The sequence below is a fragment of the Ixodes scapularis genome, unplaced genomic scaffold (genome assembly GCF_016920785.2).
Source record: "Ixodes scapularis isolate PalLabHiFi unplaced genomic scaffold, ASM1692078v2 PGA_scaffold3__209_contigs__length_174095766, whole genome shotgun sequence".
Classification (NCBI taxonomy): domain Eukaryota; kingdom Metazoa; phylum Arthropoda; class Arachnida; order Ixodida; family Ixodidae; genus Ixodes; species Ixodes scapularis.
The window spans coordinates 56510973-56754765 of NW_024609868.1; the positions used below are offsets into that span (position 1 = coordinate 56510973).

The 243793-nt window shown below is 45.8% G+C and overlaps 5 protein-coding genes, 1 long non-coding RNA gene and 2 pseudogenes across 10 annotated transcripts; 3 read left to right on the forward strand and 5 right to left on the reverse strand.

Moving 5' to 3' along the window:
- Positions 1 to 2817: 2817 nt before the first annotated feature.
- LOC120841938 lies at positions 2818 to 16395 on the reverse strand (annotated as a pseudogene).
- A 784-nt stretch (positions 16396 to 17179) lies between these two features.
- On the reverse strand, positions 17180 to 64759 carry LOC8050723 (glyoxylate reductase/hydroxypyruvate reductase). The gene is made up of 7 exons (XM_040212924.1): positions 64722 to 64759; positions 62859 to 62936; positions 62455 to 62614; positions 18231 to 18355; positions 18080 to 18152; positions 17411 to 17527; positions 17180 to 17342 (listed from the first exon to the last, which is right to left on the reverse strand). The coding sequence occupies exons 3-7, from the start codon at positions 62607 to 62609 to the stop codon at positions 17180 to 17182; spliced, it is 633 nt and encodes a 210-aa protein (XP_040068858.1). The 5' UTR covers positions 62610 to 62614; positions 62859 to 62936; positions 64722 to 64759.
- A 3727-nt stretch (positions 64760 to 68486) lies between these two features.
- Positions 68487 to 69326, reverse strand: LOC120841947. The gene is made up of 3 exons (XR_006078094.1): positions 69254 to 69326; positions 68585 to 68701; positions 68487 to 68516 (listed from the first exon to the last, which is right to left on the reverse strand). It is a non-coding gene; the product is annotated as an uncharacterized LOC120841947 (long non-coding RNA).
- Positions 69327 to 85006: 15680 nt separating this feature from the next.
- On the forward strand, positions 85007 to 85780 carry LOC120841937 (annotated as a pseudogene).
- A 9202-nt stretch (positions 85781 to 94982) lies between these two features.
- Positions 94983 to 103713, reverse strand: LOC8052147 (glyoxylate reductase/hydroxypyruvate reductase). Its single transcript, XM_029978465.3, has 9 exons — positions 103438 to 103713; positions 103245 to 103375; positions 103095 to 103167; positions 102602 to 102718; positions 102441 to 102535; positions 97768 to 97845; positions 97417 to 97576; positions 96478 to 96608; positions 94983 to 95216 (listed from the first exon to the last, which is right to left on the reverse strand). The coding sequence occupies exons 1-9, from the start codon at positions 103623 to 103625 to the stop codon at positions 95098 to 95100; spliced, it is 1092 nt and encodes a 363-aa protein (XP_029834325.1). The 5' UTR covers positions 103626 to 103713; the 3' UTR covers positions 94983 to 95097.
- On the forward strand, positions 99392 to 138662 carry LOC8052146 (kelch-like protein 2). Of its 2 annotated transcripts, none has more exons than XM_042292447.1 (10): positions 99392 to 99424; positions 104293 to 104421; positions 104781 to 105006; positions 113555 to 113730; positions 114295 to 114391; positions 118633 to 118899; positions 121644 to 121859; positions 123585 to 123786; positions 131268 to 131537; positions 136516 to 138662. In XM_042292447.1, the coding sequence occupies exons 2-10, from the start codon at positions 104297 to 104299 to the stop codon at positions 136686 to 136688; spliced, it is 1752 nt and encodes a 583-aa protein (XP_042148381.1). In that variant the 5' UTR covers positions 99392 to 99424; positions 104293 to 104296; the 3' UTR covers positions 136689 to 138662. The 2 variants fall into 2 exon arrangements, with proteins under 2 accessions (XP_042148381.1, XP_029834321.1); XM_029978461.3 differs by lacking the exon at positions 99392 to 99424 and adding an exon at positions 103961 to 104154.
- Positions 138663 to 146097: 7435 nt separating this feature from the next.
- LOC8052144 lies at positions 146098 to 155172 on the reverse strand. 4 transcript variants are annotated; one of them, XM_040501812.2, is made up of 8 exons: positions 155009 to 155172; positions 154868 to 154920; positions 154350 to 154481; positions 154117 to 154212; positions 152705 to 152924; positions 149333 to 150439; positions 148018 to 148293; positions 146098 to 146988 (listed from the first exon to the last, which is right to left on the reverse strand). In XM_040501812.2, exons 1-7 carry the CDS (start codon positions 155100 to 155102, stop codon positions 148043 to 148045), a joined length of 1953 nt encoding a protein of 650 aa, XP_040357746.1. In that variant the 5' UTR covers positions 155103 to 155172; the 3' UTR covers positions 146098 to 146988; positions 148018 to 148042. The 4 variants fall into 4 exon arrangements, with proteins under 4 accessions (XP_040357746.1, XP_040068867.2, XP_040068868.2 ...); XM_040212933.3 differs by having other exon boundaries at positions 152705 to 152927; XM_040212934.3 differs by having other exon boundaries at positions 146098 to 148293.
- On the forward strand, positions 155169 to 242868 carry LOC8052143 (maternal embryonic leucine zipper kinase). The gene is made up of 16 exons (XM_042292449.1): positions 155169 to 155291; positions 155451 to 155521; positions 155613 to 155698; positions 159291 to 159407; positions 159478 to 159621; positions 160460 to 160528; positions 160625 to 160717; positions 164360 to 164458; positions 173663 to 173830; positions 176250 to 176336; positions 178191 to 178298; positions 180478 to 180775; positions 189218 to 189278; positions 205017 to 205236; positions 209148 to 209254; positions 241572 to 242868. The coding sequence occupies exons 2-16, from the start codon at positions 155455 to 155457 to the stop codon at positions 241747 to 241749; spliced, it is 1902 nt and encodes a 633-aa protein (XP_042148383.1). The 5' UTR covers positions 155169 to 155291; positions 155451 to 155454; the 3' UTR covers positions 241750 to 242868.
- Positions 242869 to 243793: the final 925 nt, after the last annotated feature.

Genomic DNA, 243793 nt, shown 5'->3' on the forward strand with positions numbered 1-243793 from the left:
CCATGATTGTGTTTCTTTATGTCCCGAAGATAGTGCCATAAAACGCAAAGTGCACCAGTAAAGTGAACATATATTTATTTCCTTTATTTGTGTGCGACAGAATAATCGTTGCAACTCAAGAAGGTAGGGCGAGGGTCAGACGGGCCGAGGAGGGGGGAAGCAAACGGAACGCTGGAGAAGAAAGGGGAAAACCTCCTCCTTCACTCTTTAGCGTTCCGTCTGCTTCCTCCTCCCCAGCCCACGTTACCTTGCCCTACCTTTTTGAGTTGCTACGGACTATAATGTATATCTTACTGTCTGCTATCTGGCCTGTGGTACAAAATGGTGAACTGCTTTCAGGTATTGTTGGGGCTCGAACTGATACAACAAGTGCTGCCCAGTTACAATGACAAGGAGTACAATCACTGGCACAGGCTCTTGGGAGTCTGGGTGATCTTGTTCGGTGTTAGTTTCATTCCGGCTTACATCTGCGCAATGCTCACCACATACGTAAGTGGCGTCCTCCGTTGTGGTCACAAAATGCCGTGCAGAAATGCTAACGTAGTGCTTTTTGTACATGAATCTCTGTACTATAAATTATAAACTCGCGTCAATAATCAGCGACAGAAATAACGAGACATCATGAACTATTATTTTTGGATACCCTTGAAATAATTAACGTGTATTTGGGGCGATGAGCGTCAACAAACGAGGTGCGCACCAACACAACAAAAGGCGTAAAAAAATGTGGCACAGTTGTAAACATTTTTCAAGAAGCCACGCGTTTGGCAGAACCAGTACAAAACATTCGTCGGAAAAGCAATGGCTGTTGTGTTTTTGAGAAAGCGCTGCGAACGATTACTTTATCTACAAGCCTTACATTGGAGCGCATCAAAAATACCACTTCCAACCTTCACTCTCCGCATTAGTACAGGGCGGTGAAAGCAACTCAAATGGCATGTAACGATTAAGCGCACAACAAAATGTTAGTAAGAAAGGAAGTTATGTTTGACAAGGGAGTACACCTCTTAATTGAAGTGAGGCGCCAAAACAACGAGGACACAAGGAGAGAAGCAGACAGGACGAGGCGCACTTTCAACTGAACTTTATTTTAGAAAAACACAGAAAAGCAAGCTATGCCCAATGTACACGTGCGCATGGGTAAGAAATAAAGATAGGACGAAGCCTAGCGCGTTTTCCTACGTGGCACGTTCATTTTGCAGGAACGTATACTCCCTATCAGATAGAGATAAAGATGGTTGTACATGCTTGAAGGGAGGCGCCAAAACAACGAGGACACAAGAAGAGAAGCAGTCAGGACGAGGCGCACTTTCACTTCCTATACACCTCTTACCTTCTTGGCGGATATGTATAAAATACCACTGAACCCTGTTCAACACGCCTCGCAGGGATGGGAACAGGCCTCTACTCCACTCTCGACTTGGGTGCCCGACAACCGAGCCATCAAGCTCGACTACCGGAAGCTCCTGCGAGAATTCGGCTTCGAGATGAACCCGGACGTCGCCAGCGGCATTCCGAGCAACGTCGGCGGGTGCGCACGAAGTCGCGGGGGCACTTCAAGTCGCGGAGACACCATCACCATCGCCGAGACGATTGATCCTCGGGAAGGTGCCACTCCCGTGGAACGCTCGGTCACCTTCGCTCCGGACGTGATAACGTCGACGCGGTGGGCCAACGAGAACTTCAACGAGCTCCTGGAGCACCAGTTCGGCCTAAGCAGCACTTCAAGATCCTCCTTTCATGATCGCACAGGTTTCCACGCCGAGGTGCTGCTAGAAGCCGCTGGGCTCCTGCCGGCGGAAGAGGATATCCTCTCCCTTATGGGAAACAAGGAGAAGCCTTTGATGTCGTCCAGCTTAGTGGCGACTCCTCCGACTGGACCCTTCCAGCACGACACGACGAAGGATGCCGTCGAGACTCCGCCTGGTTTGTCGGTTGACGGGCCCGTCGAGTCATCCTCTGCCACACTTCAACTACAAACGGAAACTGTGCCTGCAAGCGCGACACTTACGTGCAGCGCAAGTGCAGTCATCCCTAGTGACAGACCCGAGACGCTGGATTCTATGCAGCGGAGCACCTTGTCGTCCAAGTTGAAGAAAAAGAAGAAGCACCGGGCTGCCAAGAATAAAGGAACCTCGAGCCAAAAGCCGACAAAAGAAAGGCTCGGAAACATGCCGAAAGAGAAAGCACAGACGAAGGCATCGAACAAGCATTAATCGAGCAGACCTATTCCCAGAGTCAGGGGGAGTTTTAAAAAGAAGCCGCGCTGATTATCGCTAGCTATACTATCCAGTAATAAGAGCTTATGTAATACAATAAAGAACACTTGCGTAGATTTTATTTCCTTCGTAAAAAATTAAAGCCGTTTACAACTCCCTGTAACGCCGAATTAGAGCGCAGCTCTTGAGGAGGAACAGGGGAAGGGTACCGAGGGGAAGGTATATCCTTCCTTTCTCCTCCTCACCTCCTCATCCTGTCTGTTACTCCTCCCTCCACGCGGCGTCGCCGTAGCCTCACGAGGGTCACGTGACCTCACGGGAGTCACGTGACCCCTATGAGGTCACGTGACGATGACGATGACGTCGTCAGTGACGTCACTGATGACGTCATCATCACTTGTGACGTCATCAGTGACGATGTTGATACCGATGACGTCATTAGCGACGATGACGATGCCGATGACGTCATCAGAGACGACGATGCGGATGCCGATTACGCCATTAGTGACGATGCCGATGCCGATGACGTCAGCAGTGACGTCACGCGTCCCATAACGCACCGCGCGGTTACGCCGACGGCGACGCCGACGCCGCTCAAGCCGGAAACGGGCGCCCTAAGAGCTGCGCTCTAAAACAACAAAATAATTCTTATTTAGGTAACAATAAACTGTGGGAGGTGTTTCTCTTCTGTAAAATAAGTGAATTTAGACAACTGTCGCAGGCATTGGAAGTCCTTCCAAAGCCGCAAGGATATTCTGGGCTGTAAGCACTGCCATTGCCTTCCTGGCTTTTGTTGTAGCACCGCCGATGTGAGGCAGCAACACTGTCACGAAAATGTTAGAACACTACTATTAAAAGGATGAAACGCTTTTCTTGATCTCGCTCAATACTCTTTAGACATCATTCGTGATACTCATACTGTATATGACGTGTTTGTGGTTAGCTCCACACGCTAACTACTATCTAAGCCTCAAAGAAAAATTGAGGAGCGTTAAAAGAACAATGAAAAGTTTCCCTTCGACTTTCTAAGGACGTAGTAAAGTTGACATTTGGGCTAGTTGCTAGTCTAACATAGTGAGGTATTTAGCGCACAAGGTAGAGAGAAGAACAACTTCTCTCTACCTTGTGCGCTAAATAGCTCCATATGTTCTGAGGAGGTGCGTTTAAAGGTAGGAGTGCCCGTAAGCGCGAGCGCGTGACTCTGCAGAATGCTTTGTACGGGCCAAAAAACACGGTTGGGAAACTCGCCCTTGAAACTCGGACCCCTCACTTCCACGCACAGGACTCGAGCCACGCTTTACACACGCGCCAAATTACAGTCGCCGTTGCTGACCTTCTCTTGTTTTTCGGTGCCGCGCCATTAAAGCGGGCATTGACGAGCCTCCACAAAGGCCAGTGCTGTGGAGGGGGACACAGCGCCTAAAATGGCAATAACCTGCCATGCTGGGGTCATGATGAGGCGAAGTAATTGTAATAATAGGAAACAAAAACTGAAGGTCGGTTATGGCGGCGCCCGTGCACACCTGCTGCGAAGCGTCTATAAAGCGCGAAACACAGGTACGACGAAACCGTCCGATCCGACGTGCGGACTGCCGGAATGACCTTGGGGAGAGAGGGTGTTCGTAGCATCGGAGAGCGTTGAAAACCCTCGCCTCCGACCGTCGTATCGCCTGATCGGACGTCGGATCGGACGGTTTTGTCGTACATGTGTTTCGCGCTTTAGCACAATTCGATAACAGCACCGCCCTTCGCTGGTCAATCCATTCCGTTAGTTATTTTAAAGTTCGTTGGTTAGTTAGCGGCACATAATTCCTCTTGGGACAGAAAATCAGCAAAAGTTATTTTTGCCGACAGAGGAAGTAGCTTAGCACGCGGTGTAAAAAGCAAAGACGTCCAGGTAGCGTACTCGGAAAAGCTCGTGGAGTAAGTCAGAAGGGCAATTTCGAACACACTGATTGACGCGTTTTGATGGACGTCGCATCGCCAGGTTTACGGGAGCGGGGGAAGGTGAGGGGGTCGAGGCTCAGTGATTCACCTGCTAGCCTTAAGCCGGCTCCCAGATATCTGGGTGCCGGCGAAAGGCAAGCGCGTGAATCACAGGCGTATTTTTCTAAGCCTAGGGCTGACCCTCCTCTCTCTCCCCTCGTAGACAAAGCGATATGAAACCCATAAAAACGCACCAATCAAAGTGCGAAATTGGCCTGTAAGTCGCCGTTGTGTAACAACGTATAGCTATTGGACGGCTTTGATGTCAACTCGTGACCAGAACAAGCTGCCGGTCCTCTTTCGCCTTCTCCTGCCGCCAATGTTTATCACAGCCGCGTTCCTGGGTTCGCAATGCTTGTAGTGCGTTCCAACCCAGCACAATAATCTCCCCAGATACACTGAGCTCGTAAAAAATGTCCCAAAACGCTCATTTACTGAGATGCTCACTCAAAGCATAAAATAAAAGTAGATTTTCCCCCCAGAAAAAGGATCTCGCACAGCGCGTCTTTGAGTCCCATATACGAAAGTATTTAGAAATTTCGGGGAGGGAGGGTCAAAGTGGCTGGGGTGACCATGACTTGGGACAAAAGAGGGGGGGGGGGGGGGGGGGTCAAAATGCATGCGAATATTATAGGGTCAGGTGGATATCAGAGGACACAGCAGCTCCATAAGCTCCTCCCCTGGATACACCACTGGATAGAAGTGCAAGACTATCAGGCAAATCTCACCGCAATTCGGCAGTTTCACGAGCGGGTGATCCTTGGCCAAAGGCTCGGGCGTCATGACATCCAGGCCGGCAGAAGCTATCTTTCCAGTCGTGAGCGCTTCGTACAGGGCGTCTTGGTCAACCACTGCTCCTCTTTAAAAAAATAATAATAATAACATATATATATATATATACAGGGTGTTTTTTTTTTATTCTTACAGATTTGTTTAAAAAAAAAACGTGAAAGCTACAATGATGCGGTTTGTGCAGGTGGGTTATACGGCCAGGCGGACATTATGTGGGTGGCTAATGTTTGCGATAAGTCGGCTTATTAATTAAAATTCGTTAATTAACTTTTTAATTACTTAAAATAAACATATGGTTTCAATTAGAAAATTGCTGAGCATTATCGAAAACCCCTATATCAACTATTTTTAGCAGGATATAACGCCAGGGCAGCATTTTACGGCGTTCTGTAAAAACGCTCTATTTGGACGCATTTCTAGATTTCGGTTTCTTATCGGAGCGCATCTACGCGCCCGCGATCCTGCTCCCCGGTTGTCGCGACGCGAAGCCACCTCCTCGCCTCCCTCGTAGAATGGAGGGAAGTACGGCGCACGTGTGTTGCGCGTCTCAGCCACTGGGGAGCAGGACCGCGGGCGCGGTGATCGCTCCGATAAGAAACCGAAATCTAGAAACACGTCCGAATGAAGCGTTTTTACAGAACGCTGTAAAATGCTTCCCCGGCGTTATATCTTTCCAAAAATAGTTGATTTAGTGCTTTTCGATGATGCTCTACAAGTTCCTAATTGAAATCATATGTCTATTTCCACTAATTAAAAAGTTAATTAACGAATTTTAATTAATTATCCGACTTATCGCAAAGATTAGCCACCCACATAATGTCCGCCTGGCCGCATAACCCACCTGCACCAACCGCATTAGTGTAGCTTTCACGGTTTTTTTTTAAACAAATGTGTAAGAATAAAAAAAACACCCTGTATATAATATATATATATATATATATATGAACGAATATGTGCAGATGAATGAACCGTACTTAATCCAATGAATTAAAGAATCAAAGTTTTCAGGAACCCGCCGAAAGCCTAAAAACGGCGGAGCCAGGATTTGAACTCTGGGCCTCCCAATGTCCGGTCGGGTGTGCTAACCACTACACCACTCCACCTTGGCTTTCTGGCGTTTCCTACCTGTCTTATTAATGCACAAGAAACGAAATGTATCCAATCGGAGGTGTTCTGGAAACACACGCCGCCGCGTGGAACGCGGTACGACGCTTAGTGTCACGTGGTACGAGCTCGTTTGTGCTCCAGAAATCCTCCCACTGTTTGTCTCGCCCCGTTTGTTTATGAGCTTTAGAGACACGGTATCATCATCATCTGCGAGAATCAAGAGCCACGTTATTGAATATACAACACGGGCACTTCACGTCATCGTACGTGGTCTCCGAGGAGGATATGAACGAATATGTGCAGATGAATGAACCATACTTAATCCAATGAATTAATGAATCAAAGTTTTCAGGAACCCGCCGAAAGCCAAAAAACGGCGGAGCCAGGATTTGAACTCTGGGCCTCCCAATGTCCGGTCGGGTGTGCTAACCACTACACCACTCCACCTTGGCTTTCTGGCGTTTCCTACCTGTCTTATTAATGCACAAGAAACGAAATGTATCCAATCGGAGGTGTTCTGGAAACACACGCCGCCGCGTGGAACGCGGTACGACGCTTAGTGTCACGTGGTACGTGCTCGTTTGTGCTCCAGAAATCCTCCCACTGTTTGTCTCGCCCCGTGTACATGTAGTAGTATTCTTTGTTTATGAGCTTTAGAGACACGGTATCATCATCATATGCGAGAATCAAGAGTCACGTTATTGAATATACAACACGGGCACTTCACGTCATCGTACGTGGTCTCCGAGGAGGATATGAACGAATATGTGCAGATGAATGGACCGTACTTAATCCAATGAATTAAAGAATCAAAGTTTTCAGGAACCCGCCGAAAGCCAAAAAACGGCGGAGCCAGGATTTGAACTCTGGGCCTCCCAATGTCCGGTCGGGTGTGCTAACCACTACACCACTCCACCTTGGCTTTCTGGCGTTTCCTACCTGTCTAATTAATGCACAAGAAACGAAATGTATCCAATCGGAGGTGTTCTGGAAACACACGCCGCCGCGTGGAACGCGGTACGACGCTTAGTGTCACGTGGTACGTGCTCGTTTGTGCTCCAGAAATCCTCCCACTGTTTGTCTCGCCCCGTGTACATGTAGTAGTATTCTTTGTTTATGAGCGGGGGATCGGTGGCCGAGTGGGCTGAAGCGCACACCCAGCTCGACGCGCGTGGAGCGAAAGCTCGCGCTGCAGAACCCAGGGATCCTGGGTTCGAGCCCCACCCCTGCCCGTTTCGATCTGGATGAGCATCGTACCGGCGTGCGGTCGTGTATCACTACTGCGTGGTGCACGTTAAAGACCCCAGGCTAGCGGTTGTACCGCACTGGCTAAATTGCTCATCTACAGCGTGTGACTCGTCGCAACTTTAATGGCAGACCAACTACACGCTGTATAAATATCCCCACAACCCAATTATTAATTATTATTGTTTATGAGCTTTAGAGACACGGGAAAAGGATACGGCATTTAGTGGGATGGGGGAAGGTGTTAGTCTGTAGGGCACGGTGATGTCGTTCCTGCTCTTTCGATAGTTGTTCATGCGGGGGTGGGTAGGTACCCCCCCCCCCCCCCCCCGGCTACGTGTCTGCCTCCTACCATATGAAAGAGGGTCCCCCATATATATATATATGGGGGGAAAATCGTCTAATCCCTTCCAGTCTTCATACGAGCTTTGGGAAAGAGCACTGACCAGCTCCAACTTCGATGACCAGCTCATGCTCGTGTCGAGGGCGGTGAAAGCAGGAAACGCTCAAGGCGTCTTGGACTAAGGACCCTCCTCATCGCTTTCTTGTAATAAAGATGTTTATTCTTTCTCTCTCCAAATGAAAGGGAGAGAGAGAGAATAAACATCTTTATTATAAGAAAGCGATGAGGAGGGTCCTTAGTCCAAGACGCCTTGAGCGTTTCCTGCTTTCACCGCCCTCGACACGAGCATGAGCTGGTCATCGAAGTTGGAGCTGGTCAGTGCTCTGTCCCAAAGCTCGTATGAAGACTGGAAGGAATTAGACGATTGTGTGGGGTTTTGGTCGCATCCTACCAGGCGCGTAGCCAGAATTGGGGGAGGGAGGGCGGGGGGGGGGGGGGGGGGGGGGGGCCGCCCATTACAAGATACTGTATGAGGGGGGAGAGAAGGTCCCAGCAAAATAGAAGATTTCGGGGGAAACCCGGGCCCCATGCCCCCCCCCCCCCCCCCCCTGGCTACGTGTCTGCCTCCTAGCATATGAAAGAGGGTCCCAGGGGCTCCGCAAAAGCTGCAGAGCGGGGAATAGAAGGTGGGGAAAAGGATACGGCATTTAGTGGGATGGGGGAAGGTGTTAGTCTGTAGGGCACGGTGATGTCGTTCCTGCTCTTTCGATAGTTGTTCATGCGGGGGTGGGTAGGTACCTCTCTCCAACCTGTAGTGCTGCGTGATCTCTTGACATGTTACCAATGGGACCGGCCGCTCCCGCTCGTCTCCCAGGGCCCGGCGGGATACCTCTCGGGCCAAGAGGTGGGCGGTTGCATCGCCTGGTACAGCGGAGTGGGCGGGTGTCCATATGATAGTGATGAGTCTATCCGGCGGGTGTTTGGAGATGACCCGTTCTGTTGTACGGTGGATTCTTCCTCTCGAGAAATTACGACACGCGTGCTGCGAGTCGGTAATGATGACTTCGGCTGTAGTTTGCGCGATGGCAAGAGCGACGGCCGCCTTTTTCGCTTGTAAAGGTTCGTATCTTGGTAGTGTGATGATGCTGACATGGTGATCTTGTTGGACGACGACGGCTGTCATGGCTCTTATGCCGGGATAAGAGGCCGCGTCCATGTATGCGGTGGTTGCTTCGTGACCATAGAGTTTATATATGGCTAGGGTTCTCGCCTACCTTCGTCCAGCATGATGCACGGGGTGCATGTTGCGGGAGAGCGGTGAGATGAAGAGGTGTCTCCGGATCTCGTGCAAGAGAGTCGTGGTTTCAGGAGGATGCTGTAGAGAGGTTGTGAGTCGCAGTCGAGAGCAGTCTTCCTGCACCCGTGGCTCTCAGCCCCATTCTTTGGCTGGAAAGATGGGCTTCTATGAGCTCGTCAGCTGTATTGTGTAGGCCAAGTTTTAACAGTTTGTCGGAGGCCGTGCTGACGGGAAGTCCGAGGGGCTGTTTGTAGGCTTTCCTGATCATTAGAGTCACCTTCGAGAGTTTTGTTTTTATAAAGACTGCATAAGGTATGGCATACGTAATGCGGGAGATTATGATTGCCTGGACTTGGCGAACCGTGTCGGCCTCGCGCATACACCTCGTTTTGGTGGTTATACGTGCGATCAAGTGGGTGACTTGGGCTGTGGTGTGTTTGAGCCTATTTATCAAGATGGTGTTCGCGCGGTCGGCCTGAAAGGTCATACCGAGAATCTTGATATGTGGAGATGGAACGATGACGTGGCACTCCATGGAGATGGTGAAAGTGGGTGGGTCCAGGAAACCTTTCTTTCTTGGAGAAACGAGGAGTAGTTCTCATTTCAGTGGAGCACATTGGAGGCCGCATGACTTGGCATGATCACAGACCGCATCGGCTGCCGTTTGCAGACCCCGTGCTGGACCAGATCGTAATGTCATCGGCATATATGCCATGATGTACGCTGGGAATGGAGTCCAAGAGGGCAGGGAGACCGATGAGCGTAATGGTGAATATCAAAGGTGAGAGTACGGCCCCTTGAGGGGTACTTCGGCTGCCAAGTAGGACTGGGTCTGTGGAGAGGTCTCCAACCTTCAGCATCGCGCTACGCCGGGAGAGAAAATCTTAATGTACTGATAGGTTCTATGGCCGCAGTCGAAGGTATTAAGTTGTGAGAGGATGGCAGTGTGTTTAACATTGTCGAATGCCCCCTTGAGGTCTAGAGCAAGAATGCCTGTGTGTGAGTTGCGCGCAGCTGTGAGTTGCGCGCAGCAGGCAGCATTACCTCTCCCTTAAGCTGGAGTAGAACGTCTTGCGTCGAGTGTTGTAGGCGTTACCGAAAACATTGACGAAACACGTTACTTTGTTATTACGTTACATTACCATCCTACGTTATTTGAAAATAAAAGTAACGCGTTACCGTTACCAATTAAAAATAACGCACGCTAATTATGCGCTACCTTCTTGAATAAAATTAGCACGTTTTACTGTTTCAACATTACAGGTATACGTAAGCGCCATATTTCAATAACATTATATCCATGCAGAAATTTAACAAGACTACTTCTTTTACGGTTTTACCGATAATCTCAGCAAAAAAAAAACTCAAATTCACATGGCTTGATGCCTAAAAACAAGAAAAAAAATTAAGTGTAATTTGGTTTATGACTTGGGAAGAAAAAGTATCGAGAAACGAAACTCAGTTACTCGTTACTCGAAGTAAATAACGCAAGTACGTTACCCGTTACTGTTTTGAAAAAGTAACGAAAACGTTACACGATACCGAAAAAGAGTAACGCGTTACCGATAGTGCGATCAGAGAGCTCAACAATGTATGGTTTGTCGCTTCCTTTTGTACCTTTTTGCGCTGTTTTATCTCGCGTGCTGGCGGTAACGCGTTCCTACGCGTTACAGATAGCACTGGCTGTAACGCGTAACAGCACACATACAACTGTTCATAACATTCGCTCAGCAGGGCTTGAACCAAATGCAATCAAAGGGTTAGGATTCAGCTTTATTAAATTGGAGACTGCGCAATCCTCTCTCTTAAATCTTCAACTAATGTAAATGTTCCGTGTTCGGTAACTAAAGTACCTTGAGTCGGGTTCATCATAATTTCAATATTTGCAAGGTAGTCAAACACACCTAAGGTCGATAATGATTTGTTCACGAAAATATTCCATGTGCTACAGCGGCTTGAACTTTTTTGAATTAAGTATAGCTGTCTAGCACCTTACTGGCCTCACCTTACTACTATGGATGTATATAATACGTTTTTTAGGTTTCTATATGAGTTCCACGTTTTATATTAAACATCATCCTTTGTGTATATATCGCACGCCTCTATTGTTTCTCTATGCTTCATTTCAAATTGCACTAAGAACAGGTTAACATTGTTCAATGAGGAACATACATCTTATATGTTGCCAAACTTAAGTACATGGTAAGTCAGGTGTGTACATATGAAATGTGCCTAGTCCCTACACACCCTGAAAAATGTGGTAGGAAATACAGGCCTGGCAGTCGACATACCTGCTGATATTGATGAACGAAGCTGTTTTCTTCATAAGAGAAAACGCCTCACGGTTGAACATCCCCGTCGTCTCCGGAGTGAGTGTGCACGTCACAATAACTATGTCCGACATTCTCAGCAACTCATTCAGCCTTGTGAACTGGGCTCCCTCCATTTCAGCTTTTGAAAATGATAAGAAAAGGGAATACTACTCATAATATTCTTCCAGATCAAAAGTCTAGGAAGAATTAGGAAGTTAAATAAAATAGTGCCAAACAGTCAAAGTTGAATATATAATTTTAGTACCACTGCGTACAAATGTAGATGTATGTTCAATATGATTATGATTATTACAATGATTATTATATTGTCTAAATCTTTAATGGATAAACATATATGACCAACGTGACATTAATATACATACCAGTGGGTTTGTGAGTTCGTGAGGTGTACAGAAATTTGCTCACTTTGAAAGCTTTCAGTCTCTCGAGAACTGCTAGCCCTGAAACACGAAGAAAGAACATTGAAGCCTTAGCTACCATGGTAATTTTCATGATTTGTCATTAGTGAAATGTGTGCAGAAGCCAATGAACGCTTGCAGTACAGTACAATGTAACAACATCTGTTGTGTCCCCATTTCATTTCTTTTATCGGTTAATTGTCAAACATATATGCTACGACCAAAAGGCAACTTTTGTGGATGGCGTATGGGTCCTTCAGCAAAAATAAGCAACTTGGAACATAACAATGCTACGAACAAGCACATGACTTTTAAAAAATTAAAAGGGGCCATGAAACGATTCTTCTACTTTCGCTAAATTCTACTCAGAATGACCCCCTAACGTAATAACCAAAACACTTGCCTTACATTTTTTAATGCGAAAGCATTAACTCGTCTCATGGAGCGAGCCGACGTCATCAGCTTTGAAACCAAGCAAAACGGCACCTTAATGAAACCACGCGCAAAGCTAGCCAACGGCATCTTTTACACTTCGGTCCCATTAACTGGCGCGCGTCAGTTTGTGTGATGTCATCCTAACTGTGTTATCACACTGTTATGTTATCACTGATCACCGAGTTCGCTCGCCTCTTATCGGTTGAACGGCGCGTGGCAATATACGGCGCATGGAATAAACCAAGGGCTTCGTTTTGCTGGGAACTACGTTGCTGTCTGTTCCTGCCTCGCACCGCAAGGCACACAACAGTTTGAACGATCGTTCACCCGATGGCGCTGCGTGTCCGCGAGGCAGCGGCTCCAGCGTTAAACGCCCAAGGTCAGGGCGTTGTACGCCGCAGATTAAAGAAGGGAGTGAAGAGCGGCGTGCGTGCTTTCGCATTCACAACTCATAGGAAGTGCTTAGGTGTATCTCGAGCCTTTTTTTTTAAGTAATGCAGGCGGCAAATAAATTAAAGAAATATCCCCTCAACCCGAAGCCAGAACAAGCGGCCACGTGTCATGGTGCTTATCTCTGCATATGCCACCAACGTTAATCATAGCCACGCGCTGGGGTTAGCAAAGTAGAAAACGCATGCTGAGCTCCAGGCACTGTTGCAGCTCGGCTATTCTCATCACTGCAGTAGTTGGACACAAGCTGCTACCCGAGTGTCCACCGAGGTATTGATTGTTACAAGCCCAAGTCGAGTGTTCACGCAGTTCTCGTTCAATTCATGAGTTGCACTCGACTGTCATCAGGCGGGTGGTTTCGATCCCACAATTACGTCATAAAGCTTTGCGAAGGCAAGACTGAAAGAAATTGCCCCCTTTTATCCTCCCAGTTTCACCTCGACAAAGCTTCTGAATCAGTGGCGGTTCGTGCGAGTATATTTGGGCCAGACTAGGACGGGTACGCCTCTGTAAAGCCATGAACATTCCAACCAGATGTCGTTTCATAACTTTTTTTTATAAATAGTATTCAATCTTACATTCTTTATCAAGATTTTTTCGCTGTACTGCACGCCCCTAAAAAAAAAACTTTTTTTTATTTTATGGTATGAAATAAATGTTTCACTCTGAAACGCAATGCAGTAGTATTATTTATTCCTGGCTAAATTAGAATACTCCATTAAAAAAGATAGATGAGTATCTATGCACGTCCTAATGTTATCTAATAAGCAAAGGCAATTCTTCCATGTCACCATATATATATACAGGGTGAAACAAGGAGACGCCAGGCTCTTAAAATCGACCGGAAAATTCGGTTTCTTAACCTATCGCGCTACGACTTTGTGCAGCGTTGCCCAGAGATGGTGCATTTTTTTGTGTAAAATTTGCAAAGAGCGAACTTACCTGAGGAAAAAGTAAAGAAAGAAAAAGGCTTAGCTCCTATGGAAACGCAGCGAAGCCACCGGTTTGCAAAGAACACGGCGCAATTTCGCACGGGAGACAAGAGATTGCGCAAGCGGTCGAGACGCCAACTGCTGCCAACGAACGAGCAGACGACGCCGAGAGCCGGCCCTTTTGCAGACAAGGAACTGCAGTTCCTTGGTGTTACCGCGCCTGTCTTTTTTGTTTCTGCGACTGTCACCGCCTGCGGAACGCGCGCCGCTTTTGAGTCGACAAGATCGTCTGATAAAAAGGCCTGCTCTCGACGCCGTATGCTCGTTCGTTGGCGGCGTTTGTTGCGCCATCTATTGTCTCCCGTGCGAAACGGCGCCGTGTTGTTTGCAGACCGGTGGCGTCGCTGCGTTTCCATAGGAGCTAAGCCTTTTTCTTTGTTTACTTTTTCCTCAGGTAAGCTCGCTATTTGCAAATTTTACAAAACAAATGCACCATCTGTCGGCAACGCTGCACAAAGTCGTAGCGCGATAGGTTAAGAAACCGAATTTTCCGGTCGATTTAAAGAGCCTGGCGTCTCCTTGTTTCACCCTGTATACATAAACTCAATAAAATTTTGAAATATATTTGTGTATGCTGTCACCATATTTAAATGCAATTCTAATTATTTTAAAATGCGTGGTGGTGGTCCCATTCTGTTACCGCAATATTCCAACAGATAGCTTACCTGCCATAGAGAGCAAATTAATTAAAAGAAAGGGTGAGCAAACGGTCAGTGTTAAACCCGAAAAACTTGTAAAAATGCTCATCTCGGATCCTCACCCCCTCCTGCATACATTAGCTGCTGTAGACCCGGCCCTAAATTTTATATTATTTTAATTCCAAACGAACAACTATGTTTGTTCCTACATCATTTAAAGCTAGGTACCCAAGAAACAGTCCTTCATTGCTAATTTTGTCGCATAAAGCTGTTTGACAAGGACAACCTTTCTAAGGCCGGATACTGTTTTAAAACTTTTGTCAACTGCAAAAAAATTAACCCAAAACCAAGGGAAGCCAATTCATTGTGATTTCCTTTTTGGAATATCACTGTAATTGTAAAATAATAAAGTTGCCTGCTTAGTTCATCTATTAAAAATACGGCGGGCTCCACAGGGGGCTAATTATTCGTAAATAATTTTCTTCATATCTTGATAAAAAGCTGCACATTACTAAATAAATTACCTCGTCACTGTACCAAAACGTGTTCCTGATTAGTCTTAACAAGGAGTCTTCAAACCCCTGCCGGCGGGCCAGATCCGGCCCGCAGGGGTCTTCCGATCGGCCCGCGGCCCGCTGCCCGCTTCCAGCAGACCAACTGCTACCGGCGCCTAAAGATGTGCGCCTAATGAAACGGAGCCGCGACGCGCCCGAAATGCGATAAGAAGATACCAGAAAGAACGAGGAAAAACTGCATCGTATTGGGGTTCTCTCGCCATGACTGAACATTGTCATCACCAGCATCACCATCCTAGTCCCTGACATTATGTGTGTCTAATTATGCTAAAATTGCTTCGCGTTTTCATGTACATCATGTCCGCATTAGTTTTATCATTGTCATATATCTTTGCAGTGCGCGATTGTGCCGAAGTATCCATGCACTTTCATATATGCCTGGTGAGTTTTCGTGGTCGCAGCTGTTGTGAAAAGTCATAATTAGCTAAATATTAACTTTCATATTTAAAAGTATGTTTTCATTCAACTTTAGTTTCGTTTAATACTGACTCTAACATTCATTTCTGTTTCTAAATTATTGCCTTTTATTCAACTGGTCGTAACTCGTTTATAATTACCCTCTCTCTCCTCCCAGCCCTCGAGACTGGGAGAGATGCCTAATCCGGCCCCTTAGCCAAAACGTTTGGAGACCCCTGGCCTAAACAGTCAAGTAGAGTGATAAAGCTACCGATGTTATGTTATATAAGAGTACTTAAAAATGTTGTTTATTTTTTGTAAGGCACTATTATTTGTAGTGATCAGAATATTCCATGTGCTGTCTGTATAACATTTCTTCTGGTGCATAGTACAGATAGTTTAGTTTTAAATAAAATGTTTCCTACAAATATAGATCCAATTTTACATTTATTAGATAAAATACCACCCCATAGGGTGTGCATGAAATTAACTTGGAAGCTGAGTTTGTGGATCATGTTGCAAAAAATGGGGGTAACTCAAATAGGATTTAAGAGCCAATAGCTTAACCTCCGTTTTGTTGTTTATAAGCCTTAGGTTCTTCAAAACATCCTTTTTTTTTCATTTAAAGCTATTAGCCTTTTTTATTATTTGCAAGTAAGTGTTATTTATGTTATCCTATAACAATTTTAGCGGATTTTTACAATAATATAATTAACGCTTGAAGTTAGATGAACATCTCCCGAACATGTACCTTGCATTAGCGAACTTCAGTTCTTAGAAAATATGAAGGCATGTTTAAGTACTACATGACAAAGAATAAGAGTTTGAAGGCACAAACGAAACATAAACCGCACTGCACTAAATTGAGCTTATAACCCTGACGGAAATAAGAAGCGCAATGTTAGTGACAGCATGGTCAGGCGCAAACGAAACATAAACCGCACTGCACTAAATTGAGCTTATAACCCTGACGGAAATGAGAAGCGCAATGTTAGTGACAGCATGGTCAGGCGCAATGAAATTCAAAGTGATATGTAGCACCAATGTGCGCAGCCTGGCATTTGCTCATTTATGCTCTTAGGAGCGCTGAAGAGAAGCTGTAATATTAGGAAAAGGCAGATTTATGACTGAAGTGAAGTCAATTTTGGGAAGAGAACATTACTAACATTAGGGGAGTGACCCCTGTCATGTAGCAAAACGTGGGATGGAAGTGACCTTGCTCTCAAAGAGTGCTGAATTTTTTCTGCTTCTACGGTTGCTCTAGCTACCATTTGCCATCCACACATGCTGTCACCCTTTCTTCCTCCTTTGGATTATTTCTTTCTTGCGTATCCACATCTAGTGATCTTTGTAGTATGTGCAAGTTCTCTGATTTATTCGGGAAGTTTCTCATGTCCTCCGGTGCAACCTATCTCACACCAGCACATTATGCTTGTATCACACTTTTTCCTGTCAGTGGGGAATGGGTGCACCAACCCTTCTTATCAGCCTCCATACGTGAGTGCATGTCTGCGATAACAAACACGCACCATGGCAGAGTTGACGTCAATTCCTTATATCGCTGCTCACTATTTATGTTCCTAAAATAAGCTGTCTGTCTGCTGAAAATTATATAAAAAGAAAACTCAGAAGACTTGTCGCCAGTGCAAACAGAGCAGCATTGGATAACACTATTATGAAACACATTCCAACAATAAAAAGAAGCCGCCACGGCAGCTCCGACGCAAAGCTCCGACCTGCGGAACTTTTTCTATGTGCGAATCCCAGCTGAGGTGCCCAGACCTTGATGGTTTATAGCAGAAGGTGCCGCGTGGCCGAACTTCTGTCTCCACGTCAAAAGGCGCCCAGGTAGTCAAAATTAATCCTTAGTCATTTGCAAGCTCGGGCCAGATCCGAATCGTTGGTTTGACCCGTAAAACCCCCCGAATCTGCCTTTCTCCGTAAAAACTTATATACGAACCCAGTAAGACTGGTCACCGTGAAGCGTCGGTGAAAGCTAACTTAGTTCGAGGAACACGAGAATGGCTGCCAAACTTGCCTATGTTTCCCATGCCCACAAACCCGACCGTAGTTCCCCGGATTTCCGAGCCACACATCCACATTGGGCTCCAGGAGGTCTGTGCTGCCCACGCTCCGCTAGGAACAAATATAGAAGAGATGAGTAAGAGTGCCCCTCTTTCTACCGTATACAGTCAAAACAGTACCTGTCGATCTGACTGCGGGCCTCAAAAAGTCGTCTGCGCGTCGCCAAAAGCAGGGCTATTCCCAGCTCAGCCGTTGAATCTGTCAGCTCGTGCGGCGTATTACCTACTGAAATCCGTCTGCAATGCACACAGTCAACAGCAAATTATTCCAGTCAGAATCAGGGGTGGAATGGCTACGTATATTGTATGACAAGCTTAGAAAAGCACAGCAAATCGACATTTGTTGTTGTTGTTTTTTTTTCCTTTAAAGTAACCCGTCGTTTTTGGGGCTGTCTGCAAACCACAAAGGAAGGGCAGCTTAGCATGCCTGCGCCAGTCAGAACACTTTGCCGTCATGCAGTTGTTTCGGTTTACATTGCTATTTACAATCTATTCTAACGATGCTAAAAAAAAAAATAAGAATCATTAGAAAACTAATTACGTGCTAAGGTAAGTGCTCACACTGTTGATCGTGCGAGATTGTCCTCCGAAAATGGCGAAAGCGGGAAGCAAGGGTCAGGAACGAGGGTGAGCGCATACGCAAAGGCCTACTGGAAGAAGGCCCATTGGCGAACTACAAAACAGTTTTCAATATATCACCAGCTTCCTCTGCAGTGTGCATACAGATGGCCGAAATCTGGCGCACCCACAAACAAGACGACCAATGTCTGTCTGTAGCGCTGTGTTCACCTTTTTTGGCATTCATCCACATCGATGTGGTCGTATCCAACCGACATGGTCCCCACTACCTTGAGAGCTGGACCTGGAAAATATTGGTGCACTTACATGTTTTAACTGTTAGCGCTTAAGCAACACGAAAGATAAAGTTGGAGTAGTTTACCAGCGGCATCCAAGAGTTGCGCGTCCACCTTATCCGTGCGCAGGCAAAATAAAGCATCTTTGCCGACTATCTTTTGAAGGAGCAGCGACCGCGGAATCGGCTCGTTCTGTACGTCTATGTCGCACCTGAATGAAACACAAGAACTGCATTAGAAGCGCGTCGCCTCTTCGAACATAGTCCAGTCACCTCTCTGCGAGAAGTTTAATGGCTTCGGTAGGAATATCCGGGTGCGTCACAAGCACGATCGGTCTTCGTGTAGGTCTCATTTCAGATAAGCCTAGTGTCTATCGTACTAGACGAAAGCAGGACACAGCTGTAGCTACGTATGCTAACCTCATGACAGTAAAGGCAATCTACAGCAGTGTTCGCAAGTGTTTTTCGCTCGAATCCCCAGTCACTTTTAAAAAAAAAACCACATGTCCCTACATTTGCCCCAAAAAATCTCTACGCGAGTCCCTACCCACAAACACAAAAAAAGTCTACATCATGAAAACAACAACGCGCAAGCTTCATGCGTGCAACTACACGCAACTACTAGTGGAATATTTATTCAATTAGACATTTTAATACCTTGTCTGCTAATGCATTGAGAGAAAATAGGCAAATAAACCACAATTCTTGGCCAGATCCAAATATGCGTCAGTTTTTTTAATAATTTCTTTTAGGTTTTTTGTTTGTTTGTTTGTTTTGTTTTGTTTATGTGTAATACTTTAGTTACGCGCTCAATCTTGCAAAACCTTTCTGGGTAAACTTACAAATAAAAAAATCGCCTTTTGCTTTCGCTATGGCATTGACGAGGTAAGTTGTGGGAACCACATGTTCCCCGCACCCCTATCTATAGGCCTAGCTCAGGCAGGCCGTGGGGCGTCGCCACGTGGGGGCGCGTCCCGGATGCAAGGGCGAAGCCGTATTCCCTGGTGGACGGCTTTCGCTCGACGCTCGCCCTTCTCGGGTGATTTGCCTAAGGCATACCCTTCGGGATCATGACTTGGACGCGTCCGCCCCTCCGGGGAGCCACCTACATCCGACCCTTCCCGGGCGCGTCCATTCCCGCAGGCTATATAAGACGGCCCTAATCCAACGTGCGGGACTCTCGCTGGGGGAGGCTCTGCTCGACGGAGCCTTCATATCCTTATCTGATCCTCACCCTCCGTGATACTGTCAATAGCGGCAGCGCCGTCATCTCCAACATTGTTGGCCTTCGGGCAAGCGTGTGGCATCTAAGTCAAATAAACACGTCTTTATCCGTACCCAAGGAACCTTCTGTGTTTCTAAGTGGTACCCCCATAAAAGGGGAAACCCACAAAGTTTAAATGAAGGTAACGTATAACTTCCCATCCACCGCCTGCGAAATATTAATGCATAATTAAGCCTCTTTTAAAATACAGATTTGTTGTTTTGCTACTATTTTTAATGATGTTAATCATTTCAGTTCTGGCAAAGCCAAGGCTGTGCGAATTATTTTCTACAGGCGCAATATAAAGAACGTTTTCCTGCCTTCAATCTCCATGATAGTTTTCGAGCTTGAGTGCCTGTCTTTTGGGTTGCCTGTCGTATGGTCGTGCTCTCATGCCAATATACTTTTATATAAGTTCTTGAAGCGTGGATTGTACACGTAGTATTTAATGCATCAAATATGTTGTAACAACCTTTTTGTTTCATTAGTTTTTTAAATATTTTTTTTCTCACGTACAGTCGGATTCTGCAATCACTTTCGTACGGTCAGTGTACGAGGGGGAACCCATAAGTAACCGGAATGAATCTCTAGAGTGCGGGCTGTTCGTAGAACCAGCTGTCGCTGCTAGCAGCCCTTAGCGGCACGCCTCTCGGGTCAGTTTGCCGACAGGCGTCGTCTGCTAAACTTCTAGCGACATGTTGTGAATTTTTTTCCAAAACTTCTTCCAAATAATTTCTCGTTTTTTGCAACGTCTAACTTAAAGGACCTTTCACATCCACGAAGAGTTTTCCTTTCAGGAATTATTTTGGTCATACGCGCGAGCAGACGAGAGTCAAACATGGGGCGAGGTCCGGTGAAGCGGTGTCATGAACATTTCTGTTCAAAAATTGTTGCACTGACAGGACAGTGTTTGCTGGGGCATTGTCGTGATGGAACCACCCCTCCCCCTTTCGCACGAATCGGGGCGTCTCTGCCTCACGGAGTTGCGCGAGCGTCGCAAAACCTCCCAGGTAAAACACCTGAATAACCGTTTCACAATGTGCTGTGCGATGCGTATATCCAACTGTGCTGTACGCATACCCATCTGGGTCGAGAAGCGCGACGCGGCAGCTGCTCTGTGTGGAACAGTGTTGACGGAAGCGTCGTTGCGGCGCCAAGAGATTTTTTTTTTTTACGTATATAACGTAGTTGATGGCAAATAAATACTAAAGAAACTGAAAAAAAAAAAGTTAGTTTGTGTTTAACACAATTTCTGAAAATAAAAATATAAAATTTACAGAAGCTGTAAAAGCCCCTAGGTTTTCCAGTAAACATGACAGGGCGTTTCTACGTCGCTCCTGGACCAAAATATCGCATCCCTACGTCTAGGGACATGTCCCTACAGTTGGTAACATGACTGTGCGGGGAGGGCATGAAATGCCAGAGAGCCAGGTGGTGCATGCGGGCTCTGCCTGCCGCTCGCAAATTGCGTGGGAGGCACGGCCGCGTGAGGTCGCCACACAGTTTTGCTTGTCAAAAATCGTTTTATACGCCATATTTGACGACACGCGACATGATCCCGAGGAAGAACGCGAAATGCAAACACGCATCCTATTGCGTCCTATTTTGAAAGAACGAACGCTCACGCGCATAGAGTTATTATAATGTACGCTAGAGGTTCAACTGGCGCTAGTGTCTATGCGACTTCCGGGAGGCAAATTGTAGCAGAGAGCAACCAGTCTACTTTCGCGGTGCTCCTGTGCATTCCTATGGAAAAACGCGCGTGCATTTTGACTCTTCACCGGAAAATAACATGGAACACTTTTGTTATAGTTAGCGTATTTTTCTTCATCGATGAACGATGTTTAACTTCGCTATATTTCAAGCCTAAACCTCTGTTCCACAGCAGGTGTGTAAAAACAAGCGACGATTCTAAGCAAAACAACAATCGAAAGGAAGTGTGTTCAAGGCTCGCCAGACTCCCGGTGACGCTTATATATTAATAATATGCCACTCTTGTTACTATATAAAAATGAGCCCTTCTTGCATCTTTAGGAGCGTTAAAAACATTTAAAAAGTAAAGAACAAAGTACGTGGTGTATGAAAGGCGTCTCTTTCTAATATTTTCTCTGCTGGGCAGTCTTCATCGGGCATTCGAGCGTGCGGGTGATGTTTTGAACGTAGAACAAGCATATTCGCACCGAGCAGAAAGAATAAAGCAGTACTTATTGAAAATCTGACTATATTACCTGGCCTTTCATTTATTCTGGTCGTACATGTTACTGCGTAGTTCTTGCCGTCTTAGTTTTCCAGATGTCCTTCGTTCGTTTGGCACGTATATCCCCCATGCTGGAAAGCGCTGACGCCGTGTTCGCGCTAACACTGTCCGCAAGTGCACATAAATACATGTACGAAGCCGTTTTAGCACCGTTTTTAATGTAATTAAATTGAAATAAAAACGTCGTAACTGACGATTTATTTCATCTGAATGACTGAGAAATGTTCCAAGCTACCTAGTATGTACGTACGAATTATTCGGGATATTTGCTGTTATAATCGAGCGCAAGAAAAAAAATTCACTCGATAATGTGGATGCGTGGGCTAGTTCATAATTCATACTTGGATGGAACAGCGCAGATATAGAGTCACACTCAAAGGCACACAAGAAGGAAACAGAGTCGCAGCGCTGACTAACAACTCAGTCCTATATTTCTTCTTCCTCAAATCGTCAACTTCTTCTCCTTCGCCGTTAGTGAGAACATTTAAAATTTTTAAACACCAGAAACCAAATAGCCAATAAACATAAATAAATAAATTAATTAATTAATTACAACTAAAAATTAAATTTAAAATAAATTAAAATATAAACGAAAACAAATTAAAAAAGATAAAATTTAAAAAACTAAAAATAAAATAAAAAATCCCCATCACTATTGGTGCTTTGATGTTACTTCAAGATAATTGAATCTTTTTCTTTTATAAAGCTAGGAATGGAACACTGACGCATTGCTTGTCCAACCTGGCTATTTTTTCAGCTTGGATAACTTCTCGTGTCAGCTGATTGCCACTTCGGGCAATAACAGCGCAGTTACTCAAGTCCGCTGAACACCCGCAATCCCGGCAATGGATGCCTAGATTCCCTGATATTACTCTGTTTATGTTATAGTGATGATCTCGTAACCGGTCATTCAGACACCTCCCGGTTCGCCCGACGTACTGTTTACCGTATGAGAGGGGAATTGCATAAACCACCCCTTCAGAGCACGGAACAAAGCGGGTGTGATGCTCTTTTATACAACCTAAGGTTCTATCGCACGATGAATTGACTTTTTTACATAAACTAGAGAGCGTGTATTGAGCAAAGAATACTACCTTGACGTTTACGCGGTTGTATCGTTTAAAGACCATGAGAAATATGCTGAATATAAGGCACAACCGCTGGCCTCTGGTTTCGGTCCCTTTTCTTACATTGGGTTAAATCGGGATTTTTAATTTTCTGAAGGAGTTGAAGGACTGCGTGATGCACCTCAAATACCCCAGCCTAGCGGTTGTACTGCACTGGCTAAATTGCTCATCTACAGCTGGGAGACCCGTCGCCCGCTGAGGCAGAACAAGTTCTAGGCTGTATAAACATACACACAACCCAATTTTTTTCAGCAGCACACTAGTACCAGTTGAACCTCTAGCGTACATTATAATAACTGTATGCTCACGTGCACCAAATGATAGCGCTATAATCACCGTTTTACGCACATCCGCAGTAGAAAATTAGCGCCACCGAGTCTGGAGCTGTCGAGCATGAGACGAGGGGTGTTCACTAAGTTAATAATAACAAATTTCTTTATTTTGCCAACAATATACAGTTGCAAGGTTGGAAGGTGAAAAGGGAAAAACTCTTTTACACGACAGAAGAAACACTATACAAAATTATTAGTATCATTATATAATCCAAAGTTAATTTCAACAGAATAGAGCATTAGCAGACAAAACGTGGCAAAAAAACAACTTCAACCCCCCCCCCCCCCCCCCCCCAAAACACACAAGATATATATATATATATATTAACACTTATCCTCTATCCGTTTTGTTTGTTTTGGTTTGAGATGAGTTTGGCTGTTACTTTTTTCGACCGGCAAGAAGATAACGACGTTAAAGTGGATATTCCATAGGCCAAAAACAACAAGTAGTTCGAAGCAGTTGTCACAGGTTCGGAGGTTAAAGATCCCATTTAAACAAACAAATTTGGAATTTGACTTGGACCGCTGTCCAGGTGTTAGGACCACACCTTGGCGATAGACATCCTGAGAGGCGGGAGGAATTGAGAGCAAAGCATACCGACGTTACGAACAGTATTTTATGTAAAATAATTCAAAAGTAAGGAAAGGCGCACAGGACGTACACACAGTCGAAAGAAGGAAAAGAAAAAAAATATCAAAAGTCAAATCGAGGTTGTCATACAGTTTTGGAGGGGGAGAGCCGAGTCAGCGTTCCAAGGTGCAGGTGGAGGTCCGGTTCGTTGCGCCGCCAGTCGGGGCCGAGAAGCCATGGTGGCTTGGGTGTTGTAGTGACGCACAACACTCACTCACAAGCACTCACACCCCCCTCCGTCGAATACCTTCTCGGTGTTCGAACAACCATACCGACGCGGATCTGCTCAGCGCCGACCATCCACACCGTCGCAACCTTGCTCCGCGGTGTGTTCCACCAAACTTCGCGCGCGCGGGCTAAGCTCGCGCTCCTGTCCTCGGCGCTCGCGCACCCCACTCACAAACACGGGAACGGACAACAACATAACCATTGAAGGGCAAAAGTAGCTATTGAATTCTGTGACACAGTGAAGCGGCCAAGATTTCAGCAACGATCTGAAGAGGACCACGGCATCGACGGTGTCCGAAATTTGCGGATGAAGAAATTAAATCAACGTATTTGCAGCTTTTTAGAAGCCACAAAAAATGGGTGCCATATATTTTTTTTTTAATATTGAGCGTGTGCCTTCGATAGTCCCACGAATCTGATTATATTTGATGTGTGTGTGTGTGTGTCTAAACCATAGAGAACGGCACGTGATCACGGAAAAGAGAGTAAGGCCTGGTTCACACTTACAGCGAATCCGCTGCCGCCGAAGCGGAATCGACCACGGCAATGCACAGTGGACGCTACGTCCGGCGGCCGAATTCTTGCACATTCGCCCGCCGATTCGCAAGTGTGAACCAAAACTAAAAGCGCGACTCAAACCGGCGGGTTCTCGATCGGCGGTTTTCGGGTGGAAATAAAACAAATTTCGAGCCGCAAATTGTGTTCTGGGTAGTTTGGCTCTCATATGGCATGTACAAATAAAAACCTTGGTGAGCACAGATACCCTGTCAGTGCCCCTTTAAAGGGAAACTTCAACGAAATTTGAAATATACCCGTTTGTTCGGAAATAGGCTGAATAGGATCCACAATATCCGTAAATGGGGGGGGAGGCTGCGCTTTTTGCAAAACTCCGTTTTTTTTAGGTTTTTTTTTTTTTTTTTTTAGAAACTTTCGCACATATTATAGTGCAAGAACGTTGGAAAGGCAAAGTCACGAAACTCCAAGAACAACACCAATGCCAAGAGTGCTGTAAAGAGCAAAAACCTCGTTTTATGCGCAGCCCCTCTCTTCGCAAGAGCCTGCGCTTGAAATTATTATTTCACATTTTTATCGCTGCGGGCTAGGATTTAGGACACTGGTCTATAGGCAACCTGCAATGCTGTTTGGTTTGGCGCTATCCTGCGACTGAAGCAAGAAACAGTGCGTATGCCTAGGAGTGGCAGCGGCATTGTTCAAACGCGAGCTATTACTCTGGTAGTGCCACTCTAGTGTCTGAAGCAAGAAATACTGGGTAGGCCAGGAAGCCGTGATCGCATAACAGGTAAGTATACGGCGGAAGCTGCGGCCTGGCGGGCTAATCGGAACCTGACAGTGTATCACCGGAGTACGCTTCTACTCCGAAAAAGTATCAGACTTTTCGCTGCGTCATGCTCCAATATGTGTGCGTTGCGCTCGTATATATGCGTAGCGGATATCGAAGCCGTCGGCACGCAATGGGGCGCGTATCGTTCACCCTTTGCCAAGTTACACCGAGGCAGGGTATAACCCTGGACTCTCTCTCTACTGGCGCCACCTGGCTGTTATTGGACGGCTACACTGCCACAAAAAATTAAGCAGCAAGAAAAAATTTTAAAAATCTCGACGCTGAAAAGTCAGAGCAACCGTCCTCGCACAAACTCTAGGGGCCCATATAGACGCTTTACACACGCGCCAGATTGAGCCGCCATAGCCGCCCTTCTCTTGTCTTACCTTTAGTCTTATCGAGATGCCGAGCCACTGAAGCGGGCGTTGACGGGTCTTCACAAGGGCCTATGCTGGGCACAAGAACACAGTAGCATCTAAAATGGCAATAACCTAGCCTGCTATGGTAATAAAAGAAGTGAAGCGAACGGAATAAGAGGGAACAAAAACTGAAGGTCAGTTATGGCGGCGCTCATGCACAGCTGCTGTAAAGCGTCTATATAGGGCGAGGGTAATTCTGAACAATCACAAAACCAAAATCTATTATTTATAAAATGTTTAACAAATTCGTGCTACAAAACAGGATGCCGAGGGAAAGAGAGTCTTATTTTCGCTAGGCCGCTTTATCTTGCAGTGTGGTACCGACTCCAAAGGCAGCAGCGGCATATCCTCGGGGCGATGAGAAGTCGTCAGTCCGAACTCGTCGTTCTGTCATTCGGAGAAATGACATCGCACACCACACACAAACACGCAAACCACACACCGAACGTGGAAACGGACTTCATCGCATCCGTAAGCGACCATCGAGACGGGCGTCTCGATGGAGGGAAATTTCACGAAGTGAGGGAAACTTCGCCAAATATGGGAAATTTTAGGCGTCCAATGAAAAAGGGAGGAACATGAAACGCCCGTCACGTCTGCGCTACAGGCGGTCGCCCTCTGACCGGAGGTCCTATTCTCAAACGTCTATCGTTTCCTCAAGATCCCAGCGACTCTGCGCGAAACAACGGCGGGAACTGAGCGCTCGTTCTCTTCACTACGACGGTTGAAAACATACCTGAGAGCGTCCATTTCGAATGAGCGACTGCTCGGTCTAGTGCTTTTGAACGTTCACCGCGACATTGAAGTTCAAGCGGTGGACATCCTGGATATTCTTTGCCGTGAACGCAGGCGGCTGCATCTTAATATGTAGACAATTGGCATAAATTAAATGGTCCAGAGAGCCTGTAAATTGCTTTCTGAAATAACTAGTCAAAGTTACTTTTTTTTTTTTTCGAGGTATTTTTTAATCCAAAGCACGCAGGGGCGGATTCAGAGGGGGGGGGGGGAGGGGGGGGGGGGGTCCGGATGTCCTAACTTCCTTCCTGAATTCTGCATGAGTAAAAATTTAGAGAGTGGAAACGGGAAAGGGGGGGGGGGGGGGGGGGTCTTAAACATATGATACGCTGACATGCACCTGATCCCCCCCCTCCCCCCCTCCCCCAAGAAATACTTGCGTCTGCCCCTGAAAGTACGTAATTCTGATCAGTACACAAGGTGTGCGTGAGCGCAGCGCCACCCGTTGCTTACGGTAGAATTGTTTTTACAATTCATCTAATATTCCTTACATCGCTGACTTTGTTTTATATTATCACCATGTGTGCGTTTTATTATGCCCACTTTAGTTTGATTTAACTATGTATTTCAGTGAAGATAGTGTGTTATACTTTGCATTGAAATTGCCATCTTTCACCCCACAAATGTTTCGAAATATCCGTTCTCTATACATCTCAGATCAAGTTCCGCATCCCATCAAATAAGCATGAATGAATAAATATTGACTATTTTATTTATTTTATAATTTTCTACTCCACAAACATTCCTCCCGAAAGCTTGTTCCGTGACCCGTGCAAGACCGACTGCATAAGTAGGGTAGCGAGCGGACCCAATGCCGGGGGGGGGGGGGGGGGGGGGGATGTCGATTCCCGAACCCCCCCCCCCCCCCCTGCCTACGCCACTGGTTGTAATATCACTTTAAAGGGGCGGTGCAGGCACTAGTGGGACTCAAGGATCCTCGCACGCAACGACAATGGTAAAAAAAACTCCCTTGTCGCGATGTAATTTCAAGGACAACAGCGAGTGGTTTCATTCAATCTCTCCTTCGCAGAACTTGATGACGTAGCTGGGTAGTCGCTATATTTACGATATTTCAACGCGGCTCATAGATTGGACCCGAGCATTACGTGGGTAGTCGATTTAGAATGGTGATAATCGATAGCTCGAGAAGCGTTCGGGTAGTGGCCCGTGTTCAATCGCTGCAATAACGACAATAGCCCAAACATAACAATGTCTGGAACTCAGCGCAGGTCCTGTGCCTTAATTGCCATAGCATACTGTATACTCACAAAGCCTGGCAGTTTGACGACGGAGCCATAGACTGCCCGGTCGCAGACTTGGAGTGCGAGTATCTGGTAGCAAATAATTGGGGCTGTGGGGATATTTAGACAGCGTGTAGTTGGTCAGCCATTTCAAAGATGCGACAAGTCACTCGCTGTAGATGAGAAATTTAGCCAGTGCAGTACAACCGCTAGCCTGGGGTCTTTAACGTGCACCACGCAGTAGTGATACACGACCGCACGCCGGTACAATGCTCATCCAGATCGAAATAGGCAGGGGTGGGGATTGAACCCAGGATCCCCGGGGTTCTGCAGCGTGAGCTTTCGCTCCACGTGCTCCGAGCTGGTGTGCGCTAGCCCACTCTGGTAGCACAGGGCACCAAAGAGGCATTTCTCGGGGAACCTAGGGTGCCTACATATTCGTCTGGGTAACCGGACAAAAGCTAACCCGTTTTTTCACAGACGCGAACAAAAGCCCACCTGATTTTGTTTTGCTACCCGGCGAAACACGGGCTGAAATAAAATGCGGACGCGATTGACATTGCACCATTTTTAGGAGAACTTGTACCCCATTCCATTCAAAGGTGTCAACAGATAAGCCATAACAGGGAGAGAAGCAACGATTTCGGACCAAAATTTAGGTCACCGAAACTGAGTGGAGCTGATAAAATCAAGTTTGCTTGACTCAAGGTATGCCGAAGCACCCTTGTGCCGCGCCCAAGAAACTTCGTGAACCGAGGTTTTTGAGCCCAAAGAGTGACCGAAGAAGCGAATTAAGTTACCCTTCGGTGACCTTGCTTTTTCATTGTGCTTATGTCTTGATAAACGCACACATAAATGTTCGGCACAATGTCTCTTCATTACTAATGCATGCGTTTTCTTGGGGTCCAGGGTAATATTTAAAGTGAATGGCTAATTAATTGTTTCCGTCCTTGTGCGTAGTAAATGTATTTGAAATGAAGGATTACTGAAGGTGATGCGAAAGGGAAACTGAAGCAAAACTGTAATATACAAACCATTGAGTTGCGAAGTTTTAGAAATATTTTGAAGGAACGGGAGTTGGGCCGTTTGGGAAAGTACAAGACAGATGACCAACTTAGAAAGCTGTGCGGGATTTAGGATACGCTGGCGTTCCTTCCACCACAGCTTGCTCCCGAAGGACTAACCATCAGGGAAAAGTCTACCGGTAACATCGGCTACTTGTTGGACTGCTTTGGTTGCACGTATGTCAACGGCCGCTTCCCTTATGCTTCTGTTCCTTCTGCGGCAGCACCCAGAGCGAATTCTTCCCTTCGCCTGACTCTGCGCCTTAGACGACCGGGGTTTCCCCGAAACGGTGGAATATGTACGACGCAACTCTTCAAAATAAAGACCGGACGAACAACACCTGCGAAAGATGGAATATTGGGTTCTAGAAGCTCGTCGGCCACGCCCATCCAAGCGTCTAGAGCAGGGGTGCACAACATACGGCCCGCGGGCCGCGTGCGGCCCGCGAGCGCTTTTTCAGCGGCCCGCGGCCCGGCAGCACAGAAACTCGCTTACTATACCATTCTATCCATTGAGCGCCAGCTCCGGTTGGCAAGCAGCAGTGAAACCCTCTGACCTACTTCTCTGTCTTCTGCGAAGTAACTACGATTTCTCAATTCAAATTTTCCCTCTTCACTAATCCCGCTGAGAACAATAAAACAGCATGTGCAGCTGTCCCTGTCCATGGTGTGGATCTGTTTCAACATGTCTGTACACGGAACGCGAAAACTTGTTGCTCATTCTCAACAGATCCCTTCCATCTTTCGCCACGGACGCTATCAACCCTCTCCCTTTTTGTTGGGATAGTTAGGGGTCGCATCGTCGGATTGGAGGACTGTGATCCGACGATGAAACTGAAGCTTATCGACCTCCAGTGTCCACCTGCACTGAAGACTATTCATCGCGAATTTCAGCTGCATGAGTTTTCCAAAAACCTGGACAAGAACAAGTACGGAAACCTGGTGGACAACGCCTAGAAATTGTCGTCACACTTAGGGAGCACGTATGTCTGTGAGCAAACCTTTTCACTGATGACTCTCAACAAGAACCGCCCTCGATCTTCCATGGCGGACATGACATAGCGAGATGTGCTGTCGACTGCAACGAGTGAGATGACACATGATATCGGAAGTCTGACCGCAGCCAAAATGTGCAGCACGTCGCAATAGGTGTGGCCCGCACAGTTTTCAATAAACCAATTTTGGCCCGCCTAAATTTTTAGTTGTGCACCCCTGGTCTAGAGGCTGATTGAATGCACAGCAAAATCAGGCGCCCGTTGCCACGGCATTGACACAATCCCGGAGAGGTGAGACCCCTGTGAAGTGGGTGCGAAAATACAACTCTGCGCCTGCAGAATCGTCTTAAAAATATTTGCGGGGGTTACCAAATACATACATCGAGATCTACCAAGACTGCTGGAGCTAGTAGGGGACTGAATTCGCTTCTAGCCAATGGACCCAATGGAGCGAAATGCGGGACACGCGGGGCAAGGGGGGGGGGGGGGGGGGGGGGGGTTTGTAGAGGAAATTTGTTAACACGCACAACACGAACCGAGGCTCTGTAAAAACAGATTTAATACCCTGTGCTGTTTATACAGCTGCAAATAGTATATCACCAATCAAGTTCAAATAATTTTCACTCCCAGTGTTATATTTTTAATGCTAAATTTGCTATTAGATGTGACGAAGTTGAAAGCATAAAAATGGTCTGCAGCAGCACTCGATGCATCAATTGCAAATAAGAAACAGCAAATCTTTTTTGGGTTATTTCGTGTCAACGCTTACTTTTATCAACATGGTCATACACAAATTTTTAACATTATGTTCTTTTCGACCTTTCTGACTTGCAGGCTTTTTGTCTTATGTGGCTGTCTTCCCTAAAATAAATTCACAACAACCCTTTCGCATTGACACAGCGATATGAAAATAATTACAATAATTTACATTTAAACTTTTGGCGAGCAATATTCTCTTACAATTTTTTGCCACCAAGGGGAGAGGCACAACGGCGCATGCGCGTCGGTTCTCTTGCAAGAACGACGGTCCTTTCCCGCAATGCTTGTATTGAAGCTGGCGTACCATTGCGATTCCCACGATTACCAGCAACCTTCGCGCTTCCCCGTGCCCCGTTGTTCGGCAGCCCCATGAGTTGCAGAGTAAATTTTAATGACAGTGTGAAATGCGGGACATTTTGAAGATTCAAGAATTTCTCGCGGGACGCGAGCCCTCAACGCGGGACAGTCCCGCGAGTCGCGGGACGGGTGGTCACCCTAGTTTTGGTGTCTACGGCATTCGACGACGTCTGCACAACTGCGGCGGCATAAGTCTGCGACTCTGCGCACGTGGTGTCCATAGTGTGGACGAAACTCCGAGAGGCAATAATCACAAACGGTGAGACGACGACGGTGGTTGTGACGCGGAAGATGGCGGTAACGGCGCGACCACGGCGGGCGGTTGATCTGCTCCCAAGAAGCGCGCTGCGCAGGCGCGTGCGCCAATCACGCGGACACCGCTGAGCGCCGAGAGGCAACGTTGCTGACGTCATGCGCTACGCTCGATCGAAGAAGTAAAAACAAGCAAAAGGGGGCCATGATAATGACGTTTAGCTCAATGTTGGCTCCGCCCATGCCGTAGCCTTGACTGGGCTGTTGGTTGCGCCTGAATTCGCCCGCTCAAGTCAGCCGATTTCGGCAACTTGGCGAGTTGCAAAGTTTGCCGGACCGTTTAAGAAACATTTAGACAGAACTGAGTCGTAATATTTGACGTGTGGTCTTCCTAAGCGATACTGAAGAGGACTGCATTGTTTTTCCAAAACCAAAAATGAAGCGGAATTGCCCTTTAAGCTGAGACTAGCCAATGCGACAGGCACGAAAGCTCGATGTCATTGCTTTGAAGCGTTCTTCCGCAGAACGAGCGCTCGCGCGAGGAATGCACGTTTCAAAGCCATAAGCGCGGGCAAGCTCGCACTTGTAGCTTTGGCTGCAGTTTCAGCTTAAGGGTAAACGAAGTATCGTAAGTGTCATGACAAATTGTTCAATTTGTAACTCGCCATTGGCGACCTCTACAAGCTCGACCCCACCTTTGGTCGCCGATAGGATAAAAAACGACAGCACGTCTCTTTCGAATGGTCGGCCTGCAGCGCGCGCTCGTTGCCTTCTTATCGTGAATTGGCTGCGAGTGTATACGCATCAAGCTCACGGGGCACCGAAGCGTTATCGAAGGTAGAGAAGCCGCACTGGAGGCCGAGACAACTGAAAGACGTCCCTGCCGTTCCCCTGTCGGTGACCATAGTGGTGAGAGGCGCACAGCGAAACGTTCTGACGTCACGTCACTCGCCAAAAGTGATTAATAACCGCTCGCTGGTTAGGAGATATTGGGAGATAAAGATTGGGGATGCGGAAGATGAAAACACGCGCTGTAAAGATGACCAACGGTGCTTTCCGCTTGAGCGGTCAGAAGGTCCGATTTTTTACCGCATCACCATATTCCTTGACTGCAGTGTGTGAGTGTCAATCGTATACTCGAGCTGCGGGGCACCATTTGAGCGACCATCCGACTGAGACACGGAACGCAGTATGCGCTTTGGGTAGCAACACCCCATTCACCGATTCTATGTTGGACACCGCCATCTTGTTCCCTAGGTGCAGCTTCATACACAGCGTAAGTAAGCTCAGGCGATATTATGAAATTTTAGAATAGCGTAAAGACCCTCGCGTTAGCACGCTAGCTCTCAGCAGAAGGCTGTGGAGCACGTCAAACCAGCGCTTTAGTACGGCGGAACGCAAACGCATGCGTAAGCAGTTGCAGCGCCATGTGCTCATGCAGACCGTTTCGAGCAATCTAGCGCCGGTAATTGGTCACGTCAAGCTGAGTCTCGCGCATTCCCGCGCGCGACGAAAGCAACGAGAAGGAAACGCGGAGGACCGCTGCATACGCACGCAAAAATCGATAGCGAACGTACGTACGCAAAAGCTCACGGCGTTGCGTACGTGTGGAGCATGCGCAGTGTGGCGGGTCCAATGCTAACCTAAATACACGGTGCTCGCGTTTGCTCGCCTACGCAATACTAAAACTCTCTATTCTTCATTTCGGTCGCGCACTGTTTTAACACTTCTGATGGACAGAAAAGCGTTTCCCGCATTTTCAACCAAAGATTCAGATAACTGCCTATAAGCAATGAGGCAATTGAAGTGTCCTTATTTCGAAACATGGCTTGTTTAGTGCCTGTGTAAACGAAACAGCTAAGTATCGAATTTTGTTTCTTTATTTCTCAAAGCTTGGCACTATCGAGATTCAAGTATATCACGATAGTATATTAGAGAGAGCATTTTAATTCGTCAGCATTAGAACGCTCGTTTTCACGAAAGCCCGCCAGAGTCAGTCCGTGCCTCCGATTGTCACTGCCATGCATGACGTCGCTAAGAGTGTGGGGTGGTGAAGGGGTATCGTGTTTACAGATCCAATGTCTCTCCACGCCGGCGGGGAGAGAGGGAGAGGGTCACGCGTGCTGACGTCAACACTTCGGACGCGGGTTGTGCGAATAGTGGTTCGAATCGAATAGCGCAGCGACATTCCTAGCTTCTGCACTGTTGAAAGAACCGGTCGTCTTGACCTTCCCTTACACTGTGAAGGCTATGAATGATGCAGCGCTATTCGATTTGAACCACTATTCGCACAACCCTACTTCGGACCAATACGAGTGTCGCACAGCTGGCGCGGAGCCAGCGACGAGCAGGCGCCGCGCCGCTTTGGAATGCCGCCAAACTCAGTTACCGCTCCGGCGGTGGATGTGGTTCTTTCCACGAGTGATATGGCAAACCGTATCCAAGAGCGATGACGGAAGAAAGCCGAGGCCACGCGTTGGCGACGTCAGATCGAGACCGAGAAAGAGCGTAAGCGTCGTATGGGGTGGTTGCCGCCGCAGAGGCTAAGTGACGGAAGCGTGCAGCGGGAAGCGAAGAGGAAGGGCATTAATAAACAATGGGAAAGTGGTGATAAACGAATAGCAAGGACTCCTAAACAAATGGAAAGTCGTGAAAAAAGGTGAGAAAGAACCAATGCTAACGCATTTCCATTGGATGAGTTCATTGATCGTCGAAGAATGTCTTAGTATTTGTATATCTGTGTCGAGAGATCCTTTTGAAAACAGTATTTGTATATCACTATGGTAAAAGACGTTATTTGTTGACGATATTTACCTGCTGTGTTTCTGTCAACAACAAAAAAAAAAAGATAATTTGTGCAAGTGCTAAGCTAAGAGTCCGAGTATTTAGTTAAAAAAACCGAGACGTGGGAAAACTTCTTAGATATAATAGTGCTGGATTTCCCGCGTCAGCTTCTAGAGGTCAGCACGGGGCACCAATCAAAGACGAGTGCCGCGGCAGCGTTTGGCCCAGACTCGCGTTTAGTCGGTAAAAAAAGTCCCCGCCAAATAATAACGCAGCCATGCAAGCAGGACCGGATGTAGGGATTCCCTTAATTCGGGGTGTGCGAACACTGAGAACACTTGAACTCTGCAAAGAGAGCCGGTATGTCTTGCGATTTCCCGGCCCTGCGAAGGCTATTATTGGCACGTGTGTTGCATTCGAACCGCTACTCGCACACATGACAAACGCTGTAATAAACGACATTAAACTTTTGCGTAAGAAAAAAAAAAGAAGTGTATTTTGCTAGCTTTTTACTGAGGTCAAACCGTCGCTGCCTTGAAGACATTCTCTTTGAGAAGGTCAAGTGTAATTAATTTAATGAATTTGTTTTTGCAAAATGCTTGTTGTGAATAGAGATGTATGTTTTTTTCTGAGAATGCAGTCACGGATTGCCTCTATGTTTCGCGTCGTTTTTAGAACCTGCGTTATTAAACAGTTTAGATAAGGAAGGTAATTTAGTGCACGTATTTCAGCATCCCTATTACTGAACGTGTATTATCTGGAGCCCCGGTATCACCCTTGCATCAGCTGTCGAATCTATTCAGAACCGTTCTGCCCGTTTCATACGCTCGAACTATCATCGTACAGCCAGTGTAACTTCCATGAAATCGTCCCTCTCCTTTTCTGATCTCTCTCTCCGAAGAAAAATATCTCGTCTATGTTTATTTCACAAGATTTATTACTCTAACCCCGCTCTCCGTCAAGCATTGTTTTTAGAACCATCGTACATATCATCACGTGTAGACCATGACTTAAAGGTAGGGATTCCCCATTGTAGCACATCCACTTTTAATGCTTCTTTTCTACCCAAACCTCCATTGATTGGAATCGCCTTCCCGCACATATAGTCTCAATAACTAACACTGTTGATTTTAAAAATGTTATTAACAACTTTTTAACAGATGATGCGTAGCGCGTGTTTTTTTGCTGTGTGTGTGTGTGTGTGTTTTATTTATTTATTTATTTATTTTTTTGCCTCGTTCAACTATGTTACTTTTATGTGTCGACCGCCCACTCCCCTCTGTAATGCCTTCGGGCCCTGAGGGAATAATAAATGAAATGAAATATATTACTTTTTTGTTCCTATTAAAAAAAAAATATCTTTGAAAGATCCTGACATCCTAAAACAATCTCATTGTCCATATTTTAGTTTTCCACTAGTTATTATTTTTTTGTATTTGTATTCCACAGCAGTCTTATTATGTCTTCCCAGACAAGTGTCGGATAAAATTTCATTTTCCCCTGCCTATGCGCAGGTATGGGCTACACTATGACCTTCTACTTCACCCTGGGCATGGTCGTGTTCTGCACGGAGTGCTCCTACTCGACGGTGTTCCTCGTGAACTGGTTCCAGAATCCTCTTCCGTGGGCTGACTGCGACCAGGATTGGATGCCCGATAAAGAGTCCTGCTACGTTCAAACGTCCGACATGGTAGGCCCTCGATCGACGCGAAACGCCGTTGCTTCGATTGCCCTCGAAAGCCGGCACTAAGAGTTCTTTCCTTTGTTAACTATATTCCACACATAAAGTATTTCATGACCTTTAAAACATTACGCTCCAGATTGTACTGAATTAGCGTTTAGCGGTATCTAATCGAATTAACATTTACCGGTATCCAAGGGACGCTAGCGGTGTTATGCGCGTTTATTATTGTTTATAGTTTGCTGCTCATTTCTATCATTGTATAATATCTTAGGAACTGGTAGTATTCTGAAATAAATAAATATATGAATGAATCAATGGATTAATTGATGTACGGGAAACTGAACTTTATAATCCCTAAAAACGTTCAAAAACAATAATGTCCCAGTAAAACATAAGAAACAGCCCGTAAAATTAATAGTTAGCAAAATAGGTTCAGATTCTTCTTTTATACACATGCAGTGAAGAGATAGAAGTGTAGCTTTCAGTATTTAAAAACAAAAGTAAGACTTTGTTGTTGTTGTGTTTGTTTGTTTGTTTTCTGCTAGCAGAGTCTCTGTAAGACAGAACGCCAGCACATCGTAGACCAATACGAGAACTCCGGCGCGTTGGAGGGAATTCCGGTTTCCGACGGCATCGTGACCGTCTTTGTGCCCAAACCCGAGTATGCCAACATGACCCAGCTGCTAAACTGCATCGGCGGTTCTGTCAGCGCCACGGAGTCTTTCTTCGAGTGCGTCTTTTTCCTCTCCATTCTCACGAGACAAGCTCTCGTCAAACTGCAATGCGTGTATGCTATTACCCGACGTTATATGATCCAGTTGAGCCGATCAAGCAGCGTTAAAAAGTGCACCGTCATGACACTCGTCGTTTTTGTCCGTTTGCCATCACCGGCTCAACCAATCACGCGCATCGAATCCGCCGCAATCGTTTACTGATTTCTGCGGGTGACTGGTTTAGCCAGTGATAGGAAGCGCAATGATGATGATGATGAACTTTTGGGCTGCTTGATTGACTCAATCGGATTGTCACGTCGGCTGCGTTCGGACCTAGAATGACACGGAGTATTGCAACGGCAAAACTTCACTCTGCTATGCGGGCAGTAACTGAGGGAGAGGAGGAGAAGGGGGAGCGGGCGGTGACGTCACAACGTCGAGCTCTGGTTGGAATGATTAGTGGGGAGGCGCAAAGCTAGCTGCCTTCGTCTACACTGCACTCGTCGAACACATTCGAACGCGGAACTCTGGTGCTTGGCGTTCGCGTTCGAACGCGTTCGGGCACTGTAGTGGAAACAAATGCAGCCAGTTTTGAGTCTACCCACAAATCATTGCCACCAGAGCTCGGTGTCCTCACGACCCCTTGCGCTCTCCTCTCCTCCTCTCTCTCATGTTCTGCCCGCATATAATTGACGTGCGCGACTGTACGAGTGGCTGCAGAGGTGCTGATCGCGTTTCCATCCGCCGGTGATTCACCTTCGGTTTCGCTTCGCTGCCAGTTTACGTCACATCCCATTCAACGCTCTCCACGAAACGTGCACCGGTAATTTACATACATAGTGCATAAATATAATTATATTAACGTAACATAGCGAAACGTAACGTAGTGTAACGTAATGTAGCGTAACGTTGCTTAACGCAACGTAGCGTGACCTCAAAACTCTATAAGACCAAGACATTAATGCATTCCACGTTAGCAAGCTTGAATGTCGACTGAATTCGATGTCGTATATTGCAAACAATTTTACAAAAGATTTCGTATCTTCACATTATGCAGTGATGTGGTTGATACGCCATTTGCGAGTATCAACATACTGACATTTCAGCGAAATGTGAGAAATTCGCTTCAACACTGTGCCAAAAGTTAATTTCCTTGTCTCAAAACTGAAAATAATAGCTGAGACGCCGTCACACTCCCCGATTGGTACGGGACGCTTGTGCAACATTTTCAAAACTTTCGATTGTCGCCTAGAATAAGTGAATATATTTGAGTTTCGGATGAAGCATTCACTATACCTAGGAGTTCTGTCATATTTGTCATGATTCATTGCCTGTTCGGGCGGGTTATTTAGCTTAGTTGAATGCCCTTCTTTCCGCTCACTGGTGAACTGCGGGGTCGCGACACCCATAATGCGACCATAGCGATTTTGCATTTCCTGCTTCAGCGCAGCACAGCCGCGAGCTGGGCGAAGCACACTTCTCGAGAGCGGTATGGTGCAAGCAAACAAATGAATTAATAAAAAAAAGAAAAAAAGACATCTTGAAAACATTTTTGTGACAACTTCTCTTACGGTTAAATTTCCAGAACAAAACCACAGCCCGTCTACATTGACTGTAATATCCTGAAAAGTTGTTCGAGATTTAAATAACTTGGTTATAGCTACAGGATTTCTATATTTACCTTGATTAGGTACGTACGCCTGGTTAGGCTGCTCCAAAATGGCATCGAACCATTCACATCGCTGCACACACATTGCTAACTGTTAAACTTAATCATATTGCCACGAGGTTTCTTTCGTCCAATTTCAGAGCTTTGTTTATATGACATAGTCAAAATTGTTTCGTTAAAAGTTTTGTTACGTTCGAAGACATTCATGGTTGAGGTTACCGCTCCAGTCTACGAAAGTCGTAATTCTGCTAAGTTGACCTTAATTTATAAGTACGCACGGCCCAAACTGGCGTTTGGTGGCCTCGCCACGAGCCGAGACTATGCCATCTGCAGTGCTCAACCTGGTTGTGAACTGTCCGTCGACAGAACGAGGGTTCTCCGGATCAGCACGGAGACAGGTGATGCAAGCAGCGTCCACCCCGAGATGACCGTAACCACAGCCGTGTTGTGGCTGATCACGTACGGGCTCACCAGGAACGGGGTGCACAAGAACAAACACGTAAGCGCGCTCATTGCCGCATCCGCCCTCAAGCTTGTATAATATACATATAGCTTACGGAGATGTAAACTTTGTTTTGATAGCCATTAGTGCCCATCGCAAAGCGTATTGTTTGTTTCTGGTAGCCGTGTATATTTCCTATGGGATATACGGGGGAATGCGGGCGGTGGCCTAATACAGTACTTCGTTCCGCTTGGAAGCCGCATTTCCTCCAAGCAGTCCGACGTTAATAAACTGGAGCAACTGAGGTAACTAATCGGAAACTACCCCAAACTTTGTAGTAGTAACCACGAAAGTAATTGCAGTTGCGAAAAGTAACACCTTATTACCCTGTTAAAATTTCATACCTATTTGATCTTTGAATTTAAAGCCTGTTCGCTGAAATTGCTCACAAAACAGTTCTTGTAACGAACGCGCATTTAGCCGTTTCAAAAACACCCGACGAGAAGATACACGTTCAATTTCCGGGACATTTTTTCTCACCAGATTATCTACGCGATTGTTGCCTTCTCTACTCTGAGCCTAATCCTCCTCGTGGGCGTGGCACTGACGCTGGAGGGCAGTAAGCTTGGCCTCTTGTTACTCCTGCGAAGTCGAACTTCGAGCTTCTACGATTACAAGGTTAGCGCGCTTGACATTCCCGTGTTATTAGTGTCATTAAGACATTTACATGATTGTTGCAGTCCTCAAACCTACGTCAACTCAGTCCTTTCGTTTTTTTTTTAGAAAACCTGTATTTCTTTTTTCTCTCTTCGTTTCAGCTCTGGAGGGACGCCTTGAAGATGTGTGTCGGTCACATAGGCATATTGGGCAGCGCATTTCTCAACGTTGTGCGCTTCAACACCTTTAAAAACAATCTGAAATTGTGAGTTTGGAGGGCCATCAGCAAATATCCTACGTTTCAGTATTCATATTCACGCCACCATTACGTTCATGGACGTAATGGCGGCGTGGGCCATGTACAAGGAATAAAGTGTTATAAGAAAGAAATTAAAGAATAAAGGCAGACATATAGAAATCATCCACTAGAAAGCTGATCACATCCAGTAGCGTCGTTTGTCAGCTACGACGAGAGTGTGAGAAGGGGGGGTTGGGGGGGGGGGGGGGGGGGAGAGGTTGAGGAGTGCTGACGTCAGCGCTTCGGACCAACGGGAGCGTGGCACGCGTCACCCTCTCCCCCTCTTCTCACTCTCTCCACGTAGCTGACAAACGAAAGACACCGCCGGGTTTTCGTCAAAACAAACGTTCGTTTAGATGAATAATGCGTTAGCAATATTAATGCTCACGCATTAATAATGTCTACAGACATGTCCGATGCACATTCGGACATGTTTGAGTCGTGTACGTAGATGATTCTGTCATCATGTCTGCGGAGGACACTGTGGCTCTTGTGTAATGTATGAACAGTGCGACAGCGGCTTAAAAACTAGAATACATTTATTAAAACAAATACGCAAAAATCGCATGAAATATGCAGCATGAGGAAATTGTTCTACGCTAATTCCTAGAAAAAGCAATGGTAATTATTGTACAAACATCGCAGATATATAGTTTCGTTAAAAGAATGTTTATGATTTCTCAACGATAAATGCACAAGCGTTATTATTACTATTATTATTATTTATTACCTACAGTTCGCCCATGGGGCATTATTGTAGGGGGTGACTGGCACATTAACATACATAAATAGTGAATACACATCAATGATCTGCTACACAAGCAAGGCACACTACACCAGCAAAGCACACAAAATAAGCAACCTCAATATACATTAACATTGCATCATCAGAACACGGTGCTCACAAAAAAATTATAAAACATCAATTATCATTTTACTTTTTCGTATACAAACACAGAAAAAATGAATACATAAGCTACTTAGAAAAGCATCACAGCACGCTTTCATTAAAAGACTGCTTCAGAGCACATTCAAAGTTTTCAACGGGTATGGAAGTACCATTTGATTAATTGTACGGGGAAAGAAGGATCATTCTAAAACGAATGTACGTACGGCATGTTATTTCGCGTATCCTTCTGCAGTGGCCTTATAGTCCACGGGATATAAAGGTAAGTGCATTTAAATATTTATTTTTATCGTTACCAGCCCATTCGTCTGATATTTTATTTACAAACGAACACCTCGATAAACTGCGACGTAATTCAAAAGAGCCACATGACAGGATATTTTTATCGCAGTAACGAGGGCATACTTTAAAATGTAACGCACATTAGACATGTATAAAAGTTCTTTAACGTCCCTAGGAGAGTCTCTAAAATTTATTCTGAAAAAATTAAGGACACGACCGGTTTTCAACGTGTCTATTCCACATTCGATTAGATGAAAGATAACACCCAAATATTTCACAATAAAATTTCGTATATATATTCCTTTCTTCATCGCTACTCGGAAGTAGTCTCCGAGTACCTTTACGTGCTTTTCAGTGCCTCACTTAATCAATGTTCCTTACCAGCAGATTGGCTAACGGCTAGAGTAGTTCCAGTATTTAAATCAGGTGACAAATTAGACGCCGGAAATTACAGACCTATTTCTTTAATAAGCACATGTTGCAAGTTACTTGAGCACATAATCGCTAACCATATATCTCGTTACCTAGAGTCGACCAATTTTTTTTACAAGAACCAACACGGATTTCGTAGAAACGTTTCCACAACGACTCAGCTAATATCTGTAGTCCACGATTTTGCAGCCGCAATGGACAATCGTCACCAAATCGACGCAATTTTTTAAGATCTATCTAAGGCGTTCGATCGCGTGCCTCACAATCTGCTCATTGATAGATTGAAAGAGGCAGGACTTCCTGATAGGCTGGTTCGTTGGATACAGGCCTATCTACAAAACCGCTCTCAATTCGTTGAACGTGATGGCTCTAAATCTGATAATCTACAGGTCTTGTCGGGTGTACCACAGGGCTCCGTGCTCGCACCGTTACTTTTTTTTATTTATATTAACAACATTTCCAAAAATATTGATGAATGTGTTAGTGTTAAATTGTTCGCGGATGACTGCGTAATGTATAGCCTTGTCAAAAGTTCTTCCTGTCAGACCACATTGAATGAAAACCTTTGTAAACTTGCGGACTGGTGCGACCTCCAGAAAATGAAAATTAACTTCTCTAAAACCGTCTCAATGACACTGACTACAAAAAAAAGCCCCTTTCTTACATTTACCATATTGGCAACCAGTGCATTCAAGAAGTTTCCACTGTAAAATACTTAGGTCTCAGAATTAGAAACAACCTAAAGTGGGACCAGCACATCAACAACATATGTGCCAAAGCGTTCAGAAAGCTATGCTTTCTTCGAAGAAAACTCAAAGGGTGTCAGTCGGCTGTGAAACTTGTAGCTTATCGTTCTCTGGTTCGCCCAGTTCTAGAGTACGCCTCTATTGTGTGGGACCCGTATTTGGTGAAAGATATTGCGGAGGTGGAGCGGATCCAACGTCTTGCTGCAAGATTCATCCTATCTGACTACCGCACTTCATCATCAGTAACTAACTTGTTAAAGCAGCTTGACCTCGAACCGCTCCACCTTCGCCGACAAATCTCTAGGCTGAAGTTTCTTTACTTACTTTATAACAATTCATCTGGTCTATCAAGTGACACTTATCTTCGCCCTGTGCCACAAAGGTCAGCTCGACTAAATCATTCCAAAGTCATATGCCCATACTATGCCAGAACTAACCTTTTTCAGAAGTCATTTTTCCCTAACACAATTGAACAATGGAACTGTTTGCCGTCATTGCTTATGGAATGTACTCATGTCAACCAATTCGATCATTTGTTAACTAAACTCCTTTTGTAACCCTCCCCTGCTTGGGCAGCGCCGCTGCCTGCAGTATATGTAAATAAAAAAAAAATAAAATAAAAATAAAAAAGCCGCTTCCTACTAAAATTAGTACAACTGCACTTAGCAACATTCAGTGTCATTCTCCATTTACGGCACCAAAAGATTATCTTATTAAGATCGACCTGTAGAGCAGTGCCAGCTTCCTGGGTATTTACAGTCCTATATAAAACACAGTCGTCTGCGTATAACCTTATATTAGAAGCGATGTCAGAGCCTATATTGTTGATGTAGATTAAAAACAAAAGTGGACCAAAAACCGATCCCTGTGAAACTCCGTACGGTACTGAAATAAAATAGGATTCAGACCCATTAATGACAACCTTTTGTGAGCGACATAAAGTACTCCCATACTCACCAAACAAAGCTGTCGGGTAATCCTAACTATGCAAGTTTAAGGAGCAATAAAGAGTGTGACACAGTGTCAAAAGCCCTTCGAAAGTCTACCACAATACAGTCATCCTGATTCCCGGAATCAAATGAAGAAAAAACATCAGAGGAGAACTGGACCAACTGAAAGATACAAGAAAAGCCTGCTCTAAACCCATGTTGTTATCTTACCAAAAAATTGTTCGCTTGTAAGTGGGGAAATATGTTTGAATATATTATATGTTCAAGTGTTTTACAACACACTGGTTAGAGAAAGGGGTTGTTAAAGTTGGAAACCTGTGAACGAGGACTGTTTTTAGGAACTGGGATAATATTCGCTGTTTTCCATTCTAAAGGCAGCTTCTGAAATGATAAGGACAGATTGAACAAGACAACAAGATATTTAGCAATGATGGGTGCACAAGACTTTAAGATATAAGAAGGAATGCAGTCTGGACCGGTGACACAGTTTGGTCTCAACTCGGAGACGTTTCAGGACGCCCTCATAGGATACCAGAACGTCTGGCATTGCTTCAAAAATACAGGAGTTTGTTTCAGGAAGTGCAGCTCTTGCGGGCGGGGAGAAAACAAACTGAAATTAACTATTGAAACAGACAACTTTTTCAGCGTCGTTAGGGACATAACCTTATTCGGTTGAGATGGGCCAGATAGTATTATCGTCCTTGCCGTTGAATTTAACGACCCCTCCAGATTTCATTTGGGTTAGTCTAAATCTTTCCACCTAGAGTAGAGTGAAAGTAAGCCTTGGCACATTTTATTTTCAACTTAATTGTGTTCCCTATTGTTCCTAGCCTGGTAAGAAGTTCATCTCTACCCTGATTCAAGTACTCACGAAAGACGCGACATCTCTGATTGAGCAATCGCTTAATCTCGTTAGTAAACTATGGTTTCCTGCGTCTTCTTCTGCCCGACACAATCTTAGGTGGTATATGGCAGTCAATAAGTGCTAGCAGCTTGCTTTTAAATAGCTGCAGCCAAAGGTCGTCAACACTAGACGAAGTAATCATGGCTGCAAATTTATCAAAGTAGTCCTCAAGGTTTTGTATAATCAAGCCGTAATTACCTCTCTCAAAAGAGTACACCTTTTGTGGGGAGCTACAGCCGTCGTTGTTTTTTTTTTTTTTTTTTTTTTTTTTTATTTAGTTAAGCAATTTTTATACAAAAAGAAACGCGTAATTTCCGGTTTTTATTTTTACTTTTATTTTTTTTTTTGGGGGGGGGGGAGGGGGGGGGCACGTGCTACAGTTTTGAGGAACAGTTTGAGCACACATGCGAATAACTAACGAGAAATGGCAAGTGAGCTCTTTCAGGAAAGGTGTCATAGAGAAAAGAGAGCGTTGACCTCATGTTCAAACGCAGCTCATAAAAAGGAGCGCAAAGGAATAAATTTTTACGGTTGCGGAAGACATGTATCTGACAATGAGTGAGAAGTGAGATGGAAACATCACGCTGCAGAATGTCATCAGATATTTTGCGGACCTCTAATTCTGCGGAGAGCATACTATATAGTCAAAGCACGGGCTAAATAGTTTATCTAGACTCTAGAGCCTTTAACCAATATCGCAAATTTCTGAAGCGCAAAAAAACCAAGCAATCACTTAGATGTCGTGCAATCTGCGCTGAACGATACAATTATCACAGGCAAGCGATCGCCACTCTTCGCTTTGTTTTCCTCTGGAAATTGAACACGAGTTATATGGTGGAAAGTGCTAGTTTGGGGTAATAACCTAAGCGTTAAAATTTAAAGAACTATGTCTGAGTGAAATTCGAAAAGGCGCCGATGTCGTGTTCGCTCAATAACTGGTTCGCTTGGTGTATACCTTACATAGTGACGCTGCACGTGTACATTTCACAGTGTTTTAATCAATTGTTGCTGATCAAGAAAGTGATAGGAAACATACACAGAATTTTGGAATTAATATAAAAACAGTATTATTGAAGTGAAGGTTAAACTTTGTATGCAAATTTCTAACCTTCGAACACTTCGAATCCTTGCAGCGATATAATAGCACTGACTGTGATGCAACTCACCACAATGCTGCTGCACAGCGTCTTATTTTTTGCCTATGCCGGTTACCTCTCCGTCATCAAGCACATCGACACTGACAAGCTATTCCAGCAAAGTAAGCAATTTCGTCTTTGTAGATATTTCCGCGTGAGCACAGCACACTTAAAGCCCGTTCACACACTTCTGACTTTTCCCACACTTGCAACCGAGTGGGACCGGCTGAGACGAAACCGTTTTTTAAGCCTCTTGCGACGGCTTAGGACTTGTTCCGCAGCAGCGCATCTGGTTCTACGCTGTCGCAAGATGCTTAAAAACCGCTCTTGTCTTACTCGGTCGTACTCGGTTGCAAGTGTGTGAACGGGACTTCAGAACCGAGAGCCTTAAAAGCTCTTAAACTTTCTTACGACGAGAGAACACACGCACACGCTGGCGCCATCTATGTTGTAACCTTTGTACGTCATTCCACTAGAGCGAAGGTTTGGCGGTGTTTGCGAGGTCAAATGTGCGTCCTACTTATGAAACATGTTCGTTTATAACATTGACAAAAAGTTTTAAAGACAAGAAAAAATGAATGATGCGCGAAAGAAGTAGACAATATACCGGACCGTCAAGTTTTCCACTGCTACCCGATACGTGGTGCCGGTATGTCATTTCATCGTAAGAGATTTTAAGAGGTTTGAAGGTACTCGGTTCTGACAAGTCGCAAGAGTGTGAACGGTCCTTTAGATCTGAACGACAAGGCGAGTTGGTCGATGTTCTTTCGTGACAAAAGATCGGTCATTTGACAAATCAGATGTAACTGACTTCGTTCATTACAAAATGTTCACGCGCATCTACTTTCCAGTAGTGCATTTGGAGAGTCAATATAATTGCGATCTATAATCTAACCAATCGATATAACCGATTTGACCGAAAATCAAACGGAAATCAAAATAAGCGAAATTAGCCGCCTTCCCTTATCAAAGAAACGAGCCAAGCAAAATAATTCAGCGCACGATTCTTGCATGCTTCAATTCTCCGTCGGATATTCGGTTCAATGCACGCTTAAACATTCCCTTGTAGCTAACGGGATAAAAAAATGGCATGCGTCGTAGTTAACGAACGCATCATGTAAGACGTAAAACAATAAGTGACGAAGCAGGTAATCCTGTATATTCTGTTGATGAGTGTTGCTTTCTTCCAGCCACGGATATCCAATACGTGATGATTCCTGAAGCGCTAACAGTCTTGGACCCAACCGGCTTTTTCTGCATCCTTTACTTCAGCTGGTTCACGTGCCATGCCATAAGTTACATGGTGCGCTATCCGTCAGAGTTAAAGGTTTCATTGACCAGCTACACACGAAAGTGACACACGCTTCTACTTCCTCTTTCGTCATATCTAGGACTAGAGCAAGTCCCGGTGGAATAGTATTTCTTTCTTTCGCGGAGAGCTAAAATGCGTTCAGTGGGTATATAAAAAGACGCAGATTTTCCGGTTTTAACCGAGAAACACTGACGAGCATTCGTCGGTGTCAGAAATACGAAATCGAATAAACTTAAAAAAACACCGATAAACATTTCTTGGCGTCAAAAATACGAAATCGGTTAAAACCAAAAAAGAAGAAAAATTACAAATTTCTCAATATTTTTGCTCCAGCTCCGACTCTTAAAGGGAAACAGAAGCGGTTCTGTTTCTGAAGTGAAAACACTTAAATCGTCAGTATTTGGACCCTGGAATCACAAATATCAAGATTTTTCTTTCTTTTTTTTTTCAATTTGGTGCATGGAGGCTGCAGAATATATTGTCAAAGTACCGCTGAAGCCCCTCCTTACCTGAGCGTTATGTCATAAAAGGAGTTTTCGTAATCTCCCGTCTCGTGCATCTTCAGCGACAATCAAAGCTATGCACGCGCGCTCTTGCTATTTTCTAAAAAAGGTCAGAAAAAGACGCCGCGACTGGTGTCAGTGCGGGGGAATATAGACGTTTTACACACGCGCCAAATTACACCTGCCATTGCTGACCTTCTCTTGTCTTACTGAGATGCCGAGCAACTGAAACGGTAGTTGACGATCCTCTACAAAGGCCGATGCTTTAGAAAAGGACACAGTTGAATCTAATATGGCAATAACCTGGCCTGCTATGGTAACGATGAAGTGAAATAAACCAAATACGAGGAAACAAAAACTGAAGGTCAGTTATGGCGGCGTCCATGCACAGCTGCTGCAAAGTGTCTATACCTGGCAAGCTTGCAATTGCACGCGCTGCCCACACAAGGGACACGCGCTTGGTGGCCAAATGATCCTTTTATGGCATAACGACTGGTCGGCAGTTTTTCGTATTTTCTCGCGTTTAGCTACATCTTCGTAGAAAATGATATTCAGATTCACGGGATAAAAACACTGTAGATTTCACCTCCAACTCGTTTTCTTCAAGAATTTCTTCAGGTTTTCTTTCACTGACGAAAATTTCCCTTCTTACCTTTGAACTCGCGATCTTGCTTGTTCGTTAAATTTATTCACCGATGACCACCGCTTTAGGGGTCCGTTCGAAAAAGATCACTAAAGTACACCGGTACTTGAAGAATAGCTAAACACCGAAAGATACGCCTCCCGATTTCTCTTCTAAATAATCACAGAAAAATCTACGGCCGTCACATAGTCGCCGCAATCGAGTATTATTGGCTGGGTACTGAAAAGAACGACGTGTTAGCACGTACCCGGTTCTTATGGTGATGTATTTTGCTGCGTAACATTTTATTACATTAGTTTTACCAAGCTTTGAAATCACTGGCCATCTCTTAATGTTGAATTAGAAAAAAAAACTAATTTATTTTCATGGCCCATCATTCTCGAAGCGCAATCTTTCTTATACCTAAACAGAACGTCTGTATGCGATTCAAACAGTTCATTTACATAAACAAAAAGAAAATTCACAACCACAAAAAAAAAAAAATCTTTAAGCGAAAAAGAAAGACATATCAACATTTAGCCCAGTACCTACGTCGCGAAACCTATTTTGAGTTGAGACCGATTCTTAGACACGTTTCTACTTCAAAAAGTACTATGAAAATAGAAAATTTTTGAAAATCGCTCAAACCGAGTTTTGCAAAATAATACAACGCTAACTGTTCTTTCTTTTTCTTTTTTTTTTTAAGAAAAAAAAGGGGGGGGTGTATTTAGTAACACACGTGTCCTATCTAGAAAGATAAATATGTTTTATGAGCGTTCAGTGCTTCTTTATAAGGGAAGACATAGGGACGTTGGATGAGCCAAATGCTCATCAAATAACCGTAGGACACAAAACAAAATGTGGTATGTCAGAGAACAGAATACAGCAGCAACCAGATGACCTTGCACAACAGGTTATTGCGGGTGCTTGCCCGGCGCCGTGTTTCAGTGCACTGTTTACAGCGCATGCTCGGAAGGAGCTCAAATTTATAGGCTTCTAGGACCGGCAAATCTTGTTAGTGTAAAATGCAAGTTACAAGAGCAACGTCGAAGCTCGTCATGAGCTCGCGCTCAACAGCCACGGACCCAGCTAGGGTGGCCAGTGAAGTCCCTCTATCGTAACTGGCCACTCAATACGCGATCCCCACAAGTACACCTCGCACACAGTCATCACCATAGAGAACGCAATCCTGGATGGATGGATAGATAGAGAAATAGGATTCCATAACGAGTTACGGTATTCTTTCATGTAAAATATCGAAAAAAATTTGACAGCTTTCTCGAGTGTGCTAAGAAGTGAAACGCGTCTGGATTTAAACAAAACCCGTTCCTAAGATGCTGTTCTGCTTGCCATGCAGTTCGTAGGTCCCGAAGTGCTCCTGGAGCTCATCTTCTTCGAGTTTCCGACGATGGTACCTTTCCGCCATGAGTTCGCATTTTTCTCCTGCCTGTTGTTCTACGTCTTGGGATTCGCAGCGTGTACTCAGGTGCCCGTACTAAAACACTCACAATTAATGTATAAAACAAATTACGCACGCTTGATCGTGCTGACAAAGAAAGGAGATCACAAAATATATTGAGCACGAACTACCACCTCACAGAGATTGGCGTCACGTGACTTGAGGCGAGATGACGTGGCCACGATTGTCCGATTTCCCCACGAAAAACTTCCGTGACGGTTCTTCGTAACGGTTTCTCATAAAATAAAGCTAGTAAAGCACGTTCCGTGTGAAAAAAAAGTGAGCACATTGATTTACAGTGTTTTTATAATCGAGTGCAGGAGGGTGCTTACCTGAAGAAGCTACTAATCTACGACCTGGAGATTCTGGCGGCAATCGTATTACTACTAGAGACGACGGTTTTTCTACGTGTATATGGTACGTTCCGTGAACGGTCGTGATTCAGCGTCATGGCTAATCATTACGCTCTAACAAGATTAGTTTAAAAAAAAACTCGGATGTCATTAATAACTTACGCCCAGTCTTATCTTCATCAGTGTGAAACCGTTTGACCTTTTTTTTTTTTCATACGACTCAGCTTTGTTTTTTTGCGGATATAATAGAGTCACATGTTTGCACAAGAAACAATTGCGTACGGTTTTAACGCTGACTCTCGCAATTTGTTCTAGGTTTGTTACGAAATATCAGTGAACCCTCGTATTGATGTAATGCTCGTTCGATTGCAGGGTTACCTCGAGTGATGATCGACTACCACGCAATGACGGGAAGCTACCCCAACTATTTGATACGGATTTCATGGGCCGCTATTTTGCCATTCACTTTAACAGTGAGATCAACTTCGCCAAACTTTTAATCCAAGCAAAAAAAAAAAAGGCTGTGTAGCATAACACGCAGCGTCCTCTAAAAAGACTGACATCGAAGCACGTGCTGTTAAACTAAATATAAATTATATCGTTTCTTTTCTAAGCTGCACTCTGCAGAGGAGACGAATAATAAAAATATAATCAAGTCGGCGGCAGATCGTTCATGTATCAGGAAGTATAAATACTCTTATCCAACCTTAAGTTAATTTACAAATCTGGTTCTGTGCCTGCAAAGATCCGTTCGCGTTTGCCATTAACTAAGCGAAGTAGGAATTGATTGTCTGGCTAGGAAACTTGCCTACGAGATTTAGACTAAGTTTTGAAACTAGATTACACGAAGTGTCATGCGGTAAATGAAAAGTCTTGAATTGTCTCCTGTACTGCGCATGCCTGAGCTATCACCCAATACGGGTCAAGCAGGCGCCGCTGAATGATCTGTTCAGATTAGTATACATCGTAACACCGTTGCGAAATTTCTGGGTAGGGCGTAATTCTGTTTGACAGCAAGAACTGCTCACAGAGATGCTCCGAGACTAAAACATCAACTGAACTACGAAGAAAAAAAAAGTGAAAGCCGTTTACTACTCCCTGTAACGCCGAATTAGAGCGCAGCTCTTGAGGAGGAGTAGGGAAGGGTACTAAGGGGGGGGGGGGTCACGTGACCCCCTCCCCCTTTTCTCGAGGTCACCAAAGGTACCCGAGGTCCTCTCGAAGGAACCCGAGGTCCTCAGAGGGAGGGGAGGGGGGTCGCGGTTACGCCGACGCCGCTCAAGGGGGAAACGGGCGCCTAAGAGCTGCGCTCTAAAATAGTTTTAGGAGTAACCAAAACGAAATCTCCACTTCCTTTCCCCCCCCCCTCCCCCCCCCCCCCGGCCCCCTCACCTGAAAATTCTCATCTGTAATACGAAGCAATATCGTCTCTACTTGTCCTCCTCCTCCAACCTCTTCGCGATCATACCTCCTCTCCCGTCCGAAGACGCTCGGACAGGTGTCTGCGGACGCCTGTCCGAGTGTCTTCGGACGGGCGGCGTGATATGCAGTTTTCACCCTGGGTACGCGCGTGCCACAGTGAGCTCCGCTCTATGACCGAAGTCAGACGGTCGATGGAAGTGCTCCGGTCGTCTTTACAATTCCGCGCGAGAGAGGGGAAGAAGAGGACATTGTTGAACAGAAGTGGCGACGTTTTGAGGCTCGTAGTGTTCCTCGCGCCAATAAGACGCCTGAAAAGACTCAGAACAGAGACATAAAAGCTATCCGGTCTCGCCCTGCGATCGAGGGCCGGGTGAAGTATCAAGGTTCGTTTCGATCTAATCAGCGGAATATGGCATGCATATAAGTAACGTCGAAAAGTTACGACTGTTCGACGTAGTCTGCAGCGAGAAACCACTAAAACGTAACCCTGTTTCTTTTTTTCTTTTTTTTTTTAGTCCGATTGAATGACATTCAGGAAAACACAACATTTTTATCCTCGCGGGGCGAGCGCCTTCGAACCACGGTGTTGTTCCTTCCCCTTGCTTCCATTCCTAGATGTCCATCTCGGCACTAAAGACACAGAGCATGTCAACCCCTCATTCTTTTTTTATATACAGGAGCGGGGCACAAACACCATGATTGTGTTTCTTTATGTCCCGAAGATAGTGCCATAAAACGCAAAGTGCACCAGTAAAGTGAACATATATTTATTTCCTTTATTTGTGTGCGACAGAATAATCGTTGCAACTCAAGAAGGTAGGGCGAGGGTCAGACGGGCCGAGGAGGGGGGAAGCAAACGGAACGCTGGAGAAGAAAGGGGAAAACCTCCTCCTTCACTCTTTAGCGTTCCGTCTGCTTCCTCCTCCCCAGCCCACGTTACCTTGCCCTACCTTTTTGAGTTGCTACGGACTATAATGTATATCTTACTGTCTGCTATCTGGCCTGTGGTACAAAATGGTGAACTGCTTTCAGGTATTGTTGGGGCTCGAACTGATACAACAAGTGCTGCCCAGTTACAATGACAAGGAGTACAATCACTGGCACAGGCTCTTGGGAGTCTGGGTGATCTTGTTCGGTGTTAGTTTCATTCCGGCTTACATCTGCGCAATGCTCACCACATACGTAAGTGGCGTCCTCCGTTGTGGTCACAAAATGCCGTGCAGAAATGCTAACGTAGTGCTTTTTGTACATGAATCTCTGTACTATAAATTATAAACTCGCGTCAATAATCAGCGACAGAAATAACGAGACATCATGAACTATTATTTTTGGATACCCTTGAAATAATTAACGTGTATTTGGGGCGATGAGCGTCAACAAACGAGGTGCGCACCAACACAACAAAAGGCGTAAAAAAATGTGGCACAGTTGTAAACATTTTTCAAGAAGCCACGCGTTTGGCAGAACCAGTACAAAACATTCGTCGGAAAAGCAATGGCTGTTGTGTTTTTGAGAAAGCGCTGCGAACGATTACTTTATCTACAAGCCTTACATTGGAGCGCATCAAAAATACCACTTCCAACCTTCACTCTCCGCATTAGTACAGGGCGGTGAAAGCAACTCAAATGGCATGTAACGATTAAGCGCACAACAAAATGTTAGTAAGAAAGGAAGTTATGTTTGACAAGGGAGTACACCTCTTAATTGAAGTGAGGCGCCAAAACAACGAGGACACAAGGAGAGAAGCAGACAGGACGAGGCGCACTTTCAACTGAACTTTATTTTAGAAAAACACAGAAAAGCAAGCTATGCCCAATGTACACGTGCGCATGGGTAAGAAATAAAGATAGGACGAAGCCTAGCGCGTTTTCCTACGTGGCACGTTCATTTTGCAGGAACGTATACTCCCTATCAGATAGAGATAAAGATGGTTGTACATGCTTGAAGGGAGGCGCCAAAACAACGAGGACACAAGAAGAGAAGCAGTCAGGACGAGGCGCACTTTCACTTCCTATACACCTCTTACCTTCTTGGCGGATATGTATAAAATACCACTGAACCCTGTTCAACACGCCTCGCAGGGATGGGAACAGGCCTCTACTCCACTCTCGACTTGGGTGCCCGACAACCGAGCCATCAAGCTCGACTACCGGAAGCTCCTGCGAGAATTCGGCTTCGAGATGAACCCGGACGTCGCCAGCGGCATTCCGAGCAACGTCGGCGGGTGCGCACGAAGTCGCGGGGGCACTTCAAGTCGCGGAGACACCATCACCATCGCCGAGACGATTGATCCTCGGGAAGGTGCCACTCCCGTGGAACGCTCGGTCACCTTCGCTCCGGACGTGATAACGTCGACGCGGTGGGCCAACGAGAACTTCAACGAGCTCCTGGAGCACCAGTTCGGCCTAAGCAGCACTTCAAGATCCTCCTTTCATGATCGCACAGGTTTCCACGCCGAGGTGCTGCTAGAAGCCGCTGGGCTCCTGCCGGCGGAAGAGGATATCCTCTCCCTTATGGGAAACAAGGAGAAGCCTTTGATGTCGTCCAGCTTAGTGGCGACTCCTCCGACTGGACCCTTCCAGCACGACACGACGAAGGATGCCGTCGAGACTCCGCCTGGTTTGTCGGTTGACGGGCCCGTCGAGTCATCCTCTGCCACACTTCAACTACAAACGGAAACTGTGCCTGCAAGCGCGACACTTACGTGCAGCGCAAGTGCAGTCATCCCTAGTGACAGACCCGAGACGCTGGATTCTATGCAGCGGAGCACCTTGTCGTCCAAGTTGAAGAAAAAGAAGAAGCACCGGGCTGCCAAGAATAAAGGAACCTCGAGCCAAAAGCCGACAAAAGAAAGGCTCGGAAACATGCCGAAAGAGAAAGCACAGACGAAGGCATCGAACAAGCATTAATCGAGCAGACCTATTCCCAGAGTCAGGGGGAGTTTTAAAAAGAAGCCGCGCTGATTATCGCTAGCTATACTATCCAGTAATAAGAGCTTATGTAATACAATAAAGAACACTTGCGTAGATTTTATTTCCTTCGTAAAAAATTAAAGCCGTTTACAACTCCCTGTAACGCCGAATTAGAGCGCAGCTCTTGAGGAGGAACAGGGGAAGGGTACCGAGGGGAAGGTATATCCTTCCTTTCTCCTCCTCACCTCCTCATCCTGTCTGTTACTCCTCCCTCCACGCGGCGTCGCCGTAGCCTCACGAGGGTCACGTGACCTCACGGGAGTCACGTGACCCCTATGAGGTCACGTGACGATGACGATGACGTCGTCAGTGACGTCACTGATGACGTCATCATCACTTGTGACGTCATCAGTGACGATGTTGATACCGATGACGTCATTAGCGACGATGACGATGCCGATGACGTCATCAGAGACGACGATGCGGATGCCGATTACGCCATTAGTGACGATGCCGATGCCGATGACGTCAGCAGTGACGTCACGCGTCCCATAACGCACCGCGCGGTTACGCCGACGGCGACGCCGACGCCGCTCAAGCCGGAAACGGGCGCCCTAAGAGCTGCGCTCTAAAACAACAAAATAATTCTTATTTAGGTAACAATAAACTGTGGGAGGTGTTTCTCTTCTGTAAAATAAGTGAATTTAGACAACTGTCGCAGGCATTGGAAGTCCTTCCAAAGCCGCAAGGATATTCTGGGCTGTAAGCACTGCCATTGCCTTCCTGGCTTTTGTTGTAGCACCGCCGATGTGAGGCAGCAACACTGTCACGAAAATGTTAGAACACTACTATTAAAAGGATGAAACGCTTTTCTTGATCTCGCTCAATACTCTTTAGACATCATTCGTGATACTCATACTGTATATGACGTGTTTGTGGTTAGCTCCACACGCTAACTACTATCTAAGCCTCAAAGAAAAATTGAGGAGCGTTAAAAGAACAATGAAAAGTTTCCCTTCGACTTTCTAAGGACGTAGTAAAGTTGACATTTGGGCTAGTTGCTAGTCTAACATAGTGAGGTATTTAGCGCACAAGGTAGAGAGAAGAACAACTTCTCTCTACCTTGTGCGCTAAATAGCTCCATATGTTCTGAGGAGGTGCGTTTAAAGGTAGGAGTGCCCGTAAGCGCGAGCGCGTGACTCTGCAGAATGCTTTGTACGGGCCAAAAAACACGGTTGGGAAACTCGCCCTTGAAACTCGGACCCCTCACTTCCACGCACAGGACTCGAGCCACGCTTTACACACGCGCCAAATTACAGTCGCCGTTGCTGACCTTCTCTTGTTTTTCGGTGCCGCGCCATTAAAGCGGGCATTGACGAGCCTCCACAAAGGCCAGTGCTGTGGAGGGGGACACAGCGCCTAAAATGGCAATAACCTGCCATGCTGGGGTCATGATGAGGCGAAGTAATTGTAATAATAGGAAACAAAAACTGAAGGTCGGTTATGGCGGCGCCCGTGCACACCTGCTGCGAAGCGTCTATAAAGCGCGAAACACAGGTACGACGAAACCGTCCGATCCGACGTGCGGACTGCCGGAATGACCTTGGGGAGAGAGGGTGTTCGTAGCATCGGAGAGCGTTGAAAACCCTCGCCTCCGACCGTCGTATCGCCTGATCGGACGTCGGATCGGACGGTTTTGTCGTACATGTGTTTCGCGCTTTAGCACAATTCGATAACAGCACCGCCCTTCGCTGGTCAATCCATTCCGTTAGTTATTTTAAAGTTCGTTGGTTAGTTAGCGGCACATAATTCCTCTTGGGACAGAAAATCAGCAAAAGTTATTTTTGCCGACAGAGGAAGTAGCTTAGCACGCGGTGTAAAAAGCAAAGACGTCCAGGTAGCGTACTCGGAAAAGCTCGTGGAGTAAGTCAGAAGGGCAATTTCGAACACACTGATTGACGCGTTTTGATGGACGTCGCATCGCCAGGTTTACGGGAGCGGGGGAAGGTGAGGGGGTCGAGGCTCAGTGATTCACCTGCTAGCCTTAAGCCGGCTCCCAGATATCTGGGTGCCGGCGAAAGGCAAGCGCGTGAATCACAGGCGTATTTTTCTAAGCCTAGGGCTGACCCTCCTCTCTCTCCCCTCGTAGACAAAGCGATATGAAACCCATAAAAACGCACCAATCAAAGTGCGAAATTGGCCTGTAAGTCGCCGTTGTGTAACAACGTATAGCTATTGGACGGCTTTGATGTCAACTCGTGACCAGAACAAGCTGCCGGTCCTCTTTCGCCTTCTCCTGCCGCCAATGTTTATCACAGCCGCGTTCCTGGGTTCGCAATGCTTGTAGTGCGTTCCAACCCAGCACAATAATCTCCCCAGATACACTGAGCTCGTAAAAAATGTCCCAAAACGCTCATTTACTGAGATGCTCACTCAAAGCATAAAATAAAAGTAGATTTTCCCCCCAGAAAAAGGATCTCGCACAGCGCGTCTTTGAGTCCCATATACGAAAGTATTTAGAAATTTCGGGGAGGGAGGGTCAAAGTGGCTGGGGTGACCATGACTTGGGACAAAAGAGGGGGGGGGGGGGGGGGGGTCAAAATGCATGCGAATATTATAGGGTCAGGTGGATATCAGAGGACACAGCAGCTCCATAAGCTCCTCCCCTGGATACACCACTGGATAGAAGTGCAAGACTATCAGGCAAATCTCACCGCAATTCGGCAGTTTCACGAGCGGGTGATCCTTGGCCAAAGGCTCGGGCGTCATGACATCCAGGCCGGCAGAAGCTATCTTTCCAGTCGTGAGCGCTTCGTACAGGGCGTCTTGGTCAACCACTGCTCCTCTTTAAAAAAATAATAATAATAACATATATATATATATATACAGGGTGTTTTTTTTTTATTCTTACAGATTTGTTTAAAAAAAAAACGTGAAAGCTACAATGATGCGGTTTGTGCAGGTGGGTTATACGGCCAGGCGGACATTATGTGGGTGGCTAATGTTTGCGATAAGTCGGCTTATTAATTAAAATTCGTTAATTAACTTTTTAATTACTTAAAATAAACATATGGTTTCAATTAGAAAATTGCTGAGCATTATCGAAAACCCCTATATCAACTATTTTTAGCAGGATATAACGCCAGGGCAGCATTTTACGGCGTTCTGTAAAAACGCTCTATTTGGACGCATTTCTAGATTTCGGTTTCTTATCGGAGCGCATCTACGCGCCCGCGATCCTGCTCCCCGGTTGTCGCGACGCGAAGCCACCTCCTCGCCTCCCTCGTAGAATGGAGGGAAGTACGGCGCACGTGTGTTGCGCGTCTCAGCCACTGGGGAGCAGGACCGCGGGCGCGGTGATCGCTCCGATAAGAAACCGAAATCTAGAAACACGTCCGAATGAAGCGTTTTTACAGAACGCTGTAAAATGCTTCCCCGGCGTTATATCTTTCCAAAAATAGTTGATTTAGTGCTTTTCGATGATGCTCTACAAGTTCCTAATTGAAATCATATGTCTATTTCCACTAATTAAAAAGTTAATTAACGAATTTTAATTAATTATCCGACTTATCGCAAAGATTAGCCACCCACATAATGTCCGCCTGGCCGCATAACCCACCTGCACCAACCGCATTAGTGTAGCTTTCACGGTTTTTTTTTAAACAAATGTGTAAGAATAAAAAAAACACCCTGTATATAATATATATATATATATATATATGAACGAATATGTGCAGATGAATGAACCGTACTTAATCCAATGAATTAAAGAATCAAAGTTTTCAGGAACCCGCCGAAAGCCTAAAAACGGCGGAGCCAGGATTTGAACTCTGGGCCTCCCAATGTCCGGTCGGGTGTGCTAACCACTACACCACTCCACCTTGGCTTTCTGGCGTTTCCTACCTGTCTTATTAATGCACAAGAAACGAAATGTATCCAATCGGAGGTGTTCTGGAAACACACGCCGCCGCGTGGAACGCGGTACGACGCTTAGTGTCACGTGGTACGAGCTCGTTTGTGCTCCAGAAATCCTCCCACTGTTTGTCTCGCCCCGTTTGTTTATGAGCTTTAGAGACACGGTATCATCATCATCTGCGAGAATCAAGAGCCACGTTATTGAATATACAACACGGGCACTTCACGTCATCGTACGTGGTCTCCGAGGAGGATATGAACGAATATGTGCAGATGAATGAACCATACTTAATCCAATGAATTAATGAATCAAAGTTTTCAGGAACCCGCCGAAAGCCAAAAAACGGCGGAGCCAGGATTTGAACTCTGGGCCTCCCAATGTCCGGTCGGGTGTGCTAACCACTACACCACTCCACCTTGGCTTTCTGGCGTTTCCTACCTGTCTTATTAATGCACAAGAAACGAAATGTATCCAATCGGAGGTGTTCTGGAAACACACGCCGCCGCGTGGAACGCGGTACGACGCTTAGTGTCACGTGGTACGTGCTCGTTTGTGCTCCAGAAATCCTCCCACTGTTTGTCTCGCCCCGTGTACATGTAGTAGTATTCTTTGTTTATGAGCTTTAGAGACACGGTATCATCATCATATGCGAGAATCAAGAGTCACGTTATTGAATATACAACACGGGCACTTCACGTCATCGTACGTGGTCTCCGAGGAGGATATGAACGAATATGTGCAGATGAATGGACCGTACTTAATCCAATGAATTAAAGAATCAAAGTTTTCAGGAACCCGCCGAAAGCCAAAAAACGGCGGAGCCAGGATTTGAACTCTGGGCCTCCCAATGTCCGGTCGGGTGTGCTAACCACTACACCACTCCACCTTGGCTTTCTGGCGTTTCCTACCTGTCTAATTAATGCACAAGAAACGAAATGTATCCAATCGGAGGTGTTCTGGAAACACACGCCGCCGCGTGGAACGCGGTACGACGCTTAGTGTCACGTGGTACGTGCTCGTTTGTGCTCCAGAAATCCTCCCACTGTTTGTCTCGCCCCGTGTACATGTAGTAGTATTCTTTGTTTATGAGCGGGGGATCGGTGGCCGAGTGGGCTGAAGCGCACACCCAGCTCGACGCGCGTGGAGCGAAAGCTCGCGCTGCAGAACCCAGGGATCCTGGGTTCGAGCCCCACCCCTGCCCGTTTCGATCTGGATGAGCATCGTACCGGCGTGCGGTCGTGTATCACTACTGCGTGGTGCACGTTAAAGACCCCAGGCTAGCGGTTGTACCGCACTGGCTAAATTGCTCATCTACAGCGTGTGACTCGTCGCAACTTTAATGGCAGACCAACTACACGCTGTATAAATATCCCCACAACCCAATTATTAATTATTATTGTTTATGAGCTTTAGAGACACGGGAAAAGGATACGGCATTTAGTGGGATGGGGGAAGGTGTTAGTCTGTAGGGCACGGTGATGTCGTTCCTGCTCTTTCGATAGTTGTTCATGCGGGGGTGGGTAGGTACCCCCCCCCCCCCCCCCCGGCTACGTGTCTGCCTCCTACCATATGAAAGAGGGTCCCCCATATATATATATATGGGGGGAAAATCGTCTAATCCCTTCCAGTCTTCATACGAGCTTTGGGAAAGAGCACTGACCAGCTCCAACTTCGATGACCAGCTCATGCTCGTGTCGAGGGCGGTGAAAGCAGGAAACGCTCAAGGCGTCTTGGACTAAGGACCCTCCTCATCGCTTTCTTGTAATAAAGATGTTTATTCTTTCTCTCTCCAAATGAAAGGGAGAGAGAGAGAATAAACATCTTTATTATAAGAAAGCGATGAGGAGGGTCCTTAGTCCAAGACGCCTTGAGCGTTTCCTGCTTTCACCGCCCTCGACACGAGCATGAGCTGGTCATCGAAGTTGGAGCTGGTCAGTGCTCTGTCCCAAAGCTCGTATGAAGACTGGAAGGAATTAGACGATTGTGTGGGGTTTTGGTCGCATCCTACCAGGCGCGTAGCCAGAATTGGGGGAGGGAGGGCGGGGGGGGGGGGGGGGGGGGGGGGCCGCCCATTACAAGATACTGTATGAGGGGGGAGAGAAGGTCCCAGCAAAATAGAAGATTTCGGGGGAAACCCGGGCCCCATGCCCCCCCCCCCCCCCCCCCTGGCTACGTGTCTGCCTCCTAGCATATGAAAGAGGGTCCCAGGGGCTCCGCAAAAGCTGCAGAGCGGGGAATAGAAGGTGGGGAAAAGGATACGGCATTTAGTGGGATGGGGGAAGGTGTTAGTCTGTAGGGCACGGTGATGTCGTTCCTGCTCTTTCGATAGTTGTTCATGCGGGGGTGGGTAGGTACCTCTCTCCAACCTGTAGTGCTGCGTGATCTCTTGACATGTTACCAATGGGACCGGCCGCTCCCGCTCGTCTCCCAGGGCCCGGCGGGATACCTCTCGGGCCAAGAGGTGGGCGGTTGCATCGCCTGGTACAGCGGAGTGGGCGGGTGTCCATATGATAGTGATGAGTCTATCCGGCGGGTGTTTGGAGATGACCCGTTCTGTTGTACGGTGGATTCTTCCTCTCGAGAAATTACGACACGCGTGCTGCGAGTCGGTAATGATGACTTCGGCTGTAGTTTGCGCGATGGCAAGAGCGACGGCCGCCTTTTTCGCTTGTAAAGGTTCGTATCTTGGTAGTGTGATGATGCTGACATGGTGATCTTGTTGGACGACGACGGCTGTCATGGCTCTTATGCCGGGATAAGAGGCCGCGTCCATGTATGCGGTGGTTGCTTCGTGACCATAGAGTTTATATATGGCTAGGGTTCTCGCCTACCTTCGTCCAGCATGATGCACGGGGTGCATGTTGCGGGAGAGCGGTGAGATGAAGAGGTGTCTCCGGATCTCGTGCAAGAGAGTCGTGGTTTCAGGAGGATGCTGTAGAGAGGTTGTGAGTCGCAGTCGAGAGCAGTCTTCCTGCACCCGTGGCTCTCAGCCCCATTCTTTGGCTGGAAAGATGGGCTTCTATGAGCTCGTCAGCTGTATTGTGTAGGCCAAGTTTTAACAGTTTGTCGGAGGCCGTGCTGACGGGAAGTCCGAGGGGCTGTTTGTAGGCTTTCCTGATCATTAGAGTCACCTTCGAGAGTTTTGTTTTTATAAAGACTGCATAAGGTATGGCATACGTAATGCGGGAGATTATGATTGCCTGGACTTGGCGAACCGTGTCGGCCTCGCGCATACACCTCGTTTTGGTGGTTATACGTGCGATCAAGTGGGTGACTTGGGCTGTGGTGTGTTTGAGCCTATTTATCAAGATGGTGTTCGCGCGGTCGGCCTGAAAGGTCATACCGAGAATCTTGATATGTGGAGATGGAACGATGACGTGGCACTCCATGGAGATGGTGAAAGTGGGTGGGTCCAGGAAACCTTTCTTTCTTGGAGAAACGAGGAGTAGTTCTCATTTCAGTGGAGCACATTGGAGGCCGCATGACTTGGCATGATCACAGACCGCATCGGCTGCCGTTTGCAGACCCCGTGCTGGACCAGATCGTAATGTCATCGGCATATATGCCATGATGTACGCTGGGAATGGAGTCCAAGAGGGCAGGGAGACCGATGAGCGTAATGGTGAATATCAAAGGTGAGAGTACGGCCCCTTGAGGGGTACTTCGGCTGCCAAGTAGGACTGGGTCTGTGGAGAGGTCTCCAACCTTCAGCATCGCGCTACGCCGGGAGAGAAAATCTTAATGTACTGATAGGTTCTATGGCCGCAGTCGAAGGTATTAAGTTGTGAGAGGATGGCAGTGTGTTTAACATTGTCGAATGCCCCCTTGAGGTCTAGAGCAAGAATGCCTGTGTGTGAGTTGCGCGCAGCTGTGAGTTGCGCGCAGCAGGCAGCATTACCTCTCCCTTAAGCTGGAGTAGAACGTCTTGCGTCGAGTGTTGTAGGCGTTACCGAAAACATTGACGAAACACGTTACTTTGTTATTACGTTACATTACCATCCTACGTTATTTGAAAATAAAAGTAACGCGTTACCGTTACCAATTAAAAATAACGCACGCTAATTATGCGCTACCTTCTTGAATAAAATTAGCACGTTTTACTGTTTCAACATTACAGGTATACGTAAGCGCCATATTTCAATAACATTATATCCATGCAGAAATTTAACAAGACTACTTCTTTTACGGTTTTACCGATAATCTCAGCAAAAAAAAAACTCAAATTCACATGGCTTGATGCCTAAAAACAAGAAAAAAAATTAAGTGTAATTTGGTTTATGACTTGGGAAGAAAAAGTATCGAGAAACGAAACTCAGTTACTCGTTACTCGAAGTAAATAACGCAAGTACGTTACCCGTTACTGTTTTGAAAAAGTAACGAAAACGTTACACGATACCGAAAAAGAGTAACGCGTTACCGATAGTGCGATCAGAGAGCTCAACAATGTATGGTTTGTCGCTTCCTTTTGTACCTTTTTGCGCTGTTTTATCTCGCGTGCTGGCGGTAACGCGTTCCTACGCGTTACAGATAGCACTGGCTGTAACGCGTAACAGCACACATACAACTGTTCATAACATTCGCTCAGCAGGGCTTGAACCAAATGCAATCAAAGGGTTAGGATTCAGCTTTATTAAATTGGAGACTGCGCAATCCTCTCTCTTAAATCTTCAACTAATGTAAATGTTCCGTGTTCGGTAACTAAAGTACCTTGAGTCGGGTTCATCATAATTTCAATATTTGCAAGGTAGTCAAACACACCTAAGGTCGATAATGATTTGTTCACGAAAATATTCCATGTGCTACAGCGGCTTGAACTTTTTTGAATTAAGTATAGCTGTCTAGCACCTTACTGGCCTCACCTTACTACTATGGATGTATATAATACGTTTTTTAGGTTTCTATATGAGTTCCACGTTTTATATTAAACATCATCCTTTGTGTATATATCGCACGCCTCTATTGTTTCTCTATGCTTCATTTCAAATTGCACTAAGAACAGGTTAACATTGTTCAATGAGGAACATACATCTTATATGTTGCCAAACTTAAGTACATGGTAAGTCAGGTGTGTACATATGAAATGTGCCTAGTCCCTACACACCCTGAAAAATGTGGTAGGAAATACAGGCCTGGCAGTCGACATACCTGCTGATATTGATGAACGAAGCTGTTTTCTTCATAAGAGAAAACGCCTCACGGTTGAACATCCCCGTCGTCTCCGGAGTGAGTGTGCACGTCACAATAACTATGTCCGACATTCTCAGCAACTCATTCAGCCTTGTGAACTGGGCTCCCTCCATTTCAGCTTTTGAAAATGATAAGAAAAGGGAATACTACTCATAATATTCTTCCAGATCAAAAGTCTAGGAAGAATTAGGAAGTTAAATAAAATAGTGCCAAACAGTCAAAGTTGAATATATAATTTTAGTACCACTGCGTACAAATGTAGATGTATGTTCAATATGATTATGATTATTACAATGATTATTATATTGTCTAAATCTTTAATGGATAAACATATATGACCAACGTGACATTAATATACATACCAGTGGGTTTGTGAGTTCGTGAGGTGTACAGAAATTTGCTCACTTTGAAAGCTTTCAGTCTCTCGAGAACTGCTAGCCCTGAAACACGAAGAAAGAACATTGAAGCCTTAGCTACCATGGTAATTTTCATGATTTGTCATTAGTGAAATGTGTGCAGAAGCCAATGAACGCTTGCAGTACAGTACAATGTAACAACATCTGTTGTGTCCCCATTTCATTTCTTTTATCGGTTAATTGTCAAACATATATGCTACGACCAAAAGGCAACTTTTGTGGATGGCGTATGGGTCCTTCAGCAAAAATAAGCAACTTGGAACATAACAATGCTACGAACAAGCACATGACTTTTAAAAAATTAAAAGGGGCCATGAAACGATTCTTCTACTTTCGCTAAATTCTACTCAGAATGACCCCCTAACGTAATAACCAAAACACTTGCCTTACATTTTTTAATGCGAAAGCATTAACTCGTCTCATGGAGCGAGCCGACGTCATCAGCTTTGAAACCAAGCAAAACGGCACCTTAATGAAACCACGCGCAAAGCTAGCCAACGGCATCTTTTACACTTCGGTCCCATTAACTGGCGCGCGTCAGTTTGTGTGATGTCATCCTAACTGTGTTATCACACTGTTATGTTATCACTGATCACCGAGTTCGCTCGCCTCTTATCGGTTGAACGGCGCGTGGCAATATACGGCGCATGGAATAAACCAAGGGCTTCGTTTTGCTGGGAACTACGTTGCTGTCTGTTCCTGCCTCGCACCGCAAGGCACACAACAGTTTGAACGATCGTTCACCCGATGGCGCTGCGTGTCCGCGAGGCAGCGGCTCCAGCGTTAAACGCCCAAGGTCAGGGCGTTGTACGCCGCAGATTAAAGAAGGGAGTGAAGAGCGGCGTGCGTGCTTTCGCATTCACAACTCATAGGAAGTGCTTAGGTGTATCTCGAGCCTTTTTTTTTAAGTAATGCAGGCGGCAAATAAATTAAAGAAATATCCCCTCAACCCGAAGCCAGAACAAGCGGCCACGTGTCATGGTGCTTATCTCTGCATATGCCACCAACGTTAATCATAGCCACGCGCTGGGGTTAGCAAAGTAGAAAACGCATGCTGAGCTCCAGGCACTGTTGCAGCTCGGCTATTCTCATCACTGCAGTAGTTGGACACAAGCTGCTACCCGAGTGTCCACCGAGGTATTGATTGTTACAAGCCCAAGTCGAGTGTTCACGCAGTTCTCGTTCAATTCATGAGTTGCACTCGACTGTCATCAGGCGGGTGGTTTCGATCCCACAATTACGTCATAAAGCTTTGCGAAGGCAAGACTGAAAGAAATTGCCCCCTTTTATCCTCCCAGTTTCACCTCGACAAAGCTTCTGAATCAGTGGCGGTTCGTGCGAGTATATTTGGGCCAGACTAGGACGGGTACGCCTCTGTAAAGCCATGAACATTCCAACCAGATGTCGTTTCATAACTTTTTTTTATAAATAGTATTCAATCTTACATTCTTTATCAAGATTTTTTCGCTGTACTGCACGCCCCTAAAAAAAAAACTTTTTTTTATTTTATGGTATGAAATAAATGTTTCACTCTGAAACGCAATGCAGTAGTATTATTTATTCCTGGCTAAATTAGAATACTCCATTAAAAAAGATAGATGAGTATCTATGCACGTCCTAATGTTATCTAATAAGCAAAGGCAATTCTTCCATGTCACCATATATATATACAGGGTGAAACAAGGAGACGCCAGGCTCTTAAAATCGACCGGAAAATTCGGTTTCTTAACCTATCGCGCTACGACTTTGTGCAGCGTTGCCCAGAGATGGTGCATTTTTTTGTGTAAAATTTGCAAAGAGCGAACTTACCTGAGGAAAAAGTAAAGAAAGAAAAAGGCTTAGCTCCTATGGAAACGCAGCGAAGCCACCGGTTTGCAAAGAACACGGCGCAATTTCGCACGGGAGACAAGAGATTGCGCAAGCGGTCGAGACGCCAACTGCTGCCAACGAACGAGCAGACGACGCCGAGAGCCGGCCCTTTTGCAGACAAGGAACTGCAGTTCCTTGGTGTTACCGCGCCTGTCTTTTTTGTTTCTGCGACTGTCACCGCCTGCGGAACGCGCGCCGCTTTTGAGTCGACAAGATCGTCTGATAAAAAGGCCTGCTCTCGACGCCGTATGCTCGTTCGTTGGCGGCGTTTGTTGCGCCATCTATTGTCTCCCGTGCGAAACGGCGCCGTGTTGTTTGCAGACCGGTGGCGTCGCTGCGTTTCCATAGGAGCTAAGCCTTTTTCTTTGTTTACTTTTTCCTCAGGTAAGCTCGCTATTTGCAAATTTTACAAAACAAATGCACCATCTGTCGGCAACGCTGCACAAAGTCGTAGCGCGATAGGTTAAGAAACCGAATTTTCCGGTCGATTTAAAGAGCCTGGCGTCTCCTTGTTTCACCCTGTATACATAAACTCAATAAAATTTTGAAATATATTTGTGTATGCTGTCACCATATTTAAATGCAATTCTAATTATTTTAAAATGCGTGGTGGTGGTCCCATTCTGTTACCGCAATATTCCAACAGATAGCTTACCTGCCATAGAGAGCAAATTAATTAAAAGAAAGGGTGAGCAAACGGTCAGTGTTAAACCCGAAAAACTTGTAAAAATGCTCATCTCGGATCCTCACCCCCTCCTGCATACATTAGCTGCTGTAGACCCGGCCCTAAATTTTATATTATTTTAATTCCAAACGAACAACTATGTTTGTTCCTACATCATTTAAAGCTAGGTACCCAAGAAACAGTCCTTCATTGCTAATTTTGTCGCATAAAGCTGTTTGACAAGGACAACCTTTCTAAGGCCGGATACTGTTTTAAAACTTTTGTCAACTGCAAAAAAATTAACCCAAAACCAAGGGAAGCCAATTCATTGTGATTTCCTTTTTGGAATATCACTGTAATTGTAAAATAATAAAGTTGCCTGCTTAGTTCATCTATTAAAAATACGGCGGGCTCCACAGGGGGCTAATTATTCGTAAATAATTTTCTTCATATCTTGATAAAAAGCTGCACATTACTAAATAAATTACCTCGTCACTGTACCAAAACGTGTTCCTGATTAGTCTTAACAAGGAGTCTTCAAACCCCTGCCGGCGGGCCAGATCCGGCCCGCAGGGGTCTTCCGATCGGCCCGCGGCCCGCTGCCCGCTTCCAGCAGACCAACTGCTACCGGCGCCTAAAGATGTGCGCCTAATGAAACGGAGCCGCGACGCGCCCGAAATGCGATAAGAAGATACCAGAAAGAACGAGGAAAAACTGCATCGTATTGGGGTTCTCTCGCCATGACTGAACATTGTCATCACCAGCATCACCATCCTAGTCCCTGACATTATGTGTGTCTAATTATGCTAAAATTGCTTCGCGTTTTCATGTACATCATGTCCGCATTAGTTTTATCATTGTCATATATCTTTGCAGTGCGCGATTGTGCCGAAGTATCCATGCACTTTCATATATGCCTGGTGAGTTTTCGTGGTCGCAGCTGTTGTGAAAAGTCATAATTAGCTAAATATTAACTTTCATATTTAAAAGTATGTTTTCATTCAACTTTAGTTTCGTTTAATACTGACTCTAACATTCATTTCTGTTTCTAAATTATTGCCTTTTATTCAACTGGTCGTAACTCGTTTATAATTACCCTCTCTCTCCTCCCAGCCCTCGAGACTGGGAGAGATGCCTAATCCGGCCCCTTAGCCAAAACGTTTGGAGACCCCTGGCCTAAACAGTCAAGTAGAGTGATAAAGCTACCGATGTTATGTTATATAAGAGTACTTAAAAATGTTGTTTATTTTTTGTAAGGCACTATTATTTGTAGTGATCAGAATATTCCATGTGCTGTCTGTATAACATTTCTTCTGGTGCATAGTACAGATAGTTTAGTTTTAAATAAAATGTTTCCTACAAATATAGATCCAATTTTACATTTATTAGATAAAATACCACCCCATAGGGTGTGCATGAAATTAACTTGGAAGCTGAGTTTGTGGATCATGTTGCAAAAAATGGGGGTAACTCAAATAGGATTTAAGAGCCAATAGCTTAACCTCCGTTTTGTTGTTTATAAGCCTTAGGTTCTTCAAAACATCCTTTTTTTTTCATTTAAAGCTATTAGCCTTTTTTATTATTTGCAAGTAAGTGTTATTTATGTTATCCTATAACAATTTTAGCGGATTTTTACAATAATATAATTAACGCTTGAAGTTAGATGAACATCTCCCGAACATGTACCTTGCATTAGCGAACTTCAGTTCTTAGAAAATATGAAGGCATGTTTAAGTACTACATGACAAAGAATAAGAGTTTGAAGGCACAAACGAAACATAAACCGCACTGCACTAAATTGAGCTTATAACCCTGACGGAAATAAGAAGCGCAATGTTAGTGACAGCATGGTCAGGCGCAAACGAAACATAAACCGCACTGCACTAAATTGAGCTTATAACCCTGACGGAAATGAGAAGCGCAATGTTAGTGACAGCATGGTCAGGCGCAATGAAATTCAAAGTGATATGTAGCACCAATGTGCGCAGCCTGGCATTTGCTCATTTATGCTCTTAGGAGCGCTGAAGAGAAGCTGTAATATTAGGAAAAGGCAGATTTATGACTGAAGTGAAGTCAATTTTGGGAAGAGAACATTACTAACATTAGGGGAGTGACCCCTGTCATGTAGCAAAACGTGGGATGGAAGTGACCTTGCTCTCAAAGAGTGCTGAATTTTTTCTGCTTCTACGGTTGCTCTAGCTACCATTTGCCATCCACACATGCTGTCACCCTTTCTTCCTCCTTTGGATTATTTCTTTCTTGCGTATCCACATCTAGTGATCTTTGTAGTATGTGCAAGTTCTCTGATTTATTCGGGAAGTTTCTCATGTCCTCCGGTGCAACCTATCTCACACCAGCACATTATGCTTGTATCACACTTTTTCCTGTCAGTGGGGAATGGGTGCACCAACCCTTCTTATCAGCCTCCATACGTGAGTGCATGTCTGCGATAACAAACACGCACCATGGCAGAGTTGACGTCAATTCCTTATATCGCTGCTCACTATTTATGTTCCTAAAATAAGCTGTCTGTCTGCTGAAAATTATATAAAAAGAAAACTCAGAAGACTTGTCGCCAGTGCAAACAGAGCAGCATTGGATAACACTATTATGAAACACATTCCAACAATAAAAAGAAGCCGCCACGGCAGCTCCGACGCAAAGCTCCGACCTGCGGAACTTTTTCTATGTGCGAATCCCAGCTGAGGTGCCCAGACCTTGATGGTTTATAGCAGAAGGTGCCGCGTGGCCGAACTTCTGTCTCCACGTCAAAAGGCGCCCAGGTAGTCAAAATTAATCCTTAGTCATTTGCAAGCTCGGGCCAGATCCGAATCGTTGGTTTGACCCGTAAAACCCCCCGAATCTGCCTTTCTCCGTAAAAACTTATATACGAACCCAGTAAGACTGGTCACCGTGAAGCGTCGGTGAAAGCTAACTTAGTTCGAGGAACACGAGAATGGCTGCCAAACTTGCCTATGTTTCCCATGCCCACAAACCCGACCGTAGTTCCCCGGATTTCCGAGCCACACATCCACATTGGGCTCCAGGAGGTCTGTGCTGCCCACGCTCCGCTAGGAACAAATATAGAAGAGATGAGTAAGAGTGCCCCTCTTTCTACCGTATACAGTCAAAACAGTACCTGTCGATCTGACTGCGGGCCTCAAAAAGTCGTCTGCGCGTCGCCAAAAGCAGGGCTATTCCCAGCTCAGCCGTTGAATCTGTCAGCTCGTGCGGCGTATTACCTACTGAAATCCGTCTGCAATGCACACAGTCAACAGCAAATTATTCCAGTCAGAATCAGGGGTGGAATGGCTACGTATATTGTATGACAAGCTTAGAAAAGCACAGCAAATCGACATTTGTTGTTGTTGTTTTTTTTTCCTTTAAAGTAACCCGTCGTTTTTGGGGCTGTCTGCAAACCACAAAGGAAGGGCAGCTTAGCATGCCTGCGCCAGTCAGAACACTTTGCCGTCATGCAGTTGTTTCGGTTTACATTGCTATTTACAATCTATTCTAACGATGCTAAAAAAAAAAATAAGAATCATTAGAAAACTAATTACGTGCTAAGGTAAGTGCTCACACTGTTGATCGTGCGAGATTGTCCTCCGAAAATGGCGAAAGCGGGAAGCAAGGGTCAGGAACGAGGGTGAGCGCATACGCAAAGGCCTACTGGAAGAAGGCCCATTGGCGAACTACAAAACAGTTTTCAATATATCACCAGCTTCCTCTGCAGTGTGCATACAGATGGCCGAAATCTGGCGCACCCACAAACAAGACGACCAATGTCTGTCTGTAGCGCTGTGTTCACCTTTTTTGGCATTCATCCACATCGATGTGGTCGTATCCAACCGACATGGTCCCCACTACCTTGAGAGCTGGACCTGGAAAATATTGGTGCACTTACATGTTTTAACTGTTAGCGCTTAAGCAACACGAAAGATAAAGTTGGAGTAGTTTACCAGCGGCATCCAAGAGTTGCGCGTCCACCTTATCCGTGCGCAGGCAAAATAAAGCATCTTTGCCGACTATCTTTTGAAGGAGCAGCGACCGCGGAATCGGCTCGTTCTGTACGTCTATGTCGCACCTGAATGAAACACAAGAACTGCATTAGAAGCGCGTCGCCTCTTCGAACATAGTCCAGTCACCTCTCTGCGAGAAGTTTAATGGCTTCGGTAGGAATATCCGGGTGCGTCACAAGCACGATCGGTCTTCGTGTAGGTCTCATTTCAGATAAGCCTAGTGTCTATCGTACTAGACGAAAGCAGGACACAGCTGTAGCTACGTATGCTAACCTCATGACAGTAAAGGCAATCTACAGCAGTGTTCGCAAGTGTTTTTCGCTCGAATCCCCAGTCACTTTTAAAAAAAAAACCACATGTCCCTACATTTGCCCCAAAAAATCTCTACGCGAGTCCCTACCCACAAACACAAAAAAAGTCTACATCATGAAAACAACAACGCGCAAGCTTCATGCGTGCAACTACACGCAACTACTAGTGGAATATTTATTCAATTAGACATTTTAATACCTTGTCTGCTAATGCATTGAGAGAAAATAGGCAAATAAACCACAATTCTTGGCCAGATCCAAATATGCGTCAGTTTTTTTAATAATTTCTTTTAGGTTTTTTGTTTGTTTGTTTGTTTTGTTTTGTTTATGTGTAATACTTTAGTTACGCGCTCAATCTTGCAAAACCTTTCTGGGTAAACTTACAAATAAAAAAATCGCCTTTTGCTTTCGCTATGGCATTGACGAGGTAAGTTGTGGGAACCACATGTTCCCCGCACCCCTATCTATAGGCCTAGCTCAGGCAGGCCGTGGGGCGTCGCCACGTGGGGGCGCGTCCCGGATGCAAGGGCGAAGCCGTATTCCCTGGTGGACGGCTTTCGCTCGACGCTCGCCCTTCTCGGGTGATTTGCCTAAGGCATACCCTTCGGGATCATGACTTGGACGCGTCCGCCCCTCCGGGGAGCCACCTACATCCGACCCTTCCCGGGCGCGTCCATTCCCGCAGGCTATATAAGACGGCCCTAATCCAACGTGCGGGACTCTCGCTGGGGGAGGCTCTGCTCGACGGAGCCTTCATATCCTTATCTGATCCTCACCCTCCGTGATACTGTCAATAGCGGCAGCGCCGTCATCTCCAACATTGTTGGCCTTCGGGCAAGCGTGTGGCATCTAAGTCAAATAAACACGTCTTTATCCGTACCCAAGGAACCTTCTGTGTTTCTAAGTGGTACCCCCATAAAAGGGGAAACCCACAAAGTTTAAATGAAGGTAACGTATAACTTCCCATCCACCGCCTGCGAAATATTAATGCATAATTAAGCCTCTTTTAAAATACAGATTTGTTGTTTTGCTACTATTTTTAATGATGTTAATCATTTCAGTTCTGGCAAAGCCAAGGCTGTGCGAATTATTTTCTACAGGCGCAATATAAAGAACGTTTTCCTGCCTTCAATCTCCATGATAGTTTTCGAGCTTGAGTGCCTGTCTTTTGGGTTGCCTGTCGTATGGTCGTGCTCTCATGCCAATATACTTTTATATAAGTTCTTGAAGCGTGGATTGTACACGTAGTATTTAATGCATCAAATATGTTGTAACAACCTTTTTGTTTCATTAGTTTTTTAAATATTTTTTTTCTCACGTACAGTCGGATTCTGCAATCACTTTCGTACGGTCAGTGTACGAGGGGGAACCCATAAGTAACCGGAATGAATCTCTAGAGTGCGGGCTGTTCGTAGAACCAGCTGTCGCTGCTAGCAGCCCTTAGCGGCACGCCTCTCGGGTCAGTTTGCCGACAGGCGTCGTCTGCTAAACTTCTAGCGACATGTTGTGAATTTTTTTCCAAAACTTCTTCCAAATAATTTCTCGTTTTTTGCAACGTCTAACTTAAAGGACCTTTCACATCCACGAAGAGTTTTCCTTTCAGGAATTATTTTGGTCATACGCGCGAGCAGACGAGAGTCAAACATGGGGCGAGGTCCGGTGAAGCGGTGTCATGAACATTTCTGTTCAAAAATTGTTGCACTGACAGGACAGTGTTTGCTGGGGCATTGTCGTGATGGAACCACCCCTCCCCCTTTCGCACGAATCGGGGCGTCTCTGCCTCACGGAGTTGCGCGAGCGTCGCAAAACCTCCCAGGTAAAACACCTGAATAACCGTTTCACAATGTGCTGTGCGATGCGTATATCCAACTGTGCTGTACGCATACCCATCTGGGTCGAGAAGCGCGACGCGGCAGCTGCTCTGTGTGGAACAGTGTTGACGGAAGCGTCGTTGCGGCGCCAAGAGATTTTTTTTTTTTACGTATATAACGTAGTTGATGGCAAATAAATACTAAAGAAACTGAAAAAAAAAAAGTTAGTTTGTGTTTAACACAATTTCTGAAAATAAAAATATAAAATTTACAGAAGCTGTAAAAGCCCCTAGGTTTTCCAGTAAACATGACAGGGCGTTTCTACGTCGCTCCTGGACCAAAATATCGCATCCCTACGTCTAGGGACATGTCCCTACAGTTGGTAACATGACTGTGCGGGGAGGGCATGAAATGCCAGAGAGCCAGGTGGTGCATGCGGGCTCTGCCTGCCGCTCGCAAATTGCGTGGGAGGCACGGCCGCGTGAGGTCGCCACACAGTTTTGCTTGTCAAAAATCGTTTTATACGCCATATTTGACGACACGCGACATGATCCCGAGGAAGAACGCGAAATGCAAACACGCATCCTATTGCGTCCTATTTTGAAAGAACGAACGCTCACGCGCATAGAGTTATTATAATGTACGCTAGAGGTTCAACTGGCGCTAGTGTCTATGCGACTTCCGGGAGGCAAATTGTAGCAGAGAGCAACCAGTCTACTTTCGCGGTGCTCCTGTGCATTCCTATGGAAAAACGCGCGTGCATTTTGACTCTTCACCGGAAAATAACATGGAACACTTTTGTTATAGTTAGCGTATTTTTCTTCATCGATGAACGATGTTTAACTTCGCTATATTTCAAGCCTAAACCTCTGTTCCACAGCAGGTGTGTAAAAACAAGCGACGATTCTAAGCAAAACAACAATCGAAAGGAAGTGTGTTCAAGGCTCGCCAGACTCCCGGTGACGCTTATATATTAATAATATGCCACTCTTGTTACTATATAAAAATGAGCCCTTCTTGCATCTTTAGGAGCGTTAAAAACATTTAAAAAGTAAAGAACAAAGTACGTGGTGTATGAAAGGCGTCTCTTTCTAATATTTTCTCTGCTGGGCAGTCTTCATCGGGCATTCGAGCGTGCGGGTGATGTTTTGAACGTAGAACAAGCATATTCGCACCGAGCAGAAAGAATAAAGCAGTACTTATTGAAAATCTGACTATATTACCTGGCCTTTCATTTATTCTGGTCGTACATGTTACTGCGTAGTTCTTGCCGTCTTAGTTTTCCAGATGTCCTTCGTTCGTTTGGCACGTATATCCCCCATGCTGGAAAGCGCTGACGCCGTGTTCGCGCTAACACTGTCCGCAAGTGCACATAAATACATGTACGAAGCCGTTTTAGCACCGTTTTTAATGTAATTAAATTGAAATAAAAACGTCGTAACTGACGATTTATTTCATCTGAATGACTGAGAAATGTTCCAAGCTACCTAGTATGTACGTACGAATTATTCGGGATATTTGCTGTTATAATCGAGCGCAAGAAAAAAAATTCACTCGATAATGTGGATGCGTGGGCTAGTTCATAATTCATACTTGGATGGAACAGCGCAGATATAGAGTCACACTCAAAGGCACACAAGAAGGAAACAGAGTCGCAGCGCTGACTAACAACTCAGTCCTATATTTCTTCTTCCTCAAATCGTCAACTTCTTCTCCTTCGCCGTTAGTGAGAACATTTAAAATTTTTAAACACCAGAAACCAAATAGCCAATAAACATAAATAAATAAATTAATTAATTAATTACAACTAAAAATTAAATTTAAAATAAATTAAAATATAAACGAAAACAAATTAAAAAAGATAAAATTTAAAAAACTAAAAATAAAATAAAAAATCCCCATCACTATTGGTGCTTTGATGTTACTTCAAGATAATTGAATCTTTTTCTTTTATAAAGCTAGGAATGGAACACTGACGCATTGCTTGTCCAACCTGGCTATTTTTTCAGCTTGGATAACTTCTCGTGTCAGCTGATTGCCACTTCGGGCAATAACAGCGCAGTTACTCAAGTCCGCTGAACACCCGCAATCCCGGCAATGGATGCCTAGATTCCCTGATATTACTCTGTTTATGTTATAGTGATGATCTCGTAACCGGTCATTCAGACACCTCCCGGTTCGCCCGACGTACTGTTTACCGTATGAGAGGGGAATTGCATAAACCACCCCTTCAGAGCACGGAACAAAGCGGGTGTGATGCTCTTTTATACAACCTAAGGTTCTATCGCACGATGAATTGACTTTTTTACATAAACTAGAGAGCGTGTATTGAGCAAAGAATACTACCTTGACGTTTACGCGGTTGTATCGTTTAAAGACCATGAGAAATATGCTGAATATAAGGCACAACCGCTGGCCTCTGGTTTCGGTCCCTTTTCTTACATTGGGTTAAATCGGGATTTTTAATTTTCTGAAGGAGTTGAAGGACTGCGTGATGCACCTCAAATACCCCAGCCTAGCGGTTGTACTGCACTGGCTAAATTGCTCATCTACAGCTGGGAGACCCGTCGCCCGCTGAGGCAGAACAAGTTCTAGGCTGTATAAACATACACACAACCCAATTTTTTTCAGCAGCACACTAGTACCAGTTGAACCTCTAGCGTACATTATAATAACTGTATGCTCACGTGCACCAAATGATAGCGCTATAATCACCGTTTTACGCACATCCGCAGTAGAAAATTAGCGCCACCGAGTCTGGAGCTGTCGAGCATGAGACGAGGGGTGTTCACTAAGTTAATAATAACAAATTTCTTTATTTTGCCAACAATATACAGTTGCAAGGTTGGAAGGTGAAAAGGGAAAAACTCTTTTACACGACAGAAGAAACACTATACAAAATTATTAGTATCATTATATAATCCAAAGTTAATTTCAACAGAATAGAGCATTAGCAGACAAAACGTGGCAAAAAAACAACTTCAACCCCCCCCCCCCCCCCCCCCCAAAACACACAAGATATATATATATATATATTAACACTTATCCTCTATCCGTTTTGTTTGTTTTGGTTTGAGATGAGTTTGGCTGTTACTTTTTTCGACCGGCAAGAAGATAACGACGTTAAAGTGGATATTCCATAGGCCAAAAACAACAAGTAGTTCGAAGCAGTTGTCACAGGTTCGGAGGTTAAAGATCCCATTTAAACAAACAAATTTGGAATTTGACTTGGACCGCTGTCCAGGTGTTAGGACCACACCTTGGCGATAGACATCCTGAGAGGCGGGAGGAATTGAGAGCAAAGCATACCGACGTTACGAACAGTATTTTATGTAAAATAATTCAAAAGTAAGGAAAGGCGCACAGGACGTACACACAGTCGAAAGAAGGAAAAGAAAAAAAATATCAAAAGTCAAATCGAGGTTGTCATACAGTTTTGGAGGGGGAGAGCCGAGTCAGCGTTCCAAGGTGCAGGTGGAGGTCCGGTTCGTTGCGCCGCCAGTCGGGGCCGAGAAGCCATGGTGGCTTGGGTGTTGTAGTGACGCACAACACTCACTCACAAGCACTCACACCCCCCTCCGTCGAATACCTTCTCGGTGTTCGAACAACCATACCGACGCGGATCTGCTCAGCGCCGACCATCCACACCGTCGCAACCTTGCTCCGCGGTGTGTTCCACCAAACTTCGCGCGCGCGGGCTAAGCTCGCGCTCCTGTCCTCGGCGCTCGCGCACCCCACTCACAAACACGGGAACGGACAACAACATAACCATTGAAGGGCAAAAGTAGCTATTGAATTCTGTGACACAGTGAAGCGGCCAAGATTTCAGCAACGATCTGAAGAGGACCACGGCATCGACGGTGTCCGAAATTTGCGGATGAAGAAATTAAATCAACGTATTTGCAGCTTTTTAGAAGCCACAAAAAATGGGTGCCATATATTTTTTTTTTAATATTGAGCGTGTGCCTTCGATAGTCCCACGAATCTGATTATATTTGATGTGTGTGTGTGTGTGTCTAAACCATAGAGAACGGCACGTGATCACGGAAAAGAGAGTAAGGCCTGGTTCACACTTACAGCGAATCCGCTGCCGCCGAAGCGGAATCGACCACGGCAATGCACAGTGGACGCTACGTCCGGCGGCCGAATTCTTGCACATTCGCCCGCCGATTCGCAAGTGTGAACCAAAACTAAAAGCGCGACTCAAACCGGCGGGTTCTCGATCGGCGGTTTTCGGGTGGAAATAAAACAAATTTCGAGCCGCAAATTGTGTTCTGGGTAGTTTGGCTCTCATATGGCATGTACAAATAAAAACCTTGGTGAGCACAGATACCCTGTCAGTGCCCCTTTAAAGGGAAACTTCAACGAAATTTGAAATATACCCGTTTGTTCGGAAATAGGCTGAATAGGATCCACAATATCCGTAAATGGGGGGGGAGGCTGCGCTTTTTGCAAAACTCCGTTTTTTTTAGGTTTTTTTTTTTTTTTTTTTAGAAACTTTCGCACATATTATAGTGCAAGAACGTTGGAAAGGCAAAGTCACGAAACTCCAAGAACAACACCAATGCCAAGAGTGCTGTAAAGAGCAAAAACCTCGTTTTATGCGCAGCCCCTCTCTTCGCAAGAGCCTGCGCTTGAAATTATTATTTCACATTTTTATCGCTGCGGGCTAGGATTTAGGACACTGGTCTATAGGCAACCTGCAATGCTGTTTGGTTTGGCGCTATCCTGCGACTGAAGCAAGAAACAGTGCGTATGCCTAGGAGTGGCAGCGGCATTGTTCAAACGCGAGCTATTACTCTGGTAGTGCCACTCTAGTGTCTGAAGCAAGAAATACTGGGTAGGCCAGGAAGCCGTGATCGCATAACAGGTAAGTATACGGCGGAAGCTGCGGCCTGGCGGGCTAATCGGAACCTGACAGTGTATCACCGGAGTACGCTTCTACTCCGAAAAAGTATCAGACTTTTCGCTGCGTCATGCTCCAATATGTGTGCGTTGCGCTCGTATATATGCGTAGCGGATATCGAAGCCGTCGGCACGCAATGGGGCGCGTATCGTTCACCCTTTGCCAAGTTACACCGAGGCAGGGTATAACCCTGGACTCTCTCTCTACTGGCGCCACCTGGCTGTTATTGGACGGCTACACTGCCACAAAAAATTAAGCAGCAAGAAAAAATTTTAAAAATCTCGACGCTGAAAAGTCAGAGCAACCGTCCTCGCACAAACTCTAGGGGCCCATATAGACGCTTTACACACGCGCCAGATTGAGCCGCCATAGCCGCCCTTCTCTTGTCTTACCTTTAGTCTTATCGAGATGCCGAGCCACTGAAGCGGGCGTTGACGGGTCTTCACAAGGGCCTATGCTGGGCACAAGAACACAGTAGCATCTAAAATGGCAATAACCTAGCCTGCTATGGTAATAAAAGAAGTGAAGCGAACGGAATAAGAGGGAACAAAAACTGAAGGTCAGTTATGGCGGCGCTCATGCACAGCTGCTGTAAAGCGTCTATATAGGGCGAGGGTAATTCTGAACAATCACAAAACCAAAATCTATTATTTATAAAATGTTTAACAAATTCGTGCTACAAAACAGGATGCCGAGGGAAAGAGAGTCTTATTTTCGCTAGGCCGCTTTATCTTGCAGTGTGGTACCGACTCCAAAGGCAGCAGCGGCATATCCTCGGGGCGATGAGAAGTCGTCAGTCCGAACTCGTCGTTCTGTCATTCGGAGAAATGACATCGCACACCACACACAAACACGCAAACCACACACCGAACGTGGAAACGGACTTCATCGCATCCGTAAGCGACCATCGAGACGGGCGTCTCGATGGAGGGAAATTTCACGAAGTGAGGGAAACTTCGCCAAATATGGGAAATTTTAGGCGTCCAATGAAAAAGGGAGGAACATGAAACGCCCGTCACGTCTGCGCTACAGGCGGTCGCCCTCTGACCGGAGGTCCTATTCTCAAACGTCTATCGTTTCCTCAAGATCCCAGCGACTCTGCGCGAAACAACGGCGGGAACTGAGCGCTCGTTCTCTTCACTACGACGGTTGAAAACATACCTGAGAGCGTCCATTTCGAATGAGCGACTGCTCGGTCTAGTGCTTTTGAACGTTCACCGCGACATTGAAGTTCAAGCGGTGGACATCCTGGATATTCTTTGCCGTGAACGCAGGCGGCTGCATCTTAATATGTAGACAATTGGCATAAATTAAATGGTCCAGAGAGCCTGTAAATTGCTTTCTGAAATAACTAGTCAAAGTTACTTTTTTTTTTTTTCGAGGTATTTTTTAATCCAAAGCACGCAGGGGCGGATTCAGAGGGGGGGGGGGGAGGGGGGGGGGGGGTCCGGATGTCCTAACTTCCTTCCTGAATTCTGCATGAGTAAAAATTTAGAGAGTGGAAACGGGAAAGGGGGGGGGGGGGGGGGGGTCTTAAACATATGATACGCTGACATGCACCTGATCCCCCCCCTCCCCCCCTCCCCCAAGAAATACTTGCGTCTGCCCCTGAAAGTACGTAATTCTGATCAGTACACAAGGTGTGCGTGAGCGCAGCGCCACCCGTTGCTTACGGTAGAATTGTTTTTACAATTCATCTAATATTCCTTACATCGCTGACTTTGTTTTATATTATCACCATGTGTGCGTTTTATTATGCCCACTTTAGTTTGATTTAACTATGTATTTCAGTGAAGATAGTGTGTTATACTTTGCATTGAAATTGCCATCTTTCACCCCACAAATGTTTCGAAATATCCGTTCTCTATACATCTCAGATCAAGTTCCGCATCCCATCAAATAAGCATGAATGAATAAATATTGACTATTTTATTTATTTTATAATTTTCTACTCCACAAACATTCCTCCCGAAAGCTTGTTCCGTGACCCGTGCAAGACCGACTGCATAAGTAGGGTAGCGAGCGGACCCAATGCCGGGGGGGGGGGGGGGGGGGGGGATGTCGATTCCCGAACCCCCCCCCCCCCCCCTGCCTACGCCACTGGTTGTAATATCACTTTAAAGGGGCGGTGCAGGCACTAGTGGGACTCAAGGATCCTCGCACGCAACGACAATGGTAAAAAAAACTCCCTTGTCGCGATGTAATTTCAAGGACAACAGCGAGTGGTTTCATTCAATCTCTCCTTCGCAGAACTTGATGACGTAGCTGGGTAGTCGCTATATTTACGATATTTCAACGCGGCTCATAGATTGGACCCGAGCATTACGTGGGTAGTCGATTTAGAATGGTGATAATCGATAGCTCGAGAAGCGTTCGGGTAGTGGCCCGTGTTCAATCGCTGCAATAACGACAATAGCCCAAACATAACAATGTCTGGAACTCAGCGCAGGTCCTGTGCCTTAATTGCCATAGCATACTGTATACTCACAAAGCCTGGCAGTTTGACGACGGAGCCATAGACTGCCCGGTCGCAGACTTGGAGTGCGAGTATCTGGTAGCAAATAATTGGGGCTGTGGGGATATTTAGACAGCGTGTAGTTGGTCAGCCATTTCAAAGATGCGACAAGTCACTCGCTGTAGATGAGAAATTTAGCCAGTGCAGTACAACCGCTAGCCTGGGGTCTTTAACGTGCACCACGCAGTAGTGATACACGACCGCACGCCGGTACAATGCTCATCCAGATCGAAATAGGCAGGGGTGGGGATTGAACCCAGGATCCCCGGGGTTCTGCAGCGTGAGCTTTCGCTCCACGTGCTCCGAGCTGGTGTGCGCTAGCCCACTCTGGTAGCACAGGGCACCAAAGAGGCATTTCTCGGGGAACCTAGGGTGCCTACATATTCGTCTGGGTAACCGGACAAAAGCTAACCCGTTTTTTCACAGACGCGAACAAAAGCCCACCTGATTTTGTTTTGCTACCCGGCGAAACACGGGCTGAAATAAAATGCGGACGCGATTGACATTGCACCATTTTTAGGAGAACTTGTACCCCATTCCATTCAAAGGTGTCAACAGATAAGCCATAACAGGGAGAGAAGCAACGATTTCGGACCAAAATTTAGGTCACCGAAACTGAGTGGAGCTGATAAAATCAAGTTTGCTTGACTCAAGGTATGCCGAAGCACCCTTGTGCCGCGCCCAAGAAACTTCGTGAACCGAGGTTTTTGAGCCCAAAGAGTGACCGAAGAAGCGAATTAAGTTACCCTTCGGTGACCTTGCTTTTTCATTGTGCTTATGTCTTGATAAACGCACACATAAATGTTCGGCACAATGTCTCTTCATTACTAATGCATGCGTTTTCTTGGGGTCCAGGGTAATATTTAAAGTGAATGGCTAATTAATTGTTTCCGTCCTTGTGCGTAGTAAATGTATTTGAAATGAAGGATTACTGAAGGTGATGCGAAAGGGAAACTGAAGCAAAACTGTAATATACAAACCATTGAGTTGCGAAGTTTTAGAAATATTTTGAAGGAACGGGAGTTGGGCCGTTTGGGAAAGTACAAGACAGATGACCAACTTAGAAAGCTGTGCGGGATTTAGGATACGCTGGCGTTCCTTCCACCACAGCTTGCTCCCGAAGGACTAACCATCAGGGAAAAGTCTACCGGTAACATCGGCTACTTGTTGGACTGCTTTGGTTGCACGTATGTCAACGGCCGCTTCCCTTATGCTTCTGTTCCTTCTGCGGCAGCACCCAGAGCGAATTCTTCCCTTCGCCTGACTCTGCGCCTTAGACGACCGGGGTTTCCCCGAAACGGTGGAATATGTACGACGCAACTCTTCAAAATAAAGACCGGACGAACAACACCTGCGAAAGATGGAATATTGGGTTCTAGAAGCTCGTCGGCCACGCCCATCCAAGCGTCTAGAGCAGGGGTGCACAACATACGGCCCGCGGGCCGCGTGCGGCCCGCGAGCGCTTTTTCAGCGGCCCGCGGCCCGGCAGCACAGAAACTCGCTTACTATACCATTCTATCCATTGAGCGCCAGCTCCGGTTGGCAAGCAGCAGTGAAACCCTCTGACCTACTTCTCTGTCTTCTGCGAAGTAACTACGATTTCTCAATTCAAATTTTCCCTCTTCACTAATCCCGCTGAGAACAATAAAACAGCATGTGCAGCTGTCCCTGTCCATGGTGTGGATCTGTTTCAACATGTCTGTACACGGAACGCGAAAACTTGTTGCTCATTCTCAACAGATCCCTTCCATCTTTCGCCACGGACGCTATCAACCCTCTCCCTTTTTGTTGGGATAGTTAGGGGTCGCATCGTCGGATTGGAGGACTGTGATCCGACGATGAAACTGAAGCTTATCGACCTCCAGTGTCCACCTGCACTGAAGACTATTCATCGCGAATTTCAGCTGCATGAGTTTTCCAAAAACCTGGACAAGAACAAGTACGGAAACCTGGTGGACAACGCCTAGAAATTGTCGTCACACTTAGGGAGCACGTATGTCTGTGAGCAAACCTTTTCACTGATGACTCTCAACAAGAACCGCCCTCGATCTTCCATGGCGGACATGACATAGCGAGATGTGCTGTCGACTGCAACGAGTGAGATGACACATGATATCGGAAGTCTGACCGCAGCCAAAATGTGCAGCACGTCGCAATAGGTGTGGCCCGCACAGTTTTCAATAAACCAATTTTGGCCCGCCTAAATTTTTAGTTGTGCACCCCTGGTCTAGAGGCTGATTGAATGCACAGCAAAATCAGGCGCCCGTTGCCACGGCATTGACACAATCCCGGAGAGGTGAGACCCCTGTGAAGTGGGTGCGAAAATACAACTCTGCGCCTGCAGAATCGTCTTAAAAATATTTGCGGGGGTTACCAAATACATACATCGAGATCTACCAAGACTGCTGGAGCTAGTAGGGGACTGAATTCGCTTCTAGCCAATGGACTTCTTCCAAAACCGACGCGCCACATCGCGGCGAAATACCACGCAATGCACTCTGGGAACTAGTTGGTTACTCAGTTTCGGTTTCGACTGGGCAGCTTCGTCTCATGCTACCACGCCGCGACCGAACGCGCTGCTTGCGTTTTCGACTGTCTGACTTCTTACGAATGCACACTACGCTCACTCTCGAGCGTTACAAAACGAAGACCGGGGCACTTTCCTTGGATCTCGAAACACCGGATATTGTGCGTGCGTATGCAAACGCAGTAAGACGTGCGTATTCAAACGTAGTAAGACCTCACCCCACGAGTGCATCTTTGAGCTCACTTTCAATAATCTCGTCTAGTACCAGTGAACTACAACTGAAATTTGGTCACCTTGAGCCTTACACATATTTTGATATTTTGTTTGCCAAACGTCCGCTTCTTGTTACTTCATTGGGCGAGAAGCAAGCCGCATCCTCACAGGAGTATCAAAGTTGAGCCCAACGTTGACGCATGTGCTTTTAAGGAAAATCAATAAGTTCGACCTCACTACCGCACAAAAGTTACTATGATGTCTTCCTCCGTGTCATCATATATCTCCCACTCAAATTTTATGCTGATAGAAGATTAAGTTTTCGCAAACGCTGAGATCGGCTAGCTACGACGGAGGCCCTAACAAGCGTCCCCTATACTCCCCGCTAAGCCGTTTTGGACGAGCTTTTACGGACGGCCAAGATTTGCGCCCGAACGGTGCGTCTGAAATTATCTCAGCATACTCAGTCAGGAAGAAAGCAAACACACGACAAACATTATGGCCATTAGCAACCATCAAATGCGCTTTGAATAATTTCGTTAGTTTGGCGCACCACATCGGGGTTCATACCCGTCCGGCGCACTTGCGGCGAACGGTGCGACATTCGATCTTCACACAAGTGCTCGACTTTTGCTTTCTTAAAACGGTTTGTATATGCGAATGTGCCTATATGATTGGCAGGAACACTTTATGCGCATACGCGATGTTGAATATTAGTGGAATGCAAGCGGGTGGGGACTTCACCTCGTGCAGTGCTGCGGGTCAGTACAGATAAGAGATAAGAAGTGTTAAAATTGAGCTTTTCAATGGCGCCTCCGAGTTTTACCTCGCGTCCTCAGGCGTATTGAGAAAAACAGTAATTGCAAAAAGTTATATTTCGTCTCTGGAAGCACGAAACAAACAAACTTACTGATCAACAACACTAATGAAAAGGCGCGAGCTCGATGTATGCATACTAAATGGTTGCTACAGCTTGTTGATTCGTACACAAGCAAGATCCCCGAGCTTCGCAGCGTCGAGATTCCAAGCACTGGCTTGTCCACATACCTCGAAACGCTAACAGAAAGGCTCAAAAAGTACAAAAATGCAACAAGCATGCGTTAAGACAAGCTATACGTCTCGGGCTTGTTCTGAAGCTTCGAGGTCTGGCCATTTAGGCTAGTTTAGAGACCACAAATGACGCTCGCGGGACCAGAACACACGCTCTGTGTGTAATCTCTTGTCGAAGTGTCGATCGAAACCGAAATCACGCCACTTTCCTCCTTGGCCAACTAGTTCCTGCAGAGTGCAACGCGCGCCGTGTTGCATGCAGGGGTCTATGGAAGTAGTCTATTAATAAATTAACTTGTTTCTACTATAATCAACAAACCATGCTCCTCTCAAATTTAATTTATCGCTGCATTTTAGTGTCGTATGCATGCACCTCTAAGTTGTCCGCACTCGCGTTAAGACCAACATGAATTTTTCTCCTGGTGAGCTTTTGTCCGGGTCTGTGAAAAAATGGGTGAGCTTTTGTCGGGTGAGCTTCTGTCGGGCGAGCTCTTGTCCGGTGAGCTTTTGTCCGGTGAGCTTTTGTCCCGGATTCGTCGGTCTGTCTCAGGGTGAAGACATGCATTGTTGCCCTGAAGCTGCCAGCCCGTGACACTCTGGCGCACTCGGCGCGTGACTTGGGCGGTAAAATGGCATCTATGCATTAGTCAAAGCTACGCGCTCGAGCTGAATGACACCGGATTGCGCCCACTTCTAAATGTATTAAAAGAAAAAAAAAAAAAAACAATTGGGCGGAAAAATGGCTGGGATCTCACCACTCAGGTAAAAGCGCGCGTGTGTATGAACGCACTCTAGGGGAACCTAAGGCCCCTAACCTGGACGTCAGCACACAGCTTTTGCAGCGGCGAGTACCCGAAACACACTTGTTCGCTCGGGAAAAGTGTGTCTCCGCGTCTCACCGCAGCGGCCGCCAGTCACGTGGCTCTCCTCTGATCCGTTGTGTTCCGCTCCACTTTTTTCCATTTCAGCGGCCGCTTCTCGTGGCGATCTGCCCGTCAGCCAGCAGAATTGGAGGTCGTCCGATAAAGCATGCGGTACCCATGGGGGTACCGGATATAACAAAAAAGGCTTTTCCGCAAAACATGAAAGTTTCTTAGCGCAACCATAACAAAGACAACAATGAATAATTTTAACAAGCTAAAGTTCAAACTTCTAACCCGGATCTTGCTCAGTCAACGCTAAATAGGTGTTGCTGCTATAAGAACGCTCGGAAACGGCCGTCACTCGTCACTTAGGTGTTGCATCTCCGTCGCAAGAGTCTGCCGTGGTCACCAGCATGGGAAAGTGGGCAAAATATCCGCCCTCCCACCGAAAGAAATGGGAAAGAGATCCGAACTTCAAAGGTAAGAATTGCGCTTATTTCTTTTTTTTCTTTTTTTGCTTTTATGTAAACATCAACAGTTTAGTTTAATTGCTGGAGCTCCAAGAATAATATATTTTTAAATTATTCTGACGTCCGCAAGCTTCTGCAGTGTTTTGCTCAAGTTCACAAAGTACAAACGTGTACTATACCATGTGCTTGAGTGCCATCCTTAGTTTGTCATTCCTTTATTTTTTTATTGGCGTTCTCTATCCCCGACTGGTGAAATGGCCTTCTGCAAAGTGTGCAAGACGGAGCTGCGATTCCACATCCAGGACCTGAGGCTTCATAAATCAAGGCTGAAGCACCAGAATAACATCGTGCTGCTCGCTCAACCGGCTGCTGGACGGATGGATAGCTTCGTGACGGCCGCGGCCAAGAAACACCGATCCCGTCATCATCCAAGCCAAGGAAATCAAGCCGCCGAACTACGTTTGGCTGCTCACGTCGCCGTCCACAGGTCCTTCTCCGCAGCGGATCATTTGGCGCCTCTTGGTAGAGATTGTTTCAAGGATTCGTCGATTGCATCATCGATGACCCTTGGCCGAACAAGTGCACCGCACTTGTAACGCGAGTACTCAAGCCAACTTTTAAGGAATTCCTTCATGCGGATTTAAAAAATGTGCAGTTTTCGTTGATTCTTGATGAAAGTACTGATGTGGCATGCACGAAAGAAATGGCTGTTGTGGTTAGGTACTTTTCGCGTAAATCTTGCAAGTTTTGCACAACATTCATAGGTCTCATGCCTACTTTTGACGCTTCGTCAAGCGGTCTCTTTTCGCATGCACTTAAAGTGCTTTCTAGATGACCTTGGTCTAGATCTAGCTAACGGTGTTGGCATCGGGACGGATGGAGCAAGTGATGTGCGGAAAGCACAACAGTCTTTTTACTAAGATACAGGAAGTCAACTCTCGCCTCGTCCTTGTAAAATGTTTGTGTCATTCTCTGCATCTTGCATCCAGTGAGGCGGTAGATGTGCTGCCGACACATATGGATTATCTCGTTCGAGAGACCTTAAATTGGTTCTCGCACTCTCCAAAGCGGCAGCAGATGTACAAGGTCATCTATGCGGCTATCAATTCTGGGGAAGCCCCCAGGAAGCTTGTAGGACTGTCAGCCACACGTTGGCTTAGTATTGCTGATGCATTGAAGTTAATTGTTGAACAGCGGCTCGAATTGGAAACACATTTCGAATTAGCCAAGTGTCAAGCAAGATGCTATTCTGCGAAAGTACTTAGTGAGATGTACCGCGATGAGCAAAACTTGCTGCTAGCAAGGTTCCTAAGCCCCATTGTCAATGAGTTCAACCATTTAAACAAGATATTTTAGTGTGACAATCCAGATCCTACAAAGTTGCACAAGGATCTGTTGTCTTTTGTGATATCACTTATGAACAGAGTAATCATGTCCACTCACGCATCACCAAAGTGCACGGACTGGGAAAAGCACATGCTTCACGTACGGGCATGTGGAGTGGGAAGTGTTTTTCCTAACGCCCTTGAAAAATCTTTGCTTTGTGAGGGCAAAATCGCGCTCCTCGAAATATGCTGCAAGTTTTTAATTGCATGCATTAAGAGTGTACTGAAACGCCTTCCTGCCAACATGCAGCTCCTCACCGATTAACTATTGCTCAAGCCTGCCAGCATCACGAAGTATTCTTTTGAAACTTTTCACAAAGCATTTGTGCCTTTTATACAGACATCGATGATCTCAAAAATGGAGTCAGAGTACAGACTCCTTCAGTCCAAAGTGAGAAATCATGTTGATGACTGTGTGATGACATTTTGGAAGAATGTAAAAGATGCAACTAACAGCGCCCGAGCAGCCATGTTTCCCTTGCTATCAGGGCTGGCCATCGCGCTCCTGACACTGCCCATGTCGAATGCCGCCGTAAAGAGGGTGTTTAGTCACGCGCCTCTCACAAAATCAGACCTAAGGAACAGGATGTCTCTTCAAACTCTTGAAAAAATCCTTCATGTGAAGTTTACATTTCTCGGAAAAGACAAGTGTTGTAAAGACTTCAACCCTATAGTGAGGAATTTTTAGCCCGTTTTAATACGCGAGTCATGTATGAGGGGAATCAGCCGAGCACGAGCGATTCCTGAGTGTTTTATAGCTATGTGACTGTGTGGAAGGAATTTTTTCCAAATTTTGCTTTTTCTGTGTTGTTTGAAATAAAACGTTTTTAACACATTTCAAAGATGTCGTAGTTCTTGCAAGCTGCTCCTAAACCCTAGATATGCAGACGCAGTGCGTTCGCCTTGAGCAAGGTGCATGTGAGTGCACAATATGCTTTACAAATATCTTGAATTTGGCTATTTTGGGCTACACCGTCTGGCGTATGGAGCTAGAATCTACTTGGCAACTGTGTCTGCCAGGCCTTGGCTATGGCTTTGTCAACAACAGCACGTGGCGTGGCTATGATCAACATTAACGGCATATAATCGGCTCCAGATCACGCAGCCGCTTGTTCATGTTTCAAAAGTAGCGCAAGGTGCGTCGATGCACGAGTCACGGGCTGCATTTGGGAAGATCATAGCGACACAGCGCAGGACTGAGCTAATTTCAGACTGCATGTTCTTCCCAGAAGTGACGCGTGGCACGTGTCTCCAGCCTTTCCACAATGAATGAATGGCGCCACTTTTCGCAGGATAGATGCTGCAAGTTCAAAAGGGCCAACGCTGCTTGTTTTTCTTTAATTATTTCTTCTGCAACTTCGATTGTGTGTGTCGTGAAAAAAGAACGGGTGTTTCACAAGTCATTAACGTCAGGGTTCCGTTCGAAGGGGTATTTGCGCAGAGTACAAAAATCGTTGCATCGCCCCTTTATGGTCGTTGGCATAGGCGTAGACTACGGGGGGGGGGGGGGGGGGGGGGGGGGGGGGCAGAGCCTCCGGGCCATGGTCCTCACCAGTGTTGCGGAATGGGCACCCCCATTCCATTCCAATTCCATTCCGGGGAATTAGAGTTTTCGATAATTCAATTCCTTTCAATTCCTAGGAATGGAGACACTGAGCCCATTCCCACTCCTGGAATGGCTGAATCGTTCCATTCCATTCCTTTAATTCCTAAACGTAAAAATTGGCACTTGACAGCTACATTTTGTTGCCGGCATAAGCATCATAAAGCTGACATTATGAAATGCAGAAACAATTGAAAAAAAAGAAAAAAAAAGCTAGATTCCTCAAAAAAGCACTGATTTTTACTAAGCGGACCGCTGGTGGAAGAAAGTGTTTATTTACAATGTACTGCAAACATCGAGAAAGCCCCTTGATATGTCAATGCTTGTTTAAGACATCGGTCTCGCGACCACGTCGCTCGCAACAAACAACAAAACTTAAAACCACTCATTTCCTTTTCTTTTTTTAACTTTTTTTTTGCATTTGACTTTTAAGACATACGCGGCCAGCGTGTTTGATAAGACCATAAAAAATATCCAGTTCGTGCGTGGCGCAGGAATAAGCTATATTACTGTATTCTTCAAATACAGCAACACGGCTAGTACACTGCTGGAAGCGACTCCATGCACAGCGGCAGAACACATCCTCTGACAAAATGCAACCTCTGCGGCGCAGCACGAGGGACCGTATAGACCATGTCACGAAACCTGTTTGAAAACGCATAAGTTCACGCTCGCTTTACGAATTTCGATATTTCTTATCATATTCAATTCAATTTTTGGCTGGTTCGCCTGCCCTTTTCCACCCTTCGCATACTCATTCTCGTGTTTCCTCTTCAGACGGCGAATAAAGTTCGATAATAAACGCCGACTGCACCGTGTATAGTTTCGTTGCACAACTTCCAGCGTGCAGCTTGTTTATTTTCTTCACGACTAATGTAGAAAAATGTCTTCTACGATGCCATGACTCAATCTGTATTTATCTTGTCTTCTCGTCCGAATTGTGATGTTCCTCTTCGCGCTGTTCGAGTGGCGGGTTCAGGGAGCAGACGGTACCAACCGATTCATTCTTCTACCTCGGTGTCGGTTGTTCGCGTAGTGGCGAAGGGTAGGGAAGTCAGCGTTGACAAAGCTCTTCACACCAAGATACAATTAACGGAGTAATACCGCACCGTTCGAATTGACATTCCCCGTGTTTCCTCATTAACACCGTCCAACTGACTTCTCACCGCCTCAAATAGGGTCCAGGACAAGGAGCACGAATGCAGACCGGACAGCCGAGACGCGCGGAAGCCAAAACCTCAGTGGCAGCTAGCACCCAGCTCTCCTTCTCAGTTGCCCTCACTGCAACGGTCGCACCTCGTCTGGCGCGGGACGGTCTTTCTGCAGGTCTAGTCAGTTCGGTCACACCAAGACCGGCGACGATAGTCTACTTCACCTTACGATGGACCTCAACAGACAGCACGAGAGCCATCGAAACCAATCCAGTGCTTTCTGAGTGCTGCGTCACCCTGCAGTCCCGCTTACGGTACTGGATTGCCTAGGGTGAGTCGTAGCGTCCGCAGCAGTCCATCGCAAGGTGAAACAAAGTATGCAGAGACTAAAGTCAAGGGAAACAAGCGAGAATCCGTTAGCTTGCTTGTAACCTCAACCGACTAAAACATAAAACACAGAAAACAAGCATCGGAACAAAGACCAAGTAATGGGCGGACATACAATACAAAAAATGAAAGCCGCTTACAACTCCCTGTAACGCCGAATTAGAGCGCAGCTCTTGAGGAGGAGGAGGGAAGGGCACGGGGGGGGGGGGTTAAACTAACCAGGGGGGGGGGGAGTCACGTGACCTTGGGGGTCACGTGACCCCCAATGCCGATGATGTCATCACTGACGTCACTGATGACGTCATCCGTGACGATGACGATGCGGGTACCGATGACGTCATTAATGACGTCACTGATGGCTTCACCAGTGATGACGATGACGATGCGAATGTCGGTGACGTCATCAGTGACGTCGCTGATGACGTCATCAGTGATGATGACGATGACGATGCGGATGCCGGTGACGACATCAGTGACGTCACTGATGACGTCATCAGTGATGATGACGATGACGATGCGGATGCCGGTGACGTCGTCAGTGATGATGACGATGACGATGTGGATGCCGGTGACGTCATCAGTGATGATGACGATGACAATGTGGATGCCGGTGACGTCATCAGTGATGATGACGATGACGATGTGGATGCCGGTGACATCAGTGATGATGACGATGGGGATGCCGGTGACGTCATCAGTGATGATGACGATGACGATGCGGATGCCGGTGACGTCATCAGTGATGATGACGATGACGATGTGGATGCCGGTGACGTCATCAGTGATGATGACGATGACGATGTGGATGCCGGTGACGTCATCAGTGATGATGACGATGACGATGGGGATGCCGGTGACGTCATCAGTGATGATGACGATGACGATGTGGATGCCGGTGACGTCATCAGTAATGATGACGATGACGATGCGGATGCCGGTGACGTCATCAGTGATGATGACGATGACGATGTGGATGCCGGTGACGTCATCAGTGATGATGACGATGACGATGTGGATGCTGGTGACGTCATCAGTGATGATGACGATGACGATGTGGATGCCGGTGACGTCATCAGTGACGATGACGTCATCGGGGGGTCACGCGACATCGGCGGGGGTCACGTGACCTCGGGGGGTCACGTGACCTTGAGGAGGGGGTCACGTGACCTCAGGGGGTCACGTGACCCCCCACGAGGTCACGTGACCCCGGTGGGGGGGCTCGCGCGGTGCATTATGGGACATTTCCCATGATGCACCGCGCGGTTACGCCGACGGCGACGGCGACGGCGACGGCGACGCCGCTCAAGCCGGAAACGGGCCCCTAAGAGCTGCGCTCTAATAGAGTACAAAAAAAAAAAAAAAAAGCCTCGGAGCAAAGCGCAAGAGGAGAAGAGGATAGTGAATCTAGCTTTGGTTTTAATGCCGAAGCAAACCCACATTTCGCACTTCAAAGGAGTGCGCACGAATGAACGTGGAAGGCAGCAGGGTTGGCTGCCTGCTAAACAACGCGCCTCGAACTCTGTGTGTGTGTTTTCTTTTTTTTTTTTTTTATTAATTACTCTTGTGTCATGCGGCAAGTGAGTTATTTAATTTCGCTGTTAACACATATTTTCCTCAGCTGATTCTTTTATCTGGCACGTACCTGGAATGCGAGTCACCGATGTTTCTTTTATCGTATTTTGGGGCTTGCTTTAGATTGAGTGTGTTTTCCTGTGAGCTTGCGTTATTTCTTGTTTTTTTGGTACATATGCACGTGCGTATTTCTACCCTCACAACTATGTACCCCCCCCCCCCTCCCTGCAATAATGCCTTCGGGCGCTGCGGGGTAACCCGAAATAAATAAATAAATAAACTATAAGAAAACAATACTTGATCGTCTTTCGACGGGGCCCAAGTCAACGATTTATCAGAGCTCTGCGAGTTATGAGTCGCTTCCGCTCGCAGATCTGTCTGTGCGCGCGCGTGCATTCTACAGACCGTCGCAACAACAAAAAAAGCATGACAAGAAGGACGATGAGGAGTTGTGCATGGCGGTTTCTTTCTTTGCCGCTCCCTTTTCTTTCGCTTGGTGCGTGGTTTCTTGTTTCGCTCTCGTGTAACGCCATCGAAGCCCGACGCCAGCGCTTCCGTGAAAGGCGCCACGAAACCCCCCTTTCCCCCTTTGCTCTTTGCTTTGACGCTTGTTTTTTTGTATTGCATTTTGTTGGCGTATAAGTCTGTTAGGGCTCCTCGCGGGCTAGCAGTTTCCCGCTCATTTTATTTCTGAGCAACTGACTCACTGACTGGCTCGATTTAGCTGACCGTAAACATTAAAAAAAAAAAGAAGAAGAACCGTGCCCATTCCATTCCCATTCCATTCCCTTCAACGTTGCCGCCATTCCATTCCCATTCCATTCCGGGGTCATGAAAATGCGGAATGATTCCGGAATCATTCCAACTCCGGAGTGGCAACTCCGCAATACTGGCTCTCACCGAGACGCTGTTTACGTGCCATGTAACGAGCTTCCAGTAGTGGCATGTAAACAAAATAACACCCACGTTGCCTTTATTGACAAAATACATAGGAAATGGAATCCCAGCTTGCTTTCGTTAGCTTCAATCTCCAATTCTGGCGAGAAGGTAACGCGCAGCCCCCCCCCCCTGGGAAAATGGAAAGTCTACGCCGCTGGTCGTTAATTGCACTACCTTTTTAAGGATTAGCATCGCCGAAGGTTGCGGCAAGCGCTCAAGACAAAAGACGGTTAGCCACGTGGCTGACGGCGAATGTAGCAGCGGAGAGGGCTGGTTTTGTCGACGTCAGTGAAACATGAAACAATTAGTCCTAGTAACCGTCAGAGGCAGCTGCAGATCGGAGAATAGTGTTTTTTCCTCTGCGATTACGCAGCGGAATCGCAGAAGTTCGGGGGAAGGTGACACATTTTCTCACTTTACATATTCAATATAAAAAATACAAGCAACAATTTATTTCATGAACATAAATCGTTCAACTGCCCCCACAACAAGGACAATAAACATTTTAATTATCAAAACCCCTCCCTTGCATCTCTTCCTATTTGCTCCTCTCGGCGCAAAAGAGAGGACACATAAACATTTTATTACAATGTTTTATACAGAAGGGGTTCATGAACACTTTTAATCACAGACTATAAATCCCCGAGCACGTGCTTCGAGATAGTGCCATAAAAAGACAAAGAACAATCATGAAGTGAACACATAATTATTTCCTTTCTTCGTATGTGACAGAATAATCGACTACTAACTCTTACAGTCTCGCGTCTCCAGCTCGACGCTCGCCCTCCCGCGGCGGAAAAGGGAAGCGCTCTAGTGAGGGTCCCCCGAATCTCCTGCTTAGCGGGCACGGCGGAACTGCTCGCGATCATGGCTCGTGAAATGTCATTTCCGAATCCAAACAACACTCTTCACTGTCCAAACGTAGTGCTGCAGCCGGTATGGGATTGTAGCTTATCAAAGAGTTTTAGTATTGCGCATAAAACCAAACGCAAGCGGTGTGCGTTCGCGATAGAGTTGCGTGCCCGACGTTGTGCGTGCGCCTCATCGCCATGCGCCATCCAAGACCGCAATTTTGGGCACCGCGCACGCTCAGTGTGGAACACGCAAAGCTAACGCAAACGATGCGTTTGCTCGTATATGCAATATTAAAAAAGGCTACTGTTTCACCGAAACGAGCTGCAGTAAGCAGACGTGCAAGCAGGTAGGCGTTCCTTCGAACTGGAAAGGCTGAGATTGGCAAAACAACGGAGCCGATTGTCCTAGTCGTGACTATGAAAGCAAAATATACTTTACCCCCAATTAATGTAATTTTACATGAATTACACCCAATAGCTCGTTTTCATTGATTTTAGACTATATTAATTTTATTACTTGGTAATTAAAAAGGCTGCAGTTGCCACCAGTGATGGTAATTAGCACACTTTTGATTGTCATATCTGTTCGCGCGTTTGAAATTAGATCATAGACAATTTGAATTTTAATATTATTATTATTAATACAAATCGCGGCAATGTATGCCCCCAATTAACGCCAAGATCACAGAAATACGCCATTTAACCACAATAATCTTTCCAAAAAAGTATAATTTTGTTTTCTTTTTAGCATAATGATAACTCTGACATCGTTATCAAGATAGACAAACAGTCAAACACTGGATGTAACATAAAGTCCTATGCGTCACGTGTTGCCTATATAACACACACACACACACTTCAGTTGTCTGACTCGGATTCCGTCTCTGGGTTGTTGCAGTGAGAACAGCATTTATTAATTTATACTTTTAGTGGACATATTGTAAAAATTAGAATTATTTTCTTAATCTTGTGCTGGGAATAATGGCAAACTAATTAATCATCTAAATAACCAAAAACCCATTAAATGGACCTCAGTTCATTATTTTTCATGACAATTATCTGAGCGAGAAAATGCATTGAGGACACGCAAATATCATCACTGATTCTTTCAATAATTACAACTACAAATATCAGCCTGGATCTTCAGTTATGAAAGAATCCGAAATCAAGACCTATATCGAGAAATTAAATCCAAAATAGAGGTTAGTTTCGCTCCAGAATTAAAACGCGCATCCTAGCGTAAATATTACGCTAAACTCCATTCTTGTTTTCAGGGTAAAGAGGTAACCTGCGCTCATAATACCCTAGCTTCCTCGTATTACCAGAAATAATTTGTGTCGTTCAGTGAAGCCAGCACACTAGACAGGCTCAACAGCCACCCCGGCACGCAACTCCGACCCTCACTAAAACACTATAACCACCATTTTGGAAAATGAGTGGCGCCACCTATAGTTAGTTGGAGTCGCGATATTATGGTGAACTGCTTTCAGGTATTGTTGGTGTTTGAATTGATCCAGTCAAAGCTGCCCAGCTGCAAGGGCATCGACTACAATCATTGGCACGGGCTCTTGAGAATCTAGATCATCTTGTTTGGTGTTAGTTTCATTCTGACCTACATCTATGTGTAATGCTCACACCATACGCAAGTAGCGTCTTTAGTTCTGGTCGCAAAATGCCATGAAGAAATTATAACGTGCTGCCTTTTGGACATATGTTTGCGTCAATAATCAGTGACAGGAATAACCCATGAAGAGGCAATGAGTGCCAATGAACAAGGTGCACATCACCAACAAAGCCCTCTGCAGGACCAGTACAAAACAATCGTCTGCAAAACAATGATGTGTCGTGTCCTTGGGAGAAGCGATGCGTATGATTGCACTCTACGAGCCTTACATTCGAGTGCTTCGATATTTTCTCTTCCAACCTTTACGTTCCGCACCAGTGCAAGGCAGTGAGGGCAGAAAGGCGTATACATGGGACGAAAGTCCACCTCATATCTACTTGTCTTAAATTACTGGAAGAAACACTGCGGAATCCTGTTCTGCGCACACCTTGCAGGGATGGGAACAGACTTCCGCATCACTGTGGACCTGGGTGTCCCACAACCGAGTCATCAAGCGCAATCAGAAGCTTCTGCGAGACTTTGCTTCGAGATGAACCCAGACACCGCCAGCGGGGTCCCGGACATGGTCGCCAGCCTGGGCGGGTGCACCCTAAGTTGCAGGGACACCATCACCATCGCTGGAGGGACGCCATCGCTGAGACAATCGATCTTCGAGAAGGTACTACACACATGGAATGCTCGGTCACCTTCGCCCAGGACGTGAAAACATCACCGTGGCCGCTCAACACCAGCTTCAACGAGCTCCTGTAGCACCAGTTTGGTCTAAGCAACACTTCAAGATCCTCCTTCTGTGACCACACAGATTGCGATGCCAGGGTGCTGCTGGATTCCTGCCGGCGGAAGAGGAAATCCTCTCCCTGATGGAAAGCAAGAAGCCTTTGATGCCTCGGAGCTCGGTGGCGACTTCTCCGATCGGGCCCTTCCAGTCCGACGTGGCGAGGGATGGCGCCGGACCACCTAGCTTGTTGGCTGACTTGCATGCATCGAGGTATCCCCGGTCACACTCCAAGCACAGACGGAGACTGTGCCTGCAAGTGCGACAGTTACAAGCTGCGCCAGTGCAGTCATCTTATAGTGACAGTATCGAGACGCTGCAGTCGGAGCAACAGGGTGCCCTGACATCCAAGGGGAAGGAAAAGAAGCACCGGCTGCCAAAAACGGAGGGACCAAGAGTCACAAAAGCCGAGAAAGAGAAAGGCTCAGAAACATGCCAAAAAAAGATAGCACGGAGGAACGCATCGATCAAACATCGCTCGAGCAGGCCGACCGAATTTCAAAAGGGTGCCACGCTAAATTTCAGTTGCCATACTATCCAGTAGAGCGCATGCATCATACAATAAACAAAACATTTGTAGACTTTATTTCCCTAAAACAAAACAAAAACAAAAGGAAATTTATAAATTATAAATGCAGCTAAAAGTGCTTTCTTTCATGTAACAAAGAAGTGAATGGTTAGGCAACAGTCGCGGGCATTGGAAGTCCTTGCAAAGCTGCCAGGATATTCTGCGCCGTAAGCACTGCCATTGCCGTCCTGGTCTCTGTTGTAGCACTGCCGATGTGCGGCAGCAACACTGCCAAGGAAATGTAAGAATACAGCTATTAAAGGTACAATAAAACTTTTCTCTCAATCGCACCCAACACTATCTAGATATCATTCCCGATGCTCATAATATGACAGTGTTTGTGCTTAGCTTCACACGCAAACTGCAATGAGAACCCCCCCAAAAGATCGAGCGGCATTAAAAGAACCATAACAGGGTACTGAAGAGGTGCAGTTAAAGCTAAGGGCGCCTGTGAACGCGGTTGGAAGACTCACTAAAACGCGGACCATTCGCAACCACGGGAACCGAGCCACAGCCAGTCAGATTCGATTACAACGCCGCCCTTTGCAGGTCAGTCCATTCCACTATAGTTTGTTGGTAAGTTGGCGGCATAAAATTCGTTTCAGGGCACGGGGAAAAGCCAAAGTTCCTTTTGCCGACACAGGAAGCAACTTAGCACGCGAAGTAGGAATCACGGATGTCCCGGTAGCATTTTCGGGAAAGCTTCATAAGTTAACAGGGCGATTTCGGCACTCTGACTGATGCGTTCAGGTTTACGGGGGAGAGGGGAGATGGGGGGGATTGAGGTTCATAGAAAAAAATTCTGAATGATTCACCCGCTAGCCTCTATATTTCTGGGAGCCGGCTAAAGGGGGCCTGTGAAAGGCCAGCATATTAATCACCGAGGCGTGTTTGCCTAAGCCTAAGGCCCCCTCCCTTCCCCATAAACCAGGCGATATGACGCCCATAAAAAAGTGACATCAGAGTGCCGAAATTAGCCTGTCGACTTACCCCACAAGCTTTTTTGAATACGCGTCCCCACTAACCCACAGTTGTATCCCAATGTAAAACTGTCAAATGCTACTGTGTGGATGGGCCTTTGATCTCAACTCGTGACCAGAACTGGTGCTTACTCGCCAACCCCTGTCGCCAATGTTTATCACAGCCGCATGCCTTGGCTCACAATGCTTGTAATATGTGCCATCCCAGCGCGATAATCTCCTCAGTTACACTGAGCTTGTAAAGAACGTCTCAAAAAGCTAATTTCTTGAGATGCCCATTCAAAGGTAAAAAAAGTTAATTTTCTCCACCCCTCCCCTCTCTCTCTCTCTCTCTCTCTCTCTCTCTCTCCCTCCCTCCCTCCCTCCCCTCCCCCCCTCCCTCCCCCCCCCCCCCCCCAAAAAAAAAGGATCTCACATAATGTTTTTTTTAGTCCAATCTCGAGCCTTTCCCACGCAAATTCCTGTCTCCCTTGTTACACAGAGGTGCAATACTATCAGGCAAATCTCACCGCAATTAGGCAGCTTCACGAGCGGGTGATCCTTGGCCAAAGGCTCAGGCGTCATGACATCCAGGCCAGCAGAAGCTATCTTTCCAGTTGTGAGTGCTTCGTAGAGAGCATCTTGGTCAACCACTGCTCCTCTTTGGAAAAGATAGAAAGAAATGTCTCGAATGTTGCCCGAATGAGTTCATTTCCCCTCTCACTCATAAGAGTGATACTGAACACTCGTTCTCAGTAGCCATGCTTTCCTGTAGTAAAATCACACTCTGGTACTAACATTTGCTCAGGAGGGCTTGACCCAAATTTGATCAGTGTTCTAATGTAGCTTCATTAAACTGAAGAGTGCACATTACTCTTTTAAATCTTCAACCAAATGGAATGTGTTTGGTAACTGCAGGCCCCAGAGTCGGGTTCATCATAATTTGAATATTTCTAAAGTAGTCAAATGTGCCTAAGGTCGATGATATTTTGTTCTCGCAGTGTGCAACAGCCATTTGACCTCTTTTGAATGAATTATAGTTGTCTAGAGCCTTAGTGATCTCATTTTACTACTACAGACATCTATACTACAATGGTTTTGTAGGTTTCCTTCAGTTCCATGTCTTCTTTCAAGCATCATTGTCTGTGTTTATATTGTGTGCTTCTATTCTTTCTCTATGCTTAATTTGACATTACACTGTGAACAGATTAACCTGGTTCAATGTGCAATTAATCTATTGCCGAACATAAGTACATGGTATGTCAGGCCAGTGGCACCACAAGGGAGGGGGGGCAAAGTGCACCGGGTGCAGTGCTCAGGGGGTGTGCGGGCCACGAGCCGGGCTACCTACCGCCTTGGAAGCCACCGACCCTAGTGACGCCACTGTGTAAGGCATGTGCCAATTAAAATTGGCGAGGCCCTACACACTGAAAATGTGGTATGAAATACAGGCCTGGCAGTCGACATACCTGCTGATATTGATGAACGAAGCTGTTTTCTTCATAAGAGAAAACGCCTCACGGTTGAACATGCCCGTCGTCTCCGGAGTGAGTGTGCACGTCACAATAACTATGTCCGACATTCTCAGCAACCCGTCCAGCCTTGTGAACTGGGCTCCCTCCATTTCAGCTATTGAAAATGATAAAAAAAAAGAGAATACTACTCAGAATATTCTTCCAGATCAAATGTTTAGGAGAATTAGTAAGCTAAACTAAACAGTGCAAAAAAATTATATAATTTCAATACCATGGTCTACATACATCTTGGCTGAATCATTAGTGGATATAAATGTATGACCAACATGACGTCAAGATACATACCCGTGGGTTTGTGACTTCGTGAGGTGTAGAGAAATTTGCTTACTTTGAAAGCTCTTAGTCTCTCAAGAATTGCTAGTCCTGAAACAAAAAGAAAGTATGTTGAACCCTTAGTTACCAGAGTAATTTTAATGATTTTCAATTACAGAACAGCTGTGTGCAGAAGCCAATGAACACTTGCAGTAATGTAGTATAATTTTTTTTTTTTTTATGCTTGCAAAGACATTATTTATTATGTGCAAACAGGCAAACTTCTTGGATGGAGTATCAGTCCTCCAGAAAAAATAAGCAACTTGGAACTATGAAATAATAAAACTTAACTATTTCCTGACCGCGCCCATAAGCCATCGATATTCTATGGTTTCCAAGCGTTGTCAAGAAATTAAATTTAGTACGGAAAATTATGTTCCACAATCTCGCGGGTAGCCGACGAACTGTAGTTTCAATTTCAACATGTTTGAGCTTTATCATAAGCCGGTGGGCTGTCAAAAATAGTCCTGGGAAGATTGGTCGCACTTGCCTAACATGGCTAACTGCTTGCATCAGTCTTTGTAACAAAGATGGCATTATTTACATAATTCAACTGTATTGTGGTATATTTCTTAGACTTTAAGGACACTCGCAACACTTTAAATGGTGTTGCTTAAAGGGGCCCTGCAATTATATTTAAGCGACAACCTTTTTTGCGGTTTCCACGTCCCTCGGGGTTCAGGCAAGCCAGCGGGCACGGAGAGAGCAACTAAATATCAGTGCGTCATATTTCAACCGAATGATGCGGAACTTTCCTCCACCTACGGGGGCGACCCGCGGTGCCGAAAGCACGCGATATGCGACGTCTTTGGTCCTGGGCTTACTACTAGTCAGAGCCGCTAAAAACTTCTTTTTAGTCGAAATACAAAATATAAGTGGCACGAACCGTTTAAGTTATCTATAAAAGTAGTTTTTGTTCACTATTTTAGATCAGAAAAGAAACAAATGCAGTTTATAAAGTATGGGAACAAAAAATGACTCGTCGACATACCTGCCACCAAGCAGTGGAAAAGGCGGCGCACACTAGAAAGGTGTAATGGGATCAGGCACCAACGAGCGCCGAGTGAAGAAATTTCACGGATGTACGCGGCGGCGCTGTGGTCGTATGGACTGGAGGATCCGAGCGTTCCCAAGGCCTTCGGTGAGCAGCTTGGGCTAGCGATTTGGCCTTTTGGCGGTATGACAGCACGAAGTGGCTCCTGTTCTGAACTGAGCTTTACCCCGTGTTTGCTGTTGTTTGCAGCCAATGAAGTGTCATGCCGAATTAGTGTTTAATCGCGTAGCAAATGCAATGCGAGCCGCCCTGGGTGCCCGCTTCATATAGCCTAGCCAGAACATGCTTTAGTGGCGCCCTCTCGAGCCGTCGACACGGAGTGCGGCAGCCGTGACCACTCGCTAAGCTCACTAGCCCTCCTCTAGTTCACGGCCACTCAAGCAACCAAGAACGTCATGAAGGAGGTTATTTTTTGCTTGCTTTTGTAATTTTAATTTGCCTATAACTTTTAAAATAAAGCAAAATTTGGGAGAAAAAAAGTTTCACTAAGTTACTTTGTTCAGTGCGCTCAGGTTCGGTGCAAATTAAAAACCAGTACAGAAGTGCTTGCAGGGCCCCTTTGAAGGATGGATGTCGGTAAGCATCACTACAATTTCAAACGCTGTCCTGAGCCGGCATGCACTTTTTATATTCCCAAAAAGGTGGACGAAAATGCTAAATATCAAGAAATTGCAATCAAGGCTATGACAAAACCAAAGTAGAACACAAAGAAAGCATTCTGCTAGGGATATGTGATATGTACTATCTGTGTTTCACCACTATAAGCAATCCTTCATAGAAAAGCACACGTGTTACGGAGGCTAACTCTCCGACGGATCAAAAATAGACGTCAGTTAGAGTACACTAACTTTCAGAAGTTATAGCCATGGGTGTGGGGCACATTTTGAATATTCTGAATTTTTTCATTTATTTGCCATTTAATTTGGACAGCTGTAGAAATGTTGGCATTTATATCCCTTCCACACATAGTTAATTGTATTTTCAAGAAATACAATTTTATAATCCTTTCTCCTGATTATACCAGCCTCAGTTTCTTTTTAAAAAAACTAATTGGAGACATTTTGATGCGTCATATTGCTCCATATGCAAATTAGTCAGAAAAATATAAGTATTTGCATGGACCTTTTGAAAATTGCTACTTTTCCCATGGTCAGGAAAGAGTTAAAAAAGAATTAAACATAAAATTTAATTGAATGCTGAATTATTTATTAAGTTTTGAAACAATAATAGAGCAGTATTATTTAATTCTGGATAAAAGGAAAATTGTCTATACAAAAGTTATGAAATCAATGTGCAGAGATGAGCATCTATGCCCATCCTAAAGTTATCCAATACGCAAAGGCAATTCTTCCGCATTACTAGACCACATAAACTCAATAAAAAAAAAATGCAAATCGATTGTATATGCATATTTGAATTTATACCTAAAAATTCTAGAATGCATGGTGCTGGTCCCATATTCATTTACCGTAATATTCCAACAGCTAGATAGCTTACTTGACATAGAGAGCAAATCAATTATAAAAAGAGGGTGGGCAGTCTATTAGTATGCAACACAAAAAACTTGCAAAAAAAAAATGCTTATCTCAGATTCTCATCATCTCCAGCATACATTAGCTGCTATACACCCAGCCCCAAAGTTCATACTATTTTAAAGTCAAACGAACAACTGTCTGCTACAACATCTTTCGAAGCTTGGTACCCCAAAAAACAGTCATTTGCTAAGCTTATTGTACAAGCTGTTTGGCACAGATAGCATGCTTTCTAGGGATGTATAGTCTTCTAGAATTTTTTTTAAAGTGGAGAAAACTTTATCAAAAACAGGGAAAACCTACTTTTTGGATGTTTTTTTTACCTGCTTGGTTAATTTATTAAACAATACTGCCAGCTCCACAGAGGTCCAAGTGTTCTGAAATAAGTGTTTCCATAACTTTAAAAACTTTGCACTTAAGTGGCTAAATTAATAACCTCGTCTTTGTAATCCAAGATGTTTCAAATAGAGTGATAAAACTACCAATGTTATATTTAAAAAAAAAAAAAAATTACTTCTTTTTTTTTTTGTAGTATATTATTCTTTGTATAGCTCAGAAAATTACACATGCTGCTTACATAATTCCTGCTGCTGCATAGCAAAGATATTTTAGTTTTAAATGAAGTGTTTCCTACACATATAGATCCAGTATAACATTTACCAGGAAAAATACAGGCCTATAAAGTGTGCATTAAATTAACTTGGTAGCCAAGTTTGAGGATCTGGTAGCATAATTGTGAGGAAATGCAATTCCTAGAACAATGTTGTGTTGTCCCCTTTTCTTTGTTTTTTCCTTGTTTCGTGGTTTGATAAATATGTATGTCCTCAAACAATGTAGAACTAAGAGACAAAACAAAAAGGGGGGGTAACACAAATAGGGTTTTAAAAGTGCACTAAAGACATTTCTGGGATTGTCTGTTCTTCGTGATAACTTATCTGACAGGCTCCAACATCCTAGAAATTGAAAAAAATTATGCTTGTGCGACGTCTATTTCCTTACTAAAAATGTGCTAGAAGTTTGTGTTACGCCTCTCTCTACCGAAAAATTTGAAACACAAAATCCAGCAGAAGTGCCGGCGGCACCTTTGCTTGCAATGGCTGCACTCTAAAAAATGTTTGTGCACCTACTTTCACGCACAACACTCGGAGAGCCAATCACCGCAACTTACAGAGGCAGCTCAGCAAATGACAATGCCAAAACATATGTTTAGACCAAAAAACATAGTCCGTGTTGTGACATTACGCAATGCAAAACATCACGCTTGCATTGCTTAATGTCACAACTCAGACTATGTTTTTTGGTCTAAACGTATGTTTCGGCACTGTCATTCGCTGAGCTGCCTCCGTAAGTTGCGGTGATTGGCTCTCCGAGTGTTGTGTGGAAAAGCAGACTCGCGGGCTTTTTGTAGAGTGTGACGCGCGCCCATTGTCACGCCGCCGGCACCTCCGCTGAATTCTCTGCTGCATATTTTTCCGCTCAGAAAAGGGGTGTGGTACGAACTTCAATCTCATTTTTAGTAAGGAAATAGATTTCACACAAGCATAATTTTTTTTTATTTCTGGGATGCTACAATTCCGTAGAAAGAGTTATCATCAAGAACAGTCAATCTCAGAAACGTCTTTAGTGCACCTTTAAAGCCTATACGTTAGCTTTAGTTTTCGTTTATAAATCTTAGGATTTTAAAAACTCCTCTGCTGTGCCTAGTTTTTTTTCTTGTTTACTTCCCATAGTAGAAATATGCCGCCCCAAAGGTTCTGACGAGAAGTGCTTACTTGTGAATCTCTCTGTGAATGCAACCCCCAGCTGAGGTGCCCATATTATGATAAGGGCTTATTATGGAGAAGGTGCCCTGTGACCGAAATTTTGGTTCCCTGTCAAAGGATTCCTAGGTATTTAAACTTAATACTCAGTCCTTTGCTAGCTTGTGAGAGATGCCCTTCGTTAGCTAGGTACATAGAACGTCCCAAATTCACCTTGCCTCAGCAGAAACTTTCTATCTGGACCCGATGAAAGATTGGTCACCGTGAAGCGTCAGTGAGAGCTAAAATTAGTTCACTTGCCTATGTTTCCCATGCCCACGAACCCGACCGTTGTTCCCCTGATTTCCGAGCCACACATCCACATTGGGCTCCAGGAGGTCTGGGCCCACGCTCCACTAGGAACAAGCAGAGAAAAGATGTGTAAGTGTGCCCCTCTTCATTATGTCCAAACATCACAGTACCTGTCGATCTGACTGCGGGCCTCAAAGAGTCGTCTGCGCGTAGCCAAAAGTAGGGCTATTCCCAGCTCAGCCGTTGAATCTGTCAGCACGTGAGGCGTATTACCTACTGCAATCCGTCTGTGAACAGTGCGCACAGTCAGCAGTGAATTTTTCTAAACAAAAACATTGGTGCAATGACAACATACTGGACGTCAAGCTTTGAAAAGCACAGCGAATCAACTAACTGTAAGACATTTCACGGTATTTTACCATAGTTGGTGACAGGTGAGGAGTTCAGGGGACACTCCTCCCACCCCTTTCCACATTAGCAGTGTGAATGCCGGAAAGGAGGTCACCTCCTCTCCAGCATTCGCTCTGCTAATGTTCAAAGGGTCTCCCCTGAACTCTTAGCCTGTCACTGACTATGGTTTTCTGTGCTTTGCTATGCAGCTCGTCAAAACCTCGTGCTGCCCCAAACAGGACGCCCAGTGTTTGTACGTCGATATGTTTTCACCTTTTTCTGCATTCATCCACATCGATATGGTCGTATCCAACAGACATGGTCCCCACTACCTTGAGAGTTGAGCCTGCAAAATATTGGCAAACCTACGTTTCTCAACTGTTGTGCTTTACGACACCGAAAGGTAATTTCTGATCAGTTTACCAGCGGCATCCAAGAGCTGCGCGTCCACCTTCTCAGTGAGCAGGCAGAATAAAGCGTCCTTGTCGACTATCCTTTGAAGCAGCAGCGACCGCGGAATCGGTTTCGGTTGGTTCCATACGTCTATGTCGCACCTGAATGAAACACGAGAACCCGCATTAGAAACGCGTCACCATTTTGCAGAAAGTAGAGTCACCTTTCTGCGAGAAGTTTAAGGGCTTCGGGAGGAATGTCCGGGTGCGTCACAAGAACGGCCGGTTTTCGTGTAGGTCCCATCTCAGATAACCTCACACGTCGGACCAGAATAATGTCAAGAGTGTTGATAGTGCTAGGCGAGAGCAGGACACAGCCTTTGCCTATCAAAGGTCGTCCTATGCGCCACATTTGACGTCATACGACAGGTCCCGATAAAGAACGATAACCTCGAATACAACGCTTCCTACTTCGAAAGCACGCACGAACGTTCAAGCACGCTAAACGACACCGACAATGACCGCTTAGCAAACCGCCGCAATAGAACGTAGTGCCACAGTGTCGGGAGCTGTCCAGCCCGATAGCTCAAAGCAGTAGAGCTCAAACCTATGTATATAAATTATCAGACATAAAAAAATTTTTTAAGTGCGTATTAACACGCAAAATTTTGCTTTAGTTAATAAAACACATTAATTTTTTGCTTTCGGATAATGGCTGCTTTTACCACCCTTGTTGCGCAGGCTCTTGTGTTACTACGCCAAAGCCAAAACAAATCAGAATTTGCTTTCGACCGTCTCGTGTCACCCGATGTCAGGTGGTAAATAATTGCACGTTACGTTTATAATGAGCAACGGATCTTGTTTAGGCGAAAACAATCTAAGCTAAAGATGAACAAGTCAACGTTTTACCAGACCATGTCGTCAGATCTGGCGTCGGAGAGGTGAGCTCAAATGGGCCTACCTGTCTCTTGTCACTCATTTGCTTCTGTGCGTTCCTTGTGAAATGTCACATCGCATCTAAGTCGTTGACGTCTGTGACCTTAAACGATATGTTTTTTTTTTTTTTTTTACTCCTACAGTACTATGCTGGAGTTCAAACTACAAAAGATGGACTTGGGACGTTCTCAACATAGCTTGACAGAGAGACCACCTTACCGAAATCAGCAGCATACACAGAAGGCCTTCGAAACCATGAACATTCTAAGGAAGTAAGTATCTAATCTCATCACAAGAAACGCTGGTCTAAGCAGACCTCAATGCAGGCGCAGTTTTATGTCCTTCTCATCATTGTACCTTTTTTTCCTTCGCCGTTCATAACCGCCGTGCTCGGTTTCGATTTATTGTCACCTTCATATTTACCTTCTCTTTGGCCTAAACGTGCCCCTTTAAATCAGTGATGAATCCCGAGGAAAGAAAACCACAAGCGCAGACGATTTGTTACAAGCGCGCACAACGTACAACGTTAGAGATATCTGCTACTTTCGTAATTGTACAATTTATGTTGTTTCAGTATACACATAGAATGTTGTGATCATTGTGGACGTAACACCCTTTTATCTTGCAACAGGCAGAACCTGTTGTGCGACGTCACGCTCGTGGCAGGAGGCACAGAAGTCATGGCACACAAGACGGTATTGGCATCATGCAGTCCTTACTTCTACGCCATGTTCACTGGCTTTACGGAAAGCCGTGCCAACAAGATAACGCTGCAGGGTCTAGACGGAACCGCCCTCAGCCTCCTCATAGATTATGTCTACTCGGCAGAGGTGCAGGTCACCGAGGAGAATGTGCAGGCAAGTATGCACATCTGTGTCTGTTCACATTTCTGTTGCATACACAAACACTTCAACACAATTTGAGGATAAATCTTTGATCTGGGTTGAAGCCACAATTGCAGTCCCCAAACACTCTATTTATGATAAAGTTTGAAGCTCGAGAAATGGGAGCACCTGAACAGCTTAATGACTTGGCTTGTAGTACACAGATGCTACACTACCTATTTGTGCTCATACTGTCTATAAGCGTATACGTCATTTTCTGTTTCGTAATGTTTTTCAGTTTGTTAAAGAGGTCGTGCCACAGAAAATGCCCCGCCGGGGGCACTTGTGAAAGTAGGTGTTTGGAGAGTGGCGTCTCCACGGACCCCGAGCCCCGCAGGGGGCGCCTGCATCTTAGGTGTTAGGTGCTTGGTGAGTAGCGTCACCACGGACCCCAGCCACGTGGGCCACCATACCCGCACGCAGGGAGCACCTACTTTTGTAGGTGCTTGGTGAGTGGCGTCACTACGAACCCCGAGCCATGTGGGTTCGCCCACCCACGTCTGGCTGTGCGTGGTGTACCCGTGTCCGGTGAAAAGGGGACCCTGGCGGTTGAGCTGAGCCCGGGGTATGTTTGGACCCTTCGGGGCCTTCCGGGCGAGGCAATACACAGCTTCGACCCCTGCTTCTCGTAGACGTGTGTGCTGGCTTGGCCCGACCAGGATGATTCAGTCAGTCGCCTCTTCTACCCTCTTCTTCCTTCTTTCACTTTTCCTTCCACCTCTTTCTCTTTTCTTCTGCACTCTCTTCTTTCCTTTTTCACCTTCTTAGGCGGCAAGGGCTAACCTTGAGTGGAAACAGGTCCTGTCATTGCATCCACACTCGGTTATAGTGCCCGGGCAGCACTGGTAGAGTAATTGCGTCAGCCAAGCCTTTCTTGTTATGGCACATTACCTACCCCCTCGTTGGGCTCCGTGGTGGGCGGTGCACCCGGGCACTGAAATTCCTTCCCGTCTTTATGGGTTCCAAAACTAAATTAACTGATCGGGCCTTGAAAAGGACCCGCACCGAAGTCATTGATATTATCACTAAGACCCCTGATCTTTTCAAATTTCCAAAGTTTCTTGTTCTGCACTCTGAGGACGGAAAGCCACTGGCTAAACTTTCTCCTTTTTTAGTTTCCAAAGTGCTTGAAGGTGTTATCGGAGCAATCTTTAGCGCCAAAAAGATGGCATCAGGCGACCTCCTTGTAAAAGGTAAATACGAAAAAAACAAAGTGACTCACTTTTAGCCCTGAACTCCGTCTCAGACTACAAGGTCAGTGTGACCCCTCATCGAAAGTTAATAACCATCCAAGGGGTCATCTCTGAAGATGGCTTGCTCGACTTGACAGATGCAGAGCTAGTTGAGGGTCTCTCTGGACAGGGAGTTGTTGCAGCACGACGCATTGCCATCCGTCGCGACGGCGTAGAACGCAAAACAAGGCATGTTATTCTCACCTTCGACTCCACGACTCTGCCCACTAATGTAAAGGCAGGCTACCTTCAGTGCCGTGTCCGGCCTTATGTGCCGAACCCTCAGCGCTGCTTTAAGTGCCAGAGGTTCAGCCATGGGTCGCGGAGCTGTTGGGGTAGCGAGACCTGCGCCAAATGCTCCAGTAAGGAGCACGTTGCTGATGTGCGTGAGAACGAAGCTCAGTGCACTAACTGTAATGAAAAACATCCAGCATACTCCCAATCTTGCCCGTTATGGAAGCAAGAAAAAAAAATCTCACCTTGAAGGTTAAAGAAAACATTTCCTACATTGATGCAAAAAAGCGTTTTGCCTTTCTCTCCAAAGGCTCTTGCCCAGGCCGTACATAGGGGACCGGTACGGCCAATAGTTTCGACTGGAACACAGACGTCTACGGACAATCTGCGCCTCCCGTCGAGGTCTCCTGTGTCCTCAGGAGCGGTGCCAGTCACACCGCTTTCGAATTGTAAGGAGGATGCTGCCTCCTCAGCATCCACCTCCGGGCAGGGGCTGGCCCCCCCTGCTCCACCTGGCCCTTTGGCCCCTAAGGGCCGAGGCCTACTCCCTCGCACCTCTGCTCCCCAGAGGAAGCCCGGGGAGCCGCCGAAGCAGTCGACCTCCAAGGGTCAACTGCCGGCGGCAACAGACGAGCCTATGGACGTAAGTGGGCACAGGTCCTAGGAGGATGCTCCCGTCTCAGGATCGGAGTCGTCTCTTTCTGTCGCCAGTGACCCCACTTGGAAACAGAAAGATCCTCTTAAAAAGCAGAGTACCCCACGTGTAAAAATAGATTTTAAGCCTTAACGGATCTCCCTTTTAAATCACTTTCATATATTTTTTTCGTCTCTAAATGGCAAAGAACTATAGTATTATGCAGTGGAATTGCCGTGGTCTTTTCCCTAATATTGATGACATAAATCTTTTTTTTTTTTTTATGAGCTTCGACCTGTTGCTATATGCCTACAGGAGACCCATCTCAAGGACACACAAACAAATGTTCTACGTCTTCGTCAGGTTTTTAGAAAGGACCGTGCATCCCATAGCAACTCCTCTGGTGGAGTAGCTGTGGTTGTACAGAGTGGTATTGCCTGCGCTTTTGTTCCTCTCACAACCTCTCTAGAAGCAGCGGCAGCTCGTATTCTTCTTGACCGCCTTATTACGCTTGTTTCACTTTACTTGCCACCAAATATTCCACTGCATTTACATGACCTGCATGGACTTGTGGCGCAACTTCCGCAACCTTTTTTAATCTTGGGGGATTTTAACGCCCACCACCCCATGTAGGGTAGTGCTCGCCAAGACTCCCGGGGTGGAGTCATTGAAAGATTTTTTATTGTCATCCGGCCTGTGCCTTTTAAATGGACATGATCCTACATTTTTTAGTGCAGCTCATAATACTTTCACTTCCATCGATTTGTCTCTTGCATCCCCAACTTTACTAGCCGCCTCGGTGGCTCCGAGGCGAGAGCGCCGGCCTACGGATCCCCAGGTGGCGGGTTCGAATCCCGACCGAGGTGCCCGCAATATGACGGAGGCTTATTGCGGAGAAGGCGCCGTGTAACCGAGCTTTCGGTTGCACGTCATAAGGTCCCCAGGTGGTCCAAATTAATCCTCAGTCCTCCGCTGGGGCGTGCCAGATGCCCGTCGTTGGTTTGGCACGTAAAACCCCCAAATTTGAAATTTTCCCAACTTTACTTCTCTGTTTTTCTTGGAAGGGTTTAGATAACCCTTTTGGGAGCGACCATTTTCCTGTTCTTTAGAAAGTACTGTAGCACCTTCTTCACTTTCAACATGTATTCCCATGCGGAAATTAGACAAAGCCGACTGGGCTCTTTTTGCATTGGAAGCAGTGCTTGACCCAACTGAACTTTTAGCTATGACTTCGGAAAATGCCACCTTGTACGTTACTGACCATATCATAAATACTGCTTCTGCCTCCATTCCACAAACATCTGAAAATCTTCCTAAGCGCTGCAAGCCTTGGTGGACCAAAGACTGTTCTGTTACGCTTAAACATCAGAACAGGTCCTGGGGCACTTTCTGCCGCTACCCAACGGTCTGGAACAAGATAGAGTTAAAAAAATGTAAAGCAAAGGCTCGTTGGACAAGGAAACGAGCTAAGAAAAGCTCATGGATGAAATATGTTTCCAAGGTGAACAGTTTTGTTACTACTAAGGAGGTGTGGAACCGAATGAGGAAAATTCAGGGTAACTACCTCTCTTTTAGGACGCCTCTTTTTCCCTCGGCTTCGCCAGCCTTGAAAGGCCAGGCAAATGTTCTTGCAGAACATTTTTGTGAAGTGTCTAGCTCATCTAATTATTCGGCAAAATTTAAGAAGTTCAAAGCTGTAGCAGAAGAGCAGCCAATTGCTATGTCAGGATCAGACACTCTTGTATACAACCAGCCTTTCACAATGTGCGAACTCGAGGTGGCCCTTGGGTCAAAAAAGCAGTCGGCACCTGGTCCTGACAAAATCCACTATGAAATGTTGCGGCATTTGTCCCCTGAATCTCTAGGCCATTTGTTAACCTTTTTTAATCAATTGTGGATGGCTTCTGCCTTTCCTCAGTGCTGGAAGCGGGCACATATAATTCCTCTCCTAAAACCCGGTAAAGACTCTACTCTACCAGCAAGTTATCGTCCCATTGCAGTGACCAGTTGCCTTGGGAAAACTTATGAAAAACTAATAAATAGACGATTAGCACACTTTTTAGAGACTGAGGGAATTTTAGATCCCAATCAGTGTGGGTTTAGAATGGGGTGATCAACATTGGATTATCTTGTTCGCCTGGAAACTTTCATACGTGAAGCGTTTTTTCATCGACAGCACTGCGTTTCGGTATTTTTTGACCTAGAGAAAGCATATGATACTACTTGGCATTACGAGATTTTAAAGGACTTATACACACATGGTGTCTGTGGCCGCATGTTGCGCTGCATAAGGGAGTTTTTGACTAACGAAACTTTTCAGGTTAGGTTTGTTTCCACACTTTCGGATGTTTTCCTCAGGAAAATGGCGTCCCTCAAGGGGCTGTATTGAGCGTCACTTTGTTTGTGGTGAAGATAAACAGCCTTGCTACAGTGATACCTCCATCAGTTTCATATTCATTATATGTTTATGATGTGCAGATTCCCTTTTCGTCCTGCAATCTCTCAAGTTGCGAGTGCCAGCTTCAACTCTCAATAAACAAAATGAGCAATTGGGCGGATGAAAATGGTTTTAAGTTTTCATCTGAAAAAACAGTGTGTGTGCCCTTTTCACTATGTCGTGGTCTGTTGCTTGATCCTTGTTTGCAGCTCAATAGCGCTGCAATACCTGTAAAATACGAGCACAAAGTTTTAGGGGTTATTTTCGACAAGAAACTTACCTTTCTGGCTCGCGTCAAGGAGCTGAAGCAGAAATGCTTGCGGTCGTCTAACATTCTCAAAGTAATTTCACACTCATCCTGGGGGTCTGACAGACGGTGCCCCTTATGACTTTATAGCTCCTTGGTGCGGTCCAGCCTGGACTATGGTGCGATTTTTTATGGGTCGGCACGTCTGTCTGCCCAAAAAAGGTTGGACCCCGTCCATCATCTGGGGCTCAGGCTCGCCGCAGGAGCATTTCGAACATCACTTGTGCTTAGCTTGTATGCTGTACACATCAAATGTCCTTGGAAAGACGAAGGCAGTATTTGAGTCTTTGTTATGCTTACAAGATTTACAGGTATCCTCAACATCCCACTCTTGATGCACTTCAACCTTCTACGTCCTTCCGACTCTTTGAAAACAAGCCGAGCATTGTTCGGCCCCTGAGCTTCAGAGTGCAGAGCATGGCAACATCGCTCTATCTCCCCTTTAGTGAGGCTGCTGTGCTGAGGGGCAATGAGAGAGTTGCGCCTTGGGACCTTCTGCCAATTTCTTGTGACTGGTCACTGTCTAAGTACAGAAAGAGAGCTATTTCTCCACTCGTTCTTCAGCAGGAGTTTGCCGATTTAGAACAGAAATACAAGGACTACTCGCATTTTCACACTGATAGATCAAAAACATCAACTTTTGTGGGGTGTGCAGTTTATTCCATTACCTTCAGCAAAGTTTGACTACTCCACACTGTTGCAAATATTTTTACTGCCGAATTGTACGGTATTTTAATGACTGTGGAGTACTTATTAGAGAACAATATCATGAAAGCAATTCTGTTTGTCGACTCCCAAAGCGTTCTAGCCGTTTCGTCCTTAGCAGACAGCAAGAACCCTCTCGTGCAATGTCTTCAGGTACAGCTTAACCGAGCACTTCAACTAGGACACCAGATTAAATTCTGCTGGGTCCCCAGCCACGTGGGTATTTCCGGCAATGAAAAAGCAGACTTGCTTTTGCTGCCTCTGCAAAAGAATACCCAAAACTGCCTCTTGGCCTGCCACACCAAGACCTGAAACTGATCATACAGAAATTGATTATGAAGTCATGGCAGTTGGATTGGGATTTGGAAAAAGAGAACAAGCTTCACAATATCAAGCCCCAACTGGGGTATGGGAGAGTTCCTTTCATAAAGTCCGTCGGGTTGAGGTTCTCCTTTGCCGTTTAAGAATTGGTCATACCCGTTTGACTCATTTGCACCTGCTCTGTGGTGAGGATGTTAAACTTTGCGACAAGTGTGGCAAAGATATGACTGTTTTGCACATCCTGTGGCATTGCAAAGCTTTAAACCAAGAGCGCCGAAAATGTTTCCTGAACTTTTTCCAGATCACCTCCCCTTTCATCCATATTTCCTGCTTGGCGATCAACCATTGGTACCATTCGATCGAGTTTTGTATTTCCTTGATAACACTAGCCTTTTACACCAGCTGTAACTTGCAGTTCTTTTAGATCACAGCTCTAAGCGCTTTGGGAAAACCTTTGTTTGGCGCAATATGGCCTAAGTTGCTCTTGCGCCATAAAACCCCAAATCATCATCATCACCACAGAAAATGTTGAATCACGGATGACTCTGCCCCTACAATCTATTACGTGTGACTATACTCATTTTGTAAATTTTTTGTGTGAATACAATATTGACTTCATGAGTGCGATCAGTTGAATCAAAGAGCTTTTGGCAGCCACTTCACGAGGTGGCTACGTATGAAACTATTTGTGACATTACCCGCTGTGTTCCTTCCTGCCTTCTCCCCTTTATTTTTCATTGATAACTGATGAGTGGAATGTTAAAAGCGAGCAGGAAGAGAAGGAAGGAAAGAGTGTACCAAGTATATGGTGTAATTAGGTGGACCACTGACTAATTACATTGATTCTATCACGGTTGCCTAGTCGTGTCATGAGAATTGTGATAAAATGTGCAAGGGCCCTAAAAATCAGCAAACTTGGTGATCCTCTGAAGTAGTTTATGAAGAGTTAACATAAAAAATAAATAAACATTTTAATATACTTCTTGTGGCTAGGGTTCTATGTTTTCGGTATACTTCGATGAACCCCCGCAACGAACCCGCGAGCTGGTTTCATCAAAATCTGGGGGAAAACAATAGCCCCGAATTGAAGCTGTCTCTGAATTAGAAAAACCGAAGCTTAACAGCGAGGAATTTTCTTCTGCAGCTTCGTCTTGTGTTAACTTGGAGTGAAGTCCTTACTGAGCTGCCTGTGAGGATGTTTCTTTCTTTGGAAACCGCACCCCTTACCTCATTCCCTCCTTTCACCGGCACCGGGACATTTTCCTAGTATTCGGGCCACATGCATATTTTCCAGAGGTTGGGGAATCTCACGGGCGTTCGTGTTTTCTCCAACATAAGCTCTGATAAACATTAATATTTTTTTGGTTGACATCGCAAGACACTGAATCTAAAAAAATGAACCCCTAACCCCCATCCTTGAATTCGGATAAAAATAAACCCCCAAAACACGAAACCCCGTTTATGACCTCAGACTCCACACTGTACGTGACTGCAAATACTGCTGTGTATGTGCCACCTGGTGGACAGCTGCATCATCTGCTACCACTATGCTTGCGCATAGGCAACCCCCAAAAAAGCCCAGGGCAGCTCGCATTGTATTTGCTGCACGACTAAACACACTTCGTCGAAGCTTTTTGGCTCGAAATGTTTGTCGTTTTAGGCCTGAACCCCACAAAAGAAATATGTGGCACACAAGTGATGTAATTTGTCTGGCTGTGTTTGCTTTGTGCCTGATACAAAGCAGAAACGTATGATGCGCATGGCGAATGCCGCCAGAACAATGCAGAGCGCAAGTTTGTCTGCTTCTTGCACAGGGGTTGCAATGATGTCAGAACGCCGAGCTCTTATTGGCTGACTGAAAAAAATAATGGATAGACCTCAAGGCATCGGGCATTGAGTTTTATCCACTATCGTTTCAATCAAAGTCCATCAGAGCTTGGCGTCATTTTGACGCCGCTTCATAGCAATGGATGGCGCGCGTCGGAGCCTGATCCCACTACCCCTTTCTAGTTCACTATACCAGTGGTAAACGTGTAACATGCCGGCCCAGAATCACAAAGCTTTCAGCAACTTCTGCATTGGATTATGAAAGGAAGAACAAACTCTCTAAGACATTCATAAATTGCTTGAAGCAATACAGGAGTAATGGAACCTCCTTTTCTTATTAGGTGCACATTATTTACTATCACAATAGCATATAGGAGTTAGTTGCGAGTTAAGGCCCCTTTTTCATATACACCGTAGCACTACCTCAGCGCTATTTGTCAGCAACGGAAATAGTGTTAACCTTGCTGATGCTGCGCCGACTTCCCACTTATCTAGGCCTGTTCACATATGCAGCGCAGCGATAAGTCAGTGCTGGAAATGTTGCTGATTCTAGCGCTGATGCAGCACTGGCACAACATTGCGTTGCTGCTAATTATGTTCAAGACAGCACCGTATCAGCGCTAGTGTTGATTCAGCACTGAGATAGTGCTATGCTGTATATGTGAATTGTCCTTATTGGTGATACAGCACCGATACCTTGCTAAGTTGCATTCAAGTCAGCGCTGCATCAGCACTGTTCTTAATGCTGATTTAGTGCTTGGATGTACTTGTGAATCGCCCTTTAGTGATATTGGAGGTGTATAAATTCTGTCTCTGGGTTGCAGACCCTGCTGCCGGCAGCCAACCTGCTCCAGCTGAGCGACGTGCAGGAGGCCTGCTGCGAGTTCCTTCAGGGACAGCTGCACCCTTCTAACTGCCTCGGTATACGGGCCTTTGCCGATCTGCACGGCTGCCTCGACCTGCTCTCCCACTGCGACACCTACATCGAGCAGCACTTTGTGTAAGTTCTTCACCCACCTCGGAACCTTCCCGTCTCCAATTGAAATGGACGCCAGAAGAGTTAGTGCATTATGGGAATATGAAAGGGGCCCTCACGGAATGGGCATCAACTTCCTTCCGTATTGCGATTGAATATCTAACACCCTCTTTCCTCGTTTTGTTTTAAACCTGCTTCTCCAAGAAATCTTCCTTGCTTCTTTTTTGCAGCCTTTCACCTTGGTTTTGCGTCGCAAAAATAGCTGGCTGCGAATAGGGACTCGTGCAGTTTCCGTAAAGCTAATGAAGATCTCAACCTGCATATAAAGTATGCACTTGGCAATAATAAATATCAAAAAGGGGAAGTCCCTGTTTGTGTTGTCGATTTTTTAGCACTACTGTATACGTTTTGGATCTAGCGTATCCGTCTTCATTCAGTTTGATACATCATTTCCTTTCAATGCAGTGTGTAATATAGTTTGTGAAGCCTTTTGAGAAATATACTTACTGGCTAAAGACCTCGTACAACAGATGTGAAGCAGCTGAGAAGAGACATCTCACATTTACCCCTTGTGTTCTTTATCTGCAGGGAGGTGACAGAGAATGAAGAGTTTCTCGCACTGTCTGCGAACCAAGTGGCACATCTGATTTCAAGCGACAGGCTCTCGGTTCCATCGGAAGAGCAGGTACCCGCGCTTTCACCTAAGCATGAGCAAAGTGCGATTGTATATAATAAGCGCTATGAGACGCCAATGTAAATGCTAGTTCATGTTTTCTTCTTCAGGAGTATGACACTTAAGTAATGGGCTAAAGGTTATTCACCTGGAGACTAAGGGGCATTGTGCACTTCTTGTCTCGCAAAATTTGGTGCCTGCAAAACATTTCCTAAATTGGGTCAGTGACAGCGTTGAGAAATATCAAACTAGCAAAGTAAAAGTTTTGGATAGTATGATTCGCGCTCATATCAAGGTCTGCATGCTCCCAAGTAACAGGAAAAATCATGCATTTGCATGGAGCCATGGAAACTTGAAAAAGTTTTTAAGCATTCTTATGAGCTCTAAAGTCAAGGTATAAAAAATTGTTCTAAATATGGAAGGGACCTGACAAGCCAGCGTTAAAGGAGCTGTGCAACAGTTTCAGTGCTTTGCTTAGATAATTTGGGAGTTGGTTTCTCAACCTTTCTGAAGTAAAGAACAAACAGTTTCAGTGCAGTGCTTAAATAATTTGGGAGTTGCTGTCTCGACCTTTCTGAAGTAAAGAACAAAAAAACGCTTTTGCCTGCATGTCCTAGTTTTTCTTTTAAAAATGGACAAAGATTGAGGTTTTCGGCACCTCTCAGCTCCTTCACCGTCTTCCGAGTCACATGCGCTGTGATGTCAATGGGGGTGGCGCGGGGTTCCGGTGAAGCTCTCTCTCTAGAGTCATCAGTGAGCAGCGAAAACTCACCCGCTCGCGACCACGTGCTGGCGGGCGCAGCGCAAACAATATGGTGAAAGGAGGAAAGTCTTATCCGGGTCTGGCCATGCCAATACCACCATACCCATCCGGCCCTGTCCCCCTCCCCCTCCGGTTTCTGGCGGCTGTTCCGCTGTTCGCAGTAGCAGATAGAGCTGACGGTTTTGTGGACCTAGGATAGATGGCGCCACTAAAACTCCGTATAATAAAAGTTTTGTCGATGATACCAGGTTTTTGACACATTCATATTTATGTTGGAACAACAAGATTTATAGAAAAGTTACCTTTTATCGAGCAGGTATTCGCTCAACTCGCTATCTTTCTACAAGACCCCCATTGACGTCATGCCGCGTGTTTCTCATGGCCGCCGCACGCGGCTGCAGGTCGAGGAACATTCTAAATTTTGCCTCGCAATTACGCGGCAGAATCGCAACATTCCGAAGAAAGGAGGTGTGTTTTATGTCCTTTGTGACAAGGTGAACAATGTCAAAAGTAGAAGATGCCAATTCTTTCAACGTTAAAATCGTTGCACAGCTCCTATAAAGAAAGAGTGAGAGAAAGAAAGAAAGATTTTTTATTTTTTTTTAATTATGGGTCTAATAAAATCCTCAAAGCAGTGGAAAAAAAAATTGTCTATTGTTTTGAAACTAAAATTGACATAATTCAGTGCAGAACACCACTGAAAACGTCTTCGTTGTTGGAGGTAGTTGCAGCAGGTAGTTGAAGAAGGTAGTCAGTGCAGGTCATTGTGGGTAGTCGTTGCAGCAGGTAGTCGAAGGAGGAGGCCAATAAGATCTGAGATAAAAATTGGCATAACCTTTATCTTCAAAGTCCTGTAATGCGTGAAATGCAGTATTTAAGAGTAATTGTTTTAATTTTTCAGGGTGTAAAAAATTTAAATTTTGGGGGAAACTGATTTGGTGTGTCGCATGACTGGGGAGGTTGGAGGGCACTGTAGGAGGGTTAGAGCAGGAATTGAGAGAGGAAAAGAGAAGGAAGGATGGAGAGAGGATGCTGGTCTGTTACGTGTTCCCCGCTAAATTTAGTGGGTAACTGAATCGGTATCGCATGACCGGGAACGAGGAAGAGTGATGGGGAGCGGGGGAGGGGGTGGTGATAATGGGATAGAAAGGGAGGTGGTAGAGAGAGAGAGAGGGATAGTGAGAAAGAATGCGTGTCCCGTGACGAATGTTTCTCCTTTAAATTTAGCGGAGAAACTGACTTGTACGGGTCATGTGACGTCAGGTCATGTGACATCGATCTCCCTTGCTAGATTTAGCAGTGAAACTGAATTGAAGTCTAGGTTGCATGACGTCGAATTCTCCGCTATATTAAGAGGGGAAATTGAATTGGAGTTTAAGTCACTTGGGGAAACTGAATTGACATATGTATACCTACGACATGTGACACCAATTTTCTTTGGGTTATAGGTTGCGCGACGTCAATTTCCGTGCTAATTTTAGCAGAAAAAAAAGTTACATTTTTCGCCCACATCGTGCGAAGAAACGAAAGCGATAGCTGTGTAGCATGGTCGTGCAATGTGGGTGGAATGGTGGCACCACATACCTGAGGACGGAGGTGTGATGTGGTTAATTCTCATGGCTGTCATAATTGGCGTCGTGGACGCCACTGACAACTGCCACGAGTGCTCGGTGATCCGTAAAGTAACTGGGTAAGGTGAGGCACTGCATGCGCATGCCAGTTCACGGCAGTGGTTGCTGTCAACTGGGACAGATGAGCATTCGCTTGGCAAACAGAAGCCTCGAACCGCTGGCGTCATTAGGAAGACTTCACGGCTATGGTGACGCAGTGGAAGGCCTAGGTTTTCCCAGTGACGTTGAGCAGTGAAGGGACGGTGTAATGTTGAAGTTGAGAGCAGAGAAATGAGGCGAAGCTCTGCGGGAAAGGCGGCTGCAAGGCAGCGATTTTTAGCAAAACAGCTTTACGTTTAGAGCTCAGTTCCAGAAGTAGAGATGTTACAGTGAAATTGAACGTGGTGGAAGTTTCCAAAATCATCCAACATTACGCATAGCAATTGGATACCGCCAAAGTGGGATATCGTATAACGCGAGTGTGTTTGAAAGCAACTGTTTGAAGCAGATGACAGGAAGACTCTCCCTTCATTGCGCTGTTACTGGTGGGTCGCCAGGGCTCCCCTCTTTTCTCTCTTCGTACATCATGGCCGAAAAGAAGACCTGGCTTCCCTCTCTTTGCACCAAGAGGGGAGTGAAGAAGGGTTTTTCTATAGCGACGACGACAGCTGACGAGCTCGAAATCTTTGCAAAGTGTCGCTTTAAAGGCCAGTTCACACATGCAGCGAAGCGCTGATGCAGCGCCGCTCACGTGTCATCAATTATTTATCGTCTGCCATGAGCAACAGTTTTGGTGTTGCGATACAAAGCTGGTGACTGTTCCTGTCAGCATGCACTTAGTGCGAGGTCAGCGCTATGCTTGTAGCTTTGCTGCATCTGTGAACAGGTCTTAAAAAGCAAATTAGACATTTGTGTTTAGTCAGCATAAGATCGGTGTGCCCTTGAAGTATGGCGACACTGGTTTCTGCCGTAGATGAGAAATTGAGTTAGTGCTGTACCACCACGTGCCTGGGGTCTTTAACTTGTGTCACGCAGTAGTGATACACGACTGCACGCTGGTACAATGCTCATCCATATCGAAACGGGCAAAGGCGGGGATTGAACCTAGGATCCCTGGGTTCTGCAGCGCAAGCTTTTGCTCCATGTGCTTCGAGGTGCAATGGCCGAGTGTGCATTAACATGCCCGGCCACCGATCCCTCTCCGTCTTAAGTCGCTGAAAGTATCGTTGCAAGATTCAATTGTAACACCATCTGATTTCCAACCGCCCTTAGCTCCATCATGCCCATAGAGCGCAGTTCCACGAAACGCCTTTTCCTTTCCAGTGAGCTGCATTCCACTATGTCGATGAACGGTGTCTGCCACTTTGGCCATTTGTTTACACACTGATGCTTAGTTATTGGCGTTTTTTTTTGGTGTTGGTGAAACGCTGAAGCATGTCGAGTGGCTCTGTTGACAACGGAACTCGGTAAGTACGATCGAGATATGTCCGGGCCGCACAAATCCGAGAATATCGCTATTTGTTTCCTTTCGGAGCCTCCCGGGCGGCATCTTTGGGCCTTATGTGGTTGCCGATGGTCGACTTCTCGATCGCATAGACAATAACGACCGGTATATACTATGTATAAAAATAAAGTACCGGGTGATGCTCCTCTATGTCGCTGACTGCTCCAGCAGACGCAGTCAATCGTGATGTTAAAAGAACTCGATCGAGCTTGGAAACACTGCCTCTGCACTTAGAAAGACATTTGGCCAAAATTCATTGTTCATTTCGAGCCAGAAGTAGTATGTCGCATGAAACTGCCCGTATTGTGAGAGCGAGCCAACAGGGTTGCCGAAGAAGGAGGCCAACGGGATCTGAGACTGGCCCTGGCTCATGCAGGTCTTCGAGGCGGTGATGAGCTGGGTGAACCAAGACCTGGACAACCGGGAGAGCCAGCTGGGCACGCTGATGGAGCACGTGCGGCTGCCCCTGCTCTCCCAGGAATACCTGGTACAGCGGGTGGAGGAGGAGCCGCTGCTCAAAGGGAACCTGCCCTGCAAAGACTTCCTCATCGAGGCCATGAAGTACCACCTGCTCAGGGCAGAGCAGAAGGTCCTGTACGCCACACCACGCACCAAGCCACGCACCCCGGTGGGCCGGCCCAAGGTCTGTACAAGCCCCTTTGACGGCGTGCAGCCAATTTCAGCCTGCATTTAGAGGTCTCGCCATGATAATGCTTTACTTTTACTCGCACTCGCATACAACCATGTCGGTCTTTTGTGTGGTGTACACATAGTATGCTGAGATGAAGCACAGAGAGCCAATAATAAAACTAAAATAACAAATGCGAGAAAAACAAAACTAATACTGATACAAGACATGCCTTGGGAAACTCGGAAAGATAGCATCAGAAAGATAACATTATAAGACAATGACAGAAATATAACTACAGTCAAAGCTTCCTTTATTATAGAAAGCCTGCCAAATCACGAGAGAATGTGGCGGCTGTAAAGGTGAAAGGAGATTGGAGAAGAGGGCGTGCGCAGGGACTCTTTCTGGCAGCACCAAACAAATGGCCCAGCGTTGAAATCCGGATACACAAACATGCTTTTTTTTGTTGTATTTTTTTCAGGAAAGAAAAACATTTTGTGTTGACCCCCCCTCTACTCCGCCCCTCTCCCGTTTCCTCATGCGTCGGTAGCCTCCTTTAGTTTTTTCTCCGTTGCAGTTTGTTGTTTTGCGGAGAGCCCACCACGTGTATTGTTGGCACTGGCTGAAGGGTTACCCCAGAAGTGGCTCTGCTCTACCCTATGGGCAGCCTTTTGGTACTTTTCCTCGCCTTTCTCCTGCAGCCGCGCGCTCAGTGGGTTTGTCGTGGAATTGATAGGCTTTCTAGAATAAAGGAGGCTATGCTATGGTGTATTGCAATATAAGGTCTGCTGAAAAGGCTCCTCCCACAAAAAGCGAAGCTCTGCCCACATATTATAAAAGGTTTGGTGTGGCGGTGGCCTCCTCGTAAAATATTGCTCAGTGCAAGTACAGACCTGTAAATAAACTAACTCTGCAGAAAAAAAAAAAGAAAAAAAAAAAAGAGAATTGTAAATGAAAGCAACATGGTGTAGAAGTCTTGAGACCTTGTTCACAAAAATGCCCATACCAGGGAGGGTTCGGCTCAAATATATGCATCTATGGGTGGCTCAGATCTGCCAAGGAAAGGGTTCAAACTGTAAAGGCACTTTGCTTATTGGCAGGAATGGCTGGATATATTTGGGAGCTAGGGAAACCCACAAGGGTACCCCAGGCAACACCCGGGATCCTAGGAACCCAATCCGAGAACCTCTTCAGCTGGTTTTACAAAGTCCCCTGTAGGATTCTCCAAGTACTACCTACATTTTTTTTCTCGATTGTCTCTAACCCAAGTGAAGTATTTCCTCTGTGTTTTGGCGTGTCCGAGCTGTGCACCGACAAACAATAATGGGCGAAACACATCCTAGTGTACATGCATTATTGATAACAAACAAAGTTTGTAGGCATCTGTGCTGGCTAAATGTAACAATGGCAAAAGGTGCTTTGGCCATCATCTGAGACAGCTAAGTGTCTTGACAGAATTTGAGAACCACTTTCGTAGATTATATAATGTCAATTTCCAAGCATCTTGGTGCATTTATAAAAGGAACACATGCCACGTGGTGCCTCATTCTGTGACGCCACAAAAGCGGTGTGTTTTTGTTGAGTAGAGCATTTTTCTCTAAAAATTTCACGGCGGAGATTTTTTCTGCAGACCTTATATTGCAAGAAATCTTATGTTCTGGTTGTGTGAACTCAACCAACATTAAAATAATAACAATGCACTTTCTATAAGTGTGTTACGAAGTGAATGGATTAATTTGGCATTGGCCGTTGCCCCAGAAAAAAACACGCCTGACCTTAGTTTTATATTGTTGTGGTCTTGCCCAGTATTTGTGACAAGCTCAGTCTCTATAACAGGGGTGGCTATACCGTGGTTCTTTGCACACCTAAGTGCGACCTGCGGCACTTTAATAATTTCAATCCCCCTTCCCCACATCCTTCGGCAAGATTCGGAATCTTTTTATGGTTGATACGTTGAATGGTGGCTGGCTAACGACAGAAACTATTGCTCAATATTTAGTAGTGTTTGAAGTGGAACTCCTTGAACTCCACGCAGGCAATGTGCTGAAATGATCCTGCAATTTGATGAGTTCGGGATTCTGGCACCAGGTGCCAGAAGCAAAGTATCCTCACGTCAGGCTTGCGGGCAAAAAACCTCTTTTGAAATTCGGATGAACATATTGCTGTGTGCCTCTAACCTCAACAGTAAAGGAGGTAAAATGAAAACAGTGTGCAACCCTGACGGACGAATGCCTAATTTAGCTTCTCATGACTGCCCGTCTCTCTAGCCAAACTTCAAGATACTTGTTTCACAAATTGAAATGCACAATCATAAAACATAATCAGCAATCTTTTTATAAGTAGAAATCTCTGTAGCCATCATCTGACATGAAATTTTTAAAACATTTGTCTTGTCCCCTTTTAACTGTGACTTTTCACTTAAAATGGTTATTTTTTATGGCTCTTGCATATGTCTGTCTGACCACCCCTGCTATATAGTAACCTGGTAGCACAGTGTGGATGTATATGATAAGTATGTTGATTATTCCAAAAATGAAGTAGAGGGGTAGGTTACATGCAGGTTAATGAGTCAGCATGACAAAGCTAAACAGCAGCTTGTAACTTGGAATGGCAGCCAATTAGACTTGCCTTCATGGTGTCAAAAATGAGAATTGATTGAGATGGTGATTCTGCAAGGCCCTCATGCAGCTGGCAACAGAGTGCACAATTTATTCACTAGTGGGCTGAAAAGTGAAGGCATGGCTGCTTGACGATTGCAGATGCTGCTCGTAGTCGGAGGCCAGGCTCCCAAGGCCATTCGGAGTGTGGAGTGCCTCGACCTGCAGCGAGAGCGCTGGCTGCAGCTGGCTGAGCTCCCCAGTCGCCGATGCCGGGCCGGCTTGGCCCTCCTTGATGGCAGAGTTTTCACCGTGGGTGGCTTCAACGGTTCCCTGCGGGTTCGTACCGTGGACATTTACGACCCTGCAAGAGACCAGGTACGCTCACGCGTGGTGGTGAGTCTAGCTAGGTGCGTTCTTCTCCCGTCTCTGATGAGGAGTGTTCTTAGCCACCTTGGTGGCTCTGAGGCAAAGCGCCGGCCTACCAATCTCCAGGTGGCAGGTTCAAATCCCGGCCGAGGTGCCCACAATCCGATGGAAGCTCATTGCAGAAAAAGCGCCGTGTCACTGAGATGTCGGTTGCATGTCGAAGGACTTCCGGGTGTTTGAAAGCAATCCTCAGCCCTCCGCTGGAGCGTGCCAGATTCTATTTGTTAGGTTGGCACAGAAAACCTCAGAATTTGACTTTATAAGAGGTGTCCTTGACCATCAAGACACCTTTGCAAATGTCCGTCATCAAGACATCTTTGCATTTGTCCGTCTGGCTCTCCCAAGAGGTGCAGGGATGTCCTTGGCAAGGTCAAGGACAGGGATTCCCAAACTCCTGCACCTCGATGAATGCCTATCTGCTTTGATTGGCAGCTGAACAATCCTTCCTAGTCTTGGCACTGATGCAGTAAAGAAGCTGCCTTGTAAACTGTAATGGAGAGAGGGGGGAGATTACTGGGCACATATCTATGCATCAGTGAGTTGCTAGGATGTTCTAAACTCAGAGCTGGAAAAGTGCTTTAATTTAGGAACTTGGGAATCCCCTGGGTTTCTAAGAGCCCAGTTTGAGGTCCCATGGTCCATTATATTCCCGAAGGGATTCTGTTGACCGATATCTGGAGGTCAAGGGTATTCCTAGTCTGTAAGAGGTACTATGACTTCCACATATTACTGGAGATGAGGCACTAATTTGGAATGCTACAGAACCACCACAGCATGGTCTGGAACTAGGACTTGTAGAACTTCCCAGCAGCTTCTTTTAGGGGCGAAGGTCCCTAGGGTCTAGCCATGTCCGTTTGGCGTCAGGTGCTCGTGCTCACGAGCACATGAGCACGTGCTCTTGTGCTCGTGTAGGGCGAAAAAAAAACAACAACCACATCTCCACGTGTTGAATGATGTTGATTGGGGCGAAGTTCTGGTGGTGCTTGTCTGCGTAGACGGTGAGCCGCAGCATGCCGAGCCTTTCGTTCGTTTTCATCCATGTCAGAAAGAAAATGTGTGGTATGGAACGTGGTTATATATGCATTTGAGCATTTGACCGCAGCGTGGCATGGATGAAAACGAACGAAAGTCTCGGCATGCTGCGGCTCAGCGTCTACGCAGGCAAGCACCACCAGAGCTTCGCCCCAATCAACATCCTTCACCACGTGGAGATGCGGTTGTTTTTTTTGTGCAGACTTGTTCTCAGACTTGCTCAGTTCAGTGACACAAATTATACCCATGAAGTGTGAATACACATTTAACTTGGCTCTGTGGGATTGGTTGGAACGGGCGTCCCTGGGAGCAACGTTCTCTCATATTTTCTATTACAATTATATCTAGCATTAAAAACTTCGCTACCAATTGTGGACGTAGCACCTTGGCCTCTGGCCAGAAGTTAAAGTGCTAGATCTACATTTGAATTGCACTTTTTCAAAGGGGCAAAGTGCTAGATCCACACTTGAATTACGCTTTTTCAAAGGGGCTCAAGCACTGTCAATATTTAAGGCTTATATAGTTTGTTCTAAACCATGAAAGCACCATGTTGTTTTAAACAGATGTTTCTCGTGGTGTGCCTGGCAACACAGTCTACGACAAAGCCTGCCTGAGCTTTGTGGGTTTGCTACTCTCTTCCAGTGGAGTCAAGCCTCGAGCATGGAAGCTCGGAGGAGCACTCTGGGCGTTGCCGTGCTCAATGGCCTCATCTACGCGGTGGGTGGCTTTGATGGATCTACAGGACTGAACAGCGCGGAGCGGTATGATCCACGCAGCGAAGACTGGGCTCCCGTTGCTTCCATGAGCACTCGTCGGAGCAGTGTAGGAGTTGGAGTACTGAACGGTCAGTTAGTTCTTCCTGGAAAACCCTTTCTGACCTATTGCTTTGAGTTTGAGCGTGGCTTTGATGACTATGGGGGGGGTTTTGGTATTGACGGACATTTGAGTTGGAACTCCTACCTTCACCGAGTGGAAATACATGCTGGTGGACGCGGCTTTGAATCACCTAGTTAGTGCAGTTAACTATAAAGCTACCTCAGCCTCTTGACTGACAGTCACGGCTTGTGGTTTTGGGCACCGTGGGACCCGGGGAAGCATGAAGACAGTCTTGGGGGGGAAGTGCTTCATTCGGCCTGGTCCAAGCGTTGCGTCAACGTGCTCCAGCACTTGACTGTCATATGCTGGTAGTCAGAACTCAGAAAAGCAGTGATTGTTTGCTGTGCTATATGTGCCAAACCGTTCCAAAAGGCTTACCCTGCTACATTTAGCCCAAATGTGAGGAATTTGCAAAAACATTGCACCAAAACTTGATTTCACTTTATTAATACTGGAAATATAATGGCTCAGTGCCTGCCACATGTCCGGATCGTAATGGTAGGCTTGTGGATATTTTTAGAACTTTCAATTATAGCTGAAAATAATGTACTGTTCTATTTGATCTCTCTTTCAAACACTGAAAGCACTCGGAATTTTTGCAATGTCTCTATATTCGTTAAATTAATACTTCAGCTTGGGCGAGTTGGTTAATCATGCTAATACTTCACAGCGCACAACAGACAACACACCATCAAAACAGATCCATACAAAGAGACAGCACTCAAGGCCCATACGCACATTCGCGTTTGAGCGCGGTGCGTTGCAAAGACCGCTTGCGCCAAACTTGTATGCACAGTTGCGTTGACACGCAGTCAACCGCAGTCAAGAGCCAATAAGAATGCGCTATTGTCGCTAGTGGCTCACCAACAGTAAGCGAAATCCAAGGCAACATGGTGGTGCACGGCGACAGCGTCGAAGTGTTCGATCTTGGGACAATCTCGCCGGCTTCCCCGACATTTTGTCAAGCTTGAACCATCGCAGCCTTGAAAAATACAGTCCCCACCGCTCCCCAAAACGAAAAGGCAAGCACTGCGACCGGCGAACCGGATACGTCTCACCGAGTCGGCCGAGTGGGGCAAGCGAACACGTCACCTCCTCTCCTCTTTCGGCTTCTGATTGGTCGAGCGCACCCGAACACAACGCTTCAGAAAGTTGAGCGAGTCTCTACTCGCTTGCGTCGCGCTACCGAGCGTTGCGGGAAGGCGCGCGTCGCTCCGCAAGCGACCGCGCCTGGCCGCAAGGACTCTGCAACGCACTCAAACGCGTTCAAACGCGAATGTGCATATGGACCTTCATGCAGCGCTGACTGTCAACTCTCAGATATATTAAACATCATCTTCGTTATCTTTTATTCTTACTCACTAAAAAGAAGAAAATAAAAATTAACCAAGGAACAACAGAGAAAGAAAAGGAAAAGGAGAAAAGATAAGGAAGAAAAAGGAGTCAAGAAAATAAAATAAAAAGAAAAAGAAAGAAATGACAGAGAATAAGATCAAGTCCTACTGCAGTAAAAGTTACTAAGGAGGTTTTCCTAAATAATCTAACTTTTTTTTGGATAAGCTAATCGACGGGGTACTAACATGTAATTCATCTAGCAGGTCTATGCTAGCGGCTTCGATAATTTCTTTAGTTAGTTTGTTCTTGCTTCGTCCTAGTACTGTGCAATTGTTTAGAAGGGGGGGAGCATTCACAATTTCTGCAATGAATGCCCAGATGACCTGAGTTAGCGTTAATGGCGTTGTTATTATGTTCTCGAAGCCTATCGTTAAGACAACGCCTCGTCTGCCCAACGTAATGCTTCCCACAGGTAAGAGGGAGAGAATATATCACTCCTTCTGCCTACTTAAGGATGTCAAACAAGCAGAAGCTACTAACCACAGAACAAGAAAACGCACAATAAGGCCTGTCATAATGCCATTAATTCCCAACCTGTCTCACAAGCTTAAAAAGGTAGCAAGTAAAGTCAACGTCAACATTGTTTTCTCTGCTCCACAAAAGCTTTCCAGCCTATGCAAGCGGATGAATGGGCCATCTATTCGAACAGAGTGCTGCAACAAAAACCACAAGACCGAGTTCGTTTCCTGTGCACAAGGAGTGATATATTCTCTCCCTCTTACCTGTGGGAAGCGTTATGTTGGGCAGACAGGGCACTGTCTTAACGATAGGCTTCGAGAGCATAACAACAATGCCATTAACGCTAACTCAGGTCATCTGTGCACTCATTGCAGAGATTGTAGATGCTCCTCCTTCTAAATAATTGCACAGTACTGGGACGAAGCAAGAACAAACTAACTAGAGAAATTATTGAAGCCGCTAGCATAGACCTGCTACAGTATAGACCACTTACAACGTAACCGCTTATAGTGCAAGACCAGGTATAACGCGGCTTTTTTAAACCACCGGTTCGCCTCCCATACAACTCCATGTAATTACATACGCTTAAAATGCAGGCGCGCGAAGGGAAATACCGGTTATAGTGCGTTTTCTGGAACAGCCCGCCGACCACGGCGACCAACCGACGCAGCGAGCACGCTTCCCTGTGCAACACTATATATAGATAACGGCGCTAGCCACAAGCGGCACTCAAGGGGCAAGGAGGCTGCTCGAAGAAGCGGGGAGAAGCGAAGAGAGAGGCTTCAGTTGCCATAGCGACGGAGGGACGCACGCACACCCTCCGCTCTGTGCGTTGGAAACAACCGCAACGGCAGACCAATCGCAGGTCGAGGAGAAGTGTTCGCGCGCGTTGCATACCGGTCACGGGCCGGCTGCTTTTATCCGCAAACATGGCGTCGGCTGTGATCGTCGACGTAGAAGCTCATCGTTCTGCGTAAAAGCGCTAGCTATCCTTGACTGTGAATTTTCGTTGTGTGTCGCTATGATAACCCAGCACGTACTAGAAGGGAAGATCCACCTATTCGTGCGGCGATGTCGTGGCGGCACTCTCAAGACGGCAGAAACGCCCGTGTCGTCGTGTTTGTTTACTTCGACTACCGTGGTGCTTTCTAAGCATTTGTGTTTTTGAACATCGCCCGGATTTCTTATTTGGAGCATTTCATGCCTGTGCTCAAGTTGAAGGTATTACTGCCGCGTACTGTAGAAAGAGTGTGAATTTTCACGCGTTTTCATCACCGGAGAAAAGTGATTAGGGTTAGCAATCCTGAACGCTCGCAACGTCCGTCCGCAACCCGCGACGCCGTTAAAAGGCTGCGCCAGGCAAAAGTCGCTCATTTCTTTCAAAATGTGTGACACACTTGAGAGAGAAGTGTACTAGTCTGGTGAAATAAAGACTTTCCTCAAACTAAGCTTTATTTTTCATCTAACATAAAATAAATTCTTTTACAAAGGTAAGTTGTCTCATGGCATGTATTTTGGCCTGAAAAATTGATGACTTGGTTATAGCGCGGTACCGCTTATAGTGTGGATTTTCGCGACTCCCGCGACATACGTTGTATGCGGTCTACACTGTAGATGAATTATGTGTTAGTACTCGGTCGATTAGCTTATCCAAAAAAGAGTTAGATTATTTAGGAAAACCTCCTTAGTAACTTTTACTGTACTAGGAATTGGTCTTATTCTGTGTCATTTCTTTCTTTTTATTTTTATTTTGTATTTTATTTTCTTGACTCTTTTTCTTCCTTATCTTCTCTCCTTTTCCTTTTCTTTTTCTTTTTCTGTTCTTACTTGGTTAACTTTTATTTTCTTCTTTTTTGTGCGTAAGTGTAAAAGATAACGAAAATGATGTTTAATATATGCGAGAGCTGACAGTCTGCGCTGCGTGAGTGTTGTTTCTTTGTGTGGATCTGTTTTGATGGTGTGTTGTCTGTTGTGCGCTGTGAAGTATTAGCATACTTAAGTTAGCTTCTTCTATAAGTTAGATTTTTTGAGTGCGCCTCTCACCGAAGTAAGCATAGCATTTTCTCTACGAAGTCAGCGTAGCACTTTTGCTTTTCTTGCTTTGCCGCACTGCGCCCACGTGCTAAAGGGGAAGCACTCCTCCAGAGCGGGGTGTCGGGTATATTAAAGGGCAACTCCGCTCAATTCCGAAAAATTTAGGCTTACATGTGATTCCATCTCACAAGGCACTACTAAACAGCTCTGTGTCTTCGGATTCGCAAAATGTAGAATAATATTTGTGTAATCTTAATTTAAACATCCGCAGATACCGAAACTGAAACTTCGGTTGTGTCAGGCAACATTGGTCTCGTGTCGTCAGAGTCATGGCCACGTCACGTCGAACCACGTGGCCTTGTGATGTTCGTGGGGGCGAGGTACATGACACAATTCACGGACAGGGTGCTTCACATAGCGTGGACGGTGATGGCCCGGGGGAGAGGGGGACGGGGAGAAGACGAAAGAGGAGAGGGGGAGCAGAGAAACTGGACACGGGGAAGAAGTGCGATCTAGCATAGACAGACCGATAAGCGCGCAGAACAGCACAAACTAGCGCGTCCGCTTTACAGTGATCACGATGCTGTTGAGCCAACACCGGGAGGAAAAACTCATGACATCATCGTTCAATTTTGCTCTGAAAAGTGAGAAAACACAAAACGTGAGAATGACGTAGACATGCCTCTGACGTAGTGGCTCAATGTTGGCTGCTCCAACTCCGTGGCATTGACTGCGCTGATGATTGCTCCTCACGTCGCATGCTAGAGTTGGCAGATTTCGGCGACTTGGCTCGTTTGAAAGTTTGCTGGCCCATTTATTAAATATATAGATGGAATTAGATAGTAATATTTGTGTGGGGTCTTCCTATATGATACTGAAGAGGGCTGCATAGTTTTCTAAATATCAAAAATGAAGTGGAGTTGCCCTTTAAGAACAAAAAAAGAAGGAACTTGGTGAGTGTAACAGCTGTTAACTGCAGTAAAAATTTCTTTATAAAACTGCAGCTTTTGTTTATGATAGACTGCAATATGGCAATATCTTCTTCAAATTCGAGATTTTGCAATGGTATATGCAAGAAAATTTATATGAAGTGCTCTATAGGTTTTTTTTTAATTTCAACTCTCTCGTTTAGTTGTCACCTTTATATAGGTTTATCCATTCGAGGTACAATCAATAGATTAAATTAAAACTAAATTAGGTAAAGCAGTGGAAGGAAACTTGGGAATAACCTTAATGAGTTTGGGTGGATTGTTTTAAGAAGACATACTTATCGTTCACATGCCAATCTTTGTTTTTGTCATGTTTTACCCACAAGAGCGAGGGAGGAATAAGAGATCAGAGACCGATGGGACATGTTAAAGAAGCTGTTTACTTGTGTACAAGCAAAAAGAGATATGTATCTATATGTGGAAATAAGAAAATCAATGCAAGAAAAAAAGAAAAGAGTTGAAAGCTTCCACTGAATACAGCACACCCCCCAAAACCCAGAGACAGATATACTGTAAGCTAACTGCTGGTCTCTAAACAGATAGATGCTGCCACTGTCTAATCTGGTGGAAGACCAGTTCGCATACACTAACATTGGCGAGGCCAAGGCTTTTGGATGTTCGTGGGATTTGCTGCTCCGACTAGATGACGGGCTCCCAAACTGCCTTGGAGCGGAGCCAAGTGGCCGGGGCGTTGTGCTGTGTGCCGTGCTAAAGGAGCTGATCTACCCTGTACCGAAGCCGGGGGGGTCGTCTAGGGGAGAAGCCTGGAGCGCCGGAGCATGCCCTTCTGCGTATTGTCTCTTTCGGCAGACAGAACCCGACTCGCGCTTTTGCTATCCTCACACTTGCCTTCTTCCATGCTCTTCACATCTTTTTCTACTTTTTCTTCACTCCGCCTAAAAATGTGATAGTTATCATGAAGTTCTATATACAAAATGTCATTATTGTCCATAATTAGATGAAAAAAGCTTTTTCTTTTTTTTCATCTGAATGAATACTTATAGTTTTATCACAACCTTTAGAACTTGAATGAAACATTAATTTGCATGCTCGAGAATATTCTACCATTACTTCAGTAAAATATACTATTTGGTTTACGTTTCATTTCATACCTTAAATAACCATTCACAGCAGTTCCTACTCTCCTTCATCAATCAGCATCTTGTTTCCATGTCCTACTGCTTCTATGTGCAGCTAATCAGTTAGTTTTGTTTTTGAGGGAATCGAACCTGCCCTGCAGTTGATGCTAAGTAAAGGTTGCATAGAAGTGGGAAGGTAAAATAGGCATGTTTTTTTTACTTAGATAGACCGACACGTGAATCTTAACATATAATGTTTGCAGTGGTGTGAATAAGGGTGAAGTGCTCTTGCTCCAAAAGTGCCTTTTGCTGCTCTGTGGTGTATGTCCTTCCTATATCCCAGTCTTCAAAGCACAATTATGTTTTCTAACGTACCATACCAACTTGCCCAACAATCAGCACTTGTCTTCTGTCTCTCCTTCTTATTCTTCCTCTCGGGACTAGCGATGTCAGTGCCAACAATTTTCCGCACTCCACCGACTTTACTGCCCATAGTATAAACCTGTTCCTTGCAATTTAGCAATGTCTGCAAGAAATTGCAGTATTGACCCATGTGCACGTATGGGCTACCTTGATCCGTATCACATGAGTGAATGACATTTTAGCAAACAGCGGCATTTGAGCGAATCAACAATTCAGCGAATAACGAGGGCACGTGGAACCCCCTCCCCTCCCCTCCCTTCCCCCCCCCCCCCCCCGCACTGCGCTTACGCCGCTTTACGGCGGCAGTCTGTGGCGGCTCATTACAAAAATGTTAGCCCACTTGGCCCGCCCGTAAGCGCCGCTTCACGGCGGCCAACTATTTGCTAAAGTGTCATTCGGTGAAATGTCAGCATTTTCTAAAAAGTCATTCAATCAAATGAGTGCCTCCTTGGGCCACTTATAGGCGATATACACTGGGTGCCGCATATGAGGGCAGTGTTCGTAGTGCATGTTCAGATTGAGCCTCCACTTCTAAGAACAAAACTCTTGTTGGTGTGGCATGCACTTTGTGGAAATTCTCTGGAAGTTCATCTTTAGCTCTTGCTTAACAGCAACATACTCAACTATAGCCACCAGTGAATACTACTAGTACCTGTAGCAGGGGTAGCCAGATGGACATATTCAGAGAGCCATAAAAAAAGGGCATGGCATTTAAAAAAAAAAAAAAAATTTTCTTCTCAGTTAGTGGTTACGGCAAACGCCACTCATAAAGCGATTGCTAAGTTTGTTTCTTTATTACAAAGTCTTTATTCGTAAAACAAAAATACGGGTACCTTGTTCGACATGCATATTATGGCACAAAGCAGTACAGGCTGCCTTCTTTTCTATATGTATTTCCTTTTGACCTTCCGTGGGGAGGGGGGAGGGTTTACCAGGGAGCTGTGAGCCGCACTTGGGTCCTTAAAGAGCCGCATGATGTTTGTGAGCCATGGTTTGGCCACCCGTGACCTTTCGTAAGCGTTTTATTCATGAGGCCTTTCTGCCTCCTCCTCCTCCTACACACTTTTTAGGATTTCTGTATGCCGTGGGCGGATACGACGGTGCTTCGCGCCAGTGCCTGAGCTCGGTGGAGTGCTACGACCCTATGGACAACAAGTGGTCGCTCGTGGCCGAGATGTCGTCAAGGCGCAGCGGCGCGGGCGTGGGTGTCCTCGACGGCACCCTCTATGCCGTCGGGGGCCACGATGGGCCCCTGGTGCGCAAGAGCGTCGAGTGCTACCACCCGGACACCAACTCATGGTCGCACGTGCCGGACATGACGCTGGCACGACGGAACGCTGGTCAGTGGCTGCTGGCACTACCCCTTTTAACGCGAAATGTGCTTTATTGGCCTATTTCGATGAGAAAACAGTCACAAAGGACTGATGTTGCGTGACAACACGACATCACTGTGATGTCATAGGATGTGAAGTACAGTTGAACCTCGATTTAGCGAAGTCACCGGGACCCCTTAATTATTTCGTTTAATCGGGAACTTCGTAAAGTCGAGAAAGACATTCTTCGGGATAGGCTGCGCGGGGAATCCGAATTTGTTTGTTAAATCTGGAAACTTGTAAAATCGGATTTCGTTAAATTGAGGTTCTACTGTAATGTCATTATGACGTCGTCATAACATTGCACGACATCATGTCACGCCGTGATTTCATGCGACGCAATGACGGCATGCAACGTCACAGTCATGTGACCTCGTGACGTCACATGCACATAGCATGTGCCCAGCTGATTCACAGCACATTCTGGTCTCCCCAGTTTTTGTCAACATGATCAAGCTAGAATAGTTTATATTTTTGAAATCTAAAGGCCTCTTCACGTATGCACCACAGCACTATCTCAACGCTCAGTGGTGACTTCACGCATGCACTGCAGCACTATCAGCACTGTGAACTCAGTGGTGACTTCACACATGCACCGCAGCAGCATCAGTGTTGTGGACGCAGTGCTAGCTTCACGCATGCACCGTAGCACTCGGTGCTGTGAACTCAGTGGTGACTTCACGCATGCACCGCAGCACTATCGGCACTGTGGACTCGGCGGTGACTAAGCACGCACCGTAGCACTATCAGTGCGGTGGACTCAGTGGGAACTTAATGCATGCACCGCTGCGCTATCAATGCTGCATCAGCCCTGCACTGCATCTGAGCCCACTTCTTCCTGCATACACATACAATGCAGTATTGAACCTAGTGTTGAGTCAGCACTTACTGTGTTACTTTAGTGCTGAGATGCATATGTGGACTGGCCTCTACCTTCACTAAAAATGGAGATGGAGAGCTTTGCTAAAGTTAGGTAGTAGGGAGGAGTAGTGGCCTTGCTTGGATTGGTTAATTTTCCAATCCAATGAGGTCGTTGAAGAAGACCTGTTGAGAGACGTGTAGCAGCTCTTGTTATGGACCCTCCGGTCGTGGGGTGCCACGAGCTTGGCCGAAACCGCCGTCAGGCTTGTGCAACATACATCTTTGGCAATAGACCTTTCGCTAAATTACCCAAGCATCAAAGCAAATGTTGGGAACGTATGTTTACACGCCGCGCATGCGTGCCTTCCCACTAGAAAATATTTAATGTAAAAACCAAAATAAAGCATCTGTGGAATGTGCGTGCGGAGTGCCATTTGTTGTAGAATTTCGCTTTCAAACAGGAAGTGCTGAAGATGCCAGCATGCGCAGGGCATGTACCTACGTTCCTAGCATTCTTTTTAATGCTTAGGTAACTCAGTAAAAGGACTATTCCCAGCAGCTTCTAGACTCCTTTCACCGAGACTTGAGCCAAAGCTACAAGCACGAGCTAGCCCGCGCACCTTGTTTCGAAGCATACCTTCTTAGTGTGAATGCTCGCTCTGCGGAATATCTTTTCAAAGCCCCCATGCTCTCACACTTGTAGCCTTGGCTGCAGTCACAGCTTAAGCGTGAATGGAGTATGTGGCATGGGCAATCTGTCTAAAATAAAATTCATACAAAATGAAGCTTTCTTGTGTATGCAAAGTAAGGCTGCAACTAAGCTCTCATGATGTTGGTTACTTACATGGACAGTAATTATGTAATAGCCTCCCGCAGGGCTGCTAAGAATCTGTACGTGGACCACTACCTTGGTTCTTTGATGGAACAAGGGAGAGAAAATGGCCTTACAGTGGCTACCTCACCCGGATTTGCCGTCTTTCCAGAAACCTAGTATAATGAGTTCATTAACTGGATGCTTATGTTTTAAGGTCACCCAAGGTATTTGTTTCCCCTTGTACAGTTATCACAAAGTATGTGGCAGGTTGTACTAGGTAATATTATTCATCGTGTAATATCGGAGGCAAAATGGAATTAGGTGTCAGGACTTGTGACATAGGATTGTATATTACTCTTACCTGGTTATTTACATATTACCACCACCAGGTTAGTTACATATTACCACAACAAAAATGAAATGAGTCAAACTCATTGAAGAATGTAAAGTTCTTCAAATATGGTATGTACAGTCATGCAAAAAGCTGTACAGTCGGCGGCAATATGGAAATGTGAGTACCGTAATGTCCCAAAAGATAACCCTCCTCTATTTTTGGCTTGATTTGCTATTTTCTTTCAAACACCGAAAGATAGCCCACTCCTAGTAATCGTAGTGTTCGGATCAATGATGGCCTCGATGTAAATTTGGCTATTTAGTTATGGATATAAGCGAACATTGCTGACTGGGAAAAAGTAATCCTTGCTTCATTGTCCCTTGCCACGATAACAAGTTTGACAGAAAAACATGATCTAAAAGCAGCGTTTATTAAACTTTTCTTGATTGTACACCGAAAGTTAGCTTACTCCTTATTTTCATCCGATTTGCTCTCGATTTTAGGTGGGCTATCTTGGGGTATTACGGTAGGCCCAGTTTAGTGCTAGCCGAAAGGGGTAGGGTGCCGCATGGAGTGCCTCCGGCATGCCAAGCTATGAAACCGGCTGCCACATTGCGACAGTATAAGGAATGTGGCAGTGCATTCCAAGCTTTTCTTGAACAGCCCGATTTACCCGAGGCTCACCGCTTGGCTTTTGTGCCGCCCCATCCCTACTTGAACGCCGTTGGGCCAGCTCATATTGCCGCGTCCTGTACCACCCCAGTAACGTGATTGCTCCGCCATTTGCGCCAAACTGCACCGAAGTGCTTACCCTGCTACACCTTGCTACATTTTGCCAAAATGTGATGAATTTGCGCCAACAGTGCGCTAACACACAATTTTACTTTTTGAATATTGAAAATATAATAGCCGACGCCCAGCTACACGACCGGATCGTTACGTTAGGCTTGCTCGAGTTTTCAGAACTTTCGATTATCATCGTAAATAACATACTACTCAGTTTGGTATCTGTGTCAAACAGTGATAGTATGTGGAAGTCGCGCAATATGTCTCATGTTTGTGGTCTGTTTTGGTGGGTTAGGTAGCTTTGTTCAGTGCGCTTCTCACCCTGCACTGGTAAGCTGCAGTCAGGGATGGGCAAAATACATGCAAATATGTATCGAAATACAAATACAAAATACTTTGTCAAAAATGTATTTAATTACAAATCTAATTACATTTCCAAAAAGGCATTTAAGTACAAGATACAAATACAACCAAATGTATTTGGTCTCCTCCAAATTCTTTTCCAAATACATTCCTCAAAATTTGCATCCACGACTTCAGGGCGCCTGCAACGGGTTTCTGGGTATCTCATTTTAATTTTGCATCGCACACTCGGGAGTTAGTGTGCGAGGCTCTAGTAACGTAATAGAAATATAATCACAAAAAAAAAATGTAATCAGCTTGGACGTAATAGGTTAAAAAAGTACAGAGCTTCAAGCAGCTTTTTTTGTCGATTACATTTTGGTATAGACCAACAAAGAACCGAGACGACCAAGACGCGCAGCACTAGCTAGAGAACTTTTTATTGTTGCAACTCGCACCAGTTACGAAAATCTGGACAACCCGCGCATTTAGAATGTCCCAGGTAAAAATATGGATGGAGATCAGGCTGGAAAGCATCACAAGTTGACACAGGCACTTATTTGGCCAGTCTGCCTGTGAACGTCAATTTCGTCACTATTCTTGCCCTGGACTAGCACCGTAATCACAAAGTCACTAAACGCTTGTGCTTGATTGAGAGACTGCATTCGGTGCAGAACGTAGTTTTCTTCCTGCTCTGGACAGTGACAATAAATTTGAGGAATGTTTTTTCACCCACAAAATTTATTTAATTACAATTGTATTTGAAATACCAACATTTTAGTGTTTAAATACACACATCAAATACATTACCAAATTTGTAATTAAATACAAATGCAAAATACACAAGGTATTTGAAATAATGCCCATCCCTGGCTGCAGCGAAGTGAGAACCGCAAAGTAGGCATCGCGGTTTTGCATTCCTTGCTTCGCCGCATGCTAAAGGGCACTCTTCCAGAGCAGGACGAAAAAATATAATAAAACTTGATAAGGGCTGATGTAACAACTCCACATTGCAGTGAAAAGTTCTGAATAAGACTGCTGCCGGTATATAGTAGACTTCAATATTCTGACAATCTTTTTTTCAAACTCAAATTTAGCGAGGATACTTGTGCATATGTGGGAAGATTTATCTGAACGGTTTTATAAGCTCATACTGTTTTGTCAGCTTTCTTGTTTAGTTAACACCTTCCCATAGCTTTTATCAGTGTGATAACATGGCAGAGTAAATTAAAACTAAATTGGCTGGAGCAGAGGATGTATCAACTAGGTATTAAGCTTTATGAGTTCCACTGAATTATTTTTAAAGTTAATTTATCATTCACATGCCGATTTTTGTTATAAAGTTCTACATATACGTAAGAGAAAAAATAGCCAGAGTAGTGTGTACTTGTGCTCCAAAATGACTCGGACAAATCGCATCACTGCACCCCTAAACTGTCCCGTCCTGCTTCTCAGCTCATTTCTTAATCAATGCTGTTGACACGCTGTTAAACCCAGCGTCCTTTCAATTCCTCATTCATACACCTTTTGCAAAGGACAGTTGTGAAGTCTTGCAACCTTCTCGCGTTATGATGGAGTCCCTGAAACTGAAAGAGGCCGTGTTCAAAGCAGTACTATTAACTATTTGCAGCGGTACATTACTTTGGACCGATTCACTCTCTCAGTCCGTAGAATTATGGCTACTGCACAAACTTGCAAGTTTTACAGCAAAGAATGAATATTACAAGTAAGGACTTCACTGTACTTGATGCATTGGGAAACGGGAAAGCAGCACTTTCCTTTTTTGTCCAACCCCAAACCTGTTCTAGGTGTGGTGGCCATGGACGGACTGCTGTACGTCGTGGGCGGAGACGACGGATCTTCTAACCTCTCCTCGGTGGAAGTCTACAACCCAAAAACCAAGAACTGGAACATCCTGAACACTTTTATGACCATCGGTCGCAGCTATGCGGGCGTCGCCATAATCGACAGGCCAATCTGAGAGCCTGGCCGTAGACACCCGACATGTGTCAGTCGGCGTGCGGCCACGGTCTGCCCGTGAAGGTGGCATCTCTGTACAGTTTAGAATCTCGTTATGTTTGCCCCGTGGCCGGCCATACTTGCGTCGCAGCCAAGTGTACATTGCGGGGCAGTGCACGCTTTGCCAAGGTTGACGGACGTAAGGAAGAGAAGTTATAGTATATATAAAACCAAAGTGTGCAAGGGAAAAATTTTGTGCGTTGGGGTTTTCCTTTTTAACACTGCATATTTCCAATGTTTGTGTCTGTCGGAATTTCCTCCCTTTCCAAAGAATTTAATGTTGTGCATTGCATTGGACACATTGTTTCGTCTGTTTATCGTGTATATATATAAGGGCCACACTCGGAACTGGCAATGTAAGGAATATGTCGTGGTCCCCGTGCGGTCTCAATGTCTTCGAAAGTTGTCTGTGCTTGTGATATAAGGTTGCGGTTCTCCCTGAGAGACTGGTTTTTCCTGCCCGATTTGCCTAGTGTTCACCTAACAGACGAAAGGGCCCGGTGCTTCGTAGATGTTCGAGACAACACATGTACGAAGTTGTAGTAACAATTGCTGTGACGCCGGGAAGAGAGAAATTTACCGAGGAATGCAGCGTGCACAGCCGACGGTGTAGTGAAACCTGCCCTCGGAGGAAATGCCCTTTCGGCGCACCTTTCATGTTTCTGCCTTGTAAATACTATACGAGCCATAGCTGGCTGAACAGTCTGTCGCTATACATGGGCTGTTATAGGCTTGTTGGTGAATGAACACTGCCCGTCCTAAATGCTAATTGTACAAGGTGTTTCTCTCTGGGCTTTACAGATTTGTTTTGGATAAGCTGTGAAAGCTACACTAAGGCTAATGTGTGCAGGGAGCTATGTGGCCAATGAAACATAATATGGGGAGCTAATTGTCACAATAAGTCAAATAATTAACTAATTTCTTTATTAACTTTTCAATTATTGAAAATAAACATGATTTCAGTTGGAAACTTGCTGAGCATCATCGAAAACCACTAAATCGGTAACTTGCAGAAATACTTTGAGCATGTGGGAAGTGCAGTGGTGCACTAAAGTTACCACTCTGCAACAGGCACCAGGCTAGTAGTAAGAAAATGCGGATGAGAAGGGACAAAATTACTGTCCAGGTGCGTTATTGCACCGGTAGTCTTGCACCTGCTGCACAAGTGGTAACTGGCACTCGATGTGCTCAGTCTTTCTAATATTGACCAATTTAGTGGTTTTTCATGATGCTCAGAAAGTTCCTAATTGGAATCATGTTTATTTTTATTAATTTAGAGGATAATTAATATATGTTAGTTAGCTGACTTATTGTGACAGTCAGTTCCCTATATTATGTCCCCCTGGCCGTACAACTCGCCTGCACAGACCGCCTTAGTGTAGCTTTCATGGTTTTTTTTTGTAACGTCTGTAAAGCCTAAAGAAAAACACCCCGTATAAAAGATAGGATTCCTTTCTTGTCATTTCTTTAAAATAACTACCGCGAATAATTTTTTGGGTGGAGCCGTGATCACACCTTGCAGAAAGCTTGCAATGTACGATCTAGTTTGCCTAAATCCTTTGGTGCTTTTTTGCATTGTACTCACATAGGTTATGTCTCAAGGAGCTAGTTTACGTGCATATGCACACTCAACTAGAGAAGGCAGTACTTTTGATGGCGGCCTTTCTGCTATGGGGGAAGAAGCCCTGGTAAAGCGAGTGTTTGCTAGAAATGTATTGCCATCTACAAATACCGCTAAGGAGTGTCTGGTTCTTGCCGCAGGTACAGCCAGACTTACTTTGTATGTAATGGAAAAGAATATATAGTTGTGGCAGCGACACCTGTGACACTATTCTGCCTTTGTTCATTTTGTTTCACTCTTGCTATTTTAAAGCAAGAGGCAAATATAGGGTGTTTTACAAGGTGGCTTACGTAATAAAATAGTACTTTCTGCATATGCGAGTGGTCCTCATGTCTTCTTTATCCAAACATACAGCCACAGAGTTAACTTGACCACATTGAAACTAGATTATCATACAGTCAAATGCCTTTATGGACAAGTTTGATCATTTGTAACAATGGTAAACCAAGATATTTTTTGTGTCCCAAAATGCTAAGTCTTCATAGATGCTATGCATTCATTCGTCACCTAGCTTGACCGGTGTTCAGGGCAAGTAGGCCACCTTCAAGAGGTGGACATGGTATAGAAAGATTCTCCCAGAAAGAAGCATTCATGTGGCATTGTGAAATTGATGGCGCCACACTCGGGCAATGGCCATTCCACACTTTTTTTTTTCCTCTCTCGGTTGACTGGTGAGAATGTTGCAACGCCATACCCTCAGTTCTCTCGTCTTTATAATGTGCACTATTCCTTATTTAAAAAAAAAAACAAATAAATAAATAAAAGCCAAAAAAATGGACGCATCTCCACGTGGTGAAAGATGATGATAGGTAGTGCTGATGGTGATGATCTTTTTTTTATTACTCGTAGGTAGTGCCGAGTTCCAGGTTGCGTTTCGACTTCATTATTACTGCTTTATGGTCGGTGAAATGCAGAGCCAGTGGTTCTAGCGGATCAGTTTGGATCCACTAGAAGCCGTGGGAACACATCTCCACCGCTTAAGTCAACGGTCCATGTCAAAAAGAGAATATGTGGTATGGATCGTGGTTATATACGCAGTTGAGCATTTGACCGCAGCGCCCTCTCGTCTATAAACGTTGAGCCAATGCATGCAAAGTTTAACGCGATTATATACGCATTTGACCGCAGCACCCTCTCCTGTATAGACGTTGAGCGGCTATATGCAACGTTAGAGTGTGTAGAGTGTAGTGTAGTGGTTAAGACGTCTGCCTCGTAAGCAAGCGGTCCTGAGTTCGAACCCCCGTGCGGGCGTACGTTATATTTTAAGAAGTGGGCCGATCCCAGAGGCAGTGCAATCGATGTGAGCACGGACGCCGGACAAGGCTAGACCCTAAAAAGCTTCGCCCTTAAAAGGCACACTGCACTTAGAGCTCTCGGCTGGACAGACACCTCAAATGTATTAAGCAGCAGTCATTTAAGGTGCAACCACGCGGACTGTTTCTCGTGCGCCGCGTCGGCACACGCCCCTCAAAACCACCCGCAACAATGCGACGTGCAGGAGGTGCCGACGCCTGTCCAGTCCAGATCTCCGTGTCTGTGCCATAAGTGGCATGCCAGGCAGAGACCTGAGGCTGATTCATTCATACAGCACCGTTCTCTTGCGTTTTCTTACATATGTATAAGTTGGGGAAACATTTGTGTCCCAAATGCTGCATGCCAGGCTATCTTCTTGAACTGAAAGCCAAGCTTGACATGAAGCACAGATGTCCTTGCGACATGTGGCGCAAGTGGATGCAAGCTTTTGGGACGTAACATAACTTAAGAAAACAGGAATGAGCGAACCAGCCTTAAAGGTACCCTCCGGAGCGTTCTGCGATGGTCTATTTATGGCGGTAACTCAATCTAAAGGCCCTAAGGATCCTCAAAATCATAAAATTACGGTCATGCGCCGCGGATTTCTCTATAGGCTTTTTGCACTGACGTCACGTCGCACACTTTTGAACACCAAGTAAAAGGAGGAGAGGGAAGCTGCTTTTGTAAGAATTTTGAGTGACAGGCTTATCTTCTATAATCTTCTGGGGGGAGAATAGCGACGCCTGTACAAATCCGGAAGGCAGAAAGGAGGGTCCTGATAAGAGGGGAGCTCCTTCTTCCCCTCTTCTCTGGAGGGCAACGGAAATGACGTTATGTGCAAGGAGCCTATTAAAATTGCTATCAAAGTCCCCGGCACGCCCCCCTTTCTGAGATGACCCCGGAAAACGGGAGGGGCATCTCTTTATGCGTCAGCCAATAGCAAGCGAAGGATTCTGGCGTCACTGCGCGTCACCAACGCTCCCGACCGCCGACCCGCGGAGGAATCTCTCCGGACTTTCTGCGCGACAGTCGTCGTTCGTCGCACCGCACCGTCGCGCTGCTACTGCAATACGCAGTCGCATTCCACAGATGACAAGGAAAAGTTTGACTCATTGACGTGGAAGGATCGCAAAGCTGGCTTTGGAGTCGGGATCCACGGGAAGAAGGAACACGTGTCCCGCAAACGCACGCCTGCACACGCCCCGGGAAGCAGACGAGCCGACGCGCCGACGCGTCGCCCCCTAGCAACAAGCTTGCGGGGAGAAAACATAGTTCGCTGGTTTTGGAGCGATAATTGCGGACTATGTTTCCCGCACTACAATCAGTTTACGTTTTTCTCAAACTCTAATTTACAACAAACTTAAAAAGTGTTGCAATAATAACGTTCGCATTCACCGCGAGATGCTGCATTTCCATTGGTCCAGTTTTAGCGATGGGCAGGGAATGGGGGATTGTCTTCCAATAGAAAATAGTCCCGATAGATTTCTTCTGCCACCTTCTTAATAAACGGTTTTGTAATCTAAAACTTTGTATACATATTAACTTTCACCTACTACGTAATATAACAACATAAACAGACGATCGCAGAAAGCTCCGGAGGGCCCCTTTAAAGGGATACTGAACCGAAATTTCGAGCTCACTAAACAAGGCCGGGCGGATAGGCGGGAAGCTGCAAAACCAAAAAATATCACTCGTACGGCGATATATCAAACGGATCGCCGTATTTTTTGGAAAAGAAGTGCGCGATTAAACCCGGCCGACGAGACAAGGCACGTCACGTTTCCCATTCTCTCTCCTCGCTACGTCCCGTCAAGCTGGTGAACTGAAGTGAGGAGGAGAGAAGCGAGGCCGCTTCTCCTCATTCTCAAATTCTCCAGGAGGACAGTTACGTCAAAGAACTCGCTTGATCGCGCCCTTCTTTTCCAAAAGTACAGCCAACCGTTTGAGATATCGATGTGCGAGTGATGTTTTGAAGTTCGTAGCGTCCCGTTCAACACTTCTGCAGCCTTACTTAGCGAAATCCAAATTTCGGTTCAGTATCCCTTTAACCCGAGATTATGTGTGGCAGGTGTGGCAGAAGTAAGACTGGAATAGACTTCTGGGACTCCTGGAACTCCGTCTCCCTGCAGCCGGCACATCACGGTACTATCGTTTTGAGCGACAGTATAATTCCTCCGAAATTGGTATGAAAGTCTTAAACTAAATAACCTTTGTTCAGCACATAGAGATCATACATAATAACTCTAGAGGAAAAGGTCCGCCATTTTCCCATACATTCTGGCTGCCGCAAGCGGCGGATCATGCAGGCAGACCCTCGGGGTCCCAAACACGGTTACATCATCAGAGCAGTTTCGTGAACTTCAACAATCCACGAACTTACCGGTGGAAAGATATTCGCGTTCCTTTCGAAGCTTTCTTTTTGCATAGCGCGCAGATGTACGGCCTTGCGTTGGTGGGACGCGGCTGGGCGCGGTTGAGGAATACGAAACTGCGCAACCACCAGATTTCCGAAATTTCGACAGAAGGGAAGTTAATGCAGCGTAATGACTTTATTGCTTTTTATAAGCGTTAGAATAGCTCATAATTTAGTTTACAACGTTAAATTATCACTGTTTATATTGCTGAGTTTTCACTCTTCGCGTTTACCATGGCAACGTTGCTTTCTTTCTCTCGTGTTCTGTCGCTCTCTTTTGCGATCGTTCACTCGGGACCCCGGGTGTCGGCGCACGGGACTTGCCACTCCTCCTCACCCACCTTTACCCCCCTGGTTCAGCACCAATTCTCCGTAAGATGGCAGTCAGATATTTTAGGCCTCGCCAATCTGGCGACTCTGCTTGATGCCAGACGAACGCTGGCAGGCATGCGCTGACACCTCAGACGCCGACGCCACGGAAGCACTTGGAAAAGTCCATGTTGTTGGACCTTTACACCCTCTGGTGCAGTGCAATGGTTTCACTGAAGGGGAATTGGTGACAGTGGTAGAGTTATTTAAACAAAACTATTCAAATTGGGCAGGACTTTGTGTTCTTTTCTTCGAGCATCGAATTCAGGGTGCCTAGCAAACTATTATTTTGAAATTCCGTGACTTTTCCAGGTTTTCCCTGACAATTTCAGGTGAAATTCCCTGACCACTGTAGAGGCGGTTAAATATACAAGACCATTACAACACAAGGCATTCAGCACCGAGCACTGTGAGGATCATTTTGCACGGGTTTAAAGGGGCGATGAAACAATATTTGTACTTTGCGCAAATACCGCTTAGAACGGATCCCCGACGTTAATGACCTATGAAACATGCATTCGTTTTTCACCCCATGCAATAGGAGTCCCAGAAAAAAATTAAAGAAAAACGAGCATCGTTCACCCCCTCAACTTGCAGCCAAAACAAGCGGCCACGTGATCTGGAGCCGATTATATGCCGCCAATGTTGATCATAGCCGAGCGCTGGGGTTGGCAAAGCACAGGACATGCGCCGAATTCCAGACATTGTTATGGCTCGGCTACTGTCGTCGTTGCAGCGATTGGACACTGGCCACTACCCGAATGCTTCTCGAGCTAGTAATTATCACGAGCCTAAATCGAGTGCTCACGCAATGCTCGGGTCCAATTTATGAATCGCATTCAAATATCGTCATTTGGGTGTACTTCTATCCCCACTTTACGTCATCAAATTTTGCATTGTCCCCACAGCTCTGTAATCAAGTTTTGCGAAGAAGACTGAAAGGAAAGGTCCGCCTTTGTCCTTGGAATTCCACCGCAACGAAGACGCTTCTTGGTCAGTAGCGTTGCGTTTGAGTATTCTTGGGGCCGACCAGTGCCAATAAGATGATGTAAAGGGAGAAACATTCCCACCAAATATTGTTGCACAGCCCCTTTAATCCAACTTGCATATTCCAAAATATTCGGGTTCATCCAGTTTGGATTAATTTAGCACTTTCTTGCCGCCAACATCGTCAGTAAAGAGGCCACTTCCAGAAACACGATATAAATGCGACGCTCAACCACACACGTCAATAATCTAATGGCAGCATGGCCGCCGGATGCACACTTTCGGTTTAAGGCTTGGATTGGGGTCTGCGGCTTTCCCATTTCTTACCAACTCTAGTAGCTCTAACTGGATCTAGCCTAGTGTTGTGCCTTCAATCCAATCCAATCTAGTCCAATGCTTGGACTGGATTTGCCGGCTGTTCCCTTTGCATTGGGTAGCACACTCTACATCCGATGAGAAAAGCCTGCGCTCCACTCTAAGCAGAATTTATTGCATACTTTTCTGTTCGCAAGTCTATGCCCAAGGCACTCGATGGCGTTTCCGGTTCATCATCCCTGACATTTCCCAGAATTTTTCCCGGCAATTAAAATTTCCCTGACAATTCCCAGTTGCTAGACACCCTGATTGATGTAGAAGGTCTTCAGAGTAATTTCTGTGATTGTATCGTTAAGGCATGCTTCTGGGGGGCTGATAGGCAGGCACTGCTTTCCGACAAGTTGTTCCGGCTTTCTGAGAAGTTGTTCAAAGTGTAAAAGATTATTGGACTTGGATATTGTAAATGCGTGAAGCAGACCTATACCAGCTTTCTTTCCGAGGGTGTATGTGCCATGCTCCAGTTTGTAAACACATCAGACAATAAAAACTTGTGGGGACCGCAGTACCCCGAGAAAAAGACTCGTGAGACAATACACAAAGGTAAAAAATAAGTTTTACTATTTTCCTTTTCTTTATGTACATATGGTACATTCATATTTACAGAACTCGTTTTTATCTTGCATTCTGTCAAGCTCATGCACAAGCTTTTCATAAAAAAACCTGCAATTAACAGCACCTGAGGTGGTATTTTATTCTTTGCAAAATAAGAAGCCACATTTATTTATCGTTTTCCCTCTACGAGGATGGTTGCTTAAAAACAGTGGAACCGGTTAAAGCGCTCCAAAAGCGCGCTTGCCGTGGAGGTCACGTTGGCAGACGAACAACACTTGCAGTCTTGCGCTGTTTCCAAGCCCCCTGGCAATACCTGCCTGGTGAGAATGCCGGCAATATTCGAAACAAGCAGGTAAACAAGGTGTGGCACACCATACCCTTTCCAACAAAGACTTGTTGAAACATGCATCCCAAAACTATCCTATGGGACACCCGTCATGGTGGCTTAAAATATACATGCCCATACAAAAACAACTTGGACGCAATAAAATGAGAAGAGCGTAAAATACATGCAAAGTAAATGACTAGAAAAATTAAATGTCTTTTTTTTTACAGCCTCGCCCTAAGAGTTCTCTTAGTTTTTTCTTTTTCTTTAGCAAAACTCTTATTTTACTGTTTGAATATGAAAACATCACCCTCATGACAACACAGCACAAATGGAAGGCATGCAGAATAAAGCTGATCAACACAATAGTGATGCTGAAATTCAATGTGTTATATTTTACAGAATGCTTCAGGAGAAAAATTAGGCGACGGGACCTAGAACTTGGACAAACACCGTTAGTGTAAATGGGACAACCACTTCCATTGTCAATGCCTCACTAATGCTAGCCTTATTTTGCATGAAAAAGGATTAAACTGCAAAAGAGAATCTGATACTTGCATTCCACACATCTTTTTCCAGAAACCATATACGGCGATTTTGCTTTTTTTTCTTCATTTCAAAGTGGTGGTGTTCTACCTTTTGTCAACTAGCTGGTCTTCAATTCTGTAAAGGGCTGCTCACACTAACTGAATGCAGATTTTACAACTAGAATAGCAAACGCATCCTTCATCTCCCGCATAAACAATGTAAAAGAACGTCACAAGCATTTCACAAAGCTTAAGTTAGTTTTTTGCTTTCTTTGCTGATCTGAAGAACGTACAAGTGAGCAACCAGATCATGCTTAGCTTTTACAGCAAGCTCACAAGCTTTAATAGTTTAATGGCACAGATTGAATGTGCTAGCATTCAATCTGTGAGCATAGCTTTCAGTGCTTAGCTATGTGTAAACATAGCTTTCAGTGAGCATACAGAAAGAATGTGTGAGCATACAAAAGCTATCCATGCATCGTGCACATAGCAACATAGCACATTGCAAAATATTTATGCCCTTCCAGTCTTGTATAGCATTACATTTGATAATCATTTCATGCTATATAGCAAACTAAGCAACGAAAGCAAATCGCAAGTGCAGGCTGCAAAAATTTTGGATCCAACCTAACCATGAAACTTCCTGGCACCAATAGCAAAACAGCCACAAAAAATAATAAGTACCATCAATGAGAGCTAAACGGTGCAATGTCATATGTTGCACTAGGAATTCAAGAAATAGAGAAAACCTGCTAGATTAATATAAACCGTATAAAACCAATATCATATACTTGGCATAACCTTATCACTTGAATCAAAACAATGGTGCTTGTGGGTTGTCAGAAAATGTGAACTAGTTTCAGCTTGGCAAAACTAGGTTATGAGAAGCAAGCAATCCATATCCATTTGTTCCAGTTTACAACACATTAGCAACAAACATACATTCTATTGGATATAAGAGACGATGTTGAACAGTATGAACACAGGTTACACAATGTGGCTATGTATATATAGATACATGAAGATACAAATGCATGTACACAAAATTATAAAGAAGTGAATCGACCAACAAGGAGCAGCATCAGCATTCTAGCCCTACTAATATCCATCCGTCCAGCTTGCACCGAGAAATCATATCCATATCGTGTAGTCAGACTACAGCTTTGATTTGCACCTCTCGTAGTGAGGTAGCACCCAATGTTGGAAAATGCAATTGGACAAACAAGGAAGCCATCTGGCTAAATTAGTTTAACATGCAGCTTACTTGCAAACATTGTATCTATAATTGAGAGGTCTGCATATGCAAACCGAGCCAGCAAAAATATACATAGCAGCGCACAAAATATTTGATACTGGAACGACGTTTGACAGGGTTATGCTCCAATTCCTCCTTAGCAAGAATGCACAGCAAAGCCCACGAGTGTGCATATGTAGATTTGGCAGGCACATCCACTGTACAAGTATGACAAGTGCTATGCAACCGCCTTTTGCAGTCAAACGCTTCCCCTCAGAGCTCTGCTGTCTATTCTCGTTAGGATGAAACTGAGCACAGTTCCTTTCGCACACAAAGTATCAAGGAGGACACTCAGTTCCAACACAAGATAACTACTACACTTTTCCTCAAACATGTCGGATGCAATCCAGAGGCACAGCCAACCGAACAGCCCACCTGGCCAGGCAGTCAATCAGAGCGCCAGTCAGTTTTGGCTCACAGTTTGCTTTGTATCACAATAGTGCAAAAGTTGTTTGGGGGATGAGGCGCGCTTCTCTTAAGTATGTTAACCGTTGACACACAACCTGCTGTGAAAAGAGAAATGGTATGAGCACTGCCTTTTCAAAAATACACATGCAAGGCTTCAAATGTGAAAAAACAACATCTCAACAAACCATGTAGATAATACGTAGGCACGTTATATACATTGTAAAATCGGAGTACTGTAAAAGGGTACACCGACGTAAAAGAGCAAGTATAAAAACTGCACTTTGCCAAAAAAATTATGCGCAGATAAATAATTTTATGCCCATTTATGCGTCGAGTAGGGCGTTGATGGGAAAGGCACTGGAGGTTCTAACCTCTTAGCCTTAATCAGTAACAGGTACAACTTATGAACAAGAATTTTACATTATGATTCAGCTCCAACTTATGAGCAATAATTTTTACATTATGATACAACTACAACCTATGAACACTAATTTTACACCAGGAATGACTTTTCTGTTGCGAAAAATGACAATAAAAAAAAAAAAAGTCGGCAACAGACCAGCGTAGCGAGTGACAGCTGCACCGTTATTTGTGTGAGCCCGACCAAGACGTCAGGAAATCAACCGCTAAAAATAAGGAAACAAAATACCATCAAACCTAGAAACGAAGTTATTGAAGAATATTTATCCTCAATTAAATGTACTTGGCACATTATGGCACTTGACAAGCAGGTGAGCTCAACATTGACAGCTACAGCATGCACACTTGAAAGAAATACAACAGGAAACGGACCTGTACCTTAATGTTTCGCAAGACGTCATTTACCCCGAGAGCTGCAAAAATGAACACGAACACTCTTAGGCACACGCAAGCACCGCAGAACGGCCATTAAAACTCGCACCGATGACGGTTGGCACTTTGAAACACTGACGGGAAGGCTTGGAGCTGTAAGGAGGCACCCAACACCACCCGTTGCTACACTATTCACGCCGTGACCAGACACGCACACACACACCAGGGAGTCCTCTAGAACACCCGGCACACATCTGTGCACTCGTGCTCCTTTGCACCAAAAACACAAAGCAAGGCTAGGCACGCACGACGAGGGAGGGGAGAAGGGCAATTACCTGGATGTGGCGCAAACCTCCGCCGTCACGGTGATGACGGCCCGAGTGAGCAGACCTTGCGCCTCCAGCGTTGCTCTCGCTTCTGTGGGCCGTGGTCCAGGGACGCCTTGGTGCGCTTCCGCTTTGCACCGCCTGACAAATCGCGCGATGAACGTTTTCTCTTGCTCTTCTTTTTCTTGGATGTGCACACAGCTGAGGGTGCCTCTCCCAGCCGGAGGTGGACTGGGAGTTTGGCACTGCTGGCCGTTATCTCGCCGGCGTCGCTCGATTCGTCACCTGCGGCGAGGCACTCCAAGTTAATCACCCAAGCGTGTGCTGCTCTGTGGCTATGCGTTTTATTACTAACTGCATATTTCGTGCCAACGCTGATATCGAGGTCAAACAAAAAGGGCGAAACTTCGGAAGCATCGTGAGAGAATGCCAACAGTTCTGCTGGATATGTCTGCCTCACCAAAAGCAACGGCAAAGAAGCCTCAGTCATGTTGAATAGAATGTTTCTTCTTGGGAGATCAAACTGACTGGAAAACACCCCTAGACTTGTGTAGTCATGTTCATACCCAAGTGGGCTATACACGGAGACAACTTTCTGTGGCATCTCCTAAGAGCGGAGTGCTCGTGCACAGGTTCTATTGGCACTCAAGCACGCAGTCGCAAAAAGTTCTCTGTACGTCTAACAGTTAGTTATACATTTTACCTTTCTAGCAAATTAGCTGTAAATCCAGAAATTGTCCAGAAAAAAACAAAAAAACAAAAGGAGTTGAATTTAAGCAGAAAAAAAGTGGAGAAATTGACACCAGCCCTACAATATTTTCCATGGCTATTACACTCCTGCATGGTAAATCTTCAATGACTCGTAACTTTCATGTCATCTTACAAGTCAATGAGAGGCCATTATTAGGGTGCAGAAAACTACCACAGTACTGCCGTCAGCCACAACTCTGAAATGGCTTCAGTCCAGCCAGTACGCGAGACCATAGTAATCTATACCCCCACTTGAGAAATGGCTACCTTTCGTGGCATCATGTATCATAAATCGACCCAAATTACAGCCACCACTCAAAGCACACAAAAGCTGCTTTCAGTATTTCATCTTCGGTAATCTGTAAACTCCCAACTCTGAGTAATTCCATTTCAAAGAAGAAAACACACAATAAAACACAGAATTCTAGAAATATAAAAAATGGAGACAAAACTGAAAGACAGTTGTTTTAAACATTTGCCCGATAAATATTCTACACCTCGACAGTATTGTAAGCAATAAAGAGTAAGGCACAGTACAGGAAGTGCAACGAAAAAATTATGCCAACACACTCACCGATGTCGGGCATTATGACTTCCACAGTCCTGCCACTGCCAGCACGACGATGACGCTTGCGCTCGGCGGCTGCCGCTGGCTGCAGCAAGGGGGACGACTCCCTAGAAGTCACCTTCACCACGCTCAGCACCGAGCGCAGCAGGGGCGGGCTCACACTGCCACTGCGCGACCTCGAACGTGCCTCGGGCTGTGGAGGTGGCAGCGGATTCTCCAGCTGCGCCGTCTGATCCGTGCACTTCGGCCCCTTGAGCAGCACAATCTTGCCCTCCGTCGGACACACCGGGGCATTCAACTCGAACTTGCGCCTCCGGGCCTCCAGGAGGTTACTGGCAGAAGGCGGCGGTCCATTGCCTTCCGCCGGCACCCTCAATGCCTCATGCTTGTCACCTTCGGCGCGCTTCTCCCAGGAGATCGGGGTGGCTCGCCGCTCCGCCTGAGCTACGCTCTCAGCAACAACGTTGACCCTGCGCTCCACCTCCCTCCGATGAGTGCCACACTCTGTCATTGTCGGAACTCCATTGTCCGTGCCGCAACCCCTGGACTTCGGGGGAAACTCGTTTTCATCTCGTTTGTCGTCTGCCTCTATCCGGGGCGCATTTTCCTGGCGGCAGATTTCCGGAGTTGTCCGCGAACACCTATTTAACGCCGAAACGTCTGTCCTTCCTTCACTCTCACCCGACCGATCGTCTCTGTGAGCAGGCTCTACACCACACTCCTCAGATATGGCCAGATCTGGAGAACGATCGTCCGGTGGCGTCTGCAACCGGGAATTGCCCGTTGGTGCTGGACTCGAAGGAGCATCCAAATGCCGGCTGGTGTCGTTTTCGTTGGAAACGGCTTTACTTTCGGTGCTGCGGATGTCGGCCTGGTCTTGGCTGTAGATAGGAGTCTGACTGGCGCACTGGCTGTTCGAGTTGGTGTCAAATCTGTCGATGGTGTCCTCTTCGTCCGCTGGAGCATTGGAGTCGGTGTTGAGCTCTTCGCAGCTGTCGTCGTCCAAGCTGATGGCACTGGACGGGGACGTGGAGCCGGAGCGGAGCAGGCCGTCGTCGTCGTCACTCTCCTCGCTTTCCGAACTCGACTCGAAGTGGCTGAACTTTCCCGAAACTGTACATGCACAAATAAAGAAGGGCGAAGTGGTGTTACAACCTAAATGGATACAGAAAGAACTCAACATGAATTTCATCTATTGCTCGTGCAGCAATAAAGACTTAATATATATCCTCGTGTTCTCAGTGTCAACATAACGTAGCCAACAAGCAAATGTAGCCCCTCCCCAACGTGATTAGTCTCGCCACTTCTGTGGCTCGAAATTCAAACAAACGATCCTCCCTTGGCACTGCTAAGTTATGTGGCATCCCATTCGAGAGAAATGTAGCCAAAGCTACAGATGCATGCCTGATTGAAGACATCCAGCCTCAGTAGCTTTCACTTGACAGTGGTGAACTGCAGCAGATAATAGTGCACGCACATGTAGAAGTAAATAATTCTGCTGCACCTTGTTTTAACAAAGTAAATATGGCACAAGTATGGAGCAGTGCATGCCTTTCAACTTTAAAAGGCATTGATTATGTCATTCAACCTTGAAATCAATCATATCAATTTAGATCAGGCATATTAATTCACCTCTTAAAATTGCACACACCAACACTATGCTTTCTTCCCCAGTGCGATAAAGAAAATGAATCTCTACTTCATTTCACCCTAAGTCCAGATGCACACAATGCTACGAGTTTATGAGACCAATCATACTACGTCAAAAGTGCACCATCATGGTGTTTGCAATGTTTCTCTTTGTATTATATCATTGCTGAACCACCAATTTTAAACAGAAAAAGTCTAGTGACTTGCACTTTGGCACTGTTAGGCTGCGTCTAGACAGAAACTTTTTTTGTAAATATTTCCACTAAAAATCAACTGTTTTTAGCAATATTTACATGGTTAGACGCAATTTAGCTGCAGAATATGGAAGTTGCAGCCTGTTACGCCTTGCCACGTGCTTACATCTCTCATTGGTTGACGAGATGATTGACACGCAAAGTGTTGGTGTAAAATAGTCTCTCTGTGGCGCAATAGAATTTTAATCGACAATATTTTTGTGTTTGAGAAACAAATAATCTAGATAAGGTCATTATTGTTTTCAGAAATATCCCAAGATTGCCTTTCCACTTCACTTTCGAACGATAACAAAAATGGCAGCCGGCGTCTGCGGAGTGATCAATGAGAGCAGCTCGCCGAGCTCGTCTATTTTAATGAGTGCGAGTCATTCTGCGTTCACCAAGGTGTTTAGACGAAGATCTTCTCAACCGATCTAACTTGCAGCAGATAACTGTCGCAAGTACACGCCTTTAGAAGAGCTGCTGGCGGTGTGTGGGCGCTTGGGTTCGTAGCGGGCAGTAGCAGGACTGGCCTGAACCTAACGTCCCACTTTAACTATGTTGGTTTGATCTGGCTTGATTTGTTCCTTTAAGCATGCTGATGCTGAATAAAGCTATTGGTTCCCATAAATACGGCCCTGCTGCTCCGTGAATTGTGCGACCGTTGTGATTGCGACCATGGTTTCAATACCAAGAAGATATCTACACAGGTAAGAATTTGCAAGCGATTTGACTGAGGGCAATTGGGCGTTCGGCTCTCATAAAGTTTGTCCAGGTTTATTCCCGTCAATTTGCTTCGAAAGGAAAGTAGCTTTACGTTTTGCAGTGCACCTGGCTTGCCAATGCGAATATATTTCTAGGTCGTTTTAGTTGTGCATCATGACGCTCGCCCACCTTGGTCGCAGATGCCGTGCGAAAATATAACAGAAAAGACTGCAAATTTATTTTGTTGATTTTTTTAGTCCTCTCGGTCGCCTTTTACCGGACATCGACAGACGCTTGTATTGGACCATGGCTCATGAATGATGGAGCGCTATAACGCCGCTTTCATGGTCGCAACTTGCAAGGATTTTTAGACGGGGTGGAGTAGCAGACGGACAGAGGCGAAAATTGACGCCGATGCCAGACTGTGATGAAGTAGCAGACAATGCCAGTGGCTGCCGCACGTCTGCTCACGCGACTAGCAAGCAGTGCCCAGACTAGACGCACTGGATATCACGAAAGAGAAACTAGACTTCTCAGTGTGTTCAGTTGAGCAAACAAGCCAATCCAGTAGTAATGGGCGGGGCCACTGATCTGTGGGAGGGGCTTAGAGCATGCCATGACCTCCAACTAGATCGCATCTAATGACGTAAATATTGTTGAAAAAATATTTTTAATGGAAAAATTAAACAAACAAAGCATAACACAAATTCTCCAATGCAACGACATTTAAGAGTGGAATGGTGGTCGAAGGTAGCAGTTAGAGAACAACCGCTGGCATGCCCCAGCTCACCTTTTCTCTTGGAGGTGTCACCCTTCTGAGGTGCGGGCATCCCCTCCTTCAGCTGTGGGCACCAGCGATCCTGGGGCAGAGACAGCCTCGGGGGCTCGATTGCACGAAACGCCCCACTGTTGTGACAAGTTTCGCTTGGATTTCGTTTGGGTTCGCTCCCGTCCAAAGGCACTGGCTGGATCACAATCAGGTTGGAGCGGGTGTGCTGACCACGAGGATACTGCTGCGAGACATTCACAAACAGTTTCGGTGACTGGTCGATCACTCGGAGGGTGGGATTGATAAAACTATACCAAGGTGAGCCACACAATAATCGACTGCCCTTACCTGCAGCATCACTAAAAGGCAGCAGTGGCGGCTCATGTGTCTTATATTGTGTCTTGCAAGACTTAATTGACCGAGGGCACTTGCTGTCACAACTGCCGCTTCATGACGCTGCCAATACGGAGTAGTCGACGATTGCGTGTTCACATTCCTATGGAGCGCGACTGCACTCTGTGCCTATGGGAAGTTCAACAGCCAGAATGGACTTGGAAGGTAAGATGGAGACTGATTTGTTAATTGATATCTTGAACTTCTTTAGGACACAGAACACTTTGTTTAGCCTAAAGTGATGATGAACCGAAATCTGGATACCACAAAAAACGACGGCAAAAGCGTGCAACGCGAGGCTACCAACACGAAAACATCACTCATACAGCGATATCTCCAACGAATAACCATATTTTCTAAAAAAAAACAAAAGAAAAAAAAAAAAGGAGGTGCATTTGACAGACATGTTGACGTCTTATTTCTCCGAGAAGAGTCGAGAAAGAGAGAGAACGGCCTCGCATCTTCTTCGCCTCGCCGCCTTGAGGGGGCGAAGCGAAGAGAGGAGGAAATGAGGTATGTTGACTTCATGCCCCTCGTCGGCCTCGTTCAATCTCGACCTCTTTTTCCAAAAATACGGCCATCTATTCGAGATATCACCTTACAAGTGGAGTTGTAGGGATTGTAGCGTCCCCCTAAAATTCCTGCATTGTGCTCTAAAATCCAAATTTCGGTTCACCATCCCTTTAATCACCGGCAGACCAGCAAAGGCTACAGAACGTAAGAACTTGACATGACAAAGCTTGAAGCTTTGCAGAGTACTTGCAGATATACTTCCAGAACAAACAGACATGCTCATGGTTTTCATTGCACTGTCAGAAAACAAAGGGAAGATTGTATAGAAACGGCCACAGACACCAAACCGAAACAGATAATGCACGGTAATTAATGAAACAAACTGAAGCAAAACACACACACACACACACACACACACACACACACACACACACACACACACACACACATACATACATACATACATACATACATACATACATACATACATACATACATACATACATACATGATTGTTAGGTACGGACCTTTCCTAATGCTGGAGTCCTCTTGGCATGTTGGTAGCGACTGTAGTTTGGATAGATGCCCGGACGGTCCCGTACCTCCGAAAGATTCGGCGAGCCCTGATTAAAAACGATTGTGCAGACGACCTTGGTTACAAAACGCACTTATTATAAAGACTACATGTTCACGAGAACACGTTGCCCTTCTGGCAGCAAAGTGGCAAACAGCCTTGCGGGAAAGAAAAGCGCCCACTTACTGAAGTGGCCTTGGTCTTGGCTTTCATTGACAACAATGCTGCTAAACGCAGTGCCTCCAATTCATCGTCGTCTTCTTCTGGAGCAGAACTGGCAGCAGATTTTACAGACTCAAATGCCTTGAGGCCCGATGTCTGTAAACAAAAGTAAAAACAAAAGGGAAGCCATGCGTCAACGGACATAAAACGTTAATGGACTTCTTAACGAGTAAATGTCAAGATAAGAAGCTTAAGGAATGTACGGGCTTTCTCACAACCGAACACTCTTCATTTATAGCGAAAATACAGGCTCAGACAGCTGTTCGAGGTACTTTGTTTTGAGATCGGACAAAATGGCGATGGACTTGCTGCCTTGATGCGCCCGAAAACGAGGTAGACCATTGAAGACACAGGTTAAAACACCACCACAATAACTTTTTCTAAAACAAGCGAGCAGGTCGGTCAAAGATTAGTGTGAACGACCATATTTTTTTACCCTGCCGTTATTAAACGGCAAAACAGATAAGTTGCAGGAAACTTACCTCAGCCATGACCTCAGCCACTGCCGCCATGACACTCTTCGGATATACGCAATCTAGATATAGCCAATCGCAGCACACCGTATATCTGACGTCAAAACAAGGTCAAAATGACAGTTCAATTTTTAAACCGTCAATACGTACCCAAACTAAATAATAAAATTTGTAGCTTAATTTTAGAAACATATAAAAAGTATGTTATATTACTGAAGTGTTTATCTTGTTTATCTGCACACATCGTCGCCAGGTCCACTTCCGCTTCAATGGCGTGGATGTCACTTCCGTTTTATGAAAAGCGGATAAGTTCAAATCTTCTTCGGTTTTTCCAAGGCTGGTCTGCATTAACTTTTTTTTTTTTTGCGTTTGATGTCCTGAAGTTTACCTAAGTCCTCTATGCTGGTACGGTTGGTGGCCAGCAGTTGCCTGTGTAAGTTTGTCTGTTATTATTTCCACACTTCGTATCAAAAGCGTTACTTAGAAGGGCAATGAAGTCGGTGCAACATCTGCCCACCGAGATTTGTTTGTTTATGAACCCTAGTGCACAGAAGTAGGCTATGTGTTGAATGAATGTCTGCCACCTTTCTAGGATAATGCCTGTGAATACATACGCCGATGAACTGGAAGCACAATATGTCCTACTCGAAACCATCGGCTCTGGTAAGTATAACAAACGAGCTCAATTCTAGTAGTTAAATGGCGGCCAGTCTTCTCGGCAACTCAGAGCTGTGTGCGTGAACTTATTTTTCAGGTGGTTTCGCTAAAGTCAAGCTGGGCATTCATGTCGTAACCGGGGAGAAAGTTGCCATCAAGATAATGAACAAGCGTGCTTTGGGCGTAAGTGTACTCCCTTTGTTTTCTTTTGGCCGCTGCTTTCAACGCTTTCATTACATTTAATTTAAGGTCAAGGCACTCCCGTAGGAAGTTTCAAACCTGTACTTCGCGGTTTTGTATCTCGATAAATGATTGGTTCCTCGTGCTATGAGGCTCCCCCCCCCCCCCTCCCTCACTCTCTCTCCTCTTTTCTTTTTTTTTTTTCCAAATAAAAATAACAGTAAATTTCCAACTATATCTTTTGAAGTTATCATTACACTAAATGACCACCCTTTTCTGTTTAATTCGCAGATTATAATTAATAAAGCTGGTCACGCTAAACATATTGAACGTGTAAAATTTGGCCTTCTTGGTAAATGAGGGCCAATGTGTGAACAGCTATCACCATGACCTTGCCACTCTGATTGTGGCACAGATTTCAGTGGAGATGAGTCGTTTGCAGCCACCAACTGTAAAATTAAGATGATTAAATGTGGCAGACATGCAAGAACATGCAGGCTCATCGCATCGAAACAGTGTGAGAGTGAGCATAGAATATATGAAGATTGCCTCTTTCAAGCTGTAAATCCTTTCAAATGGTTACTAGGTATTTTCTTTTCCAGTCTTCTCTTCTAGTCCGCTAAGAAGGACAATAACAATGCTCTAGGGTGTCGTTTTTGGAATTATGCCAAAATTTGTAAAAATAAAATAAAAAATGTGAAACAGTTTTTTTTTTTTTTTTTAAACCATCTTTACATATTTTAAATTAAAAACAAAAAAACTTTTTACGGAGATGCCCGGTTATCCTAGACTCAAATGGAATACAACTTTATGAGAATGAAGTGTGTGATAAATTTAATGAATATTTCAGTAGTGTTTTCACCTGAGAAACTTTCGCCACACCACTGTTACCTTCCCAGCATGCCTTGAGTGAAATGGAGGCTGTAGCCATTTCTCCAGATGTAATTTTGCATTTGAGAACCTTCCAATCAGGTCATCACCTGGCTGTGACGGCATTAATAACAAAATTTTAAAGATGGCCAAGCACACTTCATCTTCGTATTACAGCGGAGCTTTTAAGGGCTAGGTTCCCCAGGATCGTGTCTGGTACCAAAGAAATGTCGACACGAACCTACACGAACCTCTGGGCAGCTACCGCCATCTATAAGCAACGGCAGTAACCAGACAACCAGTCTGGTTGCCGCCATCACTCATAGATGGCGGCGACCTTTCCAGCTATCATAGAAGAACGGATAGTTGAGCGAGTTGGTTTGAATTTATCGTAGGAAACAGCGCGAAAAACAGACAAGGACAAAGAAGAAACACACGTGACACGTGCAGCGTACGTCACGTGTGTTTTTCCTTCGTCCTCGTCTGTTTTGCGCACTGTTTCCTACACTCTTGTCAGTTTTGGTTTGGACTCACGATCGGTCGGCCGCGTGCCCTTTCTTCGGGGAAAGAAGACTGGGTGCGGAAGAAGCGTCGACGTGCGCAGCAGCGCGAATGGGTCCGCAACCGCCGCGTGCGTCGAGCGCTTCAGATTCCCTTGCGAAAGAGGGGCAGATCGTTCGCCTGAAAAGCTACCGCCAAGAACAGAAGCAACAGCTCCGCTGCTCTTCCTTCTTCACCAGAGTGGAAAGGCTGAAAGTTTTAATCAATCCCTCACCACAGGCAGCCTTCCCTCTGACTGGAGAAATGCCGATGTAATTCCTATTTTCAAGTGTAGATCTTCTGACAAGCTTTGGAACTATAGGCCTATTTCTTTAACGAGTGTGTGTTGTAAACTCCTGGAGCATATTATTTTATACACATTATGAAATCTTTAGATTCCAACAATGTTTTGTTTTGTATCAGCATAAATTTCATAAAAAACAGTCTTGTACAAAACAGCTTCTTGAGTTGGTTACTGATATTCAGAATAACCTCAATGCACTTATACAGACAGACACTGTGTTTATTGACTTTTCAAAGGCTTTTGTTTGGGTACCCCACTGCAGACTTATCGCAAAACTAAACCACTTAAAATCCAATTCAGTACTAATTAATTGGATAAACAGCTTTCTTACCGCAAGAACCCAGTCTGTCAGACTGGGTGAAGCAACTTCTTATCCCTTACAAGTTATTTCTGGAGTACCCCAGGGAACCGCACTGGATTCATTTTTTTTTCTTATTTACATTAATGGTATTGGTTGCCAACTTAGAAGCAGTGTTTGTTTGCCGACAATGTTATTTATCTCGCTATTACCAGTGAAGCTAACTGCAAGACGACCTATGTTTGATTGAGAGCTGCACCTCATGTCTGTTAATCACCTTAAATCTAAATATGTATTGTTCTCTAAATCATGTAATCCAATCACTTATGCCTATCAATTTGCTCTCCATCCACTAGAAAAAAGTTTTCTTTTAAATACCTTTGCATTCATTTGATTTCCAACCTGTCATGGAAAGCTCATATTGAACATATAACTTCAAGCGCAAATAAAACCTTAGGATTCCTAAGACGTCATCTTTATCAAACTTCACCAAAAGTCAAACAGCTGTCATAGTGCACCCTTGCCAGATCCAAACTGGAATATGCCTCTACCATCTGGAACCCTCATCAGACTTATCTCTAACATGTTGAAACCAATCCAAAATTGTGTGACTCGCTTCATTTTGCAAAACTTTTCAACCGCTAGCATTTCAATGCTAAAAATCTCAATCTCGTTACAAGACAGACTATCTTTTTTTGATAGCATATTTTACAAACCTTGCACTGATCACGAAATCTTCTCAGCAGCTAAACATATCTCCCTTCGTCAAGACCATTATCATAAGCTCGAATTGCCTTTTGCCAGAACTAATGCTTTTAAAAATTAACCCCACAGTTTGTATCATAAAAATTGAAATGCATTACCGGAATCTCTTGCAACAATAATTGATCATCCCTTATTTTCAACAGAGCTCACCCGACATGCATTTTCTCACTAGAATGTTGCAAATAATCGTTGAAGGGAAACAATGTTTGATAAGTTGTTATCTACCTTTATAATAACCTTTTATGTGTCACATGTGTTTACCGTAAAATGCCGGGCAAGCGCCCACTCAGTCTTCGGAGATAATCGCAAAGAAATGAGGGATGGGCGCTTGTCCGGTGATCAATTTTACATATAAATGTACTGTGCATATTTTCTCAGTTCTCATAAATTTGGTAATGGGCGCTTAATGTGGAATGGGGGGCGGATGCGCGGTATTCTACGGTATATATTACCTCCCTTAGGATGCCCCACTGGAGCCCTCAAGGTATAATGAATGAAATAAAAAAAAAAAATTAGATGTCATAAAATTTTTTTTATGTTTAATTGAAAATGTTTGGAGTTGTGTAAGTTAAATTGAAAACATATGCAAAGGAGTGTACAAATAGGGTTGAGGAGGAAAATAGATGTGACAATTATAAATGCTTCTTTTTTTAATTAATACATTTAAATAAATGCTCGCTGCTTGTTTTCTGCTTTATGAACATATGGGTTTATCCAAGGTAAGAGTATTGTTTTGTGGTTTTTTTTAAATATTAATATTACACATCTAAAACAACTATGCGCTACAGCAGGAAAAAAAAAAAATTGTTTCAATTAAGGATGACCTGCCACGAGTGAAACTCGAGATTGCTGCTCTAAAAGACTTGAGCCACCAACACATCTGCAAGCTGTACCAGGTCATCGAGACAGAGACCAGGATATACCTCGTGCTCGAGGTGAGTGCACACTTTTAGGGCTTTTTCTGCACTTTTCTTTATGCTAATGCTTGTTATCTTTTTTCTCCAGTACTGTCCCGGAGGAGAGCTTTTTGACTACATTGTGGAGAAGGAGCGGATCAGCGAAAAGGAAGCGAGGCGTTTTTTCAGGCAGATCGTGTCGGCCGTGGCGTACGTCCACCACTGCGGCTATGCGCACCGGGATCTCAAGCCCGTGAGCTTCTTATCTTGTGCCTCTTTACTCTTGTGTTTATTGCTTGTGAAACATATAGCAACGTCTACCCCTTGTTTCATAAATTTGATTGATTTAAGGACAGTCTTTTCTTCAGCGGTGTTTTTATTATTTGGACTGAGAACAACCTTTCATTACCCAGTTATGCTTCTTGCAATTTAATATGCTAGGTAGGAGGGAGGAATTGGCGAGAATTCAGTGAGAAACAGCTACTATTCCTCATTTTACCTGTGACTGACCGCAGCCAACGCTACGAGCCATCGGAGTCAATCCAGCGCCGTGCGAGTGTCACACATCCTTTGGGACGGGTGCAGTGGCGTGTGGGAGCCATATCACGTGAAAGTTCACAGCGCTGGATTGGCTCCTAACGGCTGTTGCGGCCCGTGATAAGGTGAAACACGGTCTAATACCTCCTAAGTTGTTTAGTTTCTTCCTCAAAAAAGTAAACATCTTTTCCAGAAAATGTTTCTTCATTTAGAACAAATTAGCAAACAAGCACGAAGGCTTTGTTTCACACAGCAGTAAGTCCAGGCTGCATACATAGGCCATTCACAGAAGAGAATGGTGATTCAAGAATGTTACAGTTATAAAAATATTTATACTATTGTGCAAAACTTTTAATTTCAATAAAAAAATATTTTTCGTTTTTTTTGCTGTTTTTTGGGAACGCAAAGAGAGTTAACTGAACCATTATAAAGTGAAAGGGAACCCTGAGCATACTTTGGCAATCCACTTAGCTATGTCAGCTAAGAGTTTGTGCCCGTGTTGAAGTTTTCTTGTTTTTTATATAGATTTTCGCTTGGTTCTTGCCCTATTGCAGGAGAACTTCCTCTTGGATGAGGACCAGAACATCAAGCTCATCGATTTTGGGCTGTGTGCAAAGCCCAAGGTATCTACAAGTCAACAATCTTTCTTATGCCTCCTTATTTTGTTAGATCCTTTGTAGCTGATGCATTGGGGTTGTTGCTTTCACACTTCTGTGCAGGGTGGCATGGCAGCACACTTGCAGACTTGCTGTGGAAGCCCTGCCTATGCGGCGCCGGAGCTCATCACTGGTCAGGAGTACTCTGGAGCTTCTGTAAGGATATCATCGTATCATTTAAAATGTACAGGATGAATAGTTCTGCTTCATGTTCGATTTCAATATTTGGTCTTTGAAACCCCGTGGAACCTATACACGTTTGCAAGTCCGGCTTCAGGGTGCTGCCATCTTGCTTGGCTGGGGTGCGCTTGGTCAAATCATAATCCGATTACGAAGCCTTGCGAAGGCGTCATAATCGGATTATGGCTGCGCCCAAGAGCGCACCCCACTCAGGAAGATGGCGGCGCCCTGAGACCGGACTTGTAAAGGTGTATACACCGTTCATTTTTAATTTCACAGGTCAACATCATTTTTTTTTTTATTATTCGAAACGATTGAAAACGATGCCTGGACATTGCCCTCAACATTCGAAACTTGGGAACTTAGCATTTGTGAAGTCAAAAAACGATTTCCAAAAGCCGAATTTGAATTTCCCGCGTGTTCTACACCAGTGCAGTGACGCCAAAGATTGAGTCGTCCTGCAACTCAAGTATCTCTCGCGCCTCCGTGTCCTGTTCACCCGTGTCCTGAAATCAACAGCTCCGTGCGTGCCGCCTACCACTGTGAGGAGACGGCGCTTCTCTTTCGAGTTTGAAGTTCTTTTAGGGCTCTTTTAGCAGTCTCAAATTCTTTGAAATGGTGGGAGTTCAAAGAGAATGCACAGTGGACTTTTGTGAGTGACGGGAGGGGCCTCGTTGCGCTGGTTCTGCATGAAAGGCCGCCCCAGCGGAGTCGCAGCCGAAACTCCGGTACACAGACACCAAATCCAGTTGTTTTGACTGGTTGACGATTTCTTTTTCGAAGTCTGAGAGGTCGTTGGGCACCTAAAAAAGAGAACTTTAAATGATTCTACGACTCACTAATCGTCCTCAGTGCTACATGCATCGAGCACCGCTATGTTTTTCGTGGGTGGATAAAAAGTCAGTTAGCAACATCACTCTGGACTCCGATTTTCGGTATTTCAAAAAGAAGGGCCGTAGTGCGTTGGCAATAGACCCTTTCCGAAATTCAGTCTGGCCACATTGATCACTATCATCATCTGTGGACCTGCATCTGTGCCACACCAATGGCGGCCTACTAGTGACTAATAAAGGAAGACGTTGAAGATGCTCCTAAGTGGATGATGCGAGGCCTGTACATTCGCAGAGTCAGTAGGACGCGACATAGGAATGGAACACGAGCTACGTAAGCGTTTATTTCTAATAACTCAGATTCAGTCAATCTGTGGGCGGCACACAATCGGCTTTAAAGCACTTTGGTGTATAGAATGTTCTCAAGGCATCTGAGTGTGTTCGAGCTTTGTTCTGATTGCAGGTTCTTGGTCACCATCGAACTGAAAGTGATCGAGAAAGAGCTCACTCTGAACAATTCTTAGTGTGCCGTTGACTTGCAAAAGTGACGGTGCGATACAAGTTCATTTCCGCCATTGGTATGGCAAAACCTAAACTGCTTTACGAACCACCAGATGGCACTGAATTTCGGAAAGGGTCTATTGCATTAAAAAACATGTTTTACGAATGCCGTTATTAAGTATTATAAAAATGTCGCTTACGAGGCTTCTAAAATTTAGAATCAATTACGTCACAAATACAAAAAAGTGAGGAGGTGAGAAGCAGGAGAGAAAGACACCAAAAAAGAAAAGGCATGCGTGGGAAAATGTTTTTTCCTGTTCTGGTATTTTCTTTTGTGTCTATGACTACAACTTGCATCGTTTTGACAGTAAAAACAAATATGACCTTTAAGCTGGCAGTGCAGAGGAAGTTGTGCACTAGCTGGATTAATAAACCAGCTACTTTATCACTCATCCGCGGTCTCCGCACGGTGGTCAGGTGGCAATGACTTCAAAATAGAAGCATGTACTCCTAACTCCCAATAAGTCTCAAGGCCTCAATATTAGGCCAAGGGAGGGGCGGGAAAGCTTATTTTGAGTTATATGCGAAATCCCATACTACCGTCCCCCTTTGAGAGGTCACCTATCACATTTTCTTTGCTAAATATTCATAACATAAAAATTATGAAGCTTTGTCCACCCTCTAATTCTCATCACTCTATGTCCGACGGAATCACATCAACCGCGCAATGTGCGGTACCGGTACGTGCGACGAGCGAGTTCGCAGCAGGTTCCTGCGTGTTTATTGCACCGTGACACACAAATCTGCTGCGTCTGTGATCTGTGGTATCCGTTCCCATGACGCGCATTTGTAGCTGGTTGCAACTTGCTGCAGTTGTTTGTCCACAATCTGCGCTCACATCGGTTCTTGTGACACGTGAGTTTGTAGCAGGTTTCCTCGTGTTTATCATACACAAAACTTGAATCTGCCTGCGTCCAGAATTTGCGGTATCCGTTCCCGTGGCACGAGAGTTTTCGGCGAATTCCCGCATTTGTCACAACGTATAATGCAAATTTTCCGTGTCTGCAGACACGGTTTGTAGGTAGTGCTCCTGTGTTTATTACTACTACGTTTTGGATAAACCATTTGCTGTTGCATCCCCAAAGATCATTCATTTTATATTTTACTCAATTTATCTCTTCATTTTGGGTGGGCGTTCTTACGGAATTTGGCAACTTGTCCTTTTCAAATGTTTTGGGGGGAGTTCAGTGCCCCTTAAATCTATGTCAGCAGCCCAATGTTTGTATCGAGGGCACTGTCACATATAATGCTTCCACGGTGCACAGTGTGCTCAATTGCTAATTATATACTATAATGCTTGAGCAGATGCTGAAACTGATAAGTCTTCTAACGAGGAAGCTGGTGATACTGCCAAAACTGAAGTGGCTCTTCCTGTGACTGTTGCCACTCCCCATCACGATTATCGTATGACCTCTCCGTTTCTTTCTCGTCCTCATTTTCAATTTTTATGGTAATTTTTATTGCTCAGTTTATAATTTGACTACCTTAGTATCCCGAGAGATGCCTGACCCCTGAAAGATAACCCACCCCTATTTTTAACACAATTTGCTTTTTTTTTCTTTCGAAAACACCAAAAGATATCACATTTCTAGTAATTGCAGGGTCCTGACCAATGGTGCCTTGGCAGAAATGGTTTTACTTAGCCAAGACAAGAGATAAGCGAACATTGCTGACTGGGAACGAAAGTTGTCTTAGGTTCGTCGCCCCTCCCTTTCCCAGTTCACAAAATCAAAAACTAGCATTTTTAGACTTTTTTTTTATTGCGCACCAAAAGTTAGCCCACTTCATATATTTTCACCTGATTTGCTTTCGATTTTAGGTAAACTATCTCTCGGTACATTACGGTAGCACTGTATTGCTGTTATCATCTTTTTATAAGTCGGCGTGACACGTTTATCATGGGGCGCTGCCTTAGTTTGATTGACGTGCAACTTCTTATTTTTCTTTTTTTGTTATCACCGAAACATGCATTGGTCACTGTTTTGAAGCTGTGAGTGTAACGCAAGAAAAGAACTGCAGTGTGGCCTTCCAGACTGTGCCGACAAATGGCGCACGCAGTCTATCCGGTCACTGCTTGCGCATTATATTTAACAGTTGAGCACACTGCACTCGGCACTTCATTTTGGAGTGCCCTTTTATTTTCTTTCCTCTAGTCAACATTTTGTGACCTTGTTTGTGCAGTTTGAGTATCTGTTAATGTATTATGGTTTTTATTGAATGCTTTCAGGTCGACGTTTGGAGCATGGGTGTCCTCTTGTACGCGCTCCTCTGTGGCTCCCTGCCATTTGATGATGAAAATGTCGCTTCTCTCTACAGGAAAATTCAGGTGCTCATTCTTTTTTTCACTTATAATTTGAAATTCTGCATTTCTTAGTAAAATTTGACTTTTTTCAGCTTGTGGATTAGAAGTGTCTTTTTTATAACAGTTGGACCACGCACATTTCATTCTTGGAAACAAGGAAACTACAGCCTTCTCGAGTTTATGTGCCTGTGATTAGGAAGATGGATAGTCATGTGATCAAAGTTCTGCTAGAGGCAACCGTAACGGGAACAATAAGACGCTATTGTGACAGGAATTCTCTATTTCCAATTAAATCTACCAGATAAATTGCAGTCGACTCTCATAAATTAAAACTCCAGAAAGTCACAGACTTTGGTCTGAAATATCAGAAGTTTGAATCATCAGAAATTCATCTAAATAGGATGTGAGGCAAAGTAGAGATTTGCTATGCGGAGCACAAGTTCGTCTGCCTTTTGCACAGGGGTTGCGGTGACGTCAGAACGAGCTCTTGTTGGTTCCGACTGGAAGAATAGTGGGTAGACCTCAAGGCAGCGAGCATTGAGGTCTACCCACTATTTTACAATCGGAGCCAATCAGAGCACGGCGTTCTGACGTCACCGCAATCCCTATGCAAGAAACAGACGAAACTTGCGCTTTGCATAGGAATAGCTACACATCATAAGCAGATTTTTTTACACTTTCCTCTACTCAGGTTTATTTATAATCAAGAACACACATAAAACATTGGTGAAATTCTAAGCGTATAGTGGTTTTGGCCGAATATTTTCTAATCGAATATGGAATTGTTTCTCCAGGTTTTTTTACTATCGTTGTGCCATGCTTAAATGAAAATTCAGCTGAACTTGCGAAGGTTGTTCCCAACCTTCCACTTGTTTACTTTTAAGCTGGGTTAGATTTAATTAAGCTATATCTATGAACTGTGAACCATGTTAAACTATTTCTTTAAACTGTTTGTTATGCAAATATTCTTCCTTTAGTCTCAAATTTAACCCCCTCAGAAAAATAAAAAAAAACAAGAACGGATAATGGAAGCAGATTGTCAGGACAGTTCTGCTTGCATAATTGCAGTGGCTTAGTCCCATCAAGTGCGCTTCTCACCGTGCACCTACATACTGCAGAAAAGCAATAATTGCGAGCTTCATGGCGAGCTTTGTGGCCATTGCTTTCCTGTAGTACACAGGTGCTAGGTGAGAAGCGTAATCGACGGGGCTAATTCGTCACAATGAACAAATATTATGAATTAAGCGAAAACACTGTTTGAGTTAAGCAGCTTATGAATGCATTAAAAACATAGTGGGACTACCAAACTTTCTTTAATTTGTTGAAATTAACCGGAAGTATGAATTGTCCAAGTTTGAATTATCGAGAGTCCACTGTATTGTGGGTTTGAAATACATAACTTTTTGGTCATGTGAATCATCTCGGCTAGGGATACTTTCTTCTATTCTAAACACAAAGATGCACCCCAAATCTATCTAATCCCCCGTGGTTTAAAAAAAGCACACAAAAAAACACAATTATTCTCCGAAATTTTAGATTACGAGGCAAAAACCTCAATCCTACAGCAAATGACTTCCGTAAAATAAGGAACCCAGAACTAAACGGTGTAAGGAACCGTATAACCATTTCGAAAGTAGAGAACTACATTTATATTTTCTACTTTGGATGCACACGATGGATTGTCTATCCCATATAGGGCATCGGTTCTCAAGCTGGGTCCCTAGGGACACAGGGGAATCCCCATAGCCCCCTTGTGCTTTCCCCGAGCTCCCAAACTTTCTCGACCATTCCTGCCCTTAAGTAAAGTGTTTTCCCTCCCAATTTAAGCATTATTTTAGCGAATCCAAGCTACCCAGTGATGAGTAACTGAGCCACACACTCCCTAGTATGTTCATTACCGTTTGCAAGCTCTGTAAGCTCCTGAACTGCTTTACTGTATCAATGCCGAAACCGGGAGAAGTTGCTCGGCTGTTAGTCAAGGCATGTAGGATTTTCTGAAGCATGGTGTAAGGTGAAAACAAAAAAACAAAAAAAAAACAGACAAGGAAAAAGACACACACACAGGCAGAAGGTTCCCAGATGGGAACATTGGCCAGAAACGAGATACATTGAGTTGATTGGAGAAGTCAGTCACGGCATTAGGCATATTGTTCTGCTCAACCTACTTGTGGAACTGCTCCGAGCAGTGGATGTGCAGCGGGACTTTGCACTTTCTGTGTATCATTCGGGAGTTTTTTTGCAAAGCCGGCAGTGTCCTTGCTTTCCGAACGGAACCACGTGGTCAGTGGCGTAGGCAGAGGGGGGATTTGGGGGGTAGAAACCCCCCCCCCCCCCACCCCCCCACCGGGGGCCCGCTGGCTTGCCTGCACACGCAGTCGGTTTTCCGCGGGGCATGGAGTAAAGGGGGCGCGCAAACTATCTCCAACTTATATGTTGTCGGGAAGAGTGTTTGTGGGGTAGAAAAGGCTCGAATAAATAAAACAGGGAATATTCCTTCTTTCATATATATTTAATGGGATGCAGAACTTGATCTCAGATATATAGAGAACAGATATTTCGAAACACTTGTGTGGTGAAGGATGGCAATTTCAAGGCCAAGTATAACAAACTATCTTCATTAAAATACACAGTGCAATCAAACCAAAGCGAACATAATACTAAAGCAAACACATGGTGATAATATAAAACAATGTTAGTGATGTAAGGAATATTAAATCAATTGTAAAAACAACTGCATTGTAAGCAAAGGGGTGGCACTGCACTCACGCACACCTTGAGTACTGATCAGAATTACGTGCTTTCGACTAAAATTATTAATAAAGAGTTTATTTCCGTCGTATGTTGATGGTGGCAATCAAGGAACAAAGCTGTATGGCACAGCTTGACAAATCCTTGACGAATGAACGAAAAAAAAAAAAAAATTTACAAATCTTGATTACCACAATTTAACAAAGCGTGTTTCGAACATAATATATTTTATCATCGGCTATAGCAGGAAAGTGACCAGAAAAGTGACCTATTTACAGACAGAAGTTATGAGACCCCAAAGGTTTGCTTCATACTCAGATTCATTTGTAGAGAAAATTAGTTGAATTTCTCTAAGAGACATTCAGGGGTGGAACGGCTGCGCCATTTGCGCCATTTTGTGCCAGACGCATTTGTCTGCGCCATCCTGCGCCATTTTGTGGGAGCTGCGCCACAGCCCATACCTCGCGCCATTGTGCTCCAAATCGCACGACGTGCACCAAAAAAAAAATTATTTTGTCTTGGTTTCGGTTCTTATCGACTCGATTGGCATCAAAGAGTGCATTTAACTTGGTCAGCCTTGCAATTTTTTGTTCCATTTATTTTCCCTGTGTATCCGGAGTCGGAAGCGCACTAAAGAACTCGGGGTTTGGATTCCAAGCACTACATCACCCTGCGACTGGATTCTTATTCTTCAACCATAAGTGGTTAAGCAAGTCGGCCGAAGTGGGTCTAGTCGTTTAGCGTCAGATTGCCTGAGGCTGTGTGGCCCGGGTTCCGGACACCAGCCAGTTGAAAACACACTAGCAAAAGATTCCTTTTAGTGCTTCATCGTTAGAAGTTGGAATGGCAAATCCGCAAGATAAATCTTGATTTGATGGAACTTGTGGGCAACCTGGCGATTCCAAGCGGTTGGCCCAGGCTGCCCCTCCGACAATCATAAGTGGTCATCTTGACCACGAGGGGGCCAAGGGCAACTGGCCACGCGAGCGACGCTCCGCCGCTGATAAAAGGCCGTCGCAGTGGATGCGCGGGGGCGGTTGGGATCGCGGCGCAGGCGATAGCGCTCATTAAATGTTTACGTGTTGTTGAACCGGTGTGCTGTGTCATTCTCCGAGACGGGTAGCAGCAAGGGAAATCCCACAAACTGAAACGCGGTCCGATCCGAAATTTCGCCGACCCGCAGCTCTGACGCGAGCGGTAGATCTGCTCGTCATACTTAACCTTGCTCCGGCTTATCGCGTCGAATACAATAACTCCGTTAATCGTAGTCTGCTGCTTCGGTATTGAGTTGTACAATAGGATAAACTCAAAATTTGTCGCCCTATTCCTCCGCGCAACTGCACGTCCATTGCTTACGTACGTCATGGGGTTCACACATATAATTACTATGGCAAGCACGTGTGGGTTGTGCTATATGCAGCTCTGGTCTGCATTTTGAGCAGCTGAATGACACTCAGAAAATATCAAGGACAGTATCTTCAGAAGCATATGGTACTTCCTTTTTGGTTCTCATTAAGGCTCACAACAATTCAAGTTGTCGCATCTCTTACACTGTTATCCCAGCTACGTAGGTCCCTAACCACTCGTGTTCAATTGTGCTGCTAAGCACAAATGAAATTGCTCCCGTGCTCGGCCAAGAGACGAGCTGAAGTGCAATGAAAATTGATTTGAGCTGCTCTTAGCCTGCTCCAGAATGTAGTTTTAGCTGCTCCGAACCTGCTCCAAAACAGCTGTTTCAGCTGCTCCCAAGTACATTTCATGAGTTCCACTCCTGGACAATGTACTGAATTCCAATCTTTTATCTTCAAGTAGGTTAAGTATTTTTGGGATAGTATGTTTAAGCATTTGTGCGCTATAATTCATTCTTGCAGTGACCACCTCCCAACACTCCGCACGACGAGTATAGAACAGGCGTGAATATTTTGAGAGAGCTGTCCAAGATTTCTCAAAACGTTTGAACCCCTAATTTGTTCTAGTTTTAGATTAGTCGCATGCCTATAGCTAAGTAGAGCCAGGGACGGCGCCAAAGGGAGGCGAGGGGTGGCGGGCGCCTCCCCTAAAATTTGTCCTGCCACCCCAAAAATATGCCAGCCTTTACAACCCCTCCCCCCCCCCCCCCTTCACCTTAATTTTCGCACGCAGACCCGCATACGCTACATGGCTCGTCATTTTCCTAATTTCCTCGTCCCTTGGAAAAAGCATTGGCTTGAAGGTTAGCCAGTCTACTCTAAAGAGGCCTCACACCGGACGTTTTCAACTTTTTCGTGCCGTCCACTTTATTTTCTTTCCGTACCCCGTGAAGAACGATGCATGAATGTCGGTATGGCTTGCCGAAGCTAAGGAGCATCGTCTACCACTCAATTCCTCTGTCGCCAACCAAAAAAGACTTCCTGAAAGTAGCTTCACCCAAGTGATTACTCGGAGAGACTTGGAATCCCACCTGCACTGCGCTGTCGCTTCGTACCTGCCAGACAAAGGAACTCAAGGGCGCTGTTCATGATCTGACCGAGGAAATCTCCTAAAGTCCTGAGACGCTCGGGCCGGCTGGCCAGTTCCCAAGGGGCGGCTTTGACGTGTCTAGGTCATCCTGCTTATTTCAAATCTTTATGGAGTCCTTGAAGGAACTTTGGTGACGGCGACTGTGTGTGCTCGGGAAAGGGTATAGGTCGGAGCGTGGCGGTTCGAGAACTGCCATGCTCCCATCATTAGTGACCCTGGGACACGGAGTCCCTTCTAGGGACTATCCTAGGAGGTTGGAGGAAAGCTGAAAGTGTTTGGGTATATGGGGGGAGTAAAACAGTGGAAGTGCTGTAATTTGACAGCGGGCTATCGAAACTGGAAGAAAGCTCTTCAAAAAGAAGGCGGACTATGACGCCACTCCAACAGTGCGGCACGCAAGATGCCCCAAACATCATCGGCTTTCTTCAAGCAGATGAAGAAAAGTGGGGCGGCTAAATCAGTCGCCGTGTAACTCTGCCAGGTGTAAGGGAGAATCGTCACTACATCTACATGATCGCTGCCAAGCTCCGGTTTTCCGCAGTGCAGGGGACTGCCCAAAGAGCACATGATGAGCCACGACAAGCGTGAGCGTGCTTATTTAGTATTGTGGCATGTAAACATGTCTGAATATTTTGCACGTAAAATGCTACATTAACCCGAGTTGTAGATAGGTTGTAAAGTAATGAAATAAACTGAGCTGATTTCTATTAAAAACTCGCGAAGCGCCAAGTCATCGTCCCTGAATATTTGCTCTTTTAGTCGGATCGAAAGCCCATGCCTCCCCAAAAATGCCGTGCGCCTCCCCACTGCCCCCTCACTATGAAAAGCCTGGCGCCGTCCCTGAGTAGAGCATGTATAGCTGGGTGGAAGTAAAATGGGGCATCTTCTGTAGCCCTTAACGCTTATTTTTTATTAATTTTTTTAGATTCGTTGAGTTTGTTATATTTCAGACTAAATAACAATAGTTTATGTGTCAGTAAAATAACGAATTGTATATTAATAATTTCACCTTTGCTGGTAACATGTACCGGTGGCGGTTTATCACACCTACTACCTATGACACCTTAGAGACTAAGGTTGTTGACATGACTATCTCATGACATATTCTCAGTAAAAAAGGCACTTAAAAGCTTGAAAGAGTTTACAATCTCTATTTTAGACAAGTTCAAAACGATATCTCTTGTAATTGTGACTAGCTTATTTTTTGGGCGAAAAAGCACTGCTTTTGTTTTTTCTATGTTGATTTGTTGTGAATTAATACAACTCCAAGTTGCTTATGCAGATAACGCCTGATTTGCCATGTCAAATAGCACTTCGACATTTTCAGCTGAAAAAAGCTAACTAGTGTCGTCAGCATAGCTGATAATTGTTGCACCAGAGTTAATAGTTACAATATCATTAACGTAAATATTGAAAAGAAAGCGACCTATTATACATCCCTGTGGAACACCAATAAGAATACGCTTCGAACTTGACGAATATTCGTCAATATAAACTAATTGCATTCAATGCTGTAAGACTTCACTCACTGCAAAGCATGCCTTCGAATTCCTTATGTATCCAATTTTGCCAGTAAAATTTCATGATTGAGGCAATCAAAAGCCTTTGTGAAGTCTATGAATGCTCCAAGAACAATTTTTTTCTTAAAAAATTTCAAGATGAATTTTTTCTGGACAAGTAGTGCAGCCTCGGTAAATTTATGCTTTATAAAACCAAACTCATATCAATTTATGCTTAGTTTAAAAATTAGTTATACGTGTAGGAAGTACCCTTTAAGTGCTTTAAAAAATACTGGCAATATAGAAATCGGTTTGTAATTACCTATAACATTTACACTCCCTTTCTGTGTAGTACTGACACTTTTGCTATTTGCATTCGTTTAGGAAAAACACCAGTCATCAAAGAAAGATTAAATGTATGCGTTAGCGCTGATACTAATAAATGAACAACATAATTAATGGGCCTTATTTGTAAACCATCCATGTCACAAGCTCCACTTTTCTTAAGTTGTTGAATTACATTAATGACCCTCAGGTTCTACAACCGGATCTAAAAAAATCAATCTGCTGTTTCTACTGCCGAGACCGGTTATAACGAAGTCAACGGGAATCAGAAATCACTTCGCTATATTCGTTATTTCGTTATAACCGACTTCGGCTAATGAAGTGCAAAAGGGAATGAAAAATCTTGATTGCTTCGCTTTAGCCGCTATTTCGTTATAACCGGTCTTGACAGTATCATCAAAAACACAATACTTTACAGTAACAATCCAGCTTCCAATATTCACAAAATGCAGGCCGAAAGCGTTCGCCAAAGAACATTCGGTTAGTTCAACAGCGTTATGCACACACTATTTTATTAATTGAAATAGATGAACAATTCCGATTTAAAAGAGAATTTTAACTCCTTCCACGTGACGTCCGTACGCCCCTCTGCTGCCTTGAACACCTTGAAGTAGTAGCATTCTTTAGCACGCCGTAAATTACCACGAAAAAAAAAGTAACTGTTACTAGTTATTTCAAAAAGCAATTTACAGGCTCTCTTGATCATTTCATTTATGCCAAGCGCCTACACATTGAGATGCAGCCGCCTGCGTTCACAGCAAAGAATACCCAGGACGTCCTCCGCTTGAACTTCTATGTCACGGTGAACGTTTAAAAACTCTGAACCGAGCGCTCATTTGAAGTGTACGCTCTCAGGTATGTTTTCAACCGTCATAGTCAAGAAAATGAGCTCTCGGCTTCCGCCGTTGTTACGGGCAGAGTCGCTAGCATCCTGAGGAGGCAATGAACGTTTGGAAATAGGGCCTCCGGACAGAGGGCGACCGCCTGTAGTGCACACATGACGGGCGCTTCACGTTTCTCTCTCTTGCATTTAGCAGCCGATATGAGCAGCTCACATTGGAGTTCAGGAAATGAAACCAGGCCTGAATGGAGCTCCAAAAACTCTTCAGCGTCGAGACCTGCCCCGCTTTCCAATATCTTTGCAGGCAGAAGCGACGAAAGTAATTCAACGTACGCCGGTGCTTTTTAAATCTCCCATCTAACTTTTTGATCAGATAATCCATGAAAGGAAGGAACACGGAACGCTTAAAATGCTCTTCCGTGCTTCCAGCGGAAGTGTTAGAGCGGTGACGTTGCCGACTTGTTACTCGCGGCATCTAAATTTGGACTTCAGCTGTCTTGGCCTTTCTTTGGGCCTATTAATCGTGTCAGTTATCGTCGCCGGTGGCGTGCTGTGCTGCGAAGGGGCGTTAACAAGCGACGCTGGGTTGTGGTGCGAGAGTTCAGCTTCAAAAATTGTTTTCTCGTTTTAAACAGAACTTTGATTGAACTTAAACAAAACTTTGATTAAACTTTCAGAATCAAGAGACAATCGATTGTTCTTCCAAACCCACCATATTTTGTATTTTTAGTTGGACCACTTCAGGGTAAAATAAACGGCTGCTAATGCGTTAAAACACACATTCTTGCAACTTCAGAATTTTTTTTTTTACTGCGAGATATTTAATATAGCAGTTTAGACATTTTTTTTATAGATTATATACCTGCAGGGCAGCCGGTAAAAAGTTCTAATATGTCCCCAGAGCAGTTATATATTTTTTTAATAAAATAACAAAAATGTTAAATGTTTAAAATAAAATTGTGTTTTTAAAAAATATTTCAATTAAACAAAACTCCACAAGCCCAGCCACATTACAAGTCGAAAGCAGTAAAATTTTGTGTTAGTTTTTTAGACTAACTACTCAACTTCTGAGGTATGCGACATGCGATGTCACCCCGCTTGAGAGCGTGAAAAAATTTTAATGTCAGTTTCGGCGTCACTTTCATTGGCCGTCTTCTTAATAAATATTTTTATTTTAGAGATAATAGATATCACACCGGAATGAGTAAAGCCTAGGAATTCAGAAAACGTAACTGGGTCGGGTTGTTAATGAAAAACCGTTGGGAGCTCTTGAGTTTCACTGTTGCCACCTTGCAGACGGGTGACTACGAGTGCCCCCACTGGCTCTCGCCGGGCAGCGTGGGACTGCTACGGCAGATGATGGAAGTGAAGCCCCAGAGACGGATCCAACTCAAGGAGCTCCTGAGCCACCCCTGGCTCGTCAGAGGCTACGGTACCGCCGTCAACTTCAGGAGCACCTACAAGGTGGGCTCTCGACCTCCGTCGTTATTGGTGCACGACGGGGTTTGTACATTACGCTTTGGGAAAGTGATATTTTTTTCGCAGAACTTGCACTGAAGTATATATCTCAGGGGTGGCCAAGCTGCAACTCGCAAGCCGCATGCGGCTCTTTGCGTGCTGAAGTGCGGCTCGCGGCTCCCTCCCCTACCCCAACTCCCCACACTCCCCTGCCTCTCTCCCGGTCACACGAGCACTTCCCCAGAAAGAGAAATGGAACGCATTTTAAATTGAAGGGCAGGTTGCAGTTTTGTAGTCTTGTGCTACTGCTACCTCACGTACAGTTGGACTGCTTTTAACTCGGATAGACTGAAAGTAGGTCAAGTTTTGTTTATTCCTCTGGACAGAAGTTTGCCTCTCCCCCCGCCGTGGCTCTTGGAAGTTTTGTGGTTTTGCTTGCGGCTCTTAGACCAGGTCAGCCTGGCCACTCCTGATATAGCTCTTCAGTTACAACTAAAGGTCTGTTTACGCACTTGCGACTCGTTAGGACCGGGTGTCCTAAAACCTCTTAATATCATTATGGGTAGCCTCGGAACACTTTCAGTGTCTCCATATTTTCTATTGTTTTCGGACAACGTTCTTCTTGGCCCGAAAAACTTTTGACAGCATTATAAACAACCATTTCTCGTAGTTAGTGCATACATTTGACCTCACAAATATCGCAAAACCTTCGTTTCGGCGAAATGAAGCTCCGGGGTCAGCTCATAGATTGTGCCGGTGTGTTTCTCTCATCATGAGAGATTTTAAGAGCTTTTAACGCAAGAAGTTTCAGGAAAACGCAAGTGTGCGAATGGACCCTGAAAGGGTAGTGCAGCAATTTTAAGTTTGAAAGAATTTGCGGTTTTATTTTTTTATATCATTCATCTAGGGCGGTTGTTCTCAACCATTGATCTTTCGCGGACCCCTTGTAGATCGGCGAAGATGATAGAGGTCCCCGTTTGTGGTGAGGGGGAGGAAAAGGTATAGGTTAATTATGATAATGATTTAATAAACGGATATAACTAAGGGCTAGTGTGAAGTAGACTTTGCTCACTGACATACACACGAGAAAACTTGCCCGAAAATTAGAATGTTTCTTTTCAATCTGAAAAAAAGACAACTTTTATTGCCGGCCTCTGACGAGGCAGGTCTTCGCGGACCCCCATTCGAGGACCATTGATCTACGGCACAAGTGACAAAAAGGGTGTTCGCCTCACCTCGAAAAGTTGCATTCTGGCACATAATCGGGGAGGAAAAAAAGAAGTAGTTACTAATCTGCAGCCACGTGTGACGGTTACGGGAACTACGGCGACACATCTCTGGGGGACACGTGGAAGTCGCCAGAACGTGTCGTTCTCCGTCGCGGCACTCGCCGTCAGACCCGTAGTGAACAGTCTTTTGTGTCATTTGCTCGCCACGACCTTCGACTATGCTAATCCTTGAAAAGTCTACAGTCGCAGAGAAAGCGATTGGTATCTCTAAAGAGCGAACACAGCGGAAACCAGGTCATCCCCCAGAGCACGTCAATCGAAAGATTATGTGAGAGTTGAGAAAAACTTTGACCTTCGATGTGTTTCGTTTTTTTTTTAAATAAGAACTAGTACACGCAAGAAAATCTGGTTTTCTGTTCTTTGTTCCATAGGTGACGCAGGTTGATTCCCGCCATTAATCAGTCAAAGTCCGAAAATCGTTGCACCACCCCTTTGAAGCTTGTTTCATATGACAGCAATATTTGTTTTGTTTCCTGAATTCTTCTTGGATGCTAGTTATAACACCCAAAGGGGAGGTTCTTGGGAAGCCCTTCAGAGCAGCAGATATTGTGGGCTCTAAAGCACTAATCTGTATAGGATGTTTGTCTCTTAGTTAAATAATTAGCTGAGTTTGAATGACCTTTATGACATTCACATGCTCAAGATTCCAGTGCTTATTCTGATTCTGAGCTCCAACTGTGCCGGTGTTTCATCATTCACTGCACGTCTGTCATCAGTTGTGTGCTATTGATTGCGTATGTTTTATTCATAAGGTCTGGTAAATTTGAATTGATATGGTAGGCAGGCATCAATTGCACGACGGCTGCCGTCTCAAGATGCCGAATATTAGGTTGTAGCCCAGTGGGCTAATATTCTGCACAATATTGGTAAGCAATTCAGGCACCCAATCTAGAGTAGTTGCATATACTTTGGGCACTAGGCCAATCATTGCAAATGTTGGTATTTTGTTTACTGAGCTTTAGACACTTTCGATACTGACCTTACATTTTTTGAATCTGCTAATATTTAATTTTTAAAAATAGGAGGCTTTGTAGAAGTTCCGGGCTTTACAGTATGTGGCACCATTGTAATAGCTGCAAATGCAGATATACTACTTCATTCCTGTCTTATAAAACTTAATTGTTGCACTTTTTCAGCTCTCCATTTTAGATGATGAAGCTATAACAGAATTGGCTATCAGCAATGGCCGCTCAAAACGTTCTGTGACCTCGGAACTTGCACAGGTGGGTGGATGACGATATTCTCACTAGTGTTCAGAAACGGTGTCCTCACTTGAAATGAAGGTTGTTTTTCTTTTTCCTTGGAGGTTTTGAACTCGAGCTTTGTAGTTTCCACACCGTGCACGTTGCATTGAATCAAAAATTAATTGTTTTAAATTTAATAAAAATTGTTTAGGCACTTTGATCGCTATCATCACCTAGGTGTATTGCATCTGCTCCATACAGTCGAACCTCGTTATATCGAACAGGGCAAGGACCGTGAAATATTTCGATATAATCAAAATTCGATATACAAAATCACTCACAAAAAAAGCGTCAAGGTACAACGCGATTTAATCAGTAAAAGGCTAGCGGCAAAAATGACTAGTACTCACATGAAGTGTTAAGGTGAACTATTTATTCCGGCGAAAAAAACTGCCGCAGCGTAGATTGCTTCATGGAGCTGACCGCATGCATTATTACGGCCCACTCCACTGTCTCCAAGCGGTCCACTAGCGCCAGACCACTACCGTCGATTGCACTGCAGTAGCAGCGTAAAAGCGAGATCGTCTTCCTGACAGTGTCGTAACAGGCTTTGAAACTTTGTAGCCACCCGCTACTTGCGGCGACGTTTTGTGCTTGGTGGATGAACGCAAAATCCTTTGCTTTCTGTTGAAGCATCAGCCTGACGCCGGAATGTTCCGAGCCCTTGCATCCATAAACCACTTGTGAAATGACCTTTCCACCTTTTCGAAGGTTGGTGTCCGAACACTGCGTGCGCCGGAGTGCTTGCTTCGTTCAGCCTTTGATTTGATGTCACTTTTCGTCTTCAGCAGCGTGCTCAAAGTGCTTCGCGGTATGTTGTACGTTTTGGCAACGCTGGACTTCTTTTTTCCTTTTTCAACGCGGTAGATGATTTCAAGCTTCGTCGCAAACGTCAGTGACATACGTTTATTTGCATTTGTTGCCATCGCCACATGCGGTTGACGCAACGTCTGAGGAACGGAGCCACGCACAGGGCATGAAAAGCGCGATGCTGGCGATACGATTGAGCTCACTGGACTGAGCCCGTATGCCGCCAAATCTGGATGGCGTTCCCGGCACCACAGGCATAAAGCTTTATGCGGGCACGCACTTGAATAAAAGTCGCAAACGCCTGCTGCGCCACCGCTATCCTACGATGTGTTGCGGGAAAGCCCTCGTATCCTCCGATGTGCTGTGGGGCAGCCTGCCGCCTGTCTCCGGTGCGCAGCTTTCCGGCGCTGCGGAGTTCGATATATTCATTTTTTAACCGACCAAGTTTGCTATAAAAAATTTAAAATGCATGTAATTCTTATGATAGTTCAACAACGATTCAATATAAGCAATAATTCTATATATCCATGTTCGATATAACAAGGTTTGACTGTACTACTGGCGGCTTTTTGGCGGTTAACAAAAACATAAGATGTGCGCCCCAGCGGGTGATACGACGCCTGTGCATTTCAGACGTTGGCGCAATGCGATGCAGCCGCTGCACCAGCATTGGATTTGGGTTCAATCGATTTTCCGGCACATATTGCGCTCTGAAGTTCCTGAGGTAGAGATTTTTATCAAGCGTACAAACCAGTTGTTTCTTTGTAGCTATCAAAATTAAAACAAACCAAGAAAGAACTATGTGGTGAACTCACTCTTATCTGCCGTTGACGTACGAAACTAACCGTTCAAATACTGCATTTCTATTGCACAACAAAAGCAGACTTCTATATGAGCTGCTAGGTGGTGCTGAATTTTGAAAATGGTCAATTGGAAAGCCCCAGTAAATGCTTGATGCATCAAATAGCCTGAATGACTCCTAATACAAAACCATTTCTGACTTAGATTTTTTTGTTTTTTTAGTGGAAGTATGATTACATGACTGCAACATATATCCTGCTGGTTGTGAAAAAAAGGCAAGGCAAGATGACTAGGCTGGCTTTTCCCGATTCCTATCCAAGAGAAAAGAAGGTGAGTATCTCTTACTGAAGCTATCACAGCCTCAGAATGCATATTGGAAGTTTTGTACACTTCTGCTATAGACGCTTTACACACGCGCCGGATTGAGCCGCCATAGCCGCCCTTCTCTTGCCTTACCAAGATGCCGAGCCACTGAAGCGGGCATTGACGGGTCTTCACAAGGGCCTATGCTGGGCACAAGAACACAGTAGCATCTAAAATGGCAATAACCTGTCCTGCTGTGGTAATGATGAAGTGAAGCGAACGGAATAAGAGGGAACAAAAACTGAAGGTCAGTTATGGCGGCGTCCATGCACAGCTGCTGTAAAGCGTCTATAGCTAAAGAAAATCAACATGTTCATTTATTTAGCTTCTTGTTTTCATTGGCTGGTCTTCCTGTAATATCTGGTGTAGGCACAGTGCTGCAATGGCATAGATTTCTGGATTGCCGCTAACATTCATTATAAGTTCATTTGGCAGTCCTCTATAGCTGTAAGACTGTACACCGGGGAAGTTCTTGCTTGAAGCGCCTGAGGCCCCTACTAGAACAATCTCATCACTTACTCTCTTCTTGGAGGTGCGCAGGATGTTTGTACAAGAAAGGCTGGTAGTCACGAGAACCGTGCTCATTAGTGTGCTTACTTTACGTTCATTGCTTAAACCAAGCCCGCCCGGGTCTAGAGAGAGACACAGATTCTCTGTATTCATGCGCAGCAGGTCAAGAAAATTCACAGAAAGCCACAGCTCTGGCTAGCTTAGTTTAGGCTGGACAAACGTGTGTTCCTTCATCGTGCTTATTATTTTCTTTGCCTACTCATTTTCTCTCTGCAGCCACAGCTCAATTTATTTTAATGAGTCAGTGCACAAGTTCATTTTGCTACCTCCTTTCGAATTTTCTGATCACTTGTTCGGAGGACTGCCCACGCCAAAGTGGGGACCGGGGTAGGCCGTGTTAACACGCACCACCTCGGAACACGTGGCGCAAAAGCTTGCGCTACAGAATTCAAAGGATATTTCTGGGTTCAGTCCTCTCCCACAGCCCTTTCCATGTGTACGAGCACCATACAGGCATGCGTCGGTACGATCACTACAGCACAATGCATATTAAAGAACCTAGGCTAGCCGTCCTACTGCACTGGCTAGATTACTCATCCACAGCATCGACCGAGTCTGCATATACCTCGACTAACCTCTCGCTCTCTAAACGTTTGGCATCTACCTTCCTTTTCTTTTCCCATGCCAAGAGATTGTTTTCCTTAATAAACGCCCCGAAATTTGTGTGCAATGATCTTCGGTGATGTCCTCCAGAAATTTCACCTTAAAGTCAGAATTTCGATAGTCTCTGATTGGCCTCGAAACTGGTTCAACAGATGAATAGACACATCTGAACTAGTAAGCCGAATTGCAAGTCGCAGAAATATTTGTTCATAAAGTTGCTGGATTTTTATATTTGGCAACAATGAAAACGGGACATCAAGTGTTGTAACATTAGGACGCCACAGCTCATTCCCGACGGGCTAGTAGAAGTTTAATGGCGTGAAACGAATGCCGGAAAAGCCCATGCCAACAGAACAAGAAAATAAAATACTAAATACTGCATTCTTTTCTACACTGCCTGGTCGACTTGCAAGTTGTACAACATGCAGCATCGCCCGCTGGAGAGCGCAGGAAAATTTGAACGTTGGTTCAGGCATGATCTTCATTTGCCGTTTTATCAATAATTATTTTGAATCAAGAGATAATAAATGCGATGCCGAGAGAAGTGAAGCCCGGGCGTTCCGAAAACGTGTTTACCGTAAAACCTTGAGCAAGCGCCCACTCGGAATTCGGAGATCATTGTATAAAACTTCGGGATGGGCGCTTCTTAGGTCAGCAATATGTAAAGCTATGTCTTACGCATACTTTCCAGACATTACAAAATTGGAGGGAGGCGAGTGCTCATTGTGGAATGGGCGGCTTCTTGGTATTTTACAAAAGGTCTGGTAGCTAAAACAATCGCTTTTAACACTTGCGAAAAGCATCAATGCTGCACGAAAGAAGGAAAATTTTTTTTTTGTCCATTCCACAGTCGGGCACAAACAACAATAGTATGAAATTTTGAAGACTCCATGTAGATGTAGCGCGCTTTCCCAGTGTTTTATGGTGCGATTTCAACGAGAACTGACGTCTTGACGCTCTTGTCGCGCAACAGGCACCCTGTTCCCGAGAGCTGGTCTCAGAGTTTACCGTGGACGTCGTCAAATCCCCGATGTCTCCCCTGCGCAACTCTTTGGAGAACGGCCTGAACGACTCCCACCTCCTGATGCTCGGAAGTCCCAAGGAGGATGCCGTGGACGGCTCTGACCGGAAGCCGACCTCCGGGGAGACTACGTTCCTTGTCCACGACCCGATGGAGGCCTTCGCTGAAGCAGACAAGGAGAACTTTGCACGACCTCGCGTCCCCACTCCAAAGAAGAGGACCTGCGTGAAACCTCCCCAGGAGACTGCAGGTAAATATTGCATTGATCTCGAGTTTGTTCTCTGTGTCGCGGCCTTGCTACTAGCTACTAATGAGCCACGGCTACTTGCTAGTTGTGGTTCATTGCTTTGGGGCGAAACGTGGCTTTACCTTATGGAGGTAGGAAGCTTCTGGAGGCGACATGAGGCCACCAGAGGTGAAGCCAGAAGTGTGGAGGGACACATATCTAACTGTGACCAAAACCAAGGGACTCTATTGGATGAAAAAGAGAGCTGACTTGGTGCCAACAGCTGTTTTGGTCAGCCTCGGGGGTGACCAAAACAGCTGCTGGTGCCAAGCCAGCTCTCCTTTTCGTCCAGTCGTGGGTGACTGAAACAGCTTTTGGCGCAAGGTCAGCTCTGCTTTTCATCCAATAGCGTCTCTTGGTTTTGGTCATTGTTGGGGGTGTGTCCCTCCACACTTCTGGCTTCACTTCTGGTGGCGTCATGTCGCCCTCAGAAGCTTCCTGCCTTCATGCCTTACCCGATACGGATTTGTACACCAGGCATACGAAAGCTCGGACTGAGAGTAATCTCCCCGGCCCCTTTTACTTCGACTTTTAAGATATCAAAGGTGGGCTTTTGTACAATGCAACTGAGACGTCGTAAACTGGGGTCACATAATTGAACTGAGAGCAGCCGGGAAAGACGGTATTAGGTGGGCATGAAATATTGCCTGCTCAATCTGAAAATCGTCTCTATGGTCAATCGGTAGGTCAAGAAATGCAGGGAGTAATTGAAGATATGCTGATGAATGAACCATACTAATCTAATGGAATGAAAGTCACAAAGCCGCCTAAAGGCAAAACCTTTGACGGCATGATATAAAGAAATGAAGATTACAGTCTCTATTTAGAGACTGCGACACCTTTTCTGTGCCAGTGTCTTGTGTTCATGAGGCTAAAGGGACACTGACGGGGTATTTTTGCTCGCCAAGGTTTTTAGTTGTACGTGACATGTGAGAGCCCAACTACCCAGAACAGAATTTGCGGCTCGAAATTCGGTTTCTTTCCGCCTGAAAACCGCCGATCAAGATCTGGCTGGTTTGAGTTGCGCTTACTCTCTTTTTTCTGGTCATGAGCCGTTTTCTAAGGTTTAGACACAACCACCAAATTTAATCAAAGTCGTTGGTCATTGAAGGCACATACCGATATTAAAAGTAGAAAAAAATATGAAACCCATTTTTTGTGGCCTTTAAAAACTGCAAATACGTTGTTTGAAAAAAAAAAAAAAAGTTGCACAGAGAACCAGAAGCATTCTGTGCACTCACTGCGTAATTCTCAACGTGGCGTCCTTTTGCGTATCATGGGCTATGATTGTGGGACTCGCGGTGACAGCGATGGCAGCGGACGACAGGCGTGAAACCTCTACTTCAGAACTGTCAATTGCGGTACCGGCGAATTCTGTCTTTCTTTGAAAGAGAAATTTCGGACCGTTCAAAAGATTTGATATTCATACCGTACGACACGCCCGACCACCAAGCCAATTTGCACGAAGATGTCGCCGACCTGTCGCCCCCTTCTCGTGGCTGAAGACATCGCTCGAGCAAACGTCAAGCACGAAATGCATACTTTGAGTTGAATATGCGCGTGTACAATTTCTTTACTAGGTGCGAATGTGGCCAATGCGTGGTGCTGTTCGACTTCAGCCCGAAAGTGCTTTTACAGGAGGAAAATCGGCAGCAAACTTTCCAACCTATTGACCGGCTGTATTATTACTAATGGAGGTGTTTCCCAGTAGCTCAATGGAAAGACGTCTGCTTCACACTCGGTAGAACCGGGTTCGATCCCGTGTGGGCGAACGTTTTTTTGTCGTTTTTTTTTTTTTTTTCAAACATTTTGCGATATTCACATTTTTTTTTTTTACAATTATCACTGAAAAAAACAAATGTTGTGGACGAAACGTCGCTGAACTGAATGGTATGGGATTTCCTTTTCGACACCTGCAAACTCAAGGTATTTTTTTCTGCACTGCACTGGCCACATTTGTTTATACTAGTAGAGGTGTGCAAATAACGAAATTTCAACTCGAATCGAATTGAATAGTGACTAAGATGTTAACAGGTAACTGCAAAGAAAAAAAAGTGTATTCTTAAACAGCCTAATTGGGACAAGCATGTCACAAAACAATGTTTCTGCCAAAAACAAAACTTTTTACAGCAATATTTATTGCGCGAGACTGATTTTGGTTTGCGGCTATTTGGTCCGTTTTAAATTGCGCGCCACAAAGTTGGTATTATACGTCATGTAGTGGCTGCTATACGTCAGCCACTCCGTACACGTCGAAAGAGCGGGAGTTTTAAATGTGGAGAAGTTCTGACGGTTGTGACCCCGACTAAATTACGTCCTGTGGCGTAAATATTGCTAGAAAAAATTTGTTTTTTTACGGAAGATTTGTTTTGTGACATGCTTGTCCCAATTAGGCTGTTTAAAAAAACACTTTTTTTTTTTCTTTGCAGTTACCCTTTAAATGTCGAACCGAATATTGAATGCCAAAAAGTTTATGCAAATATTCAAAAGACTAAAAAAAGAAAATGCATAAATGAGAAAAAGAAGCCGGTGTATTTATTATCCTGCATGGTGCGTCGAACAGAGAGGCTAGCACAGCTAAAACTGGTGTTAATGACCACACTCTGTAGCCTCCAAGTGTTTTAACGTAGGCCGTGCGACTTGCGTTAGATGGAAATTTCAATGGAGTGACTCACTTCTGCAGCATTGATCGTCTCAGCCGGAATTCGTCGTCGTTGAATGACGTGTCCGCTGGTGGGCGGGAGGCGAGGATGAGGTCGATGATGGCGTTTTTTGTTCCCTCTGAAGTTCTTCAATGTCGCTGCGGAATCCCCCAGCAGATTCAGCAGGGAGATCATAGAGTCCTTCGCCATGACCACAGCAAACGACAACGTGTCAAACCCCTCCCTCCTGCTGACAAGAACTGAGGTTGCATTTCTAGAATCTGAGATAAACCCACCTCTCTGACTTGCACTTCGCGTTTTTTTTATCTCCCCTTCTCCCCTCTTTTCCTCCTGGGTTTAGTTGGCTGCTCGCTGTGGGAATTGTTAATCGTCTGTTGCTAGTTGAAAGATCTGGTTGTGTTATCCCAGTTTTAATTGTTTTATTATTTCTTCATCCATGTACAGAAAGACATCATGAAACTTTTAATTCAAAGTAAGTTTACAAAAGTTACTAAAAAAAGTGTGTACCCGTAATATTTTTTATTTTCTATTTTGAGTAGAATGCAACGCGTTCAAAGACCCATCCACGAGAGCACATGGGAAGGGAGTAAGTCTATATATATATTTTTTTAAATTAAGTTTTGGTTTAGCACGGTTTCCACCAGCTGTAAATTTGCATGCCTCCCCTCAACGGCATTAATATTTTCATGGTTTAAAAAACTTATCAGCCCTATATAAAAGTTTTCCGCAATAGAATAAATTAAAGACGTTTTCATCATTTCTCCAGAGAATATTGCACGCCAACCTTTTGACAAACCAGGCAAAGACTCAATTGTATATTAATGGAGCTCGACACCTGCTCCATAAACCTCTGTAGTAGCAGACAGGAATAGCAATATGTCGAAAGTCATGTCCAAATTCAGACTTGAACTCTGTTTAGACGTTTCACTCATCGTCTTCAACATGTCGGCCGCATGAGTAAAACTCCGAGAGTAGCCCGAGCTAGATTCGACGTTCGAAACAGGTAATGTCTATATAAAAAAAAAAAAAAAAATTACTGAACCAATTGTGAATAACAAATGTGACTGCAAAATGTCGACTATAGTGCTAGTTTGCGTACTATTTCTCTCGATATTATTAGCGCTCTTCTTTGGACGGATGTCGTAACGGTCACACCCGGCTTGAGTTTTCGCTTGCTGCTGCTGAAGGTAGCGTAGCGTAGGGGCTGAAGGTGAAGGTAGCGTAGCGGCTAGTCGACACATCATGATGATACTAATATGTCTGTAATGGGCTTGCCTTGGGCTTTCTGTAGAGCCAAAGAAAGAAAATTTACCTTAAGTACAGACAAAGTAATGACCTGTCAAATTTGACCGAAAAGCGACCGGAGTGACGAGTTTGACATGTTTTTTAGAAAACAATCAAATTCCTTAAACTATTTGAATCCCATCAAGGTATCTTTATAACACCTATTAAATGAGGGGTAAAAGTTAAAAGGGTGTAGAGAAAACAATAGCGCCAGCAGAGGGTGTCAAACACGCGACCTCCGACAGCAGGCAAAAACACTAGTTTCTGCCACGGCGGTTTCTACGCTTCGTAACTGAAGAACAAGAAATCTGGGGAACATGCGGTTTGCGCCCTCCTTCATTTGAGAAATGCCCCCAAAACATATATTTTTTTCGTGAAAATTAAAAATCCGACTTCTTCAATCTGCCCGATTTCAGATGAAACCTCCGATATCGGGTAGGCTGAAAGGGTCCAGTTTTTAATTTTCACGAAACAAATATATGTATTATGGGCTTTTCTCAAATGAATGAAAGCGCAAACCGCATGTTCCCCAGATTTTTTTTTTTTCTCGAGTTACGAAGCGTCGAAGCCGCAGTGGCAGAAACTAGTGTTTTTGCCTGCCGTCGCAGGTCGCGTGTTTGACACCCTCTGCTGGCGCTAGTGTTTTTTCTACACCATTTTACCTTTTCCTCCTCGTTTAATAGGTACTATAGAAATACCTTCACGTGTTCAAATATCTCTAATAGTTTGATTGTTTTCTAAAGAAAATGTCAAACTCGTCACTCAGGTCGATTTTTGGTCAACTTTGACAGGTTATTACTTAGTCTGTACTTAAGGTACATTTTATTTCTTGGGCTCTATAGAAAGCCCTAAGCATGCCTAGTATAGATATAGTAATATCATTTTGATCTGCTGAGTAGCCGCTCCGCTACCTTCACGTAAACGTTGTGAAAAATAACAAATGTTCACACATTTCACGCGATTGCGGCTCAAATAGATGACATACAACCAAAATATTACATTTCTAGATTGTTTTTTCTTGTAGTCGACTAAAATGTCTAAAAGAATTAAAAAAAAAAAAATAAAAATTTACAAAAATGTGGTTTTTGAGAAAATCGACCTGAAACTTTAAATATTTGTTATTTCTTACAACGTTTACGTGAAGCTAGCGGAGCGGCTAGTCGACAGATCATAATGATATTATTATATCTATAATGGACTTGCTTTGGGCTTTCTGTAGAGCAAAAGAGAGAAAATTTAGCTTAAGTACAGACAAAGTAATGACCTGTCAAAGTTGACCAAAAAGCGACCGGAGTGACGAGTTTTACACGTATCTTAGAAAACAGTCAAATTCCTAAAAATATTGGAATACGTCAAGGTGTCTTTATAATACCTATAAAATGAGGTGAAAAAGTTAAAAGGGTGTAGAAGAAACACTAGCGCCAGCAGAGGGAGTCAAACACGCGACCTGCGACGGCAGGCAAAAACACTAGTTTCTGCCACTGCGGCTTCTACGGCTCGTAACTCGAGAACGAAAAATCTGGGGAACATGCAGTTTGCGCCCTCCTTCATTTGAGAAATGCCCCCAAAACATATATTTTTTTCGTGAAAATTAAAAATTAGACCCTTTTAGCCTGCCCGATTTGAGATGAAAACACCCATATATATATATCGGAAACAACAGCAACAATGGCCAATGAAGGATATTTCGAGGGTCTTTCACACCCAAAAATGTTTCCTTGCACAGGGCATTATTGTTTGATTACCCACGCGCGAATACGAGCGGTGTTCTTCGGCTGCCAGGCCGAACGCCGGGATTAATCACCGGACGAACAGCCGCTATCTGCTTATTTCGTTGTTGATCGACGTGTACTTTGGGCGACGGTGCAAGAAATAAACGGTTCCCGTTTTCTTTCCTCCTTCGAGTTGAGCAACCAACTGCGGAGCAAGGCATCACTGCTTGGTATCACTCCATATGGCGTTCCTCGAAGGCCGTTGAACGAAGAAGGCTATCACTCTGCTGAGGTTCCTCCGTTTCATCAATGTTTCTGAACGATATGGACCGAAAGAATGTCAGAAGCGGCCCCGGAAAAATGCAGAGAAACGCGATGAACACGACCACAACACGATTTAAACTAGCGTTGGCTACTTAGCTTTTGTACCACGGCGTGGCTAGCGTGCTTCCCTCTGGTAATGGCGGCAGCACACTGGGAGCGAGAGTATGCGTTACGGGCAGAGGTATACTGAAGAAAGGTCCATTGAATACGATATTCTCTAAATATATTAATTATGTACTTCACATACTCGTATTTATAATACCGCACACATTCCCTGCTCAGGGGTATGCTTTAGCTGGCCACGTCATTTCCACTCGCGCATTTTCGTGGGGAATGGGAGGATGGGAGCTTGTCACGTTGTCTAAGGCAAAACGTACCTCCCGTAAAGTGCCGTTCACACACTTGCAACCGAATAGGACGGAGAGAGAGAAAACCGGTTTTTATGCCTCTTGCGACGGCGGGGGACCTGCTCCGCAGCAGCGCATCCGGTCCTACGCCGTCGCAAGTGGCTTAAAAACCGGTCTTCTCTCTCTCGGTTCTTATCGGTTGCAAGTGTGTGAACGGCGCTTAACTCCCACACGTGGTAGTGGAATAATTCTTTCTCTCTCTCTCTCTCCCAAGACCAGAGTGCGGCTTTCGTTGGGGTACTCCGAGGACGAAAATATTTTCCCTCTTTTATTCGTGTGAAAATAAAACAGAATAAAGGGGAATATGAACGGGCGGAGCTATATGATAAAAGCGAGCAATTTTCATACTGGTCCCGAACTATTTGCCAGTCTGATAAAACCAGGATGAACGATTTGCCAGTATGATACAATCTGTAGAATGAAAGCCAGAAATGATCGTATCGGTCCCGAACGAGATGGACGCTCGGCCTTTACCGGGAGCGGTCGGTGGACGTCTTCTATCCTGGTCTTTCCCCAAAAGCTACTTTTCTTCTTTTCTTTATTTGTACGAATGCGTGCGGAGTTGGGCCAGTTAATATCAAGTGCACTCAAGCAGGGTGGAATGAGGAAAAGGGGGGCGGTGAACAAAACGAGTAGTGGTCCTCCGACGAATGGTTGCTGCTTGGCTCTGCTAAGTGGCCGGCGAGCTAACGAGGCATGCTCTCCCGAGAAGAAACTGCGCCGCGACTACAAACAAGGGGCCCGTGCATTGTTTGCGCTCGGGGGGCATCTTCGGGTCGGGGCACTTCAATCCTTTTTCACTCTTCCGCTTCGGTGTGTGTGCTCAGATAGGGGGAGGGCAAGAAGACACAAAACATTCATTGTCTTCACGTTAGCTTGGCCAAGGCTCGTCCTGCTCAAGCTTTTCGTTGTTGTTGTTTTTTTTCTTTTTTTCGCGTTGATGTGCGTAAGCGTGGGGAGGGACCGGTCGTTTGTTGGTTTCTCAAAGGGATGTTTGATGATCGCGACCTAACCATGCTTCTCCGCGATGCTCCCGGGGCTTTTTGTTGTCATACTCTCTTTCTGTTAAATATGTGTACTTTCAAAAACTAGTGTATACCGTCTTAATCTTTCTTTTGTTTTGGTTCATTCAAAACGAATTGTACAAGTAGCCGCCTCTACGTTTTGTCGGAGAGAGTTGCAAAACTTTCGGCTGTTCGTTCATCCTGCGCAAGCATCAGGCTAGTGTGGGGTGTGGGGCTTTGTTTGAGAGGGGGGGGGGGGGGGGTTGTATTTGCCGCTGTAAATATCGACCTGCTTTCGAATTCAACGAGAGACGCGGGCAAAGATAAACGTGGCGTCGGTATGGCTTTTTTTTTTCTTTTGCGTGAACACCGGTTATTTTAGCCGTTATTGCACAAAAAAAAAAAAAAAAAAAAAACCGCGGAAAGTTTTTTTTTTTTTACTTTTCAGAAAGTGTGATTGTTTGTTTACGGTCTTGTTCAAACACGTGTTTGTAAGTTTCGTCGTTTTTTGTTTTTTTTAACATTGTTAGAATTTGGGAGTGACTTCAAATGACCTGCACTTGGATGCTTCCCCGCTTCTTCCGCGGTCATTCGTCAACATAGTTTTGTTTAACCCGAGACTGGGGTATTTCGGAAAAGGGACGAGAAGAAAAGAGGCCACAAGGAGGCGACGTCTGAGACGTCGCCTCCTTGTGGCCTCTTTTCTTCTCGTCCCTTTTCCGAAATACCCCAGTCTCGGGTTAAACAAAACTATGGTTAACTTCCACCAGCTCGCCTGCACCCTTACAATTTTTTCACATTCGTCAACATGTTTTTGTTTGCATTGAATGAATAATGCATGGCAAGTTTCGTTCACAGCGTCTGGTAACAGTAAATTAATGACCCACCAGCTTTTTTTTTTCTTTCCTTTTTTTTTAAATAAAACCTTTAAAAGCTTGATTGTTAGTAGCGATATTTTGTAGGGCCGTTTCAACTTTGTTTTGATTTATTTGTCTGTGTGCTTACTTCACAGTACTGAAATCAACTTCTGCTAACGCCGAGAACACAGCTCCGTGCACCCCAGACAAGCCCAGGTGAGTTGTTCTTGTTTGCTTGTCTTCTCTTTCGGAAATTTTTTCTTTATAATTGTTTAATACTTTTTTTATGCGGTAATTCATAGAAAGACAAGAATGCTCGTACCTATACCTTTGACAGCGTTGCTTAAATGGGCTCTACTTTCGCTGTCACCCCTAGACATTCTAAAAAATTAAGAAAAAAATCAGATGTTTTAGACTTTTCTCGACTGTACGCATTTTCTTGCTAGCTCTTCAAAAGACCGGCGTACGGACGCTCTTTTTTGGGCGCGGGCAACAGTTCTCCAGAAGAGAAGCATTTGGTCGGGCGCCCAGATCCCTTTCAGGAGGCCCTATTGTTTTAAGCGTGCCACACGATTAACCGAGGTCTGATAATGCGCATGAAACTCGAAAAAGCTTTAGCTGCGTCCCGAAAAAAAGAAAAAAGAAAAAAAAAAAGACGTTTACAATCCCGTGTAACGCCGAATTAGAGCGCAGCTCTTGAGGAGGAGGAGGAGAGGAAGGTATCGAGAGGGGGCTATGCCCTCCTCGCCTCCCATTTTAGGGGGAAAATATTCCGCTAAATTTGGCGGAGAGTTTTCCCCGCTAAATTTAGCGGGGAAACTTTTTCCGCCAGATTTAGCGGGGAAATTTACCCATAATGCACCGCGCGGTTACGCCGACGGCGACGCCGATGCCGCTCACGGCGGAAACGGGCGCCTAAGAGCTGCGCTCTAAAAAAACGTAAGTCAAAGCCTATGCGGAAGGCTGTATCTTTCCGCCGACAGAGAAATTACAACTATGGGAAAAGTGAACTATGCTCTGTTTCGTTTTAAGATCGACCGCAGCCGACGCCATCTACGATTCTGTAGAGAGCCAACCCTCGCTTGCTTACACCATTGGTGCCAACCCCATTAACCTGCTTCTTCTGTTCACTCACGTATTGGTGAACTCGGATCATAATCGCACCTTAGTCGTCCAGGCATTTTGTGTGTCACTGTTTTTTTTTTTTTTTTCGTGATTTTTTGTTGCCTCGTACCTCTTGGGTTTAGATTCGAAGAGCCTTCCCTATACCTATCAGCGAAAAAGCGTCTTAATAGGTAGAGAACGCTGCCCTCTTCCGCGACGGGTCCAATGACCAAAACGAATTAAAGTCGCTCTTTTCCCTTGACGTTCAATTATTTCACTAATCCTTCCTCCGAACAGTTAGATCGCAAAATCTGGTGAAAACCCGTCGCCTCCCTTTCCTGTTCTCGTAAAAAAAAAAAAAAAAAGAAAAGATATATATATAGAGATATAGATGGAAAGATTTGTATTTTATACGAACCTTTTCACTCCTTTGCTCGGAAACTTCTCCCAGATTAAGTAACTTCTCGAATCTCTTTGGTGGATTGTGCATACCTCGAAAGCCACTGTGCTCAGCGCCTAGAATCCCCGGACTTGCGGTGCGTGGAAACCGCGAAGTAGGGCGGTGGAGTGCCAGGTTCGGTCGCCTCCCGCTCTTTATCGCTGGCCGCGCCTTGAGCGACGGCGGTGGCGGCGGGCGCCTGGCTTTTCCGGGGGAAGAGTTCTTCCCCATGGGCACGTTTAATTTCTCAGCCCGGTGCGCGCGCAGATTGGAATCTACCGGTCCGCCGGTTCCGGTTCTTTCCGACTGGTCAAACCCGGCTCGGTCAGCGGTGCACCGCACGCCTATCCGCTCGGTGCCGTGCGAGACGGTGTCGTGAATCTTGGCTCTCTCTCTCCCTCTCTCTTTGTTTAAGCCCGTTTCTTTATCCAGGTTTACAAGCTTAGCGCCTTCGGTCCTCCCGTGCGGTGTATGTAAAATGACGCCGCAACAGGGGGGAACTGGGGGTTTATGTGAACTTTTTTTTTTTTTCTTTATTGGGAGTCTAAAACGAGAAAAAAAATTCTGGAGATTGGACCAGTAAGTTGAAAGGAGTGAGGAACGAGCGGGTGGCCGATCGTTTTATGAGCTTGAACGCGCACGAGGCGATGTGCTTTGGTTTTCTCCAAACGTGCCACACTTGAAGCGGCAGTTGTACATTAGCTCCGTATAAATGTACTGCGCTACCGCGGTGCTGACTTTGCGCTGCATTAGTGACGGCGCTGATGCAGCGCTGCGTCAGTACAAAGTTACGTTGAAGTCAGCGCATTATCAGCGCAGGTCCCAGCGTTGATTTAGCGCTGCGATGTATGGCATTTGCACTGCGCTACTTGGAAGCAACCTGACACTGGCTGTCTTCCGCAGTGCATCCCGAAGAGGCTCCTGTCGAAAATCAAAATATACCGCCCATGTGCGTCACCGATACGGGTACATTCTTACCAGGCCAGTCAGTTTGATGATCAGCCTCTCAACATGCGACATGGATCTGGCTCCGCAGTCACCCAGTCCGAACCAGCACTTTTTGAGAAGAAACCCGAAGTGGGTTGCTGCACTCGGTGCACCCCAATAGGGCATGAGGTTTCAACTGCCGACCACCGCACTTCCTTTGTGAGTGCCTGAAGCTACAGGGGCATCGGGACGCTTCGTGGGCTCAGCCGCCCGAAGGTGTAAAAAAACCAGTGCGCTTGGACTCGTTCTACGCGGTGCCTCCGCGCCACCCGAAGGCCTGTCTTGGGTCTACGTACTTCTCGCGTGTTGCGGAAGGCGGGCCTCCGGGAGTCTGTCTAATCCGTTTCCCTTTTTACTTGACGCAGCTAAGTGAGTGAGAGATCGCACCCATTAAAAGGTATATTTCCGCTCGCTCCCTACATTTCTCATTTAAAAATGAAAAAAAGAAAGAAAAGAATCTACGAACATTTTTTTTTGTATTATATTTCTCACTATCTGTACATCATCGATTATTCCGCAGTGTGCAGTAATTTTATTTTACGGATAATACTATCCTTGCTGGTGTGACATGAGCAAGTAGAATGAAGTCGCTTGGACACAATGGTAATGCTGTCATCTGCCGGTCATATGTGGCAGGACCTGGAGGACTTCTCCGTATGCTCGCGCGACTTGTATACTTCTGGCCTCATCGGCGGCTTGCGGTCGTCTCCGTGCGTCCACAGTGTGGCTACCTCGCAAAACTTGAAAAACACTTGTCCTCAAGGACAAACGCACAGCCCTTCGCACGCGTCTCCCTTCATCGATGCCTTCGCTGTCTTTCTGCTGCTTTCTTTTGCGTATTTTTCCACACGCTATGCACGGTCCATAATCGAGCATCGAGCGTAAACGCGACGACCGATCCATAAGGGGAGACGCGTCGGCGCCCCGCCGCCAAGCACGGCCGACCGACCGACTCACTCGCGGCTATCGAGACGACCGAAGCAACGCCGTCGTTGGTTCGAGGCAGCAGCGCTGGACCGTGGCCACCGAGAAGACGTCGCTTCCTCATCTTTCCCACGTCTCCCTCGAGACGTCTTGCTGCCAGTCCTCCTCGGCGGTTCCCGCAGTCGGGACGCCCCCCGGCCGTCTTCGTGGGGCGAGGCACGGCACGAAGCGTCTCGCCACGCATCATGCTTGTCCTACATGTCAGGAGAGGGGGAGACGGCGAGGGGGCATTTGCATGCGAATGCTTTTGGATCTCCTCCTTCATGCAAATCGGGACACGGCTGTATCCCGAACCAGGGACGGGTGGCTCATGGGCGTGCACGCTCGTTCCATAATCTGCATGTTTTTTTGTTTGTCTTTTTGCTTTCTTTGGCGGAGTTGCAGTTCATCTCTGCTGTTTGGTTCTGTGAGGTGAGTTTTATTTTATTTTACTGAAGAGGGGTGAGGGGGGGGGGGGGGGGAGAGGGAGTTTGGGGAAGGCGCGTTGCAGAGCACGGGGTATATCTTCCTCGCGTTGGAGTGCGAGCGGATGTTCGAGCCATCGTCGTCGTATCGCGGATCGGAAGCTTCTGTGCCTTTGCCTTGTCTTGTTTACTACTTGATTCCTTGGGGGGGAGGGGAGACTCAAATTCGCTCTTGGGATGGAAGTTGCGAGCTTATTGTTCGTGGTCGTCGATGGAACGATTTCTGGATTTTCATATCATGGTTTGTTCTCGGATGTCGTCCGCTACTGTTTCTGGTTTAATAGTTCGTAGTTGGTGAATGGCAGTAGTGGGGAACGAAACTTTTCCGATCGTATCTCGCGCAGGATATTTGTTTCGTTTGTGCACCGTTCTTTAAATCATGCATTTACTGGCCTTCTTTCCCTTCTTTTTTTCGTTGTGCACTTGTTTGACATTTTGTTTTATTCCTGAATAATGCTTCCATTAGGGCTACCACTCGCTGTGAGAGCTTCACTATTTAAGCTTCTAGCGTTCATAAAGTTGCCGTGATGGTGTCGCCTTTACGAGCGAATGTCATCCAAGGTAATTTTGACAACTCCAATTAATCTTTTTACGAACTCTCACAGCTAATAATTTTCTTTTTCCACGTGTTACTGTGGTTATGCTTTCTGCGTTTTTTCATGTTTTTTTTTCTTAGAAATGTCGGTTATTAATTGACTTCAAAAAATTACAATTCTTATACATTTTTTTAGCGTACGCACGAAGATATATGGCTGAACGCAACTGTTTCGCCGAGACCGCATCTCCATTTCTCGGCGCATGGTGACCGAAGCGCCAAGTTGTAAATGTAGGTCGTAGCAAGTTTCGATGGATTTGTCAACAAGTTTGACAAGTCTCGTGCACTGGTATCAAAAGTTACACACGCGTGTACGTGCTACTATACAGACTACTTCGTTTTCACGCGAAGACGGGCAATAAAAGGCGCTGTTTAAACTCTCGCGCCCGTGCCTTCAACCGTGCTCCCCACAACTTTTGAGATTGGAGTTCTGAATTCTGAATGCAATTCGGCGTTGCGTCATTGCTTGGCAAGAGGAAGCGGCGGAAAGTGAAGGGAAGGTGTAACGACGCACTCCCACGCTTTTTGGTTGGGTGTTTGTTTGATAACACCTCGACGATGAAGTACGTTATTTCCGTTCACTGCAGCCGTCGCCATTTATGACCCCTGCTTTTTTTTTGGCGAGTGTCGAGAAAAAAGCGCGCGATGGCTGTTTTACTTTTCCGGTGGGAGCTGGGGTTGAAATCGGGAAGAAGCGTAAGCAGGCTTCGGTGGGCGTTCACGCGACACTACCATCTCTCGTGCGTGTTTATGTGAATGACTTGGGCATTTGATCCTGTTTTTCGAGATTACTATCGCAATGAAAATGTTCAGAAGCTACCGGGACTGTTCGTTTTTTTACTTGAAAAACTGACCGAGGATCGATCGAAGAAAAAGACATCTGTGAAAAAAAAAAAAGAAAAAAAAAGTCAACGTTTGGGAATTGTTTTTTAAAGATTTGTTTTGAACAAGGTAGCTTAAAGTGTCACAAAAGTTTAAAAAATATTGATTTTTTTTTTGTGTTTTTGGAGGTATACCGAATACTATTTTTTAATGCAAACCTACAACTTACATATGCAAAACCAAATTAAGAAATATTACCCGGTATATTAAAGAGCGCGTTATTTCGATGGTAATTTATGTAAGTGGGTTGGGCGAGACTATGGCAGGCGTACAGACGATAAGCAGCGCGAGGGACAAGAGACCCGAACGGCCGTGGCAGCTGGTATACATTACGCGACTGCGTGTCGTTTGCTGCAATAGAGTTTGGCTTCTCGACTTCTGTCCCCGCCTTTTTATCAGCCTTGACTGTAACTGTGCCTGTATGCGCGTGTGAAAGAAGGCTGAGCGAAAAACAAACCTCCATCGTTCGCTACTATCGAGTGCACATCACAGAGTTTCGATCCTGACTTGTCACTTTCGCGAAGTTTCTGGTTTATATTTTAAAGTCCCTTTTATCTCAGTTATATCGGTCAAAATTACTTTATTGGTTGGTTCGTTTCCGTGTGAACTTTCTGTAGAAATACTACAAATCACACACACAATCAGAAATAAAGGAACTATAAAAGCTTATAAGGACTCGCAATCTAGAGCGGGCTCAGTATATATACACCTCCCTTCCTTGCATGTAAACAATGCCGTGTCGTTTTAGAGCGCAGCTCTTGGGCGCCCGTTTCCGGGTTGAGCGGCGTCGCCGTCGGCGTAACCGCGTGACGTCACGCGTGACGTTTGAGGTGATGTCACGAGGGTCACCAGTGACGTCACGAGAATTACCAGTGACGTAACGAGGGTCACGTGTGGCGTCACAAGTGACGTCCCGATGGTCACGTGACGTCACGAGTGAAGTCACCCTCGTGACGTCACACGGGCATACCCTCCCCTCCTCCTCCTCCTCAAGAGCTGCGCTCTAATTCGACATTACTGAAAATTGTAAACGTCTTTCTTTTTTGTTTTTAGTTTATTGTTTTTAAGGGTTAAAGGGGCCCTCCTGAGCTTTCTGCGATCGTCTGTTTATGTTGTTATATTGCGTAGTAGGTGCAAGTTAATATGTATACAAAGTTTTAGATTACAAAACCGCTTATTAAGCAGATGGCAGTAGAAATATATCGGGACTATTTTCTCTTGGAAGACAATCACCCATTCCCTGCCCATCGCTAAAACTTGACCAATGGAAATGCTGAATCTCGCGGTGAATGCGAACGTTATTATTGCAACACTTTTTAAGCTTGTTTTAAATTAGTTTGAGAAAAACGTAAACTGATTGTGGTGCGGGAAACATAGTCCGCAATTATCGCTCCAAAACCAGCGTACTATGTTTTCTCCCCGCAAGCTTGTTGCTAGGGGGTGATGCGTCGGCTCGTCTGCTTCCCGGGGTTTCATGCTGGCGTGCGTTTGCGGGACACGTGTTCCTTCTTCCCGTGGATCCCGTCTCCGAAGCCAGCTTTGCGATCCTTCCACGTCAACGAGTCAAACTTTTCCTTGTCATCTGTGGAATGCGACTGCGTATTGCAGTAGCAGCGCGACGGTGCGGTGCGACGAATGACTACTGCCGAGCACAAAGTCCGGGCTCCTTGACGACGGTCCGCGCGTGTTCGAGAGATTCCTCCGCGGTTCGGCGGTGTGCCGCGTTGGTGACGCGCAGTGACGCTGGAATCCTTCGCTTGCTATTGGCTGACGCGTAAAGAGATGCCCCTCCCGTTTTCCGGGGTCAACTCAGAAAGGGGGGCGTGCCGGGGACTTTGATAGCAATTTTAATAGGGAAATCCGCCGCGCATGACCGTAATTTTATGATTTTTAGGATCCTGAGGGCCTCTCGATTGAGTTACCGCCATAAATAGGCCATCGCGGAACGCTCCGGAGGGCCCCTTTAACAAGTAATGCCAGTCTCGTGAAGGTGAACCAAGGACCGAATGTTTCCGCCGCAGACTGTCGAATATGGGAGGGCGGTAGCAATCGAAGTCCCGCAACTGGAAGACGGCGTCGATAAATGCTAGCACGATCTTCTTCTTGACGTCTCTATTCGCTCTTTCTCTCGTTGGAGTTGTGGGTATGCTCGCAGTGGATACGTGCCCGTTGGAAATGTCCCCAAAGCACACGCGGTCCTGTATACACAACACGGTTTTTGCGGCGTTTGCCAGATAGCCAAAACAGTCGGCCTACTGGCAGCCAAAGTCCATATAGAGCCGATGCCACCTAGAAGACCAGGCCTGTGCATGACGTCATCGTTTGTGGATCCCGCCCCACGCGGCACATACGCCGAGGCTCGACGAGAGAGACGTCGGAAAGCGGCAGACGTCTCGGCATCGTCGTGTGCTATAGACCTTTTCCACAAGGGCGCCGCCATCTTGAATTGTCGTCACTTCCAGTATGGGTGAAAACATTGTTTTGCCGTCGCCACACCAATAGAAGACATTTAGGATATAAGCCTAACCGTCACACATTCTCGTTTTGGCTCCCCTCTATTTTTTTGCTAGTTACAGGTTGAAACGTTTTATTATTTTGTCGTCGCCCATACTGGAAGTGACGACATTCCAAGATGGGGGCGCCCTTGTGGAAAAGGTCTATAGTGTCGCGCTCGTTCGAGACGCTGCCCGACGCGCCGGCGGCGACGTTGACGCGAGCTTTATAGCGCTGCACGGATCCATTATAGCGATAACGTTTTGGGGGGAAAAGCAGGGCAGGACGCTCTTGTCTTTCGGTACTTTTTTTGGGTATGCTCGAGTGAGCGCAGAGAATAGAGGTGTCACGCGATTGGCTAAACCGCGATGGCGATCACGCATGCGCGAACGTGTATGCTTGATGGGGCTTCATATCTCGTCCTCCCGTTTAGGGACAGGGTTGCGAGGGATCGGGGAGGAGGCTATAGGGGGACGCGTCTGCGAGGTGTTGCGTCTGCTGAGCCTCGTGTTTTGAGGATAGCAGGGAGAAGGGGAAAGGGCGGGGACCGAGGGGGTCCAAGAGGTGTCCCGATCTCATTTCACGCTCTGGCGGACGCCTTTCAAGTGTGCCTCATCGAGATCGGCCAGCGTGGACGCCATCGCGGCCCACTCAGACCTCCGCTGTTCGCGGTGCCGAAGAGGATATGCCGAGGCGCAAGTGGCCTGACTTGGGAAATTGGAAGCTGGATGCCTCAACGATCGGGCTGTCGATTATCCTGGAAAATTTTTTTCGCGATAATTGATCTCGGGCGTTTCCACGTCAGATCGTACAATGGTAGTCCAGGTCTTTTTTTTTTTTATTAGGCTTAACAGATTTGTTTGTTTTTAAAAAAAAAAAAGCCTTGAAAGTTACACTTGCGCGGTTTGTGCAAGTGTGTTATACGGCCAGCGGGACATAGTATAGGGACTAATCGTAGCAATCAGTCGGATAATTAATAAAATTTGTTAATTAACTTTTTAATTAGTGAAAACAGACGTATGGTTCCAATTAGAAACTTGCTGAGTGTCATCGAAAATCACTCAGATCAGTAATTTTCAGAAAGACTTTTAGCGCGTGAGAACCGTAGTAGTGCACTAAGGTTACCTACCACCCGTGGAGCAGGTGCAAGTCTAGCGGTTGCGGAACGCGATGATGATCTAGTCATCCGCGTTTGGATGCGGACCATCTCGCTGGAGACGCTCCGTCTTGACGAGGACGAGGCGATCTCTTTCGCGTTATGGGAAGCCAGAGGACTAATCGAGAAAGTGATGGACACTCCCGTCTTCTTCTGGAATATAAATCATGGAGCGAAAACATGCATGTGAGGCATTCTAATATTTGTGACGGTCAGCAGAGACTGACACGTGATACAAACGTTCTGCCACCCAAGAGAGTGATGCTCCACTTTGACTTCGCCGAAAATTGGACGGCTATTTCCCCAACCAAAGTCCAGTTTTCGTTGAAAAAAAATCTGAATTGTCAATCTTCAAATGCGTCGTGACGTCCACGCAAGGCACGCAAAGCATTGCTGTTAGCGATGACAGGATGCATGCCACGGCTCATGCTCTTTTAGCAACAGATTATGTTGACGGAAACTATTCATTTTCTTCTGATATAATTTTGGCATCAGACGGAGGGGCGGCGCATTTAAAAAATCGCTTCTAGTTGCACGAACCGTCTCGAAAGCCGTACTCTTCGGCAAGATGGACCTTTTCGGCCACTAAACATTTAAAAAGCGCATGTGATGGAGTAGGTGGTGCTCTTAAACACCTTTGCAACGCTCACTAGCCTAAGATCTTCGTTCGGAACAGCGATTGTTACAGCTAAAGACTTTGTGAGAGTGCTCCGTGAGAAGGTCACAAATGTCTGCACGTTCCACCTGTGTGCGGAGCGAGTTATGGAGTTTCGTGTGGCTAAGCAAGCAGAGTGGACAACGGTGCAGCCAGTGAAAGGCGTCCACACCCCATTTAGGGAATTCGTCGTATGCCAAGAGGCCGCAAATCTGCATGGCCACTTGCGCGACACTACCTTTTGAGACTGTGTGCCTAGCGGACTCTACATATTTAGTTCTATTTAGTTCTTTGGACTCTACATATTTAGTTTTAAGCTTTTTCATATATATCCACCCTTAAATCTCCCCTTTCTATTCTTGCACACAATTTACCCAATTTCGGATGCGCTGAGAGTAGTGCCGGTACTCCAAGTTTTTCGCCTACTTTCTTCAGACTATGGCTAAGCTTGTGCGCATATGGTATCACGGTCGGTCTAACATTCCGCCTGAACTTCCCACTATACTCTTTCCCCCTCCCCGAAGTTTTCGTAGCAATCCTTCTGCCACAAGTTTAATAAGCGTAAGTGGGTACCCTCCATCCTCTAGTTTCTTCACCTGTATACCAAAGCCGTCCTCTCTTTTGTGTGGGGCGAGGCTCCCAAGAACGAGTGGTTTGAGTCTTAGCGTAACACCGCTTTCCTTGCTCTGGGGGAGCACAGGCAACACACATGGGACGGCAGAAGTATCAGTTTTAGGTCAAAAAATTGTAATATGCACTTTACGGGATCTTCCCTAGTGAAACTCAGACCGGCAGCGCAGTTCTTAAAAACAGCCAACATTTTTAAAATAAATTCTACTATTTTATTTTCAACTCCTGAGTGGAACAGTACTAGGTAGTCGTCTACATACCTAAATATCCGGATGATATTACTATCTTGTTTAGCTTGTATATCTCTGTCGCATTTTTCAAAAATAAATCCCTCAGCACTGGAGCCACGTTCGTCCCAATACATATACCTTCTTTCTGTATGAATTGCGAACCTTCAAACGCAGTATACGTGGATTGCAGGTAAAATCTTAACATCTCCAAGAAACTACCTCCATGGATACCACAGTGATTTCGGAACTTATTTTTTTCATACTGCTTCTCTTCTCATTTTGTTTCGTTTTGTATTCCTTGTTGCCAGTTGCAATTGTAGATCCGGATCGTTTCACTTCGATATCGGCATGTTTTGTGATCTTTCGTGTGTATTCAAGTTCCTCCATACGCTGGAGTCCGTAATCGCAACCTATATAATAAGAAAGAATGAAGAAAAAGAAAATATTGGGGCAATTGCGACCGGTCGTGATTCGACCCACGGTACTTGGAAATAGCTTTACGCTTGCTCGTTGATTCGCCGTGCACACCGCCCCAGTTAGTTCCTTTCTTAGTACACGAGCTACCCCGTGAAGCATCTCTTATACGTATACGGGACCTCTATCTCTCTAAGGTGTGACGGAAATCCGTAACTGAACGTCTCAGAGCCAGAGAGAGTGTGGTTGTCAGAGATTCTTCAACTGCCCCCGATATCCTTTAATATCCAACAGCCAACGTTGCCAATAGCACATATCTTCAGTATTGTCACGGGCGCGAGCGCTTTGTTTTCCGAAAGCGCTTTCCTGCGCGACTGTGTGCAAACGAAGTGTTCTGCAGAGCGTGTATTTTCGGGCCCACGTTCGACGTAGCACCGTGCTTCACCTGCCGCGCGGCCATAGTGGTCACTGGGCAGCTTCGAATCGACTTGCTTTCGAAATTACGGTTTCAGAAGTGCGGGAATAGAAACACACGATTGTGTTCCATGAACTCGCGCTCACGATGTGCACGCGCGTTCTTTGCCGAAACCTCTTTACCGGACGATTCTGAAGAGGATGGATTTTGGACAAGGAAGTGCCTGTGACCCCCGTCATTGCTTGTAAATCCCCGACCCGCCGCAAGCGGCAAACACGCTGAAACTCGGCGAGAGACGCCGCAAAGCGGCAGAGGCGTCCGCCTGGCGTCGCCGCCGCGTGCTAGCGTCGCGTTCGTCGTGCGACGCCGCACGCGTGCTGATGGCGAGCTTCTTCAGTTCTTTTGCAACGTGCATTCCACACCCTCATTGTGAGCTCGTTCTGAGCATGCGCTCTAAACATCATTCACAAATATGGCGTCCACTGAATACTCTGTATTAGAGAGTTTTAGTAGATCGTTCCGATACCTCCGATAGCCCCGATAACGATACTATGCATGCGCAAGGGAGGCGGTGGCGGACTATCGGGATATAGTTATCGGAGTCATGGGAACGATCTACTAAAACTCTCTATTATCGGCGAGATGTTCTGGTGGCGTCCCCCTGTGGTTCCCTTTCGTGACGTCATTGCCTTACGAACAACAAGTTCGATGGTGTTTGCAATTAGCATGGTGGAGGTTTGAAATCGTTTCGCTCTCAAAGCAGCACTGCCAACACGGTCAAAATTCAAGTTCTTTCATTCCTCTTATTTTCGTCGATGATAAATCTTTTACTGGCGTCATAGTCGGCATTCGGCCGATCGCGGCAGGCCGGCCACAGCGACGCTTTTGATCGCGCACGTCGCCAATATCCACTACCGATGACATTGTCTTTTAGTTGATATCTGTTTGATATTGATTTAGGACCCTCGGTGTAGTTTGGTTTCAGGGCGCCATGATTTTAAGCTCTCACCATGCTCATTACAAGCACCATCAAAATCGTTCGCAAAGTAATACCGTCACGAGAGGGAACCATGGAAGGGCGCCACCAAAACGTCTCGCCGCCAGTAGCATTTAGATTTCGCGTAAAGAACCTGCCCGCCTATAATACGCTTCTTCTAACCTGGTAGCGTGTAATGTGGGCAACTGAGAGTCAGCAGAATCCACCAAACGTTTTCTCCGGATGCCGCTATAGAAAACAGGCGATGATTGTTGACGCCGATGTTTCTTGTCATGACCTCTTGTTGGAAAAAGAAAAGTTTGTCAAGGTGACATTTATGCCTAATCATGAAAATACAGAGCCTTGTCTATCTAACGCAATAACAACTAGTACGTTATGTTAATCCTGATACATTTGTTTTGAGGCAGTGTGCCAAATAGTGACGCCACAAAATCAATGTGTCGAATGATGTCACAATTTATAGGTTTTGGTTGCAAGTCATGCGCTTGAAGCATGATGACACACAAAGTGTCCTTTTTTCCAACAAGCTATCTAGGTTCGTTTAATACTATTGGTTAGGTCGCCCCTCAACTTGATAGAGTATATAAAAGTATGTTACACCTTGTGCTACACGCACACCGGCTCGGAATACGTGGAGCCAAAGCTTGCGCTGCAGAATCCAGGGATCCTGGGTTCAATCCCTACCCCTGCCCGTTTCGATCTGCATCAGCATCGTACCGGCGTACGGTCGTGTATCACTACTGAGTGACGCACGTTAAGGAACCCAGACTGGTCAAATTTCTCATATACAGCGTAAACATGTGCCGCCACGCCTCAAAGGCAAATCGACCTTATTCTGCATAAACATGAACGCGAAATTTGCGTTTGGTTAGGGTGTCTTGACAGTGATAGGGGCGTCTCAGTGTTTTTCCTGTACGCAAGCACGCTGTTTACAAAGAAACCTGCGCCTGCGTTTGACCGCACCGAGCGTGGAGTGAAGCGTCTGCGCATCCGTCCTACCGAGGACAGCGCCACCTCTGTCACGTGACGCCAGAGTGTTTGAGCTGATTTATTGGCGACTCCAGCGAAATTCACGCCGCGCAGCGGCAACGCCGAGAACCTTAGTAGAGAAGGTCGTTCCGACACTGTCGTCTGCTATCTCTGCTTGGTTCTCGTAGGCAGCATCGAAACAAACATCGTTCTCAGTAATTATTTTTATGCTTCCGCCGTGTCATTCCTACGCACTGACTAGAAGAAGCTTTCTACCGTCGAAAAATCGCTTTGCTTTCGTATGTAACACCGATTTTACGCTGCACAGCAAACTATTTATGGCGGTCCGCTTGCTGAACGACGAAAACGTCCTCTTTTCGTCCGCCATTTTGCCCGACCAGCGCGCCCCCTATAGTTCGCTGGAGTCATGAATGGTCTAGTGTCTCTTTTATAGCACCCCGAGTGACTGCTTACCACCGGCTGCGCTGCTGCGCAGGCGGTTGTAGGCAGTCAAAACCTGAGATTTAAGGTAACACTAAAATGAAGAAAAAAGATTTTTTAAGGGCATAGATGAGACTTTCTTTTTTTTTTTTGTAATTTTCTCTCGACATAAAAAATATATGCGCGCAATATTTACGCCATTAGACGCAATTTAGGTCTAGGTCATGGCACACTCTAAGCCCCGCCCACGGATCAGTTGCCCCGCCCATTACTACTGGATTGGCTTGGCTGCTCGGCTGAACATGCAAACAAGGATAGTGCCTCCCTTTTGCGACATCCGTTGCGTCTAGTCTGACGTCTGGCACCACCTGCTAGCCTTGCGAGGAGACGCGCGGCAGCCTCCGGCATCGCCTGCTATTTCACCACCGTCTATCGTCTACAATGCCCGTGACGCGCGAATACGAAAGCTGCGCGTCGTCGTCCATTTTCGTCTCCGTGCGTGTGCTATTCCGCCTCCGTCTAAAAACTTCTGCAACGCTCAGAAACCGCGACCATTAAAGCGGCGTTCTAGCGTTCCATCATGCACGAGCCTCGGTTCAGCACAAGCGTCTGTCAGCGTCTATCGATGTGCGGTAATTGGCGACCGAGAGGACGAAAAAAATCGACAAAGTAAATATGCGGTCCTTTCAGCTTCACTGGTCTTGCTATTCTTTTTACATGGCATCCGCCAGCAAGGTTCGTGAGCGTCATGACGCACAATTAAAACGTTACTTAAATATATTTGCTTTGGTAGACCAGGTGCACTAAAAACTTGAGCTACTTGCCTTTCGAAACGAAATGACGGGAGCAAACTTCATGCGAGCCGAACACCCGATGGCCTCCGGCTCACAAATGCTTGCCTGTGTAGGTAGGTATCTTGGTATTAAACTATGGTTGCAATCACAACGGTTGCAATCACTACGGTTGCACAATTCACAGACCGGCGGGACCGCTTTTACGGGAACCAACATCTTTGTTTGACACCAACACGCGCAAAGGAACAATTCAAGCCAGATCAAGCGACATAGTTGATGTGGGACGCTAGGTTTAGGCCAGTCCCGCTACGAAGCTGAGCAACCGCACAGCGCTTCCGAAAGCGCGTACTTCCGACAATTGTTTGCTTCAAACTAGGTCGGTTGAGGAGATCTTCCTCTAAATACCTCGTTGAACGCTGAATGAGTCGTAGTTATAAAAATAAACGAGGTCAACGAGCCGCTCTCGTTGAGCCCACCGCAAACGCTAGCAGCCATGTTTGCTATTGTTTGAAGCCGAAATGGAATATTGGGATATTTTTTTTAAAACAATAATGACTTTATCTTGATTATTTGTTTCTCAAACATAGAAATACTGTTGATATAAATATAGTACTATGACGGCTCGGAGACACAATTTTACAACGAACATTTCACACGTCAGTCATCTCTCCAACCAATGAGACGAGAAAAGGTGCTCAGTTTTGTAAGCACCGGGCGGGGCCTAGAGCAGGGCTACCCCCCCCCCCCTAAATTGCGTCTAACGGCGTAAAGATTGCAGCAACAAATTTATTTTTTTTTGCAGAGAAATTTACTAAAAAAGTGTCCCATCTGGGCTTCTAAAAAAAAATTATTTCAGTGTTTTTTTTTTTTTTTTTTTTTAATAACGGTTGTGGCACAGTCGGTCGTGTTCAGTGTGCGAACCAGCCTTAAACCCTAACGTGAATAATGTCTTTCCTACTTTCATATATCCCTATCCCCTTTCTCAACACCGAGTAGCCAACCGAGACTGTTCGCCTTGGTTAACTTGTGTTTTCTCCTCCTTCCCTTCTTGCTCCGACGCTACCCCATTCACCCCTAAACTAACGGTGCGGTGGAAGCTAGTGCTCCTTTGATCAGTCGGGCGTCTCTAGCCCCGTGATGGCGCTCCCGCCCGTGCTCACGCGCAGAGAGCAGGTTCAGGTGATGAAAGGGTTTGGTCCAACGAACTCGTGACTCCCTCCACACTGTCAGCTCAGGGGCGAACGGAGTATACCTTCACTCTTGCTGGGACTGCGGCTCACGATGTTGTCCGCTTCTCCTCGTCAGGATTCCGTCGGCCGACGCGGAGTTCCGGCTGAGCCCGTTCCGGACGCCACAGCCCAGCCGGCGCCAAGCGGCCGGTGCCTTCTCGGTGCGCACGGGCTCTGCCAAGCGTGTGTTCGGCTCCATCGAGAAGCGCCTGGACCGCGTGCGCTGCATGCTCACGCCCAGGAAGAGGCTCGGCTCCGCCCTGGGGACCTCGCACGACGGGCCCAGGAAGGTCAAGGTGCGTACGCGCGTCTTCTTCGCTCGCTGTTCTAGACTTAATAGCCGAGGTAATCGCTACACCAGCAAAACGGACGGCACCTGGCGGGAAAACGCTGAACTGGCCGGAACAGGTCATTTTGAGATTTCTTCTCGTCGCCTCTGGCTTCCACGATTTCATTTTGTCGGCGGTTGGCGCGATGGAACAGATGTCTTGGCCACCCTATCGTTACTATCGTATCAGCGTATTGCTTCAGGTCTCTCTGAACGCAACCTCTATGCTACCACGTGAACCGGGCATTGTGCGTTTATCAGCACCGCAGTCCTTCCATCGCTTCCCCGAAGAAGGTAAAGCCTTTGGAAGCTCGTTTATGCCAAAACATCGCCGCGGGTTTGGAACGCAGTGAATACAAATCGGGGCCAAGCATTGCGAGTTCAATGCTTGCCCGCTGAAACCCGAGCGTTGCGCATGGCAAGGCGTGACCTGGTTTAGACCGCCATATTTGCCCGATAGTGGCGACACCTATAATAGGTCGCTGGAGTCTCGAATATCGCGTGCTCGTCGCGGGAGAAATTCGAGGATGAACGAAGGTGCCGAACCCCATTGATGTGAGCGTACCAGATGTATCGCAGCACTACCTTGAGCAGATGACTTGCTTTCATAACTACGCGGCTACGGTTTTAAATTCGAGCATTACGCTAAGTGTAAAGCTGAATGGGCGTGGCCTTGGGAACATCTCTAAACGCATCCTCGATCATCCGCACCAAGGTGCGCCCCTTCGTCTTCGACCGAGTGCACCGATGCGCACCGGCCGTTTACGATCAGCGGAGCGCACCCTCCAGGTGCGGTTTTTCGTTGCCCCGACGCGCACCAAGAAACTCGAAGGTGCGTCGGAGTGCAGTCCCATCAGGCATTGCGGCCAGGAGCGGGAATCAAGGAGATGAGGTGAAGGCTGGAATAGCAGACACGCAGTCTATCGAGATTGACCTTGCGAAAACGAACGCGCCTCGCAGCGGCACTCGATGAATTTGTCAGCTCATCTGACAGCAAAGATGACGAGGTTCTTACCATCGCCGCCATTACCAATGGCTGCTGCGTTGGCAAGGAACACCCCAAAGTTGTGAACTTCGTGGAAAGCGTTGTGAAGCGTTTCGATAACAGCTAAGGTTTCGATAACAGCTCTTCCTCGAACCAACAATGATCGGCAAAATATACCCCTAGAATTGTCTCCCGCTTATTGACCCCATTGACAATCACGTCCACGATGTTCATTTGTGTGTGACCGCTTAATCCGCGAGTGAAAAAACAGGAGAAATTGACAGCAGGCGCGCAGACGTACGCAAGAAAAAACGAACAAAACGCTAGGTGGCGCATGGGGGCGGTCGCCGCGGTGCACAGACGCTGGGCAGTTTATCCTCGATGTTGCACCGACTTTGCGCTGCACGACCGACGAGCGCTGTGCACTGTCCCTGTTTCCGGGCATTTCGGGTGCCAGTTGATCGAAGATGCTATAAGCATTTGAGTTTCGCTCCATTCTCAAATACAGTGCAGCGCTACCGCTGCACTCACTTAGCGTTTGAAGCAGCGCTGACGCAGCGCTGAGAGAGAGAACCAAACGGTCAGGAACGAGCAGCAGATATTGGGTGTTGTTAGCGCCGTCTCATGTTGTCTGACTGAGACACTGCAGCAAGCCTTTACCTCAGCATTTATGATCTCCTTCATCTGTTCTTTGTTTAGATCAGATGATGTGGTATGCGTAAAGAACACCCTCGCAGACCACCTCCACGAAACGGTTAACCTGGTCGTTTTTAGGAGTAAGTAATCTACGCTGCCGAAATCAGTCAGAAGTGTGCGAAAGAATGTAAAACTCTAGGAATCTCGGAGGAGAGTTCTTAGCCTTTCACGGTGCCAAACCGCACTGCTACCGCCAGCAATTTAATAAAAATTCTCCAAAGTTTTCAAGCGGTTCTGGAAGGTGTCAGCAGAAAACTCCTGCTGTAAGATGGGGAAAGTAGAGCGCTAACTGAACGCTATATTAGCGCTTGTTGAGCTCGACGCTGCGTGTGAAAGAGCCCACCTTTACAACATTGGCGAGTTCGCAAAACGTCAAGCTTTGGCCCCGCAATCGAACTCCCCTGCATTGCTCGCTAACCAAAGCGGGAAGCCAGCTTGCGGGCGCTCCCTGATGTGTCCCGCTTTTCGTTAGCAGGTCGAACGATTGGGGGAAAGGGGGGAGAAGGGGGGCGGGCGGGGCGGGGGCGGCAAGGAATAAGGGGAGGGGGGAGAAATAAAGAGAGAGAGAAAGCGTTAATAAAGGACCATCTCTTCGCGTACGCCGCAGAAACTGCCCTAATCCATCACGCAGCGCCGTTGTTGTGCGGAGAAGCGTTCAGGGTGAAGCCGGCGGGCTCCAGTTTCAACGTCGACGGGGTAACTTGATTAGCGTCCCAAAAGACGTCGTCGACCTTTCGAAGCACCGCACGCGAACGCGTCGCGTTCATGAGGAAGCCCCTCGAAAGAACAAACGCATAGGGAAGGAGCAAATAAAGCCGAGCTACCCTTTTTTGCAGTAAATAAAAGGGTCACCCGGCTGCTGGCATGGAGCTAGTTAAAGTAACCCGATTACGCATGCGCAGTTTGAGCGCGGCGATGCTCGGAGTGCGCATGTCTCGGTGTAATTGTTCGTTAATTGCGTCAGCGAGCCCTTTTGTGAAGGTCCCCTTCTACTGCGTGGCGGGCTTTCGCTGTGCGGGACACACTGCTGCTGCGCGCGCGCGGTAATGAATACTAAGTGTTCTTTTCTGTAAACCGAGCCGGTAGCCATGAGCTCGTGTTCGGGGATGTGTTCTTCGATGCTGGCTCTCGCCATACGGGCTTGTAGAGGCTTGGGCGTTTCGTCATTAACTTTCTCCATTGCTCGATTGAAGTCCATGGTTAGTCATTTGTAAGCTTGTGACATTTGTGGGATTGGTAATCGCCTACTTCCACGATAATGTCCGGGATGTTTGTATTCAACTGCAAGGCGCATCTTTATGTGGCACACTATATGTGTGTAGAAGGCGCCTAGCGTATGTTGCCACATTTACATACGTGCGTTCCGCTGCGTGTCTTTTTTTTTTTAGCTTCCTAAACGTGTTGAGCGCGATGTTCAGCTGGCTGAAATCAACTTTCTTTTTTTTTTTAAGCGTTGACGGTGTGGATTTTTTTCAAGTCAGTTGGACTATTGCAATGGGAATGTGATACCGTCATGGTAAACACTTGCTCACTATAGCCCGCTACTTGGTTTTTAGTCACTGGGAGCGTAATACCAACAGGGCAGGGCTAGCCGCAATCGCCTCCTGACGAAAGGAGAGGCTTTCAGATTGCAGCTTCATTTGGCAGGAACAATAATGAACCAATTGCGATACAATTAACGCCGTCGTGATTAGTCGCTCGCTTTCCCATGTCGCACCCCGCTCAGCAAGTGCAACGCCTTGCGGTTTTTCCGCTGTGAACAAAAAAGGCCAAGTTTTCATTAGCAAAAACGAAAACAGCAACGTAAAAAAAAAGGTGCAGACATTCTTTTTATACTTTATTTTCTCCTCCCGTAGACCTTCCGAAACGTGTGGAGTCGTCCGCGGCTCCGGAAGAATTGCTGGGAAGCACCTGTATAGAACCTGCTGTTGCAGACGACGAAGGAAGCGCAGGCGATCGGGCCATTGAGCGCTACACTTTCTATATTTCTTTATTCGCCTCTCTCACTCTCTTCAATGTTCGCGTGGTTGATGCTGCGCGAGCTCAAGAAAGATCATACAGGAGATACCCATAATTTTTTGCGCGCTTCGCTCGCGTTCTTGTGGGATTTATGCGAAAGGTATTTTGCTGTGCCCGTGTGGTGCCCTCGTCTCCGCTAGTGCTCAAGACGCGTGCGGGGTTCCTTCTGCGGGGGGCAGGTGATGCAGAACGTGTCCACGATGCCGGCCGACCTGACGCCAGACCAGGTGCTCGACTGCCTCCGGGGAGCGCTGCTTCGGAAAGGCATCCTCTGCAAGCAGGACAGGTACCATGCTGTCAGCCTTCAACCAAAAATTTCCCACCTTTTTTTTTTTAAGTTGCTTTATTTCGTTGATTGGGTATAAAGCTACAATTCTGGAGGCATTTAAAACTTTCGACTATTGGACCCTTTAATTTTAACAGTAATAATCAAAAAGCAGACTTCACGTTCTAAAATTACGATCGGGTGGATTACAATTGTCGTTCTAACTTTAGCTAACTTTGCATGTGTTGTATCGAGTAATTTTATGCATAAATTTCTCCCTTGCGTTTTGCGAACTATTCTCCGTTTCATACTTTGTGTACAACGCTCTGAAAGCTGCTGGCGCGAGCGTGTGATGTGATGTTGTGGTTTATTTGCACGTGCTCGCGCGCTAAACGAAGCCACGCGCTCGCGTCTGCAGTTTTGACAGTGTTGTTCACTGAGTGTGAAACCGTATAAATATCCCTTATGTAGTAGGTAGTCCTTCTCGCTAACGAGCACTAAGAATACATTCGAAGCAAACGCTGATGAAAAATAACGAAATTTATGGTTTCTGGGTCATCGAAAAACGTATTATTGGTGTCATCAAAACCCTTCGAGACCACTCGAATTTCGGATTTAAATGTGTGGTAACTCTGTTCAATACTTCGCCTCTAGTTACCCCGCTCAATTTACCTTGGCATTTCCTGTTGTTACGCATAACTGAAGTGTTCGCGTGGTGTTCATCTCACCAGCGTACGGACCCGTGCTTTGGAAGGTCGAACACATGCGAAAAACTGAGGAAAAGTCGTGCGAAATTCGGAACGTACCAAATCGTTCCAAGGTATTTGTGGAAAACGAGTGTGCTTACTGCACGTAAGCCGCTAATATGGTTTCGTTGAAAACTTGTTTGGAATTTTCGCCCAATTAATACCGTCTTAAAAAAAAAAAAAGTGATGTAGAACTTTTTTTTGAGCGTTCCTAATTTCGCGCTAGTTTCGATTTGTTTTTCGCACATCGTAGAACTTAGGAGGCACGATTCGCTGTTTGTCAAAAAGCTGAAACCGTTAAACGCGAAAAAAAAAACCGCCTATCTTTTCCGCGCTGTGTCGCGCAGTGCATGTCCTTCTTAAACCGCGTGGCTTACTAATTGTACTGCGCTCTCAACATTGCCTTGCACTGCTGAAAAACAATGCGCCATATTTTGCGGAAGACTTGTCTTCCATTGTGTAGAGTTTCCACATCTGAACTAATCATCCTGCGACGACTGCATTCAGTTTTTTATTGTTGTAAATGTCGATCGGTGCGTTTTGTTTCTGCTTTCCTTCAATTAAGTCAGATAAGTACAAGGTCATGATTGCTTGTGCAGCCTAGGACGACGAGACTCTTTATGCTCTTAATATCGACAAATGCCGCCCACACTTTTTTTATCTGTTTGAAAGTGATCTTCGCATCGGAAAACATACCTGCATATTGCATCTCTCGGAAACCTCGACCCTTTACTCGTCAGATTCGGAAAACTATACGTTTGTGTTAGATCTCAAAGGCAAGATATTGCACAGTTCTTAGTGCTTTCGTTATAAGAGACTTTGAACTTCCGTTTCTTCCGAACAAATTGTGTAATTTCTTTTAGCTTCATTTAACTGAACAGTAAAGATCACATCGAGCTTTTTCTGAGGAAATATTTGTTCATATTTCTAAAACTTCGTTTCTCAGTTAATTCTAAATATTAGTTCCTAACTAAAAAGTAAAAAATTAATTGATTTTTTTTCTCGCTTATTGTTTGCTTTATTTTTTTTTAACCTTTATTTAAACGAACCGAAATTGAAAAGAATGTGTTCACTAATTCGAGAGTTGTGCGGTTCATAAATTTTATGAACTAGTTAACGTTTTCACCGTCCTCTGTTCCGGTTCTTCTCTCACTTGTTCGTCTCTGCGATGTGAAGGCACATGAACTCGAGACCTACAATCGGATCTCGATGCCAGGCGGGTCATCGCCCATGGGTGGGACGTTGTGTGTGTGTGTGTGTGGGGGGGGGGGGGGGGGGTGGCCGTGGCGCGGAGGGAGCTCGTGCGGAAGCGGAAATAGCGCGTCTCTCCGGATATGGACGCATCGGAAACGGAGGGACACCCGCCGGACGGACGGACGGACCTGCAGCTAATGGCTGCCGATCGACCCACCCGCACTGCTCGTCGCGCACATCCACAACCAGACTCCTCGACGAGGCCCGACCGCGTTTTCTCTGCTCGCGTCCGTAGTCGGCTTTTTTCTTTTTCCTTTCGCGGTAGTTTGTTTTATGACGGTGTGTAGACGACCGTGCTGTTTACGAAACAAACAGCACGAGTGACGGCACGCGCGATGACCGGTTTTTTGGGAGGGCGGAGCTACTTCAGTGACCACATTTGTGCAAAGCGATTCGTAAACACTGCCCTCCTCTGTGCACACTGACTTCTGTTACATCAACCGGAGGAAGCTTCGAACGGCCTTCACGGTTTTTGAAGGGTACCCGCGAGGCCTTCGTGTTACCGAGACGTTGTGTGCTGCTCGCTGTGGAGTCTCTGGCGTATTGTTGCAATCGGCAATCGCCAGAATACTTACATAGTCGGTGACAGGCTGAAGGAACAGACATGCCCCAATTTTTTTTATTTTTTTTTATTTTTAGTTAGGCGATTTATTATGGTGTCAGAAGACTATCCAGTCAAAATTTTGCTACAGAGTCATATATGTTTTTAATAAAATAAAAAAAAAAACGGAACTGCTTGAAACCGAAACCGGACTGGGGAGGAAGAAGAAATGTAGAGGAGGAGAGGGTTGGCGAAAATCACGTAAGTCTGCAGCTTTTTTTTTTTTTTTTTCTTATATCAACCTATTTGGAGCTTTTTAGAAGCCACAAAAAATGGGTATCATATTTCTTTTTTATTCTTAATATTGTATGTGTGCCTTCGATGACCAGCGACTTTGATTACATTTGGTGGCTCTGTGTAGACCATAGAAAACGGCTCGTGACCACGGAGAAGAGAGTGAGCGTGGCTCAAACCGGGATGTTCTCGATCGGCGGTTTTCGGGCGGAAAGAAAACGAATTTCCAGCCGCGATTTGTTTTCTGGGTAGTTGGGCTCATATATGCCATGTACAAATAAAAAGCATTGGCGAGCATAACACCCTGTCAGTGTCCCTTTAAGAATGCGATAGATGCTCCGTCTCCATTAAGATATTTCTGCCTTTGATAACACTTCGTTGAACGCGCAGCCTCAGCCTAGTTGAAGGCGGCGAGTAGGTGCTGGACGCAGAACTTCTACCGAGTTATTATCCTGTAACCGACCATAGTTTTGGATGTGTCAATCGTAAAACACGTTAACTATAAAGAGTGAAATGGCCTTCAGCGTCCTTTTAAAGCAGTGGTCGGCAACCCTTTGTTGCAGCGGACAAAATCGTCGCAAAGCGGAGATGGAACAAGCCAAACAAAGAAACGAAAAAAAGAAAAAAGAGAAGGGGGGGGGGGGGGCGATTAGCCTCTGTAACACGACTGCCACATACTCAAAGTTATATGAAAATATATATTGATTCAGGCACACGTAAGGTAAGATTGCTTGAGCTCCTCAGTAAGATTTGGGGTGTTCAATACTGCTTGCCAAGATGCGAACATTTGCATTAAAACTCTGAACTGACTGTCGTAAAACATTTTGAAGGTGCTCATCTGCCATTCGCAGGACCCACGTTCGACTTCATGGTCTTCATCTTGAAAAAGTACGTTCGCAAATATATACGTGCTGTAGGCAACACTTCGATCAAGGCCGCGCTGCGAGACTTCGTAGATTTGAAAACTTTGGGGAGGCCAGCGGAAAACTTAACGAAGTTCTTTTGCTGCAAATGCATCTTTCAGCTTATTCTCTGTTTGTGACCAGCTGATAGCCGGACTCTCTCTGGCAAATCTCTTGACATTGTTCTGAGTTAATACGCCCGACTCTACCGGGTTTGCAACCCGACGTACCTCTTGTCCTGGAGTGTGTGTGTTTTAGCGCTGAAGCGTTTGTAGGGGGGCCATATCTGGTGGTTCGCCGGGGGTCGTATAATATTTCATCGCAGGCCGGATGCGGCCAGCGGGCCGCCGGTCGTCAACTCCCGCTTTAAACGATTAAAGGGGCTGGATACTTGCAACCTTCATCCTCCGAGAGCGCAATAACAGTTATGCTTGCATGGAAACTGCCACGCGACGCATTCAAAATGTTAAAACGATGGAAAGAATAGCTCAGCCATATAGTGCGGACACCTCTGAGTGCAGACGCCATCTGAAGGATAAGCCTTCTTGCTCTCTAAACCGCTATTTATCTACACTCGGGGACAACGCTCCGTGGCATTTGCTAACAGGAGTGCGTGCTTTCAGTTTTAGTCAGCTTTCAAGCACGCGCTCCAGTACTTTTGACTGCGTCGCCACTGAAAGTTGTTCCTGTATGTAATCGCATCTGTTATCTGTTTACATTAACATTCCCACGTTTGTAACCACAAAAAAAAAAAAAAAATGAAATGCAGATGTTTATACGAAAAGAGTATGCTGTATGCTTGGAGAAGGGGACATGTAGCTACCCCGAACCAGGCAAGTTCATAGCCGACTTGGCGGTGGCTTCGACGGAGGATCCCTCTTGGATGGCACGTGACTTTCCTTTTTATTTTATTAGCCTCGAACCGAGCGCTTTGTTTCCCGGCTTCCGGCCGCGTGTTTCCGCAACGGGACATGAGGCGGGCAGCGCGAGTAGCAGCAGTAGCAGCGTGCCCTTTCACTCTCGCCAGCCCCGAACTGACAGTGCGCTCCTAGCTACGCGTTCGCCGGCCTAATCATCACCCGACCCCACGCTCTCTGCACATGGGTACGGGCGGTAGCGTGGTCACGTGGCAGTAGATATACGTGCGATTGGTCAAACTAGCACGTAGCTTCCACCGCACTGTCAGCTTCGGGAAGAACGGAATACAGTGCATCGCGCTTTCCCGGGGCTACTGCGCTCTCTGACCGTGGACAGTCCCCGTCCGTAGGGCTCCGATCTTCCGGACTGCCATTGTCGGATGCCTCCCGGGGCTTGCGTGTGCCGGGACGCGCTCACAATGCGACGCGGGGCGGCGTTCGAGGGTGACGACGACTTCATCGCGGGAGCTCTCCCCCGCACCACCAGCCGAGCACACCGCCGCGCGGCGACGCTGACAATACGCTGGTTTGCTTTCTCTCTTCCCGTTTGGGACGCATTCAGGGAAAAAAACAACGTGGAGTCACGTCGGAAGGAGACGGAACCTCGACGGGGAAGGCGCGTGTTCGACTTGGCGCGTGTTTTGTCTCGGGATGCGTGGATGGCAGGCAGCTGGTCCGAGTCTTTATGGAGTCGCGGGTACTGTGAGAGAGAGATGACCGGCTGCGGTCGGTTGTTGTCGTCTGACGGCGGCGGATGGTCGTGTGGACGCGCCTGTCTCGTTCGTGCTGCCCCTCCCGTCTCTCTTTGCGACGATTGTGTATACTGGTGGGGAGGTAGGGCAGCGTGCGTGGGAGTTGATCCGCCGCATCCCTGTTTTTCCTTCTTTCTTGTCGGAGCTTGTTTGTTTGTTCTCACCCTTATATTCTCTTAGCTGTGATACGTCAGAACGTGTTTCTTCTGTCATGTTTGTTTGTTTGTTGTTATTTGTTTCTTTCTTTATTTATTTATTTTTTTTTTTTGAGAGCGGGGGGGAGGCGACATAAATCTTAGTCTTCTTTGCCGCCATTATTGTTACGCGTTCGTCCGCTAGTAATGGTGAATGAGTGGTTACGAATCACGGGGCTCCGTTCGCTGCGAGATCAGATGGGCTTCGGTGTCGGCATAGTCTCTGCTGACGTTTAGGTGACCACACGCGCGTAGTAATGTTCTCTAACTTATGTCGGTTCTAGCGAAGGACGATTAATCGCCTGTAACTGTGGGAAATATATCCTATTCGTCGTAGTACATGCTTTCCCGTGGCGTTCAAGATTTCTTTTTTTAATTTTTTTATTAGCATTGGTTGCGGTTAATCATTCGACCACAAATCGGTAGGCGGTGGTGTCTCGGGACGGCTCATTTACTTAGCATCACATTAACTCAGCTGTATGTCAATATATATATATATATATGTAATCGTAGTTTTGTGAATTCATAGTATTCCTTTCCGAAGATACGCATCCCTATGACTGTAGTGCCTTGCCCCTTTGCTAATGCATATTTCTATCATCTAGTGGATAACCAAAGAGCTTAAGCGGAGCTAGAAAACGTATATTTTCTTGGATGCCGCCTGACCTTTTGTGTGTGCCATGAATTCGTTTTTAGAGCGCAGCCCTTAGGCGTCCGTTTCCGGGTTTCGCGGCGTCGCCGTCGGTGTAACCGCGCTAAATTTAGCGGGAAAATTGACGTCACGTGACCTCAACGCCAATTCACTTCCCCGCTAAATTTAGCGGGGAAAATGACGTCACATGACTTTCCGTCACGTTACCTATGAACAAATTCAGTTTCTCCGCTAGATTTAGCGGGAAAATTGACGTCACATGACCTAAACAGCAATCCAATCCCCCCCTAAATTTAGGGGGGGGGGGGGGATTGAATTCCTGTTGAGGTTACGTGGCATCGATGTTTCAGCTAAATTTAGCGGATAAACGGGGAGGAGGGGAGGGTATGCTCCTCCGTATCCTCTGCTCCTCGTCCTCCGCTCCTTCCACCCTCCCCTTCTCCTCTCCCCTACTGCTCCTCGTCCGTACCCTCTCCTTCTCCCCTCCTCAAAAGCTGCGCTCTAATTTCGCGTTACAGAGATTTGTAAACGTCTTGCATTTTTACTTCTCCAAAGTACTCGCGCTTGTCTGTTCGTGATATCAGTGAATCGAGGCCCTTGCTGTATAGGTCCCTATAAGTAACTTTGTTCTATTTCTTACCGTCTTCTTCAGCTATGACCGTACTTACTGCAATCTCCCCTCAAACGCAACCCATTGGATAGCAAAGCATCGAAGTCGGATTAGTTTTACCAAAGAACGGACCTTTTATGACCAGAATGATAAACATAACAAATAAGCATAGTTTTTTTTTCATTTTTCTACAGTTGTATGTAACAAGAGCAAATGCCGTCATGTTGCGATGATTCAATAATCTCCGAGAAACCTTTTTCTTTTCTTTTTTTTAATGCAAGATTAGTAGACGTTCAGCTCTATCCAGGTTGCATCATTTCTTGCACCCATAGACCCCTTGTGGAATGCAGTCTAGCTGCTTCGAATATTAATACAATGTAAGCATATGGCTGCTGTACCATGCTAATGACGCTCTTTTGGTGGCTTAATTGAAGATGCACTCAAGCGGGCAGTACGAGGCATGTGCATTCGGGACGTTAGCACAATGGGACACACGCTGTGCATTCTGTTGGCACACTCTCTGCTCTAAAACCCCTAGTTGAAGGCTTCGTACTGACCTGTTGTTCTTTGTCGCCATCAAGACTGGAAAATATTTAGGAAGTGTTGTATGGTGGATGACATATTTTCGTCTTCCGTAGGCGTAAAGTAATGGTTTTCGACGAAAGGCTACATTTTCATCAATGCCGTTAGTACGGCAAAACGTCGTTGCATTTGAGAGCTGAATTTCGGAAGGGGTCACTCGATAAAGTGCCCGCGTATCTGCCGCGTAAGGAGGACTCCTTTCTCGTCCACCAGTGTTGGCTTCACTCTGCGCGGTCGCAATATTTTCCTCGCTTCGCGTTGCTGAGTCACCCGTGACCACAATGAACGTGTCGGGCTAAGCAACAAGCGCTTACGTGCCAAAGTACCACTCGGAAGGCGAGAGACAGAGAGAAAAGAGTCCACGAAGCGAGTGTCCACGTTTCGAGTCCGTGTATATTATACAATACCGTCTCCTGCTCTTCCGAAGTGCCCCCGCGGGACCCACCCTCGTACGAGCGCGATGTCCCCTGCCTCGAGTGCGCCTCCCTTTTCGGCCGGGGTTCACGGGGGTGTCTGACCGGAGAGATGAAGTGTTGTAACCGTTATCCGCGGCCACCAGATGCGGACTGGGCGGCCTACCCTGGGCTCCCTCCCGGACGAGGCGTACTCCTCCTCCTCCTCGGGGGAGTTGTTAGCCCTAATCAGGCTTCCGAGGATCCCTTTGGGACGGGGTCTGCTGCGTTGTACACCGGCTGCGCGACCGACTTTTCTTTGGTTGGCCGAGCGGTCGCCCGTAGTGTGCAACGGCCGACGGGCTTTGTCCCCTGGGCTCGTGTTACGGTCGGCTAATTGTGAAAAGAAGGCTGCTTGTGTGTGGCGCGTTTCGCCGATCTCTCGCTATTTCTTCTATACGGGGTGGGGTGTTCCACGGAAAGCCGGCCAAATCGCTCCTGCGACAACCACGCCTCACACATACACACAGACAAAAAAAAAAAAAAAAGGTTGATGTCGTATAAACGATTTGCATTGACATCAGATCAGACGCGATAGTGGTATTTTTGCTGCCGAGCATGTACCTTCGGCAGCATACACTTTGTGCCACCGAATTTGTTTTTCTCTGGAGGAATAAGTAGGAATGACCACCAGCATGGTGCGATGACGTTATGTGCAAGCCGCGCATTTGTCCCTGACGAAGGGCCTATTCAGGAGCATAAATAGCGTTCGCGATAATTAAGCTATTAATTACATTTGAGTAATTAACGTTTTGGTTAGTAAATTTGTAGGTATGGCTTCAGTTGGAAGCTTTCTGAGCGTCATTGAAAATCACTAAATTGGCCCACTTTAGAAAGATGTTCACGTGCCCCATTGTACGGCGTCGGGAAAGAAAATACTTGATTTGGACGCGTTTCTAGGTTCCCGTTTCCAATCGAAGAGCGTTTTTTCTACCCAGAGGTCGTGCTCCCCCTGTCCAAAGCGCGCAGTTAACGTACGCCGACACGTATATTTCACGTGACTAAGGGGAACGCGAGAATCAAAGTGTATTCTTGCGATATCATTTGAACAGCACAGCGTTTCATTTCGCTGGCTTGAGCAGCACTTTCTTGTCTCCCAAGAGGTAGGCAAGGTGATAGTCATGCGTTTTGACCCCGGGGAGCTTGATCGCTAACGCAGGGATGGGCTAGACAGGAAACCGAAGCTGAAAAAGTCGTCCTTATTTAGAGTTCTTCGGAACGCCGTAAATTTCTACGTATTCGCAACTCCAGCGACCTATAGGGGGCGCTACCACCAAACAAACATGGCGGCTGGGTCCAGGTCGCGTCGGCTCAGCCGGGCCGCCTGAACGGGTGGCGCATTCAATTTAACAGATTTTCTTTTGTTTGATGCCCAATTTTATAGGCATTTGAACTGAGACGGCTAAGTGTAGCCAGTGCACATAAACTTGCAGAGCATAGTTTTGTTTTTTCGGTGTTTTTTTTGTTCTTTTCATGTCAAATTTATGTGTCGGAGATCTCGTTCAAAACCGAAACTATGGATCCGGAGAGACGGTAATAGGCTCTAATCAGTTTTGATCAGCTAAGGAAAGCGGCGATGACTGCAGGGTTGTTCCACCGAGAGTAATTTTTAGCTAACTCTCATGCCTCGACCATGCGACCTATCTGTCTGCGAAATCGAGCTTTTGTGCGCTTCCGTGTTTAAGAAACAGCTCCAGTCGTCTGCTTGGTCAACAACACAGGCTGCAGGAAAATTACGAAAATTAAGCAAGCGCTTCTTGAGCCAAGGAGCACGTTAACTTGCTGTGCCCCACTGAGCAGCTGATACTCGTATTTCAATTCCGGTTTCAGTAAGCAATCGAGAAGTCATTTTGACGAGCGGGTTATGTATTATATATTACGTAGTACTATGTCCCACTAATGCGATATCAGTATATTCTTCGGGTTGAAATATGACCTTAGTAGACTAGCTATTAAGTGAACTGCTAAATAAAAGTATATTTGACAGACAGAGAGGTACTACTTAAACTTAGCCAAATGGTTCTAGCAGGTAGCACGAAGACGAATGCGGACAAACTGAAAAGTGTTGTCTTGGGAGATTCACACAGTACCTCTCTGCATTGAACTTGACTTCGTATCCGGAACGGAAAAAATGAGTATTTTTTTGTGGCCCGTCAACCTGAGCAATGTAGACGTATATTGCTGCTGGCTTCACCGGGGGTATAATATAAATATTGGAGGCGCGATAGATCATAATGCCATGAAAGCTTCTAAATTTGCGAGACGCGTCCCCCACCTTTTGAAAGCAGATAATTTCCCTCATTAATCATATGCAGCGAGCATGTTTTCCTGAATCAAGTAATGGCGAAATCAGCCCAACTCCTTCAGTGTGATCCAGATGAGCTTTTTCGGCGAAAAGTAATCAAGATGAATAGCCAACGCACCGACCGGCGTGGGTGGCTGAAACTTGAAACTAATCCAACACAACCAAACTCAAGAAAAGCAGCTATCAAACCTTCCCATTCACTTGACTGCAACATTGGTGTTCCCTCCAGTGAAACACCTCTTCTGTCGTCCTCAGTCCACTTTTCTACATCCTTACAAAGAAACCACCTATCAGTTATTAAGTAGTCGTCACTTTGAATGTGATTCGAGACAGACAAGAAATCAAAACTTTTTCCACGATTCCTCACCATCCAAGAAATCGAAAGCACGCGACCATGTGTTCTGGAGTAAACGGGCTTTCAAACACGTGATGGAAGGACACAATCTACTGAGGCTTCACCGCACTAATGAACACTCAGGCAAACTTAAAGGGGCCCTCCAACAGTATTTGAGCGTCGACTTTTTTTTTGCGGTTTCTACACGCAAGTGGTCCCGGAAACCCAGCGGACAACGAAAGGGTTTGAAAATATTAGCGCATCATATTTTAATTTGACAACTCGGAAACACCTCCTCCGACGGTGGCGCCGCGAGGTGCCGAATGCGCGCGCATAACGGCGCTCCCTTTCACTTTACTTCACATTCTTTGGGTTTCGTGATTGGCGAGAGCCGTCCCAGAAATTTTGAAGCGAAATAAAGTATATCACACGTTAACCGTCATTATTTCTCTAACAAGTCATTTTTATAGAGCTAATAAAGTTGCAAAGTAAAGTTCAAAAAGGGCGAAAACAACGCCTTGTCGCTCATGCGCGCCTCCCAGCGGCGTCCGCGACGTACCATCGCGAGCAGACGACAAGTGATCCGTGCACACAACGCGCATCGTATTTTCACTTGTGCGCCCCCGGTCCCGGTCAACTAAAAGCAGTAAGAGGAGCCAGGGGAATCCTTATTTTCTTTTAGTGCTGTGACCGACTTTTCACTGTTCGAGTGAAGTGCGGCGACGGGACCGGTGCCCAACGGGACCGCTCACCAGTTTCTCCCTCCTACTCGCCGAGGTGGCTCCGGTGGCGGAGTTGCGGGAGACGAGTGTTCCGCGGCTGTCGATGCGGACTGAGGCAGAGACGCGTCGCTTGCGTGGAGTGTCCTCGTACGGCGCGACGCCCATATCCGCACTAAAAAGCCGATAAGCCCGGTAGATTCATCGATGATGGCAACCCGATCCCAAAGCTACGATGGTTGCAGCTAGGCCTAATGGCCGACGAGCCGACGGGCTATCAACCAAACTCGCGTCGAATTGGACGACCGCTTTGCTCCAATCGCTAAACTGTTTCATTTTACGTCATGAAGCGCTATGTTTTGCTTATTTAAAGTTGTTTTCTGCAATATTTAATTTGCTAATAACTCACAAAATATTGCGAATTTGTGTAATATTTGTTTTCCTCGGTGTTCCTGCTTTCATGGAGCTCCTTTTCAGCGCGAACTTCAAACCGGTCAAAACATTGTTGGTGGGCCCCTTTAAGAAATTTTCGGATCTTTGTCAATTTACACTGTTCGCCACCGCGCCGACACCACCAGTCCGCGAAAGCCACCAGAGACGCGGAGGGGCGCGAAGCGACCTGGACCGGCTGGTTCCCGGTTTTCCCGCTTGGCGGCGTCCGTTTTGCTGGAGTCGCGAATAGGGGATTGATTTAGTAGTCTTTAATGATGCCCAGACAGTTTATAGTTTAAACTATTTCGGGAATAAAAACAGCGCAAAAAGACGAAGGACCAGACGAAGAAGTAACACGGACGCAGTGCTGACTTACAGCTGAGGACGCAAACTGAGTTGTAAGTCAGTGCTGCGTCTGTGTTACTTCTTCGTCTGGACCTTTGTCTTTTTGTGCAGCTTTTAATCCCGAAGCATGTACCAACTCGACCAAGCCTCAACTTTATCATTAAAACTGCACTTTAAATATACTAATTAAAATGTAAATTACTGAATTCAAATGTCATTTATGACTTAATTAATTTATAGCTTATTAACTATCTTGAATAAACCCTTTGCCAAGATCCTTTCTTTCTTTTTCTTTTTTTTGCGATGCGTTGTTTGCAAGGGTGATTTGGCCAGCGTTCCGTGAAACACCCTCTATAAGTGTCTCCTCCCTCCCCCCTATTTTATTTTTTTCTCGGTCGCATGCCTATTGCTTACAGTTCATTTGACTATTTCTTACCGTGGGCGTTCTATTTACCGCGTTCGGCGGGAGTTGATTCCACGAGGGCGCCACAGCATTTAGTGCCCCAGTAGACTTCGGGTAGCGTATTTATTTCCTCTTTAGCAACGCACAGTGATTGGGTAAGAAGATTTCCCTTGGGGGAAGTTCCTGTAATACGTCTAAGATGCCGCGGGCATTGTAGAAAGTATTACAAATGACAAAAGGACGCGAGACTAATTGAAAAGAGAAAAACCGGGGTGTCCGCCGATATAGTGGACGGTAGCGAGCTCGTTTGCAAACAAACATCGGTGTTTATGGAGTCGATGATGTTTTCTAGGCTGACTAACTTTTCGTCGCATGAGATGTGCAAGCGTACCTTGGAGTAGCCTAAATGTCAGCGCAAGTTCGACAACGGTGACGTACCCTAGCTCGTCGAAGGTTGGGCGGAATATAACCGCAGCTACTGCCGATCCATAAAGCCCCGGGAAAGAACGGGCGAGTGAGGCAATTCACTGTAGAGGTAGTGCGGTCACCTGCGATTTCGAAGTTGCCCCGCAGACTTTCTGCAAGGTGGCTCTGTGCCGAAGTGCCGACCTATGGATCGGCGGCTTTGACTACCGGCCGAGGTTCCCGTGATCTGATCGAGCCTCTTATAGCCTTTGTCGGTTGCACGTTAAATATCCCGGTGTGTTCTCATTTCGAAGTTCTTCGCTGGGGTGTGCGAGGTGCCTTACGTTGGTTCGATACATTAAACCCTCGTCGTTTTTAGTATGGTCGGTGACCGGTTAAGAAGCCAGTGAAGATGCTCCGCCTCCGGCGCGGGCTTGTTTGCCTTCAGCTGGGCTCCGATTGCGCGTGCGACGTAGGGTTGGCAAAGGCAGGAAACTCGCTCCGGAGGCGGACACGCTACTGATTAGGAAATTGCTGCGTCGCTGGCTCCGTGGTCGCTGACGTGTAAGAAGCACGCATGGAAGCGTCTCTTCAGTCAGTCATACATGCCTCACTTTCTCTCTCTCAAAAAAAAAAAAGGGCTATCACATTACACCCTTTTGTCCCATATAATGCACCCCAAAACTTCAGTTCGACGTACAGCGCACTATAGTTGAACAGACGGACCCAGATCTTATGAGGGGCTTGATAACGGTGGCTCTGTGCCACTTAACTTGCCACTTAACAATAACTTATTAAAAGCTAAAGTACGTATCAAAGATCACAGAAAGAAAACACTCAGGTTTGCTGTAAGGCCAAGAAAACCCCGATTTTTTTTTTCTTTTGTAGCCAGTAACACGACCATTAGCTATTTTAAAAAGTTGCACCACACGGCTATCAATCCTCTCGTGAAAGCTGGTACCGTCAAATCGAGGTCAGTACGCTGTAGTTCGACGTTTTGGGGTGCGCCATGTGGTACAAAAGGGTGTAAGATGATACCTTTTTTCTTGAGAGTGCTCCTCTCGCACGCATGCTGTTACTCCGGTGCTGTGTGGACAGCGCGTGTGGGCTTCGATCCTGTTGTTCGAACTATGTCGTAACCCTAAAGCCACGCGGTTAGTCTATAGCGCTAATACATCGTACAATAGAGAGTTTTAGGGACCCGTTTTTGCACATCCGATACGGTACGATGGGTCCTTCGGTACGAACTGCGCATGCGCGAGTCTTTGCGCATGCGCAGTTCGTACCATCGTACCGTATCGGATGAGCGAAAACGATTACCTAAAACTCCCTATTTAATCGGACCAAAACTTGTTGCAGACATGTGTGGAGCACATAGGTATGAAGCTTTCGAGCGGGCTTGAGTCCTGTCTGCGGATAAATTTGTCATCGTGTCTGCGGCAAACACCTTGTCTTTTGAACGGTGCACGAGCAGAGCGACTGTGCGACTTAAAGGGACCATAAAGGCAATTTTTTTTTTTTTTTTTAAGAAGGTGTTTTTGGAAGCATTGGGGTCCTGGCATGCCACACAATTTTTTCTAGAACGTTGTGACTCTTATTTCTGTACCTGCAAATAAATTTGCGAAACCGAAACAAACGTTCAGATTTCTTCCTTTTGTTGCCTCTGGAAAGAGAAGTGACGTCAGGGAGCACTGTCGGCATCGGTAGGATTTAGTGCACACTCAGTGTGGTTCCCGTGGTTCGCTCTAGTGCACGGCGGTCTGTGAAGAAAACCTGGAAGGAATGGACGACAACGCCGCGCTCGCAAACGAGTTTGAGCTCCCGTTCAGCGACCTCACGCCGACTGAACGGGAGATGCTGCTAAGGACGCAGAACTCTGGATTGGCGACCGATGCAGCAATGCTGCGCATTGCTGCATCGGTCGGCAGTTTATGCAAACTAACGTCGCCCGATCGACCGCACGTCTTTAGCCGACCTTTCGCGCAACCTACTACTGCACATAAATGCGGCAAAATTGGTGAGACACCAGTTCACAAAGCGAACAGGAGACGACGCACGAAACCAAAACCAAAAGTCCGCCGCCCCCGGCGCTCGTACCTTTTTTTTTTTTTTTTTTTGTCCATGGTTGCTCGATGCTTGTTACGCGCCTGAGGTAGCAGTGCGGTATGCGTTCAACCAGTGACAAACGGAGGGATCGCTTCAGATTATGCTTTTATACACGGTATGAAACCTATTAATTCCGAACTACAACTTCAAAAGATTATCCAACGTTCAAATAAACCTTTTTCATCACACTCACCACCGAAATCGAAACCAAGAGCGCGTCTATTGTTTGAACCAATCGCCAGACGAGGAGCCCGTTGTCGTCATCACGCTTTGGCGCACTTTAGTTCACCTTTCTGCCGCCGCCTCGGTGGGGTCTCAGGCATCGTTCCCGGCGCTATTATCACCGCGCCTGTTTGCTCGATTGGTGCGGCACCCAAACTTCTCTTCGGGCTAGAACTTGGTCAAAAGTATCTGAGACGTGCCTGACATCCATTTCAATCGTCGAATAAAACTTCGAAACTGCCTTCATGGTCCCTTTAACGGTGGGACGCTCAAGACACCCTTGTTTCTCTATATCCGCGCGAGTCGGAATCTTCGTCCATCCAACTTGGGACCACTCGCCCGGTCTGTCACCTCTGACGGCTCCCAGCGCCGTACACCCCTTGAGGTCCACGACACCGAATCCAGTTTCTTTCTCGTCGAATTCGTCGCGACGTCGTGTGACAAGTCGCGGGAGGGCTAATAATAAGAAATAAAAAGAAGCGAGAGTGTCGTGCTTCGGCCTTAAGGAGACAGTTATTAGTGGAGCGCTTTGACGACGCCCTCCGTGTCCCCTTCCTTGGGGCGTGCGAGATGCACCATGGCGGCGGCGGCGGAATCAAAAGACAGAGCGCCGCTTTTTGAGCGAACCATCCTCCACTGTCATTTTTTCAAAGACAAATCTCTTCTTTCTTTTTTTTTTTTCTTCTTTGGTTTCTCTGGCCGATAGTCGCGCGGGTGGGCTCGCCCGCACATCGCTTGTTTCTATTTTCCGACACTTTCGTTTTCTCTCTTTCTCTGCCGCATTATTTCTCGTGGTATGGTTGCCTTCTCTCTCTCTCTCTTTCGGTGTCTTCCCTTGCACTATTTTTTATTTTTTTTTTTACTTTTTGTCATCTTGTGGCGGGATGACGGAGGCCCAGTGTAGGAACGCAAACACGTCGGTTTTTGTCGGCGAGCCGACGGCAACTAGGGGACGACTGGGAGTACCGGAAACACGGGTCCGCGCACACGGCGGCACAGCAGCACATGACATTTCGTTCAGGCAGGTACTTACTAGTTACGCAGCGTCGGCCTCCTCTCCGCCGGCGAGTGTGTACGCATTATTTCGCTCACTTCTCCTCCCCTGCGTGGGCGGTTTCATTGAAGCACTTGTGTCGGAGGAACGCCTTGTACGCTGCCTCGCAAATGCAGGGCATTCGGCGTTGTCTTAGCTACGCACGCACAGCCGCACGCGCGTACGCTCCCGTATGTGTGGGAGTGTTGTTTTGTCTGTGTGTCTTTCTTGCAGTTTGTCCGATTGTCCCCGTGCCTCTGCTGGGTCTTCGAAACCGCATTCCTGGGGCTGTTTGGGACTCCTTTTCGTCTTGGGAATGCGACTGTCGGTAGCTTTTGATCCCGATTTTTCTACCCCGGGACAATTGTCGGTTTGGCGGCTACCGCCGCCGCTGCGCTGTACATAAAACTGTCCGTCGTTGCGTCGATCCGAGGTTTTTGTTCGTTTATCCGTGAGGAACAAGGGGGACATATGTATACTCTTCTATGGGTTTTGGTTTTCGACGTATCAGCTGGCCAATTGGGCTCCCTGGGTGTCCCATGGCAGATGGTAAGCACGCCGGAGATGCTCGACAGCCGCGTGATTTGAGGTTAGATCGGACGTTTGTGCAACACACTGTATATTTGTTTTGTTTGTTTTTGGAGCGCGCGAATAGTTGGTTGGTGCTAAGTGGTATTTTTTTATTGGTGAAACCTATCTTGATTTTCGTTTTTCTGAAATAGACCGATCTCACCAGCCAGTTTGACCACGCCACCGCTGCCGCAATGCATCGAGGGAACTTTAGTCTTTCTGCACGTGCGACACACTCACTGGAGCTCTGCGCGTGTAGAGTACGAGACGGTACGAGCCCTCTCGTGCACTGCCGTTTGCCTCCTGTGAACTAAAGTTATGGCGGCGTCGCGCATGCGCCGGACGCTTAGTGAGATCGTTCTATTGGCCTTTCTGCGGGAGTGCCATGAACTTCTACATGTTCACACTCGTTTGGGCAGTGTCATCGATTACTATAGGCTGAATGCGTACTGTTAGCCAAATTACTACGTTCGATGGGGGTAATTATTACGATGAGTATGTTGATTAACTTAAATTTGCTTATTCAGGTTTTAGTTAAAAGTTTTAGAGGACAGCGGGTTTTGAGGTATCCATTGATTGTACTTCCTTTCATCTTAAGTCTACTCTAGACGAAGCCGGCGGTACGAGCTAATGGAAATAATCAGAGCGCCTCGAAAGTACACCATATCATTGTGTTCGTCGTGTTCATGTACGTGTTCTATTGTCGCTTGATCAATCATATACAGGCGAAGCATAGTGACTTCCTGGTTGATTGGTCCCATTAGCGCGTAGTGTCGACTGCGTGCGACGTGCGCGACCGAAAGCGTCGCTGTGGTCGGCCTTCCACGATTGGCCGAACGCTGACTATGACGTCAGAAAAGGATTTATCATCGACGGAAATAAGAGCAATGGAAGAACTTTAATTTTGACGGTGTTGGCAGTGTTCCTTTGAGAGCGCAATAATTTCAAGCTTCCACCATGCTATTTACACACCATCGAACTTGTTGTTTGCAAGGTAATGACGTCACAAGGGAGAATCATAAGGGGCGCCAAAACATCTCGCCGCTAATAGTTCTCGCATCTTTTTAGAGCCCAGCTCTTAGGCGCCCGTTTCCGGCTTGACCGGCGTCTCTGTCGCCGTTGGCGTACCCGTGAGGTCACGTGACCCCCATGAGGTCACGTGACCCCGGTGACGTCACGTTACCTCATGGTTACGCTGACGCCGCTCGGATGGAGGAGTAGCAGACAGGATGAGCAAGGAGGAGGGGTATGCCCTCCCCTCAGTATCATTTCCTCCTCCTCCTTAAGAGCTGCGCTCTAATTCGGCTTTACAGGGAGTTGTAAACGGCTTCAATTTTTGTCCGATTCTGATACTCCATTCAGAAGAATTGCCGCAAGCAGTGCCTTCAATTATGCTTAGAAGAGTGACGTAGTCCTTTCTAGCACATCGTCATTATCTCCGCAGAGTGCCATCGGCCCATTTATCAGGAACATGTACGCTGCCGAGATAATGACAAGGCAGCCGTCGTATGCTCGAAAGACCCTCGATAACAATTACAAATGCCGCATAGCCCATGCATTTCTTAATTAAAACCGTTTATCAACGTACATTCACTAATTATCCAGCTTTCCGTGACGGTCCTCCCATCATGTAATGTCCGCCGACCCCGATAGGCACAAAGTGAAGACTGCACTCGTATGATGCATGGCTATACATATGTTCGAAATAAATTAAAAAAAAAACAAAAAAAACAGTGGCATTTCCATCAGGAGTTACCAAAAGCTGCCGGTTTCTTTTTGTTTTAGATTGACAACTTAACATCTTGAGAGAAACGCAGTCTCTTCTTCAGGTACTTTGACGTTGTCACATTGTATGGCGTGACCTAAGTGAAAATATTTATTTTCGCCATTTCGAGGTGCAACTCCCGCTCTAGATAAACACACATGACAAGGTATGATGGATGTAGGGAGTCTGTAGACATCGTGGCATGTTTTTCCAGCTGTGGCGCGTGCCGAAGAATGGGACGTACAAGACTCTTCAGCTACCGTTCGTCGCGGTTTTCGGCGGGCTAATGGGAAAGGCCTTTTCCCTCTCACCCGCGGCCGTGATTGGTCAGACGGAGTGCGGCATCCCGGCCAGTGAGGAACCGAGACCGAAATAATCGGAAAGTGGCGCAGACTTTTTGGGTCTGCGTGCATATAGAAGCCTTTCTCCGATTCGTTTTGTTCTCGTATTCCGAGCATAATTTGAGCTGCATGCTTCCGGTATCTGACGTTTCCGTAAAACTTGCACTTTCGTTTTCGTTTTTTCTTCTTTTCTCACGTTTAGGACAGCTGGCCTTTAAAAAGATTATTTTTTTTTTTTTTTGTGGAGAATTATTGTTGAAGGCACAATCTAAATTTAAAGTAAATCAGACCGTCACTAAAAAAAAATGTTTTTTACATAAACATAGCAAGACGCGCAAGAGAAACACTTTGGGAAAACACAGTGTTCTGAAAGAATTTATGTGTGCGTGAGTTGGTAGGAAAGAGTTCCTCGGCGTACAAAAAAAAATGTAAAAAAATGTTTTATGCGAAGAGGCTTGAAGCCTTGAACAAACTACTTTGCGTGTAGAGCTGTGCGCATAATGCTTGCTACGTCACGCCGTTCCTTAGATCTGGTTGCCTTCTTTTTTCTTTTTTTTTTTTCAGTAATGAAGTTACGATTTTTATTTTTATTTCGAACGAGATTGAGAAATGTAGTTTTGTTACTTTTGACGTGCAGTTAGTTCATTTAGACACCGACCTTGTCTTTATTCTGAGCCGTACTGTGGTCGCTTCATAACGCAGAAAAAAAAAAAAACACAAAAAAAAGTTACGCCAATTTGTTCTAGGAAAAAATGTATATTTTGAAATGGCCAATATTAGGTAAATATATATGTATATCGTCAAAGCTTTGTCCCGTTGCGTCACATTTGTGCGTGATGTGAAATCCCTCTGCAGACGTCCCCCCCCCTAAGTAGGCCTGAACCATTAATCCGCTCTTGTCTACACCAGGCAAAATTAACAAGGTTTCCTACGTAGATCATTACCAAGTTTGTAGCAAAAGATATGCGTCCTTATACTTGCGCCAGATATATATATATATTTAGCCTCATGAAATCATACCTTCTCCAATTGTACGACCTCTTTATGAACTTCTACATAGCAGTGACGTCGTCTGCGTCAAAGGACTTTTCTGCGTGTGAGAGATGTCTACAAAAAATGAGAGATATGTCTAAAAAAAAAAAAAAAAAAGCAAAGTATTGCGGACGAGGTTGTTAAAACTTAAGCATACTATTTAAATTATTTGTTTATGTTGCTGCTTTCTTGAATGCAGTCTTCCTTGTGTAGTGCTCTTTTTTTTCCGTAAATTTTATTTTAAAATATAGTGAGTGGTTTTTGTGTGGGGTATATTTCTGTATAGTATAAGTTTATCAATTAATGTTTTGGTTATTTTGCCGCGTGCATTACCGACAAGGAACCCTCTGGAAATCTAGAAGATTCGTGTTTATTCTTGCCCCGTGTGGAAAGAATAAGGAGGCCAGAATGACCTTGCCTGTACTCCGTTTCACGATAACTTGGCGAACTGTGGAAGCTGCGGCCCACGTAACCCAATAAGAGCGGTAAGAGCGATGCACGTGTCAACACGTCACAAGAGCGTGTGTCTCACTGCGCCAATCATGCGAGGCCCGGAGGAACCGGCTGTCGTCTGCTGGCCAAGAGTCGTCTGCTGCGAAACCAACCAACCTCGGATGAACGTCCACCACCGCATCATAATGCCGTCCGCTCTAGTAGCGAGCTCTTCGGGAACAGGTCATGAGACAACCCTGCACTACATTTACCCGCTAATCTGTGGCGTGTGCTAAAGCCAAGGCGAATTATTGAGTGGAAGCGGGCGATTAAGAGGCTGCGATCGTTTAAACTTCGTTGACAAACCTCGTTGTTCTCGGAAAAGGGTTGATCCGAATTAAGTATCGTTGATAAGTGACATGTCTTCGTCTGTCTTTCCTGTCGTGTCGATAGAAATGCAAATGCACGAATTCAATTGCCGTTAAAAAAAAAAAAAAGAAGCCTAAAACTACTTTTTTGTCGCGGACGGCGCTGTTGCTGTGGCGGTAACGAGTCCTCCGTGGCTTCGACCACGGAGTGTTGTCACGTGGCTTGCTGCGACGCCCTTATTGGGTCGCTGGGGCCGCAGCCTCCACAGTTCGTCAAGTTATCGTGAAACGGAGTAGGGTCAGTTTCGCCGTAGCTCACTCCCGAAGATTCTAGGTCGAATCTTCGAGATAGCGAATGTAGCAGAGAAGGACTCGAGTGCGGTCTTTGACGCGTTATTGAAATAAAAAAAAAAAAAAAAAACGATTACAGTTACTATATTGAAAACGTAACGGATTACAATAGTCGATTACTGCATCGCAAAAGCGATTGAAAAATTACCAGAGAGTAAGTGATTAGTTTTCATATTATTCTCTTTTTTTTTTTTGTTACTTTGTATTACGAAATCACAAATGCATGCATACGTTCAAAGTGGGTACATTTCGTTTGTTTTTTGTCATTCACACCTTGTTAAGCTTCAACAGCAGTCGTTGTTTTAAGTTCTCGTCGTCACCTTTCCATGTGTTAGTCTCGTCAGCGCCCGCTTTGGCATCTCGATAAGACGCAGAGGTCAGCAATGGCGGCTTTAACCTAGAGCGTGCTGAAAGTGCCCGCATGCGCTAGAAACCAGTTCTGCTAAAGCGATTTCAGCATCGTCGTTTTACGAGGCACGTGGCATAGCAGTCATACTAAAATACGTGTTAAACCAAATTATATGGGCGTGAAAATTATATTTTTTTATATTTTCGTCCCTGGTTTTATAGTCACTGCAATTATACGTGGGATTAAAGATATCTGAGAAACTGATGGATGGAATTTTACAAAATCTGTTGATCGTGATTTGGCATAACTACCTTCTTTAGTTGTAGTGCTGCGCGGTACATACACATTTAAGACAAATATTTGAAACGTCTGCGGCTATTATTAATCATTTAGGAAGTGGTTCCTTAGAACTTGCTGTTCTTTGGTAACAGGTCTCTGCTTCTATGCTTTTTTTTATTAATATCTGGGCAAATAAAGAACGAGGATATTTGGCTATGTTATGTAATTTTCGTTCTGTTGTAATCAGTAGCGGTCTTGACCCGTGATGGGTATTTGTAAAGGCCTATGCCCATATCATTTAATTGCCTCCATAGCCACAGACTTTATTCTGGTTCGACCGATAAGTTAGCTTCGTCATAGCTCTCTTTCTAACGGCTCCACTCCCGGCCTAGTTCGATTTCGACGTTGGATGGTCGTCTGGAGTTTATAGTTTTCGTCGAGGGGAACTTTCTCGAAACATGATTGCCTCCGTCGCCCGCAATGTTCGATGGTCTCTCGAGAGAGCACGCATTGTTGAAGCCAGTCGGGTGTAAACCTGATCAAAATCGATTTGATTCTCCAGTTTTCGGTGTCTGCACCCCGAGGGACGTGCACCAGTCCTCCGCGGTCGTAAAAGCATAAACGCCGGGAACAGTCGGCGCGAACTCAACTCGCTCTGGAATTCTCCTCTTTTGAGCGTTTAAACGCAGTGAGCGGCACCGTTTCCACTTCGGACTCTAGTCGTAAAAGAGGCCCGATGTTTCTGTTATCCTCGATTAAATTTTACAACTCGCTCGCTGGCTCGTTTGTTTGTTTATTTGTTTTTGTGTATTTGTTTCGGCATGGCAAAGCTTATTATACTCTGTTTAACCTTACCATTTACCACAACGGGCGTTACGAGCCATGTTGTTAACTAATCCAGCGTTCCACACGTGCCACGTGACTTGACGCTCTCCACGTCGCTCCGCCCAACCGGAGGGTCACGTCACGCGCTGCGAGGTATCTGGATTGGTCCCGGTGGTTCGTAGGGCCGCCCTGCGATCCGTCGAAAGGTGTGACGAAGCATAGCACAGTTGGGATCCTCCTGAAGATTCGTGTATCATTTTCTGGCGTTCTTTCGAGACGAGGCTGGATTCGCCCTATTTGCCGCGGGACAGTCAATCGGAGAGAGAGAGCTCTCTTGTGGTGGTGAATGCCACGCGGACCAAGATTCCAGGGAAATGTTTCTCGTATGTGGCCTGGCTTTGGTGCGTAGCACCTGAGCATCGATTGCGTTGCAAACTGCCAACCCAAAATCGCCTCCTAGCGAAAAAAAAACCGAAAAGAAGAATCCGGTTATTTTGTTAAAATTTAGCTTTAGTAGACAGTACGCTGTGTATTACGTGCTTCAAAGTGACGGCACGAACTCCCCTTAGCAGCGCAAAACTTTGATGTACGGTCTACTAAAAGTCCCTGTTGTTTGACATTCTGTAAGGCTCTGCGGTGGTAAAGCACCGGAGCGCGGCAACACGTGCAACGAATACTCGTGCGCTTACGATTTGCATATTGAGTCCCACTACTGCCGAATGTCGTTTGCGAATTTCCGATAAGGTCGTCCCCGTTAATGTGGGTGCTGCGCGTTTAGAGACAACATTTTCCGGAACAAATTAGGTAAATACGTTCATTTTTGTCTCGTTATTACGAAGAACTCGCATTAAGAACGCTTTTCGAGGGAATGGAGGTGTCCATGAGTTATCATTGTACCATTCCTAGTGCGGGCTTAAACCACGTCCTTCAGATTAGTAACTTCAAGCTCCCGATATCAATATCGCTCCACGGGAACGCGATCTGCTAAGGCTTCCCTTTAAAGCGCATCACCTATACTGCATCATGCTCGTTAATTGTACTCCAGGATACCTGGAATGTACTTAACGAGCAAAAAAGAAAAAAAAGTCGCGGATTAGTTTTCCGCGGAACTTCCACGCAAACGAGTTTGACCTCGGAGATAGTTGAGAAACCGGTCGCTAGCATTCCTTCCAAACTATAGTTGTTTCCCCAATTTCGCGCCGGCTCCGATCAGGGATTGGAAATACGAATCCCGCCCTGTGTGTGTGTGCCCCCCGGGTGAGTCTGAAACCCCGTTCGGGGTTCTGCCCGCGAGAAAGGAAACGGCCCGCGCGTTATAAATGAAATAAGGGTCGAGCGCGGAGGGGAGGGAGGCGAGGCGCTCTTTCCTAACGACGCCGTCTCGGTCCGCAGACGCTGTCTCTGAGCGCGACGCTGCATCGATCAGAGAGCCGCCTGACGGATGTGGCGTTACCTGGGGCCCGACACACGGGCCCGAACCAAATGATTTCCGTCTTGGCTTCGATGGCGCGGGGCTGGCTTTCTCGCTAGACGCCTTTGTTTGGGGGGAAAGCCGAATCGCGCCGTCGGATGGGGCTCCTCCGTTCGTCCGCTCGCCTCGTTTGGGAAGTGCACTGCGCTACTGCGGCGCTCTCTCCGGTCAGGGAGTGACGCCGCGACGGTTCCAGGTATGGGGTTGTGACTATGGGGAAGGTGTGCTTCGCTTGGCGGTGCCACAAGAATTTTTTCCCGTGTGTGTGTGTGTGTGTGTGTGTGTGTGTGTGTGTTTTTCGCGTTGTGGGGTTGCTCGGTTTATTCGAGTCGAAACCAAACGCATCTGAAGCTGAATAAAATATATTTCTTTGTTTTAAGGCGGAAGTAAAAGTGTTTTAGGGAGTTGTTACACTCATCGTGCGTCGGACTTGAACATATCAGTTGCTCGACTGTGATTTTCTAATGTTTCACGATGATGGGGTTAGGTGGTGTATATATGTTTCGGCAGTTTCAACGTTAAGGTTTACGCGATTATGATCGAAGCTTCTTTTTAGGTGGCCAGGTCTCTGCAATGCTGTTCTCCTCCGAAACAGGAAATCAGAATTCAGCACCGTTCGTCGTTTACTTCGACAAAAACCTTACACGATGGAGGCGCCAATCGTCCAGGCTTTGCTCCACGATCTTAGCGAAGAAAAATAACATGCCGCAGCTAGTGGCAGTGTTTTTATTTTTATTAATCCTGACAGAGACGTTTTGGTTCAAAGATATTGATTTTTTTTTATCGGTATGCTTCGTCTCCACCCCCCCCCCCCCCCTTTTCCTTGCAGCTGCACCTTTATGGAATGTTATGAGCCGCCCAGCAAAGTGCGCGTAGTTAATTTCTGCAGTCAGATAATGGACGACCAAATACCATCAATCGCATTTATATGCGATTCATGATATACTGAGCGCATATAATTCAGGATTAAGTAGTTTAGGTAGGAGTGTACGAACATTCGAGTTTCGAATCGAATAATGATTGCCCGAATAATTCGATTCGACTTTCGTTTTCATAGTATTCGAGTTTTCAAAAAATGCCACACACCGGATACCAGTACTGCTGTCAAAAATTCTAGTTTATTTAAAAACTCTGTTCATATGGGGAAATAGTCATGACAGGCCTTGTGTTTGATCTGCATTAAGTCTGCATTCGGAATCCTCGAATAACGACTTATTTGGGCAGAAAGTAATTTGTTTTTCGTGTTCCTCGAACGATGTAATCATGCCCCCAACTCTTTGGATCCGCTCGACGAAAACTTGTATATGACGCGTGTCGCAATGCTTAATTAAAGTCTCTTACGTCACCTGCAGCCAGCTCTGTGCGATATAAATCTATTCTCCGTCGTTACCTCCATAATGTGACAAATTATTATCAAAATACAAATGACAGCGATAACTGAAGCGACCTCTTTCGCTTGCGCGTGCAGTAAGGTGCCAGGGCTAGGTGATGCTATACTCTGTTTCACCTTGTCATGTACCGCAGGAAAGGCTACAAGCCCGAGCTTCTTGCTCTAGGGCACATCTCGTCGGCACAAGCTTTCGCGCATTAAGGGCAGCTGCAAATGCTATGAGCTCGCGCTTCTAGCCTTCGCTGCGGTACAACATAAGGTGAAACGGAGTATGGAAGTCACCCGATACAGGCGGTTCAGCCATTATCGTTATTTCGTCCAGCAGGCTGCGTATCTGGACGTGGATAGGTGGAAACCTCCGTCAACTGTGTCTTAAATTGTCGCCTAAATGTGGTCATCAACACTGTTTCTTTTTTTTTTTTTAAGTTTTGGCGGAGGTGTTTGCAATCTAACTGAAGCTTATTGCAGGGAAGGGTTCCGGGATTTCAATTCCATGTCAAAAAATCCCTATATGATTGAAACCGGTCCTCAGTCCTGCGCTCCGGCATGCCAGATGCCTGCTGCTAGTCATGCATAGCCATGCATAGACTGGGGCAGAAAATGGTTTAGTGCCCTTTGAAGAAAGCTTTTTTCTGCGATTTTTACCTCATTTAAAGCACACTTGACAACGCGAATGATACGATTACATACTCCAGCACAGGAGGATTTAACGTACTTTATTCTCCCGTGACCTTTTAAAGGACCTTCTTGTTCTCTGTTTTGTCGTATATCTTATTGGCCTGCAACGAAAGCGAGGTCCAAAACAGGCGACAGAAGGCGCGTAGTTCGTCATTGGCGGAGCGCTTGATTCGCATCGTCACGATTGGCCGACTTTAGCGCCTGTGCCATTCAGGGGACGCGCTAAAATGCAAATGATGACCGCCCCTCCGCGCCGTCCCTGGGGTGTAGGGGCGGGAGCTGGGGAGATGTTTAGAAAGTATTTGGGGTGATCCCCCCAGCGAAAGTGATGAAGAAATTACTCACGGGAAGTGTCTGGCTCCGATTACAGCGACAAGCTTGAACAGGCCGAGGCTCTTGCGTCATTCGATAGATTCGGAGAGGGGGAGGGGAGGGGAGGGCACGGTGTTTTGCCTTTTGGAAACTAAGTTCGAACCGTGTAACGTTGACGTGAAATTTTGGTCTGTTGAAGTTGCCAGCCAGCTTGAAAATTATAGTTAAGCTATTGTTTTAACTTGTTGTCGATTTAGACATTTTTCGCGGTCTTATTTGCCGCATAGCGCGGCAAAACATATGTGCTGGAAAAATGAACCCTCGTTTGGCTTATAATATGCATGGAATGGTATGTGAATATTTGGTTGTTGCTGAAAGCTGGTTGCTGAAGTACAGGGGATCACTGACACGGCTCGACCACAGAATCCGGTCTTGTGGCGTCCCATTCTCCTCGCTACTTGCTCGGGGTGGGTGGCCTTTCGACGACCCATATCTAGTGTAAACCGTATGCAGTCCAGTGGTAGTTACGAGTACGGAGGCTGCTTCGGGATTTTTATTTGCCATGTTTGGTATGTTCGTGGGGAACTCTACCTTTAAGGGCTACCTATTTTACCAATTTATGAATTGGTTAGTCGAACTTTGGTCTGATTGTTGGGAAGGGAACACGGGGCCTCCCGCTCTCGCTCTTCTATAAAGACTCGTACCTACCTTTCCAAATTACTCAGTCACAGCGGGGGTCCTACAGCTTGCTGGAAATGGTCGGAGGATTTCGAAAACTGCTCAAAACGAAGCTTCCTCCCAAGAAAACACTAACAATATTAAAGCGCGTATACCGACCGGTATATCGGCCGCCTTTTCTTCTCTGTTCTGCACGTGAGCCAGAAACAATGATCTTGGCAGAAACCCAGATGCCTGCAAGGAGGAGAGGTATTCGTGCGGCTGTACGCGGCATCCGAGCCCGCGAACGCTGCCAAGCTTAACGAAGGGCCCAGATACCGCGAAACCGCCGTGCAAAACGGAACCCGCGGCCGAGACTCCGGCAGTCGCAGATAACGACGAGAATTCGAAGAGAATTCGCGCCGCTCGTCTAGCCCTTGTTTTTGCCCCATTCGCCTTAGAGCTTCGCCGAGCCTTCTGCCGAATAATGTTGTGGCTCCGCGGCAGGCTGGGTTCTCGATGCGTGTCGTCTTGATAATAGCCGTCTTGTATCTCCACGGAGTGGCTCTCCTTGCGGCTCCCTCCCCGCACCGAGGTTGATTCGCTAATGCGTTTCTCGTTCCTTAGTTTGGGTTGTCGGATTTTTATTGGGGAGAGGAATTTTACGAATTGCGGATTTCCTCCTCGGTATAGGCTCGCTGTTTTGGCTAATTTGGTCTTTTTTGTTTTGTTTTGTTTTATGGTGTTTTTGTGTACCGCTATTGTGCGGCCATCTGGAGGGGTGGAACGAAAAATCGGAACAACTCCGGCTGAGGGAGGAAGCAACGTGTTGTGCACAAGATTTTGTCTAGCTTGAACGTGTCTCTTTTTTGCGCGGCTTGCGTCTAAAGCGCGATGTCAGAACACGTTAAAAAGACAATGACACACCCCTAAACGTTTTTGTTTTTGTTTTTTGCCTGGCGATTTATTATTGTGTCAGGGCGCTACCCAATCAATATTTTGCTGCAAAGTCACGTATATTTTTTAGAGCGCAGCTCTTAGGGGCCCGTTCCCGGCTTGAGCGGCGTCGGCGTAACCAAGGTCATCCCAAGGTCACGTGGCATTGGGGTCACGTGACCCCTCCAGGTCACGTGACCCCTCCCAAGGTCATCTCAAGGTCACGTGACCCCCAAGGTCACGTGACCTTGGGGGTCACGTGGGGTCATCTTGGGATCACGTGACCCCTCGAGGTCACGTGACCATTCCCAAGGTCATCTCAAGGTCACGTGACCCCAAGATGACCCCCACGTGACCTCAGGGGGTCACGTGACCTGGGGGTCACGTGGGGACCTTGGGGTCACGTGACCTTGAGACGACCTTGGGAGGGGTCACGTGACCTTGGGGCCACGTGACCTCGGCGGTCACGTGACCTTGGGGAGGAGACCACGTGACCTTTGGGGTCACGTGACCTCAGAGGGGTCACGTGACCTCCAAAGGGTCACGTGGCCCCTCCCCAAGGTCACCTTGGGGGTCACGTGACCTTGAGGTGACCCCCATGTGACACCCAGGGTCACGTGACACCCCCCCCCCCCCCGAGGTCACATGACCCCCCCGGACCATATTAAAGAATGAGGGGAAGAGGAGGAGAAGGAGGAGGGGTCTACCCTCCCCTCAGTACCCTTCACTCCTCCTCCTCAAGAGCTGCGCTCCAATTCGGCGTTACAGGGATTTGTAAACGGCTTTCACTTTTTTTTTACAAAGCCAAAGAAACTCAACTCCACGAAACCAAGACATGAGCACGGAAGCTCATGGCCGGGACATGCGGACGATGTGTACCAAGGAGGAGGGGGGGGGGGGATGTAGAGGAGGGGAGAGTTGCCGGAACTCACGTAGCTACACAAGACCGCGGTTTTTTTTTCGTTTTTTTTCCCTTTTCGGTTTTCTGGTGTGTGAAGCAGACGACGACAAAGTAGCATGCACCGTTTTTCGTGCGATTGTTTCGCGCTTATATGCCTTCCGCTCGATATTCTACGCTTGAAGATCGATAGCCGGTACCAGAGACGACATCTCCGAAGTAGCGGCCCCACGCCCATCGCAACGTTGCATGGTCCGTCGTGTGCCGCCATCGCGTCGTCCAAGACTTGGTACGTCACCCAATTGAGAATGACGTAGTATATGCACTTCTTGTAATCTGTGCAACTTTTTTTTTCGATCAACGTATTTGCAGTTTTTTTTTTTTCTGTCTAGGCCACAAAAGTGGGGTTTATATATATATTTTTTTTCTATTTCTAATGTTGGATTCGTTCGTAGATGACCCACGACTTTAAATATATTTGGCGCTCATCGCTTGAACGCCACGTCACCATGGAAAAGAGAGAGAGCGCGATCGGAAACCGGCCATATCTCGCCCGGCTGTTTTCGGGTGGAAAGAGAAGGACTTTGGAGCCGCAAATTTTGTTTTGGGTAGTGCGGTATAGGACATGCTTTAATAAGAGCCTCGGCGAGCATAAATACCCTGTCAGTGTCCCTTTAAGCAGAACTGGTGCAAATAAGACACGTTTGTCGCGCTTGAAGTGGTCAATTTGGGTTTTTCGGAAGGTCGATTGTGAGTTCATAATTGCAGTGTGAAACTGCTGCGCCAAACTGCACCAGAACGAACAACCTGCGACATGAAGGTTGTTCGTTCGTTCGCAAATAACAAAGGCGGTATTTGTTCAAAATTTGCGTCATGTCTGCGCAGAAAAAAGGAAAAAAAAAAAGCTGTTTTCGAAAAAAAAAAACGTGAAAGGGTTGGGCATATAGCATTGTTGGTGATGCCACTTAAAGAAACACTGACCCCCCCCCCCCCAACGTTACTGCCCCCCCCCCCCCCTTCCACCCCAAAAAAAAATGTTGGCCAGGCGATTTATTATGGTGTTAGAGGACTACCCAATCAATATTTTGCTACAGTGTAAAATATTTTAATAAGGTGAAAAAAATCAATTGCTCGATACTTAAGCTGGACTGGGGAGTAAGAAGAGATATAGAGGAGGCGAAAGGGATGCCAAAAATCACATGGGTGTGCAACGTTTTTTCTTTTCTTTCTTTTTATAATCATCGTATTTACAGTTTTTTTAGAAGTCTTACAAAGTGGGTATCATATTTTTTGTCCATTTCTAGTATTGTTGTGTGCCCTGATAACCCACGACTTTGATTATCTTTGGTGGTTGTGTCTAAACCATAGAAAACGGCACGTGACCACGGAAAAGAAAGTGAGCGCGACTCAAGCTGGCCGGCTCTCGATCGGCAGTTTTCGGGCGGAAAGAAAACAAACTTGAGATGCAAATTGGGTTCTGGGTAGTTATGTCTTGAGCAAATAAAAACCTTGGCGAGCATAAATACCCTTTCAGTGTCCCTTCAAAACTAAGTACAGTTTTTTTTTTTTTTTTTTAATGATGCTTAAGTACGGTATGCGAAGAGTAGGGTTGCGCGATTGTTCGATTTTTCAAGTAGTGCTGCGATATTCGTACTTTTCGAAGTGTTTATCGCGGCGGGTTAGCCCCCCTGAGTGTACTTCTCCTCAAGAATTGATGCACTGCGGAGGAGCAGTAGTCGCTTCTCCGCAGTGGAGCCGCGCACTTAGATGGAAAACACACCTTCAAAGCGATCTGGTGTATTAAAAAAAAAAAGGAAAATGTTGTGATTGTTGATATTTACATTGCGGTAAAATCTTCAAAATTTAACTGCGGTTATTATGCCAGGGTATATGTTAGGCAGCGATGTTTTAACAACCTGTGTTCATTATTTGTGCTTTTTTATGTTTAATTCAGAATTGAAGAAAATATTTGCATATAGCAAGAAGATTTATAAATCCCCTCAATGAGGTATGGCTGGGCGCCTTGCAGGTTTAATTTTATGTAAGATCGGTTGTTTTCTAGCCATTGCAATGTACTTATTGGACGTTTTGAGGCCACAGGCGAAAGTATAGGTAGATTAAATTTATCGGAGCTCATAAGTGGGCAATTAGAAGCTTGGAAACAACTTTCGCGAGTTCAGCTAAAATTTTGTTTAAGCATGGTGTAACAGTAGTGAAAGGCGTGGAGAAAGGCGCAGCAACTATTCAATATTCTATTATTAAAAAATATTTCCTTAAAACCACTATGGACTTTGAATTTGCTTCGAAGCCAAAATCCATCACCTGCACATGCCTAACGAAGAGTTTTTAGGCTTTTGTGAGAACGGTGCTCACATCGATTGCATTGAATAGCTACCGCTACTCGTTGTGATCGGTTAGAGTAGCTATGTGCTCCGCTCAGATGTTCTATGAACAGTAGCAGGTTGAATACGGGCGAGAGCAGCATGATACGAACCCTACAAAGTAGCCCAGAACATCTTTTTACGCCGAAGACAGACCGAAGACGCCATCGGTGCAGAATAATTGAGAGATCTGCAAAATCACCGCCGTGTATAAAACTTTCTGACATGAAAGCTCAGCATTGTCTGCTCCAAAAGTGGAAATTTCTGCTCCAAAACGCATTTTTCCCTGCTACAAGAGCTGCTCCAAAATCACCACTTGTCAGTTCCATCGCTGTAATTCGGAAACCGCGCATAAATCGTTTTGAAATGAAGCATCTTCACCGTCATATTTGTCGGTATATTTAGCCATGTTCCTCTCTTTTTTTCACCCTCTGAATCGTTTTCTTTTTTTTTTTTTTTTTACGTATTTACTTTATTTAGATACCGAAGTCAGGCTCAGACCGCAGTAGAGGCTTCGCTTCCACCCCGCGTTCGCTGTGTTCAGTCGGGATTGGGCTGTTCTTACGACGGTGTGTTGATAAGGCATACACCTGGCGCTGGAAATGGACTGTCTTCTGCGTTCGTAACCTATCACCGACCATTGGTGTACGCTGCGCGACACAGCTATACTCCGTTTCACCTTATGTTGTACCGCAGAGAAGGCCAGAAGTGCGAGCTCATAGCGTTGGCAGCTGCCCTTGTTGCACGAGAGCTTGTGCCGTCGAGATGTGCCCTAGAGCAAGGAGCTCGCGCTTGTAGCCTTTCCTGCGGTACAACACTAGGTGAAACAGAGTATAGCATAAACAAAAGCTTTTTTTGTGTGTTCTTTTGTTTTAATCTGAAAGGCCTCTCGACGAAACTACGAGCTTAATGGAACGTGCTTCTGTCGAACACCGACTTAGGCTTTGTCTCTGACAACAACCTCTCCATATAAAATTCGAAAACGCGTTGATGACGTGTTCGCGTTAACTGTGTCGCACGGTGTACCGGTGCATGAACGTTTCGGAAGCAGGGAAGTGCAGCCTGAACGCGCCTCGCCATATCCTGCTCGCTGCCTCACGCAGGTACACTCTCCGGGGCAAGGTTCGGGACGAGTGGGGCAAGGTGCAGCTCACCTTCGACCTGGAGGTGGTGCAGGTCCCGCAGCCAGAGCTGCTGGGCATCCGACGCACCAGGCTCACGGGAGACGCCTGGCACTACAAGCGCGTCTGCGAGGAGATCCTCAAGATCAGGGCCGAGTGAAGCGACGTCACTGCTGCATCGACGGTTCATTCTTCGTGCGACCCTTTCTGCTGGCGCTGCGTCCCGGCTGTGCCTTTGGACACCGGAGTGACCCTTCTGTAACTCTGCCGGCCCTTGTGCTACCAGCATCTCTTTCTTTAGCAGATCTATACTTCGTCTGGTTCTTTGTACGCCTAAAGTGTTCGATCTGACCAGCCCCGTTTATATGTGGCTTACGTGGCTCTCTGGTTGGTTGGCTGAAAATGACTGGTTAAGAGGCACGCGAGGTAATTTTTGCATCGTTACTTCGGTATTTTGTACTGGTGTGAAGTGAAGTGTAAGCCTCCACTTTTGGGGGCCCAGTCTGCGCTCCCTGTGCGTGTGCTATGGGTAGATACGCGCGCATTTTTCAATGACTCGCAAGACTGCCAAACAGCTTTTCCGAATGCTTTCTCGCACTACGATGTAAATTTTATTTTAGCCTTTATGTCGATTACGCAGTTCTGAATGCAACGATATAAAATTATTTGCACGAATATCTACTAATTTTCCATCTTAATCATGTGTTTATCCGAATGTATTTGCTTCGATGAAAGTGTGCTTTATGTGTAACATTTCTTTGGCGATTAATTTTTCGTGCATTGTTGATGAATGCTTCAGAGTGCAGCAGTGTGCATGTTTTGTTACTAATATATCTTAAGAACCGCCACGACTGATCTTCCTTCTTCTCATCGAGACGATGAATCCACACAAAATCTGCGTTTTTTACAGAAGCGCAATGAAGTGTTGGATGTCCCTTTCAACCGAAGGAAGCAAAAATAATAAAAAAAAGGTACAAAGGTCAGTGGTGGCTACGTCTATACAGAGTTACCTTATGCATGTATAATATACGAGAGACTACAGAAAAGACTGCCACAAAACACGCCTTACGAATGTTTTGCTGTATTGCGATGCACGTATGTTATCTCATTTATGTGGATGCAGTAGTTGTAATTCAAGTTATACATCGTTATATGCACGAATACCTACTATCCCGCTCATGTGTTTATATGGATGTTTGTCTGGAGAAGGTACACCCCGATCGGTAAACAATCGGCGGTTACAATTTCTGCTCAAAGTTGATAAAACTTGCAAGTACAACTTGTGTGTGTCTGATTTGTTTTGCCGGATTTGGTAGCCGGGAAAGTTTTATCTTGACGAATGAAAGTAATCTGTTTTAATTACAACTAGAAACCACCAAAATGTATGTATAGATATATATGTTCATTTTTTTTTCTATGACATTAATTTGGAACGGGGACATCAGTGAGCAAGGCTCAGCTTCTGTAAAATGACAAGCATGTGTTGAGAAAGAAAAATTTAACCGATTTTTCGCACTTGCTAAAAAAAAAAACTTAAATCATTTCACATTAATCTGCATCCGGCCCTTTCTCAATAAATAATTACTCATGCATGTCTTTTTTTGTGACACGATGCATAAGTAAAAAAAAATCACATGAAGGGAATTGCTTCTACTTTAGTTATTTCAACTGTTTAGCTATCATCATAGCATAAATAATCGGGGGCCACGGGATGCAACTTTTGGGTTTTTGACTTCTTAAGATGAAGGGTAAAAGTAATTGTGGTGCCTGCTTGCTTAGATAGCAGTAAGGTATTAGTCAGCTCCAGTGGGCTCTAGATGTCTCTGCTTTAGATGAAAAATATAGCCACCGCAGTACCACTCCTGGGGTCTCGGCGTCCATCACGAAGTAGTGATACACGACCGGACGCCGGTACGAGGCTCATCCAGATCGAAACGGGCAGGGGTGGGAACTGAACCAATACCACCTAGAAGACAAGGCCTGCGCATGACGTTTCGTTAGTAGATCCCCGACCCGCCCCAAGCGGCAAACACACCGAAGCTTGACGAGAGTATGGGCCGCGTCCCAACTACTTCGCATTCACTTGCGGCCACAGCTGTGTGCGTGACTGCTGAGCGCAAGCTGATAGCGAGCTTCCAGTTCATTTGCAACGTGCACACGAACACTCCCTCGGCCAGAAGCGCGAGCTAGCACGCGCTCCTGGC

What these genes read in the sequence shown, in the direction of transcription:
- LOC8052143 (XM_042292449.1), top strand. Translation starts at nt 155,455, where the DNA reads ATGCCTGTGAATACATACGCCGATGAACTGGAAGCACAATATGTCCTA. An exon ending in CTCTCTACAGGAAAATTCAG is followed by an intron (nt 164,459 to 173,662) that starts GTGCTCATTCTT and finishes GCCACCTTGCAG; the next exon opens with ACGGGTGACTACGAGTGCCC. An exon ending in ACTTCAGGAGCACCTACAAG is followed by an intron (nt 173,831 to 176,249) that starts GTGGGCTCTCGA and finishes GCACTTTTTCAG; the next exon opens with CTCTCCATTTTAGATGATGA.
- LOC8052144 (XM_040212933.3), bottom strand. Translation starts at nt 155,102, where the DNA reads ATGTGTGCAGATAAACAAGATAAACACTTCAGTAATATAACATACTTT. An exon ending in TGGCTGAGGTCATGGCTGAG is followed by an intron (nt 154,482 to 154,867) that starts GTAAGTTTCCTG and finishes TTTTGTTTACAG; the next exon opens with ACATCGGGCCTCAAGGCATT. An exon ending in TGACACCTCCAAGAGAAAAG is followed by an intron (nt 150,440 to 152,704) that starts GTGAGCTGGGGC and finishes GTGCATGTACAG; the next exon opens with TTTCGGGAAAGTTCAGCCAC.
- LOC8052146 (XM_029978461.3), top strand. Translation starts at nt 104,102, where the DNA reads ATGAACAAGTCAACGTTTTACCAGACCATGTCGTCAGATCTGGCGTCG. An exon ending in TCACCGAGGAGAATGTGCAG is followed by an intron (nt 105,007 to 113,554) that starts GCAAGTATGCAC and finishes TCTGGGTTGCAG; the next exon opens with ACCCTGCTGCCGGCAGCCAA. An exon ending in CCCCGGTGGGCCGGCCCAAG is followed by an intron (nt 118,900 to 121,643) that starts GTCTGTACAAGC and finishes TGACGATTGCAG; the next exon opens with ATGCTGCTCGTAGTCGGAGG.
- LOC8052147 (XM_029978465.3), bottom strand. Translation starts at nt 103,625, where the DNA reads ATGTGGCGCATAGGACGACCTTTGATAGGCAAAGGCTGTGTCCTGCTC. An exon ending in GTGGATGAATGCAGAAAAAG is followed by an intron (nt 102,719 to 103,094) that starts GTGAAAACATAT and finishes CACTGTTCACAG; the next exon opens with ACGGATTGCAGTAGGTAATA. An exon ending in GCCCGCAGTCAGATCGACAG is followed by an intron (nt 102,536 to 102,601) that starts GTACTGTGATGT and finishes GCTTGTTCCTAG; the next exon opens with TGGAGCGTGGGCCCAGACCT.
- LOC8050723 (XM_040212924.1), bottom strand. Translation starts at nt 62,609, where the DNA reads ATGGAGGGAGCCCAGTTCACAAGGCTGAATGAGTTGCTGAGAATGTCG. An exon ending in GTGGATGAATGCCAAAAAAG is followed by an intron (nt 17,528 to 18,079) that starts GTGAACACAGCG and finishes TGTGCATTGCAG; the next exon opens with ACGGATTTCAGTAGGTAATA. An exon ending in GCCCGCAGTCAGATCGACAG is followed by an intron (nt 17,343 to 17,410) that starts GTACTGTTTTGA and finishes ATTTGTTCCTAG; the next exon opens with CGGAGCGTGGGCAGCACAGA.